We start from the raw sequence: 288,358 nt of genomic DNA on the forward strand, positions 1-288,358 counted from the left end.
TAGTAATGGCGGCGATCTGCGATTTTTAGCAGGACTGCGACATTGCGGCGGACAGATCGGACACTTTTGACACTTTTCTGGGACCAGTGACATTTATACAGCGATTAGTGCTATATAAATGCACTGATTACTGTATAAATGTCACTGGCAGGGAAGGGGGTTAACACCAGTGGTGACCAAAAGGGGTTAAATGTGTTCCCTGGGAGCTGCACCCGCACTGCAAGGGTCAATTGCTCCTTTAAATCTAGGGGGCATAGAAAATAAAATCTGCTTACCCCATCCTCTGTGCTGCTAAACTGGTCCTTGCAGTGCCTTCTTCCCTATGCTTCAGTGGTCTCTGAGAATGTTCTATGTCAGGGATATGCAATTAGCCGATCTCCAGCTGTTGGAAAACTACAAGTCCCATCATGCTTCTGCCTCTGAGTGTTATGCTTGTGGCTATCAGAGTCTTGCTATGCCTCATGGGATTTGTAGTTCTGCAACATCTGGAGGTCCGCTAATTGCATATCCCCGTTCTATGTGGACATCTTTACCCCGGATCCCTGCATACTTAGATGTGCCTGTTTTAATCATCAACCATGTGAGTTTCTAAATGTTGTACCTTCATTAAATGTAACTGTAGTGTTACACTTAGAGGCTCCTCTTCTCTTTTATACTCAATTGTGACATGACGCTACTCGTATATCAAGACATCACTTGTATAACAAGTCAAAATGTATTTAAAAATGTTGCTTGTCTTGCAAAATGCTCTCAAACCAAGGTTTTACTGTATACCTGTTTTGTTAGTGTGTTGTTTGTTTTCCTTGTTTTTATTATTCTCTCACAATGCTGCCTAAAATAAAGATTATTAAAAAAAAAAAAGATCGGCTTCTGTGCTTTGTGTGGTCAGTTTAGATCAGGAATCTGCAAACTTTTTGAGCAAAGGGTCAGTTTACTGTCCTTCAGGCTTTAGGGGGGCCAGACTGTGGCCAGAGGGAGCAGAAAATGCCTCACATCAGTGGATAAAAACAATGACCCATCATTGGTATCAGTTAAAGGAGTAATACCCCAAGGGCCGGATAAAGGCAAGTAATGGGTCACATCCAGCCCTCGGGCCACAGTTTGTAGACCCCAGGTTTAGAACAAGGAAGAATGGTGACTGGCAGGCTCGCTACCAGGTAGTAAGAAGTGCATGAAAATGATAAAGACAACCGGTATGATTTCTAAAGCACAGCTGTGAACACACACAAAGAAAAATAAGAATTTAGGGGGATCTGTTAAGCCCTTGTTCACATTGAATGCAGCTTTAAAATCGTGCGACTCCATCTGAAATCGCACAATTTTAAAGCCACGTGTCAGTGCGACTTCACGTGCGACATTGAAGACATCTGTGCTGCTTCATGTACGCAAGTCGCACCCGAAATCGCCAAAAGTAGTGCAGGAACTTCTATTCCATGTTGATGCACCACAAAGTCGTGCCGCATTGATTTAAACATGGCCATTGCCAATAATAGGGTGTGATTTGTCATGCGATTTCACCTGACAAGTTGCTCCAATGTCAACGGGGGGCTAATGGCCCGTACACACAATCCGAAAATTGGACAAAAAAAATACAGATTTTGACGCGATCGTACGATAATTGGCTCAATAGTACATAGCTTTCGAGAGCCGACCACGACAGTTCATCTGATATCATTAGATTGGACAAACACGAAAAAAAAAAAAAAAATCTCGTACGATAACAGATTTTCGTTTAATCGGTACAGTTGTCGTCCGAAAATACAACACATTACAACACTTGCAAAAATAAAGGTGATCACAATAAACGCGCCCTAGTGATTCCCACCGCTGCGCTAAGGACTGAATACGAACAAAGGTTCACAGCTGCTGTTTTAAATAGACTAAATGTGACAAAGTATATATAATGTATCCAAACAGTGATATTTAAATATCACTGTTTGGATACATTATATATACTCTGTCACATTACAACACTTCCAATTTTTTTGTTCTGTCGTATGAGAATTTTCACAACTTTAGTAAACTCTTAAGGTTCGTTATACAACTAGCGTGCAAAAAAATAAACGGTCGATCTGTCGTGTGTGGGCATATTTATAAAGCAGTGGTTGCCATTTTTCCCCAAATAATTTCTGCAATTCAAACCAAATTCAGATTGATGATTTACCTGCAGTGAATGTTTGTTGATTGTTCATTATTGGGGTTTACTGTAACCATGAAATGCCAAATCCTCTCATGTTCTGCCACCTGATTGTCCATTTTTGCAGAAATGAAGGTTAGTATATAGATGGCACATCAGTGCTATGATAAAGGGTCAGTAAAGTGTCAGTGATCCCCAGGCATGTCCCGGTACAGACAGAGGAGGATGTACATGTCCTGATCGCCATGCATCACCTTTCCCAGTGCCATGCTGTCATGTAGAGCAGGTGTGGTGTCACCCCTCCTCCCCTCCCCCTCCCCCTCCTTCCTCTGATGCTGTGGCGCAGGCTCTCTGCTCTCCCCCTCCAGTCTGCTGCCTGCTCTGCTCTCCTGTGCCTGCTCTGCTGTGCTGTGCCCTGCTGTGCCTGCTCTGGGGCTCTCTCCTAGGCAGCCAGTGACATCTCCATCCCCATCACCCAGCAAGGACCGAGCTGATCAGGATGAGGAACCCGGCGGGGACCTGCCTCTTCCTCCTGCCCTTGCTGCTGCCCATCGCCTGGACCCAGGGAGACGGCAAAGAGGTGGAGAACACCGGCAATTTCATGGAGGATGAGCAATGGCTGTCCTCCATCAACCAGTACAGCGGCAAGATCAAACACTGGAACCGATTCCGAGATGTAAGTGCTCATCGGGGGGAGGGGAGGGGGTCCCATACTGGAAAGGTGACATAGAGGTAATATGGGAGGGGGAGGTGCAATGTCCGGGACTGTCACATCGGCCCGTGTCAGGGACTATAGAGAGGGACAATGCCATGGAATGATGCTGATGATGTAGAGGTGACCAGGAACACAGGAGGATGTCTGATGATGGGAGATTGTGTGCTCATCATCCCATGGGGGATCTATACACAGTATATACTCTGTGTGATCATATACTGGTGTTGGCTCATAGAGATCACACGGTATAAGAAATACAGGCTACAATAAAGGATCTCACGGCTGAGATCTCTGGATGACAATACATGCAAGTAAATTGCATGCTGGACACTTTGTAACATAATAGAACACATTACAGATTTGTAAATGGTATATATATATATACGATCTATTGACAGGTTCTATTTGATAGGTTGTCTATCTCTCTCTCTCTTTCTCTCTCTCAGACGCATAGACAAGTTCTCTTTAGCAGATTCATGCATATGCATATGTATATATAAGATTTATTGGCAGGTTCTCTTTGATAGGTTGTCTATCTCTCTTTCTCTTGCTCCCTCCCCCCTCTCCCCCTCTCTCCCTTTTCTCTCTCCTCTCCCTCCCTCTCTCTCCCCATTTCTCTCTCTCCTCCCTCTGCCCTCTCTCTCCCTCCCCCTCTCCCTCTATCTCTCTCTCCTCCCTCTCCTCTCTCTCCCTCCCCCTCTCCATCTCTCTCTCTCTCCCCTCTGCTCTCTCTCCCTCCCCCTCTGCCCTCTCTCTCCCCCCTCTCTCTCCCCCTCCCCCTGTCCTCTCTCTCCCTACCCTCTTCCTCCCCCTCTACCTCTCTCTCCCTCCCCCTGTCCTCTCTCTCTCCCTCCCCCTCTCTCTCCCTCCCCCTCTCTCTCCCTCCCCCCTCTACCTCTCTCTCCCTCCCCCCTGTCCTCTCTCTCTCCCTCCCCCCTGTCCTCTCTCTCTCCCTCCCCCCTGTCCTCTCTCTCTCCCTCCCCCCTGTCCTCTCTCTCTCCCTCCCCCTGTCCTCTCTCTCTCCCTCCCCCTATATCTCCCTCCCCCTGTCCTCTCTCTCCCTCCCCCTGTCCTCTCTCTCCCTCCCCCATGTCCCCTCTCTCTCCCTCCCCCTGTCCTCTCTCTCCCTCCCCATGTCCTCTCTTTCTCCCTCCCCCTGTCCTCTCTCTCTCTCTCCCTCCCTCCCCCTGTCCTCTCTCTCCCTCTCCCTTGTCCTCTCTCTCCCTCTCCCTTGTCCTCTCTCTCCCTCCCCCATGTCCTCTCTCTCTCCCTCCCCCTGTCCTCTCTCTCTCCCTCACCCTGTCCCCTCTCTCTCTCTCTCTCTCTCCTGTAGTGATCAAATATTAATATTACAACACCTCCCCCTGTCCTCTCTCTCTCCCTCCCCCTGTCCTCTCTCTCTCTCCCTCCCCCTGTCCTCTCTCTCCCTCCCCCATGTCCCCTCTCTCTCCCTCCCCCTGTCCTCTCTCTCCCTCCCCCATGTCCTCTCTCTCCCCCTCCCCCTGTCCTCTCTCTCCCTCCCTCCCCCTGTCCTCTCTCTCTCTCCCTCCACCTGTCCTCTCTCTCTCTCCCTCCACCTGTCCTCTCTCTCTCTCCCTCCACCTGTCCTCTCTCCCTCCCCCTGTCCTCTCTCTCTCCCTCCCCCTCTCCCCCCTCTGCCCTTTCTCTCCCTCCCCTCTTTCTCTCCCCCCTTTGCCCTCTCTCTCCCCTCACTCGCTCTTTCTTTCCCTCTCCCCCTCTCTGGTCCCTCTCTCTCTATCTCTATCTTTCTATCTATCTAAGATGCATAGACAAGTTCTATTTAGCAGGTGCATCTTGCAATGCATTTAATTGTTTTCTTTGCTGAATTTTGTGTAATATATATATATATATCAGAATACATTGAATAGTTTTCTTTGGTTGGTTGGCATGTGTGTGTGTGTGTGTGTTTATATATACACTGTGTATATATATATATATATATATATATATATTATATATGCCTCAGAATTAATCGAATGGTTCTCTTTGTTAGGAGCTGGCATTTGTGTATCAATATGTTTATATGCAGTATATTAGAATGCATTGACAGGTTCTCTTAGGTAGGTGGTCATTTGTATGTACTGTAGCACAATCGAATGAGAGAAATCAGTTGCAGAAGCCGACTCACTGAGGGCTTAAAGGGTCAGTGCACCAAATTGATATTAAGGTTTTCTTTAGATGCTGGAAAGTAGAATCACCCGCTGTTTCTCCTTATATCTCCAGGACTTTTGATGCTGAGATCTCTATGACTGAGTTGGCATACCTGCTTTTAAGGATAGAACTCTTCTAGGGGGGAGGGGGTTTCTCGCCATTACATTTTTTCTTCTTCATATTTTAGAGGTTTCAGCAGAAAAAGTGGGACTTTACAAAGTCTCCAAGAGATGCAGGAGTTTCAGCTCAAACTAGTCCATCTTTAAGTATTGGATGAAATGACCCCCTTAAATATATAATGGATCTGAACACAAAAGTGGCAGAAACAGGAGATATGATTGATAAATGTGGTAAAGGAGCTGAACTATCACATCACGGTGTAGAAAAGACAAGCGCTGTATAATAGAAGCTTTTCATGTACTCTGCTCATAGCACTGATACTACTGATGGCAATGGATTTCAGCCTCAATCATAGACTGCTATCTGTTGTATGTATAGAAAAATCAGGAAGAATACCATGTTATAGAGCCTGATCCCAGCACATCCCCACTTCTCAGCAGCCAACATGGAGAAACAATACCCAGCATTATTGTTTATGCAATATACTGTGATTGCGTGTAAATACATGTGTATTGTTATGTTGTACATGCAGGTAAACATAGCCTGTGTTGTTAGATTTATATACCATTGTTTGCTTTGTGTACAGCTCACTGTTATTATTTATATTGTTTTATATTTGTATCAGAAATAGAAAAGTATGGTGCAGATCTTGCGAAAGACACAATTAGAATAGAAATGAATGTCTAGTATATGTACAGATAGAATGATGAGTTATATTATCCAGGGAACAATAAGTAAAGGAAGGAGAGAATGGGGACAATTAATGCAATACATGGTGGGGGCTCTGCAACCCTGCTGACTTAATTGGATGTCCAAGTCAGGAGCCAACTAGGCTGGCTAAGACGTCTCCTGTCAATCTGAGCCCATTGTGCTAATGGTGGTAGTTATTAGGACTGATATTAGTTTCTAATACACCCTGCTGCTAATTCATAAAACAAAATAAAAAATAGAGTTTTATGGCGAATGACACCTAAAATGGGTTAAAAAAAACTCTATGGCCCGGATTCACATACATCGGCGCATATTTATGCCGCCGTAGTGTATCTTCATATTTATGCCGACGCAGCGCAGAGAGCCAAGCACCGAATTCAGAAAGCACTTGCCACCAAATCTGCGCTGGGTTTCTTAGGCGTAAGTCGTCGTAAGTGGAAGTGGGCGTGAGTCATGCAAATGAGGCGTGACCCCATGCAAATGATGGGTCGAGCGCCATAAATATACGAACGAACGGCGCATACGCCGTCCCATAGACGCATCCAGTGCGCATGCTCAGAATCACGTCGGAACGACTCCCTAAGATACGACGGATCACTGCATACGACGTGAACATAACCTACGCCTAGTCATATTCACGTACAACGTAAAAGACAAAAGATATGACGGCTTGTGTTCCCTGGTCCATACCTTTGCATGGGTTGCGCCTCATATATGGGGAATAACTTTACGCCGGACGTACGACTTACGCAAACCGCGTATATTATGCGCCGGGCGCAAGTACGTTCGTGAATCGGCGTATCTCCCTCATTTGCATATGTGCATAGAAAATCAATGGGAGCAACAAATGCACCCAGCGTAAATATGCACCCATGATACGACGGCGTAGGCAAGTTACGTCGGTCGGATGAAGCCTATTTTCAGGCGTATCTAGTTTTGTGGGCACGGCGCACAGATACGACGGCGCATATTTGCACTTACGCGGCATATCTCGAGATACGTCGGCGCAAGTGCTTTGTGAATCCGGGCCTATGTGTGTATATAAATTGACAAAAATAAAAAAATGAATATGGTCTTGTCCACGCGGTACCCAGCGCTGTGATTCTGATTACACACCTAGATGGGGAAGTGCATAATGAAATGTCTAACACATTTGCAGTTCCAGTAGGCTGGGTAGCTGAGCTTTTCCAGAACACTGCTGACCTGCTTCTCCGTCGAGGGGTTAATGAGCAAAACCAACACTCCATTCAGTAAACATCAGCACTAATGAGAGAACAGGAAAAAGAAGCAGATTTGTTAGTAAAAGGACCTGAAGGAGGTCAAACAGCAGGTTGAACATGAAACAATTCCCCAGCATATGCCTCCTCCAACCTTCCCCCGAGTCAGCCTCAATTGTCTGTCCACCCCTCATGTCCTGTGGATGAGCCGCTGACGTGAACTTCTGTGCCCGAGCGGGTCTTCACCGGCAATTTTCTACACGAAGGGTGACAGATTTCAACCGAGAGGTGTGAACGTCTAGCTATCGGGTATCTTCGTGATCCTGCGCATAGATTTCTGCCTCTTTTTATTGACAGCCTTTCTGAATATAAAACGCTAGCAGCTATTCCCAGGAGACGTTTGATTTCAGTCTAAACAGCTGGCGCTGCATCATCACATATCATTATAATATTACATTGTTTCTCATCATTTTCACGCTGCATGCAAAGATAGACTAGAGAGCAAGATAGAGTGCAGAATCATTGAGGCCTGCAGCAATGCTCGTAGTAAAGCTGACTTCCAAAAAGTAAGCTGAAAAAAAAAATATATATATATACTGTGTATATTACTTGTACTGTATATATATATATATATATATATATATATATATATATATATATATATATATATATATATATATATATATATATATATATATATATATAAAATAATGTCTGCTGCATTAGCTGTTGGCTCCATCTGCTAGCCTGTAAATTAGCCCAGTAGATGAGCCGTATGTAGGAGTTTGGTAGATGAGATGGTGGGGGAGTAGCAGCGTCGGCAATTGATATCGCCACACATCAGCAGTACTGGGAGAGGCTCATTAGCTGGAAAACCTCTGCATATTGTATGAGGGTCTTAGGCTGTTTAAATAAGCCAATAAATTGGTCCTTCTGTTTCCTCTGCAATTCCAGGACTGCAGTACAGCTGATTCACCCCTCCCTACAGATATCTATATATGCTGCCCTGTATAATAAAGGAGATTGCCTTTTACCTACTTTACTGAGCTGTGCAATTAAGAGAGAGAGAGAGCTCAATAAATCCAAAGAAAGAGCATCTGCATGCTATACAGTTTTTGCACATGTCTTGATAACCGGGACCTGAGCACTGGGGGATCAGCTGTTTGGTTAGCCATGGTTTGCAAGTAATGGGCTGTATACTAGGACCTGTCATGGGCCTATTTACTATAATGGACTCAGGTGCTAGCGCCTAGGGCAGGAGCAATATGGAGTGGCACTAAATTACTACATTAATCACTTATTTTTTATTATTATCATATATGAACCTCGTCTGGGTGCCTTCAGGCAAATACAGCAGAAAAACTAATATGATGCAATCGCAATGCTCTTTGTAAATGAATGTAAATCTCCAACCAAAACAATTTTGTGGATTTGAATAGTGCAAGGAAACGTTAAAATCCATCAGTTTTTACTGTTCTCTTCTGATCCACTTGGGAGGTTTACCATAATTTCCTGCACTTCATCATCAAGACAGATGATGGGTAATCTCCAAAAGAGTAAAGTAATAATATTTCAAAGGGAAAAGTAGAAACGGGACCTTTCTACACCCCTTTCACACTGTGGCGCTTTTAGGTGTTTTAGCACAAAAAATAGCGCCTGTAAAGTACCTCTCAAGCTACTCCAGTGCGAAAGCCCGAGTGCTTTCACACTGGGGCGGTGCGCTTGTAGAACGGGAAAAAAAGACCTGCAAGCAGCATCTTTGGGGTGGTGCAGGAGCAGTATATACACCGCTCCCAAAACGCCCTGCCCAGTGAAATGAACGGGCAGCGCTGCCGAAGCACCTGCAAAGCGCTTCGTCAACGCCACAACACAGGCGCTATTAACCCTTTCTTCGGCCGCTAGTGGGGGTTAGAAAGCGCCACGCTAGCGGCCCAATTAACACTGCTATAACATCAGTAAAGCGCCACTAAAACTAGCGGCGCTTTACCACTAATGCCCGCACCGCCCCAGTGTGAAAGGAGTCTAAAGGTGCATATTAATTTGATTGAAAACAAATTAAAATGTATACATTTTATTTAATAGACATTGATTTTAAAAATTGTATAAAAAGCAACACTAATAAATTCATACGGTCAATGTTTTTTTTAACTCGACATGTTTCGACGTAATCATGGCTTCTTCAGGAGCTTTTGGAAGGCTTTATGTACAGTATCACTATAAATAAACAAAAAAGGATTTTAAGTAAACAAGAAATATATATATACATCAAAGGTTCATAATATACATAGAGACCATATATGGTCTAAACGTCTTTAATTTCCATATATTACATTACAGGCTACAATTGGGGTTAGAAGCTCATGTGTTTCTATGCAGAAGTGAGTCTGATTTGCACTCTCAAGCTTTAGTAAATAAACCACATTGTGTACTTAAAAGTGGGGTAGGTCATCTGACGAAAAGGGCTCTCACCCACAGGCAACCCAGCAAAGTATGAGTGTATCATAGAGAGGGTAAACCCCTAATTGAACCTGCAAAGGCATTACGTCAATTATACTTGGACACTAATAGTAATGTCCAATTAGACATACAAGTGTTTCCTGTCTGGTCCATTATACCTACCCTGTTCAAGCATATGGTCAAAGAGGAAGGGAGGTTCAACAAATAATCCTGTCACTAATGAGGAGAGGAATACTTCAACTGGTATGCGACTTGCTAGAAGACGCTGTTTTGTCTAGAGAAACATATAAAACAGCCATAAGAATCTATCTTAACATTCAATCATACTCAGTGCATAAAGACTAGTGTTCTATTAATCGTACCCCAGTATGGACAATCCCATCAATGCAAAACAAGGATTTCCTCTTTCCCCTATACACCAATACAAAACAGACCGGACAGGGTAAATCCAAACAGGCTGGTATTGCCTTACAGAGGAAATAGTCCCCAATAACCAAGGACACAATTACATTGTTGTCTGATAAGCTAGACAAATAGATTCAAGATAATATCTCACTAATAATAATAATAATAATAATAATCTTTTTGTAAGTAGCATAGGGAAAGACTTGAGCCCCTCCCCCACCGTCTGTGTCCCTGTTGGCTTTTTTTTTGCATTTCCTGTCAAGGTGACAACATTGTGACATGGAAGGCAGTGAGAGTAAATCTACCCAGCTTCCCGTTACTTTAAATAACATGAGGGCTCTTGGTTGTAGTTCCATATATAACACAACATAGACCTTATTCTGCTCATGGTGATCTGGTTTGAATTGCTATTATTATGACTCTGTAACTTGGATGGCACCAAAAGAGGCAGAGCCGATTGTATAACCTAAACGTTAGTTTTATTTGTGGATAGAGTAGGGAAGGGTTAGATCCCCTTTCACATTTTTATTGCTGATTGGGTCCCCGTTGGGAGACTTTTCCCTCTCAGTGTCTCATGGTAACTATTGTCATAGTAGCAGAAAGTGAGGCGAAATCCAGCATTTTAAAGTTGTCACCAGAAGAATAGTTGAGGGAAAATCTTTCAATGGAGATGCTTTTTAGGTGACAGTTGTCTAAGAGGAGAATTCTCCTCAATTTGTGTAGATTTCTTCTAATTTCCCATTGCATCTTTGGGGAAGGAAACAAAAGAAAAACTTTTCTTTAGTTCTTGGACAAAGTGGGAAGGGATTTGACCCTGTTGTGTTTTTATTGCTGTCTGTACCCCTGTTGTCTTATGGAGAGTGAAGGGAAATCTTTCCACTGGGACGCAGGTGTAAAAAATAGAAAATAAAAACAGACAGGGGTTATAACCCTTCCGTTACTCAAACCAAAAAAAAGTTTTGCCTTTAGTTTTATTTTCATGAAAATAATGAACTTCCAGGGTGGCCAATATCAACAGTTGCAAAGCATAAAGGCTGAATGAGCCCTCTCTATTGGCTAACCAAAAAAATCTTTTAGTTGAATACCGTAACAAAAATTATGAAAGTACATAGCATTTAAAATGTGAAAAGTACATAATAATACTTTTAGGTAAACAGTGCAATAATTACTCCAAAATATTCCCCATTTGAAAAACACTATACTTTCATTTTAATTTTCATTTGTGATAGCCATTTTCCGAAATGATGCTAATTCACAGAATATGTCACTAAGCAATACTTAAACAGAAAATGACACTGCAGCATCCAAGATGTTACAATGTTAGTTTATTATAAATTAAGCCCAACTGAAGCCTCATTTTTTTAGTTCTGCAGCTTTTGCTTTTCATCCCAGTGGTGGCAGCACAGCATGCTACAGCTGTGGACTGTTGCTCCAACATGGAGCCAAGTGATTTGGATCATCAGTGGTCCAACATGCCGCCCCCCCCCCCCCCCCCGCATAGTGCTTTAATCTACATGTTGAATAATTTTTATACCTTCTGTAGGCTCAAGCTAGAGCAGTGATCTCCAAACCCTTTACTTGCTTGTATCTGGCCCTTGGGGCCCTAATCCTCCCACTGACACCAATGGTGGAGCACTATTCCTTTCACTGACACCAACGGTGGGACTCTATTCCTTTCACTGACACCAATGGTGGGGCACTATTCCTTTCACTGACACCAACCTTGGGGCACTATTCCTCCCACTGACACCAGTGGTGGGGCACTATTCCTTTCACTGACACCAACATTGGGGCACTATTCCTTTTACTGACACCAACCTTGGGGCACTATTCCTCCCACTGACACCAATGGTGGGGCACTATTCCTTTCACTGACACCAACCTTAGGACACTATTCATTCCACTGACACCAATGGTGGGGCACTATTCCTTTGACTGATACCAACATTAAGGCTGTATTCTTCCCACTGACACCAATGACGGGGCACTATTCCTCCCACTGATACCAAGGATGGGGTACTATTCCTCCCAGTGATACCAGTGACGGGGTACTATTCCTTCCACTGATACCAATGATGGGGCATTATTCCTCCCACTGACACTAATAAAGGGGCACTATTCCTTCCACTGATACCAACGATGGGGAACTATGCCTCCCTCAATATTAAAAATAGGGCATTGTTAACTCCCACAGTGCACAGTCTAGCCCCTCTAAAGTCTGAAGGACAGTAAACTGGCCCTTCGGTTAGAAAGTTTGGGGACCCCTGGTATAGAGAGTAGCAGTAACCACAGTTGACACTGTTATGTGTTAGTGGAACTAGAGACTGTTTGGTAGAAGAATAGTGGACTTAATTTGGCAGTTTGATAGATTGTTTAAATGTTCAAATTCATTAGTTGTCATAACCTGAAAGCAATCAAAGACATGAAATGGTGATTCTGATTGACTGCATAGAGAAGGGATCCAAATTTCCCCTATAAAACATGTTGAAAATCCAATCATCCTCCTTTAAACTACTGTCGTTTGTGGGCATTACAATTTCAGTTCAGTGCCATCTTTCATTAAACTATCTTGACACTGTCAATTTATTGACCAGTTTTGATTTCACAATGGAACACATTTTGGTGGTCCATCAAACTGGTGGATGGAAGATTACTTAGTTCTTGCTTGCTAGTGGCTTTAGATTGACTGAAAATTGCCACGTGCATGATTCAGTGTGCCATGGCCCTTGATTCTAGGTTCACAACTATGCGTTTTTTCACTCAAATAAATGGGCTTCTGTGCCTGCGTTTCCATAAACAAAGGTGCATACACCTTTTCAAAAACGCGGCTGCAGGGAAATCGTTTGGTCTTTTTAGACCATATGACTTCCCTGCGTTTCCCGCACAAGCACTGCAATCTTACTTGTGTGGGGTCGTTTTCGCATAGCAGTGCATTTTCACTGTGGGTGCAGCGATACCTGCACCCGCAGCAACACGCAGAAGTGTGAACCTAGCCAAGGAGTAAGGTATGTACTGATTGTTTGCAATCAAAGCATTACTACATAGTAAATATTATAAAATTTAATATCCTCCCTTTATAATATTACTTATTGGTATGTATTCAGGGATCATCTATTTAAGCTATAATATCTATATTTCTACTTTCAGAAATACATTTAACTGATTCAGTTATTTAAATTTCTCATCCTTACAGATGGTAGTGATAGACCTAACTGAAGGCCATTTACTTCTCCCCAGTGCTGGTATTCAGCCCCCTAAGGACATGTCTGTGCATAATAAGGAATATCTGATATAGACGAGATTATTAGTGAAGTCACACTATAATGCCTGTTTGTGTTGCCTGGCTGAAAATTAGAATAAAGGAAATGATTTTACCACAAGTAAGGAGCATATTTTTATTCGATTTAACAAGTTTTATGTTCGGTCATGTGAGAGTTTCGGACCTCAATGCTGAACGGAACAGTCATTTTAGCAAAAAAAAACAATCTTAATGGCTTAGTGAATTGTGGCTCATAACACCAATTCAGTAAAGATGGCCAATTCCTTTTTTCTAGCAACCAATCAGAATCTTGTTCTGATCTAACATCAACAGAGTGAATTCTAAATGGTGTATATGAATTACAGCAATTCAAAGTTAGCACTCTTTCTTGAAAAAGGTGAAGTTTAGTCTACTACGTACATTCATTTTATTTCCCACTCTTATCAGCATGTGTGCACCAGGCTTCTAAGCCGGTGTTATTTTTGTTACTGCAATTTAGCAAGTTAGCCATGCGCCAGTAGCAGACTTATCCATGCTTAGTTGGATATAAATGCAAGACAGCACCATGGAATTGGAGTTCATGTGTCAGTCTCGGTCTTGACTCACATCATTCGGTTAAAATGCTTCTCATGTTTGATTGTTATTATGCCTAATTGTTAAGAATTCATTTAACTTTAAATTTTAAATTACATTTTACACCTTTATTGCATTCTGTGGAATTTGTTACACATAGAAATTACATTAATGTTATCCACTGTCTGCAGTTAAAGCATGGTAAGATGATAATTCAAGGGTATATACACCATTTGTTTCTACAGTATGTTATTTTAGTTACTTGTATGTATATGTTGTTTGTATTCTTGTTGCCCTGATGAATAAGGGGGGGGGGTCCCTTAGAACCCCTGAAGGGCATTGGCTTGCTTCTTTAGATGTACAATAAAGAAATAGTATTCAGACACTCTACCATTATGCTGCATACACATGATCGGACATATTCGATGTGAGCTTGTTGTCGGAAAATACGACTTTGTGTACGCTCCATCAGACATTTGCTGTCGGACATTCAGACAACAAATGTTTGAGAGCTGGTTCTCAAATTTTCTGACAACAAAAGTTCTTGTAGGAAAGTCCATCCGTGTGTACACAATTCAACGCACAAAAAATCCTACGCATGCTCAGAATCAATTCGACGCATGCTCAGAATCATTGAACTTAATTTTTCTTGACTCGTCGTAGTGTTGTATGTCACCGCGTTCTTAATGTTCGCAATTTCAGACAACATTTGTGTGACCGTGTGTATGCAAGACATGTTTGAGCGAACATCCGCAGGAAAAAAATCCACGGTTTTGATGTCGGAATGTCCAATCATGTGTACGTGGCATTAGTGTGGAGCATCTTTGGGTGACTGTTGTTTTCCAGTTTCAGTGGACTGGAAGTCAACTTTGACCTTTTGGTTCACAGTGCATGCTTGTTCATGGAACATGAGCTTGGTTTGGCGTATTATAAGAATAAAAAAAAAAAAAATGTACAGTTGTTTGATTATTTCCTAAAGCCTTACCAGCATGTTTCCAAAACTGATTTAATTGGTAATTTACTGTTATTAATAAGTTGTTTGAATTAAAAAAAAATATTCCTAAAATAAAGTATTAAAAAATGTTTGCGATTTCCATGGAACTTGATAGTTGTTTATGAATCTTGGCAGTTTTTCTGGGAAAAAAACTAATGCAAGTATTATTAGTATAAATATTGGGAAACTTGTGCGCTTAATATCTGTAACTGCTTTGATAGTTCTTCTGCCTTTTATTCTCTTGCACCAATCCTTGGCTCCGGGTTACAGTATTGTTTTTTGTCATATAACCCAAATCATCTGAATTTCTGTTGCATAGTGCAATTTTGTTAACATACTTTTGTTTAAAAACCTTCACAAACACTTCAACAGTATCCTGGTTAGTCAATAAAGTACAAAGAGAAATGCCTTTTGTGGTCAAGGGATTTTATATTTCTGTAACAGCTCATCTTTTTCTTGGTGTTCAGTAATGGGTTATGGATTTGCTAGGTGCCTGAGATCGGTGCCAGTTATACATTGATTGGGATTTGAAATTACATGCTACTCATCCTCAGGTGTGTATTCCTCTTGAGAAAAATAAACATCCTTTTACATAAATTGATGAAAATATTGTATTCATAATAGTAAAGTTACCTCTCCGAATCCACCTAAGCTACAAACCCTGCTTAGCCCTTTCTGGAACAACTACCATATTTGTCGGTGTATAAGGTGACCAGGTGTATAAGACTACCCCCTAATTTTACTTTTTTTTTTACGATTTTTTTGCCTGTACTCACCGTATAAGACGAAATATACACAGTAATGGCGCACGCTGCAGTTAGAAGATATAACACATGTCAAGTAAAAAGTCCTTTGAGCACCAGGCTCTGAAGTGAGATGACAGTCTGTAGGATCTAGGCAGCCTTGTGCAGGGAGCTGAAGCCAAAAAATCTCAAACATGTAACAGAAAGAAAACAACAGGCGCCACTTAGAAAAGACTGTAAACTTTTAATGTATAAACAGCATCAAGTTACTCACATAGAAGTTACTGTATTTAGGCATAAAGATGGGGTCCATAGAACAGTCAGTCTCTTGGCCGTATTGGTGAAGTCCACTTGTAGCAGCTGCTGTGTGTTGCAGAGATGAATGCAGGTGTTTGTTTTCCCAAACATGAAGTTTCCAGGTAAACTGTGCAGCAGCTAGATAGAGGGATGAAGTGAACACTGGGACACAACGGCGTGCAGAGAGGGGGGATGACGTCACAGGACCCAGAATGCAACGCATTTTAGTGCTAGCACTGTGAGTTCTGGGGGATCACAGCGCGCACCTTTCTCAAGCTCCTATGGACCCCATCTTTATGCCTAAATACAGTAACTTCTATGTGAGTAACTTGATGCTGTTTATACATTAAAAGTTTACAGTCTTTTCTAAGTGGCGCCTGTTGTTGTTTTCTTTCTGTCACCGTATAAGACGACCTCCCTTCTGAGGCTTCCGACGCTTCATATTTCTTTCTTCTGGAGCCATATTCTTCTTCATTCTTGCTGGAGCTGGAGCCATATTCTTCCTTCTTGCTGGAGATGGAGCCAATCACAGCGAGCAATGTATTCTATTAATGAATACAAAGCCTACTTGGATTGGCAGAGGCTGTAACATCATCAGCCAATGCCTCTCTGACTCTCAAAGCCAATTCAAGCAGGCAGAGGTTGTTACTCCAATCAGAGCAGGCTCTGTATTTATTTGAATACATTGCTCACTGGGATTGGCTAAGCGGTATATACTGTATGTAGCCAAAGCTACATACAGTATTACCACACATCCAGCAGGCATCCGAGCAGCTGACCCGGCGTATAAGACGACCCTTGCTTTTTGTGTAAGGCCGCGTACACACGATCGGTCAAAACCGATGAAAACAGACTGAAGGACCTTTTCATCGGTCCAAACCGATCGTGTGTGGGCCCCATCGGTCAGTTAACCTTCGGTCAAAAAATTTAGAACTTGCTTTAAAATTTAACCGATGGACTAATAACCGATAGGTCAAAACCGATGGTTAGTATGCAAAAGCATCCGTTAAAAATCCACGCATTCTCAGAATCAAGTCGACGCATGCTTGGAAGCATTGAACTTCGTTTTTTTCAGCACGTCGTTGTGTTTTACGTCACCGCGTTCTGACACGATCGTTTTTTTAACCAATGGTGTGTAGGCACATCAGACCATCAGTCAGCTTCATTGGTTTACCGATGACAACGGTCCTTCGGACCGTTGTCATCGGATGGACCAATCGTGTGTGCGCGGCCTTAAAGGTAGTCTTATACGCCAGCAAATACAGTATGCATTTTGTACACAAATACAACATTGGCTCTTCTTACCTAGGTAGATCTTGACCTGAGACCTTTTAACTAGAACTAGACAATCTGAAGCTTAAAGGAACACTAAAGGTTCGTTTTTTTATTAGATCAATTGATTGCTGTAAGCTAGAGCATTTAAATATCACTTACCTCGTTTTTCCTTTTGACCTCCAAAATACAGTAATCCAGGTTTGAAAATGCCATTTCCTGTCACTCCTCTTCTTGCTTTCCACCGGCATCTGAGCTGTTTTGCATGGTGGAAAGCAGAATGTGCTCACCCCCTCCCTATGACTACAGCCCTGCGTGAAGATGCTCTCTTATCCCTCACAGGCATGGAGGCTAAGCCTAATGGGAACTGTAGTTCCCATTAGGCCGTGATGTAGCAAGAATGAATGCGCACCGAAAACCAGGAAGTCAGTGAGAATAATGATTCAGGAGTGACGGAGGTGAATAAAACAGCTCGATTTCAACAGGTATGAAACTAGTTATAATGCAAAACAATACTTTTTACTTTATCAGCTACTGTCAGACTTTAACTTAAGAGGAAAATATTTTTGTCTTTACAACCCCTTTAATGAGTCGGTGTCCAGAAAAAATAATTTTGGACAAAATCAAATATCTGGATTAAAGGGTTGCTCATTCGAAAACAGATGTTTAAATTATTTCTAGATGTTTTGTAATTGCATCATTCATGGCAACTGGTGCTATAAATGTACCTTTTTTGGGAAAAAAGTCAAATCGATGGGTTTATTTCTGCTTTAAGGGGTCTTAATCTTTCTGTAGGATTTGTTGCTTTTTGAACACTAGGGTGAGTACATTAAAAGCGAGACACTAACATTGGCATTTGGAGGAGTGAATACCCTACAGAGCTCAACAGTAGAGTTGGGCTGGCATGGTTTTCTACTTCTATACACAATTGTCTTTCTATACAAGACAATTGCCAAGAGCCATGTATTTACCTTTGTTGCCTCGAAATATTGGACAACAATAGACTGCAAAACAAAGCTATATAAACATGAAATATCTTATTTTTAATACTAATATGGAAACATTTTAGTAGCTTTTTCAAATTGTGCAAATAATGTTTTTTTGCAGGGCTAGTAGGTCTTTATCTCTGCTACAGGCATGCTCCTTCAGTAGACTCCTTCCTTTCGTTTACAGGTAAAATGGTTGCAGTCAGTCTGGGACAGGATTAGTAGATGGAAAGTAGAGGCAGTTGTCTCAGCTGCAAATAAGAATAGATATTTGAACATTGCAGTAATGTTCCAATTGTAACTTTCAATCTGAAGCTATTAAACATTTTGAAGTTCTGCACTCTCAAGGTTTGCTTTTAAGCAATGATTTCCTGCTGTTCCCTTACACAGGCTCCCCCCACGTTCTTTCCATTGCAGGCACGGATAATTTGATCTGCACGGATGGTGATTCTGAGATCCTGACTTCAAATCATTTCTCTGTGCAAAATTGCAGGTGACACTCTTTTAAAGTTAACTGTCATTCAGGAAGTCCCAAATGCAGCCATCAAACATAATGCTTTCGGCCATCTATAAGGGTAGCCCTTGCTAAATTAAAACGGCTGCCTTTGTAATGTTATGATTCACAAATATTTTTCTTCTTGGCTGTGTGATGTGTAGTACTGGACTACCCTGGAAAAGAAAAATACTCATATTGCCAGTATAAACACCATTACTAGGTGTTTGCTGTCCTTTTTTTTTTTACCTACACTAGAAAAATAACCACTGAAATATAATTTCCTATAGATTACTGTATCATATTTGCCGGCGTATAAGACGATCCCCTAATTTTCCAGGAAAAATGTTGGTTTTGGGATATACTCGCCGTATAAGACTACCCCCTTCCTACTAGTCTTTCTGGAAGCTGAGGGGTAGCCAGAACCGCTGACCGAAACAGGCTTTTTTCAAATCTCACTGTGCCATTACATTACATTACATGCCTCACTGTGCCATTACATTACATGCCCCCACTGTGCCATCACTTGCCCCCACTGTGCCATCACTTGCCTCCACTGTGCCATCACTTGCCCCCACTGTGCCATCACTTGCCCCCACTGTGCCATCACTTTTCCCCGCTGTGCCAACACTCACGTTTTGTTGATTCTGACAAGCCGATGACAGTCTTCGTGCTGCGAGATTCCATGATTTAAAAGTCACGCCTTCTTTTCAGACTGTCCTGTGATAGGCAGAACACAAATTTTACCAGCAGCGCCTCTGTTCTGTGTTCCGCCTATCACGGACGTCCTCTCGTCCGAGGATGAGAAGGCATCTGTGATAGGAGGAACACAGAACAGAGTCGCTGCTGGGAAAATTTGTGTTCCGCCTATCACAGGACAGTCTGAGAAGAAGGAGCGGCTTTTAAATCATGGACGCTCGCAGCACGGAGACTGTCACCGGCGTATAAGACGACCCCCGACTTTGGATGCATTTTTTTGCATCCAAAAAGTCGTCTTCTACGCCGGAAAATACGGTAGTTTTGTTTTGATCCACTTTTTATCCAGTTTTTTGAGTGAAAAAGTCCTGCAAGTACAACTAAGGTCAAGGTACAGCAGACCTTGAATAAATGTATATTTTAAGCCCACCTAAATTGTCGCTATGCATACATGGTGTCCAATGAAGTGACAATGAATACCCCTCCTAGGGAAAGGAAGCCATGACTAATGGAAGCATGGATCAATAAGTGGACATTGACATAACACAGAAAGATTAAGAGGTTCCATCAGAATTGGATGTAATAATGTGGGGTGATGAGGTGTAGTTTGGACGCTACAAAAAGGTTATGATTAGGTATGGCCTACTAGCACTGATGGTATTGTCACGGCATCTTAGACTATGACAGGTTATTGTTTACATGTGCTTACAGTATAACTGTGACCAGCGCTGGTTATTTGTTATGTTCAGTCATTAATGTTTACAATGTTGACTTATGGTACGTAGTAGACTTGGGCTTATACACTCCCACAGGTACTCTCATGCATGCCACCTCTTCTGGTATCTGCTAAAATTATCAGATTGCCAGTCCATGCCTTGGTGCAGCCACTTTCAGGCCCATAACAATGGAGTTGTAGGCTGTACCGGTGTTAGGGAGTCTAAATATAATGAGCCTGTGCAATCTTAATATTCTTATGGCTCCCTGTGAACCAAAATAATGTGTATATGACATTCTCGTACGTTAAGACAACATCATGTGACTCCATATGATGGAAGTCATTCCAGGACCTGTACTTGTAAATACATATCCTGCAAACTGTCCCAGTTGTTATAAGTTTCTACAATTAAAACCCTAGTAAGACCTTTTCCCTGCAAATAGTATGCAGCAATTATACATTTTCCAGCTATACATCTAGGGTGCTATGAAGAGTTTTCATTCTGTCCCTTTTGAATTAGTTATGCAGCTGTTTATACAGTACATCTCCAGCGAGAGACCTATTCCATTTTATGTAACTATCTGCCAGCGCTTGAATTGCAAATGTCTAGATCCTGTCGTGCAGACATGCAAATAAGATTTCCTGCCATCTTCTCTCCATAAAAGTATTAGCAGAATATTACCATTTCCACTTTAAAATGAATTTACAGGAACTAATTGTGCCGTAATGAGTTTAAAAATCTTGAAACTGAATGCTTGAATAGATTACTTTCTCAGGAACTCCATGCCACATGCTGCTGTAGGTTGCAGATTAAAGCTCTATGGGAATTTCTTGTAAAATATTCAGTTCGCGAATTATATATGTGTCTTTGAATTACAAAGTTTTAAGATCTGCTAGGCAGTAAAACTTTCCCTATTAATTTATTTTTCGCACCTGTCATTTCTGCCTAAAAAAAAAAATATTATATATATATATATATATATATATATATATATATATATATATATATATATATATATATATATATATATATATATATATATATATATATATATATATATATATATATATATTAGTCTTTTTGCATTTTTTGGAATAAACATGTAACAGGATTGTTTGCATGTTTTTGAAAAATGCTTGGTTACAAATGTTGGTATGAATATAGACAATTATGGCTAAAACTCACATGACTGAAAATTCTTTATTCCATAAATGTTGTAAAAGGGAATATTCCATGATTTGTTAGATTGCATATAAAATAAATTTGCTTGATAAACTGTAAATAATGTTGTTGATGTGCGTAAATGTTCTATGCATGTTTAAAAAAATGTAAATGCAGTTTTCAAGGAAAATTGCATGTCAAAATAACAGGTAGATCCAGAGATGTAGGCAGTTAAAGTTATGAGCAAATCTTAACCATACCTTTTAAAATGAAGCTTACCCTGGCACTTTACCTCCTGAGCTTTTTACTGGATCTTTAATGTGATAGGTAGCTTTAAGGACCAGTAAGAAGACAAGGTAAGTGGTCTGCTTATGTTTGTTTTAATCAAATGCTCAATTTGTGTAAAGTCTGTCTAAAAGCCATTTTAGGTTTGCGCAATAGGGCATTAAAAAATAAATATTATATATATATATATATATATATATATATATATATATATATATATATATATATATATATTATTATTTTTTTCTTGTTGATTACACAACCAAAAATGTATCACTTGGATCAACCCTTGATGGACTTTCATTCAGAAGTGAACTTCACCATGACTAGGAGCTGTTTTTCTTTTTTATTTGGTGTTCTCATAAGTGACAATGATAGTTCTACTACGCTACTAAGCTAGTTTGGTCAGCTGTATGGCAGAATGCTGATATATGTGGATATGATAACCTACTAGGGAAAAGCTATTGTATTGCTATTGTATTGTATGCTATTTAGGCCCCCCTTTGCCCATGGTGTCAGAATAAGCCCCATTATAATGGTTTGCAATGGTATTTATTGTGATAGGCCAATTGAGGCCACATGATTGGAAATGTTCTTGAAGGTCAGTAGGTCAGTCAGGGATAAGTCAGTCAGGGTCAGATGACCTCATAGAACATTCCACAAGGTTCTTAGGGTCCTTAAGGAGCCTATCACATTTTTTTTGTTGCCAGTTACCAGAGAGCTTCACAGAGAGGAGCTCCACTCCCAAAGCTGTGAGCGTTGATCGGGAGTGAGACGGCTGCTGGTTTTCCAGCATACATGTCCGACAGCCGAACAGACAGACCAACATACACACGGAAAGAATGTCGGCCATTGTTTTTTGAACTGGCAAATGTCTCCCGACGTTCCACCAGTGTGTATGGGGCTTTAGTGTATTTTTCATTTAGGGAGCAGACTCACCCAGCTAATTGATGCAGCTGCTGATCGAGAAAATGTTTCCATCATGTCCCTTCAACAGAAGGTGATCGAATGGTTGAATTCTGTTGAGCCAGTCAAATTTCGATCATTGTATGGCCAGCTTAAGAGCTGCATCTGGTAACTGACAGCAAGTTATCTGCCAATACCTTACTTGCAGTTGATTGTCCCTCCAGCCTAAAGTGTCAGGTTTAGCTCTAGATTTTCAGATTGATCACTATTGGAAAGCTTAATTTCTCTTTAGCAGGTTTTAGATATAGGCCCTCTAGTCATGTTGCTGAGACATAAGGTGTATAACAGTTACAAATGATATACAATGTAATTGACAGATGATGTGCTGAATCATTTCTTTTTCTCTGCATTTTCCCTAGCAGATTTACAAAAGAAAATAAGATGATTTATCTTCTATCTAATTTGGCACAAAAGCTGCGAATGCAGCTAACAAGAAAGGATACTGTGCAGAAATAAAAATATTTCCTATGCAAAATTCACTTAATTAAAAACTGACAGCCTAGTTTGAAATGTTAAAGAATTGTACCTGTTTTATTAATGTTATATTTTTACTATCTCACAAAATTACCCTTTTGTCTTGAATTGAACAGTAGTATATGTGCTGCTATGTGAGGGTACCTGGGATATTTGGTGATGTCACTACTGTTCAGCTCACGGTTCTTTGACATGAGGAAGCAAAGCCCTGCCTCTACTGAGATGGCCACTTCTTGACAGAGAGACAGTACTGAACAAGGAAAGGTACAGTAAGTCAGCACAAGGGAAAGAATCAGCTTTAAAACGGAACTATACTGACCTTGGATCCAGCGATGCGACATCCCGGGTGTTCCCTGTAGCAAGCTGCTGACTGAGGGACATTTAAAAGAGGGAGAGGCTAGGAACAGCAAAGAGGGACCCGAGAAGGGGAGGATCAGGGCTGCTCTGTGCAAAACAAACTGCACAGAGGAGGTAAGAATACAGTAACATGTTTTCTATTTTTAAAGAAAAAAAAACAGCTTTTCCAATCACTTTAACCACCTCAATACCGGGCCTATACTGGCACTTCTCTCCTTCATGTAAAAATCATAATTTTTTTGCTAGAAAACTACTCAGAACCCCCAAAAATTATATATTTTTTTAGCAGACACCCTAGGGAATAAAGTGGCGGTTATTGCAACTTTTTATTTTGCAGGGTATTTGTGCAATTCTTCAAATGTCTTTTTCATACATAAAAAAAAAAAAAAACACAGTAAAGTTAACCCGATTTTTTTGTATAATGTTAAAGATGATGTTACGCTGAGTAAATAGATACCTAACTTGTCATGCTTGAAAATTGCGCACACTCGTGGAATGGCGCCAAACTTCGGTACTTAAAAATCTCCATATGCGACCCTTTAATTTTTTTTACAGGTTACCAGTTTAGAGTTTCAGAGGAGTTCTAGAATTGTTGCACATGCTCTAACGCACACGGCGATACCTCACATGTGTGGTTTGAACAGCGTTTACGTGTGTGTTCGCTTTTGTGGCTTTGTTTACTTCCAGGTACCCGGGCGTGACGTCACAACGTTGCGCCCGAGCCTCCGGTGGTCATAGAGATGACCGGTGACCATCTTGAAATCTCTATCGTCGTGCGCCAGCCAATTGGTTCTCCGGGCCCCGATGGCACGGGAGAGCCCGGAGAAGCACCGGATGGCGGCGGGAGGGGGGGACGTCTCCTCCCGCCACCTATAAGAATGATCAAGCAGTCGGACTGCTGCTATGATCATTTTATGGTGTGCAGAATCACTGGCTGAAAAAAGTATATCCGAATGATGCCTGTAGCTGCAGGCATTATTCAGATATCCCCACCTCAATACCAGGACGTCATATGACGGCGTGCGGTATTGAGGTGGTTAAGACCATGCTAGTTGTTCCTGTCCCCCCATTTTCTTCCCTTCAGCTGCAAAGGCAGCTGGACGAAGGTGTACATGTAGCACACCCAAAAAGGTTTGCATCATAGCATGGCAAAAATTATCCTCCCAGCACATTCCGTGGCAATACCACCGCCAAGCACAAAATATTGAAGTGAATGGAGCTGTGTTACCTAGCGCCTGGCTCACAGTTGATCTGCGGTATTGGCTTTCAAGCAGCCAGCTGGACTGTACAAACAATGTCATTCAGGAGACAGCAGTATCTCCTCCTGAGATGTCTGTCAGCCATGCCTGCACTGCTCTGTGAAAAGCTATCCACCATGGATCGTTCTTCACAGAGTGACACATTTGTGAATGAGTCCTAAATGAATAATAGTTACAGTATATATGATATAGGACATTACCAATATTTATCGCTGAGTATGCACATGTTTCATTTCCAATTTTTAATTAATAATTTTACAACTAGAGTGCAATGGTACATATAAAGTAGGGGATTACATCAATTAATGCATGGGACCCACAGGATGATCAAACTGTGCTTGATAGGCAAACAAATCATTACTTAAACATGTGAAAACATGCATCTTTTTTTTCCAGATTTTTCATGCTCTGTTTATTTAAAATTGTGGTTTTATGCTAGATTCACACTTCTGCAATACAATTTTCATCAGATTTTCAGTGCGATTATGTAGTGCTACTTGGATGCAACTTTAATAAGGTTCGTATATTCTATGGGGCCACAATCCCACTGGAATGGCATTAAAGTAGTAAAGGAACCATTTCCAAAATCACTCCATGCCGAGTTGCATTGATGTGAACGGCCACCATTGAAAACAATGTGATTTCCCTTGATGAGATCGCACTAGAGTGAAACAACCCTCTAGTTAAAACATTAAAATGCAAGTTCCTTTACAGCTAGATTTAAACATTTCACCAGAAAAAGCTGTCTTAAAATACATTCTGATGTAATCTCTTAGAAATCTTATAAATTAAATATGACTTGATTTGAGATCAAACCATATGGTGAAACTAAAGCCTCGTACACACGATCAGTCCATCCGATGAGAACGGTCTGAAGGACCGTTATCATCGGTTAACCGATGAAGCTGACTGATGGTCCGTCGCGCCTACACACCATCGGTTAAAAACCCGATCGTGTCAGAATGCGGTGACGTAAAACACAACGGCGTGCTGAAAAAAAACGAAGTTCAATGCTTCCAAGCATGCGTCGACTTGATTCTGAGCATGCGTGGATTTTTAACCGGTGGTTGTGCCTACTACTTTGACCTATCAGTTAGGAATCCATTGGTTTAATTTAAAGCAATGTAAGCTTTTTTTTAACCGATGGAATTGATCGGTTTTGACCGATGAAAATGGTCCATCAGACCGTTGTCCTCTGGTTAACCTATCGTGTGTACGAGGCCTTACAGGAATATGCTAAGTGGAAATATAAACAATAAGACCCCTTTCACACTGAGGAGTTTTTCAGACGGTACAGCGCTAAAAATAGCGCTGCTATACCACCTGAAAAACTCCTGCACTGCATACTAAATGTGAAAGCCGGAGGGCTTTCACACTGAGGCGATGCGTTGGCAGGAGAGAAAAAAATCTCCTGTCAGCAGCATCTTTGGTGCGGTGAGAGGAGCGGTATGTATACCGCTTCTTCACCGCTCCTTCCCATTTATTGCCATGCTATGATGCAAACCTTTATGACTTTACCCACCTGCCATGCCCAAGGCAGGTGCAATTTCTGGCGATTAGTCGGCCTGGCCCTGCTCAAGTGTCTAAAGTTATTTTTATGAATATTAGTTAGGGCAATATGGAATAAACCCTACATTGTTAAAACATTTTATTATTTTGTCCTTTTTTGCCAGATGAAATTTTCTGGAAATGTTGGACTTTTAATTTCTAGCTTGGTTAAGTGTTGGTGCAGTGTCTAAGTTTGTATTTTGAGCAGATTTAGGCTGCTTGATTACTTTTACTAGAGCAGTCACACAGAGGGGTTTTATTCCTGTTTATTTAGTCAACTTGCCAGTCGTGTCCTCTATTCCCTCTTCTTTCTTTGCCAGTCTCAGAAGACTAGGTTGGCAGGAAGGCTTGAAATCCCTCATAACAAGTGGGGATGGAGAGAAAGCATCTGGTGTATGTAAGTGCGTATTGTGTGATTTATGCAGAATAAAAATGAAGAAATTATTTAAAATGTTGAATAGTAGATGACTTCACAGGCCTTTGTCAGAATTAGGTTAGCATACCGCCAGGCCTCATTCATTTTATAGTCTGTGACAAATAGAGGATGGAGCATAAGCTGATGAAAATTTATGGCTGTGTTTTGCATAACAACATTCCCTGTCCATACTTATGTTTACAACAGTGTTACAGAATAAAATACCTTCCGTGCCTTGCGAGATTGGACCTTTCCTATTGGACAGCCAGTAGTAATAGTGCAGTAGCTTACCAAGTTGAAGAATGAGAATTAAATATTGCATTAGACCTTTATATAAAAAAAAAAATATATATATATATACAGTACAGACCAAAAGTTTGGACACACCTGCTCATCCAAAGAGTTTTCTTTATTTTTATGACTATGAAAATTGTAGATTCACACGGAAGGCATCAAAACTGTAAATTAACACATGTGGAATTATACATAACAAAAAAGTGTGAAACAACTGAAAATATATTTCATATTCTAGGTTCTTCAAAGTAGCCACCTTTTGCTTTGATTACTGCTTGGCACACTCTTGGCATTCTCTTGATGAGCTTCAAGAGGTAGTCACCTGGCGCAGCACCCCATCACTCTCCTTCTTGGTCAAATAGCCCTTACACAGCCTGGAGGTGTGTTTGGGGTCATTGTCCTGTTGAAAAATAAATGATGGTCCAACTAAACGCAAACCGGATGGAATAACATGCCGCTACAAGATGCTGTGGTAGCCATGCTGGTTCAGTATGCCTTCAATTTTGATTAAATCCCCAACAGTGTCACCATCAAAGCACCCCCACACCATCACACCTCCTCCTCCATGCTTCACGGTGGGAGCCAGGCATGTAGAGTCCATCCGTTCACCCTTTCTGCGTCGCACAAAGACACAGGGGTTGTAGACCCTTGTTACAAATATTGTATTCTAGCAGTATAATTTACAATGGTCACGTGAATTTTAAAATGTATTTCCCTACACACTTTACTAAATTCGACTCTTTTTTGAGGAACTGGATGTAACTTGGTCAGTGGGTGGACCTGACGTCCCTCTCCTGACATTCATTGCAAGAGAAAGGGAAAAAATCGAAGGCGTTGGGCAGAATTTTTTCAGCTGAATAGCAGCTGTAACCAACAGATGCAGACACTATCTGGATATTCTGACATCCACCGGGGTCGTCCCGACCGTCAAAATATGGTAGCCACTGTGGGATATTCATCTATCTGTGCTGTAAAGCATGAATGTAAGAATCTGTTTAACTTTTTTCATTCAGCCAGGAGGATGAGCAAAAAAAAAATCTGTATGTGATTGGCCAGCTTTTTTGTAATATATATAAAAAAACTAGCATTATGATTGTGTTGTAAGAGCCTATTCCTGCATACTGCATGCTGATGATTCGGTCTGGCACTTGGTGAATGCCAGAATTTTACAACAGTCTAGTTCCAGCAAAGAACTCAGTAATCTCTTCTTCCCTAAAGGGGCTTTATCACAGATCTCTGTCTGCAGTCTTGTGAAAGTTCAAAGTCAGGGAGGTACAAAAGAAAAAAAAGACAATCTCTTTCGCGGCTTGGGAAAAGGGCACTCAGTGGGACTATTAACTCCCATATATAGTTTTATTGGGCTAAAATTGGATAATATTTAGAGATAAAGGGCCAGATTCACAGAAGAAGTATGCCGGCGTATCTACTGATACACCGGCATACTTTCAAATGTGCTGCGTCGTATCTTTAGTTTTAATCCTTAAACCAAGATACGACGGCTTCTGGCTTCGATCCGACAGGCGTACTTCGGGTTGGTAGTTGCAATACTTCGGCGCCCGCTGAGTGGAGTTTGCGTCGTTTTCCGCGTCGGGTATGCTAATTAGCTTTTTCCGTCGATCCACAAAGGTACGCGCGGCCGTCGCATTCTCTTACGTCATCTAGTCGGCTTTTCCCGGCGTATAGTTAAAGCTGCTATTTCGTGGCATATATAGATAGACTTGCCATGTTAAAGTATGGCCGTCGTTCCCGCGTCGAATTTTGAATTTTTTTTTTTTTGCTTAAGTCGTCCGTGAATAGGAAAGGACGTAACTCACGTCAAAGTTCAAAAAATTACGTTGGTGCCATCATTTCGCGCAAAGCACGGCGGGAAATTTCGGAATGGAGCATGCGCATTTCAATCGGCGTGGGGACGCGCTTCATTTAAATGAATCACGCCCCCTACCCGCCCAATTTGAAATACGCGCCGAGAAATACACTACGCCACCGTAACTTACGGCCTGAAATATTCCTGGATTCGAAATTCCGCCAGGTAGATTTACGGCGGCGTAGTGTATCTCTGATACGCTGCGCCTGGGCAATTATCTGTGAATCTGGCCCAATGTTTTTTATCTCATCAAAACTAAAACATTCTCACTCCTGCCTGTAAAAAAATTATATTTGTGTGCATGTTGAAAGGTGACTTAGGAAGAAGAAATATTTTTGTAATACACAATAAATGTACAATTTTGTCTCATATATTGTGTTGAAAATATCTGGGAAAAAAATATATATGAACAATCCCAATAAATTCCTCACACATCAATGTAAATCAACAGAATCACTTTTAAAAATATCTGTAAATAATACACAAGATCATTGCTTCAACTTCAGGCAAGAGACAGTGCCAAGACAGAGAAGTACAATCTAATGCCTCGTACATACGATCAGTTTTCCAGACAAGAAAAGTGTGATGTGAGCTTTTTGGAATTCCGACCGTGTGTATGCTCCATCAAACTTTTTCTGTGAGAATTCCTGTCAAGAAAAGATTGAGAGCAGGATTTCAATTTTCGTGACAGGAAAAATTCCTATCGGGAATCGTGGTCGTCTGTATGCAATTACGACGCCAAAAAAAAAATGCATGCTCAGAATCAAGCAGAAGAGCCGAACTGCCTATTAAACTTCATTGATCTCAGCTCGTCATACGTGTTGTACGTCACCGGGTTCTTGACGTTTGGAATTTCAGCCAAGATTTGTGTGACCGTGTGTATACAAGACAATTTTGAGCCGTTTTCCTGCTGAAAGAAAAAAGGTTTTCCTGTCGGAAGACTGATCGTGTGTACAGGGCATGAGAAGTAAGAGGAAGTAGTAAGGAACTGATCTGTATAAGACAACATGTATACACATAGCCCAAAACTTGAAGACTACTGCACAGACACCAAATTTTACTTGTTTGCAACTTTAAAGCCTCGTACACAAGACCGGTTTTGGGAAAACTGCAAGGAGAGTTTTGGGCCGGGAATCCCGGCCGTGTGTATGCTCCTCGCAGTTTTTCCGATGGGACCAGCTCTCTTTATTCCCACCGGGGAAACCGTTGGATATTTGCCTGGCGGTTTTTGGCAGTTTTCCTATGGGAAAAACTGCGATGGAGCATACACACGGCCGGGATTCCCAACCAAAGCTCCATCGCAGTTTTACTGTCAGGAAAACTGGCTGTGTGTAGGGGGAAAGACTGCCCTAGCAGGTTCTCGGCTTTACACTCCGGATTTCTGATGGGAACTTTTCCCATCGAAAATCCCACATGGGGCATAAGAAGTGTATGCTGACCTGGGATGATGCTTGAACATGAATGGTGTTGGTCATCTCAGGGGAAAGGAAAGTGAAAGCATTGTCAGGAAGAATGCTATGATCAGTTATGCGCAGAAATAAATACCTGCAAGTGTTATTTTTACACCTAATAAAAAATGCTGCATGGTTCTAAAATTATTCAATATGTATCAATATAGGTGTGCAATATTGAAAAAAATAACCCGCGTTCAATATACATCAAGGAAAATGTGAATCATGAATCCATGCAATGAATACATTTTTCCAAACATTATTAAATGTGATAAATTAAATGAAAAGTGTCCGAATATCTGACAAGAATTAATTAGATGCACATTCAAAGATAGCTTAGAGTCCCAAAATCCAAGATGGAAAGATCTCTTTAAGTAATATGATGAATAGGTCCCTTCTTCCTAACAATTGTGCCAACCACCACCCGATTTGTGACAAGGTAACAAACTTACCAACTATCAATGGCCCCCTGATTAAAGAGTGGTCATAGATAGCATAGCATAGCCGGTACAATCAGGAATCAATGGTGTCTGTCCATCTATTCAATGAAACCATCAGCCGCAGCATTCCCCACACAATCTCCTCTGGTTATCAGCAGCATGAGTGTTTATGTACCTTTGTTTATAAAGATATTGCACTCACATTTTAAAAAAAAGTATTGAGCAGTACAAAATACCATAACCAATGAACAGCAGTAAATTCCGGGTCACTTCCGGTATGCAATGGTGTCAGCAGAATGCTCCGCCCCTACATGTTTCATCGTATAGAATGTCTTCCGAAGCATTTTGTGAGCATGATTTTAAATAAATTTAAGCACCATATGTTTTATAAATAAAGGTACCCAATGATAATTTACACTGTTACACTGCGCTTGTATGTCTGCTTTTCCCTGAGTTCATGCTGCTTATAACCAGAGGCGATTGGGGATTGCTGCGGCTGATGGTTCCATGGAACACATAGATGGACGTCATTGATGCCTGATTGTACCAGCTATGCTATGCTATCTATATCCACTCTTTAATTAGGACACCATTGATATTTGGTAAGCTTGTATTAGAGCTGCACGATTCTGGAAAAAATGAGAATCGCAATTCTTTTGCTTGGAATAAAGAGACTATTTAAAAGGTGAGCATTTTCATATTGCCATACTTTTACAGGAGAGACTCTGCTGATTCTTAAAAACAGACAGTAAATATTTCACATTTCAGTAGATTTAAAACATGCCAGTGCGACTCATGTACATGCTTGTGGGAGCAAGGAAGCGCTGTCCAGGACCTCTGTAGGAAGAAGAAGCGTGATACTGCCAGTTCACAGCATCACAATCACATTCTTTGCTGACATCATTTGCGTTCCACGCTGGCTCCGTTGCGGCCCACAGCTTCCCCTCTGCTCCGATACAGGCAACTTCGCCATTACACGCCACCATTGATCGCTGCACGCTTTTTACCTCCTCAAAATGTAAGCTGACAATTTGTTATTTTAACCCTATAAGAATCGTTCAAATCTGGGATCGTGGGGGGCAGAGAATTGCAATAACGATTCTCCGCAATTAAATGTGCAGCTCTATTTGTTATCCTGCCACAATCCGGCTGATGGTTGAACATAGCTGGCACAATTTTTTGGAAGAAGGGACATATTCATCTTAATACTTAAAGGGACCTTTCCATCTTGGATTTTGACACTCTAAGCTATCTTTGAATGTGCATCAAACGAATTCTTGTCAGATATTCAGACACTTTTTATTTGTTTTATCACATTTAACCGCTTCCATACCGGGCACTTACGCACCTTCCTGCCCAAGCCAATTTCCAGCTTTCAGCACTGTCGTATTTTGAATGACAATTGCGCGGTCGTGCTACACTGTACCCAAACAATTTTTTTATCATTTCGTTCCTACAAATAGAGCTTTCTTTTGGTGGTATTTGATCACCTCTGCGGTTTCTATTTTTTGCGCTATAAACAAATGAAGAGCGACAATTTAAAAAAAAAAATCGCGATCCCGCGCCGGGTCACGAGCGTCGCCGCACGCGCGCCCTAGATCGCCGGGAACGCAGGACGTCATATGACGTCCACCCGGATCGAGGAGGGGTTCCTGCCGCCGTCATTTCACAATGAGGCGGTAGGGAAGTGGTTAATGATAATGTTTTGATATATTTATTAATTTCTTGGATTAATGATTCACATTTTCATTGATAAATATTCAATTGGGTTATTTCAATATTGCACATCTTTATTGATATATATTGATTTAAGCGCAACACAGCATATTTTTATTAAAACATTTTTGTATTTTGGGCACATTTGCATTGTTTCCCGTTTGCATACAGTTATCTTTACACATGCATTAAACATGAAAATATTGAGCGTCTGCTCCTTTCTAAAAAGACACTTAGCCCAACCAGGTCTGTTTAAAGGCACTTCATGACCCACTGATAATCTGCTCTCCAGCATTTCTCCTGTTTCTTCCTACGTCACAGCCACAACTTGAATACCAGATGTTGGCTGCTGAAAGAGTAATATCCCTCTTTCCACATGTGAAATGGCATCATGGGGAGAGACTACCTTAAACCCAGTAGCATTTGGGTATTTTGTGCCAGCTGCCTCGGAGGAAGGAATGGTGGGGAAGCACTGGAGAAGCGAATATTAGTGGGTTTTGGGGTGGGTTTTACACATCACTGTCTCTAAACGGTAAAACAATGGTGGCATTTTAAGATAGTCCTCTCTTGTGCAGATTATTTGTCTTTAGTGTATAATTAGCAACAATGAGGATATAGTGAATGTGTCATATACCTAATGGAGGAAGCCATTTTTTGGAATTCAGTTACACAGTAAACCTTAAAGTGTGTGCATAGCCATAGCTTTTTTTAGTTTTAGATAATGTAGGAAAGGGTTAAAACCCCTGCCATACCTTACTTCCTGTCCCAGAAATGCAAAAAGCAAGGGGAAGTCCTCTCTTAAACAGCTGTGGTGACAGAAAGTCTAATCCTTTCATGCTCTATTAAAAACAAAACAAAAAGTCAATATGAAACTATGGTTGCCTTAGTCATCTGACATTCAATAGTAGGGCTATGGATGAAGGTGCTTTATTGAGTTGAGGTCTTAGGCCTCGTACACACGATAGGTTAACTAGAGGACAACGGTCTGATGGACCGTTTTCATCGGTCCAAACCGATCGTGTGTGGGCCCCATAGGTTATTTAACCATAGGTTAAAAAAAGCCAACTTGCTTTAAATTTAACCTATGGATTCCTAACCGATGGGAAAAAAACGATCGTTAGTAGGCACAACCATCGGTTAAAAATCCACGCATGCTCAGAATCAAGTTGACGCATGCTTGGTAGCATTGAACTTCGTTTTTTTCAGCACGTCGTTGTGTTTTACGTCACTGCGTTCTGACACGATCGTTTTTTTAACTGATGGTGTGTAGGCACGACAGACCATCAGTCAGCTTCTTAGAGCATATGCATTAGAGCAGTGGTCTCCATACCCTAAAGTGGCCCTTTGCTTCCCTTTATCCAGCCCTTGGGGCACTATTCCTTCCACTGACGCCAACAAGGAGACACCATTCCAGCTGACACCAACAGTGGGGAATCATTTCTCACACTGACACCAATGAGGCATTTTCCCTTCTATGGACCACAATGACAGGGCATTTTTTCTTCCACTGACACCAGAAAGGGAGCATATTTCCTGCCACTAATACCTATGATTGGGTACTACTGACTACAGGCAATATGTAATTTTTTTTCCTTTCCACTGGTTATTCCGGCCCCCATAAAGTCTAAAGGACAGTAAACGGGCCCTTTTGTTTAGAAAGTTTGAAGACCCCTGCTCTAGAACCAGGACACCTACTGACTATCTGCTCTGGGGTTCTTTTATAATCATATATACCAGTGGTTCTCAACCTTCTAGTGCCGTGACCCCTTGATAAAATTTCCCAAGTTGTGGGGACCCCTAACAGTAAAATTATTTTCATAGAGTGGGTTGAAAGCACCCAAGGCAAGACAAGTAATTTGCGCCCCTAACCTGTGGACATTTAGCGCTCCCTGATTGCCTTCCACTCGTACAATATTAAAACCCCTTATAGTACATTTTAGGATGTACCACTCTTTCTCTTTGCTCTCCTTTCTTTCCCTTTCATCTCTCTCAATCCTAATTCCTTGCTTTTTTCCCCATCCCTCCCTCTGACTGTCTTTCTTGCTCTCTCTTTTTTCCCTTTCTCTCCCCTATTCTTTGTTCCTCCCCTCTTATCTCCCTTCCTGGGAGATCAGTGCGGGCTTCAGCAACAGCCCAGGATTTGGTGACCCCTGGCAAATCATCATTTGACCCCCGAGGGGGTCCCGACCCCCAGGTTGAGAACCACTGATATATACAATAACTGTTGTTGAATACTGATATATTAGAAATGAAAGCGGACCTTGAAGTAAAAATCAAAGTCCATGTAATATATTAGAGTTCCTCTCCCCTGTTCTAAGGAGCAGCATGAATAAATAAAAACACTGTAGGTAGAAAAGATATTAAAATACTTCAGCCCTACTGCAGGGAGTGACATCTCCATTCTTCAGACGATATTCTGCAGAACACCAAGCACTTTAAATCTCGTCAGATGATACCCGACACAATGCAGGAACATCTTCTTGTGAGATTTTAGTAATTAACATTTACCTGGGTACTTGCTGGAAGGATAGTCATGTCACCTTCACTTGGCACAACTTATAGAAGCCAAGGTAAGTTAAATATATATTCCTTAATCTTTTGGTGATCTCTTTTATTCAAGCTACTATTTAGCATGGGATTTTTTTTACTGCAACGTCCACTTTGGTATGCATCTTAGAACGTACTTTGAGTTTTCTTAGGTTAAACTGTCCTCTGTATCGCTGACAGTTTTGCTTCTAAGCACCTTTGGGCTTCTGTTATGTGCTGGCATAAAAATTCTTTAAAATGTACATATTTATATTTCTATCTTGGCAGGAGCTGGGTTTTGTTTATGAAAACGTCCCCCCAAGGCAGCTGAATACAGATCATAATTTCTGATTGATGCATTCAATAGATGCACCTTGACAGCAACTGTTTACTTAACATTCCAGTTTCTCAAATCTTATTCTCTATGGAGTTGTTCATCCCCAGTCTTCAAGGAGAAGTGGCATGGTTTAGAGACCTCGCTATTGATTAATATAGGCAATGACGAGAAAGGAAAAAAAATCTTTAAAAAGATACAAACTGCTTTCTTTTAGGAAGTCAGTTATATTATACCAACTCTATTTCTGTAGTTGCTGCTGTATGCAGTTAGCTAATTAACCTTCCGATAGCAATGAAACCAATTGGGATTGGATGAAAATAATACTAAAGTTATGCACGATTGTACATAGATGTATACGTTGTGTTGAGATGTTCAGACAATACATGCAAACAAGATATAAGAATGGGTACAATGCAGTTGGCTTGGCAACTAAATAGTGTGTTAAGATCGACATACCCTTTTCCTAATGACATGGCATAAAATAATGGTTTTATGTATCAACAAATACTATCTCTTCCCATGTAGGATATTCTTGACTGTTTTGTGTCATGACTAAAGTTGTAATATGCCCACAATGTTTGGGTACACTTTATTTTAATACATTATTACCAATGCCAGCCTTGCCATTACGTACTGTAACCAAAGAGAGAGGGATTGTAGAAATCTACAAGGCAAAACATGTTAGGGGGGTTCTCCCATGGGCAGAAAAACAAGCTGAAGCCATTTTTTACTAATAGGGGCTCACTGTATGCCACCAGGCATCATTTTGTTGTAATTGTAGAAATAAAGCTTAGTTTTTAGTGGATGTAGAATTTAAGTGGATTAAAGTGGGGATTATTGTAAATGGGTGTGGAATCAAGCAACTGTGGGATTTAGGGGTAGATGGGAAAAGACTTATGTCTGTTTTCTGTTTAATACTTTGCAGCATGCAACATTGTGTGCTGTTTATACATTTTAAATTGTGATCGTTCAAAACACATTGGAGTGGTGGTGGGGTTTTAATATTTGGAATAGAATACAGCAATATAATGTATTATTATTTCATACTTAAATATAAAAGGACATGCGGGAGCCGCCGGTCACGGCACAGGCCCTTTAGAAATGGCACGATCGTGCCCTTTCATCAGTGCACACGCGCAGATGACGTTGGCGCAAGCGTATATGGTAAATATATCATAAATTGTGCAGGTTTAGGAGATATTTCCAGTACCAACAGGTAAGCCTTATTATAGGCTTACCTGTGGGTAAAAGTGGGGTAACTAGGTTTACAACCACTTTAACGACCTTGGAATAGTTGTCGGCAACTAAATTATGTGTTTCTCCATAGTATAACAAAACGTTTGTAGTCTTGCTTTTAGCCTTAGCCTTAGGCCCCATACACACCATAGAATCCATCCGCAGATAAATCCCAGCAAATGGGTTTCTGCGGATAGATCCTATGGTGTGTACACGCCAGCGGATCTGTTTCCGCGGATATATCTCCCCTGGGATGGATTTCCAGCAGATGGATATTTGCTGACATGCTCAACAAATCCATCTGCTGGAATCCATTCCAACGGATGGATCCGCTCGTCTGTACAGACTCACCGGATCCATCCGTCCAAAGGGATTCCCCGCACGCGTCGTAATGATTTGACGCATGCGTGGAATTCCTTATATGACAGCGTCGCGCCCGTCGCCGCGTCATAATAGCGGCGACGGCGCGACACGTCATCGCCAGAGGATTTCAGCGCGGATTTCAATGCGATGGTGTGTACACGCCATCGCATAGAAATCTTCTGAAATCCTCGAGAGGATTTATCCGCGGATACGGTCCGCTGGACCGTATCTGCGGATAAATCCTCTCGTGTGTATGGGGCCTAAGCCTTATTATAGGCTTACCTGTGGGTAAAAGTGGGGTAACTAGGTTTACAACCACTTTAACGACCTTGGAATAGTTGTCGGCAACTAAATTATGTGTTTCTCCATAGTATAACAAAACGTTTGTAGTCTTGCTTTTAGCCTTAAGCCTCGTACACACGGCCGAGGAACTCGACGTGCCAAACACATCGAGTTCCTCGGCCAGTTCAGCACTGAAGCCGCCGAGGAGCTCGGCGGGGAGAGAGCTCCCATAGAACAACGAGGAAATAGAGAACATGTTCTCTATTTCCTCGCCGAGCTCCTCGTCGGCTTCCTCGGCCGAAAGTGTACACACGACCAGTTTCCTCGGCAGAATTCAGCCAGAAACTCGGTCGGAAGCTGAATTCTGCCGAGGAAACTGGTCGTGTGTACGGGGCCTAAGCCTTAGCTGTCATGTAGAGCTTTTTATTGTACCATATAGTATTGAGTCACATCTCATGAAGTCTTCATAATACTTCCATCAGTTATGTCTGAAGGATGCATCTATAAGCAACTGTAGTGTTCACAGTAACAGAAAATAACATAAAAAATACTTTGTAAAAGTAATAGTTTAATGGAAATATCCTAGTAAAACAGCATTTACTGAAATGAAAACAGAATTTTATTTTACTATATGTGTGATTAAAAATTATTCAGCATTAATTCAGAACCAGTAATTGTTACATAAAAAGACTAAAACTATGAAATAATTGATATCTTTCTTTCTAATGGAACTCACGACAGATCTCAATCAGCAGAAGTGCAACCAATGTTTATAATTCTACTTCATTACCTTAATTTTGAAAATGTAATTCCTTTTAACTGTGCTCATTATTAACGGGACAGAATAAGAAGTCAAAAATTTAGTGGATGTTCGTTGGTTCCTTAGACCAGGTTATTATGTGCTGTTTAAGGAGAACTAGCTATGCCAATCTAGTTTTTAGGCAGTGTCAACTAAGAAAATTATGAGTTTAATTAATGAACAACAACTCAGAGTGAGAAGGCTGATCTTAGTTTTGGATGCGGCCCAAATTGCCATTTTTGGCTCGATTTACATCTATGCATGTTGCTTTTGAGCGTTTTTGTAACCGTGTTTTACTGTGAATTTGCAGCGATTTGCAATGTGTTTTTTTTTTTACATTCACTATATATAGCTGGTTGCTAAGGAGCGGGTCGGGAAGCCGGGAGCCGCATCCTTTACAACCGATGAGTCATCAGCTGTCAGCAGACTTCCCCGCTGACAGCTGAAGAAAAAAAAACGGTGTGGATCACAAGATCCCGCCCCCCACCCCCCGTGTGAATGGGAATCGGTTACATCTTACCCCTACCCATTCTCCAAAAAAAGCAGTGCAATGAAAAAAAGAAAAAACACAAGAGCCGGTTTTTGACAAGTCCTCCTCGAGCCTCCTCCCAGTGCTGTCTTCTCCCACCGCGGTCTCTCCCGGTGCTGTCTTCTCTCCGAGCCATCTTCTCCCGGAGCTGTCTTCTCCCACGCCGCTGTCGTCTTCCTCGCCGCCACTGCCTTCTTTCTCACTGCCAGTTACTTGATAAAAACAAAAAAGTCTGATCTTACCCTGAGGCTGTCTTCCTCTGTTGTGACGTCCCCCGCTGACATCTCTTATATAGCCATGGAGCGTGTCTATCAGATGACATCATCCGGAGAGCCCACTCCTTGTGATGTCACAAGGGGTGGGCTCTCCGGGTGATGTCATCAGATGGCCACGGCCCATGGCTATATAAGCTGTTTTGATTAATAGGTAGGGGTACGATGTACCCGATACCCATTTACATAGGGGGGCCAGATCTGGGGGTCCCCTCGTTAAATCTGTTGCAGATTCTGATAAGCCCCCGGCCCACAGACCCCAACAATCACTGGCCAAGGTTCTTGGGAAGAGGCCCTTGTCCCCATCAACATGGGGGCAAGATGCTCTGCGCCCCCACCCCTTGCTGTGGGCAAGCGGCCTGGTACGGTTCAGGAGCAGGGGCTGCTCTCCTGTCCCCTCCCTTTCATGACCTACTGGGCTTCAAGCTCGGATTAGGGTCTGGTATGAATTTTGGGGGGGGACCCGCTCCTTAGCAATCAGTTATATACAGTGAATGTAGAAAGAAAAACGCAAATTGCGGCAAAATCGTGGTTAAAATGCAGTACTTGCATTTTGGGTACGGGTCTATTGCCGTCTATTACATGCAAAACACTTTAGGGGAAAAAAGTCCCTGATCCAGAGGCACAAAAATGCATTAATGTAAACATATTCCAAAATTCCCTGCATTTCTGCAAAAAGCGTAAAAAAAGCATTAGTGTGAATGGAGCATTACGGCTAATCACTTCTAAAAGTTTTGAAGTTTTCCCTGTGGTTGTAAAGGCTAAAGGTTTTATTTTTTTAAAAGTTAATACATTCTCTGCATTAGGTAAAAATAAATGTTTATGTAAAGTTGCTGCTGAGCCCCCCTCCCCCCAAATACTTGGCTGAGTTTGTTCTCAAACCGCCACTGCTCTCCCTCTCCCACCTCACTGGGAAAAGTGTGAGCCATTGTCTCCTGCTGCTGTCAATCAGTGACGAGGGAGCAGGGGGTGGGGAAAAGACGCTGTGTGTGTCAATAGATGCACACATCCTGGCTCAGGAATCAGCCAACACATGTGACTCTATAGGAAGTGGCCTCCTATGGTGTTACACAGAGAAGAGTAGGAGCCCAAAGTGCTGGTGGGGGACCTCAGAAAAGAAGGATCTGGCAGCTCTGTGAAAAACTGCTGCACAGAGCAGGTAAGTATAACATGTTTTAAAAAATAATCTTTACAATCACTTTAGGGCTTGTAGTGGGCTAAAGCATTTAGACCTAGACTAGATCAAATTGTGGTCTCCCTCTCTGGGGTGCTGAAGAGCCTGAAATACTTTAAAACATTTCCAAACCCAAGAAAAAAATATGTTGCAGTTTACCAGTCTTTAGTTTTGATGGATGAATTTGTTTTATTTTTTTTCTGGCTTTTTCTCTTTATTTTCACCTGGTGTTCTATCCAGTAACACACTTCCTGTTCTAAGGTAAAGGTGCTCCCTCACTGTCCTGTATCTATGGAGGAGCAGCATTGTTTTCTTAGGACTACTAATGAGTTAATATTACAAACTCCTCTCATCATCTCCATAACATAGAGGAGAGGTGTTTTGTAATCTAAGAGAGCTGGGAACAATGCCATCTGACAAGAGTGTAATACAGGGTGTTAACAGCTCACTACATTTCAGAAAGGACCAATGGGTATTTTTTGCACTTACTGAACAGATATAACAAAGCTTTTTAATGTTTATTTAATAAATTAAAATGTAGTGAATTAAGCCCCGTACACACGATCAGAATTTCCGATGGTAAAAGTCTGATGGGCTTTTTCCATCAGAAATTTCGACCGTGTGTATGCCCCATCGAAAATTCCGATGAATTCCATTGGAGTTTAGATAGAGAACATGTTCTATTTTACTTCGATGGAATTCCGATGTAAGTTTGGCCAGGCAAAAGCCCGATCGTGTGTACGGGACATAAGAGAAGTTCATTGCTAGGCTTTACATGCACCTAAGAGCCCAAGCCTACTTCTTCTCTTGAAACCTTCTCCTCTAAAACTATAAAACTGCTGTCAAGTGTAGATATATGTTTCTTTTTACCAATGTATATTTTCTGTCTAGTAAACCATATATTTTTCTACTTAAAGTGGAGGTTCACCCGAAAATCAACTTTCTGTCACTAGATCCACTAAATTTTTTTTTTTTGTACTTATCGTTGTAGCCGTATTTCTTCTCCGGCTCCGAGCGGGGAATCCGTCGGGGAATAGGCGTTCCTAAATCAAGCGCAGTTGATTGACGGGCTTGATAAGCGCGTCACGCCATCCGGAAATAGCCGACGTGATTCTCCGCTGCTTACGGCGCAGGCGCCGTAAATTGCCGAGAGTCACGTTGGCTATTTCCGGAAGGTGTGACGCGCTATCCAAGCCCGTCAATCAACTGCGCTTTATTTAGGAACGCCTATACCCGGAAGGATACGCCGCTCCGTGCAGGAGAAGAAATACGGCTAAAATGATAAGTACAAAAAAAAGAAAAAATAATCCAGCATACTGCAGATGCAGTATGCTGGATCTAGTGACAGAAAGTTGATTTTTGGGTGAACCACCGCTTTAAGTGTGGGTTATTGTGCAGAAAGAGTTGATGACATCTCCATGGGAGTGCTGGACCATGTGTACTACCGGTAGACACTTGCTCCTCAGCTGTTTGCTTTCTGTGATATCTGTTAGGCCCCGTACACACGACCGGATCTGTCCACTGGGATTTATCCACGGATCAGTTCCAGCAGACAAATCCGGTCGTGTGTAGGCCCGAGCGGACATTTTCCAGCGGACATTTGTCCAGCCATTGGTTTTCCAGCGGATAAAAATTTCTTAGCATGCTAAGAAATCTATCCGCTGGAAACCTGTCCTTCGGACTTATCCGGTCGTCTGTACAGACTCACCGGATAAGTCCGTCCGATCCCCATCCCTTGCATGCGTCGAAATGATTTGACGCATGCGTGGAAGTATTTACCTTCCAGGGTCGCGCACGTCGCCGTGTCATCGTCGCGGCGACGGCGCGGCCACGTCACCGCGGATGTTTTCCGCGGGGATTTTGATCTGATGGTGTGTACAGCCATCAGATCAAAATCTGCCAGCGGACATATCCGATGGAAACGGTCCGGCGGATTGTTTTCATCGGATATCCGCTCGTCTGTACAGGGCCTTATTAATACGTGTTCCCGTGTTGTCTTAAGCCTCGTACACACGATCCAACTTTATGGCCATAGTTGTCTGACAGACGTGTTGTGTCGCATAATCCGACCATGTTTATGCTCCATCAGACATATATTGGCTGAATTAACGACAACACAAGTTGGCTGTTCATGCTCACCAACTGTTGGGCAATAAATCTGTTACGTCGGTTTATCCGATCGTGTGTACGCAAGTCCGTCCAACTGAAATCCAAAGTAAAAAACACGCATGCTCAGAACCAATGCTAAACATCAATAGACAACAATAGCAGAAGTTGCCCAAAGGGTGGCGGTAAAGAGCTGAAAAACCATGTGATTTGGTGAATGTTGGCTGAAAATGTTGTGCTGTGTGTATGCATACCAAGTTCACTGCCAACGCCCTTCGGACCAAAATCCACTGAAAAGTTGGTTGGAAGTCCGATTGTGTGTATGAGGCTTTACAGTACAATAGTAGTTTAGATTTGGGGTTTGGTAGTTTAATTAAGAAGTGATTTTGCTAAGTATTAAGGGCAGATCATATGTGTCTACTAATTTATATGTTCTAGTGAAACATATATTCAGCCCAATGTTGAAAGCAGTTTAATTTACACCCAAACTTATGAGTAATTTACGCTGACTGTGCACATTTTGCCAATCACATTGCAATTTTAGGTGCTAGAAAAGACATGCAAACAAACTATTTGATTGCACTATTTCAGCTTGGTAAGCATTTCCATTTCCAGCTCAGAAGGCACAAGTTTGTCTAGTTATCAGGCAGAAGATCCATTGTGGTGAACAAATTCCTTCTTCCAGTGCTTTCCACTTTATAAGGAAAGAGCTGTACACTCTTGGACTGTCTACACCATATGAGAGACAGAGATATTAATAGAAAAAAATAGCCTGCCAGCTTCTATTTCAGTTTATGAATTCCTGTCTGCACCTTATCCATAGGTACGTCTTTGCAATGTAATTGCTTATCTTGGACACATTTGTTGAGCCTTCTTGTCAGGCCGCTAGCCTGAATATATCAAGATTCCAAATGAGTACAACAGCGAGGTTTAGAAAGTGCACATAAAATACTATTTGAATCGCTTGAATGAACAGGGTTTGTGCTAGTTACTCTGCATTGCAAATAAGTCACTAAATGCCTGTTGGATGATGATATGATATTCAAAGCAAGTAGATTTTTTTGTTGTTGTTTCTTTTTTACCTTGTTTTACAGTTGTTTATTATGAGAAAAGGTTGCTATCTTCCAACTACAAAGCCTAAAGTAGCTTCTCCTCTGCTCATTCCTTTAGTTCTTTTTTGAATTCCAAGGACTATATATCCCATGGTAACATTGCTGCCTGCAAGCAGTGATTCCTGTGAGTCCACCTCCTGAAACTCCTCTTCTTACCACCTCTGTAGTTCAGTGCCTACCCATAGAGCATAGTGAATACGTCTCACAGAATTTAAAGTGGAGTTCATCCCAAAAGTGGAAGTTCCACTTTAAAGTGGAGTTCCACCCATAAATATAACATTACATCAGTAGTTTTAAAAAAATGTAATTAGTCCTTTACGAATTTTTTTTTTTTTTTTAGATGCCTTCAAAGTGTTGTTGCTAGGCAGAATAGTTAATCTTCCCACTTCCTGCACCTAGGTGCTTTATTCTTCCTAACCTACACCGCACAGACTCCTGGGAATGTAGTGGGTGTAACTTTCCAGGAGTCTGTGTACTCCCCAGTCTCAAAGAATCATGTGACTTGGACAGCACAGGTGCTGAAACCTGATCTGACACTGCTTGTGCAGCACTGAGCATGTGCGAGATCTGAAAGGCTGAAATCCAGGAAGTCATACAGTCTGGCTTCATGATGCCCACACTTAAGATGGCCCCAGTCAATTTCTATTTTATAAAGTTTCTAAATGCTGTAACAACCTAACAAAACAGACCTTAGTTTACAGACTAACTTTACTAGAATACATTAAGCTTGTGTATTACTGGGGTATTTATATTTAAAAAGTGAAATTGTGGCCGGAACTCCGCTTTAAGCACTCCGTACCCCATTTTTTTGGGGGGGCGGGTGGGCATATACCTAGTTTTAAACAGATACCTGCTCCCACTTCCGCTCGGACCGTCTAGACGGCATGAGAGGAAGTTCTCCTCTCCCCCTCCCTCCCTGCGAACTTCTGGGACACGTCACAGGTCCCAAAAGATTGCCTGGTCATTGAGGAGGCGCAGCACAGCTTGCGCCTGCGCATTGCGCACCAGGCTGTGAGGCTGCAAGCTGCCACAGCCAGGTGCCCACACTTGCCATGCCAGCACAAGGGAAAGAGAGGAGGGAGAGAGCTGAGGGTTCTGGCGGGTGCATCGCTGGACCGTGGGACATGTGAGTGTTGTTTATTACACGTCAGCAGCTATACCTTTTGTAGCTGCTGACTTTTAATAAAAACAAAAATGACTGGAACTCTGCTTTAAGGAAGCAAATGTGTGGGATTCTGCAAAAAGTACGTTTATAAACTTGAAGAGTGTTCAAATTAACCACTTGCTTACTGGGCACATATACCCCCCTCCTGCCCAGGCGAAATTTCAGCTTCCGGCACTGCGTCGCTTTAACTGACAATTGCGCGGTCGTGCGACGTGGCTCTCAAACAAAGTTGACGTCCTTTTTCCCCACACATAGAACTTTCTTTTGGTGGTATTTGATCACCTCTGCGGTTTTTATTTTGTGCACCTTAAACAAAAAAAGAGCGAAAATTTTGAAAAAAAATTCAATATTTTTTACTTGCTATAATAAATATCCCAATTTTTGAGAAAAAATAAATGTTTTTTTTCCTCAGTTTAGGCCGATACGTATTCTTCTACATATTTTTGGTAAAAAAAAACAAAATATATCGAAATAAGCGACTGGTTTGCGCAAAAGTTATAGCGCCTACAAAATAGGGGACAGAATTATTATTATTTTTATTTATTTTTTACTGTCGAACACTGCGGCACACATCGGCATCTCAGTGATGCGGCGGGTGCGCGCGCGCCCCCCAGTGGCTGGAGGGGATCCACATTGCGGCCATAGAAAGTCGTCAGGCCGGCAGCAAGTGGTTAATAAGAGTAGGTTGGAAATAATTAAAACACAATGTGGAAATAAATATATGTGTACTTTTAACAACACAGCTGAGTACTATAATAATTATATAATATATATATAATTCTATTTTACATACAATACTTCTTTTAATGTGCACTAGCAGTTATATTCAGACAACCCCTCATCCTAAAATGTAGACCCCCCCTCTCCTAATCCTAAAACTGTAACTAATTCAGTTGCTGAAAGCTTGTCCAGGAAAATGTAACTGTTCGTGCAAATAAAAAGAGGATTACAGTACTTTACTACAAAGGAATCCAGTAAATGTAATCCAATGTGCACTGACAAATAGAAGTAATAGCACAATAGAGAATGAAATTGAAGTTTATACCATCTGAAAGTAGAAGAAATTTGGTATTTTGATTAAACTAAACCAGAGAGAGGACAAGAGACCTCGGATTGTACTGTCTTTTTACAAGATATTTATGTTTATATATACAGATAGTCAGGAAGCATGGAAAGTGGGGGGTCTGGATCATTAAATCAGAAATAAAACCCAAAACCAAAAATATAATATGTTGCAGCTTACCAACCCTTGGATATGGTGGCTGCATTGTTTTTTCCCCCCTCTGTTTTTATCTGGCCAGTAACAAACCTCCTGTATTAGAATGCCTCTACTTTGGATGAAGGGGCACAGAAGGCACATCAGACAGCAGCATTGAGTACTTGCAGATTTAGATACCATAACAAAGTAAAGTCAAACTCCAGCTAATGCTTTATAAGCAATAACAGCGTTGCACCTTTTGAGATATAGGTTTCATATAAATAAAAGCTGATCATTGTAAGCACCCCTGTCAGTGGTAAATGGTTTGTTTCATCCTTCTAACTGCTACATCTGCAAGATGGTGTGTTATTTAGACAGACAAACAACAGACTTACTGGGCAGATTACTAGATAAAAAGTGAAAGAAATCCTAAAAAATAAAACAAATGCAGCCTATCACATCTGTATGATAAGCATAGGTGTGCGCAGCCTATTGCATTAGGGTGTGCACACTTAAGCTCAAACACACATGCATGTGTATGTGTCTACATATATATGACCCTGGCACATTGATCTCCCTGACGGCATAGTGAAAGAGAAGAGCATAAACACTTCTCTTATGGCAGAGACGGTAAGAGGGATATCTTCCCCATGTTCCTGCTGCTATACAGAGCGATAACACTAATGTGCATTGGGTTATTAGAGTGTGCCTGGGCACATCCGGCACACCCTGTGCGCACACCTATGATGATAAGTATGATAAGATAACATTTGCTTTTTAGTTTATTATTACTTTGAGGACATTCTGCCCACAATGTGAAAGAAGTGACTTTGTTTGGATATTCCCAGCTGAAAGGGTAGTTTTGGTTGTATTATTCAAAACACCAAAAATATCCTGCCCTCAAGGTGCAATTTAAAAGGACCAAAATTGTACAGCTGCTTGCACCAATTATACATATACCTATAAACAACATAGCATACCAATAACTAAAAAGTGTGGTGCTGTCTTGCACAAAAAAATGTGAATAAATAAATGGCAATCAAAATATATATAAAAAATATATAAATCGCGCTACCCCCTAACTAAATGGTAATCCTAGTAAAAAACGTGATACACCAAAATTAAAAATGACCAAAAAAAATCAAATAATAATGAATGTATCTGACTAGTGACATATAATGATGTGACTCCTAATATGTCCAATATAATAAATATAGGTTATAAAGTAACCATAAAAAGTTGTGAACTAAAATTCATGTGACAAACTAGAGTCCATAAATGTATTAAATAATTCATCAAAGTTGCTGAACACCAGTGCTCTGTGACGAAATCCAGAATCTAAGGATAAACGTGTCCAAAAAAATGATGATCCTCCACCAATCAATAAAATGGCTCCTTACCAGCTTACCAGGATCCCATATGACAGGGGATCATTAATGCCTGTAGTCAAGATGCTCGATTCAGCCACACAGCTCAGACAAATTCAGCCTTAACAGCTATGGATCTCATCCAATATTAGTTGTGGATCAACAGCATATATACCCGACATGCAAGTGGCTCCACATAGCGCATTAAACGTATAAAAAGTTTATTAAAAGAATAAGTGTTACACTTACAAAATTTGGCAGAAAAATAGGCCTTAAATCTTTTTACGCCGGCCGGTACACAAAATCCAGACACCCGTCCTCCTGGCGGATCGTTTGCTTCCATATTGAACACACTGTAACTTGGTTACAGGTGTTTATTTTTTGTACTATTTCCCTTCAATATTTTTAGCGCAGTTTTTCCAATTTTCCAATCAAAATATACAAAATTCATACATCCAAAATTGATAAATAATCTCAATAACTGGAAGTGCATATATACATGAGAAAACATATAAAAGTGACAAAGAAGGTGCTTCGCTCCACATAGAATGTGTTGCATACAATAGTCAAAAAGGAGTCTAGTGAGTGACCAGAGTTACAGTATTTCATACTTTTTATATGCGGCCTATTGGCACCTGGTCCTTAGCGCAGAGGAGCCACTTATTTGTGTGAGTTGCTGCCAAAACACCAGTGCCGAGAGGGCGCATGCTCCACACTCCTGACACGGTTACTGTTGCCTAACCGAAAGCTTTTCAGACCACGTGACTGCCATGACAGCCAATCACAGGGGTCACGTGATCTTAAGCCCCGACTCCCAGAATCATAAACCTCTTAGGCCTCGTACACACGATAGGTTAAACAGAAGACAATGGTCTGATGGACCGTTTTCATCGGTCAAAACCGATCGTGTGTGGGCCCCATAGGTTATTTAACCATCGGTTAAAAAAAAGCCAACTTGCTTTAAATTTAACCAATGGTTTCCTAACCGATAGGTCAAAACCGATCGTTAGTAGGCACAACCATCGGTTAAAAATCCACGCATGCTCAGAATCAAGTCGACGCATGCTTGGAAGCATTGAACTTCGTTTTTTTCAGCACGTCGTTGTGTTTCACGTCACCGCGTTCTGAAATGATCGGTTAATCGATGAGATGGACTGATCGTGTGTACGTGGCTTTAAAGCGGGAGTTCACCTGAAATTTTTTTTTTTACATTAGATTGATGCTCATTTTATCAAGGGGAATCGGGTATTTTTTTTTAAAATCGAAGCAGTACTTACCGTTTTAGAGAGCGATCTTCTCCGCCGCTTCCGGGTATGGTCTTCGGGACTGGGCGTTCCTATTTGATTGACAGGCTTCTGATAGGCTTCCGACGGTCGCATACATCGCGTCACGTCACGAGTAGCCGAAAGAAGCCGAACGTTGGTGCGGCTCTATACAGCGCCTGCGCACCGACGTTCGGCTACTTTCGTAAAATCGTGACGCGATGTATGCGACCGTCGGAAGCCTGTCATTCAAATAGGAACGCCCAGTCCCGCAGCCCATACCCGGAAGCGGCAGAGAAGATCGCTCTCTAAAACGGTAAGTACTACTTCGATTTTAAAAAAACTACCCGATTCCCCTTGACAAAATAAGCATCAATCTAATGTTAAAAATTAAGTTTTCGGGTGAACCTCCACTTTAAAAGGCCGGGAGGCCCTGACGCTAAGAGGTTAAAATTCCCTTCCTGCATTGCACTTGACATAGAATTATTATGTGTTGTTTTGAAGGTTTTTCCCCAGTCTTTTGAAAAGACATCTATAGCATGATCTTTTCCCTGTTGTTAAGGAAGGTGAGGAGGATCCCTAGCGGGAACACTAGGGGTGTATCGATGCGGGGTGCAAAGATCGTTTTGTTTAGATTCTGAAGCTAGTCGAATAGATCGAACTGATGTTTTTAACCTTCCCCCTCTCCCCACCCCTTTAATTTCTATAGCTGAAATTCAGGAAGGTTTAGACAGATTTTCTGTGCAATTTCCCTGCTGTTTATTTTTCCTTTTATCAGCAATTATGAGTCATTTTACATGGTGCTTTGCACAGTTTCCTTTTGTTTTTGTGCTTATTTTTAAATTCCGTAGGTTAGATTCTGGTCCATTTGAGTTTTACAGTAGCAGTTGCACTTTTTTTTTTAATGACTGTGTAAATGTAAAATGTGCCTGGGGGTATTTTTAGATTATATAAATGTCCTGTTATGAAGATGATTACATCAGATAAACTAATAACTGTTATACATTAGAGTTATTAAACCGATTGGATAGATTTTGTTCAGACAAAGACTTCACAATGCTCACCAGACTTTGAAAAAGATCTTTCTATAATCAATAGCATTCTTATCTACCTAGAAGAGCGTTCACAAACTACACATGCATGCGTAGCAGATAATGTAAAAGAATTTGAAATTCAGATGTGTATTTTGTAACTGAAATGTACAACTAAACTCCAGGCAATCAGTTAAAGTGGAGTTCCACAAAAAAAAAAAAAAAAAAAAATACACAAAAAACCTGTAAAAAAAATGAAAAAAAAAACCTGTACTTACCACAAATGGCAGTTGCTATGCGGAAGTTCCTAACCTGCCTCTTCCCATACCGTGGCAGGTCTTCTTCCTTCCTGCGTTGTCTTCTGGGGAATGGGGTGCGCTGCCTTCTGGGTACTGTGTGTAGCCCTGAAAGAAGCCGCCCATTCACAAAAGCACCGCGAGACTCACGCATGCGCAGTAGGAAACGGGCAGTGAAGCCGCAAGGCTCCACTGCCTGTTTCCCTCTGTAAGGATGGCGGCACCGGGAGCTGCCAGGATCGAGCGATCTGCCTTGGGGGGGCCGAGATTGCGGGCGCCTAGGACAGGTAAGTGTCCTTATTAAAAGTCAGTAGCTACAGTGTTTGTAGCTGCTGACTTTAAAAAAAAAAATTGCGGGTGGAACCCCGCTTTAAATACACAAATAAAATGCATTGATATGAGAGCTCTTTTACTTGCCAATACGTTTTGTGGTTTTGCCCATCCAGTCTTGAGATTTACACATTTTCCAGCACAGCCCTGTCCAGCGGGGGAAGAGCACTTTATCTTTCCTCTGCAGCAGTTTCACTTTCACTTACATGTCTCCTCCCCATCCCCATCAAGTGACTGGAGCATAGGAATAACTCTCTCTGCCGCTTTGCTCTCATCTTATCAGAATGATCTTTGTGTTGCTTCTCTCTCTCTCCCTTTGAGCTCTGCTGCAAAGTAAGTGCAAGAAGCTGATACCAAGATACTACATGAATTTGAAAAGTACATTTAAAGGTGTATTAATGGTTACAGAACTGCATGTTTCTGTTTTTATATCTGCTTTTAACCACTTAAGGTGCGGCCCATGTAGATATACGTCGGCAGAATGGCACGGACAGGCATAATCACGTACGTGACCCTTTAAAATGGTTGCCGTGTGGTTGCGAGCGCGGCGGCACGCTTGCGACCCTGCCGCCTTCCCCGTGAGTCGGACCGCAGGTCCCCCGGACTCAATCGCCACGGGGTTCCCCTTGATCATCTCACGGAGGTATAGAATGGGGAGATGCTTGTGTAAACAAGCATCTCCCCGCTCTGACTAGTGACAATGACACTGATCTCGGCTCTGTGTACTCAGTGTCATGTGACACAGAGCCCACCCCCCCTACAGTAAGAAACACTATGCAGGGAACACTTAACCCCTACAGCGCCACCTAGTGGTTAACCCCATTCACTGCCAGTGTCATTTTCACAGTAACCAGTGCATTTTTATAGCACCGATGACTGTGAAAATGACAATAGTCTCAAAAATGTGTCAAAAGTGTCCGATGTGTCCGCCATAATGTCACAGTCACGAAAAAAAATCACCGATTGCCACCATTACTAGTAAAACATTTTTTTTTATAAAAATGCCATAAAACCATCCCCTATTTTGTAGATGCTATAACTTTTGCACAAACAAATCAATAAACGCTTATTGCGTTTTTTTTTACCAAAAATATGTAGAAGAATACGTATCGGCCTAAACTGAGGGAAAAATAAAAATGTATATATTTTTTGGGGATATTTATTATTGCAAAAAGATATTTTAGATAAACAATCTGTCCATAATCATTCTAGATGGACAAGGGTTTGAGACAAAATGTCCTTTTTCTTCAGGGCACTGTGTTGTGTCTATGGGTAGACCTATTATCATTTATCAGACTTTATAGACAGTGCTCTTTGCCTTCCCTGCCATACATTTAGATCACAATACTGTGATGTTGGTTCTGTTACATTATTAATGATCTGTTTCAGTTTACAGAATTGCAACTCTGCTGTAAAACAATGTTGTGTTATCAGAATGTTAGGAATTCAGATAAAACACAAGGCCCTCTGATGGGCTTTGGTACACTTCAAATGGGTTTTGCATTACCATGCAAGTCTACGGGAATGCAAAACCCATCCGAAGCAGGTCAAAGGCATGTCAGGAAGAGGTGAAGTACAGGAAGTGAAAAAAAAACCCAACCCATAAATACTCACCTATATAACTGCAGCACCAGCTTTAAAGGAGAAGTACAGCCAAAGCTTGTTTGGCTGTACTTCTACTGTGGATCAGTAGTATAAAGCCCGCTGTCAGCTGATGTCACAGAGCGGGTCCAGGCTGGGGTACGATCATGATAATATGGTCAGGATACACCCACAACCCTGGACCAGCACCTGACCAGCTGCTCCTATCTATAGCCCAGTGCTACAGTGAACGTGGGGGGGAGGGCAGAGCAGACCGCGATGACTGTCAGTGTTCATAGAGTGCTCACGGAGCTCAAAGAACCAAACAATCAGTGGTGTGTTTGCTCAGACCTCAGTCTTAGAGCCGGCGGTGGGAAGATGCAACATTGGACCAGAACTGCATCCACCTAGGTAGGTATGATTCTTAAAAAATAAATACAAATCCTGTACTTCTCTTTAAAAGCCCAAAAACTGAGTTATGATGTGACTGCTGATTGCTCAGTTGTTGGGTCAGTCTGCTCTGAGCTCAGAGCAATGACTGTCAGTTACTACTGTCCTGTGCCCTTCTAACACTCTCTGGAATGCCGAGCTGGGAAGGGGGTGGGAGTGGCTGGCTCAGGTTTTCATTGGCACCCTGAGAAGCTGAGCCAGCTGCTGGTCAGGCATCTGGATTAATCTTGAATTATTGTTGGGATACATCCACAGACTGGAGTGGCTCTGTGACATCAGCTGACAGCAGACTTTAGCCCACTGTTGGCTTATTCTCGGTCACAGAAGTGCAAAACGTAGTGCACTGCTCTGTCCCACATGAGACGTATACCCAACATGATTTGGCCATAATTCTCTTTTAACTGCAGGTGTAATACACCTGTTATTAAATTCTGGATGACCTCAAGTGTCAGAAAAAAAAACCTTGACACAGGCCGTATATATGGTGAAACTGAAAATAAAAGGACTTTAATGAAATTAGAACAAAATTACCACAAATTTGGAATCTCTGTGACCACTGTAAAATACCTAAGGTGGTAATATAGATGAATTTTAGGCACCTGGTGCACATATCTCTACATCGTCTAGAGTCCCTGGGAACCTTGAACTGTGGGGCACTCTGTACTTTTACCTGCTGAAAAACTGGAACCTACTTCCACCTTCAGAGCTGCGTTGAGTGGTGTCACATGCACAATAAGGTTCTTGAGCAGGATCGTATTTTCATCACTGGGAGGTACACAGCTTTGGTTGCCCTAAGTAACACCCCTCTGCTAGGACCACCTCTTTTACATTTTATTGATTTTGTGGTCCTAACCTGATTTAGACTATTGTGATAATATTTAAAAAAATATTTTGTATGGAGGTGACTATTTCTACTAATGATGGGAAAAAAATACATAACCACAAATTATTCAGGGTAAAGCTGCCTGTATAATCGTGTGACTATTCTTCCTAATGCCTTGTACACACGATTGGAATTTCCGATGAAAAAAGTCATATGGAATTTCTTCATCAGATATTCCGACCGTGTGTGGGCCCATCGGACTTTTTTCCGTCTGAGTTTAGAAATAGAACATGTCCGATTGTCTGTGTGGAACTCCGATGGAGAAAAAAAACAAGCATGCTCAGAATCAAGTCGATGCCTCCTTGGAAGCATTGAACTTAATTTTTCTCGGCACGTCGTAGTGTTTTAAGTCACTGCGTTTTGGACGGTCGGAATTTGGTCTGACAGTGTGTATGCAAGACAGCTTTAACGGAATTCCGGCGGAAAATTCCATCGGATTTTATCGCATTGAAAATTCCAATCGTGTGTACAGGGCATAAGGCTTCATGTACACTGCTGCTGGTAAACGGACGTTTAGAAGCAGTTGGGAGTTTTTTTCAGCTTCCCCTGAACTCTCCTCTATGTTATCTTATCAGTACATGTACATGGGGTCATTTACAGTTGTTTCTAGGCAGTTGAGTTTAGAGGCATTTTTTGGAATGCAAAAAAAATGTGTTCAGAAGCTGAGTTTACAGGCATTTTAAGCGCCAAACGTGTCTAAACACCGTAACTTGTGTTTAGACGCATTTCATTTACAGGCTTTTTTCATTTTTGAATATTTGTATTTTTTTTTATTATTTTTTTTTTTAATGCTTCTAAACGCAAACACGGCAAAACACTGCTAAGTGCAGCAAAACAGACGTTTTAAACGTCTATCTGTGAAGTTAAATGGTTCAGGAGAGGTTGTAAAAACATCCCGTGTACATGAATCCCAATAGTAAATCCAGCCCTGCTCTAGAGTATTTTCAAACTTATTTTTGTGCCTGTAGCACTGCGGTGCTCTATCCCCCAGTGATTTATTAGTCTGTGAATAGTATATTCTCAAACAAATTGGAATCAGAAAAAAAGAATCAGCACACAAAACGGCTACTGTTAAAATTAGTGGTCTCGTTTTATATGCTACCATATTTCTTCTTTAGAGCAACATTAAGGTGATTCATTGGTGTTGGAAGATTTGTAATATTTTGTGATTCATTTTAAATGGTCTGCAATAAAGAGATGTTATCATGTATATATATATAAAAAAAAAAAAGCCTTTGAAATCCCATGGTTCTCATTTTATGATAATTCAGGAAACTGCAACAAGTGGGATTTGTATTGTGGACACCATTTATACTCAATAAAATATAGCCCTGCAGGCCAATTGCAGCATCATTTAGGTCCATATTATGCATTTCATGGCAGGATCCTGTTAGCATACTATTATAAAATGGATTGTGTGTACTTCCATTTAGAAATAAATTCAGGTCTGCTGTTCTATGCCTGACTATTCTGGAGCCATTTGCTCACTTGCGGATGACGATTTGTTAGCATTTGTTTTCTTCTGTAATAAATGGGCTTTTCAGCTTCAGTGAATCTTTGCACCGAGTCCTATGTGTCACAATTTCTGCCCTTGCACTCTACACACCTATAGGCAATGGTTTTTGTATCCGTTACACAACGATGTGCTTTAAGACATAGTAGCACACAAAGTACAACTATTTGTATCTTAAACAAAACCAATGCTAACCTATCTAATAATGTATCTAAGTTAAGCTCTCAGAAAAAAATCTTCTCCTCTGGCACCCTGCTTATGAAGCAGAGAACATGTGTTTTGAGAAGGAGATGAGAGGAGAAGTTTTTCCTCAGAGAACACCTGAGGTCTGAGTAGAAGGGGGAGGGGCTGCCTGTGATCTCCTGATACACCTGTGTGATTACAGAGCAGCTGAGTTTTAAAAGTGAAACCAAAGTTAAAAAGGCCGTATTATTACATGAAAATATTAATCGCTTTTTTTTTTAACTCAGTTTTTTTTACACACATTTTGGCACAATTCTTTAAATCTGTGTTTTGGGCCTTTTTAATTGCTAATTTTTGCATTATTTATGCGTATATACAAAAAAAAGTGTAGCTCTGGATAGTAAGTGAATAAGTGACATAAAAGAATGAAAATAATGAAATAATCAGTGCAATGTTTATAGATCATGCAACGTTCTTTGTAAAACATGCATGAACAGTTCAAAAACGTGAATATCCAATGAAATCAAACAACGTGGAAATAAAGGTGATGTCATTCAAATCCTGTGCAGCCCGCCACCTCAGGTAAAAATGAAGGCCCCTTTCAGACTGGGGCGGGAATCGGCCGCTAGAGGCGCATTGCTGGCGGTATTGCCGCGGTTTCCCATTGTTTTCAATGGGAAGGAGCGGTATACATGCAGCTCCTCTCACCTCTCCAAAGATGCCGCTGACAGGAGATTTGTTTCTCTCCCGCCAGCGCATCGCCTCAGTGTGAAAGTCCTAGGGCTTTCACATTGAGTAGGCAGTGAAGGAGTTTTTCAGGCGGTATAGCAGTGCTATTTTTAGCGCTGTACCGCCTGAAAAACTCCTCAGTGTGAAAGGGGTCGAAGGATTACCGAAAAGCCTGCGACCACCCTTGTTAGGGGAAGTCAAACAAGGCTTAGCAGAATAATGGTGTCCTCACTGAATCCTGGGATGCTCCTCAATCGGCTACAAGCGATGATGGGCTATAAGCGATGATTTGCACGATTGGAAAGGCAATCCATACACATCAATGTATATAACCTTCCATAGATGCGGAGGCAGGGACCCAGTGGGTGTAGAAGTTCCTCCATGTATTACATTTTTTTCCAAAAGACAAGACCAAGTCCTCATACAGATAAAAGCTCCTTGCAAGGTTTAAAAGCAGCTCTGGTGAAGTATCAAAAAACTTTCGTTATAATTATTTTTTTATAACCAAATATTTATGCGTACTTTGCAGGTTTTTTTTAACGCGCATCTGCTTGTGTTTTTTTTTTATTGTGCACTTTGGCAGTTTTTTAACCACTTGACAACTGGGCACTTAAACACCCTTAATAACCAGACCAATTTTCAGCTTTTGGTGCTCTCACATTTTGAATGACAATAACTCAGTCATACAACATTGTAACCAAATGAAATTTTTGTCCTTTTTTTCCCACAAATAGAGCTTTCTTTTGGTGGTATTTGATCACCTCTGCGGTTTTTATTTTTTTCGCTATTAATGAAAAAAGAACGAAAATTTTGTAAAAAAATGAATTTTTCTTCATTTCTATCATATCATTTTGTAAAAAAGTAATTTTTCCTTATACATTTGGCCTAAAATGCATACTGCTACATATTTTTGGTAAAAAAAAAAAAAAAATTTGGATATTATTTAGTCTGGGTGAAAGTTATAGGGTCTACAAGCTATGGTACCAATTTCTGAAAATTGAACAATTTGATCACACCTGAATTACTGACAGCTTCTCTCATTTCTTGAGACCCTAACAAGCCAATAAAGTACAAATACCCCCCAAATGACCCCTTTTTGGAAAGTAGACATTCCAAGGTAGTTAGTAAGAGTCATAGTTAGTTTTTTGAAGTTGTCATTTGTTCCCACAATTCTTTGCAAAATTAAGATTTTTTTTTTTTTTTTTTCATACCAATATTGTCATTATAACAGGTTATTTCTCTCACATGGCATGTATATTCCACAAATGACACCCCAAAATATATTCTGCTGCTCCTCCTGAGTATGGCGATACCACATGCGTGAGACTTTTACACAGCGTGGCCACATACAGAGGCCCAACACCGAAGTAGCAACTTCAAGCATTCTAGGAGCATAAATTACACATCTAATCTCTCAACCACCTATTACACTTTTGAAGGCCCTGGAGCACCAGGACAATGGAAACGCCCACAAAGTGACCCCATTTTGGAAAGCTAACACCCCAACGTATAATCTATGAGGCATAATGAGTCTTTTGAACAGTTCATTTTTTTCCAGATGTTCTTGGAAAATGTGGAAAAAAATAAAAAACGCATTTTTTTTACAGAAAGTTGTCCATTTATAGGATATTTCCAACACATAGCATGTACATAGAAAAAATTACACCCCAAAATATATTCTGCTGCTCCTCCTGAGTATGGCGATACCACATGTGTGAGACTTTTACACAGCGTGGCCACATACAGAGGCCCAACACCGAAGTAGCAACTTCAAGCATTCTAGGAGCATAAATTACACATCTAATCTCTCAACCACCTATTACACTTTTGAAGGCCCTGGAGCACCAGGACAATAGAAACGCCCACAAAGTGACCCCATTTTGGAAAGCTAACACCCCAACGTATAATCTATGAGGCATAATGAGTCTTTTGAACAGTTCATTTTTTTCCAGATGTTCTTGGAAAATGTGGAAAAAAATAAAAACGCATTTTTTTTTACAGAAAGTTGTCCATTTATAGGATATTTCCAACACATAGCATGTACATAGAAAAAATTACACCCCAAAATATATTCTGCTGCTCCTCCTGAGTATGGCGATACCACATGTGTGAGACTTTTACACAGCGTGGCCACATACAGAGGCCCAACACCGAAGTAGCAACTTCAAGCATTCTAGGAGCATAAATTACACATCTAATCTCTCAACCACCTATTACACTTTTGAAGGCCCTGGAGCACCAGGACAATGGAAACGCCCACAAAGTGACCCCATTTTGGAAAGCTAACACCCCAACGTATAATCTATGAGGCATAATGAGTCTTTTGAACAGTTCATTTTTTTCCAGATGTTCTTGGAAAATGTGGAAAAAAATAAAAACGCTTTTTTTTTTACAGAAAGTTGTCCATTTATAGGATATTTCCAACACATAGCATGTACATAGAAAAAATTACACCCCAAAATATATTCTGCTGCTCCTCCTGAGTATGGCGATACCACATGTGTGAGACTTTTACACAGCGTGGCCACATACAGAGGCCCAACACCGAAGTAGCAACTTCAAGCATTCTAGGAGCATAAATTACACATCTAATCTCTCAACCACCTATTACACTTTTGAAGGCCCTGGAGCACCAGGACAATAGAAACGCCCACAAAGTGACCCCATTTTGGAAAGCTAACACCCCAACGTATAATCTATGAGGCATAATGAGTCTTTTGAACAGTTCATTTTTTTCCAGATGTTCTTGGAAAATGTGGAAAAAAATAAAAACGCATTTTTTTTACAGAAAGTTGTCCATTTATAGGATATTTCCAACACATAGCATGTACATAGAAAAAATTACACCCCAAAATATATTCTGCTGCTCCTCCTGAGTATGGCGATACCACATGTGTGAGACTTTTACACAGCGTGGCCACATACAGAGGCCCAACATCCAAGAAGCACCATCAGGTGTTCTAGGGACATAAATTACACATCCAATTTCCTTACAATCTATCACATTTTTGAAGGGCCTTCATATTTCTAACACAGCATGTACATACCAAGAATTACACCCTAAAATACATTCTGCTGAGTAATGGGTAAAAAAAAAAGAAGATTACCTGTGGTTTTAGTAGTGCAATTGTCCACAGAAGGAGAGCCCCGATCCAGGCAGCAGGCAGGGACGTGGTCACTGGTCAGCGACAGTGAATGGAATTGTCCAGGCAGCAGGCAGGAATATTGTCCATAGTCAGTACAGTGCCAGCAGTGGCAAAATATTTGTCCTGGTAGGAACATGGTCCAAGTAGCGGGCCATGGGTAGGGGAATGGGGACAGGGGTAGAGGCTTCTCCCACCCAAATCTCTTTGAAGCCTCCGGGCAACCAGACCCTAATCCGGGAATGAGAAAACTAAAAAATTCGTTTTTTCATCCAGAAAAACAATTCTGGAGCCCCTCACATATGTGAGACCCCTGTGTTCCCACTAGTATAGCAGGGTAAAAGATCAATCCAAGGGGCAGGCAAAAAACGTGGTCAAACAGTCCAGGGTCAGTTCCAGAGCAGGCAGAGGTAGGTACAGTTTAGGGTTAGGCAAAAGAGTGGTCGTATAACAAGCCAGGGTCAGTTCCAGAGAAGGCAGAGGTATGTTTAGGGTTAGGCAAAAGAGTGGTCGTATAACAGGCCATGGTCGGTTCCGGAGAAGGCAGAAGTATGTTTAGGGTTAGGCAAAAGAGTGGTTGTATAACAGGCCATGGTCGGTTCCGGAGAAGGCAGAGGTATGAGTGCAGTGGCATAAGGGGTGTGGGGGGGGGGAAAGTACAGGAAATTAGAATTGCGTTTACCATACGTCCCTAATAATGAAGAAACGTATGGTAACGGCGGAAACATGTTCCAATACAGAGGCCTGGTTGGGAAGGACAATCGGGACAGTAATATGTGGTGTCTTTTCTAATTCCTCTTCTGGAGCACACCCGGCACCTCTTCTGATGTCTGTTGCCTGTTTCACGGGAGGGGGTTTGCTCAGGAAAGTGACGCTCGTGCAGTCTGCTCACAGAATCAGAGCGAATATTTTCCGGTGGGTTTTCAGGGTACAAAAGGGCGGTGATGACTTCTTCTTGATAGTCCAGATATGATACGGGGTTCTCGGATGATTTTTTGTAAATTACATAGGAATTGTAGAAGGCCAAACTAAAAAAATAAATGGACACTTTCTTGTACCAGTGGCGGGATTTTCTTGTGGGCAGGTAGGGTTCTAACATCTGGTCGTTGAAGTCCACTCCCCCCATGAACAAATTATAGTCATATATGCATTTTGGTTTTTGGATTGGGCCGGTTCTTTTGGGGACTTCCACGTGGGTGTCATTGTGGATTGATGAAAGCATGTGGACGTTCCGTTTGTCCCTCCACCTGACAGCCAATATCTCCTGGTTCCTCAATGCTGCAGACTCCCCTCGTCTGAGCTTTTGATCCACCAGTTTTTGCGGGAAGCCTTTCCTGTTGGGTCTTATTGTGCCACATGCTGGGGTATTCTGAAGGTAAAGACAGCGAAACAGGGGCAAGCTGGTGTAGAAATTATCCACATAAAGGTGGTATCCCTTTCCAAAGAGTGGATACATCAGATCCCAGACCACTTTTCCGCTGACTCCCATATACTCTGGACATTCAGGGGGATGCAGTTGGGAGTCCTTTCCTTCATACACCATGAACGAGTAGAGGTACCCTGTGGCTCTGTCGCAAAGCTTGTACATTTTGACCCCATATCGGGCCCTTTTGCTGGGGATGAACTGCTTGATGCCCAGCCTGCCTGAGAATTTGACAAGGGACTCGTCCACAGATATGTTCTGGTCAGGGGTATATAATTGGGGAAATTGTTGAGCGAAAAAATTTAGAAGTGGCCGAATTTTATATAGCTTGTCAAAAGCAGGGTCATTTCGGGGGGGGCACTGGGCGTTGTCGTTAAAGTGGAGGAACCGCATAATTATTAAATATCGGGATCTTGGCATAAGGGAGGAGAAGAGTGGCATGTGGTGAATGGGTTTGGTGGACCAGTAGGAGTACAATTGTTTTTTTTTTGAAAGTGCCATAGTAAAGGTTAGGCCTAAGAACATTTTAAATTCGTCCACGGTTAGTTCTCTCCACTCAAAGGGGCGGGCATATCTGGAACCAGGGTTACTTCTTACGTACTGTTGTGCGTAGAGATTGCACTGGGCCACAATGGAGGAAAGGAAATCTTCGGTGAAAACTAAATTAAAAAAATTTATCATAGAAAAGTTTTCTGTGTTCACCTGGACACCTGGCTGGGCAGTGAAGGGGGGGATATTTGCTGCTCCGGAATTGGGGGGAAGCCACAGGGGGTTTTGAAGGCCATAGGGAAGGCTGGCATGGCCCCTATCCCTTTGGGGCTGAGATGACACCCTACTGGTGGACGGCACAGCTCTTGAGGTGGACGGCACAGCTCTTGAGGTGGACGGCACAGCTCTTGAGGTGGACGGCACAGCTCTTGGGGTGGACGGCACATCGCTTGGGGTGGACGGCACATCGCTTGGGGTGGACGGCACAGCGCTTGGAGTGGACGGCACAGCGCTTGGGGTGGACGGCACATCGCTTGGGGTTGTAGGCACAGCGCTTGAGGTGGACGGCCCTGCGCGTCTGGGAGTAGGCCGCTTCTCCACGCCAGCACCCCTTTTTTTCCTGGGCACATGTTCTTCTTCAGACTCTGAATCGGACCCACTGTCTATAACGGGTTCATAGGCCGAATCAGAATCAGACAGAGACTCCTCGCTGCTCTCATCGCTCATGGCAAGTAGAAGATGTACGGCCTGCTCGCCGGTAAAGAATTTTTTTGCCATACTGGTGGCTGGTGAGGCTGTACTGCAGAGTACTGTGGTGGCACTGGTGGACACAGGTGGGCACAGGCGGCACTTATGTGCACTGTAGTGGCACGGGTGTGGCTCTGGTGGGCACAGGCGGCACTGGTGGGCACAGGCGGCACAGGTGGCTCTGGTGGGCACAGGTGGCTCTGGTGTGCACCGATTAGCAGCACTGGTGGACACAGGCAGCACTGGTGGGCACAGGCAGCACTGGTGGGCACAGGCGGCACTGGAGGGCACAGGCGGCACAGGCGGCACTGGTGGGCACAGGCGGCACTGGTGGGCGCAGACGGCACTGGTGGGCGCAGATGGCACTGGTGGGCGCAGACGGCACTGGTGGGCGCAGACGGCACTGGCGGGCGCAGGCGGCACTGGCGGGCGCAGGCGGCACTGGCGGGCACAGGCGTCACTGGTGGGCACAGGCGGCACTGGTACGGCACTGTTGTGGCAATATTATAGGACTCTGGTGACTGGTGCGGCTCTGGTGACACTGGTGCGGCTCTGGTGACACTGATGCGGCACAGATGTGGCACTGTTGGGCACAGATGTGGCACTGTTGGGCACAGATGGGCACAGATTGGGCACAGATGGGCACAGATTGGGCACTTTAGGCACAGATTGGGCAATTTAGGCACAGATTGGGCACTTTAGGGCACAGATTGGGCACTTTAGGGCACTTTAGGGCACAGATTGGGCACTGATGTGACACTATCGGCAATAGAACACTCACAGTTTATCTCCTCTTCTCTCCCGCTGATACTGTGTGAGGAGAGGAGAGGAGGTAAACTTTCCCTGACCTCCTGTGTTTACATTGTGATCGCGCCGTCATTGGACGGCGCGATCACAAGGTAAATGACCGTTGTTGCTGGTCATTTACCTAGATCTGTGTAGCGCCGGGTCTCATAGACCCGGCGCGCACAGAAATTTCTGTGTGCGCGCCCGAGGCGGCGCGCATTGCTGCTTCTGCGGGGCGCCGTTTCAGAACGGCGACCCCCAGTTAAGCATCCACCTTGCCGCCGTTTCCAGACGGCGGCTGGTGGCGAAGAGGTTAAACACACATTTTGGCCCTTTGTGGTGTGAAAGAGGGCGCTAGAGGGATGGTTACCTCACTGTTAAGGACTCCCTTGCTGGGAGGGACTTCACAGTGGGTGTGATACCTAACAATAAATTAAACACTCCAGTGACAAAAACCGTATCACAATACTGAATAAATTATCAATATAAAGACAGTATAGTAAATAATATGCCAAGTACTGTGAAAAATATATAAAAAAATATATATATAGATAAATAGTTCACGAAAGCCGTGAACGTGAATCAATGCTGTGAAAAAAGAGGTGATAAAGTCTCTATTTAGCACACTCAAAGTTGCAGTCCATAATATGTGGTCTTCCCAATAGATTAGTAATCATGCGATGAAAAGTGATAATGCAGCCATCACCATCACCAACCATTAACAATTAATGGCACCGAAAGCATATCATGCATTTTGCATGTGTTTTTAGATTGCACACCAAAACACGTAAAAAAATAACCAAAATGCACATAAAAATGTGCTAAAATGTGTTTTAAAAAACAAGCCAAAATGTTGAAAAAAGCAGAAAAAAATGCATCAAAAAGCATAACAAAGTGCACATCAGAAAAACAAATTGAATTTTTTTTGGGCATGGAGCATTGTGCATTTTTTCAATGCACATTTTGGCAAGTTGGTAGTGTATTTGTCAAATGACAAAATATGTGGCAAAATGCATATCTGCTAACTGCTTTTGGGGTGCCATTAAAGCGGAGCTCCACCCTAAAGTGGAACTCCCGCTGATCGGAACCCTCCCCCTCTCTGGTGTCACATTTGACACCTTTCAGGGGGGAGGGGGGTGCAGATACCTGTCTAATGACAGGTATTTGCACACAGTCTCGGGCAGACTGCGGGCATTACGTCACCTCCCGTTCCCCCCCCCCCCCGTTGTGTGCTGGGAACACTCGGCTCCCAGTACACAGCGGGAGCCGATCAGCAGGCGCAGCGCAACTCGCGCATGCGCCGTAGGGAACCAGGCAGTGAAGCCGGAGCGCTTCACTTCCTGGTTCCCTCACCGAGGATGGCGGGGAGAGCAGCAGAGTGACGAGCGATCTCTCGTCCTCTGCTGCGGACGGCGCTGGACTCCAGGACAGGTAAGTGTCCTAATATTAAAAGTCAGCAGCTGCAGTATTTGTAGTTGCTGGCTTTTAATATTTTTTTTTCAGCGGACATCCTCTTCAATGAATGGCACCCAAAAACGCATTGCGTATTCTGACAAAATTTTACAGCAATTTGGAATCGTGGCAAGAATTTCGCAATTGTGCATTGCTCAAATGTGAATGGGTCCTAAAAGAAAATACATTAAAACTATACTGTGTATGTGCGTATATATAAAACACACATAAACATATATAGTTATTATTTATATCAATCTTTAAGCTTGCTATTGCTGATATTATGAAGAAAGAAACCTTCTTCCTCGCATCACAGCAGCTTTTGCCCCATATTCTCTGAGCTGGAGAATCTGTGAGGAGATATTTTACAGAAGTGGCCAGTGAGACCTTCATAAACTGGTCATCTGCGTAAAAGTGAATGATAGAAGGGTGTGTCCTGTGAGGAGAAGTGAAAAACATTTGTTCTCCACTCCTCATCTCAGCTTCATAAACTGGTACACCTGAGAGATCAGCCATGATCATCAGGATCTCAGCTCTTGTCTGTTTAATAAACGTACACCTTAGCTCCTATGGACTAATCTACACTAAACTTCCCCATTTAGATAATTACTTATTTCGGTAGCACAACCATGGCCCACTCTGATTTTCACAGCCTCTCTGGCAGTGGCAGACATCCTCTTCAGGCTGTTTGTTGTGTAGGGGCAGTTATTTGCTTTGTTACAATGGAAGGCACCGTTTACCTTTTCATTCTTTAAAAAAAAAAAAAAAAACTTTTTAGTGAAGTGTCCCAAAATATAAGTATTTGCATAGACGCACTGTGGTGCGGTGACATGCAGTGTGCTGAAGTGCCCCACACCTGACGATGCACATTAGCAGTAAAGCGCCGCAAATTTTTGCCACGCTTTACTGCTGTAATAGCAGCTCTTTTCGGCCGCCTTTAACCCCCACTAGTGGCCAAATAAAGGGTTAAAAGCACCCGCAAAGCACCTCTGCCGAAGCGCTTTGCAGGCGCTTTGGCAGCGGTGCCCATTGATTCCAATGGCAGGGGCGGTGTATACACCACTCCTCCACTGCCCGAAAGATGCTGCTTGCAGGACTTTTTCCAATGCCCTGCAAGCGCACCGCCCCAGTGAGAAAGAACTTAGGCTCTCACACTGGGGCTGCAGGGGAGGTGTTTTTTTAGGCACTTTACAGGCGCTATTTTTAGCCCAAAAGCACCTGAAAAACGCCCCAGTGTGAAAGGGGTCTTACTGACAACCTGAAAAATTACAGAACTTCTATTAAAAACAAAGATATTTAAACAGTATAAACACAATATCGAAACGCTGACAATACCCACAACAAGTAATTTGCTTTACACACAAAAAAAGTAAACACAAAGTGGCAAATTATCAGCCTCCGATATTTACAGACAGTTGTAAAAAAATCACAGATATTTACAAACTGTCTGTAAATTTACTGAGTTTGGTGATTTTATTGATTGGTTGGCAGCCCTGACCACAACCCACCTCAATGCAGCGTTGTGATGTGAAACAGGCACATAGAAAACATTGTCTTTCTACAAGTCCTTGTGTTGAGCCTGCATTAATCTATGCAGAATAACTCAAAAGAAAAGACATAAGACCCCTTTCACACTGCCGGCGCCCACAGCTTTCTTTTAGAACCCATTCACATCTGAGCAATGCAGAGTTGCTGGCAGAATTGCACAATTCTTGCCACGATTCCAAATTGCTGTAAAATTCGATCAAAATACGCAATGCGCTTTTGGGTGCCATTCATTTTTAACCACTTAAGCCCCGGACCATTTTTCTGGTCAAAGACCAGACCACTTTTTGCGATTTGGCATTGCATCACTTTAACTGACAATTGCGCGGGCGTGCGACGTGGTTCTCAAACAAAAATTTACGTCCTCTTTTCCCCACAAATAGAGATTTATTTTGGTGGTATTTGATCACCTCTGTTCACCTCCTGCTGTTTTTATTTTTTGCGCTATAAACAAAAATAGAGTGACAATTTTTTTAAAAATTCTATATTTTTTTACTTTTTGCTATAATAAATATCCCCCAAAAAACATACATATAAAAAAAACATTATTTTTCCTCAGTTTAGGCCGATACGTATTCTTCTACATAATTTTGTAAAAAAAAAAAACGCAATGAGCGTTTATTGATCGGTTTGCGCAAAAGTTATAGCGTCTACAAAATAGGGGATAGTGTTATTGCATTTTTATTAATAATTATTTTTTTACTTGTAATGGCGGCGATCAGCGATTTTTATCGTGACCGTGGCATTATGGCGGATACATCAGACACTTTTTACACATTTTTGGGAACATTGTCATTTTTACAGCGATCAGTGCTTTAAAAATGCACTGATTACTGTGAAAATGACACTGGCAGTGAAGAGGTTAACCACTAGGTGGCGCTGAAGGGGTTAAGTGTGCCTAGGGATGTGTTCTAACTGTAGGAGGGATGGGCTGTGTGTGACACGACAGTGATCACAGCTTCTGATTACAGGAAGCTGTGTACACTGTCCTGTCACTAGGAAGACTGGGGAAATGCTTGTTTACATCAGAATTTCCCCTTTCTTCCTCACTGTGACACGATCGTATGCCTGCAGACATCGAGTCCGGTCTGAGTCCCGGAGCTTGCGGCAGGTGCGTCCACAATGCCTCTCCTTAAAGGGGACGTATTTATACGTCCTTGTGCCTGCCCGTGTCATTCTGCCGGTATATCTGCGTGCGGCGGTCGGCATGTGTTTAATGTCCCCCCTATTGCACTTAGCAGAAATGCTTTTTTGCCACACATTTTGTCATTTGACTAACGTGCCAAAATGCGCATTGAAAAAATGCACAATGCTCCATGCCCAAAAAATTGACAATTTGGCATTTTGGGCCTTTTTTGTGCGCATTTTGGTACAGCTTTTGATGCGCTTTCTGTTGCTTTTTTTCAACACACATTTTGGCTTAAATTGCATTTTAGTTCATTTTTAACATATATTTTGGCTTATTTTTTACCTGCGTATTTGTGTGCATTCCGGAAACATATGCATCATTAATGGCACCCCAAAAGTGGCTAGCAAATATGCCAAATTTTGCATAAAAAAGCAATTCAAAATGCACGTTAATCCATGCTAAAAGAAGCACCAAAATGTGCGTTACAAACCACACCAAAATGCGTGTTAAAATAACCTGTGCCAAAATATGCTCTAAATGGCCAAAACGACATGTTAAAAAATGGCAAAATGTGTGTAAATAATGCCAAAATTAGCAATAAAAAAGGACCAAAACACACATTTAAAGAAATGTGCCAAAATGTGTACAAAAAAAAACCGCCAGTGCTTATTATTTTTATGCAATCACACAGCCTTTTTAACTTTGGTTTCACATTTAAAACTCTGCTCTGTAGCCCAGGTTCACACTGGGTACGATTTGCTTTGATTTGAGATGCGATTTCACTTGTGAAATCGCATCTCAAATCGGCGACATTTGCCGGCAATGACACTGTCCTAATCGGTGCGACGCCGCATCTGCGGCGCTGCACCGATTTCAAAAAGTAGTTCCTGTACTACTTTTTGCGATTTAGGGCCCCGATTTACATAGACATCTGTGCAGAAACCTGCACAGATGTCTCTTAAATCGTGGCCGAAATCGGGACTGCCAGCGGGAGTGAAGCCGTGCGAGTTCAGCTGAACTCGCACGGCTTCACTCCCGCAGCCCAGTGTGAACCAGGGCGTAATCACACATTTATCTCACGAGATCACAAGCAGATTTCAGTTGAAAAACTTCTCCTCTCATCTCCTTCTACTTCATAAACAGGGTGCCAGAGAAGATTTTTCTCTAGGAACTGAAATTAGATAAATTATCAATATTTGATAAACGTACACCATAGGGGTTAATTTACTTAAACTGGAGAGTGCAAAATCTGGTGCAGCTGTGCATGGTAGCCAATTAGCTTGTTCAATTAGGCTTGGACAATAAAACCTGGAAGCTGATTGGTTTCTATGCACAGCTGCACCAGATTTTGTACTCTTTAGTACACCAAGCCCATAGTGTGACCGAGCCACACCTGTGCAGTGAGTCCTCACACACTTGTATAGGCCCGTATTCTGAGACTCTCAAGTTAGTTTAAATAGATTTGAGAGCTGCACAATACCTAAGAGCTTCAAGAGAACTGAGGGCTAGCATTTTTCCTGGAGGGCTCCTGGGTTTCCAGGGATATTGCTATGCTGTCAAAATAGAGGGGAAGTTGATGCTAGTGACATTGCGGCATATCCGTTTACTAGTACAATGCAGTAATCGTATGCTGAACTTACTACATAGCTTTGCACATACAGCATGAAAAAGTCCTGTTAAAATCATTTTGTGGCTGCTAATGGGCTACCAGTGTAGTATTACCCCTACCTTATGCCACTAACATTGCTTCATATCCTGGGCTTTGTGCAGCCTTAGGCCAGAGATGTACCTAGCTTGATGATATGCAAAGCATGTCTAGTAAACATTGCAGAACATTGAGTGTTTTGCAACTCAATAAAAAATGCATTCCATGAAGCACATAATGGCGGATTTAATAGCTGACTTGGCAAGTGTACAGTTATTGAAGAACTATAACTACTATTCTGTATAGTAGGTAACATCTGGGATAATAGTATTGCTTTGATGATCAGCTGATACCACTTAGCTCTCTGCAATTAGCCTGGCATAAAACCAAGGCCAACAGAGAATTTGAAAAGCGGAAATGATGTCACTGGCAGTAGACATGACAAAAGGCCATTTCTCTTCTAAAGAGAAAAGTAGATAAACTCCTCCTGTAACGTGGACCCAGACTTGCATTCAATTTTATTATGATTATTAATTAATGGGATTTATATAGTGCCAACAGCTTGCACAGCAGTTTAAAAAACAAAGGGAGGGCAGTACATGTACAATACAAGAGGGTTCATAGGGTCCTGCTTATGATAGAGAATCTAAACGGGAGGGTCAAGTGATACAAATGGTAATAACTAGTGCTGTCAGTTAAACGTGTTATTAACGGCGTTAACACAAACCCATTTTAACGCGCGATTAACGAGGTTCACCCTTTAAAACATTTTTTTTTGTCAGCACGTACCTCTTAACCCTTTCACGCCGACGGGACGCATATATGCGTCCTCGGCGTTCAGGGGTTATACCGGGATGATGCCTGCAGACGCAGGCATCATCCCGGTACCGTTGTTTAGAGCGGGCGATCGGCTATCCAAACATAACAACCGATGCGGCTAAAAGCCGCTTGGTTGTTATGCCGGAGGAGCGGGAGGGGACATCCCCCTCCTCCTGCCGCCTTTCGCCGCTCTGACCGGGCCTCCCGTCCCACCGGGAGACCCGATCCTCCATCCGCCGCGTTCTGTGTTCAGGCGGAGACTGACACTAAGCCGTAAACGGCTTTGATTCAGTCTCCGCATTGAAACCACGGAAGCGGCGTCATGACGTCACTTCCGGGTTTTTCGGCTGCCAATGGCGCCGGATTTAAAAAAGTACACAGTATTCAGAATCACCATTTTCGGAGGTCTTTTAGACCCCGATCCCTCCATAAAGAGTACCTGTCACCACCTATTGCTGTCACAAGGGATGTTTACATTCCTTGTGACAGCAATAAAAGTGATCAAAATGTAAAAAAATAAAAAAACACAATTTAATATTATAAAAAAAAAAAAAATGTTTTAAAGGGTGAACCTCCTTAATCGCGCGATTAATCGTGAGTTAACTATGACATTAATGCGATTAATCGCGATTAGAAATTTTAATCGCTTGACAGCACTAGTAATAACTGTTGGGGGTGAGCTGATTGAGAAAGTACTATTACAGTTTTATTAGGTAGAAGCGGAATAGGTCTCCCTGTAGAGATGTGTTTTCAGGGATTGCTTGACAAAGTAAGGCCCCTTTCACACTGACGTTTTTCAGGCGGTTTAGCTCTAAAAATAGCGCTGCTATACCGCCTGAAAAAATTGTGCCCTGTAATCTTCAGTGTGAAAGCCCGAAGGCTTTCACACTGAAGCGGTGCACTAGCAGGACCGCTCCAAAAGTCCTGCTAGCCGCATCTTTGGAGCGGGTCTTTACCGCTTTTTTCCCATTGAAATCAATGGGAAACCACGGTGATACTGCCGGCCATGCGTCTCTGCAGAGGCACATGGCCGGCAGTATTTACCCTTTTTTTAGGGGATAAAACCGCACTGCTAGCAGCCAAATATCGCGGAAAATGAGACGGTATAGCGGCACTAAAAATCGCGCCGCTATACCTCCACCGCACCTCCCGTGCCCAGTGTGAAAGAGGCCTAAGAGAAAACCAAACAGATTGGGGTAGAGAGTTCCAGAGGCATGAGGGAGGCACTGAAGGAGAGTATGGGAGGAGATGACAAGGACGCTAGAGAGTAGGACATCATGAGAGGAGCTAAGAGGACAGTTTGGGTGATATTTTGAAATTAGGTTGGCGATGTAGACTATTCTATGCCTACATTTGCTTTGTATTTTACCATTCAGGGCTTGAATTGTGACATGTAAGGTATTTTTTTTTTATCAGGTATGTTGCTAAAACCACAGTGCGCTGCGCTAATCACAGGCAGGGAGACATTTCCAGATTTCTGCAGCCGCGCATCGGGACAATGTCTCCCTGCCTGTGATTAGCGCAGCGCAGTGCCGACTTCCTGGCGGGCTCTGCACGTGGACTGTGCGTACACGCCGGAGCTCATCCCTATTCTTTAGTAATATACAGTATATGCTCTGCTAAGAACCAGTATTTAATGCTTACTGCACACCCTGCTTATTACCAGTGCAAGCTAGACATACTGCTTTTAGTTTCCCAGCAGACTGCATGAAATCTTTTGCATTCATACGGAATTACTATATCCAGGATTAAGGGAGATCAGATGAGTGGAGCTAAGTTTTAAATATGAATTGAATGGGGGATTGGCATTATTTCATTAAGTGAATGCACTTTTAGTAAGCTTTAGGTACTGGCAAAAAGTAGACAGCTGTTATTATTATGGATGTGTTTTCGTCCTGTTTTTCCTGGCAGAGTGCCATAGTATAATACACACTGTACATATAATGATAATGAACGGAAGGAGGCTTTCATACATGGGAATCATAGATGCGTTTTTGCGACAGAAGTCCCCAATCCTTTAAATAAATGTAACTTGTGTAACGCTTTAAAAAGCTGACAGTCTAACCTAAGCAGGTGGATGTGCCGACTCTGCTGTTATTTTAACCAGATTAATTGCTCTAGTAGTAGTAAGAGAACCCTCTAGGCTGCAGCTGGCATATTCTCTAAGGATGGTTATATCTATTATAATCAGGGTGACTGAATGCTTACTACTGGATACAAAGAAATGCTTTGAAAGCAATGCAAACACACAGCTGAAAATAAAATTTTACTGTTCCAGGAAGCTCTATTATACTTATTGCATTATATGTTGCTAATGCATGCCATTTGCAAGTATTGTATTTACATTACCCTAGGGTTTTATGAAGTGGACTCGATTTTCAAGTATGAGGGCTATGTAAGTTGCAAATGAAGGGGGGAAATCATAGATGTAGTTATACATGTAAAAGAGATCTGATTAAGGACATTTATTAAGTTATTAACCCTGTTTTTGGGTATAATTTATTAATTTATCTATGAATTTGTGTCCTTTTGTGTAGTCTGAGCCTCCTATTTAACCTCCAGATGGGGTCTTTTCTATTGGATACATTATATTTTGAAGTGTATATTGATTGTTAGACAGAGATCATGTGATCTAGGCTGCTTGCGCTGGGAGATTAGAAGAATCACTCATTTGTTCATGGACTTCTTGACTTAAATGAATAATATGGGGATGCCGTCATATACGATTCATTTATGGAAGATTAATAAATAGCTTGACTTTGGGTCCTTTTATTTGGGCCTGTGTATTGTTCTCAATAAAGGTTTCCTTCAAAGCGATATTAAAGGCATTTTTTTTTAAATATAGCAGACATGTTATAATGTAAAACACACACAGGAGGCCACAAACCTTGTGCATTAACAAATTGATTAAAAATACCAAGAAAAATGGATACTCACAAGAGGATAAAACCGATATGCATATATGTCACAAAAACTCCAGCAGAACACAATGTGCTTGTCAATGGACCACGCCCGATTGGATGGCTGACACGTTTTGGGGGACAGACCCCCCCCCCCCCGTTCCTCATAGCTTGTCTGTTTCCCCGAAACTCATCAGCAATCCAATCGGGCGTGGTCCATTGACGGGCACATCGCGTTCTGCTGAAGTTTTTGTGACATATATGTATATTGCATTTATCTGTATGTGAGTATCCATTTGTCTTGGTATTTTTAATCAATTTGTTAATGTTAATGCATAAGGTGTGTGTATGTGCCCTCCTGTGTGTCTTTTACAGTGTATTGAAGATTTTCCAGTCTGAGGAGGGCTGCACCCAATGAGACATTGCTTATTGAAGCACTGTGAAGGAAAAATAACCCTGGATTTAGCATTGGAGTGTTTTTGGAGAACAAACATGTTATACTTACCTGGTCTGTGCAGTAGTTTTGCACAGAGCAGCCCCAATCCTCCTCTTCTCTGGTCACCTGTCAGTGCTCCAGGCCCCTCCCCCCCTGTCGAGTGCCCCCAGAGCAAGCAGCTTGCAATGGGGGTACCCAAGCAGGCTTGCTCCCGATCTGTTGATTTGCATAGAATGCATGAAGGTAAAAAACCTTGAGCCTTTAGAACCACTTTAACCACTACCTGATGGCCGTACGACTTTATACGGCCGCGGGGTGGTTCTGAATCTCTAACAGGCCGTGTTTTTACGGCCTGCGCGCACATCCAGCGGCGCGGGCTCGCCGCATCGCTGAGATGCCGATGCGAGTGCCTGGCGGCCGTGATGTCCGCCAGGGACTGGGGAACGGCGGCTACAGGGACAAGACGTGGAGCTCTGTGTGTAAACACAGAGATCCATGTCCTGTCAGGGGAGAGAGGAGACCGATCTGTGTCCCTTGTACATAGGGACATAGATCGGTCACCCCCCCCCCTCCACCTACAGTTAGAACACAATTTAGGGTACACATTTAACCCCTTCCTCACCCCCTAGTGTTAACCCCTTCAAAGCCAGTCACATTTATACAGTAATTAGTGCATATTTATAGCACTGATCGCTGTATAAATGTGAATGGCGCCAAAAATGTGTCAAAAGTGTCCGCCATAATGTCGCAGTCACGAAATAAATGCTGATCGCCGCCATTAGTAGTAAAAAAAATAATAAAAAATAATAATAATTATGTCCCCTATTTTGTAAGCGCAATAACTTTTGCGCAAACCAGACGCTTCTTGCGATTTTTTTTTTTTTATCCCCAAAAATATGTAGAAGAATACGTATCGCCTAGACTGAGAAAAAAAATGTTTTTTTTTTAGAAAAATTTGGCTATTTATTATAGCAACAAGTAAAAAATATTTTTTTTCAAAATTGTCGCTCTATTTTTGTTTATAGCGCAAAAAATAAAAACCGCAGAGGCGATCAAATACCACCAAAAGAAAGCTCTATTTGTGGGGGAAAAAAGGACGTCAATTTTTTTTGGGAGCCACATCGCACGACCGCGTAATTGTCAGTTAAAGTGACGCAGTGCCACAAGCTGAAATTTCACCTGGTCAGGAAGGGGTATATGTGCCCAGTAAGGAAGTGGTTAAGATTATAAAATGATCCTATGCAAAGTATTTGTTATGCTCCCTGTATTTGGAATCATTGTTGTCTACCATCATCAAATTAATCATTTGTAAAAAGTATACCTCTGCATGATATCCAATTTAAAGAGGAAGTAAACTCTGTCCCCCCCCCCCTTTTTTTCCTTCCCTGCAAAGTAAAGGCATAATGTGCTAGTATGCATCGTCACCGCTGCAGGCCACATCAACCTTCGCCCCTCTTCCTTTCCAAGGCCGTGGACTCCAGCTTAGTGACTAGCCGGAGCCACGTGATGTCACTCCAACACATGTGCGCGGGAGCCGCTGGTCAAGGCACACGCTCCTGAAGAAATGGCATTGGGGGCGATTCCTTCACATCGTCGGTGCATTTTACAGTGAATATCTTTTAAACTGCGCACGCTTATGAGATATATTCAGCACCTATAGGTAAACCTTATTCTCGGCTTATGGTATACATCCTCTTTGACTAACTGGTTCCTCACCAGCTGCCACAGTTATACTGCAGCAGGATGGCTCCCCTGGGCGGGCCGTCGTAGCTGTACATTGGCCCGTTAAGACACTGTAGAAGGCGCGCGCACCCGTAGCGTGTCCCCGGAGCCGATTTGAGTACCTGACGGGCGCGATGACTGCCGGCCGGGCACCCGTGATTGCTCATATCAGAGCAAGAACCGGGATCTGTGTGTGTAAACTTGTTTGTTTTTTCTTATTCAGACTTCTGTATATGGGTACATTCTAAGGCTAAAACATTAACTTGCTCTCTCTGTGGTATGGCAGCTTCTCCCCCCGTCCCCCCAACCCCTGATGCTCAGCATGGTGACCAGAATAATATTAGAAAATCTGTGCTTTGTTTTCATAGCTCGGAAGATGTCTGTGCAAACAAAACTTCACTGTGTATTTGTACCAGACTCCAAAGGAGCCTTTATAGTTCTCATCTGGTCCTTTCCTCTCTTCTGCCGCATCTTTCATCGTCACTCTTCTTTTTCTTTGGTTCCATCTCTTTTATCTAGGCATTAAAATTATTACTTGCAGCATTTTTTTCTGTGCTTTGTGATGGCTCCTTTAGAAGAAAATTTATAAATTGTTCTAAAGGAAGCCTGAATTGGGCAGAGCTCAGAAATACGGTACTTCCATGCTCCAGGCATACTACATTTACTGGATGCTAATTTTAGCCTGTTTTTGTAATGGTCGGACAGACCATCATTAACTGCTTTAGAGTAGAGCCATTTTGCCAAAGGACACACTAGCCTAAAAACAGGCTGTAACAGTCACAAATACATTGTCAACTTTACAAGTTTTATATAGTCAAACTAAAATTTGTTGATTTGTTATTTATTCATGATTGCACATTCTATTAAAACAGTTACTATTATAATTGCAGTGTGACTGTATTTTAGACTGTCCTAATAATGTCTTTTAATATGTCTGGAGGTCTTTTTTAATTGTAAACAATACCATTTTTATTTTTTATAATCTCTTAATTATAAATGTGACAGGCATACCTTACACCAGCCATTCTCAAACAGGGTTCTGTGAAGCTCTACAGCTCCTTCAGAAGTTTCTAGGAGTTCCTTGAGTTGTGGCTGATCGCTTTCCCATCTGATAGCGTCTAGATAGTTCTGTGTCTAATGTTTGGCAGAGCTAGCTGCATGACGTCAATGATCTTCTTTATCTGTCAGTATGGGTGGCATTGTCACCACCACTGAAAAGTTGGCCTTACACTAGTGGAACCTCCAAACAAACGCTCATATGAACATTCACATAAAAATTCTGATCAGTACATTTGATGACTTAATGCAAGTCCTTCAAAGTTTAATTTGCTTTTAATTTTTTACCTTTGGATGAGTCGACTTTCCTGAACGAAAACCACATTTACTGTGGGAAAAATATTTCATCCTACGTCTTCAAGTTTTGTCATCGCAGCATTCAAAAGTAAATTAAGAGTTTTTCGCACAGGATTTCTGGCAGGGTCAGTAGATATTATTTTCACTTATTGAGCAGGTATAAACAAAAATGTATTGATATATTTAATTAACAAAAGGGAGAAAATAAAAGAAGGGTATAGTTAAGGTTTACGTGCACTTTTACTTAAAGCGGGGGTTCACCCGCACATAACACTTTTTCCCCTTAGATTCCTGCTCGTTTTGTCTAGGGGAATCGGCTAGTTGTTTTAAAATATGATCCGTACTTACCGTTTTCGAGATGCATCTTCTCCGTCGCTTCCGGGTATAAGCTGCGGGACTGGGCGTTCCTATTTTGATTGACAGTCTTCCGAGAGGCTTCCGACGGTCGCATCCATCGCGTCACGATTTTCCGAAAGAAGCCGAACGTCGGTGCGCAGGCGCAGTATAGAGCCGCACCGACGTTCGGCTTCTTTCGGCTACTAGTGACGCGATGGATGCGACCGTCGGAAGCCTCTCGGAAGACTGTCAATCAAGAAGAAACGCCCGCTCCCGAAGACCCATACCCGGAAGCGACAGAGAAGATGCATCTCGAAAACGGTAAGTACGGCTCATATTTTAAAACAACTAGCCGATTCCCCTAGACAAAACGAGCATCCATCTAAGGGGAAAAGATAAAAAAAAAACATCATTGGGTGAACTCCCGCTTTAAAGCAGAACTAAACCCTCCTATCCTTTACAGCCAAAGAAGCTGCCATCTTAGCCTCTGTTTGATCCATATTTGCCATGGTGCTGCACATGTGATCAGTTACTGTATGACAGCAGTCATTTGATTTCCTGAGAGTTTAGTTGAGGGCATAAGCAGCCATGACAGTCATCATTCACAGCTGGCCTTTAATGTTACCCGTTTTGGGAAACGGTTAAATTGATTTAGTTTTGAGTAAAGCAGAGTGAGGTCACCTACATGCCTGTTCTCTGGCAACAGAGACTGGATCACAAGACTGGCTAAACAAAGACACAAATAGATTTCTAGGTAAGACAGTTCATACAAATGTACTTCAGCTACAGCCACCCAATAAATACAAATGTCTCCTCCAGAAGCCCTAAAGCAAATACTGCACTCCCACTTTAATTGGGAGTAATGCTGCCATCACTACTCCTGCCAACCAGAGATTGAACCCAACAAGCCTGAGGCCCAGCAATTGTAGTGATTTGCCAGGGTCTCCAGACATGAAAAAGGATGAATCCCAGCTGTGCATATTCACTAGAACAGAATAATATGACTGCCAGTCACCTCATGGTCAGTGTGGGCACATCCTAAAAGCTGTGTCAATGAAGAATGTTGTAGGAAACCTAGAACTATGGCATCAGCAGTATAAAGCAATACATAATTTATTTTCCAAATACTCCTTTAGCTCTGTCTCTCTATTGCAGTTTTACTGAACACAATTATGGCCAGTTGTGCCACATTTTTTACTGCTCCCAACCCCCCCCCCCCCTTAAGCTGCAAAAGCAGATGGATAGGCCTGTATACATAACACAGCAAAATGTATCCCCCCATTGAGTTCAGCAGGCAGTATTGCCATAGAGTGGGGCCACGCCACAACTGCAATGCACGCAGTGGCAACGAGGTGGGCGGCATTTACAAGGTTAAAACAATCAGTATATTGTGAATTCTTACAAAATATTAGCCAAGAATTTGAAACAACAATGTCAGAAAGATTTCTTGTTGTTTTTCATTTTGACTCTAATTAGATTAAAGTGTTACTAAACCCACAACAGTAAAATCAGTCTGTATATGCAGTAAATCATGCTTGTTATACTGTGGAACCTCGGGAATGAATCCTCTGCATAATGCAAAAAGGCTGTTTGATCCTGTCTTCTCTGCTCCTCCCCTTTTTCCACAGTCGCCAAACCATCTCCTGATAAAACAGAGGCTAGGGAACTAGCTGCACATGCTCAGGTTGGTGTGCATTGCTAGAGAGTTTGTTTTTTCTTGGGAGAGTGCATGTGATCAACACAGGGCCAATCAGCACTGTCAAGACAGAGGGTTATGGGGTCCTGCAGCATCATAGGACAATCACAGGAGAATGAAAACTCCTACAAGCTTTAACCAGACACTGATAGAAGTCACAAGACTTGGCAGTTTATATTTACTAAAATAATTGCATTTCCATGTTCTGTGTACTGTGGGAGACCAGATATAGTGAATGCAGGGCCCTGGAGTAACACTTTAACTCTTAAGTTAACTCTTACTAACAGTTGTAAACAGTGACTGGGAGATGTCCGTGACAGTACAGTCATAGTACTGGGGGCACTAAGTGAGTGCACCCCCAGCAGAAAACAGTGGTACTGTACTGTGTACACGTACTGTACACATATACTGTATGTGCAACATGACATTAAGGCCCCCTGCCATGCTGTCACATATATGTGTATGCCCAGTGGCAACCATTTATATCAACATTTGTATGTATTATTAATTTTTTTTTTTGTATTTGAACTAAAAATTAACAAATAACTTTTGTTGTAGCTCTCTTTGCCAGAGGCAGGAATTTAGCTCTTGATATAGGACTTTTTTTGTAGCATTTGCAATAAATATGTCTTATTTTAAAACCCCAATAATCAGCATTAGATTGAAATCTCAGACAGTGACCACAAATTGTCTTCTCGTCTCAGTATGTCCTATATCGTCTTTTTGCAAGCATTGCAAGCAATTTACAAATGATGCAGAGCAGGCAATCTGCTGCATCAACAAATTTTAGGCTTTTGATTTATGGTTGTATATTGTTTCTAGTGTTTATTAATAGATCTAAACAGCTCAGGTGCTGCCAGCAGGCCACTTTTAACTGAGCAAGATGGATACCCCCCATATCCTTATATTCGTTCTAATTCCGCTCAAACTGCCAAGTGTCACATTCAAATATCACACCTTGCTTAACACTGTGGTGCGATGGATTATATTGCTATACTGCACTGTGAATACTATATCTTAATTAGAGGCCATTTTAAAGTGGAAAAAAAGTGTGGAACATGACCTGGTATTTGTCAGTTATTACATATGCCCAATAATGAAGACCGTACCCTGTAAAAAAAAATTTAAATGTTGCTGAAATGGACCAATTACATTTAGAGCATCACATTAGTACAGCCTCCTAAGGGGACTCTAAACTGATGCAAATACTTGTCTTAAAAGTATTTATTAGTCAAAACCATCATCTGACTTCCATTCCTCATGCTTCCTAGTTGCACCTATCCAGTGATGGCCATGCCCTGGTACTGAAATGTGGTTTCGGAGTTGAACAATGGATCAGAAGCTTCACAGGGCTGTATTATGTTTTTTGTGCCAGATCTCATTAAGGAAAAAACATCATACGATAAATACATAGGCTGCCACTGCTGACCTCAGGCAGGCAAGCAGTAAAAGAATTTTAACCACTTCAGGCCCGGGCCAATTCTGATGCCGCGTACACACGATCACTTTTTGGCATGAAAAAAAGGTTGTTTTAAAAAAATGTCTTTTAAAATGGTCGTGTGTGGGCTTCACATAATTTTTCAGGTGCTGAAACACAACAATTTTTTTTTCCGAACATGCTGCATTTTTTAACAATGTTTTAAACTGTCATTTTTCAGGTTGTAAAAAATGATCGTGTGGGTGCTAAAACGACTTTAAAAACCCGCGCATGCTCAGAAGCAAGTTATGAGATGGGAGCGCTCGTTCTGGTAAAACTACCGTTCATAATGGAGTAAGCACATTCATCACGCTGTAACAGACAGAAAAGCGCAAATAGTCTTTTACTAACCCAAAATCAGCTAAAGCAGCCCCAAGGGTGGCGTCATCTGCATGGAACTTCCCCTTTATAGTGCCGTCGTACGTGTTGTACGTCACTGCGCTTTTCTAGAGCATTTTTTTAAAACGATGGTGTGTGGGCAATGTTGTTTTAATGATGAAGTTGGAAAAACATAGTTTTTTTTCATGCCGAAAAATGATCGTGTGTACGCGGTATTACACTTAGTTTCTACATGTAAAAATCATAATTTTTTTGCTATTTTTTTTTTTCTAGAAAATTACATAGAACCCCCAAACACTATATATATTTTTTTAGCAGACACCCTAGAGAATACAATGGCAGTCATTTTAACTTTTTATCTTGCACGGTATTTGCGCAGCAATTTTTCAAACGCGTTTTTAAAAAAAAAACAGTTTCATGCTTTAAAAAAATCAAAGCAGTAAAGTTAGCCCAAGTTTTTTGCATAATGTGAAAGATGAAGTTACGCCAAACTTCGGTACCTAAAAATCCCCATAGGCAATGCTTTAATATTTTTTACTAGTCAAATGTTTTGAGTTACAGAGGAGGTCTAGGGCTAGAATTATTGCTCTCGCTCTAACGTTTGCGGCGATACCTCACATATGTGGTTTGAACACCATTTTCATATGTGGGCGGGTCATACATATGCATTCGCTTCTGCATGTGAGCACACAGGGACAGTGGCATGTGTATTATTGTTATTTTTTAAAATTTTGACACTTCTCACCACCTAGGCTGGGAAGGCTAAAAAAAAGATCACTGCTTCACAGCCGAAGCGGCGTCATTTTTTTGAATGCAGAGGCCGGGCGTGATGTCATAACATCGCGCCTGGCCTCAGATCATAGAGACTTTGGCCACTATCTGGTCCACTAGAAATCACTTATGTTCACCATCCAGGGCTGGCGGATCCTGTCACGACTCACCGATCACACAGGTGAGTCGGTAGAAGCACCGGAGAGCGGCTGGGTGGACGTCCACTTTCCCGTTCGTAGGAATGATCAAGTGGCGGAAAAGCCGCTATGATCGTTCCTATGGTGTAGGGAATCGCCGGCTGAAAATGCCAATAGCTGAATGATGCCTTTAGCTGCAGGCATCATTCAGATATAGCCCCACAAAGCCCAGGATGTCATATGATGTTCTCTGGGCGTCAAGTGGTTAAACAAGCTATCATTTATCTCTGTAGCTGCATGTACTGAAAAGTAATTGATTCTCAAAGAAACTCTGAAATCAGGTTTCAGTTGGTTTCTAATGGATAAGGATGCAGAACTTTTTTCATTTTTTTTGTAGACCTCAGAGTCGGTACGGGGGGGGGGGGGGTCGCGGAAGGGACGGATGCCCTGGGCGGTACAATTTATTGAGGGTGGGGGTGTGCAGTGAAGTGTCCTTCTAAAACGGCAGTCATTAAATGGCAGCCCGTGGTCCGTGCACAAGCACCAAGCGATGCTCTTGCCTGGACCGTCAGGCCGCCAGTGTAGTAGCAGTCACTGGCTTGCTGGGACTGCGGGTTTTCCAGCAACCAGTGACGTTGCGTGTGTGCGCCCCGCCCCCTGACTGCGGCTCTCTCAGTCTTCTGTCACAAGAGCTTTTTTCACACCCTACTTATAATGAACATATATTACCATTGATGCTCGACCATCTGTAGCTATTTCTTCCCTTTTTTATATGTTATTAGTACATACAGGGTCCTTGTGTAGAATGTATAAATATTATATATTGTCCCATCAATCTTGATAAGTCATTGCCTGATAAAAGAGCCTATTGCTTCAAAAAGGTTTCTTTTGTCACTAAAAGGTTTAACTTTGGCAATACGTTTGCTTTTTTACTCAAATATATTTTCAAAACCGCATTATTTTCCCTTTTGTGTGAATTTTTGAAAGCAATGAAGACACCATCTCTAATTGAATCATTATATTTTCAGCTTTTCCATTCAAGCTTATAATCTGGAATGCTGCCATGTGTTATTGCTTCCAATCTCCTCCAGTAAGATTTTTTCGTAAGATATGTTTCTGCAACACCTGTCACTACAGTACTGATCTCTCAGTAATTAGAATCATCAGCAGAACTACAGAGAGAAACTAGGATCTGGAGGTGTGAGCAGACTTGTTTTTCTCGACTACATCCGCTGCAGATTTGTAAAGGTGCATGTATTTGAGTTATATATTTTATTTGTAAAATATATTCAATTTATTATTTTCTTAGAAGCAAACGCATGATGTTTTATGTGGTACCTCTTTATTTGAAATCCCTGTACTGTAAATTACTGTGACTATGGACAATTTGACTTGGTATAAAATTATCAAAAAAATATAGTGTAGCCAAACAATTATCACAAACAGAATTTACATACAAGAATGTGCTTTGTCATCTTGGTAGCATTTGGAAATCCATATTTCATCTGACAATATTTGCAAATCACATTTTTCTTTTCAGAAGAACTTGTAATCTGAAAATGCCTCCATATGCTAGATGTTGGTCTCACCATTTTTCTGAGGGGAGTAGGAAATAAAAATAAGAAATAATTACTACTTTGCAAGAAGACACTAATCTATGGTTGTGTGTGGGTTGGGGGAAGAACCAGATTACTGGTAATTAAATTATTTACACAAAAGTTTATAAACATTAACTAATGTAGCTAAATGATTCAGTTTTCTGGATTCCGAATCAGATAGATAAATGTAAACTCTTACCTTTTTTAATTAAGTATATACATTCAGGTCCTTTTTGTTGATCTGTATTTTCTTCTAATGCTTTTGAGGCCTAGTGAAGAGGACAGAACAAACCAAACACACCCACTAACATGCAATAGCAAAAACCTTTTTCTTGTTACAATAGCAGCACAGCACTTCCTAAAGGAAGAAATGCATATTGTTCTTGCATTGGAGGGTTCAGTTTGTTACCTAGGACTTGCTTGTCCTCACTCAGTGCACAGAAATTAAAATAATCTGATATCATAATTTTTTTTTAGAAATTATTTGGTAAATATTTGAACACCCTGTCTTAAAATATTTTATTCATCATGTTAAAATAAAATATTCCAAACATTTTTTTTCTTTTTTACCAAAAATATGTAGAATACGTATCGGCCTAAACTGAGAGAAAAAAATATTTTTAAAAAAAATTGGGATATTTATTATAGCAAGAAGTAAATATTGTTTTTTTTTCAAAATTGTTGCTCTTTTTTTGTTTATAGCACAAAAAATAAGAACCACAGAGATGCTCAAATGTCACCAAAAGAAATCTCTATTTGTGGGGAAAAAAAGGACGTCAATTTTGTTTGGGAGCCACGTCGCACGACCGCGCAATTGTCAGTTAAAGCGACACAATGCCGAAAGCTGAAATTTTGCCTGGGCAGGAAGGGGGTATATGTGCCCAGAAAGCGCCCAGTAAGCAATAAGTGGTTAAAGGATGAGTTTACCTTTGCCATAAAACTGCTAATGCAGATAAGGGGTGTCTGTAGATAAAGCCCTTACTATACTGTAGGTGTAGGATATTTACGTACCTCATGAAGTTTGACCTGAAATCTCCAAGGACATTACTAAGCAGGGCCCAGCAATTACTCCCTCTCACCATCACAGGAGTGAGCTCTCAAACTCTGAGCTAAGAGCTACTGCATCAGGTGAAAGAAAGGGGATGTGAGGAGGTTTGAATCAGAGAATAAGCTCACTCGTATGATGGTGAAAGCAAACAGTAATAGCTAGGCCTCGCTTAGCAACGTCCTAGCAACATCCTTGAAGTTTTTAGATCAAGTTTCATGAAGTACTTAAATGGCCTACATCTATAGCTAGGGTATTAATCAATTTTGGTCAAAGGTTCATAGCTTGTTTTCATCTATAGATGTCCCTTAACTGCATAGGCATTTAAAAACAATTTGGGGGTAAACTGAACTATGCCTTTTAAGAAAACCAAAGCAAATTATATACTTAAAGCCATATAGTATACTTATTAAAACTAATCACATTATACAGTTTTTGCCTAACTATGGCAAGACAGCCAGCCACAAAAGGTAAACCCTTTTATCATGGTTGACACAATGATTGATGACTTCATTATGACCTAAGGCACAAAAAGGGTTTTTGCCCAGGTGTGCATAATAGAGTAATAGGCATTGAGACTTTGAGTATGACTACTATTCTTATTCTTTGTCCACATACACTTTTTTTTATTTGTTATACTTTTCAATATTTTTTAAAGGCCAGTTCAATCATCCTTTCTTCATTAAAAATAATTCACAGTGACCTGCATTACAGTATTTAGTGAAATTGCTCCAAGTCAAATTTGATTTTGACCAGGTCATAAAAGTACATATACTTTGTGAGGTACTTTTAAAAATAAAAAAAAATTGTTCCTCTTGCTCATGACTGGCTGATTACATGGTTTGGTTGAATTTATTGCAGTTTACTTTAGTAAATTAAGAACTGATGATGTTTTGCAATATTTAGAAAAAAATGTTGCCAAATATTCATGGCATGTAGTACTTGAATAACAGCTGATTTATTTATTATTATTTTTTTTATATAAATCCCTTTTTGGCTTTTAAATTCTGTATATTTCAGCTATATAACTAACATTTTCCCCAGACTCTTCAGTATGTGCAGATTCTCACAATTCTATACCTTCCCAAGATAATTTTACTGTATGTTCCCACTCATATTCATTGTTTAAATATTACCAAGGGTGTCACAGGGAATGGTGAACATAATAAAATTAGGGTTTACCAGTAATTCCCTTTTCAGATATCTACCCCCCCCCCCCCATCTTGCCTGAGCCTGATCTGATCCGATCCAGCGATGTGCACAAGAGTTGCTCCAGCCACTGTCAATCCAATCCAGTGACATGGGAGTGAGCAGCTGGGCTGATTCTCGCTGTCTGTGTCAGTAGACACAGCACAGAGCCCGCACAGATGCCCTCATGGAAAGCGGCTTTCCGTGGGGGCACCTGATAAAGAGGAGGAGCCTGGAGCGCCAGCGGGGCACCCCAGAAGAAGAGTATCGGGGCTGATCAGTGCAAAATGATTGCACAGAGCAGGTACCTTTTAGACCTAATAAATTGCAAATAAGTGTGTTCTAAAAAAAACGTAACATTGTTAGATTTACCCAAGCACAGCGGTGCTATTAAAGTGTTGTTATATTTTACTTAATTTGTGGAAGAGGGAATATGTGACTTGAGCGTATGTGTGTGCTAATGAACTCCTAAAGAATGGCATTTCTTTTACATTTAGGCGGTTGTTTATTGGTGGTTGCTGTGTTAACCATTTCCTTTTTTTATTGCCTTATGCCTGGTACACACTATACAGTGAAACCTCGGATTGCGAGTAACGCAGTTATCAAGCATATTGCAATACGAGCACTGTATTTTTTTAAATCTTAACTTGGTTTGCGAGTGTTGTCAGCCAAAACGAGCAGGATTCAAGCCAAAGCGGTGTGCGGCACGGGAGCCGAAAAGCGCCGTTCAGAGCAGTTTGGAAATGATCGGAAAGACTCAGAAATACGCCGTTCTTAAGCCTTTGCCGGGGTCAGCATAGCTGTCCTTGAGCCTTTTTGTGTGTTCCCAAGGCTCTACAGCGCTTCCCACCTCTGGCCGCATGCGGTATTGCATGCCATTGAAGTAAATGCAGAACAAATTCATTTCCTTTCGGAAATTCGGATTACGATCATTCTCCTGGAACGGATTATGCTCGTAATCCGAGGTTCCACTGTCGTCTTTTTTTTTTTTGTTCAACCCAGAAGGCTGAATGAAGAAAAACTGAGGAGCTTGGGAGGAGCTTACTGTACTAACTATCTGATGTAAAGTGGACAGCCCCCCCTGCTGTCACAGCTATTGGCTGCCAACGCGGTTCGATTGCTGGTTTTCCAGCATGCTTGTTCAACAGAACCTGGCCGTACACAGGCTGGTGTACACATGGGCTGAATGTTGAACGGTTTCTGTTGTACCTGCCGATATTCAGCCCATATGTATTAGGCTTTAGGTTGCTGGTGTTAGGTTAGGTTTTACATACATCAAGCTCTTAGATTTACAATATCAATACTAAAAAAGACAATTGTAATTGTATGTGTTCAAAATTGCCATTTAAATTGCTAAATAGAAGAACGTTTTACCTGCTATATTAATATATTATGTGCCAAGTAAAAGTAAATTTCACTTTGTTTACTTACAGCCAAAAGCAGTTCTTATTAGCTCAATATAATGTTACATGGCTCAAAAGTCTCCCTTTTTACCTGAGCAAGTGTCAGGGTGGTTTGCACTAACCTTCAAAGCGACTTGGTTTTAATGTGAAATCTCCATCCAGCCATCAAAAAAACATGAATCAAACATGATGAAATGCTCAGGATTCATTGATCTGAGGAGCACGATGAGTAATAAGGACGAATTCAGAACAAACACAGTAAACTTTGATTCTCTTGCTGACATTTCTATCTGGAGCTCTGCCCAAAATGAGACATCAAGGTCAGAAAAAAAAGGAAAACCCATTTAATTGCTTGATAGCACCAGGCAGTGTCACTGTAGAAGATTAGTTGTTCCCTCTTTCACTGCACTCCTGAGAGAGAATTTGGCTTTTCAGGTTTATAAAGGTGCATGATCTAAAAGATACCGTATATGATACCATACTGTACAAGAAATGTCTGCTGTAATTATTCCATGTATATTAAGGAGCATTTGAATGTACAATATATAAAGGCAGCAATGTATGGCCAAACAGAAGTGTAAATGTGCGGATATAGTAAATGTTCTGTGTCTTTGTGCCTACTAATTTGCATTCATGACTGATTTTGTTCTTTGAAATTGTGACACTGAGGCCCCATACACACCATAGAATCTATCCGCAGATAAATCCGTGCAAACGGGTTTCAGCGGATAGATTCTATGGTGTGTACACTCCGTGGGATATTTATCCGCAGATAAATCTCCCCTGGGATGGATTTCCAGCAGATGGATATTTGCTGACATGCTCAACAAATCCATCTGCTGGAATCCATTCCAACGGATGGATCCGCTCGTCTGTACAGACTTACCGGATCCATCCGTCTAAAGGGATTCCCCGCACGCGTCGTAATGACTTGACGCATGCGTGGAATTCCTTATATGACAGCGTCGCGCCCGTCGCCGCGTCATAATAGCGGCGACGGCGCGACACGTCATCGGCAGAGGATTTCAGCGCGGATTTCAATGCGATGGTGTGTACACGCCATCGCATAGAAATCCTCTGAAATCTTTGAGAGGATTTATCCGCGGATACGGTCCGCTGGACCGTATCTGCGGATAAATCCTCTCGTGTGTATGGGGCCTGAGGGTCATTGATTGAGTTTGTGTAAATCTGAGGAATTGAGGAAATGGAGAGTTTGGCTTTCATAAAAACACTATAAGATTATAGGCATGGAGGTGAAAGTACTAATTATTTTAGCTAAGCTAATTTTGCTTTTAGGTGGGGTTGGATTAATGGATGATAAGCACTGTCATTTGCCTGTCAATGTAATAAAAAAACTATTAATGCAAGGGGTGAAATATAATAAAAATGTCTCCGATCCCATGGTTACTTTTTGAAGGAAAAAACTCAACTGAGGGGATTATTAAATGGCCAATTTATTTTAAAGAAAAATGCATTCCCATCTTTTCCCAATCCAATGCTTTCCAATTCACTGGCCAGCTTAGCCAGTAAGACACTTGCAATGCATTAGTGCTTTAGAGCCTGGTTATTATCATTGGCTGAATAATCTCTGGGGGCAATATCAGTTTGCTGTTACAATGAGTTTAAAGTGAATAATTTTTTCCATGCCAGGCGCAAAATGTAATATTGTTGGTGCTTGCCGATTGGTTGTCAGGGTTTTTAGCACTGTCATATGGAAGTGGGGAAAGAGTTACATAGGACTAACTTTCCTTACTCCTGGCAGATGAATTGAGTTTTTAAGGCACATTTCACAACAAAGTTATACAAAAGGCTTATGAAATGTAGCTACATTAGCAAACAAACTGGATTGTTTATTGAAAGTAGTTTGAGGGAATTCAAAGAATGAACACCAGGATAAATAGCCCAATTATAGGGCAAAATGGAAATAAATACACATTTCTGAATGTTTAGAATCTGTCCACTTAAGACCCGGACCAAAATGCAGGTAAAAGACCAGGCCCCTTTTTGCGATTTGGCACTGCGTCGCTTTAACTGACAATTGCCCGGTCGTGCGACGTGGCTCCCAAACAAAATTGGCGTACTTTTTTCCCCACAAATAGAGCTTTCTTTTGGTGGTATTTGATCACCTCTGGGGTTTTTATTTTTTTCGCTAAAACAATGTGAAACCGCAGAGGCGCATTGCGGGCGGTATTAACCCTTTATCGGCTGCTAGCGGGGGTTAATACCGCACCGCTAGCGGCCGAAACCCGCTGCAAATGCGATGGTATAGTGCCACTATTTTCCCGCCCCAGTGTGAAAGGGGCCTTAATCTATTCCCTCTTGAGAATAGGCGATTAAGGGGGGATATGATCAACATGTACAAATACATAAGTGGTCTATATAGTGAACTTGGTTTTGAGTTATTCACTTTAAGGTCATCACAGAGGACAAGGGGGCACTCTTTATGTCTGGAGGAATAGTTGGAGCTGTGAAAATGTGGAATAGACTCCCTCCAGAGGTGGTTCTGGCAAGCTCAGTAGATTGCTTTTAAAAAAGGCATGGATTCTTTCCTAAATGTACAGAATAAAACTGGGTACTAACATTTATAGGTAAAGTTGATCCTGGCAAAATCCGATTGCCTCTATGGGGATCAGGAAGGAATTTTTACCCTATAAATAGTAAATTGGAGCATGCTTTGCTGTTTGTTTGTTTTTTGCCTTCCTTTGTATTAGCTGTGGGTGAAGGATTGTGTACAGCCATGGCCAAAAGTTTTGAGAATGACACACATACTAATTTTCACAAAGTCTGCTGCCTCAGTTTTTGGAAATTGCATATACTCCAGAATGTTATGAAGAGTGATCAGACGAATTGCAATTAATTGCAAAGTTCCTCTTTGCCATGAAAATGAACTTAATCCCATAAAAAAAATTTCCACTGCATTTGTGAAGAAGGCTTCAGGGTGCCCAAGAAAGTCCAGCAAGCGCCAGGACCGTCTCCTAAAGAGGATTCAGCTGCAGGATCGGAGTGCCACCAGTGCAGAGATTGCTCAGAAATGGCAGCAGGCAGGTGTGAGCGCATCTGCACGCACAGTGAGGCAAAGACTTTTGGAAGATGGCCTGGTGTCAAGAAGGGCAGCAAAGAAGCCACTTCTCTACAAAAAAAAACATCAGGGACAGATTGATCTTCTGCAGAAAATATGGTGAATGGACTGCTGAGGACTGGGGCAAAGTCATATTCTCTGATGAAGCCTCTTTCCGATTGTTTGGGGCATCAGGAAAAAGGCTTGTCCGGAGAAGAAAAGGTGAGCGCTACCATCAGTCCTGTGTCATGCCAACAGTAAAGCATCCTGAGACCATTCATGTGTGGGGTTGCTTCTCATCCAAGGGGGTGGGCTCACTCACAATTTTGCCCAAAAACACAACCCTCCAACAGCAACTTCTTCCAACAATCCAACAACAGTTTGGTGAAGAACAATGCATTTTCCAGCACGATGGAGCACCGTGCCATAAGGCAAAAGTGATAACTAAGTGGCTCGGGGACCAAAACTTTGACATTTAGGGTCCATGGCCTGGAAACTCCCCAGATCTTAATCCCATTGAGAACTTGTGGTCAATCCTCAAGAGGCGGGTGGACAAACAAAAACCCACTAATTCTGACAAACTCCAAGAAGTGATTATGAAAGAATGTGTTGCTATCAGTCAGGAATTGGCCCAGAAGTTGATTGAGAGCATGCCCAGTCGAATTGCAGAGGTCCTGAAAAAGAAGGGCCAACACTGCAAATACTGACTCTTTGCATAAATGTCATGTAATTGTCGATAAAAGCCTTTGAAATGTATGAAGTGCGTGTAATTATATTTCACTACATCACAGAAACAACTTAAAGATCTAAAAGCAGTTTAGCAGCAAACTTTCTTAAAACTAATTTTTGTGTCATTCTCAAAACTTTTGGCCACAACTGTATATGGGATTGTATTATTAGACTAGATGGACTAACCAACTATGCAACTATGTAATTTCCACGCAAAACAATGTACTTCTTTGACATTCAAAAATACTGACATAATCAGACCGCCAGGGAGGTTAACCTACTAGCATGTCTTTGGAGTGTGAAAGCAAACCGGAGTACCCGGAGGAAACCCACACAGGCACAGGGAACGTGCAAACTCCAGGCAGGTAGTGCTGTGGTTGGGATTTGAATCGGAAACGCTAGTGCTGTTGGGCAAGAGTGTCAAGCCACTGCACTGAATTTTAAAGTAATGATTTAAAAAATTGCACTAAGCAAATTATCTTGAAAGCCTTCTGCATTAACCCATAGCCGTTTTATTGGTTTATGTGCAGTAGTTCAACAAGCCATCATATGGTGGCCCCTTACTTGTCATACGTACAATAAACATACAAAATGAACAGTCATATTAACACTTTAGTCCCTCATCATCTACTCCTACTGAATACAACTAAGTGGGGATTACATAGAATCACATTTTAAATCGCAATTTGCCCATTTACATTTCCGCACTTGGGTACAGTCAGTATTTATCTGCTAAAAGCTGGTAAAACAAACAAATAATAAAGATTATATATGTAAGTAATTATGCAAAGTGCGCTTCACATTTCCTGATATTCTTTGCTTGTCAAGGGCTGTTGTGGATGACATTTTCTTTCTAGTCTCATAGCAGCTGAACTTAATGTAGATCCATCAATTAGCCATAATTATCTAATCAGAACTGCATGGAAACACAAAGGCTTGAAAATGAAAATATTAATTGGGGCACACAGCATTTCCTGCATATTATGTTTTTGCACGTACCTTCCTGGAGGGTCCTGTGAGAATAAATGTTGGAATTGTCTTCCTGAATTCCAGCTGAGCATGTTGGTAATTCCCTGCATCTACCATCATTAGCATAGTGGCATCTGACAGCATTCAGAGCTACAAGTTATACAAAAAGGCATCACAAGCGAAGATGTCTAAATAATTTGTTTTATACACGTTTTAATAAATGTTAAGAACACTGAAGCAATTGGCAAAACAAAACCAGGTTAAAGTGCACCTGTCTTTCATACTAATGTCAAGTTCAGCATCTTAGAAAATGCAGCCTAGCGGTTGACTAGGGGTCTGTGACGCATTTATATTTTATAAGCCAATATATGGATGATATCACTAGATATGTTTGACAGATGTCATTTTAAGGCTGCATTCCTGGCAGATATAACAAAATAATGCTCCTCTGTCTTCTTGAATATAGCATTAAATATATGTTCTTTAATGCATTAGGCACCTGAATTTGAGGTAGTAGCCTCATGCAGTCCCTGTACAAGAGCAAAGCTCAGACTGGGTGACAGAAAAGCATCTCAAACAGTTGTTCTGCAGATCAAAGAACATGCTGACTGAGGCTGGGTTCACACTTATGCGAATTGGATGCGGATCTATTCTCATCTAATTCGCATGACAGGAGAGTGTGACCGGCTCTTCAGTAGGGTCGGTTCACACATCTCCAGGGCAGCCGCGGAGCGCACAGCAAAAGTGTCCTGGGCTCCGTTTCAGGTCCGAATTCAGGCAACCGTGAATGGGGGCGCAGCAGACCCCCTGCTGGGAGCTTGAAGGAGAGAGCAGATTGACAGAGAGATATGCTCACCCGTCAGCTGCTGCTTTTTTCACTGTCCAGTCAGTGGGTAGAAAGGATACCTGTAAGTGCTCATGAACTTCAGCAGAGAAAAATCAGGTCTTCTGCCCTGTCAGACAGAATTGTTCTGCGTGGCAGAGCTGTGTATATTTAAGTACTAGTTGGAAAGAAATACAAATCCTTTGGCAAATGAAGCAGTTCCCTTATGCCCTGTACACACGATCGGTTCGTCTGATGAAAACGAACCGATGGATTTTTCATCAGATATCCGATGAAGCTGACTTTCATCAGTCTTGCTTACACACCATCGGTTAAAGATCCGATCGTGTCCAACGCGGTGACATAAAACACTACGACGTGCTGAGAAAAATGAAGTTCAATGCTTCCGAGCATGCGTCAACTTGATTCTGAGCATGCGTGGATTTTTGACCAATGGATTTCCCCACAGATGATCGTTTTTTTCTATTGGTTTTTTAACCATAAGAAAAATTTAAAAGAGGTTCTATTTTTTTTCACCGATGGGGGAAAAAAACTGATGGGGCCCACACACGATCGGTTCGTCTGATGAAAACGGTCCATCGGTCTGTTTTTATCAGACAAACCGATCATGTGTACAGGGCATTATATGTTTTTCATCTGTGTATTTAGCTGTTTTTCCTTTAAAATCAGCTTTAATCTCCCTAGAGCAAACATGCTACACAAAACAGGGTCAGCTGAAGGCAAGCCATAATTACATTTTGTTTTCTTTGTGAAATCTTTGGAACGATAATGTCTTGTGAAGGATGAAACAGTAGATAAATAGATGTGAAAGAAGGTGTCATTATGATTGGCTGAGAACAGAAATAATGTGAGGACTAATGTGGTAAATATGGGGAAGCAACAGGTTGTGTTTGGGCCCCAAAACTTCATGAAGGTATTCTTTTTGTTGCTTTTATTATAGAATTAAAGCAGAGTTGCAGGCATTTTATGTTTATTAAAAGTCAGCAGCTGCAAAAAGTGTAGCTGCTGACTTTTAATAAACAGACACTTACCTGTTCCATGGTCCAGTGATGCAGCCACCCGGAGCGTCACTCCTCTCTCCCCTCCTCTCTGGCACGCACTGCGCATGAGCGAGTCGCGCTGCGCCATCGGAGTGGACAGGCGATCTTCTGAGACCTGTTACATGTCCCAGGAGATCCCCTAGAGGGAGGGGCCATCTAGTTGGAGAGAAGGAGTCGCCTAGGTGGCCTGTAGGCAGAAGGAGGAAGTGGGACAGGAAGTCCCATTTCCCCTCCCCCCCAAAAAAATGACATGCCAAATGTGGCATGTAACAGAGCAAGGAGTGCTTAAAGCGGAAGTCCACTTTTGGGTGGAACTCCACTTTAATATGTGATGTTCAAAATATACTGACTGCTCTTAATTAAATTTAAAGGTGTTTAAGCTAGAGGCCCAATCCTTAAAAGAGAAGTACAGTCAAAGCTTGACTGTAGATCACAGGAGTGCAGTTCGTTCTGCCCTTCAGTGACCCGTTTTAAGCAGATGGCAGGCTGAAGCCCACTGTCAGCTGACATCACAGAGCTGGTCCAGGCTTGGGCAGGATCATGACAATGAAGTCGGGATCTGCCCATATGCCTGGACCATCACCCGGCCCAGCCTTCCAGCGAGCTGCTGAGAGCCTGTGTCGGCCACTCCTGCCCCCTCCACAGCCCAGTGCCCTGAGCTGTGAGAACGTTTGTTTGATCGTTCGATTCTCAGTGTTAGAGCCAGTGGGGCATCTACCCAAGTATGATTGTGAAAAATAAATTTGCATACTTCTTTTTTAAAGCTAAACTCCAGACATTTAAAACTCACCTTTTTAGGCCTCATGCACACTGGGCATAAAAAATGCTCCTTATGCATGCGTTAGACATTTTTTTTCTTTCAGCATGTCGAAGCAACTCTGTTAGCCTATGTCTTAATGCACATTTCAGTGTTTACAGGTTGCAAGTGTGTTTTTAAGAGGAGCTTTCTGGCAGAAAAAAACTTTTGATATATCTAATTGCAACATTTAGGCATGTCAAGCATTTTTAAGTAAGCATTTTTCCAGAGCTTTGGGAAAAAACGCTTTTTAACGCTAAACCACCTAAATGTGTGTACAATATACATTATAGGAAAAAAAAATTGTGCAGCTTTTTTGCCACAAGTTCTGGGATTTTTTTCTGATGCCTAGTGTGTATGAACCCTTAATCAGGTTGGGTATCGAAAAAAAATATTTAGAGCCTAACTTAATGGAGCAAACTGTTTTTTTATCTTAGAAAAATCATGCCCTAGTAGCCTTTTTTCACATTGAAAAAAACAAACAAAAGAAAGAACACATTTATTCAACCAAATAACAAGTTATATCGGTCTTGTAACACAACTAGGTTTATACATAATGTCCATATGAGACAATACAAGTTGTAAGTGGAAAATTGTTGTCTAAGTTAAATCAAGAGGAATAATGCCACCAAAAAGCAATGAAATAGAATCAACTACAGTGCAATATTGATGAGGATAATAAATCAAAATAAAATATGGGGAGGTCTTCAAGAGTTATAGTGTGAAAACTTTTTAAAGAACCCTCATAGAATGGAGGCAGCAATGCAAACCTCACCACCCAGTTGGGGAGTGCAGTGTGTTATTATCAGCCCCCAACACGTATCTTTAAACTTTTGGTATTTGGTGGGGCAGTCCCTGTGTTTTATAAATAAACTTCTTGAGCAGAAGTGTATTGTTAACCTCTTGCATCCACAACTCAAAGTGGGGGGTAGCTTGGATCTATGTGTGTTTTATCAGTTAACATGCTGTAAATAGTGTCTCAAGAAAACTGTAGTGAATCTGTCATCTTCAGAATCTGTAAAGAGACCCAACAGACATTGCTTGGAGTTTAGGGATATAGGAAAGCCCATTTTATCATGTAGAAATGTATTTATTTGCTTCCAATAACCTTAAATCATAGGGCAGTCCCTCAGAGCATGGTAAAAAGTACCAGGGTAGTGGACACAATAGGCTGTGATTGGGCCGCAAATTTTGACAGCCCAAGAAAGGTTAAGCAGGACCTATGCAATATATATATATAGCTGCACAAGTCTATCGGACAATGTAGGGGAGACCATTTTGCAAGAGTCCAATACCTTGTCCATGTTTAATCTCCCCATATCTGCCTCCAAGCGTGTTTTGGGCTGAAAAGCCAGGATAGCAGCAGATGGGGCTGGAATCATGAAATAATAATCAAAGTGCAGCGCTCATATATATATATTTACAAGATGTTATCAAAAACACATTGTGGTGAGTACTTAAATGACAACCATAAGATATTTGAACCAAATGGATAAGTTTTATAAAAAAAGTTATATAAATGATGTACATGAGTTTCAACCATAGGGCAATTGAACCAAATGGATAATTGTATCAAAAGGAGTTATGTTAAAAAATGTTCAACAATAAAAATATCTTAGTCCACCAATGTGCAAAAGGTCAAAAGTTTTAAAATGGAAAAGTAAAGATGAATGAACATTACTGTATTTCCCAAAGAACAGAAGACTTCGGAGGGAGTGAAAGCCAGATAAACTTGCAGAGAAAACCGCCACCAGCTGTATCAAGGGTTACTAGAGATAATGGACTTGAAGGGGTGTATACCACAGAATTCAGACAAGCTTATGGTGATGTGCAGTGCACCATTGGATCCAGGATACAGGTATTAACACGTCCAAATCATAATAACACCGGTACATCATGGATGGAGGATGGATGTTCCAATACAGTCAAATTGGATATGGGTGGAAGGACTCGATATTTCATGCATAGTTACCTTTTGTATTTATCGACAAACTTCGGGTCCACATCCTTTCTGTGACCTCACATCCAGTCTACCCTGGATTAGAATGTGGAGATTAATTGCATAGGGGTGTCACCATAAATTACCTCTACCTAGGGAATCTGTTCAAGGGTCGCAGTTTCCATGAGGAAGTAAGATCTACATGCATGTCATAGTTAACAATAACGAAAGAGCATAGTATTGGGCAACATAAACTCTTCCTGTCATGTATGAAAGGATTTATTATACCTCTCATCTACCATGTCGTGTAAGAATTACATACAGTACCACTAGATATCCATTGACTGAGTCCCCAGAAGCCTTTGCAAATGAAAAAAGAAGCTTAATCTGCAATACTCATTATCTTTTGGATGCTGTCTCAGCAGTAATTCTTTTTCCTGGCTAAATGTTCTCAGTCTTTCAGGTTGAATGACACCTCATTCAAGCTGTAAGACTGAGAACGTCCTGTAAATGCAGAGTGTCATAGGACTGCCCTAAGGGGGCATCCCCACAGTGCCCTGTCTTCGTGTTATAGCGTGAGCACAGCTAACAGCATCATTTAGAAATGCACACCGCTGGAGAAGATCCAAAGAGGACCTTGCATGTCAAGACATGTAAAAAGTAAATTACAAAGAACCAAACGCAAGATTCAACTGGTGTGGCCTCCTGGTGAATAGGAAAAGGGGGAGATAACACGGGTACATCATAGATGGAGGATAGATGTTCCAATACAGTCAAATTTGCATATGGGAGGAAGGACTCAATATTTCATGCGTGGTTACCTTTTGTATTAATCGCCAATCTTCAGGTCCACATTCTTTACTCTCTCCATGGGCTCGATTACATATCGGTCCCGCCAGCTGCGCTCCACCCGCAATTTTTCAAATGACTTTTTTAACCTCCCAGCCGCCCCTGTCTGTGAGCTCACATCCATCCCACCCTGGAATAGAATGTAGAGATTAATTGCATAGGAGTGTCGCCATAAATTACCTCTACCTAGGGAATCTGTTCAAGGGTTGCAGTTTTAAAATGTAAAAAAAAAAATAACAAAAAGAACAAAAGCAAGATTCAGCTGGCGTGGCCTTCCAGTGAAAATGATAGGAAAAGGGGGAGACAGTTTAAATTCCACTTTTCCTCATGGGACAGTGACAGGAATGGCAGATTCAAGTCTCCCCTGAGAGACGTCTCAGTGGAGGCTTCTAGACGGTCACATGGCTTGCCAGGGGTCAGGTGACCTCTGCTGGGTCAGGTGATTTTTCAAAAATTGTAAAGTACTAGAACCCCAAAGGGGGGCTATATAAAGGGGTTCCCTCGAAGCAGCAGGTTCAGTCGCCTCAGAAGACAGACCTGTGGTGCTCCCCTCCCTCCCACCCCTTTTATGTCATGGCTGGTTTTATGTGGTGGTGTCACCTTTGTCAAGTCCAGTTTGCTGTGGCTTGTAGTGTTATCCTATTTTAATAAAGGCAACATTTGTTCAGAGTGCGGCTGTCCAGAAATACACTTTCTTACCCTCTGTGGCAGTGGAAATTTCACAACTTCTTGAATCCATTGAAAAAGTACATAGAAATTCTAAAAAATAAGTAAAAATTAAAAACTTGTAATAGTAACCATAGTGAAATTTTAAGCTTTTGGTGAACAATAGGGATTACTTGGGTTCTGCTGTATATTTATCTTGCAAACTGTAACATAAACAGTCAATGTTCTTGAGCCTGTCATGCATCTTTTCTGTTACTCTTGCAGCTTCTTTCACTGGTCTTGCCTCGTCAGGTTTTATATATCTGTGAAGGACAGCTACATTAGCTTGTAATCCCAGACAAGCTTCTGACATTTACCATACCAACATGCTCATCCATTGTGGTTCAAGTGACATTTCTACTCGCTTGCTTTCATGCTATCCTCTTCCTCCTTTGTTAATTGGAAGCTAGATGGGGTAAAGCAGAGTGTGCAAGGGCTGACATAGACTTAAAAACCTATCCTCTGTAAACTGACCTGTCTCTAGGAATGAAATGCCACAGTTGTGCTTTTTATTAAGCAAGCCAGTTTGGAGTGCCAGTAAAATTGGACAAATTACTGTTGCTGTATGCTAAAAAAAACCACTATAAACTAAATCCTACATGTAAAACTGGGCAACATATTGTTTTTACATATTACTAAACTTAAAGACTAAACGTTCCAGGTTAAAATGGGAAGCTTAATGTCGTAATGTTAAAACATGAGTTACCAACAACCCAAAACAGTGACCGCACTTGTGGGAAGAATATTAATGTAAGCTGCTAGCATGCTATGAGATACTCTTCAAAGCAAATAAGCAATATATATAAACTCAGCGCTGCGCTATTCATACATCACAAGGTGAAAACAAAAAAAAAATGTCCAAATTATGAGAGTGTTGCCACATAAATTCACACTTCAGTGTGAACACCACTCCATGTGAACCGTCACTAGAAAAAAGAGGACTCAAATCTGCTTACCAGATAAATATGACTCTAAAAAAAAGAGTCTATAGCGCTTTAAGATTGTTGCAGATTCACACTCCTGGCCTCCAAGCATTTCCCACTGCAAAGATGGTCCTCCTTCAGAGTAGATATCAACACATGCCTTGCCTCCCAGTCAAGGATCCATGCATGCAGATCAGTACCATTAAAAAATCAAAAGCTCCACATAGTGTGAACATGAATTACCTTTCATTAAAATTGCACTTACAGATAAAACAATATGAACAGCGTGGTACGTAAATCCCTGTTCTCATGAAAACTCTGAACTTCCGGTTCACTTCTGGCAAAGCGTGATGATGTAACAGGATCTGCCATACATGTTTCGTCACAAATTACATCTTCTGGGGCATGGATCCTTGACTTGGGGCAAGACCTGTGTTGATATCCACTCTGAAGGAGATCCACCTTTGCAATAGGAGATGCAATCTTAAAGCACTATATGACTCTCTTTTATTTTGAGAGTCATATTTATCTAGTAAGCAGATTTCAGTCTTCTTTTTTATGGGAATGGTTCACATGGATTGGTGTTTGTCCTACATGACCCAGCCTTTCTTAACCTTTTTAATATAAATTAACCCTTTAAATTACTTTCTGGTCTTAAGGAACCCTTACTAATAACTACATTTATTTTCCTCTTATGATACATTAGTGGTCATTGGGAAGAATGCTAACTTACATTGGTGGCCATTTGGAACCCCCTTCCCCCTTACTAAAAAGATAATTGGGGTCAGTAATTAGAAGGAACTCTTAAATTCTAGGGTTGAAAAAAAATGTAACTAGTTCAGATAATTCTTTGTTTTCCGTTAACCTGTACAAAATTGACAGTCTATAGTTTAATTCCTGTTGTAGGCCAGTATGTGGTAAAGAGAGGTAACTACACTAGGTATTTCTGGACAGATCAGTATGTTCCTGAAAATATCTCTGCAATAATCCCAACTTTATCTCTCATCCTCGGTTCTAATATTCCCTAAAAATTAACATGCAAATTTTAAACTGTACCTAATAACTCTTTAAACTAGATTATATGTCCTATTAGGAGGTTGGTATAGTTTTCAAGCTAAAGGTTGTATCCACTTTTTTTTCTTGTATCTTATCGGGGGCCATAGCTTTGATATCTCTGTACTATTCCAGTGGATAATGATATCATCACAACAGACTACTCTGTTCACTTTATTTCCATGTGAAAGACAAACGCAGTGCCTAAATACACCCAATGCTACTCTGTTTTATATCTTATACAAACAGAGAATTTTCTTAGATTTTTTTCTAAGTAATCAATATAATTAGTTGGCTGCCTAAAACCATTGCTCTATGCAACACAAGCCACATCTTTGTCTGCATCAATCTGCTAATTTTCAATGTGAATAGACTATTGAAAAATGTAAACAAAAATTGAAAGCAATCATACTGTCAGAATAGTCCAATACTTATGATCGCTTTTATTTCTTGTTTAATTCCAAGAGAAGGGAACTAGAAGTGAAATCTGGCTATTGCAAGATTCAATCAGGATATAAAAAGAAACATTTAAATGAAAGAGTATGTAAACCTAACATTTCATATTCCCGAACCATGTACTGAAAATGATGTATGAAAAAGTATCCTGTGCTCTTTGTATTTTTTCCTTTTGTGTGAAGTCCCTGCCAGTCCCTCTGTTTTCCTATTAAAAACTGACCACACTAAGCAGGAAAACTCAAAGTGGTTCGTTCTCTAGCTACTCAACAAGCAATTAAGCTGCAAGCTTGAAAATTACTTGCTAAGCTATAGCTAGACTTGCCAGGCTTCACAAGTTTGTTGCACAATTGCAGCAAGTCTGCATTGCATGACTGGCATTAGTCATCCCACCACAGGAGTCACTGTGGCTGAATTTGTAAAAGTGTCAACTAGAACTTGTGCGTCAAGTTCTCTGCAAGTGTACAACTTTCCAGTGAAAATATGCAGCAAGTTAACAGACTAAAGCCTCATACACATGGTATGATTGTTGGAAGGGGATTGTCTGTTGACAGACCGTTGTCCTAAATTCTTACTGTTTTTAGTATGCTCCTTTTTGACAATTGTCCAATTTTAAGCCAACAAATGTTGGATAGCTGGCTAGTAAATTTTTGGCGGACTAAGGCTCCACATTTGATTTTCGTATGGTCCGTACACAAATTCGTCACGCAAAAGTCGAAAGTACAAACACGCTTGCTCAGAATCAATGCTCACCAAACACGAAATTAGAAGGGGCCCAAAGGGTGGCGCTCAAGAGCTGAAATTCCTTGTAGTATGTCACTACGTTTGTGTTTGTGACACGACAATTGTGTAACGTTGGTATGCAAGACAAGATCCTGGCACACGCCCCTTTTGACAAAAATCAGACGCTCGGTTGGCCAACAATCATACCGTGTGTACAAGACTTTACAATTCAACACTACTACAAATTTGTGGCAAGTTATCCTTGCTATCTGGGCATGCTGGGAACTCCGCCTTCTCTCCTCCAATGAGCAGACTTGTCCTGACATGCCCCCAAACGGCTATTCACTAGGAAGCTCGGTGTGCTGCGTTTCTCCTCCCTCAGCTCTTATGCAGCTGAGAACAGAGGGAATGTCATCACTTATTTAAAAAAAAAAGAGGGGAAAAAAGGTATTTATAATGTTTTTTTATATCTATACAAATATTATTTTGTCTTTGATTTTTATTTTAAATTGAATGGGTTGTTTTACAAGGTGAAGGTTTGCATATACTTTAGCTATTAGATCATTTCATGTATTGCCAGAATCAGGGCCTACAGCTATGAAATCCCCAAGTGCCATTTCGTTATAAAATCACATCATCTTTGAAGCTGTCCTGGCCAGTTTGTCTAAATGTATTCAGTCTTTGCCTTGTGACAGATATAGCAAAGTTCTTTACATCCTGCTTCAGCATATATATTTTATTTTATTTCATATTTGCAGATATCTCTTTTAGTCTAGCTATTTAAGAGGCAGTCAGCATAACCATAGTAATGGCTTTCCTATTCTCTCCAGTAAAGTGTGACAGTGCATCTCACAAAGGCCCTCCTTATAAAATGCCAGCGCCAGTCAAACCTGAAATTACATCAGCTCTGGGTATCCAGTGTGCTTCCAGCCCATGGTGCCCTGTGCAATATTAATTTGATGCACTATGTACCTTTATGATGCTAGGATTGTAATAGTCCCTGCAGCAGTTTAGATTTGTTTGTTATGTCATGCTCACCTAGGCATTCCAAATTAAATGTGCTAACTTGAGTGATATGGGCATGCTGAGGCACTCGTCGGCTAAGAAACCAATGAAGCTTACAGAGTTCTCTTGGGGTTTCTGAGGCCATTTCTGGCTATTATTTTTAGAATTTATTGTCATTTCAATCACTACACATACTTCATCATTTACCAGTGTTAACACATACTGTAAAGCTGTAAAAATATAATGTCTCTATTTTCTGTCTCTATTGCCCCACATGTGCCCAAAAATTTGGTTTTTGGAGTCCAAAAACTTGAATTGTATCTCTTGCTCTGGAGCCTCTGTTCTCTTTGAAACTCCTTGAGCTGATGCATCAATACGCAATGTTAAGTTTCTAAATTTTTTGTTTCTCATTGGAAATTTGAATGCATTTGGCGGTAGCAAGACATTACATAATATGATGCTCATATATCATTTCAACTGGGTAATCAATTCCTGTAGGGTTTACTGATCGTGGTTATTAGCTGTCAGATATATTTAAATATTTGTGTGTGTATATACATAGTTGTATATTAGGTGTCACTATACTGAAAATACTAACATCTGCCTGTAAAATTGTGCATCTTCTAATGCTATAAAGAATATAATTATGATAATGTGTTACAGAGAAATATAAATTAGAATTTTTTTAATAAAACACATTTTTCATCGGTAATGAGCAAAAAGATTTATTAAAAATGTATATATTTTTTTATACATCATAGAGGAACAGAGGAATATGTACAAACATAGCAAACTGTAAACTATTTTGTACTATTTTTGAACCAACCATTTTTACTGAATATTAGCCAGCGGGTGCTCACTTGCTCTGTGCTGAGCAAGTATGAAATGGTGGGCGTTCTATATAATGCTTTGAGACACAATGGGAAGCCAATGTTGGACTGCATTTTGGCTGCATTAGACACAAAGATAGGTGCAAATATCCATGTAGAGATTATGTGGTTTTATTCACCACTGTAAATAACTGGAGGATTTTGGTTGAATCCGCATAATTATTTCCACTTTAATTGAGCGCAGGAGACCTATTCACGTGATTTTTTTAATGTTTTTTCCATATCATCCTTATCTTGCTGTAATAAAGGTACAGGCATTTGACTTTTCATCACTAACCTCATGTTTTATTATGTATTTAAGTATCTCTCTGCTGTATATCTTCTGTATCTTCAATTAGGACACTGTGTGATTACCCTAGGAAAATTGGCCATATTGACTGGTAGAGCCAGTTGTCGATTTAATATAGGTGGAACTTAAGCCTGCGGGATTATAGTTTTGACATTTAACATCAAGCATCCTTAGTTCAATTTGTTTCAATCATTTTCAGAAAACCAATAGTAAGAATCAGTGAGGACCCTTTAAATATATTTAAATACAATTTGAAGAGATAGCATAATAATTGTAGTTTATAAGATAAAACATTGTACATTAGTACATGTAAACTAAGATAGAAGGGCCCATGATTGATATAATTCACTATTCGCAAAAAAGTAGAGAGAGAAAATAACCGCTCAGTAGTCTTCAAAGAACCTCCTCACTGGAAACAAACCATGGGAGCCGGCAATGCAATAGTGATGCAAAAATACGAAGTAAACTTGGACAGCCGCACTCCAAAAATGTTCTTTTAATTAAAATCGATCACAAAATAAACATGCCACAGCAAAAAAATTGGAACAAAAGCTAACGTTTCGCATTGTAGCTTCAAAAAAGTAGTGGGCAGGGGATGTGAAGTTACATCCAAGTAAAATACACAATGATCAATGCCTGTGATAACATCGTCTTTGCAGCCAGGCGTGATAAAGCAAAGGTGTTCCCACTATTTTAGCCTCATCTGAAGTTTGGTATTTAGATATATAGTTTATTAATACTCTCCTGTCTGCTGAATATGTGGCAAGGTTATGGCATAGCTCCAAACTGTCCCTGATTTTGAGGGACTGTCCCTCATTCAGAAGTCCCTCTGCCCCTCTTTCCTCATTTGTTTCTCGTTTTATCTATTATAATTCCTTTACAGTGCTAAACCTTTCATCCAATTTCTAAATTGGTGCATTTGTAAATTGCCTAAGCCAATATAAAAGAATAGTAGTGGTAAAATTCTCCTTTAAGGGGGCGTGGCAAGGTGTGTGTCCTATGCCTACATACTTTTGTTAATAGGTGTCCCTCATTCCAATCTCAAAGTTACAAGCAGTAAGTAAACTTTAAAGCAAACCCTTAGGCCTCGTACACACAACCGAGAAACTCGACAGGCGAAACACATCGTTTTGCTCGTCGAGTTCCTTGTGAAGCCGTCGAAACTCGACAAGCCAATTTTCTCCATTCCCGTCAAGGAAATAGAGAACATGCTTTTCTTTTTGGCTCGTCGAGTTTCTCGACAGTTTCCTCGACGAAAATGTACACACGACCGGTTTCCTCGGCAGAAACATATCTCCCAGCAAGTTTCTTGCTGTTTTTTGCCGAGAAACTCGGTCGTGTGTACGAGGCCCCACTGATCTCTGTAGTTGCATACACTTTGGAAAAAGACTGAAAGCTGTTTTTTTTTTTGTGTGTATTTATTGTCTTTAGTGGCATTATTAAAGTGGTATTAAACCCAAAATAAAACATTTATTATTTTCTAGCTTATCATTTCCTAGATGTAATGTCTACATTTATTTTAATTTTTAGGCTTTCTTTCTTCTATTTTCATCTGGTGATCTGGCCAGTAAAGTAAGCAAGGGTGCCAGTAAAGTAAGCAAGGGTGCTTACAATGGTCAACTTTTATTTATGTAAAACCTTTATTTCAAAAAGAAAAAAAGGTTTCTGTAACTGCTTATAAAGTATTAGCTGGAGTTTGGCCTGAATTTGTTAGTGTAATTAAATCTGCTAGTACATTTAACACCCCCCTTCCCCCAGACTGACAATGCTGCTGTCCACAGATGCCCCTGAGCTCACTCATCCAGAGAGGGGGCACTCTAATACAGAAGGTCTGGCCAGATCACCAGGTGGAAACAGAGGGGAAAAGCCTAAGAAAAGAAAACTGGTGCAGTCACCACATCTAAGGACTGGTAAGCTGCAATATATTACATTTTTGGTTTTAAAGAAAAGCTTCAAGTTTTTTTTTTTTTTTTTTTAAATAACAAACATGTCATACTTACCTCCTCTGTGCAAGGGTTTTTCACAGAGTGGCCCGATTCTCCTCTTCTGGGGTCCCTCGGCGGCTTTCCGGGCTCCTCTTCCTCTCAAGTCGTCTTCCTCAAGGCACTCATGCGGGCGCGCGCCCATGTCCTACTGCTACATCTATTGACAGACAGCAGGACTCTGCATCATTGGATTTGATTGACAGCAGCGTGAGCCAAAGGCTGCACTGCTATTAATCTATCCAATCAGGACCCAAGATAGCGGCTGGAGCTAAAAGGGGGGCTGCTGCATGACAGGAGCTTTTTTCACCTTAACGCATATGAAGCGCCTGGCTACTTTCATGGCAGGTGCTCTTGTAAAATTAGAAGGGGGTCAGAGAGTTAATTGTCTCTGACTAGGTTTATTTGGCTAAATTTAAGGCCTCTGTTCCAGCTCTGGCTGTACTGTGTGCCTATCCTCCTGTCTGGGGACTTCAGGTGCCCAAGGGCGGTAGGTGGCAGCAGTAGAATCAGGGTCGTGTGGATATTTTTCCCCAGCGGCCAATCAGGAGGGTTGATCGACTCGCTGTTCATGCTGGGCAGGGGTATTTAAGGGACAGACTTTCTTACAGCTCTCACCCGGTATCCTAGACGGTGGAAAGACAGAGGTAACGTGCCACCCAAATCAAACCAGCAGCTCCTTACGAGGTAGTGCTACACATAGAATACATTAAGGTGGAAAACATTGAGGATTAACAACCCCTTTAAAACATTTTGCTTATGTGAGCAACCTGAACTAGATGACAGTGGAATTAATGTTTATAGCCTGGTCACCTAGTCACTTTAAAATCAATATGTTGTCATACATGTATAAGCTAACAGCAAAAGGGCATAGAAGCCATCTATAGGTGTCTGTGCATACTGTATCTTGAAGAAGTTTCTTGAGCACCTCATGGGTCCTTTAACCTGGGCTGCTCTATAATGTAAACTTTGACTTCAGACTGTCACCTCCTTTCGAACCTTACTATTGGTCTCTTATTGACCAATAGTGAGATGTGGGTGGGTGTGAGCCTGAGCTTTAAAATTAACAGGTTTCCAAAATAGGTTCATGCCGTGAATAGATTGATTTTTTTTTTCTTTAAACTTGTTGAATACAAATATATTTAAAGTAGTCTTGATAAAAATGAGATTCATACAGGGTCTAGACATATGCCGACATTAACCTTTAAAGGAAAGTTACTGTGTTCAATTCTTTTATTTCATTGAGCTGAAAGTCAAGCAGTGCAGAAATGTTATTAAAGCCTTATCATTTCATTTAGTAGATGAAGCTGCAATTTTGGCTGCACATTTATGAAATCACCCAGACTGAGCGTAATTTCAATAGAATAAATTAGAAGTCACTCTCTGGCCTGTCTGTTGTCATGGGGATTCGAGTGGCTCATGGAATTTCTCTTCTCAATGCAGACTCTGCAATATTCTCTCATATCCTGTACTCCGCTGTGGGCCTTGAAGGCCTGGGGCACAGCCGGTGGCGTTTTCAGTCTGTGTGTCAGGGTGGGCATATGACTGTGGCACTCCTAATGTTAGCAGCTACTAAGTTTCTACATGCAGCATCTGTGTTCAGGTCTCTTGACAAACATAATTGATGGTCTAGCAGTTTTGTTGTCAGAGAGGTGCTACACATTATTTATGTAAAGATTTCATCTGGTGTATTTAGTATAACTCACTGAGAGGTTTATTAGTGATTGCAAGGTTTGGATATGATTGGGGAGCTACTAACAGGTCAAGTAAGATACTTGCATCACCTCCTTACAGTCTCTTTATACATACCTTACCAAGGTTTTTTAACAGATGATATGAACTAGGTTGCCATCACTGTTTGTATATGAATAATAACAATTCTCATGTTGTCAAAAGGTTCCTTTTTTTTTTTTATATAATTTTTATTGAACTCCAAAAAAGGGCGAAACCCAATCGTTGCAACAATAACATACAAATAATTGAGACTGCAATTGCATATCTCAGATCCTCATAAACTGGTATACATAGGGTAAAAACACAGTATACATAGGAAAATGTCATGAAAGAATTTGCAGTTGGCTTACTCATTAGTATCATCTAGCATAATAGTGACTAGAACGTGGTTACAAAGAAATAATAGGGTGGCTCAAACCTTATTTCCACTTTTCCTATATAGTGACATAGAAGAAGAGAAAGAAAAGGCTAGAGTAGTAAGGAGCAGAGTAGAGGGGGGAGGGGTGAGAAGGAGATGGGTAAGGGGGACGATGATGACTCGGGTCAGCAGAGATGGGTAGCTACCTAAATCTTTTGCGAGACCTATGTTCCAAAGAGGGCCCTTCTCTCGTCAGAGAGAGAGTAAACATGTTCATGAGACTCTAGGTCTTTGTGTATTTCTTATGTTTATGTTGTGCTGTGAGAATTAAGTCTTCCATCCTGTTTATATCCTTCACTTTCCGCAACCAACTCGCAGTGGTCGGTGCGCATTGTTGTTTCCAGTAAAGAGGGATGCAGGACTTTGTTTAACAAATGCCATACAATGGACTTTTTATAGGTTTTAGCAGGTATCAGGGATATTTGTAACAGGGGCACTATACTCAATAATAGATACAAGAGATAGAGAGTAAAAGATGATAAATAAAAATAAATATATATATCCTATCAAATTTAGATCACAAAAACAGTGTACATGCTGTGTTGCATTGACAAAGTGCTAAACCAAAAGTGCATCAGTACAATTCATTAACTTTAATCTTAAATAAAACGGAATTATACTATATACCTTCCCTATGCGTGTCAACACAGGGATCACGTGTCTTCCTCAGGGGGATTTCTATTGGACGGGAGACTCCAATATTTTATAAATGGAGTTTGGTGGTGGCCATTTTCTTGTGGATCGGGCCAGCGCCATTTTATTGTAGTATAAATCTACATCTCCTAAGGTGTACATTGCAACGAAGCAGTGTTAACACTATTGCATGATATATCTTACTATTTTGAATGCAGCTTATTAATACCGTTAAAGTTTGCATGCCTTAGATATGTGAACTCTTCTCAGATATAATAAACAAATTAAAGGTCGGTGTATGACATGACTGTGCGCCTCCATAGGTTTACAATTACTACATACAATTGAATGCATAATTCTATTACCAAATAATCTATACATATATTGTGCATAGGATAATGCACATATATTATGTGTACCTGTATATAATTTATAACATTACTTACTACTAAACAATTAATAAAAAATACACTACAAGTTAATATAGTGAATGTAATTACTTATTAAAAAACTAAAGGGCGACCCCCTAATTTATTCATTTATTTTGCATGTTTACTTTCACTTTATTTCTGTTTTTCACAATTATCATCTATTTAAAATAGTTTATTGAAAATATTGAGTTCAAACAGGCTCCAATAGCGATATGTATTGAACTTGACTTAAATAGTTTTTTAACTAATGAATAGATTATTCTGGCTTTATAGGGAGTCCCATGTGGTTTTATTTTATTTTATTATTACTATTATTTTAGTATGATTCATTTTAATTTTTTATTTAATTTTATACTTTTAATCTGGTTTTGTAAACCATTTGTGTAATTTAATGTAAGCTCCATTAATGTATTTTAATGTTTTATAGCTGGGCTATTAATTTGGTATGCCACCTGGTATAAGACATTATATAGATTGCATCAGAAATGCTATGGAGTGTTGTTTTGGCTTTTGGCACCAGGACAGAGGCTGACGTCAGTCTAATTCCCTCCCCTTAGCTGATTGATGGACACATTTAAGTCCGTCTTGAGCGTGACCAGGTACGCTTCTTGATGACGTGGTAACAAAACGTACGTCAAGGCGGCACCTGGTCACGCACAGTACGCAACTTCCGGTCCCGCTGGCTCACCATTCACAGAGGTGGAACGCACACCAGCCTCTACAGCGAAGGGACCATCTCTCCACTTAATTGCCATATAGCCTCAGTGCCGGGTCCAGGGCACCAACACAAGTAAGCAGCCATTTGGCGCCCTGTTTTTAACTTGAATCTTAAATAAAACGGAATTATACTATATACCTTCCCTATGCGTGTCAACACAGGGATCACGTGTCTTCCTCAGGGGGATTTCTATTGGACGGGAGACTCCAATATTTTATAAATGGAGTTTGGCGGTGGCCATTTTCTTGTGGATCGGGCCAGCGCCATTTTGTTGTAGTATAAATCTACATCTCCTAAGGTGTACATTGCAACGAAGCAGTGTTAACACTATTGCATGATATATCTTACTATTTTGAATGCAGCTTATTAATACCGTTAAAGTTTGCATGCCTTAGATATGTGAACTCTTCTCAGATATAATAAACAAATTAAAGGTCGGTGTATGACATGACTGTGCGCCTCCATAGGTTTACAATTACTACATACAATTGAATGCATAATTCTATTACCAAATAATCTATACATATATTGTGCATAGGATAATGCACATATATTATGTGTACCTGTATATAATTTATAACATTACTTACTACTAAACAATTAATAAAAAATACACTACAAGTTAATATAGTGAATGTAATTACTTATTAAAAAACTAAAGGGCGACCCCCTAATTTATTCATTTATTTTGCATGTTTACTTTCACTTTATTTCTGTTTTTCACAATTATCATCTATTTAAAATAGTTTATTGAAAATATTAAACAGGAGACACTTGGATGTAGGGACAGTGTAACACTTATTATGACTTGATGCAGGAAATTAAGAAACATATCTTTAATGGAAGACAAACACAAAAAAATTGCCAGGGCTTTTAAACATTCCATAAATTTCCGAAACAAATAACTAATAACAAAAAGAATGTTGGCTTTATTTATACATCAAGCATTTACAAGCAAGCAATATGACCGATTCTGCACTTCTTTCAATAATCGGTCCTTTGTGGTGGTGTTATAAAGAAAGGTATTCAGATGTTTTAAAAAATAGTTATTGTACAAAGACATTTTTCAACATGAAAATCTTTTTTTGTGACAGATAGCTGAGAGTGGAAAAAAAAGGCAGCTTTCATCCCATAAATGTCCTTCCTATCTTTCTCTTGGCCGGGAAGAAGATCCTGGACTGTGGCAGTGCACAAGCCGTTCTAGCTTTCTGTTGTTCTCAGTAAGACATTTGCTCATCTTTGGCCACCCAATTGTATCACAAAACGTGTTACCTTTAAGGAAGCACAGGTGATCCTCGCCTTATAATTGGATAATGCGGAGTAGCTGTTGTGGGCATCGAGTGATTTTCAGTTTTTTCCTGGGGCTCAGTTTCATACATGCATGGTTGCAATTATTTTTAGATCACATGAGTGACTTTGAATAAACAAGATCTTATACATTTTGTCAAAATCCTCATTAAAACAGGCTTTATATCAGGCAGTCTGTGACCTATTAAAAAAAAATCTGCTCTTTTTGTAGGTATGAGGCATCTTTACACATTAGCCTTTTGCTATGTATGACCACCTTTACCCGTATAATGATTCTAAGCGTTCTCTAGCTGTGATATTATTATTACTGTGGAGTCACCGGTGCAGTCTACCTCTAATTATTGATGCAAGAGAAGTGCTGAATTTGTGGCATCCAATTAACTTTGTTTACATCTACAGGAGACCTTGTTCTGTAGAGAAGTAAACCGGTGAGCTCTGAAAGTGTTCTTTATCTTAAAACAATAAGCATAGAGGTAGGAATGTTATACAAGCACTTTACATGCTGCATTGCTGAGGGCACAAGTATGTAGGTAATTCTGTATGAGGAAATATGCAGGTGACAATTGCCTGTATAACAGCCACACATTCAACATGCACACATTTCCACACTGTGATTCCATGTAAAGAGAGTTAACATTACAGAAGGTATGGTTGCTATGGCACTCATTGTTCTACAACGCCAGCTAAATCCAATAATCCCCCCCCCCCGCTCACTGTTTACTCAGGGGTCTAACCTTCTTTCACAAGTATGCTCTGCTTATATTATCGTATGCATATATTACAGGTTCAAGAATGTAGAAGTGTGGCCATTTGATACTTAAAACACAATAAAGTCCAACAATATATAGGAAAAAGGCAATGTTGATGTACAGTACTTTTTAAAATGGAAAAAAATCATATATATATATATATATATATATATATATATATATATATATATATATATATATATATATATATATATATATATATATATATATATATATATATATATATATATATAGAGAGAGAGATATTAATAAACCAGGGGACCATCACAAAAAAATGTCCATATCAATATTATCATCTCTAACACAATATGGTAATCTTGGGATTATATGCATGAAGGACTTCAGGGGTTTTGTACTAAAACATTATATTTTCCATATGAACAACACATTAGGATGACCTAGCAGCTGTCTCCCAGATTCTTTACCATTTAGGCAAAGGTATAGCGCAGTGCAATTCCTTCTCCCACTTCATCATGTATGAATGATATTTGGTCGCATGAGAAGCATTTTGAAGGAGCTTATATTGACAAAATCAAATTCAATTAAAAAGTCCTTTTAATACATAAATATTCAAATTGGGTGGGTTGATGAAATGTAAGAGAGGGGGGTAGTGTAGACATATAATGCTTACATTGTAAATAAGAATAAAACATACAAGTAGGTAGTTTTTTGTGTACCCTTAAAGAGGAAGTAAACCCTACTGGCTGTGTTTGACAGCAGCAAGAACTTTCGCTGCTGTATGAGCCAATGAGGAGGGAGAGAGTCGAAAGAGCCTCTGCTCTTGTGCACATTGCTGGATTGAGATCGGGCTCAGGTAAGGATGGGGGGGGGGGGGCTGTATGCAGAAGGTTTTTTTACCTTTTCTTGCAGAGAACGCATTAAGGTAAAATCCTTCTGCCTTTACAGCCACTTTACGCTGTAGAGAAGGTTTCAAAGTATACTTATTTGTCACTCAGCAGTTACTGACTGTGGAGCTCTAATCTATCTATAAGCCAATGCGAGAATCTTGAACAGGGAAGATTCCTTTGAGAAATGTAGACTTTAGTATTTTGCATCTAGAAGCACTGCAGTTCCAAGATCTCAGAGGTGTCTCATTGATTGAAAATGAAATAAAATCGTTCACCATAAAGCTTGCCGTTTCTTTATATTACAGGGTAATTTTTGACAAGTTCAAAGGATTAACAAGTTGATCGTGGAAGATGTTATTTCAGCCCGATTGTTAACCATCCTCGTGACTCATGAGGAAGACACAATTAGCGTAATGGTTTTAGAATGGCGACTACAAAGAGTCTTTGGAAAGCAGTATGAGAGAAAGGAGGAAAAAATGGCATAGAAGCTATTCCAATTTAATAAGAAATTCAAATACATTTTTATTAATAGAAAGACATAGAATTTGAAGATCAGTGGGTCTGAAAATGTGTTCGTTTATTTTTTGTTTTTTTCTTATGCTGCGATATTGCTTGAAGGAAAAAAAATCTTATTTCTAAGCTGTATAGACAAATGTACTTCTAAGTCAAAGTACATTTTCAAAAAGAATACTTTGAAAGTAATCACCAATGTTTAATATTATGTGTGTGATGCGGGCTGTGTTCTGTGGAATCAAGTCAGAAGTACCAAAATGTCACTAAATTTGTTTCCTCGCACTAACCTGAGCACATCGTCACCTTGGTTACATCAATTAGTTAGTGATGATCCTGAATTTTGCCTGTCACAAATAACTTATAATGTGCATCTCTGCTTTTTTTAAATCTGTTTATGCTGGCTTTATATTATAGAGACCAAAATGAAAGAAAACAAATGAAACAAAATTTATTTCCAGCTTGGACACTTAAATTGTGAATCTAAGGCTGTTACTTGGGCCATCCACTTCAGTAAAATAAGAATAAGAAAGCAGTGGAGCATCTTAACCAGGATGAGAATGAGACTGGGAAGTAGTCCTGGAGAAGAACGCACAATAGACCATATCTGTATATCTGACTACAGTTTAGTAGGCCAAATGAAGAAATAATGCTTGTGCCAAATACTGAGACTGGGGTACCTTCTATTACTTTATTAAAACAAAAGTAAAGCTGGCCATGCACTGTTCTTCTTTTATTTTGTTCAGTCAAACAAAGTGAATGGAGGAATCCCCTCTTGATTTTATTTAGATTTATTTTATTTGATATGGGATTTGTACTGAGCCGAATGCGCTCCCTTAGGAGCTTGTCTAGGCATGGAGAGACCCTATATTTGAACTTTAATTACCCATACAAAGGTAAAAGAGCCTAGGGCAGTGGTTCTCAACCTGGGGGTCGAATGAGGTTTAGCCAGGGGTCGCCGAAACCTGGTCTGTTCATGAAGCCTGCATCATTCTCCCAGCCTTTTTGCTATCCCTGGAGCCTGTGGCCACCCGGCTGGGCTGTTCCTGGAACCTGCAGCCACCCACTCAGCCTCTTCTTCAGTTCACGGCATGGCTGGGGGGCAAAGACTAGAGGTCAGCTGACTGGTGAGGAATGTGAAGTGAGAGGGGCTGAAGGAGACCCTATCTCCTGATTTCAGCATAGGTGTCACTGCTACGAGACACCACAAAGTCGAAAACACAGTGAAGCTGGAGGCACAGTGAGTGACACTACCTGTGATTATAGTTGCCATTAAAAGGACTCTAGGAGTACTAAATATCTGTGGTTTTGGGGCGCAAATTACTTATCTTGCCTTGGGTGCTGACAACCCACGCAATGAAAATAATTTTACTGTTAGGGGTCCCCACAACTTGGGAAATTTTATCAAGGGGTCACAGCACTAGTTGAGAACCACTGGCCTAGGGTGTAGAATTTGATGGAGGTAACATAAAACAGGGAAAAACTGGGCTGGGGGGGGGGGGGGGGGCTAACCATCCAGATGGAGGGAAAAGAGCATTCAAAGTCCATGGTTTTGCATGGTTCCTATTCTTTATCAGATTATCCATAGGCCTGAATAAAGAGGTGGGTTTTTAAACCCTTCCTGACACTCAGGAGGGAGGGTAAGGACCTTAGAGATGCTGGAAGGGAATTCCACAGCTCATTACCCTTTGTGACCAGGTGTCTGTTGCCAATGGATTGTAGTCTGCTAATTGTTGGTTCTGTGAGATGTAAGTTAGCTAAACAAAGTGATCTTGACGCCACATAGTAAGAGGCCCATTCAGAAAGATAAATTGGACCCAGTTTCCGGTGTGCCCTATACATATAGCACATTGCCTTGAATAATACTAGCTTGGCAATAGGAAGCCAGTGCAGTTTTTCCAGCACAGGAGTGATGTGGTCTGTTCTAGCGGAACCGGAATCCAGACACACAGCTTGATTCTGGGTGACTTTCAATTTTCTTTGCCACTTCAGTGGAAGTCCAAGAAAAAAGATGTTGGAGCAATCCAACCGGGAATGCATAAGGCCCTGTACAAGAATTAACCGGTGTTCGTTCGAAAACAAATCTTTAATTTTCCGAAGTCTTTGTATATAGAAGTTGGAGTTTTTGATACAGAGTTTTGCGTGAGGTATCAATAACAGGCAGGGATTAAAGATGATCTTCCTACCAGGACATTGAATTCTGGCAGAGGGACCCACCGCTGCCAGATTACATTCATCAGTGACTGTAGCCAGTGATCAGCAAAAGTTTTCCAACATGCCTCTTTGACAGAAGTTGATCAAATGATGAGCAGGGGTGGCTGCACACAGATCATAATTTGTCTGGTCCCTGCTGAACTGGCCAAATAGTGATATTTGGTAGATTGCCAAACCCTATTAGAAACCTCTCCTGATAGAACTGTGGTTCTGTCATTGTCGATCTTTTTAAAATAGAAATTACCTGACTGCCTCTGGCTCTCCTGCTCTAAATCAAACTACAGGCCCCTCAAAATCTTCATACATGTTTTTGGGTCTTTGCCATATTATTAAAGTCACTGGATCTGCATGACAACAATAAGACTGGCAAAATAGCATTTTCATCATTGTTTGCACACATAAAAATGCATTTCAATCTTTTATTTACTTTTAGTTTTTTTTTTTTTTGCATTTAACCAATTTAACTAAGTTCAAAGTCTGCTTTAATGTGACAGGCAAGAGCATTTATTGGGGAAAGGGTGTAATGCAGTTTTTTAAGCAGATCAGTTGAAACATACTGTCTGACAAGCATGCTTGTTTTAGATAGCAAAATAAAAAAAAAAGAATAATGCCACAAACACTTTTTGAATGATCAGTTACGTAACTTGAATTAGCGTGCCTAAAGATGAGTATATGTAGTGAATGCACTAAGTGCTACTGGCTTCAGGCTCAATATATGAAAGGCGCAAGAATATGAAAGAATATGAATGGTTATCAGGCTCCCTCTAGACTGATGACTCTGCTTTATTTAACCTCACACACTTTATACTTCATATGACAAGCCCGACGGACAAATCTTGTAAAATATTAAATTATATGTGAGCTAAAGGTAACATTTCCTTACAATTATATGAGGCATAAAATTTTGTCATTGCCTGATTGGATCTACAGAAGTATAATATGATATTCTGTTCTTTGTGAAAATTACATAAAACATGTAGCATGTAATGATTATAAAATAATGAGTCTATAGAGCAGAATGTGAATTGTGTTTAATTGAAAGTTTTAACACTGATAAGATTCAATGAAGTTAACAAATATATGAATGTGACATGTTGTAACTGCATATTTGATCATTTGATTCACATCGTTTCCTAGGTCTAAACACTTGTTCCAGCCATTAGAAAGAGGATCACACTGTCCCTGTAGTATTTTTAAATGTTATTATATATCACAGAAAATACAACTGAAGAAGCTAAACTGCCACAAAATGGATGGGAGCACCTAAATTGTTCAGGGTTGGTGGGAACAGAGCAGATTTTTCAACTAGAGTCTCAAGCAGAAATAAGAAACCAATCCACCCAATGCATATATTCTATTGTAGGATGGTATCGAACAGTTATGATACCTTTAACAATTTCTTATATCTTTAGTTTCCATGTCTGCCCAACTGCTCTACACATTAATAGGGGGTTCATACTGTCCTTGTTGGCCTTTTAAATGGTGTATATATTTTAGGGAATAGAACAGGAAAATCTGGAAGACCCTAAATTTGGATGTAAACCCCTAAAAATTCTAGTTTGGAATGAACACAGCCAGGAACTCTGAGAGGGAGATTTTGCAGCTGAAGTCCCTGGGAGAATTAGGAAGCCAATGGGTGACCAATCAGGAACCACCTGTAACTACAATATGATGTGCAGTTGAACTTTAAGCCCAGGTTCACACTGGGTACGATTTGCTTCGATTTGAGATGCGATTTCACATGTGAAATCGCATCTCAAATCGGTGGCAATTGTCGGCAATGACACTGTCCTAATCGGTGCGACGCCGCATCTGCGGCGCTGCACCGATTTCAAAAAGTAGTTCCTGTACTACTTTTTGCGATTTCGGGCCGTGATTTACATTGACATCTTTGCAGAAACCTGCACAGATGTCTCTTAAATCACGTCAGAAATCGTGACTGCCAGCGGGAGTGAAGCCATGCGAGTTCAGCTGAACTCGCACAGCTTCACTCTCGCAGCCCAGTGTGAACCAGGGCTTAAGGAGTACTGAAGTCACATTCATTACATTCTTGTAGCTACAGCTACTGTTTTTTTTTAAATAGTATTTATAATAATACCTAGTGTGATAATCAGCTTGTTGCTGATTGCAAAAGTGAAAGAACACATCTCCGGGCACCCTTTTGATGAGCATGTTCCAGGGAAGAAGCTGGTTTAACCTTTAGCTATGCAGTCTGGCCATCAGTTGATTGACTACATTCTTTCAGACCTGCCTCATGAACAGTAATCAGCACTGTGCAGCCAAAGTCTGCACCACACAGTAGAGCATGGGTCTTCAAACTATGGCCCTCCAGTTGTTCAGGAACTACAATTCCCATCATGCCTAGTCATGTCTGTGAATGTCAGAGTTTTAGAATGCCTCATGGGATGTGTAGTTCCGCAACAGCTGGAGTTTGTAAAGTAGTTTGAGGATCCCTGTGGGTAGAGAGCAGATTGGAAAATGTTTTCTCACTCAGGCTTATCACTCATCATTGGGTGGCTACAAAGGAGGTAGGGCGATTATTGAGAGAGAAGAATGGATTGCAGACACAAGCATAAAGGAAACAAATGCAGAGGGGGATCTCTGGAATGATTCTAAGATGTTTATGGGGACTAAATTTACACAGAACTTCGAAGAAACAGAATGATATAGTTGAGACTTGAAACTTGAAGCATATTTGTACCTTTTTGTTTTTTTACTTCTGTTACACTTTAATATTGACTGTTTGTTTATAGATTGTGTTGCTGAATTTATCTGTTAGAATGTGTGTACCTATTGGAACTTTCAGTTGGTGTCAGTTGACTTGATCTTAATGTAAGTTGTTGTTCAGCTATGGAACTGCATGTGTTACATGGCGCTTTGAGTTTGTCTATGTTTCTATGAACATGGCATTTAATCCATGATGATTAACTAAAAATCCGGGACTCCAACCAAAAGACAACATTTAAAAAAAATGCTCAATAATGATTTTGATGTTCAGTAGGCAACCGAACCCTAGACAACTTTTTCATCTGTTGGTTCTGGACAATATGGAAGCGATTTGCCACTTGGAAGTTGTATTATTCCCCCAGGGATTGCTATTTATAAGTAAAATGTAAAGGACTCCTTTGTCCATTCAGCAATGATGAGTAAGGAAATTCACTATGGAAGGAAACCCAGCATACTTTGAAGTCAACCGATAACAGGTAAATCCTTTTTTTTTTGTTAAGTAAGCAGATTGGCCAGATTTACTCTGAATAAAAGTTGAAGCAAACTGGTTCCCTGGCCACTAATTACAATAATTTTTTATTCAATCCCAAGTAAATCCAGGTATACACAACCAGAAGCTTTGTGGTGATTTTTACCCTTGCTGAAGTTCACATATAAAATAAAGACTGAAAGAATCGGCAAGCTCAAGTGTGTAGGTGAATACTTCTGCTTTTGGTTGTATAAAATTGAAAGTAGAACTGAAGGCAAGGCTTTTTTTCCATTTTGGGTACAGTAAGGGAGGGTTATAACCCCTGTTAGCTCTTTATTAGTCCCTTTAAGGAGATTTCCCATTACTTCAATTTCCATATTCAAAACAGGAAATAGGGGAGTCCCTGATTATCACCAGGACTAGTTTTCACATTGGAAGATTTCCACTCTATTACTATTTTGGGGACAACCTATAATTTGGGATTTTCTTTCACTTTCAGTGATGATGATAAACATAACTACAGTGGATGGCTCTCCCTAATGAGAGCACAGCCACCAATGAATACTTCCCCCCCCCCCCACAAAAAGAGCGTTCTTTTGGTGGTATTTTATCACCTCCTGCAGTTTTTATTTTTTGTGCCATAAACAAAAGAACAGAAACAATTTTGAAAAAAAACACCATCTTTTACTTTTTGTTATAATAAATATCCCAATTTAAAAAAAAAAAAATTATTTTTTTCCTCCAGTTTAGGCCGATATGTATGCTTCTACATAATTTTGGGAAAAAAATTGCAATAAGCTGGTTGATTTGCGCAAAAATTACAGCGTCTACAAAATAGGGGATAGAATTATGGCATTTTTTAATTTATTTTTGTACTTGTAATGTCGGTGATCTGTGATTTTTCTCGGGACTGCGCCATTATGGCGGACAGATCGGACACTTTGACAATTTTACAGCGATCAGTGCTATAAAAATGCACTCATTACGGTAAAAATGTCACTGGCAGTGAAGATGTTAACACTAGGGGCGATCAAGGGGTTAAATGTGTTCCCTAATTTGTGTTCTAACTAAAGGGGGATGGGACTTTGTAGGGGAAATGACAGATCGCTGTTCATACTTTGTATGAACATACAATCAGTCATTTCTCTCCTGAAAGAACCAGGAGCTGTGTATTTTATACACACAGCTCCCAGTTCTCGCTCTGTCGCGAGCGATCGCAGGTGCCCGGCGGTCTTCGCGCCCGCCGGGCACGCTCCGGGGGCAAGCAGCGGGCGTGCTTCCTTAGTGGCCACAGGGCGAAGTGACATTTCACCCAGTCAAACCATGTTGTCGAAGTAAAACTGCGGAGGCTGGTGGTTAAATTAAATGACACAAACAATGAAACTGAATAAAACCCAATTGATCTTGTGCATCTCGGCTTTTTATAAAGGACCTCTGACATAAGTAAAATGTTGTCTGGCATCTAATTTGTGTGTGTGTGTGTCAAAGGGCACCTGCTCTACTAAATTCTGCAATTGCAAGACCAACACTTTCATATTTGACTGCTAGTATTACTAATTAAGTCTTATTTAGAAAACTATACAAGGGAAGACCTTAGGACAACTCATAGCAATCACATTCAAACTTTCATCCTTAAAAGTCAGTTTTTTGTGGCTGCTTGCAACCTGATTGATTGCCGTTTAAATAACACTCTGTTCTAGGCGTTTTATTAACTAATAACAACGTACAAACTGTTTCCTTGTTTGGGATAAAGAGCACAACCTTATACTCATCAAAACTTTAGTTTTTATATGCTGATAATTTGTTTTAACTGAGTACGTGTGAATTTGACTTTTTACAAAAACGTATTTTTAAAGAAAAAAGTAATTGGAGAATTGGATTTAAAGCAGCATCATGTCTTTCTAAACTTGTTATCCTTTCATCATTTCACAACTCTGTCTATTGCATATTGGTTAATTGGACATATCTGCCAAGTGTTTACTCTGCATTTTTTTTTATTAATGTTTTTGTTTTATTACTGGCTCAGCCTAATTGTTTCTGTTTTACATTTAAATGTGAGTGGACAATGCACTTCATTGTCAGAAAACAGATATAAGGAAACTGGTAATGAGATCAAAGTCATTGACCTTCTGAAAATGCTGGTTTTCAATACCCTTAAAAGCATTGTCGTAGAGGCTATTTCCAAACACAGCCTGGGGGTCCTTGTATTACATTTTTTTTGGGCTTCTACTTTAGCCAAGTGAGCTAGCCATTAATGATCGGTCTGTAAATCTGTCAAACGACTTTATGGTTATCATGTTAAAGTGGGCCTAGATGCAAAATAATGTGTGACACACGGTCAGAATTTCCAACAACAAATGTTCGATGTAAGCTTGTTGTCGGAAAATCCGACCGTGTGTACGCTCCATCGGACATTTGCTGTCGGAATTTCTGACCACAAATGTTTGAGAGCTGCTTCTCAATTTTTCCGACAACAAAAGTTCTTGTCGGAAATTCCGATCATCTGTATGCAATTCCCATGCATAAAAATCCTACGCATGCTCGGAATCAATTCGACGCATGCTCAGAATCATTAAACTTAATTTTTCTCGGCTCGCCATTGTGTTGTACATTACCGCGTTCTTGACGTTCGTAATTTCAGACAACATTTGCGTGACCGTGTGTATGCAAGATAAGTTTGAGCGAACAATCCGTCAGAAAAAAATCCACGGTTTTATTGTTGGAATGATTGTTTACGCCGCATAAATGTAACACTTCCAGGTATTCATTACCTCTCATAGAGATCAAAGTACTTCCATCACAGAAATAAAAGTACTCCCAATGCCTGCATTTGCTTTTCTCTCCTGAAGGATGGAGCCATCTTTGTGCAAACATCATCCAGGGTCACAGTCTACATCCTAGACTGGGATACTGCCTCAGAGATTTTATAATTATGGCAATTCTGGTGTCTATGCAGTTCTTGTCTTAATGTCTGACACAGATAAGTCCCCTCCTTTAGAGCCTCTTACTTTGTGCCTTGCTAAAAAGTTAGTATGTTGATCACTGCAGGAAGGGAGACTGAGAAATTGCATCCTCTGGCCTGCAGCATCTGAAGTTTAAAGACCAGGACTTTATTCTTACAGACTTGTGAAGATACTGGAAGGTCCATATTTAAAAAGAGTTTTCTTCATGTAAATTAATATGCATATTAATATTAAAACATAAAAGCATTTGTTCAGCAAAATATTTTTTTCCCTTTTTTGGATAGTGGGGATGGATTAGAACCTCTAGTGAGACTTTGCTCCTAGTTGGAGCCCCCCTTAAACAAGTTTCATGAACGATTTATCATTAGGTTACCGTACTCTCTTTAGAGAGGAAGTGAGGGAATATATGCATTGACAGGGTTATTAGCTTTCCTTTACTATGCTAAATTTATTTTATTTCTGTCTTTGTTGTTGGATAGTTCTTCTCACTTTCTGTCCGATGAAACTATTGTCAAGGAGACAGTAAATGGAGCAATGGATAGCAGTAAAAACCTGACATAGGTTTAAAGCTAGCCATAAAAAAGAAAAACAAAAAAACAAATGGATTCTTCCTTCCACTCATTTGAGGTGGTTGAAGGAAACCTGCCCACTACACTATTGTATTCTGACAGCAGGACTGTCTGAATACACTGATCAGCGCTGCAGCTGATTGAATGAAATGTTTTGAACATTCCTGTTCAAAAGACGCTTGATCATTAGATCTTCCACTCTCTAGCAGGAAATGCCATAAATGGCTTGAAATTCAGCCGATCCCTGCTGCATTGGCTGAATTTCGAGTTTAAATCCTCCCCCACTCTACCCAAAACTAAAAAAAAGTTCTGACTGGATATATACATTTTAAACGTATGCATGATAGCAGCACACTGAGATGGCTAAACTGTGCAGAAATGTCAGCTTGAAGGTATATATATGTATATGTAAAATACGTTTTTTTTTTTTTTTTTGGCTGGCATTGACAAAAATATTTTGGGCCAGATTCACAGACGAAGTACGCCGGCGACGAAGTACGCCGCAGTACATTCAAATTTCCTGCGTTGTATCGTTGTTTTGAATCCTCAAAACAAGATACGACGGCTTCTGGGTTAGTTTCGACAGGTGTACGTCTTTGTACGCCTTCGGATCTAAGATGCAATACTTCAGCGTCCGCTGGGTGGCGTTTTCCGTGTCGGGTATGCAAATTAGCGATTTACGACGATCCACGAACGTACGCGCGGCCGTCGCATTTTCGAACGTCATCTGTAGTCGGCTTTTTCCGGCGTATAGTTAAAGCTGGTATTTTGCGGCGTATAGGTAGACTTGCCATGTTAAGTATGCCCGTCGTTCCCGCGTCGAATTTTTTTTTTTTTTGCGTAAGTCGTCCGTGAATAGGGATGGACGTAACTCACGTCTAAGTTAAAAAAAATGACGTCCTAGCGATGTCATTTAGCGCATTGCACGTCGGGAAATTTCAGGACAACGCATGCACAGTTCATTCGGCGCGGGGACGCGCTTCATTTAAATGAAACCCGCCCCCAATCCGCCCAATTTCAAATCCGCCGACAGAAATACACTACACGGCCGTAACTTATGGCGCAAACTCACTGAGGATTCGAAAATGCGCCAGGTAAGGTACGGCGGCGTAGTGTATCTCTGATACACTGCGCCGTTCTACATCTATGTGGATCTGGCCCATTGTTTTTGTTTTGGAAATACATTAATACTAGTGTATTTGTTATATGGCATATACATCACGCATTGTCTTGGGAGGCCAAGTAGTAGACCCATCATGTTTTTTTAGGAAAACATTTTTTGTCTTGTAAGAAAACAAAATTTTTCTTTAATACTTTAATCATGGTGAAAGAATCTTTTCCTTTGCCAGTGCTTCAAAAGAAATATTTTTTAAACTCCCTACAAGATTCAGAACGGCATCTTCTATCTATTATTCCATCAGGTCTCCTTCATCCAGCCATTTACGCTAAAGAATTCATGAGCGACTATGCATCAGTTTTTCACTAAGTGATAAGTGACCTTTCAAGTTGCAGCAAGATGTAAGAAAATATATTTACCTTTTTAACAAAATTGCTTTGACACCAGAAATTATAGCTATCTGTAGAGATGAAAAGGTAGATGTGCAGCAATTTTTCTGAAAGCATTATCAAAAGAGGCAAGTCACTAGGGAATTAAATGTATATGTGTGCTGATTTCTGTCATATTCCAAATGAGCTATTAACATGACATTGTTCTATGTTGGAAAAACATGTTAGGAAACGCATTAAAAATTGAATTGCTTTTGCATAAATCTCCAAAATGTTGTTGTTTATCTTTCTGTAAAGCCAGATTTGTAGATACAGTATAACAGTATAAACATTTATATAAAACTTCTTTTTTTTTTTTTTTATACAGTAGGGAATGTTTTTTTTTTTTTTTTTTTTGTTCTTTTACTTTTTTTTTGATGTCCCATTGGAAGATTTCCCCTCTCATCCTATTCCAATGACAGCTGTTCAAATTTAGATTTTCTATCACTTTCTAGTCTATTTATAAATGTTTCACACATGATTCACCCAACTTTCATACTTTTTTACAATTAGGTTAGACAATGGGTGAATGTTGAATGTTAGGTGAAAGATTTGGTAAGCTTGTGTAAAAACCTTTATAAACAGAATCCCTTATGTCCTGGTGACCGTAGTCTTCCAGACAGCTTAAGGGGTACATCTCTTCAATGAACTTTGGACAAAAATAAAACCTGACAGAGATTCTAACCCTTGCACATTATTTATTAAAGTGGTTTTGTCTCTTTAGATTAGACAGATTTGCCTGGGGCTCTTTAGGTTAGTCATATACTGCACCACAGTTTTGAAACGGTGCCAAAAATTCCCAGTCGGATTGAGATCCAAACTTTGACTGGACCACTGATGGTCATGCATGCTTTTGTTGTTTCTCCAGTCTAGCCAAGATTATTTTTGGGCTAAAAGAGTGCTTTTACCCAAGCTTCCTTTTTTTGTAGAGCAAAAGTTGTATATCCCTGCATTTTTTTTCATTTTCTGTTTCTTAAAATTGAATAAAACATGTCCCTGATGATGAAAAGTAACCACAGAGATTATCACTTCTGCCATCATGCTTTATAGTAGGTATTAGGGTTGTCCCGATATCGATACCAGTATCGGTATCGGGACCGATACTGAGCATTTTCGGGAGTACCTGTACTCCCGCAAATGCCCCCCATGCCAGATCCGATACTACCCCCCGCCGCCGCCGTCGCCGCAATGCTGCCGCATACCGCAACGCCCCCGCCGCCGATTTAATCAGCGTGCGGAGAACATTACAGCTTTCATTTGAATAGCTGTCTGTTCCCCGCCGCGCCGCGTATAGACACTCCCCCTTGCTTGGGATTGGACGGGTGATCTGTCTATCAAAGTGCAGATCACCTGTCCAATCCCGAGCAAGGGGGAGTGTCTATATGCGGCACGGCGGGGAACAGACAGCTATTCAAATGAAAGCTGTAATGTTCCCCGCACGCTGATTAACTAGGTGGCGGCATCTAGGTATGGGGAGACATGGCTGCATATGTGGGGGGACATGGCTGCATATGTGGGGGACATGGCTGCATATGTGGGGGACATGGCTGCATATGTGGGGGACATGGCTGCATATGTGGGGGACATGGCTGCATATGTGGGGGGCATGGCTGCATATGTGGGGGGCATGGCTGCATATGTGGGGGGCATGGCTGCATATGTGGGGGGCATGGCTGCATATGTGGGGGGCATGGCTGCATATGTGGGGGGCATGGCTGCATATGTGGGGGGCATGGCTGCATATGTGGGGGACATGGCTGCATATGTGGGGGACATGGCTGCATATGTGGGGGACATCGCTGCATTCGTGGGGGACATGGCTGCATTTGGGGACACATTTAAAAAAAAGTATCGGTATTCGGTATCGGCGAGTACTTGAAAAAAAGTATCGGTACTTGTACTCGGTCCTAAAAAAGTGGTATCGGGACAACCCTAGTAGGTATGGTGTGTTTTATTAAGAAAAAGATGAGAATGGTGCGCTTATTCAATAATGTGCCATAAAGTAGTATCCAAGCATTGACTGTTAAATTTATGAATTGTCCGCTCACCTCCAACAATGACCCAAGGGTCAAACAAGGCTCATCAGATAGTCAGATAAGGAATCCTGCTGATGGATCTATAAAGGCATCCAGGTTCCAGGCAAAGACAAAGAACTACGTCCAAAACTTGGCATCAAAACATCTTGGGTAATTCCACATATAGAGGAAACAGCTCGCTCCAAGGAATGGCACTTCTTGTATAAATGGCGCTCAAAAGAATCAAAGAACACCTATAGTGCAATATTGCCAAATTAAAATTTAATTTATTTTGTAAAAAAACTGCTTACATCAAGTAAGGATAAAAACCACAGTAAAAAGCAACGGGAGTAGTGACACACAGGCCTTCTCACCGTACTTCTGTTAAAACACCACCGGAACTGACGTCACAGTGCTCCACCCGACGCATTGCGTCACTGGTCGCGTGACTTCTCAGGGAGTGTGTTTTTAACTGTAGGCCCTTTGCCCAAAAAAATGTTGGTCTCGCCTGACCAAAAAACCTTTTGACTTGCCACAGCTGGATGAGGTATGTTTTTCAGAACCCCAGATGTGCTTTCATATGGTTCCTTTTCAGCAAAGTTTTTTATTTGTCCAGTCTCCAGTGCAGTGTTAGGCAAAGTTGTTGATGCTTTTATGTCTTCTCTGCAAAGTATTGTTGTTTTCATGATTTATTATTGTAAGGCAACTGTGCCCTTGTAAAGCTGGCCATATATGGATAGGATTTCAAAAGAAAAGTCATAGGAAAAATTGTACATAAATTCTCAGAACATTCTCATCACAAATTTTGACCAACCTAATTACCGATAACTGCAGGTGAAAGACATACTGTATATCATGTAAGATACTCAAACAATAACGTGTATTGCTTAGTTGTGTTGCTGTATTTATTTGTCCACTGCAAGACCTTGTTATTGTCTTTCATGAATACCTCCCACGTTCTCCACACTTAATGTATGTGATGAAACCTTTTCACAAATAAAAATGCAGCAGTATACAGTATAAATAAATACTATTCTAACATGGTTTTATTTTATAATAGCATGCTTACAAAGCAGTGAAATGTGATAAGAAATTAAGAAATTAAATAAGCAAGGCCATTTCCTAATCTGTGGCTGACCTTTTGAAATATGCAAAGAGAATTCTATGTAAGTCAAGCTATTTGAGGACAAAAAGTAGTTGGGGTAATGTGGCTCTTTGTAGAGAGAGTTTTTATATTTACCGCAAAAGGCAATTCTAGAAATTAATATGTATGTGAATGTTTAATTGGGTTAGAGACATTCAATACAGACATATAAATGATGTGTATTTTTTATATTCATTGTGGGATTCATTATATAAGTATACCTGATTCTAAAATGTTTCCATTTTGAGTAGAGTAGGTGATGATAACCCCATTTTATGCCATTTAGGGAGATATTCATTTATTTGTTGTCCTGTAGACACAACAAATGACAAGGACATTTTTCCAAAGTGGAGAAGATGCCTTCTTTTTGTCACCAGAGCAAGTTATCCCATTGGAATCCTGTTCTGTTGACAAACCAAAACTTGGAATTTCCCCCTCACTTTTAGTGACTGGTCACCAGGACAAATGGAGAGAATAATGCTGCGTACACACGGTTGGAATTTACGACAACAAATGTTCGATGTGAGCTTTTGGTCGGATATTCCGACCATGTGTAGGCTCCATCGGACATTTGCTGTCGGAATTTCCGACAACAAATGTTTGAGAGCTGGTTCTCAATTTTTCCAACAACAAAAGTTCTTGTCGGAAATTCCGATTGTCTGTATGCAATTCTGATGCACAAAAATCCTACGCATGCTCAGAATCAATTCGACGCATGCTCGTAATCATTTAACTTAATTTTTCTCAGCACGTCGTAGTGTTGTACGTGACCGCGTTCGGAATTTCCGACAACATTTGTGTGACTGTGTGTATGCAAGTTTGAGCGAACAATCCACGCTTATTGATAGACATCAATAAAAAGCTTTCTCTACGTTTATTTAAAAACGAAAAAAAACACTAAAAGCATTAAAAACACTTAAAGCATGCACGGTGTTGAAGTAGCTCTTCTTACTCTCCTAGCTGAGCATTAATTTGCGTTGACTACTAAGTAAAATTAGATTTACCTACTTTTCCCACTTACCAGCCCTCAAATTTACAAAAAAAGAAAGCCTAATGTCTCCTTAGCCTTTAAAATGAAAAACCAACCATTTTGTGAGAATGTACCGCATAACAGAAATACAGTAAACGATTATAGCTAATCAGACAGCAGACTTAACTGGAAGTGATGGCAGTTTATATCTAACAATGTACAGATGGTTTGGTAATATGTGCATGACGGATATTTTCTCAGTTATTAATGTAATGATTTCAGCATAACTCTGGCCGATGAATTTATTGCATGATTATTATATATATTATATGTGCTGTACAAATAAATAGCATCCCAGAATCCCTTGGGGAAGCGAGCCATTGTTCCTGGGCAACCACTTCTGCAGGGCTTCTGTAGGTCATTAATGTCTTTCCTCCTCTATCTCTTTCACCAGAAGGACAAGGCGGACATAATTCTGTCCTTTACTGTCAGAACATTCCTTGTGGCATTTTTCATTTTTTGTAGACAATTATTTTATGTGTATGTTTTTCCACTTCACCTCTGTAATAACCACTTGCATAATCTTTCGTCCTCTATAATATTTGCTTAGCTGTTCAAGCAAAGATTTAAATTGGTTTTATGAACTGCTGTCAGTGACACATAGATGTAAAATGTGAGGCAAATAAAAATAATTACTTAATTCTAATTTTATTGAGTGAAACTCCATTACTCTCAGTGTGCCCACCGGTGCATGCTGGGAGCCTGTTTGGACAGGCTGTCGCTGAGGAAGAATCATTACTCTTTGCTGCATGTTAGAAAGGTATAAATTAATTCCACCTTTCTTCTTCCAGCACTTCAAAACTCATGCATCATCTGTTAATTAATACTGTATCCTATTTACAGTGGACCGTTTTCAATTGCATCTAATTACCTGGTAATCCATTAAATAAATAAAGATACATAATATATTTATATTTGTGGGTTTATTAAAAAATATTCAAACCTGATTTAATTATTATATATATATATATATATATATATATATATATATATATATATATATATATATATATATATATATATATATATATATATATATATATATATATATATATATATATATATATATCCTAATTGTGACAATTAATTTGCTAAATGACTGTGTATACCAAAAAGACATTATTTATTTTATTCATAAAATATTTTTCTCACCTTTTTTTTAATCTTTCTTTTTATCTCATTGCTGCTGATGTCCTCTCTTGCGGTCTTCCTGTCTGCATGCACTCACTCCAGTGTCAGCTTCACATCTTTGTTGTGGATTGACCTACTAATGGTGACAATGCCCTTACAACGTGCATCAGCATGGCTGCTTGTAGTCTCCATCACAGGCACATGTGATAGGGTGACAATGCAGATATTATTTTATTAAAAGCTGCAGATATACTGTATAGTTACATAGTCGGGTTGGAAAAATACACAAGTCCTTCTAGTTCAACCAATAGAAAAAAAATAAAATAAACAGAATAAGTAAATCGCAAATCTCCATATACAGAACCCTCTACCCACAGATCCAGAGAAAGGCAAAAAAATATATAAAACGTGGTCCAATTTTGCTCCAGCAGGGGAAAAATAAATTCCTTTCCCGTCCCCTAGAAGGCAATCGGATATTACCTGGGTCAACCATCCCTGGTGTTATTACTTATAAATGTTAATAAACAGTTATATTTTGTCTTTTAAAACAATCTGCAGATCTGGCCAGAATTGTTCTTGAGGGAGCCTATTCTACATTTTTACAGCTACTGTGAAGGAGCCTTTGTATTTGTGGAGGTTAAATCTCTTCTCCTCCAGATGTAAAGAGTGCCTCCTTATCCTTTGTAGCGACTTAAATAAATCTGAAATTAATAATTGAATATTACTATTATTGAATTGGTGTGAATACATCTACACCAGGTCCACTATATTGGCAATTTATGTATTTATACATGGTGATTTATATCCCCTAAAAGTTCCTCTCCTCAAGAAAGAATAAATTCAGTTCGGCAAATATATCCTCATGGCTGAGCTCCTCCATGTCACTTATCAGTTTGGTTGCCCTTCTCTGCGCTTTCTCTAGTTTTCCGATATCCTTTTTGTGAACTGGTGCCAAAAATTGAACTGCATATTTCAGATGAGGTCTTACTAATGCTTTGTACAAGCAAATGATGTCTCAATCTCTGAAGTCTAAACCCTTAATACAAGAAAAAAATTATTTTTTGCTTTAGAAACCGCAGCTTGGATTTGCATGCTATTATTAGGTCTATGATCTACCAGAATACCAAGATCCTTCTTGACCAATGACTCCTCCAGTTGTTTTCCTCCTAGAATGTATGATACATGCATGTGTTTAGCTCCCAAGTACATAACTTTACATTTATCAACAATAAACACCTCTTGTAAGGATGTTATTTAACTACACAGCTTGGTGTCATCAAACATAACAATGGTACTTTTAATCTCAAACTTTATATCATTTATCAAAAGGTTAAAAAGTAAGGGTCCCAACACTGAACCTTGGGGTACGCCACCAATAACCTTAGACCATTCAGAGTATCAATCATTAATCGCTACTCTAAACTGGTGTTTTAGCCAGTTTTCTCTTAATTTATAAACTAAATTTTCTGAACACATTAGCTGTGTGAGGGCAATTGTGTCAAATGCATTTGCAAAGTTGAAGTATAGTATATCCACAGCCACTTCTTTGTCTAAGTTGTTGCTTACTTCCTCATATAAAAAGAAAGCAGTTTTGTTTGACAACTAAATTTTGTCTGACTGCTTAAAATTGTCTATTGCTTATAGTGGTTAAAAAAGCAAAAGTTAAAGGTAAAGTTAAGTTTAAAAAAACTTTTTTAAAAGCTGCTCCCCAGCCCCCCTAAACACTCACCTGAGCCCTATCTCAATTCAGCACTGTGTTCATCTGCAGTAGCTCTTTTCCCCTCTCTCGTCTCACAGGAGACTCAGCGGCAGTGGGAGGGAGCAGGGCCAAGCTGCGCTGTGTGTGTCTATAGATGCACACAGCATCATTTGCTTGTACAAAGCATTAGTAAGACCTCATCTGAAATATGCAGTTCAATTTTCGGCACCAGTTCACAAAAAGGATATCGGAAAACTAGAGAAATCGCAATCACTGATCCCTGCCATTGCTAGTAAAAAAAAATGGAAAAAAATAAAATCCCATAGTTTGTAGACGCTATAACGTTTGTGCAAACCAATCAATATACGCATATTGGGATTTTCGTTTTACCAAAAAATATGTAGCAGAATATATATTGGCCTAAATTGATGAATAAATTTCATTTCTTTCAGTTTTTTTATTGGATATGTTTTATTGCAGAAAATACAAAATATATTTTTTCCCCCCAAATTGTTGGTCATTTTTAGTGCTAAAAAATCCAGAGGTGATCAAATACCACCAAAAGAAAGCGCTATTTGTGGGGGAAAAAGGGACATAATTGTTATTTATTTTTTGGGGTACAGTGTTGCATACCCACACAATTGTCAGGTAAACAAATGCAGTGCTGTATCGCAAAAAATGTGCTGGTCACGAAGGGGGGTAAATCTTTCAGAGGTCAAGTAGTTTAACCACTTGGACCCCCGACCATTGTAAATTGGTGGTCACAAGGTGGCTCTACAATTCCGGGAGGACGTCTATTGATGTCCTCAGCTCCTCCGGCCACTGGGGGGCGTGCGAGCATGCCTGCCGCATCCCTGAGGTGCCGATGCGCGTGCCTGGTGGCTGCGATATCCGCCAGATACCCGCGATTGGCCGTTACACAGACAAGGACATGGATCTCTGTGTGTAAACACAGAGATCTACGTCCTGTCAGAGAGAGGAGACCGATGCTGTGCCCCTTGTACATAGGGACACAGATCAGACACCCCCCAGCCAGTCCCCTCCCCCTATAGTTAAAATCACTCTTAGGGAACACATTTAACCCCTTCCCTGCCTCCTAGTGGTTAACCCCTTCCCTGCCAGTCACATTTATACAGTAAGCAGTGCATATTTGAAGCACTCTTCGCTGTATAAATGTGCATGGTCTCAAAAATGTGTCAAAAGTGTCCGATGTGTCTGCCATAATGTCGCAGTCCCAATAAAAATCGCAGATCGCCGGCATTATTAGTCATAATTCTGTCCCTTCTTTTGTAGCCACTATAAATTTTGCGCAAACCAATCACTATACGCTTATTGTGATTTTTTTTTTAAAATTGGGATATTTATTATAGCAAAAAGTTTTTCTTCAAAATTGTCGCTCTATTTTTGTTTATGGCGCAAAAAGTTAAAACTGCAGAAATGATCTAATACCACCAAAAGAAAGCTCTATTTGTGAAGGAAAAAAACAACATCAATTTTGTTTGGGAGCCACGTCACACGACCGTGCAATTGTCAGTTAAAGCGACGCAGTGCCAAAAGCTGAAATTTCACTTGGGCAGGAAGGGGGTATATGTGCTCAGTAAGCAAGTGGTTAAAGCAGAAATCCAGCCAAAATAATAATAAAATATATTGTAAAATAAAATACCAAAACCAGCACCCCACAATACCCTTTTCTGCCATTGTAACAGTGAAAAGATAAGCAGCAGCTCATCTATTTGCCGCTATACTTTTTTTCCTGTCGGCATACTCCTTGACAGCACACAACTGATTGGCTGCTTGTATTGCTCTTGCTTCTCCTTCCTCAGTCCTGCTGTGCATAGACTGCAAAAGGCTGATACCAAGTGTAATTCAGGATTTACATTTCTTTTATCTTCAAGAATATATTTATTGACGGTTTAATATTTACAGAACTACAGTAATTTGTGTATTTTATATCTGGCTGGCGGTCAGCTTTAGGCCCCTTTCACACTTATACGACTTGTCCCACAATTTGGGACTGCAAAGTAGCATGACAAGTCCTTCCCCATGATTTCCAATGACAATCATTCATATTAGTATGACTTCAAAGTAGTTCCTGCACTACTTTGGTCCGATTTTGATGCCACTTACACAGGCATTCCTTGAAATCGCTGCCGCATTGCGCAACTTTGAAGTCGCACAAGTGTGAAAGGGGCCATACTTGTTTATTTAGCATACATACTTATTTACCAGATGTGCCTAACACAAAGGGTCTGCCCTAACTACTCCTGGTCCACCAGCTTTTTGGATTTGTTGTGAAGATGAATGCAGTTGTGGCAGCATCGATGCTGTATCCTGGCCTAGGCCAACAAGGCCCAGGCCTAGGGCAGCACTTTGCAGGGGGACAGCACAGAAAGAGTCCCCGCTGGCTTGCGCTACACTAGTGTAATGCCAGTCTTATGGGGCGGACTGGGCTGAGAGGCAAATTAGTCTAGTACCCCCATAAAGCGTCCGCACTGCTTCTAATTTTGACTGTTCTATCATCCTGGATAACAAACCTTCCTATATTTTCTGCTGCACCATTGGCATGGTTATATCTTAATATATATTTTTTTATCATTTTGAATAGAGTAAGGGAGGGTTATTGCCCCTGTCAGTTTGTTTTTTACCATCCTGCCCCATAGCCAATAGTGAGAGGAAATCTATGCAAATTAAGGGAATCCATCCCCCCCAGGCCCTCAGAACTAGTGTGCCCACTCGAAAATTTCAGGGCGGGTTTAAAACAGAAAGGGGTGTGGCCTTGACAGGAAGGGGTGTGTCATATTTAAATTAGGGGGTGCACGAGTTTAGTCAGGCCTAGGGCATCACAAAACCTAAATACACCACTGGGCAGCATGAACTATAGAAATGCTTTATGGTCATTTAAGAGCCATCTTTTTTTATTATCTTGGTTTGATGCACTTGTTTGTGAATTTATAGGCTTCGGCACGTCTGACAGAAGTTGTTTCTCTGAGCCGGTGTTTCTTAACGAGGGTTCCTCCTGAAATCGGTAGGAGGTCTCTGAGCAGTAAGCAATAGTGGGTTGATCTCACACCTACACAGATCCACAATTCAAGGTCACAATTTTAAGCTAATCAACAACTACACTGACCCCTTATCTTAAGCCTCGTACACACGGCCGAGGAACTCGACGTGCCAAACACATCGAGTTCCTCGGCCAGTTCAGCACTGAAGCCGCCGAGGACCTCGGCGGGACGAGAGCTCCCATAGAACAACGAGGAAATAGAGAACATGTTCTCTATTTCCTCGCCGAGCTCCTCGTCGGCTTCCTCGGCCGAAAGTGTACACACGACCAGTTTCCTCGGCAGAATTCAGCCAGAAACTCGGTCGGAAGCTGAATTCTGCCGAGGAAACTGGTCGTGTGTACGAGGCCTTAGAGAAAACCAACATTTTCACTGTCTGCCTCTTTTTTTCTGCAGTTGTTATTTATTTAAAGAATATTGCTGCAATTATTTTGTAAGGGCTGGCAACAAAATGACCTTCCCCACGTGCCACATACACTTGGTATGCCACATTGCTTATTCTTTTATTTAAAACTTTCTTCAATGTATTAATCCATGCTACTGTATTTTACCATGTGGTATAATTTTTTTCCCCTAAAGCTTGAAAATTATTTTAAGGGTCCCTTGAGGTATAATTGTCAAATAAGGCTGTTTTAAGCTGTTGCAGTTGCATTTTCACGTCTTTATTAATGATTTTTTTCCACCCTCATTCTATCCTCTTTCTTCTTCTTTACCTTTTGCCAGACTTCCCAGCATCAGACTATTTTGTTGTGAACTCATCCTCCACAGTTTGCGGACAAAATATCTGAGCCTAAAGCCTCGTACACATGACCGGTTTTCCCGGCAGGAAAACTGCCAGGAGAGCATTTGGCCGGGAATCCCGGCCCGGGTATATGCTCCCTAGCAGTTTTTCCGTCAGGAAAACAGCCGGGAATCCCGACGGGAAAATAGAGAACTTGGCTCTCTATTTTCTCGTCAGGATTTCCGGAAGAGTGTTTCCTGCCAAGAAAACCGGTCCTCTGTATGCTTACCTGTTCGCATGCACGGTAGCATACAAGACAACGCGGTGATGTCATCGACTACAACGAGCCCAACTATGTAGGGTGTAGCAAGATGGCGGCGACGGCATTGAATGTGACGAGCGCCGGCTCGTTGTAGTCGATGCCGTCACCGCGTTCTTGCCAATCAAAAGAATGGCGGTTCTTTTGAATGGCCATCTGTATGCACGGCTTGGCAAGTCAAGAATCCCGTCAGGAAAACCACCGTTTTTTTCCTGACGGGATTCCCGGCCGTGTGTACAGGGCTTGAATTTCAGTTATGAGAAAGGAGCAACACTCCTAAACCTTGTGGACAGCCTACCCAGAAGAGTTGAAGCTGTTATAGCTACAAAGGGTGGGCCAACTGAATATTAAGCATGTTGGCCATGCACTCCACAAAAAATTGCCCGAATGAACGTTCGGTCTTGGGCGCAAAACGATAGTTTCATCGTGGACATAAATAAAAAAAATTTGGTTTGTTTTTACATATACCTAGTGCAGAAAGTTTGTACGGGAAACACATTAACCTTCCAATTTATCGTTCGTTCGGCAGAAAATTTCCAAATGTGTCCTTTTTCGGCTCAAAAACGTCCCAACGATTATCGATTTTGTGCCCATTAACTGTTCAAAAAACAAAAGAACTGTTGGAACGACTGAATTTCGGCCGAATTTTCATATTGTGTATGGCCAGCATGACCCCTGACTCTCTGTCTGGACAGTGCTAATTGGCCCTGTGCTGATCACATGCACCCTCCCAAGAAAAAAACTCTCTAGCAATACACACCAGAGTGACTCCAAAGTCTTATCAGGAGATGGATTGGGGACTATAGAAGAAGGGGAGGAATAGAGAAGATAGGATCAAACAGGCATTTTACACAATGCACAGGATTAAACCCGTAGGTTCCACAGTGAGAATAACAAGCATGCTTTACTGCATATACAGACTGATTTTTACTGTCATGAGTTTAGTAACACGTTAACACTTTCTTCTACACCACAGTTCAATTGTCTTGGTTTTCAAATGTTCACTCTTTCTATTCTAATAGTGCTGAAATGTTATTACTGTAGCCCTGACTTTCCAAACCTTTGCGATAGCTCTGATCTTTACTGTCTTATTCATATTTATCAAGAAGCGAGCCCCTTTTCATTTCATGGTAGTAGTCACCATTAACAGAGTCAGAAGTCCCTGTCTTTGCCATCTATCTGCAAAGGGTTGATTGGACTTTTTGACATAAACTTTTTTTTTAAACTGCAAGCCAGGTGTTTTAAGTTCTTTTTTTGCTTTTAGCTAAAAGATCCCCAGATCTTCTTAATTTTCAGCCATCTGAAAGGCATCAAGAACCAGAGTTATTAGTGTTGTAATGTGGTTGTGAACTGTCCATTAGTGGGGAACTTTTTGTCCAATATGATGTGTTTGATACATTTAATTGTCAGTTTTACTTAGTCATACCAAGACTGACCAAAGCAGCTGACCACTCGAATAAAAAAGTTTGATGTAGTGGTGAAAGATAAAAAATACCCTTATTTAACTATGTCTGGTATTAATATAACACTTCTGTAAATGCATTTTCGGTAGCATCACAGTCTGCCTTTTATGAGTCTCTTGCAATTCCAACAGAGAAGTTTTCAGATTGGGGCAGGGAATGGCAGCACTAAGCCAGTCAGGCTGTATTACATTGCAAACGCGTGAGGTTGACTTTATTAGTATGTTGCTGTTCTTTCACTATCTAACACAGGCTGGGGTGGTCCTTGACCAAGGTGCATTGCTTTATCCTCGGTAGAGAAAAGTCAGATTGCAACTTGGCTGACAATGCTGTCTAGATAAAAAAAAAATGGCAGGTAGGACAGCTTGCACACAAAGGGGTTGATTTACTAAAGGCAAATGGACTGTTCACTTGGCAAGGGAACTTTCCTCAGAGCTTAGTGAATGAGATAAAGCTCTGCTGACTTCCATTTTCCAATCATGTGCAAGCAAATAATGCTTGTTTTTATTTTCCTTGCACGTGATTGGGTATTCTTTACAAAGTGAAATTTCTCCACATTCACAAAGCTTTCCCGTTTTACCACTTAAGGACCGCCGCACGACTATATACGTCGACAGAATGGCACGGCTGTGCACATGGACGTATATATACGTCCTCTTTAAGAGCCCAGCCGTGGGTCACGAGCGCACCATTGGCTGCGCGCTCGCGACCCGGTCTGAAGCTCTGTGAGCGCACCCACGGACCCGATCGCCACGGTGTTCCGCAATTGGGTCACAGGAGCTGAAGAACGGGGAGAGGTGAGTGTAAACAAACCTTCTCTGTGGCAGTGTCAGTGATCGTCTGTTCCCTGATATAGGGAACGACGATCAGTGAGGTCACACGTCCAGCCCCACCCCCCTACAGTAAGAAACACACATTAGGTCACACTTAACCCCTACAGCGCCCCCTAGTGGTTAACCCCTTCACTGCCATGGTCATTTTCACAGTAATCAGTGCATTTTTATAGCACTTTTCGCTGTGAAAATGACAATGGCCTCAAAAATTGGTCAAAAGTGTCCGATGTGTCCACCATAATGTCGCAAGTCACGGAAAAAAATCGATGATCGCTGCCATTAGCAGTAAAAAAACTATTATTAATAAAAATGCCATAAAACTATCCCCCATTTTGTAAACGCTATAAATTTTGTGCAAACCAATCGATAAACGCTTATTGCTTATTTTATTTTTTTACCAAAAATAGGTAGAAGAATACTTATCGGCCTAAACTGAGGAAAAAAAACGGTAAATTGTATACTTACCTTTCCGTAATTTTCCTTTCCTGACGCATCTTCATGGCAGCACACACTGGGTTGTGACTCCGCCCCCACAACCTGACAGGATTGGTTAGCTATAAATTTGAAGGGGAGACACCCGGCATTATTCTCCGTAAATATCATCATTGAACAGTAGGGTGGGCAGCTGTGTGCTGCCATGAAGATGCGTCAGGAAAGGAAAATTACGGAAAGGTAAGTATACAATTTTCCGTTTTCCTGACGCATTCATGGCAGCACACACTGGGAAATAACTCGCCAGTCGGGAGGGTTCAATGCAAAAGTATTTTATTCCCTATAGAGCAGAAGAATTGGCCCTGATGACAGATCTGCCAAATTCGGCCGTAGCCAAGTGAGCGGCGTCCACCCTGTAGTGGGCGATAAAGGTATGCCTGGAAGACCAGGTTGCTGCTCTGCATATAGTTTCCGCAGAAACACCACAATATGCTGCCCAAGAGGTTGCCACTGCCCTGGTTGAGTGTGCCCTGACGCCTTCCGGGATCTCCATCTGCTGAGTGGAATACGCTTTTCCAATAGCCCTGACCAGCCAAGAGGCGATGGTGCGGGAAGTGGCCGCCTGACCTCGCCTGGCCCCGTGAGGTATAATCAAGAGAGCGTCTGTTGATCTGAGATGAGTAGTAGCCGACAGATATTTGGAAAGTGTAGATTTAATGTCCAAGGCATGAGGTTCGCCATTCTCGTTAGAAAGGCATGGTAAGACGATGTCCTGGCTGTAATGGAAGGCCGAAGTAACTTTGGGCAGGAAACGGTCTGACGGTCTCAGAATCACTCTGTCGGGATGAAAAATCAGGTATGGTTCTTTAGACATGAGAGCTTGCAACTCCGACACTCTCCTCGCCGAGGCAATGGCAATGAGGAAGGATAACTTTAAGGTCAGATCCCATAGAGAAATCGAGTTGAGTGGGAAGAAGGGTGGATTGGAGAACGCCTCGAGGACCACCGAAAGATCCCAGGACGGGAAGGATGGTCTTCTGGGTGGTCTGATCTTTACGCATGCCTTCATGAACTGGATGATCAAAGGATGCAAGGCCCACCTGGTGCCAGTTTTGGCGGACAGAGCGGAGATCTGTACCTTTAGGGTGCCTGAATTTAGTCCCTTGTCAATTCCCGTTTGCAGGAACTCCAGGATCGGGTGAGACGGGGTTCCAACCTTTGAGTTGCGCCAGCTGGGCGAATTTTTCCCAAATCCTGGTATAAATGGAGTTCGTGGAGGATTTCCTGGCCTGCATTAAGGTTGTTATAACCGCTTGGGAACATCCTTGTTCCCTTAGTCTAGCCCTCTCAACCTCCAGGCTGTCAGGTGGAGCCTGTCTGGGGCTGGATGGGGAGACCGACCTTGGAGTAGGAGATCCGCCGTAACTGGAAGGTGGATTGGAGGTCGGGTATTGAGCTGTAGGAGCGTCGTAAACCACGGTCTCCTCGGCCAGAATGGTACCACTGTGATTACTGTGGCCGACGACCTTCGGAGTCGCGATAGAAACCTCGCTATTAGAGGAGTTGGGGAGAAGATGTACCCCAAATTGAAGTCCCATGGGTGAAGGAGGCAATCTGTCCCCTCCGCTGTTGGAAAGGGTACCCTGGAAAGGAATCTCGAACACTTGGCATTCGCTGGTGTTGCTGCCAGGTCTATCTCCGGAACCCCCCAGGTTTCCGTTAGAACGGCGAACACCCGGGGATTCAAGGACCACTCGTTGTTGGATAGAAGTTCTCTGCTCAGAAAGTCGGCTAGCGTATTCTGTGCTGCTGGGACATAGACTGCTCTCAGGTCCAGAAGATGTATCTGGGACCACTCCATTATGGGGCGAACTTCTTCCAGAAGAGTGAGGCTTCGGGTACCGCCTTGCCTCTGGATGTAGGCTACCGCCACCCTGTTGTCCAACCGAATTAGGACGCTCTTCCCCTGTAGAAGAGGCGCAAAGGCTAAGAGGGCCTGGAATGCCGCTCGGAGCTCCAGTATATTTGAAACTGTCCCCCGAGCAGGGAAGTGCCAGTGACCCTGGGCTGTCTGATCCAGATAGTGAGCCCCCCAACCTCTCTCGCTGGCATCGGATGTTACTATCTCCGGTTCCGGAGGAGCTATGGGCCTGAATCTTCTGAGGTTGGAAGGGCAAGTCCACCACAGAAGGGAGTGTCTTACATGACTGGGGATGCTGATGGGTTGGTGCATTGATGCTCCGTCCCAATGCCTGAGAAAGGTGTTCTGCAGGGTTCTCATGCTCCATTGGGACCATTGTACCATGGGTATGGTGGATGACATCGAGCCCAGCATACTGAGGCAGGTTCTGGAAGACGTGAGACTGGAGGACAATAGATTCCGCACTTTCTGGATTAAGGGGTTCACCTTCTCCAAGGGCAGTTGTACCCTGTTCTGCTTCGTGTCCAATTCTGCCCCCAGGTAAACCATGGACTGTGATGGTTGAAGGCTGCTCTTTCGCCAGTTGATTAACCAGCCAAACTTTTGGAGGGTCGAGATTAGGATCTCCCGCTGGAGGAGTAGAGTCTCCCGATTTGTAGCCAAGAGCAAGATATCGTCCAGGTAATGATGCACCCGCAGCCCCTTCTCTCTGAGGAATGCTATGAGGGGAAGCATAACCTTCGTGAACGTCCTGGGAGCCGAGGAGATCCCGAATGGTAGACATCGGAATTGGTAGTGATGTTGGCCGATGGAAAAGCGCAGGAACTTCTGGTATGCGGGATGTATTGGCACATGGAGGTAGGCGTCTGACAGGTCGATCGACAGCATCCAGTCCCCGAGATTTACTGCCAGGAGGATGGACTGGAGACTCTTCATCTTGAAGGCCTCTATTTGAATCCTTCTGTTGAGCCGCTTGAGGTCCAGCACGGGCCGAAGGTCCCCTGATTTCTTTCGAACCAGAAAGAGAGGGGAATAAAATCCCCTGCCTCTTTGGTGCGAAGGAACTTCCATGATAGCTCTTTTCTGCAATAGTTCTAAAATGTATTGCATGAGCAGTCTCCTTTTGTCTAGGGAAGACGGTATTTTGGTGGGCTGAAAGGTAGCGTGAGGCAATACCCCTATAAAGTTCCATCTGTGGCCATGCTTTATTGTAGAAAGGGTCCATGGGTCTTCTATGTGGTTCGACCATATTTGCGCAAAACTGCTGAGCCTGGCGCCCACCTGAGCTGGGTGGGCAGGCAAGACTTCAAAAAGACTTCTGCTGGTCCCCTGCAGTAGTGACCTTGGGCTTCTGCCCCCTCGTAAAGGGTGGGCGATTAGGTCTCCATTCTCTCCTGAACTCCTTACCGGGACGATAGGATCTGGCCTCCCTGTACCTCTCAGGCAGATTACGCCTGAAGGTAGGACCTTTCTGAGGCTTGGGTCTTCTGTCGGAGGGAATAAGCCCCGATTTTCCACCCGTGACCTTGGAGATTGCCGAATCCAATTTTGTGCCGAACAGGTTCGTGCCATCATATGGTATCCTGCACCAGTTTGCTTTTGAAGCCGCGTCAGCGACCCAAGGTTTTAACCATAAGGCTCTGAGGCTAACATGGACCTGGCCGAGGAACGAATGATATCCACCGAGGCCCCCGCCATAAAGTCACCGGCTAGCCTGATCTCCTGCAAGGAGGATATGACATCCCCTCGATCAGCACCTTCTAGGAGAACCTTCTCAGCATTGGCTGCCCATGCGGAAATGGCCTTGGCGACAGCTGCCGTAGCAATAGCTGGTCTACATGCGCCCCCCGAGGTGGAGTAAGCCTTCTTTAATTCTAGGTCGATCTTACGGTCGAGAACATCCCGGAATGATACAGCGTCCTCTATTGGCAGAGTGACATGCCTGGCGAGTCGCATAAGAGAAGCATCCACCACGGGAGCGTTAATGAGGGAAGCGACTTTAGAGTCTTTCAGAGGGTATAGTTTAGAGAGTTTGTTGGACAGACCGGGACGCTTGTCCGGTTTCTCCCACTCCTCCTTAATGAGGTCCTCCAGTTCTTCGATGAAGGGAAACAGTTCGGGGTCCCTCCTTAACTCGGGGAAATATTTCCCAACCTTGGGTGGTTCCGTCACGGGTTCTTCCCAGCCTATTGTCGCCTTGACTGAGCGGGCAAAAGGTTCGACTAGACAGAAGTCAAATCCAGACACAAGTTCTCGATCTTCATGATCAGAATGAGCCTCTATTAGTTGGGCATATGGGCCGGAGGCGGATGAAGTGCCTGGAGTGGGCTCATCACAGACCAAAGGAACTGAAGTCCACATTGATTCTTGCGCTGACTCCCCCACGAGCTGTTGGGAGGAGAAATCTGTAGTCATCCTGGCGCTCGTCTCCTTTTCTCTAGTTGCTTCATTAAAGCAAGTCTGACATGCTAGCTTTCCTGGCAAAGCAGTAGCACCGCACACCCAGCAAGCGTTAGCTGCAGGACGGGTATGATAATGCTCGCGGTGGGATGAGGGAGACCGTCTGCGGTGAGACCGGCTATGACGGGAACGGCTGCGGCGTGATCGGCTGTGCCTTGATCGATGGTAGCGGGAGGAGGATCTTGACCGACTTTTACGGGACCTCCTGCTTGATGCATGCCTGGACCTCTCCCTGCGCCGTGGGCTTGCGTCTCTTGGCCTGATGGGACTGCAACAGATAGGCAGTGTTTAGTGGCCGGCTCTCTTTTTTGTCTCTTCTCTACTTACCACGCAAGTGATGGTCTCCATACCTCGTTTGTTGGTAGTGGTCTGCGAGGGCAGTGGGCTCCATGAAAAACACAGGGAAGCAGCAGAAGGATATACTGGAAGAAAGCAACAGAGGTTACAAAATAAGCAAACAAAACACCTAACCAGGTATAGGCAAAGGGAAAGGGAAGCACCTGCATACCCTGGGAGAAATCCCTGTGGAATTCCAGCAAAGCAGCAGCCTCAGGGAAAAAAAATAATTTTTCAGGCTTTTTAAAATTGGCGCCGCCGTCGCGGCGCTGATGACGCGTACGCGCATGCGCAGTAGCGTCCCGCGCGTCCCAGCGCCATCTTGGATGAGGGCGAGGGAGGTGTCCGGCGTCATCATTGTGCTGCGCGCATGCGCAGTACGCCCGAGGAGCGCGGCGGTGCAAGGGACTACATGGCTCAGAGAGCCTGCCTGGAAAGAAAAAAAAAAGGTACAAGCGCACACAATGACACTGCTATGAGGGGAAGAGAAATGAATGGGAACCTCCAGGGGCACAATATGGAAAGCCTTTGTCATACAAACTCTCAGGGGCACAATAGGGAAAGCCTTGTAATACAAAGCACCAGGAGAGAAAAGGGAAAAATAGTTAGAGAGCCACACTGCCGGTCTAAGCTTATTTAAAGCTTGTATAGATGCCAGGAACTTGCCGGGATTAACCCCTGAGACCACCAGAGCGGGGCTCCCCCTATAAAAGCTCTATTAGAGACTGTACAAGGAAGACTTCCAAACAGGAGAGGCTGAACCTGCAGGGGCGATAGCGGTAGGAGACAAGCTGTACGTCCACGTCCTGTCAGGTGAGGATAAAAAAAGAGAATAATGCCGGGTGTCTCCCCTTCAAATTTATAGCTAACCAATCCTGTCAGGTTGTGGGGGCGGAGTCACAACCCAGTGTGTGCTGCCATGAATGCGTCAGGAAATGTTTTTTTTATATCTTTTTTGGGGATATTTATTATAGCAAAAAGTTAAAAATATTGCATTTGTTTCAAAATTGTCGCTCTATTTTTGTTTATAGCGCAAAAAAGAAAAACCGCAGAGGTGATCAAATACCACCAAAAGAAAGCTCTATTTGTGGGAAAAAAAGACGCCAATTTTGTTTGGGAGCCACGTCACACGACCGCGCAATTGTCAGTTAAAGTGACGCAGTGCTGAATCGCAAAAAGGGACAAGGTCCTTAACCTGCATAATGGTCCGGGACTTAACCGGTTAAAGTGAACAGCCTATTTGCCTTTAGTAAATAAACCTGAGTATAGTTTAACTATTAATTTTGCTTTTGGTCTATATGCCCACTTTTAGATGGGGAAGATTATTGTAACAAAGCATACAGATGAGATATCTAGGGACAAAACATTTCACAGTTATGCCAGTAACATGATTGCACTATAATATTCTATAGTCCCTTGGTTAGCCCTAACAAGTTTACTTGACATAATATGTTCTATTTGAAAGTGGAATTTTTATCAGAATGCCTGTTGTGGACTCTAGTTGTACATATCTGGCTCCTAAAAGCATTATGTTTCCTATAAACTCGATTATGGCTGTGATAACAGAAATGGAGCTTTAGATCCCTTGTGATCTCTGATAGTATAAAACAACTTAGAATGTTAATTTTTTCCCAAGACTACAAAGCTGTGTGCTTGTATGCATTTTAGATATGAAAAAACAATAGTAAAACAACTTAGAAAAATATTGGGCTTAAAGGATAAGTTCACGTTTAGGCTTCATGCACACTAGAGTTTTTTTTTTTTTTTGTTTGTTTAGGCAAAAAAAAAAGCTGCATAAAAAATGCTGGTAATAGTTTTTTGTAGTAGTGTTTTAGCAGCGTTTTAGTCATTTTTAGTAGTGTTTTTGCCATAAAGGGGAAAAAAAGCATGGTAGCGTCTAAGGCCCCGTACACACGACCGAGAAACTCGACGGGCAAAACACATCGTTTTGCTCGTCGAGTTCCTTGTTAGGCTGTCAGAAAACTCGTCGAGCCAAATGTTCCCATTGCCCAAAGAGGAAATAGAGAACATGCTCTCTTTTTGGCTCGACGAGTTTCCCGACGGGTTTCTCGGCGAAAAGTGTACACACGACCGGTTTTCTCGGCAGAATACGTCTCCCATGGAGTTTCTTGCTGAATTCTGCCGAGAAAACCGGTCGTGTGTACGGGGCCTAAGAGCATTTCTGCTGGGAAAACGCTCCAAGATACTCTACAAAAACCATTTGTTTTTCTGCTCCTAGATGCTGAAGCTCAAAAAACGCTAAAAGCGCGCATGGACACATAGGATAACACTATTTAGCTTCTAGGAGCAGAAAAATGCTAATAACAGCTTCTAGGAGCTTAAAAAAATATAAATGCACATTTTTTTGCAAGTAAAAGATATGCATTTACTATTTTTTTTTTAAGAGCCTGGAAAGCATTGCAGATCATGGGTGCCATGCAGGACTCCTATAGACTGTCAGGTACACGCTGACAGGAAGACTCAATGAACTACTCAACCACTCAGCAGCACCCTGGTAGTTCATTAAGAAATATAAGCCAACAGCCGCAAAGGCTTGTAGTTCATTGAGTAACAGGGATCTGTGAATCAATGATGTGGTTGTGTTAGCAGAGCCACGCTCTTTCTAAATAGTGACAGCAGATATGGGGAGAAGATCCCTGACCTGCTGTCACAGGGAGTGTGGCGATCGGGGAGCAGCTGTAGATTCGGAAACATGTTTCACCCTAAAAACGGGTGAAACATGTACAGTAACATGTTCCCGAAGGTGAGCTTATCCTTTAAAGCTAAGAGACCTATAGCAGCTAAGCAGATACGATCTTGCTCTTGAGGTGTAAAGTTCTACATACACGAGTTTGATTTAAAAACCAATAAGTAAATGATTTCCTAAAGCAGCCAATTATATCCTGGAGGACAGAGGTTGAAAAATACAAGCAGAAACCTACTAGGTTGCTATGGGCAACCTTTCAAGTATTCCATTAACCTCATTGCCAGTTAGAATGTGATTAGCTAATAAAGCAAACACATCTACTTTGTCATGTTATTATGTTTAAAATTGGTATGGATGTTTTTTTTTGCGGAGATTAAACAAATACTGATATTCCAAGATTTTAAAGCAACTTTTTTTTAGAAAAATATTCAACACAGAAACTAAAAACAGTTGCCCTGAGATACCTGTGTGTACCTGTTAGTGTCTTCTTAAGAATCCTGGGACCCCCTAATCCAGGGCAACCCAATAGATATGCAAATATTGATTTTGGGAAGTTAATAGCTGGCCAACCCTATCTAGTTTTCGGTGCCTGAGGCCGAACATGTCCGCTGAAACTGGTCCACGGACCAGTTTCCGCGGACATCTCTGAGCGTGTGTACGGCCTAGCGGACAGGTTTCCAGCGGACAAAAGTTTCTTAGCAAGCTAAGAAACTTGTCCGCTGGAAACATGTCTGTCGGACATGTCCGATGGTTAGTACACCTAATCGGACATGTCCGCTGGTTATGACGTGTAACCAGCGTCCCGAAATCCTGCGCATGAGTCGAATTGATTCAACGCATGTGTGGAAGCATTGCACTTCCGTGTTTGAGAACGTCGGTGTCTTCTACGTCACCGTGTTCTCTGTCCGCGGGGATTTTGGTCTGATGGTGTGTACACACATCAGACCAAAAGCTCCCAGGAGACATGTCCGATGAAAACGGTCCACGGACCGTTTTCATCGGACATGTCTCCTCGTGTGTACGGGGCCTAACTGTTGGTTACTGAGTCTACTCATAAATAAATAAAAATATCCCTTAGTTTGTAGACGCTATAACTTTTGCGCAGACCAATCAATATATGTTTATTGGGATTTTTGTTATCAAAAATATGTAGCAGGATACATACTGGCTTAAATTGATGAAGAAATTTAGATTTTTCATTTTTTTTTATTGGATGTGTTGTATAGCAGAAAGTAAAAAATATATACATTTTTTAAATTGTCAGTATTTTTTTGTTTATAGAGCAAAAAATAAAAACCACAGTGGTGATCAATACCACCAAAAGAAAGCTCTATTTGTGGGGAAAACATGACATAAATGTTATTTGGGCACAGCGTTGTATGATGTCAAATGCAAATGTCAGTTAAATTAACACAGTTCTGTATCACAAAAAGTGGTTAAACGGTAATTGTTTAGGGAAAATATATATTTAAGTGCATTTTAATGCACACAAACACACAATATATTACCTAATTTTTGGTAAAATATAAAAGATGATGCTGCATCGAGTAAATAGATACCAAACGTGTCAAGCTTCAAAATTTCATATGCCTGTGAAATGGTGACAATCTATTTTACCTAAATATCTCTAAAGGGTGATGCTTTAAAAGGCTTTACAGGTCACCATTTTAGAATCAAAGCATTTGTTACCCCAAAACTTCATATTCCTGATATGTGCCTGCTGTACCATGTACTTGTATGAGAAAGTATCCTGTTCTCTTTTGTATTGCTTCCTTTTTGTGAAATCCCTGGTGTTTCTGCCAGTGCCTCTGCTTTCCTATTAAAAACTGACCACACCGAGCAGAAGAGCACAACATGGTTAGCTCTAGCTATGCTGGGAACTCAGCCTGCTCTCCTTCAGTGATCAGACTTGTCCTGACATGCCCCCGCTGCACAGCCATTCACTGGGAAGTTCAGTGTGCTGCTGCTGCTGCTGCTGCTCCTCCTCCCCCAGCTCTTGTGCAGCTGAGAACATAGTGAATGTGATCACTTATAAAAAAAAGTGGAAAAAGGTATTTATAATGTTTTTGCCTTTTTAATTCTATTTTAAACTGAATGGGTTGAATTACAAGGTGATCTTTTACAATGACTTTAAACATGAGCTCTGGCACTAGAAATATTGCACTCACTTATTGGCGACAATCCCTCACATATGTGGTGCAGGACCTAGGTGCACAATGGCATTTGCACATGAGCACATAGGGACAGATGGCAGTTTATATATATATATTTTTTTTTTTTTTTTATTATTATTATTTAAGCTATTTAAATGTATTTTATATTCTACTTTTATTTTTATACCATGCATCTTTGTGATATATATATATTTTCAGCAATGCTAAGGAGTTTTCAAGCCATTTTATTTTTATGAATACTCCGTTCTCTATAGTGGATTACAGAAGTATTCTGGTGGATAAACGCCTTTCTGCCAGCTTTCCATAATCAGCAATGATTGATTCACTTGGTAATTGCCGTTTGTCACTGAATATTATTCTGCTGTCACTGTGATTATCTACTCACTTGTAGTAGGAATATGTAAAACCTGGATACAATTTAGACAACATTTGATTGCATTATTATGCTGATATTTCTGAAGGTCTACTTACCTGAGGTGGGAATTTGCAGTGATAATCTACACATCATTTGATTGCAGCACTAAAATACATTGGTGCCCTTTATCCATGGATGGTGAACATCCACAATATTGGATAATACTTAATTGGCTCGATTACCGGTATATCCTCTCTTTATTCGTAATTTTATCCACAAGTGATTTCAAGTATGGCATCATAAAGAAATACATATTTTTTCCCATGGACAATTGTGATAGCTTAAGCTTTCCTTGAATAAGAAGTCCTGTGTTAAAGTGTTAAAGTGGAGTTCCACCCTAAGTTATAACAGCTTCAACTACATTTATTTTCTCCATGAGCACATCCCTCACAGTTATCTCTTGTATCCATTGACCCTCCCTCTTAGATTCTAAGCTCCAATGAGCAGGACCCTCTGATTCCTACTGTATTAAAGTGTATTGTAGTTGTACTGTCTACCCTCAAGTTGTAAAGCACTTTGTAAACCGTCGGCGCTATATAAATCCTGTATATTAATAATAACGAACCTTGTGTTATTCTGTCTAAGAATTGTATAATAATCATTGTCCACGCCATGGGCTTTACACTATGAGGGCTTATAATGACCCCCTATAATGAATCCGTACCTTTTAGCATGTTAATGCATTTCTGGGTAAGGAGAGGAAAATTCAGGAAAAAGGGAACTATGGGCCAGATTCACAGCTGAGATACGACGGAGTATCTCAGATACTCCGTCGTATCTCTCAGAGTATCTATGCGACTGATTCATAGAATCAGTTACGCATAGATATCCCTAAGATCCGACAGGTTTAATTGTTTTACACTGTCGGATCTTAGGATGCAGTACCGCGGCCGCCGCTGGGGGGAGTTTGCGTCGTAAACCAGCGTCGGGTATGCAAATTAGGAGTTACGGCGATTCACGACGGATTTTCGCGTTCGCTACGTCGCCGCTAGTCTAGTTTCCATCGCAAAGTTAGTCGTTATTTGACCTGCCTTAACTTTACACAGCAATCGTATTGCTGTATAAAGTATGGCCGTCGTTCCCGCGTCGAAATTTAAAAATGAACGTTGTTTGCGTAAGCCGTCTGGGAATATGGAATTACGCTACGCGCGTCGCCGTTCGAAAAAATGACGTCACGGCGCGCAAAGCACGATGGGAATTGCGCAACTGAGCATGCGCAGTAGGTCCGGCGTGGGAGCGCGCCTAATTTAAATGGCACACGCCCATTTGAATTGGCCCGCCTTGCGCCGGAGGCCGCCGGCGTAGGTTTTCATTGCAAGTGCTCTGTGAATCAGGCACTTGCGATGAAAACTTGCGGCGGTGTAACGTATCTATGATATGTTACGCCGCCGCTCACCTACGTGAATCTGACCCATGGAACCTATTTCTAAACCTGGTGCAGTTTGCAATGACCTGGTCAGACTGTGGCACTGCTGTTCTCTCCATTGCTGGGCATCAAAACCAAAAGTGCATGTGGATTGATAAGGTGCCTCTAAATGTATTATTATATATTATACATGTCGTGGCGCGCGCGTCAGTTATTTGACTCAAATTCAGTGTTACTGATTATACTATAATAGCTTGTGTGCAATGTATTTCATAAATCGGGACAATTTTTGCGCATCACAAGTTTTTAATTACTTCTGCCTGTGGAGTGCAGACTCTTTAACTGAAGTGTTAAAGTTCCCCTTCATTTTCTTGCCAGCATCAAATTTGACGCAGAGCCATTGGTGTGATCCGTGCTTCTGCAGAGCATCTGGACACAATGTGGGAAATGTCGATAAGGGCTTAATGCATCGACTTGAATAACCACAGGCGTTTTGTATGCAGAGCAGCAGAATGTGAAGCTATGGTCACAATTTTCAGATTGCCAAAGTTAAGAAAAAAAAAAAGAAGTCAAAGCTGAATTCAATTAACAGATTCCCATTTTAGAAGGTGAAAAGTTACATGTGAAGCCAGGAATATTAACTTGCCTGAATGTTAATATTATTAAAGGTAGTATAGAATCCAGCTTTTGTCTTTTGGGGACCTTGTGTTTAACTACTGCTAAATCTTACTTGCTTAGCCCACTATTGTAGAAGTACAGTATGTGCCATTAAAATGTAGTTTCCAAAGTTTTGCAACTTTAAACTTTTGGAAAGTTGTATTGGCCAAATATACAGCATAGCACCAGCTGACAGCAGTGTTGCCAACCGTCTGTATTTTTACTGGCAGCCAGTAAATAATGGGCACTTTTCTCCTGTCAGTAAATGCCAGTAAGAGGAAAAAGTTGCCAGTAAAAAATATGGCTGTGACACTCAGCTCGGAAATTAGCATGAGCAGTTCAGGTCCTGAGGCTGCTGAGACCATTTGAGTGCCTGCTACAGTGTGTTTAGTCGGTGCCGGCAGGGGATGGGACTGGTGGAGGTGACCTATTAATGTGTCATGTAATGTCATGGTACAAGGGAGCCAAGTGGAGCAGTCCTGAGCCTCGGGAGGGATGGGAGCACGGCAAGCCAGAAGAAGGACTGTTAGTGCTGTTTGGAGTGGAGGGACCACCTGGTGTGGAGAGAGACTGTCACTCAGGAGGGTAATCTTTGCTGTTGCACACTGCTATCACTGTGAGAGTCAATTTCATGGGTGTGTGCCACCCATTCCGATTTCTTGCCCTCACGAGTCCTGTCCCTGAGCTACTTACTTACCATATCAAAAATAAAATCAGAATTATGTTCTTTGCCTTAAGATCTACCTTTCTAATTGCATATTGTACTTATTTGTAGCCTAAATACTGAAATTTGTACTTATAATGTACATTTTGTAACTTTTGGAAATGCCAGTAAAAACGTGGCTGTGCCAGTAAATTTCATGTGTTGCGTCAGTAAATTTCAATCTGGTAGGTTGGCAACACTGGCTGACAGGTGGTCACAGGGTTGGTGGCATTGTTCACCTAGCCACTAGACCAGGGATATGCAATTAGCGGACCTCCAGCTGTTGCAGAACTACAAGTCCCATGAGGCATAGCAAGACTCTGACAGCCACAAGCATGACACCCAGAGGCAGAGGCATGATGGGACATGTAGTTTTGCAACAGCTGGAGGTCTGCTAATTGCATATGCCTGCACTAGACCATGAGCAGAACATAACACCCAGCTCATTCTGAACAACAGCAGGGAATTGATGAAATTGGATTGTGCATGCTGCCCTGCACTGTTTATATTTTCTTAAATAATTTAGTGATTATCACATCTAGGAATACAATAATAAAGCACACTGACACATTCTTCACCCGTTTGACTTTCAGGGTTGAAATGTAATTTGTATATTTCATCAGATTTGTTGCATTATGCTCTAAGCCATTTATTAATTCTCATAATTTCTATTGACTAAAGATACAAGAAAAAAAATGCCCTTTTATGGAAAAACGCACTTTATTTGGTGAGGAGAAAACTCAGAAAAACCTAATGGATACTCTACCTTTGTTGCTAGTCATAGTACATTCTAAGTAATGCAAACTTCTTCTTTCTTTATTTGCCATTAATTGTATAGCCTAACAGACCTGTAGCATAGTGTAAGTGCATAACTTTTATATGATTAGACACTTGACCTTAAAGATTTACCCCCTTTCTGACCAGGCCATTTTCTTGCGATATTGCACTGCGTTAATTTAACTGACAATTGTGCAGTCGTGCGACACTCTACCCAAATAAAGTTGATGTCCTTTTTTTCCCCACAAATAGAGCTTTCTTTTGGTGGTATTCGATCACTGCTGTGTTTTTTATTTTTTGCCCTATAAACAAAAAATACCAACAATTGTGACTTTCCTTTTTTCCTTATTTACTTTCTGCTATAAAAAACTTCCAATAAAAAAATAAAAATAAATCTAATTTCTTCATCGATTTTCACCAATATGTATTCTGCAACATATTTTTGGTAAAAAAAAATAATCCCAATAAGCGTATATTGATTGGTTTATAGCAGGGACCAGGGACTTGTAGTGGGACTGCGATATTGCGGCAGACAAATCGGACACTAACTGACACTTTTCTAGGGACCAGTGACACTAATACAGTGATCAGTGCTAAAAATATGCACTGTCACTGTACTAATAACACTGGCTGGGAGTGGATTAACAGGGGTAATCAAGGGGTTAACTGTGTGCCTAGCCAGTGCTTTCTCACTGTGGGGGAGGTACTTTTACTATAGGAAGGTATTGATCCATGTTCCTGCTTTGCAGGAACACAGGATGAATATCTTCCCTACTGAGAGAATGGCAATCTGCCTTGTTTTCAAAGGCAGAGATCACCCCTTCTACCTGTGTACTGTACAAAAGGCAGGTGGCAGCAGACATTGAGTCCACAGTACCCGCCACTGAGCTCCCGATAGGTACGTGATCTGGCACAGAGCGGCCGCTCTGCCGCAGTATATCTGCAGTGGGTGGTTCAGGAAGTGGTTTCTATGAGGCTTAACTGCACGGCTTTGAAAGAATCTATTTAATAATATCTTTTAAATAATTTGTATAAAATGATTATATTACAATGCAGGCAACTCTGTCAGACTGATGGAAAAGCAGTTAGAATGCTGCAGTAGTAAGTCTTATCTAGAACTACATAATTTTCAGTAATTGTATTTCCTTTAAGGTTAAAGTGGAAACAAAACCTCCTCTCCTTTACAGTCAATAAGCTGCCATCTTAAGCCTTGTACACACTACTAGTTGGATTGAATGAAAAACAAAACAAAACCCTGCTGTGCCGTTGGCTGAGAACGGGTGCCTTTTCAGTTATGCCCCTTCCACAAAAACTGGCTGAATGTACGGACCGACTCCAGTACACACGGGTCGAATGTTGGCCGGTTTCTATTGAACCACCCGACATTTAATACTGGGCTTTAGACTCTGGTCCGCAGTTGCCATGTTGCTGCACATGTGATGTGATACACCAGTCTTTTGATGGCTTGACAGGTCAGTTGAGCGCATAAGCACACCAGACATGCCTTGAATGTAACTATTTTGGGAAACATTTTAAGTAATTCTAAACCCTTGATTTTTTTAAATAACAAACATGTTATACTTAGATTTTGCACAGAGCAGCCCCACTCCTCACCTGGGGTCCCCTGTTGGTGCGCCTTGCTGCTTGCTATGGGGGCACTCATGCAGGCTTTCTCTTGAGGCAGCTCTGTGTGTCTCCCGCTGCTGTGTCTAAGCTTCTGAGGATGGAGAGAGTGAAGAGTGCTACAGCTCTTGGGCACAGTGCAGGATTAAGATTGGGCTCAGGTAATAATGAGATGGTCTGGAGGAAAAAGTGCACTCAGAAGGTTGTTTACCTTTTTAAAAAATAAGTATTGGAATTTTTTTCCCCCATAATCATATTTTCCTAAGTGGATGCTGCATCTGTTCCCCGCTGCGACTGCACTGAGAACCGAGCGATCGAACACCGCTAACGGCTCAGTTCTCACAGATCCCAGAGCAGAGAGCTGCTGCCTGTCAGTAAGCAGCTCTCCAGCTTTGCTCCTCCACACTCACCAGAGCACTGAGTTGTGGGAGGGGCAGGGAGCGGCCATATCAGTCTCTCAGTGGCTCGCTGAGAAGCTGAGACGAGCATCAGTCCAGGCACCTGGCGGATCCAGACTTCATTGTTGGGATGATGCGTAGCCTGGACTGATTCCAGTGTCATCAGCACAGAATGGACTTCAGACTGCTCTCTGCTGAAAATGGGTCACGGGAGTGCAAAACGAATTGCACCCTTGTGACCCATAGGAGAAGCCCTGCCGAATGAGCTCAGGCTGGACTTCTCATTTAATGCAGAGAATGCATTAGAGGTACAAAGACTTTCAGCTTTTAGAACCACTTTAAATCAATGGATTTAGCTCTGCTTCAATAATAGAGAGAGATTTAGACATTAAATAATAATAATAATAATAATAATAATAAATGGGTTTGAACCTGAAATATGAAAGCAGAATCTGGCTGCCAGACATAAAGCAAACCTGTACTTTACCTATCCAGATGCTGCTGCTAGCAACTGAACAGAGCAGTGGGGAAGCAAAGAAAAGTAAAACTATCCTCTGGGCAGGTCTAAGTTAAATTGAACCTATTGTTTTTCTCTGCATGGGCAAAGTACATGTTTATTTTAAAGTAGCTCTTTTACAAACCTGAGCACATGTTAAAAAATGCATACACAGAACTGCGAACATGGAATGTCAAAACCATGAGAAGATGCAGAGACTGAGGCCCCATACACACCATAGAATCTATCCGCAGATAAATCCCATCAAATGGGTTTCTGCGGATAGATCCTATGGTGTGTACACGCCAACGGATATTTATCCGCAGAGAAATCTCCCCTGGGATGGATTTCCAGCAGATGGATATTTGCTGACATGCACAACAAATCCATCTGCTGGAATCCATTCCAACGGATGGATCCGCTCGTCTGTACAGACTTACCGGATCCATCTGTCTAAAGGGATTCCCCGCACGCGTCGTAATGATTTGACGCATGCGTGGAATTCCTTATATGACAGCGTCGCGCCCGTCGCTATTACATCGTTTTGCTTGTCGAGTTCCTTGTGAAGCCGCCGAGTATCTCAGCGAGCCAAGTTTCCTCATTGACTAACGAGGAAATAGAGAACATGTTCTCTATTTGGCCAGACGAGATCCTCGTCGGTTTCCTCGGCCAAAAAAGTGTACACACGACCAGGTTTCTCGGCAGAATACGGCTCTGATCGAGTTTCTGGCTGAATTCTGCCGAGAAACTCGGTCGTGTGTACGGGGCCTCACACGTGTACATTGTGTTGCAGAAAAATTGCATACAAAATATCTGTGTTATCATAGTCAATAGCTCTGTTGAGACTCTGTTAGTGTATGGGCTACAATTACATACAATGGTAAAAATGTCACAGTATTTTAGTTGATAAGATTTACATCAATTTACTAAATCATATGCCCATAGTAAACTTCAGATTGGATTATAATGGAACACATTTATGAACCGAACCTTTGTACCTACTACTGGTATAAGTGCCAGTTTCTGCACTTGCATATTCTGATGCTGTCAAAGGGTTAGGCCCCATACACACCATAGAATCTATCCGCAGATAAATCCCATCAAATGGGTTTCAGCGGATAGATCCTATGGTGTGTACACGCCAACGGATATTTATCCGCAGAGAAATCTCCCCTGGGATGGATTTACAGCAGATGGATATTTGCTGACATGCACAACAAATCCATCTGCTGGAATCCATTCCAACGGATGGATCCGCTCGTCTGTACAGACTTACCGGATCCATCCGCCTAAAGGGATTCCCCGCACGCGTCGTAATGATTTGACGCATGCGTGGAATTCCTTATATGACAGCGTCGCGCCCGTCGCCGCGTCATAATAGCGGCGACGGCGCGACACGTCATCGGCAGAGGATTTCAGCGCGGATTTCAATGCGATGGTGTGTACACGCCATCGCATAGAAATCCTCTGAAATCCTCGAGAGGATTTATCCGCGGATACGGTCCGCTGGACCGTATCTGCGGATAAATCCTCTCGTGTGTATGGGGCCTTACTGTAGGCTGCTGAAATTATATGCAAACCTGATGTTTCCTGTAGAAGTCAACTTGATTCCACCCCCTTCTAATGCCTCATACACACGGCCGGACTTTCCGAGAAAAAAAGTCTGACTGGTTTTTTTTCTCGTAAGGGCCGGCCGTGTGTAGCCTCCATCGGACTTTCGGAAGTCCGACGAACCTTAGAGAACCTGTTCTCTATCTTTCCGTTGGACTTCTGACAGACTCACGGCGGACTTTTGCATGGTCAAAAGTCCAACGCTGTGTACAAGGCATTAGACATACTATTGTTTGTTGAGGCTGTCCATCACTGGATCAATAGAGAACTGGGTGTGGGCAGGGTTAAAATAAATTTTTATTGGAAAGTTTATAAATTTACATATAATTTAAGGTGTGTTTATCTAATGATAGTATTGAACTTTTGCTTTTCTATATACTTTAAATTCTTTCCATCAGCGCAGTTACTTCAACACTGATCTTTTTTACAAAAACTATAGTAGTCAAGCTTTACTTCTGTAGGATAACTGAAAACATATCCTAGCACATTTTATGACAGAGGCAGTAACATTCACAGACTATTTTTATTCCAAATGCATGCACTAAACTACAAAACATTATGAGAGAAAAATGTTTATATCCGTATAATTATTAAATTCACCCATGGAAATGTGATGCATGCATAATAAATTTCATGTTTACACTTGGCGGATGCTTGTCTCTTTCCTTAGTAACGGCAATCCTGTTTGTACATGCCTCTGCCAAACTTTGTATAGAAAGCTTTCTAGGCAAGTATTTTAACTGTGTGTTATACACTGTTAAAAAGGTTTAACCCATCTGTTAAAAAAATAAATAAAATAAAAGGTTGAAGGTACCTGAGACAGGCCAAATTAACAGCAGCCTTGTGTCAGCATGCCTTGGAAAACTTGCCAATTTTTGTTATACCTTTTACATTTTTAAGGATGTGTAAAGATTTTATTTGTAACAATAATTTAATGAAATACCCATCTGTCTTTTTTTTTATATATATTCTTATAATTGGCTGACAAATGCACAAGAATGTAGAAAGACATGCTTACATTTTGTATTTTTTTTACTTTTTAATACATTTTTAAATACTGTAATTGTTTTTGACAGTTACAAGTATTAGGTTGTACATCAGATGCCACTGCAAACTTAACATAACGGTTATCTGCAGGGGGTTTTATTTTTCCAATGAAGCCTCCGGTCTTCATGTCATGCTCGACACATAAATGGAAACCCCTGTGGTTGGTTCCCAATCATCAGTACAGACCTCAGCCTCAAAATTGTTGGCTGGTGGCTTTTAAAGGGGAGAGAATTATAAATGTATCCCTAGCACAGGGCATCATGATGGTCAATGTTACTATAAATATTTTGGAAGGAATAAAAAAAAAAACAATAACGTATTTGGGACAGCTTTACTTTAAGGATATTTTTTAAGTTTATACATTCATTAATTGTTTTATATATATATTTTTTTTACTGTATGTGTACAAATTTTGTTATGAAAATGTGCGTTTAATCTATGACAAAGAATTCCCAGAGCACTATGGGTTTTGTATAGACGCCGCACTGCAATAATTGTGTCATCTTAGGCAGGTGGTCTCTTACTGTTACTTGATGGTAGTTTTGGTTATTCCTTTCCATATTTGCATGTTCTAGCATTTATCGTTGCATTCTCACAATATTACTTTAGATCCCTGTCTGTGCACTGCAGCACAGGTGCCAGGTAGAAAATTGGATGAAAAAAATGCAGGGAAAAAAAGCTGGGCAATGTAAGTGGGCCGCCGTTCGCATCTAAGCTCTATTTATGGGTATAATGGATAGGAAGGGGTGGGAGAACTCATACACTTAGTACATACATGTACTTTTAAAAATATATTTGCTAAAGAAGTAGAGGATATCCTTTGTCGTTCATTACCAAAAAACGGTTAGGAACTGCTTGTACTGTACAGTCTACAGTTTATTTATGGTATACAACGTTTTTCTCAACTTAAACAGATCTTAAGAGATATTTACCATGATAGTTTAATATAAAAGAGTCGATTTCTCTTGTGCTTACAATATGAGTTCAGTTATTATAAAGATGAATACCCTGTGGCAGTTTAACAGAAAAAAGTTGGTTTATCTTGTACAATAGGAGTTCAATTTAAAGCGGAGGTTCACCCTCAAAATGAACTTTCCAGCATCCTTAAAGCAAAGTAAACCCATCAATTTACAGTTTGAAAAAGCAGTTACATTCCTGGCATGCCGGGAATGCTAACTGTCACATTGGTTGTGCTCTCAACTAAACTGTCAAACCATCCAATGGCTGGTGTCATAACTGATCACATGTGCAGCATCATGGCAGTTGAAGATTAAACAGAGGCCAAGACGCACCTTAGCAGCCGTCAATCAACTCCTCTTCGCTTAGAAACGCCCATTCCCCGCAGGATTCCCCGCTCGGGGCCGGAAAACAAGGGCTCATATAACGATAAGTACAAGTAAAAAAAAAAAAAAAACAGCATACTGCAGATGTTAGCAGTATGCTACAGCTAATGTCAAAAAGTGGATTTTTGGGTGAACCTCCGCTTTAACTAGCACTTGAAGGAAGCCCTTACTTAGCATAACACAAATTGTCCACAGAGCTAAGGTATAAGATATGGAGTGGACATCAGTATTAGCTGGGATCCAGCACATTTATTATTTATATAATTTACTATTATATATAGATATATGATTATTTTTCCTCTTGTTTAAATTTCTTTATATGGTCATATTTGATGTTTTTTTATGTTTTGTCATGGTCAATTTTCTGTTGGTATTTATTTACATATGGGCGTTTTCAGATTGGTAGCAAATGATCAGTTTTTACTGATGTGCATTTGACATTTAAAGTTGAATCTTTTTCTTTTGCCGATTTTTAAACAAAATGAGATAATGTGTGTCATTTCCCTTCCACCCCTAATCTGGTTTTGAACGTACAGCTCTATATGTAATGGGACAGGGGGTGTGTTTACTGATACCCACCCACACCTGACCTGATGGGTGTTACTTCCTCTCTATTTCCCTGTAAAGGTAAAGCATAATGGGCTACTATGCATCACATAGTAGCCCATTATGTGACACTTACCTGAAACCAAAGCCTGCGATGTCCCCGTCTTCCTCGCTAGTAGAAAGTGGACATTCTTCACCCCTCTTCCTTCCAAGGGCCGCGAACGCATGACCCGAGATAGAAATTGGCACACTGTGCCTTTTCTAACTCCGACGCATGCGCACGAGAAATCGCTGTACGCCGATTTGCAAATATCTCCTAGACCATGCAGGTCTGAGAGATATTTCACGCATCAACAGGTAAGCCTTAATCTAGGCTTACCTGTAGGCTAAAGTGGTTTTAAAGGGTTTACAACCACTTTAAGAAATGTCAGTTGCACACCTCAAGGTGATGAGTAAGCACAGTGTAGCTGTGTGAAACTATTCCACCTCTGGCTACTGCAAACGTGGTGTCATTGTTTGTATTGCACATTCAATAAATGGACTTCAAGAATGTCGCTGTGCAGCCAATTTCTTTTCTTGTTCAGACGAGCTGGGGCTTGCACCCATGTGATTAGTTGTAACATGACAAAATGTAGACATTTTCAAGGGTTATGAATACTTTTTCGAGGCACTGTATGTACATGTAGATTAATGTGCCAACCAGCTGAGATGTATACATACATGTATTATAATGTGTATATTTGTTATAATGCATAATAAGACTATAACAAAGCATTAAAACTAACCATGATTTTTCTTTGTTTTTTTCTTCTTTCCATATCTTTTCAATCCTGTCTTCTCAAAGGAGGTGGAGGTTAGTACCCATTTTCCCTACATTTCTTGTGTTTTATTTATCCTATAATTTAAAGGCATAGCTTTTTACACTTTCTACATTATACTAGAAGAATAGTGGAATGAATAGTTTGGGCGACACCACAGGAAAATCTGCAGGGTACTTTTCTAAGCAGGGCTGGGTTTTCCATGTAGAAAATGCACCTGTATTCCCGTAGTCTAGGACAATTGTTAAAGTCTAGGACAATTGCGGGTGGAACATGTTGCATGTCTCACCCGCATTTAGGGTGGAACATGTAACATGTTTCATTATCTGTAGCCTCTCCCGCCCCCTTACCTGTGACAGCGATCGGGAAACTTCTTCCAGCACCCACTGTCACTATATGAAAATAAGGTTGCTGGTTCATGGCTCCGCCCATACAGCCGCATCATTTATTCACTCCTGTGAATGAATTGAACTACTTTGTGGCTGATGACTTCTAGTTCTGAATGGACTGCGAGGTCGCTGGCAGCTTTGTTAGTTACCTCACAAGCACTGCAGATTGTAAACAGCCAGCCCGTATGCAGGTAGGGGCTGAAAGCTTCAGGGCTTGTTTGCAGGAGTCTGGCATTGTACCTCTGATATTTTTTTTCCTGCAAAATTATATTTATTATTTTTAATTAATTAATTTTTTTTCCCCAAAAGGTAATCTTTAAATCCTCAAAGTTTTTCTCATGAATGCTTGTCTTGTAAATTTAAAGTGTGTACTTTGTTTTTGATGTGACTATATTGCTACCAAAGCTAAAAGTCACAGTGCAGATACTGGGAACCAAACATTTCCACTCCAAGATGTCACATGACTCAGCAGTGTTGCAAATTGACTAATGCCCCGTACACATGACCAGTTTTCCCGTCGGGAAATCTCTCATGGCAGTTTTCCTGCCAGGAAAACCGGCTGTGTGTAGGGGGGAAAAAGCTGCCGAGCCGGTTCTCGGCTTTCCCGGTGGTAAAAAGTCCGCCGGGAAACCCGTACATGTGTACAGGGCATTAGATTAATGTTCTTCCCTCAATTACATTCAAGTCCCAGAGGTATATGCTTTATTACACTCTCTCTGAGCACTTTTTACCTATTCATATAAGGGAAATGTAAGAAAGGTAATAATCGCTCTAGTCGTGAAGGCACAAAATACCCAATCCATTATCGAAGAAAGATTTTCTGCTAATTCACTTTAACTTGGGTGATAAATATTTAAATGCAGATGCAATAAGGCAATAGGTCTGCTTTACTTTACCTAGCAAGCCTTGCATTTTTAGTTTACAGAAAGTGTAATGGGATCAACTTCAGCAAAAGTATTGATCTTCAAACACTGTTCCTGTGTCTAATATCCAGACAGATTAAGGGTTATGGGCAGATGCATCCGAATGACTGACACATTGATTAATCTATCTGTGTTTTAATTAAATGTGGGCTGTCTTTGTAAAAAGCAGAAAAAGATGGAAAACCACATTCCATTTGTAGGATAGTCATGTTTATAAAATTATTATAAAATTAAGTTTGACATTTGTGACCATGCATGGGAAATATTGCATTGATCAATATATACAGACCTGAATTTTCTTGTCTTCTGTAATAAAAGATTATACTGACAGGTCATCATTCATGATAATTCATGCTTTCATTCATATTTTATAGTTCGAGCCCCTGGAAAGCACTGTTGGAATACTAAATGTAAAAGCATGTGTGGAGCTGTCCATTCAGCACCATATGTAGTGTTGTGTATTGAAATATTCTGAATGAATTTACCAGGAAATCTATTCAACAATGGTGGTTCCCAAGCAATGGCTTCACTAACATGTGGACCTTGGATAACATTAGAGAAAAGCCACAAAAAACATTTTGTTGCAACTGAGAATCTTAGATAACATAAGCTGCACTGACTGGAATAATACGCTCTTGTCTGATACTATTTCAGGCATGCAATCATAGACAGGAAAACATCTTCTGTGACGCTAAATGTTGTTTGTTATTGAATGGTGCTTATTTCCACTTCTCAGAAGGTACTCTGTATAAAAGTATTACATAGGGTTTTTTTGTTTTACAAATAAATATTAAATGCAGGTTTCAGTTGTAAGTGTCAATTTTTAGCTTTAGCTATTGCACTCATTGAACAATAGGCTTTTCTTAGCAAGACAGCTAAGGTCAGCCTGGTAAATATGTAATGAAGTCTAGAGCTTCATATGCAGGCTAAAAATTGAAACACGAAATATTGTCTGTTAAAAATAACATAAAATACTAATTTAGAATATTTAAAACGTATGTATCAGTTCTGTATTTAAAAAGAAAGATATACAATAACGTTTGGTATTCTCTTTAAACTATAGCATTATTTAGTGGGAATAAAATTACCGTTAGTTCTCTAATTACAATTTAATTTATGTGTAGCGTGTGCTTCCCTTACTTTTTTATGGCTTCAGCTACCTTTTTAAAACAAAGCTTTAGGACTGCTTGTATGAGTATGGGTCTATAATTCATATAAACTACTTGAAATACTTTATTATAGCTATATATGTACTATTCTCAGCCCAGATCCTGAGTATTTCGCATAGAAAGGAGATAACAATCTGCTCTAAATTCCAGTGCAGCTGGAAAAGCATGCTGCACAGATTACATTTTATGTTAATTCTCTGTGCTATTTAAAAGCCAGCCTACATCTATAGAAAATAATGTTTTTATCACATGCAGATTACCATATACCCCTGCTGTCTGTGTGAGAATTTCTTTTTATAAAGTAAAAGCAATTTTGCTGGATCTTTATCATTATTATGTACGAACAAACCTATCTCTCAGTGTTTCATAAAGTAACATGGGTTTTTAAAGAGTTAATTGTTATATGAAATCCTAATTCATCTATTCATAAATGTGTGCATAATCCTTTTTTGTTCACCCGGTGCTTTTAAGTAATCACTTTGGATTATTGTCTTGATATATAAGAATAGTCTACTATATATTCAGTTCTATCTGGGTACCAGATCACTGTTGTTCCCAATAAATACTGATTTTTGATTTTCAAAATCCTTTTGTGAAATGAGTGGACTGTAAATAAATAAATAATCTGGTGGAGGGAATCAGGGTGTCATATTGGTGTGTGAAAGTGTCTGATATTTAGACTGCATTCACACCTGAGCATTTTAAAGTTGTGTGTTTTTACCGCGATTTTGCCACGATTTTTACATCGCTTTTGCCACGTATTTGTACAGGTCACCAATGTAAAAAGCTGAAAAACGCCAGTAATCTGCCCAAAGAGGCTCATGTTCTTTTTTGAGCTTGTTGGGCGTTTTTCAGGATTTTTTTCGGGCGTTTTTCAGGCGTTTTATGTTCAGATGTGAATGCAGCCTTAAACTCCAGAACTCCAGTCATTACACCCCCCCATCTATTTACTAGGTTACCTCAATACCAGACACTTTCACCCTCTTCCTGCCCAGGCCAGATTTCAGTGCTGTTACACTGTCAGGTATTCATTCATGCAAAACTGTATCCAAATACATTTTTTATATTTTTTTTATATTTTTGAGGCAGATAGAGCTTTCTTTAGGTGGTAGTCAATCACCACTATTTCCTGGTAAACGAAAAAAGACTTTTAGCTAGATTCAGAGAGACTTAGGCTGGCGTATCAGTAGATACGCCAGCCTAAGTCAGAATTTGCGTCGGCGCTAATTTAAGCATATTCTGGTAACCAGATACGCTTAAATTAGGCTCAGGTACGAGCGGCGTAAGTGTCTTACACCCTCATATCCTAAAGTGTAATTTTTAGGCTGACCGCTAGGTGGCGCTTCCATTGCGGTCGGCGTAGAATATGTAAATCAGTAGATACGCCTATTCACGAACGTACGCCCGGCCAACGCAGTACAGATACGCCGTTTACGTAACGCATTAGCAGGACTAAAGTTATTCCATCAAATAGATGGAATAGTAATGTTAAGTATGGCCGCCGTTCTCGCGTTGAAATCGAAAAATTTACGTCGTTTGCGTAAGTCGTCCGTGAATAGGGATTTACGTTGTTTCGAAATCAATAGGCCCGTGCGGCGGACTTATCCGCAATGCACACTGGGAAAAAAACGTCAATCACGTCGGGTCAAGCCTAATTATCATAAAACACGCCCCCTCAGCCTAATTTGAATTAGGCGCCCTTACGCCCGCCGGCTTTAGGCTACGCCGCCGTAACTTAGCAGGCAAGTACATTATGAATCATGTACTTGCCTAGCTAACTTACGGCGGCGTAGCCTAAATGCCATAAGCTACGCCGCCGCAAGTATGCGCTCGCCATCCTGAATCTAGCTATTTACATTTTGGAAAAAAAAAATACAGGTTTTTTTGTTTCTGTTATAAAATCTTGCAAATAATCTTTCTTCACAAATTTAGGCCAAATGTAATTTGATACATTTCTTTGGTAAAAATAATCAAATTCCGTGTATATTTTTTAGTCTGTAGGAAAGTTATAGGCCCAGATTCTCAAAGGAGATACGACAGCGTATCTCCAGATACGACGGCGTATCTCCAGATACGCCGTTGTATCTCTGAGTCTGAGCCATCGTATTTATGCGCCTGATTCTTAGAATCAGTTACACATAGATTTGTATTAGATACGACCGGCGTAAGTCTCTTACGCTGTCGGATCTTAACTGCATATTTACGCTGGCCGCTAGGGGCGTGTACCCTGATTTACGCCTAGAAATATGTAAATCAGCTAGATACGCAAATTCACGAACGTACACACGGCCGATGCAGTACAGATACACCGTTTAAGTTAGGCTTTTCCTGGCGTAAAGTTACACCTGCTATATGGAGGCGTACATGCGGCGTACCAATGTTAAGTATGGACGTCGTTCCCGCGTCTAATTTTGAAAATGTTACGCCATTTGCGTAAGTCGTTCGCGAATAGGGCTGGGCGTCATTTACATTCACGTCAAAAGCATTGGCTTCTTGTGGGTTAATTTGGAGCATGCGCACTGGGATACTTTCACGGACGGCGCATGCGCCTTTCGTAAAAAGCGTCATTTACTCGGGGTCACATAAAATTAACATAACACACGCCCACATCTACCACATTTGAATTAGGCAGGCTTACGCTGGCCTATTTACGATACGCCGCAGCAACTTTCATTTGAGAATACGGCACTTGCCTGTAAAAGTTGCGGAGGCGTAACGTAAATAGGATACGTTACGCCCGCACAAAGATATGCCATTCTACGTGAATCCGGGCCATGGAGTCCAGAAAATATGGAATATATATTGTAAAATTGATCAATCCTAATTTACTGATGGCCCCTCTCATTTCTGGAGGCCCTAAAATGCCAGAACAGTACAAATACCCCCCAAATTACCCTTTTTTGGAAAGTAGACAGTCCAAGGTATTTAGTAAGAGGCAGTTTTTTTTAAGTTGTAATTCTTTGTCATATTGTTTGTCATCATATTTTTTTCTTTTTTATTACAATTTCTTTTTCACATACTTTGACCAGAACAGTACCGTGTTACCATAGTTATACTGTACTACTCTTGGGAGGGGATACGTTTTTTTTTACACACTCTGATTACTTAGAACAGTGGTAATGAACTGTTATAAACAATTCTTTTTTATGAATGGCATCCATTCATCCAGTGTGTACTATTGTAAAGCTGTGATTGGCCATCACATGGTATAGATGCACTGGGATTGGCCCTGTCTGTACCATGTGATCACTGTGACCAATCACAGCCATTCTTTGTGTACCACTGTCATGTGATCTGCTGTAAATTAATCAGTCACAGCGATCACATGGTACTGGCAAGGGCCCGGTACAATGATGTGTCATCCGCTGGTCCGGTGGACACAGCAGGTGACAGATTGCACCGATGTGCAGCCCGTGGGGGGCATGAGAGGCTGTAACAATCCTGCTATATTTTAATTTGATTGAATTGGATCTCAGGTGCGGAGGTTTCTCAGATATAACCACTACTTCACTCTTTTATATGGTCAAAGAGTTTAGGGTTGTATTCATCACAACCTCTATACGAGAAGCAAAATAATCAAGGAAGCTTATTGTTTCATAAGCTTTGCATATGCACGTGAAAAGAGTAGAAAGAATCTTCTTAGATTGTGTTTATATGCATACTTAGGTTAAGGTTTAAATAAATGCATGAGTATTATATCAGTCCATGAAATGCAAGAGTAAGAAAAGCAGCAGCAATATCTATGGGCACTCTGTTGTCAGGTTAACTGAGTCACAACCATGCAGCTTAAGGGTTAATAAGCAAAAGTCCTATAGATGAGTGCTATAGACAATTCACATTAGTATTGTTATGCTCATGTAATGAATACTTGCGGTTCTGTAGCAATCTTCAGGTAGTTACAGCATGGAAAGTATCCTGTAGTAAGCCTGTGGTTGAAGATAGTGGTGAATCTGGCTGCTGGGGATGTCCTGGAGAGTACAGCAATTCCTGGAGCGCAATAAGAGGATCCTAGGTGGGAGACCTATCCGACTGAAGCTGGTAGCGATCCGGGTTGAGCAGGTCCAGGGGTGAAGTCAGTACGTCCAGGGGTGAGAGCAGCAGGTCCCAGGTGACGGCAGGGGTCCAACAAAATAGCGGAACACCCTGCCGTCATTGCTGGCGATTTAAATAGGCGATGGGGCGCGGGAAAGCACAGAGCATGCTGGGGCGCGCTTCCGCGTTCCAGCGTGGAACGCAAACACTGGCGCGGCGGAAGTGACGCGGCCAGTACAGAGAGAGGAGTGCAGCCGTGGGAATGGGGTAAGGCTGCGCTCGATTTGTACAGAATAACGCCAGTGGCGTTACATACTCCCCCCCTCAAGGGGGCTCCACCAGTGCCATTATTAGGAGATGGACGAGTGGGATACCTACGATGAAATTGCCTGATCAGACGGGGAGCATGTAGGTGAGAAGAATTTTCCCAAGAATCTTCAAGTTGAGTGTAGATTTTCCATCGTATTAAATATTGAATTACAGAACCTCTTTTTCTAGAATCCAGAATCTTTTCAATTTCATATTCAGTTTCGCCCATAACTTCAACTGGAGGAGGGGGACGTGAGATTCTGTTAGAGAATGGGTTAGGTACGAATGGCTTAATAAGGGAGACATGGAATGAGGGATGTATTTTCCAATCAGGAGGTAGCTGTAATTTTACTGCATTGGAATTAATCACTTGAGAAATGGAATAAGGTCCGGTGAATTGACGTCCAAGTTTTTTCGAGGGTAGGTTTAGGCGTAAATTTCTGGTGGAGAGCCAGACTAAATCACCCACTTTATAGACAGGAGGTACTGATCTGTGAAGATCATAGTTACGTTTTTGGCGTAACTGGGCAGCTTCTAAATTTGAACGTAAGATAGGGAGTGTCTTCTTTAGATTAGTGAGGTAATGCTCCACTGCAGGTACGTTGTTTGAGAGAAAGGAGGATGGTAAACTATTTGGGTGAAAACCATAGTTGGCATAGAATGGTGAAAATTGGGATGAAGAGCTGGTAGAATTATTGTACGCGAATTCAGCATGGGGAAGTAATTGATACCAGTCATCCTGAAGATGGGTGCAATAGCAACGTAAATATTGTTCCAAGATTTGATTGATGCGCTCTGTCTGTCCATTTGTCTGGGGATGGTAAGCAGTGGACATGCGATGATCAATCTTTAATGCATTACATAGATCTTTCCAGAACTTGGAAATGAACTGAGATCCACGGTCTGAGATAATCTGAGTGGGTAGACCATGCAGTTTGAGGACGTTATTAATGAAAGCTGTTGCTGTCTCAAGAGAGGTTGGTAGGTTTTTTAAAGGAATGAAGTGTGCCATTTTTGTTAGTAGGTCTACAGTGACCATGATGGTGTTTGCACCATTTGATCTAGGAAGATCGACTATAAAATCCATTGACACAACCTCCCATGGTCTATTTGGTATTGGGATGGATGCTAGAAGACCAAATGGAGGTTTTCTTGAGAGTTTGTTACTGGCACAAGTCTCGCAGGAATTGAAATAATCATGGACCATTTTAGCTAAATGGGGCCACCAGTAATGTCTTTTTACAAGATGAATCGTTTTAGTGATTCCAGGGTGGCCAGCTAGTGGGGAATCATGTAGTTGTTTGAGTAGTGACAATTGTAATTTTGGAGGAACGTACAATTTATCTTTGTAGGTGTATAATCCATCTGATCGCTTTAGGATTCCTTTAGGTAGGTTAGATGCATCTTTGGATATAGACTGAGAGAGTAATTGTTTGAAGGAAGTGGTTAATCCAATGAAGCGGTTTGAGGGTATGATGGAGTGTGGTGGAATTTCCGTAGTGTGATCTTCATACATGCGAGATAGGGAATCCGCCTTTAAGTTTTGTGTACCTGGCCTATAAGAAATATAGAAATCAAATCTGTCAAAAAATAAACTCCACCTCACCTGACGGGCGGACAAAGTTTTGCAGGCCTTTAAATGTTGCAGATTACGATGATCTGTCAGTATGGTGATTGGGTATGTAGATCCCTCTAGAAGATGTCTCCAATTGGCTAAGGCATCTTTAATTGCGAGGAGTTCCTTTTCTCCAATTGGGTAGTTCTTTTCTGCAGACGTTAGAGTTCTAGAATAGAAAGCCACTGGGTGTAGGGGTTCAGACAAACTTGGTTGTTGGGAAAGTACAGCACCCAAGGCGAAGTGAGATGCATCCACTTCTAAAGTAAAATGAAATAAGGGGTTAGGTAGTTGGAGGATAGGAGCAGTAGTATAAGATAGCTTGAGTGAATCAAAAGACTCTTGTGCTTCATTTGTCCATTTGAAAAGTGTCTTTTTGCTTGTTAAAGTATTTAAAGGTTTGACAATCTCTGAGAAGTTTTTGATAAACTTGCGGTAGTAATTTGAGAATCCAAGGAAGCGCTGCAAGGCCTTCCTTGAATGGGGAATTGGCCAAGAGAGAATACAATCAACTTTGGAGCGATCCATCTCGATTCCATCAGGAGTAATTTGATACCCGAGAAAAGAAATACTAGACTGACTAAAAACACATTTCTCAAGCTTGACGTATAGGCAATGTGTTCTGAGTCTGCCCAAGACCCATCTTACATGTTTAGTGTGTTCTTCAAGAGTATCCGAATAAATCAAAATGTCATCCAAGTAAATTACAACGCAAATGTCTAGTAAATCACGGAAAATGTCATTAATAAAACGTTGGAAAGTTGCAGGTACATTACATAAGCCAAAAGGCATTACCAAGTACTCAAATAAACCATAACGAGTTTTGAATGCAGTTTTCCACTCATCCCCTGGACGAATCCTAATTAAATTGTAAGCACCCCTGAGATCTAGTTTTGTAAAGATCTTGGAAGTCTGTAGCCGTTCTATGAGTTCTGGAATAAGTGGCAAGGGGTAGCGATTTTTTATCGTGATGTTGTTCAATGATCGATAATCGATAATAGGTCTGAGTGAGCCGTCTTTGTTCTTTACAAAAAACATGGCTGCACTAGCGGGAGAAGTAGAAGGTCTTATGAAACCCTTTCTAAGGTTATCATCAAGATATTCCTTGAGATGAACCAGTTCAGGCTGAGATAATGGATAAATTCGTGCGGTGGGGATTGGAGCCTCTGGGATAAGATCAATAGGACAATCATATATTCTAAGAGGTGGGAGTATCTCTGCATTGGTTTTGCTAAAGACATCAGAGAAGTCAAGTAAATAAGTTGGAAGACCGTCGCAGTTCACACTAGTGATGTATGTTATAAATAGGATAGCAAGTTTCTTTACAGTAAGTATAGTCTAGACTGAGTGAGGTATTGGACCATTGGAAAGTTGGTTGATGAAGGTGAAGCCAGGGTAAACCTAAGACTATTGGGAATAAAGGTGAAGGGATGATGTCAAATACAAGGGTCTCGGTATGGGCGTTACCACAAGTAACCAACAGTGGTGCAGTTTGAGATTGGACTGGACCGAAAGAGGAATTGGACCCATCAATGAAGGTGACAGACAAAAGGAGTTTGCTTTAACACAAAAGGGATTTTATTTGAGTTAACAAAACCTAAATCAATAAAGTTGCCACAAGCACCAGTGTCGACCATCGCGTCAATGGTTGTCCTATCTTGGTCCCACTGTAAAGTAAGGGTGAGAAAGATATAGTGATTAGTGGTAGACCCAGTTGTGGTACTTGCTATATTGAATCTACTAATGTTAAAGTTGTTACCTTCAGACAAGAAGACACCATGTGGTCAGGAGCGGAACAGTAGAGGCAGAGATTCTGGGCTCTTTTCGTCTTTGTTTCTCAGCTGGGGATAATGGACCTTTGATTGTGCTGACTTCCATAGGTACCTCCTTTGGGGGGGACCTGGACCTCCTAAAAGGTGTTGGTTAATATGAGTTGGTACGTTCAGCCTTTCTTTCTCTGAGACGGCGATCAATAGAGAGGTAAAGATGCATGAGATCCTCTAAAGATGGAGGAATCTCAACGTGGGCGAGCTCATCTTTCATAGATTTAGACAGCCCAAGACGAAATTGATTTCTAAGGGCAATATCAGTCCATAAAGTTTCTCTGCACCAGCACTTAAATTCTGAGATGTAATCTTCTACAGGTCTCTTTCCTTGTTTAAGGTTCCTGATGGTATTTTCCGCTGTAAGTTGTTTGTTAGGGTCCTCGTAGAGGAGAGACATCTCATCTATGAAAGTGTTAAAGGCACCCAAAAGATCACCATGTTCCTCTACATAGGCATCAGCCCAAACTCTTGGTTCTCCTTTAAGGTATGATATCAAGGTCAGAATTCTGACTCTGTCAGAATAGTAAGTCCGGGGGCGTAATTCAAACATAAGACGACAGGAACTAATAAATTGACGGAAATTTTTTCTGTCACCTGAAAAATTTTCCGGGGGGCAAAGCTTGGGTTCAGGTCGCTCCCTAGGTTGAGGAATATTTTGATTACGCAGGACCTCATTTTCTAAGCGGAGGTCATTCAAATTAGTGGTGAGAGTGTCCACTCTCTGTGATAGTCCCACTAAGTGGTTTGCAAGCTCCGCTGGATCCATTTTAATTTTTAAGGTTCCGCTATTATGTAACAATCCTGCTATATTTTAATTTGATTGAATTGGATCTCAGCTGCGGAGGTTTCTCAGATATAACCACTACTTCACTCTTTTATATGGTCAAAGAGTTTAGGGTTGTATTCATCACAACCTCTATACGAGAAGCAAAATAATCAAGGAAGCTTATTGTTTCATAAGCTTTGCATATGCACGTGAAAAGAGTAGAAAGAATCTTCTTAGATTGTGTTTATATGCATACTTAGGTTAAGGTTTAAATAAATGCATGAGTATTATATCAGTCCATGAAATGCAATAGTAAGAAAAGCAGCAGCAATATCTATGGGCACTCTGTTGTCAGGTTAACTGAGTCACAACCATGCAGCTTAAGGGTTAATTAACACAAGTCCTATAGATGAGTGCTATAGACAATTCACATTAGTATTGTTATGCTCATGTAATGAATACTTGCGGTTCTGTAGCAATCTGCAGGTAGTTACAGCATGGAAAGTATCCTGTAGTAAGCCTGTGGTTGAAGATAGTGGTGAATCTGGCTGCTGGGGATGTCCTGGAGAGTACAGCAATTCCTGGAGCGCAATAAGAGGATCCTAGGTGGGAGACCTATCCGACTGAAGCTGGTAGCGATCCGGGTTGAGCAGGTCCAGGGGTGAAGTCAGTACGTCCAGGGGTGAAAGCAGCAGGTCCCAGGTGACGGCAGGGGTCCAACAAAATAGCGGAACACCCTGCCGTCATTGCTGGCGATTTAAATAGGCGATGGGGCGCGGGAAAGCACAGAGCACGCTGGGGCACGCTTCCGCATTCCAGCGTGGAACGCAAACACTGTCGCGGCGGAAGTGACGCGGCCAGTACAGAGAGAGGAGTGCAGCCGTGGGAATGGGGTAAGGCTGCGCTCGATTTGTACAGAATAACGCCAGTGGCGTTACAGAGGCGCGATCCTTGGAGAAAATTATGATATATGCCCAGAAAGGCAGTGCTCCCACTCGGCCACCATTGTACTGTAGGCTGAGTGGGAAGCGGTTAGAAAAAAAATATTTTACTAACCAAACCTGGCCACGTGACTCACTGGGGCCCTAATCTTCACTGCAAAGGAGGATCCCTCTTCAGGTGTTAGCGTCGCTGCCTAGGTGATGTAAACATTTTCTATTGGCTGTACAGGGTGAGGTGTCCCAAAAGGTTGCACAGTATAAAGACATCCCAAAGACGCCATGCCTAAAGCAGCAACAACAAGGGATGTGGATGGTGGCCTTGCGTGGGAAAAGAACTGCTGAAGAATGTTTGGATTCTATAGCATAGATACATTGGTCCAGCCTGGACTAATGGTAAGTATGCATATGCCATACCTGTGGGACCACTGTAGAGGCAGAGATTCACTGTAGTAGTCACCGCTACTACAGTGATCATTTCTATCTTCTGAGTACTGGGGTCACTTGCTCCTCAGGGTGCCATTCAGAGAATGCCTTAACATTTTTCAGAGAATGTAGAGCTAATCAGGCAAGGGAGAGATTGTGGCATCACTGCCCTGCCTCTCCACCCCATCCAATCAAAGATCACCTTGCTAAACAGTGAGTGATAAACATGTGCATATCAAATATTAGGACTCTTAGTTTTCATGCCCTTGTTCTGGGCCAGTGACTCAATAACTACTGAAGCAGGGATAAGGATGGAGTTGAACCTACAAAATGATTTCCTCAGAATATATCTACAGGTCTTTTTTTTCCATAATTTGTATATTTATGAGTATTGTTCATATACAGTACTGTATAGGTGAATAAGATCAGGTAACTGTTAGTGACCCTATTGCAGTGTTTTAAAGTGGTATTAAACCCCAAACCAGAAATTTTATTTATTGCGGCTTACAAATCATTTGATTTGGTGGCTGCATTTGTTTTATTTTTCAGGATTTTTCCCTCTGTTTTCACCTGGTGATCCGGCCAGTAAAACACCCCCTGTAGTAACGTGCCCCTTACTCTGGATGAAGGACCACAGGAGAACATTTGAACAGCAGCATTGTCAGTTTTACAACAGGGGTCTTCAAACTTTCTAAACAAAGGGCCAGTTTACTGTCCTTTAGACTTAAGGTGGGCCAAACTGTGGCCTGTGGGAGTAAACAATGCCCCATTCTTGGCATCAGTGGGTGGAATGGTGCCTCATTGATGGTGTCAGTGGGAAGGAATGGTGCCCAAAGGGCTGGATAAAGGCAAACAAAGGGCCACATCTGACCCTTGGACCACAGTGTCAGTTTGTATTGCTCTCTGTGGACTGGTTGGGGAGATTTGTGATTAGTTCTTGTCATGATGACAGCGTTTCACCAGTAAAGGAAGGGAGGGGAAATCACATGAAGAACACAGACAGCAATAAAAATGTTATGGCATATGCCATTGAATATTTTTGCTCAGTTCCTGTCCAGGAGACAACTGTGTCACTGGAACAGAAAGGGAGGCCTCCAGTAGTAGAAAATAAAAATCAGGCAGGGGCTTTTATCCTTCCTTACTCTATTCATAAATAAGGGAAAGTTTTTTTTATATATATTTTTTTAGATAAACAGTACAACATTTATATGTGTGTGTGTGTGTGTGTGTGTATGTATGTATATGTGTGTGTGTATATATATATATATATATATATATATATATATATATATATATATATATATATATATATATATATATATAATACATGTGTTATGTTGTGAGTCTTGTGGTGTATTTATGTGGTTCCATGTCTGTCTCGGTTGGAGGGATCCAACTATATATATATATATATATATATATATATATATATATATATATATATATATATACAGTACAGACCAAAAGCTTGGACACACCTTCTCATTCAAAGAGTTTTCTTTATTTTCATGACTATGAAAATTGTAGATTCACACTGAAGGCATCAAAACTATGAATTAACACATGTGGAATTATACATAACAAAAAAGTGTGAAACAACTGAAAATATATTTCATATTCTAGGTTCTTCCACCTTTTGCAGCAGACACATCTCTAGAACTGTTAAGAGGAGACTGTGTGAATCAGGCCTTCATGGTAGAATATCGGCTAGGAAACCACTGATAAAGAAAGGCAACAAGCAGAAGAGACTTGTTTGGGCTAAAGAACACAAGGAATGGACATTAGACCAGTGGAAATCTGTGCTTTGGTCTGATGAGTCCAAACTTGAGATCTTTGGTTCCAACCCATGTGTCTTTGTGCGACGCAGAAAAGGTGAACGGATGGACTCTACATGCCTGGTTCCCACCGTGAAGCATGGAGGAGGAGGTGTGATGGTGCTTTGCTGGTGACACTGTTGGGGATTTAATCAAAATTGAAGGCATACTGAACCAGCATGGCTACCACAGTATCTTGCAGCGGCATGCTATTCCATCCGGTTTGCGTTTAGTTGGACCATAATTTATTTTTCAACAGGACAATGACCCCAAACACACCTCCAGGCTGTGTAAGGGCTATTTGACCAAGAATGAGAGTGATGGGGTGCTGCGCCAGGTGAGGTGACTACCTCTTAAAGCTCATCAAGAGGATGCCAAGAGTTTGCCAAGCAGTAATCAAAGCAAAAGGTGGCTACTTTGAAGAACCTAGAATATGAAATATTTTTTCAGTTGTTTCAGACTTTTTTTTTTATGTATAATTCCACATGTGTTAATTCATAGTTTTGATGCCTTCAGTGTGAATCTACAATTTTCATAGTCATGAAAATATAGATAACTCTTTGAATGAGAAGGTGTGTCCAAACTTTTGGTCTGTACTGTATATATATATAATCCTTGTTGCCTGACAAAAATGCTGCAGCGTTCACCTGCGACAGGGTCCATAGGACCCTGAGGCCTAAGCCGCCGGCTGATAAACCGCCGAGAGATATCGTCTTATGCATGAAGGATTTTCTGACTAAGGAAGAAATCCTTAGGGCCGCACGGAATACCCCTCGAATCACTCTGGATGACTTCACAGTTCAGATATATCCTGATATATTCCCCGCCACACTCGACAGGCGCAGAGGCATGAAAGAAGTCACCACTGCCTTGCAAGCTGCCCGCATACGCTATAAATGGGGATTCCCCTTCAAGCTAGTTATACCTCACATTGGTTCCAATTACTCAGCCACCACTGTTTTGGAGGGTCAAGAAATTTTAGTGAAATTGGGCCTGTTGGACGCTGAAGCCATACGTCGTCCCCCTCTGACACCCAGGCCTTCACAGATCTGGCACACTCCCCCCTACCAGATGTGAAAGACGAAGAATTTGTTATGACGATGTCTCCCCTCGGATTTGAGCTTTACACCTTGGACATCCTGGTCTTCTATTTTGTTTAATTTTCTAGATGGACATGCACCCCACATTTCTCCAGCCTCGTTTGCCTTAGGTCTGTCTCTAGGTGCTAGCGTATGTTTCTCCCCCCCAACACTCTTATTCCCTGAAGTTTCGCAGCGACTCTCTTTTTTTTTCTTCTTTTTTTGACTTTCTCTTTATTTTTTAATTTTGTGCCTTTCCTAATTAATACTAGTCTTCTCTAGTCCCTCGGGCTAGAATGATGCTGCTGGTCTCGTTTCGGTTCCTCATTGTTCTTATCAGGATCCAAGCTGTTCCTGATCCGTTTATTTTTCATGTTTTGTTTATTATTTTTCTTTATTTTTTTGCAGTTTTTTGCAGTTACTTTAAACTGGGCTGTTTCAGGTTATTGTATTTTTTTATGTACAGTACGTGGTCACTTCTTGTTTTAGAATGTATTACTTTTGTATCTCACTGATTAGCTTATGACTTAAACTCGGATCTATGTGTTTGTTTTTTGCACAATATGGCAGTGCCTAATGTAGTTAGACTGCCTTTGGAGCTGATCCCCTTTTCGTGGTCTAGCTCTCTGAGGTATGTCTGCTATTTGTTAGTTTGCCTTTTTGCTACTTAATTATAATGGCTATTAAATGTATATCTCATAATGTTAAAGGATTTAATTCCCCTGCAAAAAGGAAGAAGGCCTTTGGGCATTATAAGCAACTTGGGGCTAAAATATTATTGATCCAAGAAACCCATTTTTCTCAAGCCTCCCACCCTAAGTTTTTCCATAGGAATTTTCCGCAGGCCTTTTATACTTTGCACTCCTCCAAAAGTAGAGGCGCCACCATATTCTTGCACTCTTCCCTCCCTATGGAGATTCAACATATCTATAGGGATAAGGACAGCCGCTTTGTTATTATCAAGGGTTTGCTTCATAACAGAGAATACACTATTGCAAGTGTTTATGCTCCGAATGATGCTACGGTTTCTTTTTTAATGTCTTTTCTATCCATACTTGATAAATTTTCGGTCCCCTCACATGATAGTGGGAGACGACTTCAACTTCGTCGCTAATCCCACTCTTGACAGGCAGTGGCGTCTCCAGCTTTCATATTTAGGGGGGGCACATGGGGGGACAGGGACAAAAGTAGGGGGGCCAACTATAAAATGCAATTATATATATATCCTGGGGCCCTTTACTACGATCCCACTATGGGCCCTTTCACATGTTCTGCAGTGAGCTCCCTTCCTACTATACTGGGGCCCCCCAGGGTGGCAGAAAACAAGAGATATGTCACCAGCACACCAAGAAAATATAAAGGTCCAAAGCAGTGGGAGAACTATCAGGGTTGCAAAGGTTGTCTTGCCACCCTGCTATTTACAGCGCTGGTCTGGCGTCTGTCTCCTTGGCAGCGGCGGCAGTCTATTAGGACTTAGTGCTGGTGACATTATGGGCGCATGCAGGGGAAGGCTGGCACTATTGGTTATAGAGAGCCGAGCCCCCAGCTGGTCACCTAGCAGCAGTAATGCTGTATAACCTTCTCTGTTGACATGCTGATCGGCATGTGATCCAGGTGATGCTCCCAATCAGATCTAATAAACACAGTATTTATTAGCATCAAGAGTAGAACCACATAAATATAATCAACCGTATGATCAGCAGCCATGTGGGCTCTATGCCTGTAAAGTGTGGGCTTTGATCAATAAAATCACTGATATTTATGACTAGGATTTGACTAAGAGCATCACCTGGATTGCATCCCGATCAGCTTGTCAGAGAAGGGTCCACTGCTGCTAAGCAACCTGCAGGGAGCTCAACTGTCTACAACCAATAGAGATGGGCTCGGATGTGTTTGAAATCCCACATGCCCGATCACGCCAGGAAGCCGACACTCCACAGTGCTAATCAATGTATGGGCTGCCTAAGAGCTAAGACCAGCCATAGACAGTTTAAATCTCAGCTGGTTCAGCAGAAACTGGCTGAGATTTGAACCATTAATGAGCAGATTCTCTTATAATTATCACTAGTGGTTGCTGTATAGCCACTGGTGATAATCACTGTTTGTCGGGAGAATATAATTGCTGGGCAGGAGGGATATTCCCCTGTCACCACTGTCTGTTGATTGGGGAATCATGCAAGTTTCTTTCCTGCAATCTGTGGATGCAGGAAAGAAAATTGCACCGTATATTATCTGCCTAACTGAAAGTGAAAGTAAATTGTGAATGTTTTGAAAGAACACAGGAGAGGGGGAGGGAGACAGATCGGGGGGACAGAAGGGATGGAGATAATGTAGTTCAGTGATTACAGTATACTGCAGTCTGCAGTGCACACACTTAAACACGGCCCAGGCTAGAATATTTGGTTGTGTGAGCGCTCGCATTATGCAGTGTCGGCGAGCATTGGGAGCAAAATACAAAAATTGCAAAAAAAAAAAAATTTTTTTTTTTTGGGGGGGGCACATGGTGGGGCACAGCATGATGTTGGGGGGGTCAGGGCCCCCTCTGGCCCCCCCCTAGGGACGCCTCTGTTGACAGGAGCAGTGCCTCCTCTATTTCTGGTGCCTTCTCTAAGTCTTTGTCCCGAAAGCTAGTGGACTTCAAATTGATAGATACTTGGCGGGCCTTTAACATAGGAGCTAGAGAATTTACTTTTTATTCGCACCCTCACGATAGTTATGCCAGATTGGATAATATCCTTTCTACCCCGGTTATTTTGGCTAACTCCAGTTCAGCTTATATCCATCATTGTGTTTGGTCAGATCATCACATCACAGCCTTCACCACAGAGTTTATCAGGTTGGCCCCCACGTCATACACTTGGAGACTAAATGAGGCTCTTCTTTCTGACCCCGCTGTTGAGTCTGAGGTGGCCCATTCCATAGATACTTATTTTGCCTCCAATGATATACCTGAGACTCCGTATTCCTCGGTGTGGATGGCCCATAATGCTGTTTTGAGGGGAGAGCTGATTAGCCTGGCCTCTGCCCATAACAAATCCAATAAACTGAAAATTGTGCAACTTTCTGCTGAATTGGACAGCCTATACAAAAACCCTATTTCCCTGCAGTTGGAATCCACTAGGAGGTCCATTGACCAAAAACGGTTGAAATTAGATTCCCTACTCTTGGCTAACACTAAAAAGGCCCTGCGTTGGTCGAAAGCCAAATTTCTTCTTCATAGTAACACAGCTTTCACCATGTTTGCCAGGAAGCTTAACCAGTCTGTTCGACCCCCCCCCCCCACATACATAAATTGGCCTCCCCTTCTGGCAGTCTAGTCTCTCACCCTCAGGAAGTCTTTGGGATTTTTAAGGACTATTACTCCTTGCTATTGGGACCTCAGCACACTGTCCCCTTACGGGAGGCAGAATTGTGGTTTGAGAGCCTTCCTTTGCCTACCCTTACCACCCCTCAGCTGGATGCTCTTAATCAACCTATTTCTGCTGCAGACAGTGCAGAGGTCTTGAATGTTATTAAATCCCTAAAGAATGGCTCCTCCCCAGGTCCTGATGGCTTTTCAGCCATCTATTATAAAAAATTCTACTAAATTGTCCCCTAGACTGGTTCGACTTTTCAATTTGGTTTTGCAGGGTGGGGTCTTTCCTGATGAAATGCTCCTGGCAAACATGTCTCTAATCCCCAAGTCCAATAAGGACCACACTTTACCTAAAAATTTTAGGCCTATTTCGGTCATAAACAATGATTTAAAAATCTTTAGCAGAATTTTAGCAGACAGACTCGGTAGTGTCATTTCCTCCCTGATATCCCCTTTCCAGTCAGGTTTCATCCCCCACCGCCTCATTACCGATAATATCCACCTAGGTTCTAACATCATTCAGGACGCCACTCTTTTTTCTAAAAAATTATTTATGTTGAGCCTAGACATTCATAAGGCTTAGCGTGTCCTGGAATTACGTGTCGCTTCTTTTGCAACGTTTTGGCTTTTGAAGGAGAATTCCTTAAAGCTTTCCATGCCCTCTATCGAAACCCTAGTACTCGCATTAAGATCCCAGGATGTAATTCTGACTTCTTCCAGCTCGGCAGGGGCACTAGACAGGGGTGTCCTCTGTCCCCCTTAATTTTTGCCCTGGCTATAGAACCCCTTGCCATAGCGATTCTACAACACCCTGATATAACTGGTTACTTTAAATCTGAGTCTGAATACAAATTTTGCGTGTACCCAGATGATGTCCTGCTTTTTTTGACCAATCCTATTGTCACTCTACCGAATCTTCTTCAGACCCTTTCCATCTTTGCGGACATCTCGGGCCTGTCGATTAACCTATCCAAGTCCCTGGCCCTACCTGTCGGGTTTCCCCCTGCTGAGCTGGAGGCTTTAAAACAATCTTCTCCTTTTCTTGGGCCCGTTCCTCTCTCCCCTATCTTGGGGTTAAGCTCCCTGGGAAACTTAATGATTTCTTCCATTTAAATTTTCCCCCTTTGATAGCCAGAACCTGGTCCTCTTATAAGATCTCCTTTCTAGGTAAGATTACCGCAGTGAAGATGTCTATCCTCCCAAAACTGCTCTACTTATTTCGTGCCCTACCCCTACTGATCCCCAAAGCCTATCTCCTGAAGTTTCAATCCTACATAAACAGATTAAGTTGGCACGATAGACCTTCCAGGTGTTCTAAAGAGGTGTTATATATGCCCTACAGGTTGGGTGGCTTGGGAGTTCCCCAAATTTGGCTATACTATGTGGCGAGTAGACTTTCTTAACAGGCTCAATGGAACATTAAGAACCCTAAGGTGCCTTGGGTACGTTTTGAGCGTGATTCCATTGCCCCTTACACTGTTATACAAGATGTACACTCACTACTTTACATTGTAGAAAGGTGTAATTTCTTCAGTGTTGTCACATGAAAAGATATAATAAAATATTACACACACACAGCGGATAAATAAGTATTGAACATGTCACCATTTTTCTAGGTAAATATATTTCTAAAGATGCTATTGACATGACATATTCACCACATGTTGGTAACAACTCATGCAGTCACTAACACACTAATTGAAAATTATTTAATACTTCAGACAAAATTATTTGCTGGTAATTGCAGCTTTAAGACGCTTCCCGTATAGAGTTGCAATGCTCATGTGTGATTTTGGCCGATTCTGCGACACAGTCTTCAAATCTTGAAGGTTCCGTGGGCCTAGATGATCCTGATGTTTAATTATTTTCATAGATTTTCTATTGGATTGAAGTCAGGTGATTGGCTTAGCCATTCTAGCAGCTTTATTTTCGTTCTTTGAAACCAATTGAGAGTTTCCTTGGCTTTGTGTTTGGGGTCATTGTCTTGCTGAAATGTTCACCCTCGTTTCATCTTTGTCATCCTGGTGGATGGCAGCAGATTTTCATCAAGAATGTAAATTTTTACATTAATCCTTCCCTCGATGATATGAAGTTTGCCAGTACCGTATGCTAAAAAACAGCCCCACGCCATGATGTTCCCACCTCCAAACTTCACTGTTGATATGGTGTTTTGGGGGTGATGTGCAGTGCCGTTTGACCTCCAAACATGGGGTTTATTATGGCATCCAAAGTGTTCAATTTTGGTCTCATCTGACCAGACTATATTTTCCCAGTATTTCACAGGCTTGTCTAGATGTTGTGCAGCAAACTTTAAATGAGTTTATTTTTTATTTATTTTGTATTTCTTTTTCGAATCTTTGCTTTATTTTAAGAATGTTTTCACATACAGTACAAAATGCATAGAAAAAAAAGAAAATTCTAACAAAACAACCTATTCCCCCCCCCCCCCTTTAAGATCTGGTATTTTCGACATTAACACTTATTTCGGTCACTTCCGTTGCTATCATGGCTACTGCGTAGTTCTCTGTTTGCTTAAACTTATGCCATTTCTTCCAAATTAATCAATGTCTTTCCTCCGTTCCCTGCTCTCTGCTACAGAGGTACTCCATCTCAGATATATAATCTACCCTCTGCATCCATTCTTTTATAGATGGCTTCCCCACTTGGAGCCATTTTTTTTTGGGATCAGGGCCTTTGCCGCATTGAGCAGGGGAGGGACCCAAGTTTCTTGATATTGTTTCTTAGTTTTATTGTTTCCATGAAATAACACATTCCAGGCATTTTGCGGGATCTTTTCCCGGTTATAACCTCAATGTACTCTAATATACTAAACCAGTACTCTTTTATTTTTGGGCACTCCCACCAGATATGTATTGTTGTTCCCGTTTGTTTACATTCCCTCCAACACTGGGGAGATCTACTTGGCTGAATTTTATTGATTCTTTCCGGGGCCAGGTGCCATCTTACCAAACACTTATAGTTAGCTTCAATAGTAGCAATATCTGTTGCATAGTTATAAACTGCTTCTATCATTTGCTTTTCTTCTAATTTTGTTGTTAAGTCTTGTTCCCATTTTCTTATGTAAGGTAAATCCCCACTTCCTTCTAGCTCTGTTAGTATATCATACATTTGAGAGATTCCATGTTTCATAGGCATTTTAAGATTGCATATTTTTTCAATTGGATTTAGGGTTTTCTCCTCTCTAATTGGTTGAGAGATTGTGCTCACTAAGGACCAGATTCACAGATGAAATACGCCGGCGTATCTACTGATACGCCGGCGTATTTTCAAATTTCCCACGTCGTATCTTTAGCTTGAATCCTCAAACCAAGATACGACGGCATTTGGGTAAGATCCGACAGGATCTTAGGATGTAATACTTCGGCGCCCGCTGGGTGGAGTTTGCGTCGTTTTCCGCGTCGGGTATGCTAATTAGCTGTTTACGGCGATCCACGAAGCTACGTGCGCTCGTCGCATTCTCTTACGCCGGCTTTTCCCGTCGTAAAGTTACAGATGCTATTTCAATGGCTTATATTTAGACTAGCCATGTTAAAGTATGGCCGTCGTTCCCGCGTCAAATTTTTTTTTTTGGCGTAAGTCGTCCGGGAATAGGAAAGGACGTAACGCACGTCGCCGTTTGAAAAATTACGTTGGTGCGACGTCATTTCGCGCAAAGCACGGCGGGAAATTACAAAATGGAGCATGCGCAGTACGTTCGGCATGGGAATGCGCCTAATTTAAATGATACACGCCCCATTTGAATTAGGCGGGCTTGCGCCGGACGGATTTACGCTACGCCGCCGGAAGCACTTGCGCTTGCACTTGCGCTGAAAACTTGCGGCGGTGTAACGTAAATGGGATACGTTACGCCGCCGGAATTGTACATGAATCTGGCCCTAAGTGCTTAAGTTGTAAGTACTCCCACTCGCTTACCTGCTGCCACCCGTGCATTGTTATTAAATCTAGTCTGGTCCTAATTTGCCCTTGTGCCATTATATATTTATACCTTTCTCATATATCTTCCCATCCGTGTCCCATTACCTGGGGTGAAAAAGCTTGTTCCCGACAATGGAATTAGTGGGGATTTATACTCCCACTTTTCCCGTCTATATAATCTACCCCATACTTTTAAAACAGTTTTAGTTAACTTGTGTGTGTCAGAATAAAGTGTTCTATTTTTAGGTGGTATCCAAATATTTTTCCCTAACTGTGTCTTGTGCAACATGTTTTCCATTTTTACCCATCTCTTATTTGTATTTGTGTTTGCCCATTCCACCAATCTTGCAACTATTACTGCCGTGTAGTATCTTTTAATATCAGGCACCGCCAAGCCTCCTTTCTTTTTTTTCCTAGATAGGAGCCCACTGCTTACTCTAGGTTTTTTGTTCTGCCAGATATATTTCAGAATGATTGTTTTCATGGTTTTAAAAAAACATTGAGGTATTTCTATCGGGAGCATTTGGAATTTGTATAGAAGTTTTGGTAGGATCACCATTTTAAGTAAATGTATTCTTCCCATCCACAAGATAGGTGTCCTCGATAGTTAGTTTTTTTATATCTTCTTTTACTTTATTCAATAATGGAATATAATTGGCATGGTATATTTTATCTATAGTAGGAGTTAATTTGATTCCTAGCTATGTTAGTGCTTCTGACTCCCAGGAAAACGGGAATTCCTGTTGTAGAGCTGTTTCCTCTTTCCTTTCTATTCCTATATTTAATATTGTTGTTTTTGTGGGGTTTATCTTAAAGTTTGTGAGCTCACCATAGTCCTTCAATTTAGAGGAAAGAGAAACCGCTCAGATGAACCAAAGAGCCTTCTCACTGGATCCAAACCATGGGTGCCGGCAATGCAATGGTGATGCAAAATATAGAGGAAAACTTGGACAGCCGTACTCCAAAAAACGTTCCTTTTAATAAAACTCATAGCTATGATTAAGCACTGGGTAACGGTGTGAAACGCGTCAGCTTCTGTTCTAATTTTTGCTGTGGCATGTATTTTTTGTGACCAGTTTTAATAAAAGGAAAGTTTTTTGGAGTGCGGCTGTCCAAGTTTTCCTCTATATTTTGCATAGTCCTTCAATTCTTTTATTACATTTGGTAGAGATATCCTTGGCTTAGTTATGTATAGAAGTATGTTGTCCGCAAAAGCGGCGACCTTATGTTCTTCTCCAATTCTAACTCCTCCTATATCTATTTTCCTAATTTTTTCCAACATATAGGAGTGGTAAAAGCGGACAGCCTTGTCTTGTTCCATTGAACATCTCAAAGGCTGACGACATACTTCCATTCACTTTAACCCTTGCCATGGGATGTTTATATAGATTGTCAATCATCTCATGAATCTTGGGCCCAACCCTATACTTCGTAACGTATCCATCATAAACCCCCAGTCTACTCTGTCAAATGCTTTCTCAGCATCAATTGACATGAGCAAGGTTGTTTTTTTTTTCTTTTGATCCCTACGCATGAGTAGCATTGTTCTTATACTATATAATTTATGTCCCTACCCTCCCGGCCTGGAACAAAACCTACTTGGTCTACATTAATTATATCAGGCATCAGTTTTTTTAGTCTTGCCGCCAGTATTTTTGCATACAGTTTTACATCAGCGTTTAATAACGCAATAGGGCGATAACTGGAACAGATGGATTTATCTTTCCCTACTTTTGGTATGATTGTAATATCTGCTAAGAGTGATTATTTTCTAATTTCCTTTTTTTCTCCTATTTTATTGAAATAGGTGCATAGTGCTGGTACTAATTGGTCCTGAAATCTTTATAATATTTTATCGTATAGCCATCTGGGCCTGGACTTTTCTCCCCCGGTATATTTTTTAGGGCATTGTTTATTTCTTCTTGTGTTATTGAACTCTATATTATCAAATGTTATCTTTGGTAGGTTTACTTCTAGACAGTATTGTTGTATTTTAAGTTTCCTATTCTTCTCCTCCTGCCTTGTTTCTTTATTTCTGATTGAATATAATTCACTATAGTATTCTTTAAAAATCTTTGCAATTTCAGTTGTCTTATATTTCATTTCACCTTTTCCATTTTTTATCTTTTCTATATAATTTAAGGTTTTTTTCCCCTTGCGATTTTTGCTAGATACATTCCGGGCTTATTTCCCTACCTATATCTTTCTTTAGCCACATTTTTTAAAACTTGTCTAGTTTCTGCCTCCATTAGTTCCCCTAGTTGATTTCTCTGTATCATCAACCTCTGGTATATTCCCCTAAGGCCCCGTACACACGACCGGATCTATCCGCTGATATTTGTCCGACGGACAATTGTCTGGCGTGTCGGACAGTTTCCAGCGGATCAAAATTTCTTAGCATGCTAAGAAATCTACCCGCTGGAAACCTGTCCGTCGGACGTGTTCGGTCATCTGTACAGACTCACCGGACACGTCCGACCGACCGCCATCCCTCGCATGCGTCGTACTGATTCGACGCATGCGTGGAAGCTTTGAACTTCAAGGCCGCCCACGTCACCGCGTCATAGTCGCGGCGACGGTGCGGCCACGCCCTGCTTATTGTTTACGCGCGGATTTCTGTCTGATGGTGTGTACAACCATTAGACAGAAATCTCCGGGCGGACCGTTTTCAGCGGATTGTCCGTCCGTGTGTACGGGGCCTAAGTGTATTTTGTGTAACTGTTCCAGGTCATGTAGTTCCCTTATTAACCGTTTCCCTTTGTTTTTTTTCCCCTGCTCCTATTGATATTAATTTTCCTCTAATATACACCTTGTGGGCTTCCCAGATCGTAGCCCTTGTAACATCTGAAGTATCATTGATATTAAAAAAAAATTCTATTTCAACTGCTAGTTTCTTGCCCACTTCTTCATCCTCTAGAAGTTCTTCATTTAACTTCCATGTCCCTTTCCTTTTTCCCTTATCTGGAAATCACATTTTTAGTGTTACAGGGGCATGGTCCAAGATTGTTGTTGTTTCTATAACCGTTTCTCCTACATACTCCAAAATTGCATGATCAACCAAAATATAGTCTAGTCTTGTATACGTGTCGTGCACAGACGAATGGAATGTATAGTCCCTTTTACTAGGGTGGGCTATTCGCCATATGTCTACGAGCTGGTGCATGTACATTTTTTTTTTAATCAATCTTAATTGTTTACCTCCTCTCGTCGGTGCACCAGACGTACTGTCAAGACCACAATCCATTGAAAAATTAAAGTCTCCTGCCACAATCAAGTATCCTTGTTTGAAGTCCACTAAGGCTTCTAAGATCCCTTTTAGGTATTTCTGGGGATTTTTATTAGGGCAGTATATATTAACTATCGTATACCTAATTCCCTGTAGGGTCCCTTTTTAGGAACAAGAAACGGCCTTCTGGGTCCACTTTTCTGTCTTCTAATTCGAAACTAAGATTTTTCCCTATACCGATAGCAACTCCTTTTGCCCTTTGCCCTTTTATTTGGGGAATCCCCATAATACCAGACTGGGATGGCTCGTGAATACAATCTGATATTCAAATCAAGGGAAAGATGTGTTTCCTGTAAAAAAATGTATCTCAGCACTATACCTTTCCAACTCCCTCAGTACCATATGTATTTTTTGGGGGGCATTTAACCACTTGCTTACTGGGCACATATACCCCCCTCCTGCCCAGGTGAAATTTCAGCTTTCGGCACTGCGTCGCTTTAACTAACAATTGAGCAGTCGTGCGACGTGGCTCCCAAACAAAATTGACGTCCTTTTTTCCCCACAAGTAGAGCTTTCTTTTGGTGGTATTTGATCGCCTGTGCGGTTTTTATTTTTTGCGCTATAAACAAAAAAGTGTGACAATTTGGAAAAAAATACAATATTTTTTACTTCTTGCTATAATAAATATCCCAATTAAAAAAAAAAAAAATGTTCTCAGTTTAGGCCGATACGTATTCTTCTACATATTTTTGGTAAAAAAAAACGCAATAAGCGACTGGTTTGCGCAAAAGTTATAGCGCTTACAAAATAGGGGACAGAATTATTAATTTTTTATTTATTTTTTACTAGAAATGTCCAAGGGACACGGCCAACACAGATTTTCCCCGCTGTGCGCTCTGGAGCGCGCGCGGGGACCGCCCAAAGGGGCGGACGCCAATTGACGTCCTATTGGCTTTTGGGATCCGCACTGTAGCCGTCAATTGACGGCAGGCGGATCCCAAGTGGTTAATCCTCTTACGTTGTATGTCATAAACTTAACCTCTAAATTTTTTTTTTTTCTAGCTTACCTAAATCAACTAACAAATTCCTGTTATGCATTATAAAGATCTCCTCATTTCTTAAACCAACAGCTATATGTGTAACCCGAAATTTGCAAATATGCAAAATTATACCGGTCTTACCTACCCCCCTACCCCTCTTCCACCTCCCCCCGACCTCTTGGTCTTGAGAAGCAGTCGTCCTCTCCTTGGGGACACTCTTGCCCCCCTTTAAATGAGTTTCAACATGTTTTTTCTTCAGCAATGGAGGCTTGCGTGGTGAGCATTCATAAATGCCATGGTGGTTGAGTACATTACTTTTTGTTTTCTTTGAAACAATTGTACCTGCTAATGTCAGGTCTTTCTGAAGCTCTCCCCAAGTGGTCCTTGGCTCTTGTGCAACTATTCTGATAATTCCTTCTGTGAGAGATCTTGTGAGGAACACCTGGTCATGGCCGGTTTATGGTGAAATTTTGTTCTTTCCACTTCCAGATTATGGCCTCAACAGTGCTCACTGGCACATTCAGACGTCTAGAAATCTTTCTGTAACCAATGCCATCAGTATGTTTTGCAACAATAAGGTTGCAATGGTCTTTAGAGAGCTCTTTAATTTTACCCATCACAAGATGTTTTTTGTGTGACACCTTGGTATGAGACACTCTTTTATAGGCCATCAGTTGAGACTGAACAAGTTGATATTAATTTGCACTGACAAGGGGCAGGATTACTTTCTAATTACTAATAGATTTCAGCTGGTGTCTTGGCTGTCCATGCCTTTTTGCACCTCTCTTTTTTCATGTGTTCAATACTTTTTCCCTTTGTCATTGCATTTTATTACACATAACTTAATTTCTGAACTTATTTGTTTTGGCTTCTTTATGCATCGGTTGTTAACGGCGTGGTCAGTGAAAATGTTTATGTCAACAGCACCTTTAGAAATATATTTACCTAGAAAAATGGTGTCATGTTCAATACTTATTTTACCCACTAACTATTAATATGTTGTCATTGCAGGAATATTTTTTGCTTCCTGCTATGTAGTACACATCTACTTTGCTGGTCCTCTTAGCCTATAGCTTATAGGTACGCTAGTTAATACTTCAAGAGTCTCTTGAGTCTGCCAAAAAGATTGCATCACTTATATTTGACTGTCAGAACTACAGCCCAGCCAACAATACTAAATCACATGCAAATAGCTTCCAGTATTAAAGGGGTTCCTAGATATGTCACATAACAACTGCAAGCATGATCGTCCAAAATGTCCTATGAGAGGGCAGGATACAAAAAATAGACTTGTGAAGATGGTATGTTTAACCGCTGCAAGTATTCATAATAATATAATGTACAACCCAATGCAGATGTAGACGAAGAACAAGTGAGTACATGATGGAGAGCTTAGATAAATGTGAATCTTTTTTTTTTCTTTTTTTTAAATACAACTGCACGTGGACAGATTAAATGCTGATTTTTCCAGCCACTGCGTGGCTATAAAAACAATTTTTTTTTGTTTTGTTTTTTATTATCCAACAGTCTAAGCCTATAAAAGAGCAGATAGAACAAGCTTTTTAAACACAAAACACATATAAGAACACTGGGAACCAATCAAAATACACAGTGTAGTTATAACCCGACTAGAAGGTATAAAAGCAAAAAAACATGCACTATAGTTTGTTTTAATTTGCTAAATAAAATTCAGTGTGTACTTATAGATCCCTAGAGAGTAAGCAATATTTTATGGATGAATGGGCTGACATTGTAACAGCTGTTCTGTGGCCAATCAATAGTCTATCTTGCTAGAAAGCTATGACCCTACTGGTGTTTAACTATGTAGCTAGTGCAGTAACAAGATTGGGCACGTGCTAAAATGCTACATGGACTGTTATTAAAAGAACAGCATTATGGAGAGTGACAAACAGACGTAGGCCTCATGCACACTGGATGATTTGCCATCTCTCCTAGACTTCTTTGCTCCTGGCAGTAGCGTTTTGGCAGAAAAAATGCTTGACACTTGTAAACACATGTAAAGAATTTAGGCACATCAAATGCTTGGAAATTAATTTATTTCAATGGCCAAAAAAATAATTTATTCAGACCATCAAAATTAATTAACATTGGAGCACTTAATGTGCCTAGCATTTCTGTGTGTTTAGACATGTTTACACACGTTAAGCATTTTTTCTGCCAAATCGCTCCTGGACACCCTGGCAGTGTTTTTTTCCTGACTCTAAACTCCTTCAAATGCCTATGTGTGCATGGATAAATAGGCTAATGCCTCGTACACACGGCCAGACTTTCCGAGGGAAAAAAAGCCAGTTGTGGAAAGCCCGGCCGTGTGTAGCCTCCATCGGACTTTTTTCTCGGAAGTCTGACGGACCTTAGATAGAGCACCTTTTCTCTATCTTTCTGTTGTACATTTCCGACAGACTCAAGCCGGACTTTTGCATGGTCAAAAGTCCGACCGTGGGTACAAGGCATTACATGCAGTGTAGTTTTCTCCCTCTAAACGCCACACCAGAACGCAGTACGGAAAGGTATGTTCTGTGCACGTTTCCTGCACCACTTGGGATCGCACTGCATTTGCTAATGTATTAACAGTACCCCAAATAGTAGATCGCAAACACAGTGCATTTACGATCACCAGATTGCAAGGTACTGCAGTACCATGCAGTTTGGTGGGGCACGTTTTTAAAATTAGTCCATGCAATACTTTTCCCAAATTTTTTTGCAATTTGCAGTCCATTCAAATGAATGGGCTGCAAAATTGCACTGCACAAGAATCACACGAGAATACTGCATGTGCACTGTACGGTTCTGGTGTGAACAGTCCCTAATAAACAAAATGGGAACATCTACATACATTTCTTAGGGCCCTTTTCACCATTTATGTTGGGCTTGCCCAGTGCAGTGCCAACACAAAGACAAGGCAACATACCTTGTTTGCTATGAAGTCAGTTTGTTGCAGTGGTATGTACTGAGAACAGTAAAGCAAGCAGTACTTTTATTTTAACACAGCATGTTGCAATGCACACTACTGCATTGCAATGCAGCTGCAGTGAATATAACAGAATGAAAAGTCACTTGTGAAATTTCAACAAAGAAAAAAATTGGCGCAGCAGCACTGTTCCTCCCATCACACACCCGCTGCTATGTGTTCAGTGTGATTGCTGAAGGAGCCCTTGTATTTATAAGTGTTACACAGTTTTATGATTCTTATGTTCTGTGAGCTCCATAAATGCTACAAACCCTATGTACTATCCCTGAATTTGGAATCTAGTTTTCCCAGAACAAGGCAGAAAGAAAATATATGAACAGGCCTATTCCATAACATACATGTAAAGATGCTTACTCTTATAATAATAGTAAACCATGTTGTAATAACTCCTACTGTTTTAGAGGTCGAGTATTTTTTGGCCCCTATATTCAATTTTTTAATAGAAGAGTTTTATTAGTATTGATATAGACATATGAATGTTATCATATTGGTAAAGACAAAGGAAATGAGAAACCTAATTACAGACTGTTTGCAGGAATAAGTGCAAAATAATTAGCAACGCCCATATAATTAGAATATAATTGTTTGAGAATCTATGGAAAAAAAAAACTAAACCAGAAGTGTTACTTGCCCTCTCAAATATAGATATTTGGATCTTAATAGTACCCTAAGGCCTCGTACACACGATAGGTTAACCAGAGGACAATGGTCTGAAGGACCGTTGTCCTAGGTTAACCTATGAAGCTGACTGATGGTCCGTCATGCCTACACACCATCAGTTAAAAAAACGATCGTGTCAGAACGCGGTGACGTAAAACACAACGACGTGCTGAAAAAACGAAGTTCAATGCTTCCAAGCATGCGTCGACTTGATTCTGAGCATGCATGGATTTTTAACCGATGGACGTGCCTACTAACGAACGTTTTTTTCCCATCGGTTAGGAATCCATAGGTTCATTTTAAAGCAAGTTGGCTTTTTTTTAACCTAAGGTTAAATAACCTATGGGGCCTACACACGATCGGTTTGGACCGATGAAAACGGTCCATCAGACCGTTGTCCTCTGGTTAACCTATCGTGTGTACGAGGTCTTAGACATAATAGATCACAATGAGTATATGACCCTGTAGTTTGAGTACACCTGACTTGAACACATAGGGGCAGATCCACATACAATTAGATGGGCGCAGCATATGTGAGATACGCTACGCCGCTGTAACTTACTTTTGGCAGCTTTGAATCCACAAAGCATTTGCGCCGTAGGCGTAGTGTATCTCTCGCGGCGTAACGGCGCCTAATTCAAATCGGCGAGTAGGGGGGCGCGTTTCATTTAAATGAAGCACGTCCCCGCGCCGAACGAACTGCGCATGCGCCATCCCTAAATTTCCCGCCGTGCATTGCGCTAAATGATGTCGCAAGGACGTCATTGTTTTGACTTGGACGTAAATTACGTCCATCCCGCGATTCACGGACGACTTACGCAAACGAAAAAAAAATTCTGATTAAACGTGGGAACGACGGCCATACTTAACATAGCAGGTCTAACTATACGCCACGAAACAGCAGCTTTAACTATACCCCGGAAAAAGCCGACTAGAGACGACGTAAAAGAATGCGACGGCCACTCGTACGTTTGTGGATCGTCGGAAATAGCTAATTTGCATACTGGATGCGGAAAACGACAGGAACGCCACCCAGCGGACGCCGAAGAATTGCATCTTAGATCGGAAGGCGTACGCCTGTCGGATCTAACCCAGATGCCGTCGTATCTTGTTTTGAGGATTCAAAACAACGATACGACGTGGGAAATTTGAAAGTACGCCGGCGTATCAGTAGATACGCCGGCGTACTCTCTCTGTGGATCTGCCCCATAAGAGCCACTGTTTGAAATCAAGTCAGAGTTGTGTCTAATGGACAGTAAGTAGAAGATTCTGCCATCCAAATAGCCCACATTTTCTGAATTTCTTTCAGGTTACCTCTGTGCTCATGCTAATGTGCAAAAAGGTTATTATTAGCTTCCAGTAAGCCTGTGGGGTTGATTTAATAAAGGCAAATATACTGTGCACTGCAAGTGCACTTGCTCCAGAGCTTAGTAAATGAGGTAAAGCTTGAAGTGAAGTAGCACAGAATACTCAATCACATGCAAGGAAAATAAAACAAAAAAAACAGCATTTTTGCTTGACCATGATTGGATGATAGAAATCAGCAAAGCTTCCCTTCAGATCCAAGTGCACTTGCAGTGCACACTATATTTGCCTTTAGTAAATCAACCTCACTGTGTCAGATATTGTCTTCACTTAGTATACATTTTAAGATATTATGTGCAGGAATCGTAACAGATTCACTTTAACCTGCAGCATATCCTGAAGTAGCTGAGGTTTCCCCTCAATCTGGGCAGCAAATGCATCGGTAGGGGTGGTGGGAAGGCTGGCATTTACAGGTAGGGGTCAGGCATTATAGGAAGCCTGTTGCTTTGTTCTTTATCAGGCAAAGCATATATTGAATTTAAAGTAACTTTCATTATAGCTTTTAGACTTTTAGTTGCTTCATATTTTTAGATATTGTCTAAAAAATACAGATTTGTAAATCCTTCATTTGGTGGTCATCTTAACATCGGGGGATGTAAATAGCATTCCTGTTTAGTGAATGTTTTGGATGAGTTTGGTTAGCCTTACAAAGTATGTTGTTTGCCTGTTTAGAAAAAAGGATGTTGTAGTGATTCAGGCGACTGCTATTGACTTGCATAGATACAGGAGATGAGCCTTAATATGTAATAGGCAAATATGGCTTGAAAATATATTTACATATTATACACAAAAACAGTAAAAACCCATTCACATCTTCAAAGTGATGTAACGGTAGCATGCAAACCACAGTGCATTGATAGCAAAGAAAAATCCCAAATTATGAGTTATCATCAGAACAGGAATAGAGGAAAAACCCTGAATAATCCTAATTTCAAAGGATCTTGGCAAACAGTAGGGGATTTTTGCTTCTGAGATTTCAATGGGATGCTTGTGTGCTTTTTCATTATCTTTTTAAATCTTTACTCTGTAAAAATTTTTGGGAATCTCTGCATCTAGCTTGTTGAAATCTACTTGATAAGGACTTTGTGCACCTCAATCTTTAGTCTTGCAGTTGTCCACCTGTGACCTTGGAGATGTCTGTCTCTAGTTTCTTCCCAAAGAAAGGTTTTTTTTTTAGCCACTGTACCATTTTGGTAGTGATTGAGTAGTGCATTGGCGTGGTGTCAATTGCCACCACTCCAATGACGCCTGTTGTAATTTTAAATTCACTGAGAGATTGAATGATGTCTTCTTTGGGTATGTCTTGATTAAGTGCATTTTCAATATTTTGGGTCCAGACACAGATAGTGTTGGCTTCTGAGGTAAGGGCGATGGCTGGCCTGCATGCTTTACCCGCTGTCTGGAAAGATTTCTTTAGGTCAAGGTCAACTCTTCTATTTAGTGCATCCTTAAAACAGGCTGAATCTTCCATGGAAGTGTGACATTTTTGCCAGGCACACTACTGCAATATAGAGAGGCAACATCAGCTTCCAAAAGAGTACTGCACTTAAATGGAAAATGTTCTGTTTTTATTTTACGGCTCTGTAGTCATTGCTGTAAAACTGATCCTTGCACATTGTTCCAACAATGCACCTGTGTTCAGATCACTAAAAAACTTTATTTTTTTGCTGCTGTGTTCGAGAGGCCTGAGAACTGGGCTGCACCTGGGAGGGGCTAAACCCAGGCAGACGCTGCACTGAGGAAGAGGTAGGAATGTACTTTAATTTAGTGGCAGCAAGCGGTATTAGGAAAAAAAATGAGCATATCATAGCTCCTTGTTCTTTTATTCTATACTGGTTCTGAGGGTGGGATTAGAGATGGAGCTCTATCACTGATATACTGCCATGTAGACACCAGTAAAACTGTTTGGGATTTATAAATACAACACAAATGCTAATTACTTTAATATAATTTTGCTCTTATAAATATGTAGAAAAACTGTAAAAAGACAAGAGTTTCCCTTTATGCCTTAATATTTTAAACAGCTATGAGGTCCTGGGACTGACTTGTAAAAAGCAGATGAAATAGAGCCGAGCTGTTGGTTATCACAGCCTATTCAGTATGTTAGTGCCACTGTGTGGATTACTCATCAAATATTCCATTTTATCACAGACATTTTCTACCTGTTCTCTTAGAAATACATATGAAATAAAGTTCAAGTGCATACAGAATAACCAATCAAAATGAGACTTGGAATATATAGAAGCAGATGTAAAGTCGCCAGTGATCTGCTGCATAAATGTAATGAGCAGTGTACTGTTATTTAGGAACAATTACAATGTCAGTTCCATCTGCTGCATCTCGGTGTGATAGTGCTATTACATTTCTTTTGTATTTATAAGTAGACATTTTGTCACCTCTAGCTTCTATCACAGATCCTATTTTCTCATGTTCTAGCCTTTCATCATAATTCCTAACAGAGTTGAACAATTTTTTATTGAGCATCTGACATTTATTAAAAGTCACTTCTTACTGAGGACACAAATGAGCACAGGTCTGAATAGACGCTCAATCAAAAAAGTGAAATACCAGGATAAAGGCAAACATTTCATACCAAGTTGATGTTGTTTTTCTTCCTGTTTGGGTACTGTCCTCTGCATAACATTTGTAAAGAACCAGACATTCCTTCCCTGGGGAGTTTACTTTGCAATATATGGTGGATAAGACGGATGCAGTTAGGTCACCAGGAAGAAGGGTATGAGGACACGAGAGGTCTCTAGACTTAAATATTAGAATAAGGGCTCAATAAATGAACAGTACAAGTGGACACAGGCAAAATACTTTTAAATCCTAAACATACATTTGATAAAACAAGACATAAATTTAGGCTGCATTGAGGATTACACTAAATTGATGATGGAGTTATAAACCATGGAAAATTGTTGGCAAGATGGTATGCAACGCCATAGGCTCCATCCAGAAATATAACCTTTGTGTTGGAGGGGATTTAATTCTCAGGGAACATTTGCACATACTGTATATGGTATAACTGACCAAGAATACAGAAATTAAAAATATTTAGAAAATAACAGGAATGAGAAGGCCCATGGAACCATGGACTTCCCTTTTACATAACAAATATTTTGGTGGCATGGTTTGGGAGACTATCAATCCCTAATTTTCTTAAGGCAGTGAAAGGGCGTTCACAGGATATTCCTACTATAAAAGAATGGATCACAAAAGTAGACTATTCATGTTTAATGGAATAATTATTACATTTGCACAAAGATTCTGCTGATGTATTTATGTATTTTTTGGAACATAGAGAACATTGGTGGAATTTTAATAGGTCTGATGTTAGATGTAGATTTGATAAGCAAACATGTAGGCTATTATTAGGAATGTGGAGAGGGGGTCCTTTTGGGGAGGGGGTTGTGTTGTTATGGAGGGTGGCCTGTGATGTTATAAGATATCTGTGTATAATATATTGTGGATAATGATAAAGAAAGAATAAGTACAAAATAAACCATGGAACGTTGGTTGGGGACAGGTTGGCCCTTTTCAAGATACAACTCTTGTAGAAGCATGCAAGATCTGCAGAAAATATTTAATTTGTCCATTGTTGAGGCACATATGCCAGATTGCTATGCAGTTACTTTTTCACTGTGCTTGTTATTGTTTTATCCTGAACATCCAATCTGTGCATGGAGATCAATAATATAAATTATTGAGGCAACAAACATTTATATAGAGCAGCACTGCACGCAGGAATCGGCATAAAAAAACATACAACTGTGGTTTGGTGCAGCCAACTGCTCTGGGACATATTTAAATATGTGTAGATAGAGTGTAAGATCACCTTTTTCAAAACAATTATCTAACGGCTCTCTAAAATTTACAACCACACCCCCCTCTCAAGTCACTGCTGCACTTACAGTATCTCAGTGGGTGATGATACAGTTTCATCATCTACACAGCCCGATGTACCTGTTTTGGGGTTTGAAACTGTGCTGTTCTTCCGTTTCTTTCGTTGGACTGCCAAAACAGAGAAGAATAGTTTTGACTGGTCATCACCGTTATGACTGGGCTGATCAATCAGAACTGCAAAACAGAAGTAGGAGAGCCAGGTACCTTTTTAGTTTTTTTTCAGTTTTCACTATTTCTGGGTTTATATTTAAGTTTAATGCTTGACTTCATGCTTAAAATGGACCAGATATCAATAGGGGATTACCTTTAGAATATAGCTTGGAGGGACAAAAATATAACTCACCAAAACAAAATATCTTCTATCTGTAAATCAAATTACAAGTAACTATAATTTTATTACCACTGACTTCAATCCACTATTTTTTTTTGTTTTGTTAGGATGACTACATCAAGAGTTGGGAGGACAACCAAGCAGGAGATGAAGGTAATATAAATGCCACAAAACATCACACATCTTTTCCTTCCTAAAAACAGGTATATGGAAATCTTTGTGATATCATGGTGACACTGTAAAGCAGCCAGATCACTGTTTGTTCACCCCATTTTCTTGAACTTTGAAATTGAACTCCTAGTAAGCAGCCTAAATACACAGTTGTAATTTACAGTCCTGCTCAAAAGTGTGCATACCCTGGCAGAAATTGTGACATTTTGGCATTAATATTGAAAATATGACTGATCATGCTAAATAAATATATTTTATTTAAGGAAGCCATTTAGTATCACATAGTTGTTTGGATCCTTTTAAAATCATAATAACAGAAATCACCCAAATTGCCCATTCCATACCCTGGAATGTTTGGCCTTGGTACAGACACAAAATGTGGTGCACACATAGGTTAAAATGTCAATTTAAGTTTAATTTCCCAATATTGTGGCTTTTTAATCCCAATTGGTGTCTGTGTATAAATAGTCAATGAGTTTGTTAGCTCTCACATGGATGCACTAAGCAGGCTAGACACTGAGCCATGAGAAGGTAGAAAAGAACAGTAAAAAGACCAGGATACAAAGAAAACCCCACAGGTAACCGCACGAGAAATACAGGCTGCTCCCCCAAAAAATGGTGTGGTTGTTTTTAAGGTGCACAATTCAACAATACTTGAACAAAAAAGAGCTTTATGGTTGAGGTGCCAGAAGAAAGCCTTTACTGCGCCAAAGCCACAAAAAAAGTCAATGAGGCATGTCAGGGTGTTGTTGGGCATATTGTAACCAGGCTTTTTTGTGGAACTTGTACAGTAAAGGCGTCTTTCTGGCAACTTAACCATACAGCTCTTTTTTGTTCAAGTATCATCATATTGCGCTCCTTAACCACTTAAGGACCGCCTCCTGCATATATACGTCAGCAGAATGGCACGGCTGGGCACATGTACATACAGGTACGTCCTGTACATGTACCCGGTCGCGGGCGTGCTCCTGCGACCCGGTCCGAAGCTCCGGGCCCACCGGACCCCGCGGACCCGATCGCCGCTGGGGTCCCACGATCGGTCCCCGGAGGTAAAGAACGGAGAGAGCCGCGTGTAAACACGGCTTCCCCGTTCTTCACTGTGGCGGCTGCATCGATCGTGTCATTCCTTTTATAGGGGGACACAATCGATGACGTCACTCCTACAGCCACACCCCCTACAGTTGTAAACACACATTAGGTGAAACATAACTCCTTCAGCGCCCCCTGTGGTTAACTCCCAAACTGCAACTGTCATTTCCACAGTAAGAAGAATACGTATCGGCCTAAACTAAGGAAAAAATTTTTTTTTTATATATTTTTGGGGGATATTTATTATAGCAAAAAGTAAAAAATATTTTTTTTTAAATTGTCGCTCTATTTTTGTTTATAGCGAAAAAAAATAAAAACCGCAGAGGTGATCAAATACCACCAAAAGAAAGCTCTATTTGTGGGAAAAAAAGGACGCCAATTTTGTTTGGGAGCCACGTCGCAGGACCGCGCAATTGTCAGTTAAGGCGACGCAGTACCGAATCGCAAAAAGGGGCAAGGTCCTTTAGCTGCACTTTGGTCCGGGTCTTAAGTGGTTAAAAACAACCACACCATCTTTTTCCAGAGTAGCCTGTATTTCTCCTGAGGTTACCTGTGGGTTTTTCTTTGTATCCCGAACAGTTCCTGTGGCAGTTGTGGCTGAAATCTTTCTTGATCTACCTGACCATGGCTTGGTATCAAGAAATCCCCAAATGTTCCACTTCTTATTAAGTGATTGAACAGTACTGACTGGCATATTCATATCCTTTTCCATCTTTGTAAAGTTTCATTACCTTGTTACGCAGGTCTTTTGACTGTTCTTTTCTATCTCCTCATGCCTGTGTTTTAGCTCTCACATGGATGCACTAAGCAGGCTAACAAACTCATTGACTATTTATACATAGACACTAATTGTGATTTAAAAAGCCACAAATGTGGGAAATGAACCTTTAATTGCCATTTTAACCTGTGTGTGCCACCTTCTGTGTCTGTACCAAGGCCAAACATTCCAGGGTATGTAAACTTTTTTATTATGGCCATTTGGGTGATTTCTGTTATCATTATTATTTAAACAGGATCATTGCTTCATGTGCTATCCTTAAATAAAATACAGTTTGTTGGCATGATCAGTCATATTTTTAATGATAATGCAAAAATTTCACAATATCTGACAGGGTATGCAAACCTTTGAGCACAACTGTATATATTATATATAAATGGATATTGCACCACTTCTTCAAACTCAACCTATTCAAAACCGAGCTCATGATATTTCCTCCCCCACGTGCCACTTCCCCTGATTCTTCTGTCAAAATCAACGGCTCAACTATCAACCCGTCCCCCCATGCCAAAGTTCTAGGTGTAATCCTGGACTCTTTTTGGCCCCACATCCAATCGCTGTCCAAAGCTTGCCGCTTTAACCTCCGCAACATCTCCAAGATACGCCCCTTCCTAACCAATGTCACCACAAAGCTTCTAACCCACTCCCTGGTCATCTCTCATCTTGATTACTGCAACTCCTTCCTCATGGGCTTACCTTTAAAATAGTCTATCCCCCCCTTCAGTCCATCATGAATGCTGCTACCAGGCTTATCCACCTTACAAACCGCTCTGCATCTGCTACCCCTCTCTGCCAATCCCTCCATTGGCTGCCACTCAACCAGCAAATTAAATTCAAGATACTAACAGTAACTTACAAAGCCATACACAACCTGGCCCCAGCTACATCTCTAACTTGGTGTCTAAATACCAACCACATCGTCCTCTGCTCTCTAGCTCCCTTGTCACCTCATCCCATTCTTGCCTCCAGGTCTTCTAAACCTCTCCTATTCTCTGGAATGCTCTACCCCAATCTGTCCAACTATGTCCCACTTTGTCTACTTTCAGACAATCCCTGAAAACATATCTCTTCAGAGAAGTCTATCCTACCCACACCTAACAACTGTACATTTATTTTATCCAACAGTACATACCCCACAGTTATTACCTCTTGTATCTCTTGACCCTCCCTCTTAGATTGTAAGCTCTAATGATCAGGACCCTCTGATTCCTACTGTATTAAAGTGTATTGTATTTGTACTGTCTATCCTCAAGTTGTCGAACGCTGCGTAAACTTCAGGACTATATAAATCCTGTATAATAATAAAATACAGTATCTGTGTATTGTTGCACTAGGCTTCGTCATTTTATTCAGCCATTCCTTTGGTCCTGGGCCACTGCTGTCTGCACTGCAGTTAAATGCAAGTTCACCTTTAGCAAATTTTTACAAAAAGCTCCCTATGCTACTCCAAGTCCCCTGAATATTAAATACCAGCACGCCTGCTTTCTATTAATTATGTAAGTGTTGGGGAACATGGCCTCTGCAAAAAAAATGCTGGCCCCTTGACCCCCCCCCCTCCATCGTGCCATTTGCAAGACAGGATGAACACTACAAGTGTTCACCACCTTGTGTCGGCTCTGACCCATTCAATCTCAGCCACTAGAGAAGGAGAGCTCACTTGTGTGTGTGCAGTTTGAACATGTCAATTGTTCTTAACCTCTTGACCACTGGGCACTTAAACCCCCTTCCTAACCAGACCAATTTTCAGCTTTCGGTGCTCTCACAATTTGAATGACAATTACTCAGTCATACAACATTGTGCCCATCTGAAATTTTTGTCCTTTTTTCCCCACAAATAGAGCTTTCTTTTGGTGGTATTTGATCGCCTCTGGGTTTTTTATTTTTTGCGCTAAAAAAGAAAAAACACTGACAATTCTGTAAAAAAAAAAAAAAAAACTTGTTTCTGTCATATTAGCGGGTATTGCGGAGTATTGGGGGTATTGCGGAGTATTGGCAGTATTGCAGAGTATGGGGGGGTTATTGCAGAGTATGGGGGGTTATTACAGAGTATGGGGGGTTATTGCAGAGTATGGGGGGGGGGTTATTGCAGAGTATGGGGGGGTTATTGCAGCGTATGGGGGGGTTATTGCAGCGTATGGGGGGGGTTATTGCAGCGTATGGGGGGGGGCTATTGCAGCGTATGGGGGGGGCTATTGCAGCGTATGGGGGGGCTATTGCAGCGTATGGGGGGGCTATTGCAGCGTATGGGGGGGTTATTGCAGGGTATGGGGGGGTTATTGCAGAGTATGGGGGGGCTATTGCAGCGTATGGGGGGGCTATTGCAGCGTATGGGTGGGCTATTGCAGCGTATGGGGGGGTTATTGCAGTGTATGGGGGGTTATTGCAGGGTATGGGGGTATTGCAGAGTATGGATTTTATTGCAGAGAATTGCGCAGGGAAGGATGGCTGGATCTGTGACTGCATTTGTCACAGATCCAGCCACAGCAGCTGCTGCTGCTTCCGCTCTCCCCCCTCTCCTCTCACACTGTACCGATCGGTACAGAGAGAAGAGGGAGGAACCGGCGTCATGACATGACGCCGGTTTGTTTACAAGTGACGGAGCGATCACGTGGTAAACCGCCGCTATCAGCGGCGATTTACTGTGATGCGCCGGGTCTTCTAGACCCGGCGCTCACAGATGATTCCGAGGGCGCGCCAGTGAAGGATTCTGGGAGGACGTCCCAGGGACGTCCTCCCAGAATAACTCCACCGCGCTGTAGACGTCTTTTGTCTATGGCGCGGTGGGGAAGAGGTTAAAAGGAATGTGGAAACTGCCTTGATAACTCATTCTGCTAAAACTCATGGCCTGGTTGTCATGCTGACCCTTTTATTTAAATACTTTGAGATAATAACCCAGAATATTTCATTGTATTTTTTATTCATAACCGGATTCATTTGTATTTTATACCTGCCTGGACTTCAATTTTTATTTCTTATTTTTTTTCTTTCTATCATGCTTCAAGCAGTGGTCAGTTTGGCTGTGAGTGAATGCCTAAATACGTTTTTAGCAAAGCTAAAAAAAATTACAAATATAGTGCTTGTTCCTGGGGGCATTCTGGGAGCAAGTTCCAGTCCAAAGCTGAATGAGGCAGTAATGACTGTAGAGGATGGCTTTGGAAATTCAGGTGACAGATCTTATTAAGTAATGAGCTTAATTTTGCACACACTAATGGGCTGCAATCTGTCCAGTAGCTTGTGTGTGACTGTTGTATGCAGATGGGACCGTAGCTAAACTTGCAAGTTGTGTTTGCATACCTCCAAACATAAGAACTTGAGAAAGAGGGACACCCCGGAGGGCATAAATGTGGGACATGTATAATGTGCCATGGCAAAAATTGGAAATGGCTACATCATGCAGAATTTTGGTCATTGGTTTAAAGAGGAAGTAAACCCTGATGGGTTTTACTTCCTCTTTCTTCCCCTGCAAGGTACAAGCATAATGGGCTAGTATAAACTGAAAAAGCAATCCTTTAAGAGGCATGATTAATTAAAATATGAGTTTACTTATAGTATACAGTACACACATGTCCCACAGTCCTTGTATCCTGAAAATATAATTACTGTGCTATGAGTGAGAGCATCAGTAATGTACATAAACCTAAAAATATTATAGATAGAGCGCTAACACTTTATGTATTTCTTAAAGAATGACTTCAATAAAACAAATGAAAATTAATAACCAGCAATTACTGAGATAATAAACACATTGGTCAGAGATATGTAATGTATAACACAGAATTCATGGAGGAAGCACTATGTAATATACAATATCATGCATAGAGTACAGCAGTCAGGACAATGTAACATAAAACATATGTATCGGCAGAAATCAGGAGTATGTGTCATAGTGACCCTTAAATTGCTGGTCAGCAGGAAAAAAAAAGCCCTGGGGTCAGCAAGATGAACAAAATGTCATAACCTGGTGTTTAGTGGTCAGTAGGAGGAAAAAGTGCCCCAGTTCCAGAGGTTGAGGGCAAAAAAGTATTGGTGTTGGAGGTGGAGATGTCAGGTAAGGAGTGCATAATTTTCATATGTCATCTTACTAGATATTAATGAATGCAGTAAAATCTGCGGTGTTCCAGAATTACAGTGCTAGGCTAGTCAAACACAAGACATAATAGATGCATACACTGCTAATATATTTTGTGATGACATTTTACACTGACACCACTTCCCATGCATCTATTACAAACAAGTGCTTGGCCTGCTAATGCTTCCAGTTGAGGCCCATTGGTAATAAGCCAGATCTATTGTCATTCCCTTGCTTTATATGTAAGAAGATAAATATAGGGAATGGATTATATTATAAGAATACGATAATTACTGTATTTATCGGCGTATAACACGCACCCCAATTTAAGAGGAAAATTTCATGAAAAATATTTTTTTTCCAAATAAACCACTTTGAAGCAAAATAATGGTCAGTGCCAATCAATGCAGCCTGATTAGTGTCCATCTGCAGCCTCAATGCAGCCTGATGCACATCTGCAGCCTCTGTGCCCATCTGCAGCCTGATCATCGCCCATCCAATGCAGCCTTATGCCTATCTGCAGTTTCTGTGCCCATCTGCAGCCTGATCTGCGCCCATCCAATGCAGCCTGATGCCCATCTGCAGCCTCAATGCAGCCTCTGTGCCCATCTGCAGCCTGATCTGCGCCCATCCAATGCAGCCTGATGCCCATCTGCAGCTTCAATGCAACCTCTGTGACCATTTGCAGCCTGATGCCTATCTGCAGCCTTACCATCTCTCACGCAGTGCAGGAAATCAGGAGAGGGACGAGCGCCGCCAAAATCACCGAGCTGTTACAGTACTCGGCTCTCAGTCGGCAGTCACATGCACAGTCCCGCCTCCACCATCGCCATTGGACCGGCTATTGTGATTGACAAAACACTGGTCCAATGTCAGTGGCGGAGGCGAGACGTGTGTGTGATGTCAGAGCCGAGAAAACAGGACATGCCGGCTCGGTGATTCCGGGAGCGCTCGTCCCCCTCCTTCTCCTCCGAGGTACGCTATCAGTGTATAACACTCACCCGTGATTTTCCCCCCTATTTTCAGGGAGAAAAAGTGCATGTTATACGCCGATAAATACGGTATATAATATATATTATTATAAAAATATTATATTATTCTACTTTAGGAAATAGATGCAGAAAAAATAAACCCCTATAAAATTTAAAATGCAATACAGAAATAAAAGATAAAAAATTAAATTTTTCATCAAAACTAAAGATTAATGACCTGTACAGATCCCATCATTAGCACCCTTCCTTACACCCTGTACAACCCTTTCAGACCTCAGAACAGCTTGGGCGCTGAGGGAGACTATTTCCAGTGGTCGCTTGTGCCTCTGTGTTGTTTGAGACTTTGTTACATTACCAGAAAAACTAAGTGGAGATAGATTTTCCCCACTCTCCTGTGCACGGGTCACTCTGGTCTGATACCGGCTGGGTTTGTAGGACCCTGGGGTTTAGTTTAGGTCCTGCAGAAATTGGGATGGTTGGGAGGTATGGTCTATGTGATAAAGCCCTTGTATTAATAGTATTAAAATATGATTTGGATAAAGAATTGGGCTTAACTAGTTGCATTCAGTTGTAGATTTTTGTTGATTTCAGCTAATTTGCTTGTGGAAAGATTAACATGACCTCCTATATTTCATTTGTTCCTATGTGCTCCCAACCATAGAGTCTTATGATTGTTTGTCTTAGCTGCCTGACCACACAGAGAAAGAAAGAAGTACTCTTAATATTTGCTCCATGGAAATGGCTCCCAACTTACATTTGTTCCAAAGTCGACTTAAATGGGAAAAAAAGAAATCAGATCAGTAAGGAAATATTTTAACCTTAACCTCTCCCTGGTGATACAAGAACTATGAAGTTTTACTGGCAGGCTTCCTAACAGTGTAACAGCTTGCTCAATGTAGATTGCTTTGTGGTTGACAGCATCAGGTATCTGTCAAGTAAATATAAGATCTTTTATGCTTCCCTAATTAATGTTGATTATGTCTGCCCGGCATCGTTTTTATTAGCACACTGTAAATAGCATCCTCATAAATGTAATCTCTAAATAGCAGAAGAGGACAGAGAAGGGACAGTGTTGCAGGTCTAGCCGTTTGGGTATGAACACAAAAGCCCGGCATTATCTAAAGGACTAATTAGTAATTCACAGCAGGAGGATGTGGGCTTTGTGAAGAACTGCTAACATAGAAAGACAGCTCTGCTTTGTATAAATTGTGTTCAATTGCCCAGTCTTTGCTAAACAAACACAGCTCTGGGAGGCCTCTCCAAACTCACATTATTTTGGAATGAGCCGTTTCAAAAGATGATTATAGACAGCACGATATAGTAAACCCTGACTAAGTATTATGCTCCTTTGACTATAGAGCTCATCCACTGATATAAGGTCCTGAAACATTATAAGCTATACTCATAGCAGCCCATATGGGGTCTTTGTACCACAAGCACCTATCTAGTCCAGATGCCCATCCTTCCTACTCCAACTACTATTATTCATATATACCGTAACAATATTTGTCAGATTACTCTAAAGTCAATACAGTTCAGAGTGTCATTTTGTTATGGAAGTCATTGATTCTGTCCATGGACACAACACATCTCCCCATTTTATGGAGAAAAGTAGAAGCAAAGCTGTAGTCTTAACACGCTCCCAATCCTAGGGTGACAACACTCCATAAATAATGTAGAGTAAGTGAGCTTTGTCACACTAAGTCAGGAAGTGTGTTACTGGTAGGAATACCAGGCAAATATTCAGGGAAAACAGATAAATACTGCAGCCAAAAAATCTATAAACTGGCAAGCTGCATCTAAAAAAAAAAAAGATAATTTAATTTCAGTAATTCAAATCAAAAAGTGAAACTCATATATATAATATAGATTCCTTACACACAGAGTAATATATTTCAAGCATTTCTTTCTTTTAATTCTGAGGATTATGGCTTACAGTTAGTGAAAACCCAAAATTCTGTATCTTAGACAAGTAGAATATTGTGAAAAAGTTCAATATTGTAGACCCATGGTGTCACACTCTAATCAGCTAATTAACCCAAAACAACTGTAAAGGTTTCCTAAACCTTTAAATGGTCTCTGTCTGGTTCAGTAGGTTACACAATCATCAAGACTGCTGACTTGACATTTGTCCAGAAGACTTTGACACCATCCACAAGGAGAGTATGTCGCAAAAGGTCATTGCTAAAAAAACTGGCTGTTCAGAGTGCTGTATCCAAGCATATTAATGAAAAGTTGAGTGGAAGGAAAGAGTGTGGTAGAAAAAGGTGCACAAGCAACATGGATAATCACACAACCTTAAAAGGATTGTGAAACAAAGGCCATTTAAGTATTTGAGGGAGATTCACAAGAAGTGGACTACGGATGGTGTTAGTGCTTTAAGAGCCACCACACACAGATGTATCCAGGAGAAGGGCTACAACTAACGCATTCCCTGTGTCAAGCCACTCCTGAACCAGAGACAAAATCAGAAGTGTCTTACCTGGGCTAAAGAAAATAAGGACTGGACTGTTGCTTAGTGGTCCAAAGTCCTCTTTTCTGATGAAAGTAAATTTAGCATTTCATTTGGAAATCAAGGTTCCAGAGTCTGGAGGAAGAGTGGAGAGGCACAGAATCCAAGTTGCATGAGGTCCAGTGTGAAGTTTCCACAGTCAGTGATGATTTGGGGAGCCATGTTATCTGCTGGTGTTGGTCCACTGTGTTTTATCAAGTCCAAAGTCAGCTCTGCCCTCTCGCAGGAAAATCTAGAGCACTTAATGCTTCCCTCTGCTGACCAGCTTTATGGAGATGCTGATTTAATTTTCCAGCAGAACGTGGCACCTGCCCACACTGCCAAAAGCCTGGTTAAATGAGCATGGTATAACTGTGCTTGATTGGCCAGCAACCTCACCTGACCTAAACCCCATAGAGAATCTGTAGGGTATTGTCAAGAGGAAGATGAGACACCAGACCCAGCAATGCAGACGAGCTGAAAGCTGATAACAAAGCAACCTGGGCTTCCATAACACCTCAGCAGTGCCTCAATGCCACATGCATTGATGCAGTAATTCATGCAAAAAGGTGCCCTTACCAAGTATTTGAGTTCATACTATACTGTACATGGACATACTTTTCAGTAAGCCAACATGTCTGTAATAAAAATCTTTTTTTTATTGGTCTTATGTAATATTAAAATTTTCAGAGATACTGAATTTTGGGTTTTCACTAGCTGTAATCCTCGAAATTAAAAGAAAGAAAGGCTTGAATTATATCATTCTGTGTGTAATGAATCTATATTATACAGTAGTAACTTGGATTATGAGCATAATCCGTTCCAGAAAAATGCTTGCAATCCAAAGCACTTGTATATCAAAGCAATTTTCCTCATAGGAATGAATGGAAACTCAGATAATTCATTCCGCAGCCACTGCTTGTCTATGCAGTACCGCATGTAGCCAGAGGTGGGGGATGCCAGAGACACTCGGAAACACTTGGAGAAGCTCGGAGACCACTTGGAGACGCTCGGGAATGGGGTGTTTCCGAGTGTCTCCGAGCATCACCGGCACCCCGCACCTCTGGCAAAATGTTGTACTGCACACCCCAGAGGCTTGAATCCTGCTTGTCTTGTGAGACAATGCTTGCAAACCGAGTCAGGATTTGAAAAAAAAAACAGCTCGTATTGCAAAACGTTTGTACAACACATTACTAGCAAAAATTTACTTTTGATGATAATACAATTTTTTGAGTTGCACTTTAATTTGTTCTTGGCTTTGTTCATCACTAAAAGTCATATTTGGTGGTTAAAAAGATAGAATAAATGGCTTCCTGTGTAGGTATGAGGTGAACACCTCCCCCGTTCGGTTCGCACCAGAACCTTTGAACGGACCGACCGCTCGCGCAAACATTTAGAAGCCCATTGACGTCTATGGGACTCGAAAGTTCGAATTCAAAAGTTCTAATTTTAAAGCCTAATATGCAAGTTATTGTTGTAAAACATCTTTGAGAACCCGGGTCTTGCCCCAGGGAACATGTATCAATGGAAAAAAGTTTTAAAAACGGTCGTTTTTTCTGGAGCAGTGATTTTAATGATGCTTAAAAAATAAAAAATAAATAAAAAAATTCCTTTAACCAGTTCCCGACCCCCGCATGTACATATACGTCCACAATATGGCACGTACAGGCACATGGGCGTACACGTACGTCCTCGCCTATTAGCGGGTGGGGGGGTCCGATCGGGACCCCCCCCGCTACATGCGGAGGTCGGGTCCGCTCGGGGAGCGATCCGGGACCACGGCGCGGCTATTTGTTTATAGCCGCTCCGTCGCGATCGCTCCCCGGAGCTGAAGAACGGGGAGAGCCGTGTGTAAACACGGCTTCCCCGTCCTTCACTATGGCGGCGCATCGATCGCGTCATTCCCTTTATAGGGAAGACACGATCAATGACGTCATTCCTACAGCCACACCCCCAAACAGTTGTAAACACATACTAGGTGCACCCTAACTCCTACAGCGCCACCTGTGGTTAACTCCCAAACTGCAACTGTCATTTTCACAATAAAGAATGCAATTTAAATGCATTTTTTGCTGTGAAAATGACAATGGTCCCAAAAATGTGTCAAAATTGTCCGAAGTGTCCGCCATAATGTCGCAGTCACGAAAAAAATTGCTGATCGCCGCCATTAGTAGTAAAAAAAAAAAAATTAATAAAAATGCAATAAAACTATCCCCTATTTTGTAAACACTATAAATTTTGCGCAAACCAATCGATAAACGCTTATTGCGATTTTTTTTACTAAAAATAGGTAGAAGAATACGTATCGGCCTAAACTGAGGAAAAAAAATGTTTTTATATATGTTTTTGGGGGATATTTATTACAGCAAAAAGTAAAAAATATTGCATTTTTTTCAAAATTGTCGCTCTATTTTTGTTTATAGCGCAAAAACTAAAAACCGCAGATGTGATCAAATACCACCAAAAGAAAGCTCTATTTGTGGGGAAAAAAGGACGCCAATTTTGTTTGGGAGCCACGTCGCACGACCGCGCAATTGTCTGTTAAAGCGACGCAGTCCCGAACTGTAAAAACACCTTGGGTCTTTAGGCTGCATATTGGTCCGGGGCTTAAGTGGTTAAATATCGTACCTGCTGGGTGTCTATAGTATGCCTGTGAAAACATCTTTGAGAACCCAGGTCTTGCCCCAGGGAACATGTATCAATGGAAAAAAGTTTTAAAAACTGTCTTTTTTTCTGGAGCAGTGATTTTAATGATGCTTAAATAAAAAAAAAATATGAAAAATTCCTTTAAATATCGTACCTGCTGGGTGTCTATAGTATGCATGTGAAGTGGCACGTGTTTAGAACTGTCCCTGCACAAAATTAGATTACTATAAGAAAAGAGAAATTTAAAACTGCTTGCGGCTTTAATGTAATGTCTGGTCCCTGCAATATGGATGAAAATCATTGAGAAAAATAGCACAGACACAGACAGTACACACAGCACGTAGCTTTAGGTGCAATCTGCAGAGGACACGGGCAGTACACACCAAGTAGCTTTAGGTACAAACTACAGAGGACAAAGGCAGTACACACACCACGTAGCTTTATGGTGCACACTGCAGAGGACACAGGCAATACACCACGTGAGAATACTGCAGCTAGCACAATCACCTGCCTGCCAGTAAATTAGGAAGAGCTGATCTAGAATACAGTGTATAAATATATATACACAACACCGGGGATACATATATATCCTCTACACACTGTAACTTTAACTGACTAGCCTGCCTGCTCTATCTACCTACTAAAAATGACACACACACACTCTCTCTCTCTCTCTGTCTTCTCTCTTTTAACCACCGAAACACACTACACAAGGCCGACCTGCAGGCGGCCTTTTATAGTGTGGGGCATGTGCTAAACTCCCTGAGCCATAGATGGCCAAAGCCACCCTGGCTTTGGCCAATTATGGCTCTCCATTTTTTACAAGCTGTGATTGGCCAAGCAGTGATTTATTGGCCGTGAAACGCCACTCGAATTTGGCGCGAACGGCCCAAAACTTTCATAATTCGACGAACGATCGAACATACGATGTTCGAGTCGAATACGAAGCTCATCCCTATTCCTGTGATGTAACCAACACAAGTGTAACATAGTAGATGTAGATCTTGCGCATGATCACATAATGTTTGAGTTATGTCTGATCACTGCAACATTCTACCAAATGTTGTTTATGAAGCTTACACCATAGGAAGACATTTGTTTCATATTTTTAGCGATAAGTAACTTCTCTAAATGTTTACTCACTAGTGATTCTTGTTGTTTGATGTAATTTTTAGCCCTTTGTTGTCATGTTAGATTTTGTTTCTTAACTTCAGATATTTAACAGTTGGATTATTTATAAGAGTAAGTGGCTCCTTTTTGCATTTTTCTAAATGTAAAATAAATTAGGCAAAGTCTTAATAATGGCCAAAGTAGGTAGTAGGACTTTGAAATCTCAATTGTGGAATTTCAGATCAATTTAGGGTAGTAAATATTATTCTAAACTATTTAGGCATAATGCTGTAGATCAACCAACCATTTCATGACAAACTGGAATTTAAACAGCTTCAAAATAGCCACAGTGCATTCCTGGTAAGAGTAAGGTCTCGGATATAATCTTGTACTTTTTTGTTGGGTTTAAAAAATTAGCACGGTAACAGGCATTTATAGCAGCCATTCAGCAGGCCTCAAGTGTTGTCATGTGAAGGCAGGAGTCAGTCATAGTCCTCTAAAAGTTTTAAAGGGGAGTTCCAGCCATTTGTATGTTTATTAAAAGTCAGCAGCAACAAAAAGTGTAGCTGCTGGCTTTTAATAAACAGGCACTTACCTGCTCCAGCGCTCCAGCGACGCGCCGGCCGGGGCTCCGCTCCTCTCCCCCCCTCCCCGGCCGGCGTCTTCATTTTCAGTGTGGGCACCCGGCCGTGACAGCTTTCGGCTTCACGGCCGGGCACCCACTGCGCATGCGTGAGCGGCGTGTAATTGGCCAGGAGATCGCCTAGGACCTGTGACGTGTCCTAGGCGATCGCCTACAGCAGCCACTTCCTGAAGGCGATTAAGCTTAGTCGCCTACAGGAAGGAGGAAGTGGGACAGGAAGTCCCACTCGTGCTGAAGCCCCCACTCCCCCCCCCCAAAAAAAATACATGCCAAATGTGGCATGTAAGGGGGAGAGGAGTGGGTTAAGAGGAAGTTCCAAATTTGGGTGGAACTCCTCTTTAACTTCTTTGAAAGTGTCTGGGGACTTTCACAGTAGACTGGGGTGGAAGGGAAGTGTGGGTAGGATGAGAATGTTATGCCTATAAATTTAGAAGTCTCATTACATTTATCTGTTTCCAACAAAAAAAAAAAGGCAATGGTTTGATGATCCTGTAGCTGAGCTTCTAAATTGACTAGCTAATAGCCAAAATAGTCATCTCACCATTGTGAATACATTTAAATGAGCCAGTGTTGGTTTTGTATTCTGGTATGACACCTGAATTGGGTAAAAGTTACATTATTGTCCCCCTGCAAAAGAAACGTGTGCGTTGCTCTAGAATCACTAGAATTTTTTTTATCTTATTATTATAATTTGTATGGATACCATTTGCCATTTTCATAACTGTTTTACGCCTTCACAGGTTGTCATTTTGCTGGTTGTATAGCTTTATAGATAAAAAAAACTTCAAATAATACATTTTGTACATAATAAAATATAACGGATACAGAAAATGTAACATGCATAATTAAAAATAAATGTGTACTACAATGGATTTATGGTCCACAGAAGTTGCATGCCTGTTATGGTCTAAAGCTCAATGAACTCAAGGGAATTAACAAATCTACATATATATTGTATTTTGTAGCAGTCTATAGGTTTCTGCCAATACCATCATGGGGAAACAAAATCAGGTAGCCTGTTCTGAAATCCAATAAATGAGCATATTCATTAATAAATCCTGTGAAATCTGTATTATTTAAGTGGGATTTATATTCATAATATATTACAGATAATATAAGATGTCAACTCACATTTTAGAGCAGACTATTGGATTTCCTTTTAGAATTACCCACTGTTCCATATTAATATTCATAAAGCCCTAGTAATATACATCATTATTGCTTTTATAATATTATACTAGTATTTTCCTTATCCTAGCCCTGGATACCACAAAGGACCCTTGCCAGAAAGTGAAATGCAGTCGACATAAGGTTTGCATAGCCCATGGCTACCAGAAAGCTATGTGTATAAGCCGCAAGAAGTTGGAACACAGGTGATTAATATATTTTAACTATATAATGTTAATAAATCTTACCAAACATTCATCTGCTTTTGTCACTTTATTAACTTTAAGTTTGGGCCTTGCAAATTTCCAACAGTCAAACCAACACTGCCCATTCAAGGAGCAAATGTTTTTAGGAACACACTGTATAATAAACTGATGTAAAAAGCCTCACCCCACCTGCCCATTTTGTTATTTGCAACCTGGTATTGAGACAGTGGCAAAGTGGTATGATGGTCCAGATGATGTGGCCTTTATTTCACTTGAGGTCAGTGATCTCCATCTCTTAACCCTTTGATGTCAGAGCCATTTTTTGCAAACAAGTAATCATTATGGGGCAGATCCTCAAAGATCTGCACCCGCGCAGCGTATCTGAGATACGCTACGCCGCCGTAACTTACCTGGCTTTGGTTTGAATCCTGAAAGAATTTGCGCCGTAAATTATGGCGGCGTAGTGTATCTCTCGCGGCGTAAGGGCGCGGAATTCAAATGCGGCGAGTAGGAGACGTGTTTTATTTAAATGAAGCGCGTCCCCGCGCCGAACAAACTGCGCATGCCCCGTCCGTCAAAACTCCCTGGGTGCATTGCTCCAAATGACGTCGCAAGGACATCATTGGTTTTGACGTGAACGTAAATGGCGTCCAGCTCCATTCACGGATGACTTACGCAAACTAAATAAAAATGTTAAAATTCGATGCGGGAACAACGGCCATACTTAACATTGCGTACGCCACCAGATGGCAGCTTTAACTATACGCCGAAAAAAGCCGAACGGAAACGACGTAAAAGAATGCGACGGCCGCTCGTACGTTCGTGGATCGTCGGAAATAGCTAATTTGCATACTCAACGCGGATTACGACGGGAACGCCACCTAGCAGACGCCAAAGAATTGCATCTAAGATCCGAAGGCGTACGAAGACGTACGCCTGTCGGATCTAACCCAGATGCCGTCGTATCTTGTTTTGAGGATTCAAAACAAAGATACGACGCAGGAATTTTGAAAGTACGCCGGCGTATCAATAGATACGCCGGCGTACTTTCTTTGTGGATCTGCCCCTATGTGTCCAGAAGATTACTTAAATCCCCAAACAGTATACTGTATTTTCTTGTAGCAGAGACCCTGAAGAATAAAATGATGAAAGGTCCAATTTTTTATGTCACATGGTATTAGCTCACTCGTTTATTAGCAGCAAATGAAAAAAAAATGCACTAAGCCTAATTTTATTGCAGTATATTATCCATATTTTGGTTAAATATAAAAGATGTGGGCATGACGAGTAAAAACATACTCTACCTGTCAAGTCCTAAAATTGCCTGTGGGGTGACAAACTTTGGTACCCAACATTTTCTCTAGGTGATGATTAAAAACCACATACAGGCCTCGAGTTTAGTGTTAACAGTGAATAATGGCCTTGAAATTATTGCTCAGACTCTGGTCTGCATGTTTTTTACATCCTGGCTGCAAGAATGGGGGGAAAAACTGCACTTAGCCCAAATGTGAGACTAATAATCAAGCAGCTAACACTCAAACAAACTAAGTCTAATGGGAATGGTGGAAAAAAATGTGTAGCACTAATGGTGTGAGTAAAGGATTACTGCTAGGTAATAAGAGAACTCAAAATACACAATACAAAAACCTTAGTGGTTAAAAATGAAAGGTAAATAGTAAAAAAACATATGTGCAAAACAGACTGTAAATAATATATAATAACGTCCCAAATGTGGATGTAAACTTCCAATAATGTGATATGAAGTGTAAAGCAAATTCCACAAAAAACGGGAGAAAGCTAATTAAACTTCTTCCTATCGAAGTGACACCAAATAGTAGAGATGATGGAAAGCGTTGCCTATAGTCACTCTTATGACTCTTCTGAGGAAAATGAATGAGGTACTCTTACCGGCTGTGGTGGACACACATGTTTTCCGACAGTGGGTCATATGAGCTTTAAGATTCTGGATGGTCTGGATCCACTATTTAGGCAGAAAAGACGGTCCGGATGGGTCAAGGTGAAGGGTCCCCAGATCTCAGCTGCTGGGTCTGGCAAGTACAGCAAACGTCGGATCAAACCGAGTACACACCGGGGTATTTTCTCATGGGCTCCAATAGAAAGATATCGAAAAAGAGGCTCCAAATGGTGCAGGTCAACCAAAAAAAATTGTTTAATTAAGGCAAGTCATACATCAAATGACAAGTGGTCACAGGTCATAAAAAAAAAGAGTATAAAAAGCAATGTGGGGTTTAGTAAATTGGCGAGCATTTACTGCAGCTGAGATCTGGGGATCCTTCACCTTGTGTCCACTACAGCCGGTAAGAGTACCTCATTAATTTTTCTCAGAAGAGTCATAGGAGAGACTAAAGGCAACTCTTTCCGTCAGCTCTACTATTTAGTGTGACTTCAATAGGAAGAAGTTTCATTTGCTTTCTACCGTTTTTGTGGACTTTGCTTGAGGCCCCGTACACACGTCCAAGTAACTCGACGGGCAAAACACTTCGTTTTGCTCGTCGAGTTCATTGTGAAGCCGTCGAGGATCTCGGCGAGCCAAGTTTCCTCATTGACTAACGAGGAAATAGAGAACATGTTCTCTATTTGGCCCGAGTCCTCGTCGGCTTCCTCGGCCAAAAGTGTACACACCACCGGGTTTCTCGGCAGAATACGGCTCCGATCGAGTTTCTGGCTGAATTCTGCCGAGAAACTCGGTTGTGTGTACGGGGCCTCACACTTTATATCACATTATTGGAAGTTCACATCCACATTTGGTACTTTATTATATATTATTTACGGTCTGTTTTGCACATATGCTTTTTTACTATTTACCTTTGATGTTTATCCACTAAAATATTTGTATTGTGTATTTTGACTACATCCTGGCTGCACCTGCACATTACAGCCCCCCCAGACTAACATGGGTCCCTCTCTATTTATTTGCGGTTTCAGGAGTCAGCCCTATAGAAATCTTTAGGGCTATAATGCTTGGCCAGCACCGAGAGATTTGCAGTGCTGGATATAAACAAATACCGGAGGCCACGGCCTTTGGTAAACATTTACCTGTGGGGGGTGGGTTAGTTAAGTCAGTGTAAATGGAAAAAAGGGATAAGTGCTCAATCTTTATAAATAAAACACACCATTCTAAGTGAGCTGTTCAAGGAAAAGGGCACACTTGGCTAGTAAATAGTTAAACTAATGAGTATAGTCATCTGAAACTGTTCTAGGTTATTCATTTTTTTTATATTTGTTTGTATTTTTCTTTGCAGAATTAAGCAACCCAGCTTGAAACTCCATGGGAGCAAAGACAATCTCTGTAAACCCTGTCACGTGACTGAGCTTGCATCAGTGTGTGGATCTGATGGCCACACATACACCTCTGTGGTAAGAAGTAGTTGTTGTTGTTGTTATAATGGCTAATACAGAGTCAGTAAAATACTAAAAATAGGTGGGACTTGTGCTGAGTGACCACATAAAGTGTCAGCTTAACAGATCACAGTTATATGAGTTGTATTACTATTGTTGGAGTGCAAAACTGCCTCAAGAAACATGTCTGGGGAATTGCTATTGCTGATTTGTTTTTAAAGGTGATTGGCCTGGGGCTGCCATGCTTATCTTTATTTCTTTGCTTGGTGTGCTACTGACCTGAAGCAAGCATGTACATATCAGGTGCTAAGACTATTCACGGTCAGTAAATCACTAAGGAGTGTGTTTATATAAAGTTTGCAGAGCTATTTTGTACATTTTGTGCAAATGGGGGCAAAAGCAGATGTTATCAGGCTGTTTTCTCTCCAGGTTGAATGTTTTTCATTCATGCATTAACCCTTTTGCTGTCAGGACCCGACATCAGAGGGTTTTACACACATTCCCTGACTCCTGCATTCTGTCACCTGATTGGCTCCCCCACTTCTCTGCAAACATGCAAGGTGATTGTACAGTAACAGAATGTCCACTGATGTGTATATAACAGAACATCCACTGATGTCAGATTCACTTCCAGAGAAGCCCTGGAGCATGCAGATTTAAAAGAAGTCAGTAGTGGCAGCTTATATACTGTAACACTATACTTACTGCAAATGTTGCCTTTTAAGGAAACCTTTCATGAAAGGCTGCCATTGGTGAACTCATAAAATACTGGTTGTAGTTTGATGCAGCAACCTAGGATTCAGTACAGTGGCCTGTTTCAGACTGGCTTTAGCTTGTATAACTGCAGTGTGAACAGTAAGCTTTGATAAAGCAGTTGCAGAGCTTTCACTAAGATTTATTGAAGTACCCTTCAGCCCAAGTTACTAAATGTTGAAATCCTAGTGGGAATGCTGATTGCCACTTTAAGCAAGCCGCTAGCAGGCTTCAGCAGTCTTTCAACAAGCTTCAAGTAGCGCTGAAGCTTGCTAGCGACTTGTTTTAAGTGGCAATCAGCACTCTCATTAGGATCTGTGTTCCACATTTACAAACTGGAGCTGAATGGTACTTTAAAAACTTCAAAAAAGGTTGCTGACAGCTCTGCAAATGCTTTATCAGAGCTTTCTATTCACACTGCATTTATATGAACTGAAGACTGTGCGAAACAGGCCTTTCTGAGATACTGACAAGGAAAAGATAAGACGCAAGTATAGTCCGAATTTTCAGATCCATAGTCACTTTAGAGTAATCGTGGCAGCCAAACAGCCAGTAGTTTCCTTTAATGGTTTTATACATCTTGTAAAGAATTTATATTTCAAATATCACACAAGTCACATTAGGTCAGAAACACTGAGATCAGAACAGACTGCGGTCTTTGGAGACAACTGCATTTGATAAATTCATTAGAAATACTTTGTACACCTGCGCACATAGTTCCCCACCTGTCCCTAATTTCTGGAACTGTCCCTGATTTGGAACAAAGTCAATCTGTCCCTCTTTCCTCCTCATTTGTGCCTAATTATGGTCTGATCTATATAGTTGTATATAAAAGGCATTACTTACCTTTTACAAAGATTTTTCCAGTGGTAAACCTTTCAGCCAATTTCTACATTGATGCATTTATAAATTTCAGAAGTCAGTAGAAAAAAATTAATAGTGGGGAAAAAAAACACTTGTGGGTTTAACTAATTATTGTTTTTGTATAATTCTCCTTTAAGGGGGCGTGGCAAGGGGTGTGTCCTATGCTGTCATACTTTTTGCTAATAGGTTTCTCTCGTTCCCATCTCAAAAAGTTTGGTGGTATGCCTGCGCTGCAAATACCTGCTATTTGAAGTATCAGTAATTGCTAAATGGACACAGGTTGGCATTATTTAGGTTTGTAGCTGAATGTGTAGAGGAAGAGTCCTAAACATGTAGTCCAAAGTGCAGCTCACTACACTAACTTCTATGCAGTAAGATGTGTCTGCGCTTGATCTGCAAGAGAGGGCTGCTATGGTTCAGAATAATGGAAGGGAGTGATGTCTGCCTTCCTGCGAAGTTCAAGCAAAGGTTTTCCTGGGAAACAATTTATATGTTGCCATATTACCACACTCCTTCCTACTTTCCTAAATGTGTATTTGATTATTGCAGTCATTTATACTAAAAGAGAAAGTTTTCATCCCCAGTGTTTCACAGAACACAAGAACACATCACATCTGTCAACCCAACTGCTAAATACCATCTTACAATGGGTTTACTGCCAAAGTCATGCTGGCATTTCTACAATCCTCCCTCTACGTCTACTCTTAGCAGTGTGTTAGATAACATCTGCGATAGAAAGTGCTATTATTCTGTAGGTCTAAGCAGCTTGGGAACAGCAAAGGGTGTTTTCAATTGCAGGTTCTGAAACAACAGAGGGTGTCGCACATTAGCTTGCGTGAGAGTTACTGCCATCACGTACACGTAACTGTGTGCCAGGAATTGGCAAAGCAATGCTCAGATCTTCCTTCTCTCATTTATTAGTGTAAACTGGAGCAGCAGGCTTGCCTGAGCAGCAAACAGTTGACTGTGAAGTGCCAAGGTTCTTGTCCATGTCCAACAGAGAACTCTCCTACCACGACCCCCACCACCACCACTACAGATGCCAACAAACAGGGTAAGCTTTCAAACTGTTTAATTAATTTAAAGTCCAACTCTAAGAATTACAAAAACAAACCTTGCAGTGGGACTCCTGCACACTGCATGGGTTAAATGCTCTAGGGCAGGGGTCTCCAAACTTTAGCCTTTACCTGGCCCTTGGGGCACTGTTCCTGCCAATGATATAAGGGAAATATTCCTCCCTCTGACATCAACAATGGGGGACTATTTATTCTACTGATACAGATGATAACGTACCATTACTCCTCCTAATACCAATGATGGGGCACTACTCTTCCTCCTATGGACCTCAAACCCCAAGACCATGTTGATTCTCATAGATACTGGGCCCGGTACATTTTCTACACTGACTGGCCACAATCCAGCCCCCGTGAAGTCTTAAGGATGGTAAACTGGCACTTTGTTTGAAAAGTTTGGAGACCCCTGCTCTAGGGGATGAGTAAGTGGAAGCAGAGCTTTCCCAAGCTCTGCTACCTGGCCGGCCTTGGGACAAACATCTATACACAGATGATACATTTTATGAAAATTCTACCATAACTTTTCTATGTTTCATTTTTTATATTTATAAATTGATGTATTTTTATTGATATAAAATCTTTGTTTTACAAATAAATATTTAATCCTGGCAGCACCAATGACACAAGATTCAGAGCACACTGGGTTTTCTAAAGAGAAAGTACAGCGGGAGCTGTTTTGTATTTAGACTCCCCCTGTCTGACTGGAATTTCAGGAGGAGCACCCTGTAAACACCTGGGAGAGGGATTGAGGGGGATAGCTTCTCATTTAGCTGTGTATGTAAGTTTCAGCATGACCCATTGATTAATCTCTGTAAAAAGGCTTTTTTGGAAAAAAGAAGTAGGGATACCACAAAATATGGAAAAGCTTCAGCTGCTGGCAGAAAATAAAACTACAAGCTATTCATATGCAATAGTTCATAGTTCTATAAAATAATATCAGAAAAAGTCCAAAAGGACAGCTCTGATCCAAGCGCCCAATGGTGTAATAAATTAAAGCAGTAGCAGCTATTATATATTGACAGGACAAATACTATGAAAAAGGATATGTTTCATTAAAACAATAAAAATTAATCATTAACAGCCCTTGAGAGAAAAAATGATTCTAAATCTCATGAACTTATTAGCTCATAGTTGCTTGTACCGACTGCTGATGAAAATTCATGTGTAAAGCAGCCAAAATCAAACCGCATGAAGTCTTATTTAGGTTTGTAGCTGAATGTGTAGAGGAAGAGTCCTAAACATGTAGTCCAAAGTGCAGCTCACTACACTAACTTCTATGCAGTAAGATGTGTCTGCGCTTGATCTGCAAGAGAGGGCTGCTATGGTTCAGAATAATGGAAGGGAGTGATGTCTGCCTTCCTGCGAAGTTCAAGCAAAGGTTTTCCTGGGAAACAATTTATATGTTGCCATATTACCACACTCCTTCCTACTTTCCTAAATGTGTATTTGATTATTGCAGTCATTTATACTAAAAGAGAAAGTTTTCATCCCCAGTGTTTCACAGAACACAAGAAGAAAATAAAACTACAAGCTATTCATATGCAATCGTTCATAGTTCATAGTTCTATAAAATAATATCAGAAAAAGTCCAAAAGGACAGCTCTGATCCAAGCGCCCAATGGTGTAATAAATTAAAGCAGTAGCAGCTATTATATATTGACAGGACAAATACTATGAAAAAGGATATGTTTCATTAAAACAATAAAAATTAATCATTAACAGCCCTTGAGAGAAAAAATGATTCTAAATCTCATGAACTTATTAGCTCATAGTTGCTTGTACCGACTGCTGATGAAAATTCATGTGTAAAGCAGCCAAAATCAAACCGCATGAAGTCTGTAAACACCTTGCTGGGTGACCACACTAAAATAGCACTAGTCCCAAAGCTAAACTTCAGAAAAGTCCAAGGAATACAGCCAATCATGTGACTTGAATAAAAACTCAGACGGTGCACATTGATAGTAAAACAGCTGATGAATTTCTTATCTCGCTAGAGTATGAGTGTTTCCAACGCTTGCAATTCCCTTATGGTAATGTACTTACCAGACTGTGGTTATTCACAGCTTAACATCAGTCATAACAGGAAAATCATTTGCAAACGATCTCACTCAGATGTATGGTGATTTCAGTCAATGGATGTATGCGTGCAGCAAAGCGGACATACAAGTAAGCAGAGGAAACTGCATAGTGTAAAACCCTTTATTTAAGCAAATAATACCCCCGCAATCCACATTTGCTTACAAGAAAAAAAATGATAAAAGTGTGTCACTACAAGGTCTGCATCGCTCACTCAGGTAGGGGTTCCAAGAGACCGGTCTATCTGCTCCGTGAGGCCTGGGAGATGCTGCCTTCAGTACAGATGATGTGTCGCGTAGCCACGCCCTAACGCGTTTCGTGATTGGCTCACGTCTTCAGAGGGCGACAATGAATGGTTTCAATGAACGTCCCTCAAATCAACCCCAGGCAAAGGAAGCCGTTAATTTAAGTTTACAGGTTTTCTGAATGTTTTCTGTAATATGTATAAAACCCCCTGGGTTGCTGCATAAAGTAAGAACATTATAGAGGAGGAAGTCAAATACCTATACAAGGGTCTACAAACAATCATAAACAAGTACAATTTTAACTAAATATGAACGGTAGTGAAATACATATTAACAGTATGTTGTTTTTAAAAAGTAATGCGGTGCACTACTAGCTTCTCTAATAAGTAATTATTTTAGCTTAATAGCAGAGTTCAGTGAGCAAAGGTGTGCAGAAAACAATAGCAGCCAACAGGAATCGACAAAGAATGACTGCACTAAATTGCAGCTCTATGTATTGATTGCTATGGGTGACTAAACAGTTTGCTTTTCACCTCTTTAACTAGGACCTTTGTGGATTAATTTTTAAAGGGAGCCATTGATTCATTTTTAAAGGGAGCACATTACTGTTTTTTTTTGTTTTGTTCAATGAAAATATTGTGTATATAAATGTCTTAAGTAGAGTAAAGGTGCCATCTTGAATAGCAACAACAAAAAAGTTCTAAAGTGTACAAAAAAGTTCCAGCAAAATAGAATGTTCCAAAGCTTTTCCACCACCACCAAGGGAATAGAAATTATCTGTGTAATGACTCTGTGGGTGGGAACTCTTACCAGAAGATGTGGATGTCCTGTAATAGCGAGGTCGTAAACGCTTGCAGATATAGCCCTCTGCAGGGTCAGATGATTAGCCTCGTCTCCGGAGCTCACTGACGGTCATGGACAGGCATCAACGATATCCAGCTAGTACCCATTTCATCCGGAAATCACGATGGCTCAGATGTCTTGGAGCGTATGAAAAATAGGAGGCTCCAATAGTGTATTATCGTTTAAAAGGTTTCTTTATTGTTAAAAACAAAATTCGATACTCTCACAGCATAAAAATTTGTGTAGATAAAAGAACATTTGCCGGCAAAACAAAATACAAATCGCCCGCACTTCAGTGCAGAGCTGACTTCATCAGGACAGAGCTCCGCGCTGACGTCATCACATCCCTTGGTGGCGGTGGAAAAGCTTTTGAACATTCTTTTGCTGGAACTTTTTACTACACTTTAGAACTTTTTTTGTGAATTCAAGATTGCACCTTTACTCTACTAGAGACATTTATATACTCAATATTTTCATTATTATCATTTTTTCAATTATTATTATTAATTTTTCATATTTTTAATTTATTAATATAAATTTTTCAATATTCACCTATTATCATTGAATTATCACTTAGACACATTTTTTGTGGTTCATTTTGAATAAGCGTGGCCTTTTGAATTCTTATTTTCTGTTTACTATGATGATATCTCATAGTTTTGTCACTGCAGTTCTCATAGTTTGATGATTTAGCAATATACACCTTTTTATAGATTATAGAAAGCCAAAATCTTATATGGATTATTCGTTTTTTGACAAACAATATTCAGAGGCAGGCAAGTGGCTGCTTTTATTTATTACTCAGTTCTGAGGTGTCCTTTTAATTCTCCATTAAGTAAAACTTAGACCCTCTTAATAAACCTAATACATTTTTAGTTTCTGAATTTTTGTGGGAGTTAGTATTACACTGTACAAGAGGGATTAAAATGGATTTACAGGCTGAAGTTTTTTTTTACCTTAATGCATTTTCTGCATTAAGGTCCAATCTCAATCCAGTGATGGGCATGAGAGCAGCAGCTCTCTCACTCCTCAATGGTTCAGAGACAGCAGCAGGAGTCATTGGCTCCCACTGCTGTCAATCACAGCCTGTGAGGAGGGGGCTGAGCCATGCTCTGTGTCAATGGACAGTTAGCCAGCATGAATGCCTCCATAGCAAGAGGTTTGCTATGGTGAGCACTCGGTGGGGGTGGAGGAGCCAGGCGTGCCTGCAGGGGACCCCAAAAGAGGAGGATCAGAGCTGCTCTGTGCAAAACCATTGCACAGAGAAGGTACGTATAACATGTTTTGTTATAAAAAATGCTTGGACCCTAGATTTTCGGAGAAACAATGCAGAAACTAGGCTGAAAGCCTAATTGGTGCAAAGTATATTAGAAAGTAAGTATTGTAAATAGATGCATTGTCATAGTAGAATAATGGCTGTAATTGACCACTTGGTTCCCTTTTAAATATTGATATTGTTCTTTTTATAGGAGAGACATGTACTGGTCAGGACCTGGCAGACCTTGGAGACCGTTTACGGGATTGGTTTCAGCTACTTCATGAGAACTCCAAGCAGAACAGTACAGCAGCTGCAGGAGTGAAACAAGTGAATGGTAATTACTCGCCCTGAAAATCTTGTTTTATTTAATTCATATTTACTATAGAGATCATTTGAAATTAGTCTATTTCATAATGGTCTACGAGCACACACACACTTGCATATGTGTGTGTGTGTGTGTGTGTGTGTATATGTGTATATATATATATATATATATATATATATATATATATATATATATATATATATATATATATAGTGGGGCAAAAAAGTATTTAGTCAGCCACCAATTGTGCAAGTTCTCCCACTTAAAAAGATGAGAGGCCTGTAATTGTCATCATAGGTGTACCTCAACAATGAGAGACAAAATGTGGAAACAAATCCAGACAGATAATCACATTGTCTGATTTGGGAAAGAATTTATTTGCAAATTATGGTGGAAAATAAGTATTTGGTCAATATCAAAAGTTCATCTCAATACTTTGTTATATATCCTTTGTTGGCAATGACAGAGGTCAAACATTTTCTGTAAGTCTTCACAAGGTTGTCACACACTGTTGCTGGTATGTTGGCCCAGTCCCGCAGAACACATACCCGGAAGCGGCGGTGAAAATACGGGTGCCTACCTACAGGCTGGCAGGAGTACTGGAAAAGAGGAGATTTTTGTTTGGGGAGAATTTTGGTTTGCAAAGGGAATTAGTGGTCAAATTTTTTTGGAGGGGATCTTTTCTGACAAATATACATTTTGTGGAGAGGAGGGGGTGCCGTTTGGCATCTTTGCCCTGAGCTCTGGATGACCTTGTCTTGGCACTGCTCAGCGTTGTCTGTGAAGATTATCAAAACAAGTGGTGAGGAAATGTATTGGCAATTTACAGATTGCAGATTGAGTAACATGACTCTTTTTGACTGCAAACTGTATAAGATGAAATACTATGATTCTGGCATACCGATCGGGAAGATCCCAAGAATTGTTTGATGTTATATGGATGGTGTATATATGCAAATGCCATGGCATATAGATATACAAATAATATTACAGTGCCAACGCTGATACCAATGAATGCTTTGTACTTGAGGCGATTTAGTTTGCATTTGTAGCGCTATACAAGTTACTCACTCACTCATTCCCATCATAGAACAGCAAAGTTATTTTAACTGGGTGGCATAAAGTTCTATTAGAGTCAAGCAGTGCATGGCAATTACACTCACAAATACATTCTATGTAATGTCAGCCAAGTGATTATACCAGTTTCTTGGATGATATGATATATAGCATTTATGTCTTCATAGAGACAACGATACAGTGTTCCAGTCTCTATTAATGAACACGGAGCAGGCACATGTATTAGCAATCCAAACATTCAGATGAAGCATCTGGTCATGAATCTAGGAGCAGTTTAAAAGAAACTTGGGCCAATAATTTATTGGAGCACTTCATATTCCAAAAGAGCTTGATCGGTACTTTGGAGAAATGATTCATTGCTTAATTAGCATCTCGTTAGTAAAGCAAAACATTTTAGAAGTTAATTATCAGAATCTTTTGGCATGACATAGGGACAATAGTACCACCGAGTGATGTTGATAAACAGTTTGACATGGGGCTGACCAGAAATTAAGCACACGTCTGCTCCATCAAAATGTGGCATTCCACAGATGTTGTGAGAATCGGGAAGTGTCGGCAAAACTGCTAAGCCCTGGAAATATGATAATCTTTTGAAGATTGGGGCCGTTCAGTAAACAGGACAATGAGTACTCAGTCATTTCATTTTATGTAATACGTATACTCATTTGACCCCTATTACCTTAAGCACAAGGTAATGTACTCTGCTGGAAATAAAATAGCCCTCTTTTGAATCAGATCTTAGTATAAGTGGATTTAGCCTGAAGTGATTAATCAGAATGAATGCTCATTAGGCACAAGTAGCTAAACCTAGAATACATTTTGATTCCCTGTAAGTGTATTGGATTGTACACAGTACATGTTGAACAGTTTTTTGTTTTATTCATAATCAACCAGTTAAATACCTTCTCAGGCTGTTTTTAGTCTGATCCTTGTTTGTCTAACCTTTTACAATGCCACGGTCTTGTTTCCAAACCATTTTTCAGATAAATATAAATTATATAATGGATTGAAAAAAATGTTTGGTTTAAAGAGAACCTGTAAAAAAAACAGCTGCATGACTGTAAGGCTGTTACTAGAGTTTCTGATCTTGAACAAGTGTAGAAATAAGAAGTTTAAATTTTGCTTGTGTAGCGCTACCCCCTCAGGAGCCGCTGATTGATTTGGGATTGGCGTATTAAGTTACCTCTGTGTGATGTCTAGGGGTGAAGGTAGTGAGTAGAGCATTAATTGAATGTCCAGTCAGTAGATAAGGTTTTCTGGATGCTTTATTTCTTGGCCCAACACGACCAACATCAACTTGAGGAAGACAGAAAGGTTGATGAAGTAAAGGAACTTTGCAGTATCAGGCCCTGGATAGTAGGAAAGCAATCCTGCTTTCTGTAGTAGTACAGTTCATCACCACTCCAGCCAGAGTGGGTGAAGTGCCCCCGGACAGACCTCTGCCACAGGCCTGGCAGCCGGAGCGTCACTTTAAGGTTGCTGGGAGGAACAGGCCTCTGCCACAGGCCTGGCTCTAGTGAGACCTCTGCCACAGTCCTAGTACTTGGATGAGCTAAATGGTTTAGCAAATCCTCCCAGTAATTAGCATTAGGGTCACCGGTTGACAGTAGAAGTGTACCTGTCAATGTCCCGGTCACCAGATCCCCGATGGTTTGTTCAAGCCCTTTTGGATAACCTGCCTCCGGGTTCTCCTCAAGCCGATCCCCCACTGAACGGCATGCAGCCTGGGATCTCCTCAGTAGAAGGGGGACCCAGTAAGTCACTGGGGCCCCTTGGTAGCATCAGTTGCTCCAGACCAGGAGGGCCCAGAGTCTGGAACTCCGCGTAGCGCGCAACCCCAGGCCAGGTAGGCCATAGTGGTGGGGCCCGCGATGTGCGCACACCCTAAAGGTGGGTGCCGCACCTGGAACCAGGAACCCGCGAAGAACCAAGAACAACGGCCTCCGCCACAGAAATAATGCTCCTCAGCATGCCCCGCGAGGGAAACTCCTCTAATTGGCTGCTGAGAAGAAGCAGCTCTGCCTGGACCTCTCTGGCGCCACCTGCCGTCCAGGGATGGTACCGCATCCCTAGAACGCAGTCTGACCCACAGAACAATCCAGATTTGGTGACAGCCAAATTTAACATAATCAAGAATGAGAGCAACTTACCTCTCTCATTCTCCCACTAACTTTAGCGTAGTGCCCTTACAGAAAGTAAAGGGGCGCTACACTTTATTCTGATTTTCTGCATGACTTAGGCTGCCTCTGGCTTCCACGCTTCTAACATTTTCAGAAGGAAGTCAGGAAAGGTAAAGACGCAGCCTAGCATTTTTTAGAAGGAAGTCAGGAAAGGTATGCCCATATTTCTTTAATTGAAAGGAATATATTATAAAGATGACACCTGTAAAAGTAGTGTACACCTAAAAAAACATAACTGATAATATCTTTACTTTTAAACATATTCCACCACAACTCCAGCTAGCTCAATTAATAAATAAACAGAAAAAAAAACATATAAATGCACTTGTCACCAAAATAATGGTCCACCCAAAAGGTTTTAGGCTCTGACTTTTTTACTTCCCTATAGTGAAGATAGTGCAGTGCAGCTGGTGGAAAATGAATAGCCAAGAATCACTTCCAAGTTGTTAGCAAAGGAGATTACATCAGAGCAGAAGCAAATAAGAGCTGCAATCTTTACCAAAGCTTAGAATGACTTAAAAAAAAAGTAGACAAAAGTATGCACATAAAAATAAATTATGTACAAAACCAATTTTTGAAAGACCTACAATTTACTTTATAATTTAAAGAGTTGATAGGTCCACATGTTGTTTAGAAAATGCTAGTAATTACGGATGTTATTTATACAGTGTTAGACAAGACCTTGGTGGCCAGCTGCAAAGACTCAATAGGATGGATGTTCTCCAAGTTGGACTCCAACAATGACCTCTTTTTGGACCAAACTGAGCTGGCAGCCATCAACCTTGACAAGTATGAGATCTGCATCCGGCCCTTCTTCAACTCCTGTGACACTTACAAAGATGGGCGGGTGTCCACTGCTGAGTGGTGCTTCTGTTTCTGGAGAGAAAGTAAGTAGTTGGATTATTATCAATGGAATTCTTAAAGTAATATTTAAGAGGAGTGTTCATTTCCATAATTCATTCACATAAATCCATATACAGTATATATATTTACAAAGTTATCTTGAACACCCGAAACCTACAAATGGGCACATGTAAAAACAAGCAATAGATCATATAAAACTGTGGTAAGATTACAGATGACCAATGGGGATGTCTACATCATAGGAATAGAATAACAACCAAGCAATATCAGAAAACACTGCTCCCCCATCTATTAAACGCTGCTAAGAGCTTAATAACCAGTCATTGGCAAGATAGGGAAAGCCCCTCTATTAGAGAATGGTGTAATAAAATAAATGCTATCCAAAACCTAGAATATTTAAGGTTCAGTGAAACAGACGGGCTAGAAGATTACAAAGGGATCTGGACACAGTGGACAGAATTCAATCAGACAATGACATTCACAGAAATAATGGGAGCTTAAGAATATACAGAATATGAGAAAATAAGATAATAAGGAAAAAAACAAAAAAACACAAAAAAAAAACAAGATAGATTTGAAATTAGATAGAAAGGTACCTGGCAGTTCTGGGTGGGGGTGGGGGAGGGAGATGGTTGGATCTGAGGTTTCCTATATATAAAAGTTATAAAATAAAGTAATAAGTGTAAAAGACAAAATGTTTGTTAAGCAAACCAAATAAGGGAAAATTTATATCAAATACTTACCGTAATTTTCCTTTCCTGATGGACTCCATGGCAGCCTACGTGTGGGTTAATCCCGCCTCTCATACCTCATAGGACCCTACTCCCATAAATCTTTGCTTCTAGCCAGAGACCGTGTTCCGTAATATAGCCTACTCCAGCAAGGGAGGGAACTCCTGCTGCCATGGAGTCCATCAGGAAAGGAAAATTACGGTAAGTATTTGATATAAATTTTCCCTTTTCCTGACAGACTCCATGGCAGCCTACGTGTGGGAAATGACTAGCCATACACACCCGGGTGGGCAAATGCTGGTTAACGAAAAAAAGATTTATTTGACATTGTCCATAGATAAAACATGCAAACCAAAATTAACCGACGACAAGGAGGCCGGTTCTACGCAATAATGCGTCATAAATGTATTCAAAGACGACCATGCGGCTGCTTTACAAATTACTTCCGGGGAGACGTGACGGGCAGCCGCCCACGATGTGGAGATGCTCCGAGTGGAGTGTGCAGTCACCACGTCTGGAGGAGCCAACCCTTTTGCTCTGTAGGCCACTTGGATGGCTTGGACGATCCACCTAGCAATAGTCCTGGAGGAAGCACGCATTCCTTTATTTTTACCTTGAAAGGTGACAAGTAGATGATCTGATTGTCGGAACGAAGTAGTAGCTTCAAGGTATTGTTTCAGAACTTCTCCAACATCCAAAGGATGTACACTAGAATCTTCAGATGAACGAAAGGTTGGAAGGACAATCTCCTGATTCTCGTGAAAGACAGATGTTACTTTTGGGTTAGAACCCAACATAGGAATTAACACGACCCGATCCGGGAAGAAGGTGAGAAATGGTTCTTTGGAACCTAGAGAACCAATTTCAGATACTCTCTTGGCTGACGTAATGGCAACAAGGAAGGCAACTTTGAGAGAGAGATCCTTGATGGACAAATGATTCTCCTAATGATCTTCTGAGAAATAATCCAGAACCGTAGGAAGATCCCACTTGGAAAACCTTGGTTTCCTCTGAGGTCTAAGTCTCACCGCACCTTTAAAGAATTGCCTGACAAGTGCGTGCCTGGCCCAGGATATGCCTGTGAAGGCGGAGATGGCTGAAATCTGGACTCTCAAGGAGCTGACAGACAGGGGTAGGTCAAGACCTGTCTGGAGGAACCCCAGTACATCCTGAATTTGGGGATCACTAAGAGAACTATTCACAGAGGTAATAAAGTCTGAGAATTTAGACCATATCTTCTGATACACCTTGTTGGTACTTGGCCTTCTGGCATTTAACAGGGTTGGAACGGCTTTACTTGGGCATCCTAATGCTTCCAACCTTGCCCTCTCAAAAACCAAGCCATTAGATGTAGATGTGTTGGACAAGGGTGAGGAGTTATTCCTTGTAGTAGAAGATCTGGTCTGGATGGAAGGTGAATTGGATCCCGGAAACTGAGTTGTGCCAGTAATGGAAACCATGGCCTGTTGGGCCAGTATGGGATTATTGCTATTATTTCGACCTTCTCCCATCTGAGTCTCGACAGGAAACGGAGAATGACAGGTGTCGGGGGAAAGGCGTATGCTTTCTGGAACCTCCACTGGTCTGTCAGGGCATCCACTCCGAAGGCTTGGGGACAACGACTTCTCGTGTAGTACTTCCCTAGTTTGAAGTTGCACGGGGATGCGAATAGATCTACTTCTGGGGCAATCCCCAGAGATAGAATCCAGTTGAAGACTTCGTTGTGGAGAGACCATTCGCTGTTGTCGAGCGACTTCCTTGAAAGAAAATCCGCCTGAGAGTTTTGAACTCCGGGAAGATATACTGCTGTCAAGTTCATTAGATGTGTTTGAGCCCATGACATGATCGGGTCTACTTCTTTCAGTAGAGAAAGACTGCGGGTGCCCCCCTGTCTTTTGATATAAGACACTGCTGTCGTGTTGTCCAGTCTCAGGAGGACTGAGGATCCCTTGATCAAGTGAGAGAAGGCTTGTAGAGCATGGAAGGCTGCTCGAAGTTCCAGTACATTGGAAACTACCTTTTGAGACGGAAAGACCCACTTCCCTTGTGCCACCTCCTTCAGGCAGAGTGCTCCCCAGCCTCTGTTGCTGGCATCCGTTGTAATTGTGATCCATGAAACGGGGGCTATCGAATGACAGTTGAGAAGATTTTTCCGTAAGAGCCACCAAGGGAGACTTTCCCGCATGCATGGAGTTATTCGAATGAGATGATCTCGGGCCTTCGGGTCCCATTGTTGGAGAAAACCCTTTTGAAAGGGACGCATCTTCCACTGTGCCCATTTCATCATGGGGGTTGTAGATACCATGGTGCCTATTATTTTTAGGCACTGTGATGCTCTGAGGAGAGGAGAAGACAGTGCAAGGTGAATCCTGTCTCGGATAATAGGAATTTTCTCCGGTGGTAAGGAGATTGTGCTCTCTATCGTATTGAATTGAGCTCCGAGAAAGGTCAGGGTTTGTGTAGGTTCTAGATGACTCTTTTCCAAGTTTAGAAGCCAACCGAACTCCGTCAGGGTAGAAATGACTTGAGCCCGGTGTAGCAATATCTGTCTCTTGGATTGGGAGAGTAATAGCAGATCGTCCAGATAATGGTGTAGACGGATTCCCTTGGTTCTGATCAAAGCGACCACAGCCAGTAAGACCTTTGAAAATACTCGAGGCGATGTTGTAAGCCCGAACGGGAGACATGTAAACTGGAGATGAATATTGTTTACCGCAAACCGGAGATACTTCTGGAACTCTGCTGCAATTGGAACATGAAAGTATGCATCTTTTAGGTCTATAGAGACTAGCCAATCGTCTGGTTGAATCGTCTGACGTATTGTGAGCAATGACTCCATCTTGAACCTTTCCTTTTTTATGAAGGTATTTAGGTACGTGAGATCTATTACTGGTCTCCAAGAGCCGGACTTCTTTTGGACCATGAACAGGGGTGAATACATCCCATGGAACCTTTCGGACGCTGGAACTTGTATGGCGGCACCTTGAGTTATCAGGGAATTTGTGTATGAAAGAAGAATTTGTTTCTTTTCCTCCAAGGAGGGCAGAACTGTGGGTACAAACTGAAGCCTGGGTGGTTCTATGAATATCCATGAATGACCTGAAGAAATTGTTTTGACCGTCCAGTAATCCTTTATCGAGGCTGCCCAGACATGTCGGAACTGGAATAATCTGGCTCCGACTTGAACTGTCTGAGCCGATCCTGTATCAAAAGGATTTAGGGGCTTCACGACCCCCGGAAGGAGCTACTTTAGAGGGCTTCTGCCCCGACGGTTGGTTTCTTCTCCAATTCCGCCTGAAATCGCGGCCGGGTCTGTAGCTACGAGCCTCTCTTGCACGATCCTGATTACGTCTAGGTTGAAATCTTCTCTGACCCAGAAGGCGACGATCTTGGGGAAGGAACCCCGACTTACCACCCGTGGCCCGGGAAATGGCACTATCCAGCTTATTCCCAAACAGGGAAGAACCCTGAAAGGGAATACGGCACCAAGCCTGCTTAGAGGCAGGATCAGCTAGCCAAGGACGGAGCCACAAGGCCCGTTTGGCTGTCACAGAGGATAGCATGACACGAGCCACCAGGCGTATAATATCAAGGGAGGCCTCCCCCAAAAAAAACCGATGCCATTTTCAGTTCATGAAGTGGCATGCTTCCTGCTAAATCTTCAGAGATGTTTGACAGGGAGGAATCAATCTCATCTGACCAAGTTTCCATAGCTTTAGACAATGCTGCGAGAGCCAGAGCTGGTTTGCAAGTCATACCTGCCGTGATATATATCCGTTTAAGGTCAGTATCTATCTTTCTTTCTAACCCGTCTTTGAACGAGACGGAATCTTCCAAAGGGAGTGTGACGTGTTTCACTAGCCTCATTAGAGCTGCGTCAACCAGAGGGGCAGATTCTAGATGTTTCACATCCTCACTTCTGAAAGGATACATCTTTGACACCTTGGAGAGTAAAGAATTTTTCCTTTCCACCCCAGTCCATTCTTCAGAAAAGATTCCACCAAGTTCTTCCAAAAAAGGAAAATTTGGGCGGTCCTTCTTGAGTTGTTTGAAGTATTTTCTCTGTTTAGAAGGAGCCTCAACAGGCTCATCCCACTTTAGGGCGTCTTTTACCGCTTTAACTAGATTTGGAACTAAAGAAAAATCAAATCCAGAAGTATTGTTAGAATCTTCAACCTCGCACAAGGAGGACTCACTTGCGGAGCGACAGAGTGTAGAGGGCCCCGGGACTTCAGTATCCATTTGTATGTGAATTGGTGCGGGGTCAGTTGGAGGGACAACTGTAATTATGGGGTCAGATTTGTTTAGGGACTCCTGGACCACCCTTCTGACTATAGCCTCCACTTGAAGACCTTCCTCACCCTTCTCCCTCATGGCCCGGGCATAACATGGTTCACAGAGAGATCTCCCTTCCGGAACCTGAGACTTGCACCCCCAGCAGACTCTGCTTTTAGAGTGGCTGGAACGGCCACGGGAGTGGTGTGCAGATCTGGGCTCTCTACTATGATGTCGAGAAGACGATCTCGGACGTCTAGAGCTTGAAGAGGAATGATGTTTAGATTTAGCATTATCATTTTCTTCACGTGCTGAATGCCTAGTTTCAGACCTAGAAGGGCTAAAAAAGACAAGATACACAAGGACATAACATCAATGAATGAAGAAAAAGACAGAAGGGCAACCAATACAAGCAGTAGGAAAAAAAATTCCTACCTGCAGAGCAAGGGTTGGCCACCGGGGGGCGGTGAAACGTCCATTATACAGATATGGTAGCTGAAAAAAAATCAAGCCATAATTACCCAAGGAAGAACAATCAGGCAGACCAGAGCAGAGGGAGGAGAGAACCGTTTCCTACCTTGCCAGACACAGCTACATACACCGGGAGGCTGCTCACGATCCCGCAGGGCATCCCAGGCAATAGCTGAATCTGACAGCTATTTAAACCTGGCGCCGCCGATGACGTCACCGCGCCCCCCCGGCGTACGTACGGCGGAGCCGGCGTACGTACGGCGGAGCCGACGTCGCCTAACGGAGTCCGCGCGCATGCGCGAAAGGCCGTCCAATCCGGAACTGAGCAAGTGTGAAACCAAGCCTCGATTCCAGGCTAGGTTCACAACAGTGCAGGCAGCCCGGAAGACGCGGCCAAGTGGAACGCAGATGCGTCCCAGCCGCCATGGAGGAGATACACCGCGCGGACAGGTACAGACAGACAAACAAAAACTGCTGCCAAGCAAAAATAAGTATATATATAATAAATTTCATACGATACCATCCTGATCCTGATTCAGCCTGGGACATGGGAATATACAATCACTGCACGATCTGGGCGTATGTAAATCAGGGGAGGCCTCCTGCTAATAGCTAGGACGTTTGGCCCAAGTTGCCGCTTGCCTGCCAATGGCCAGGGTAATAAGCTCTTCATGGCATCATAATAATTGCCCGAATCCACCCTGCTAGTAGCTGGGACTGCTGGATTTCCATAAGATTGAACCACCAATCCGTGCACCAGACTGAATATCCATAGAATCTTCATAAGGTACAAAAATACATCTTGGTCCTAGGAGGAGGACAAAAAAAGGAACACGGTCTCTGGCTAGAAGCAAAGATTTATGGGAGTAGGGTCCTATGAGGTATGAGAGGCGGGATTAACCCACACGTAGGCTGCCATGGAGTCTGTCAGGAAATATATTTTTACCAAGGAAAAAAAAAAGGGGGGGGACCACAAATTATGAGAAACCTTAACAGAGACGTTATAAGCAATTTTAATGTGAGCGGGTCTCATGTTGGCTGGTGGAGTCTGAAGTGGTTTAAAAAAAAAAACATGGCAAGTTCATACACATCAAGTGGTAGGCTATTGGCAGCAGCTGTTCTCAGAGATAAGCAAGCCCTGTGGGGTAGGGAGAAGCATGGATGTGGCAAAGGACCTGGCAGCAAACATGGCAGCCATGTCTGCTTGTAGGTGGACTATTAGGGGCACTAAAAATGTGTACTAACTGCCTGTTCTTACTAACCCTCTCTCTCCAGCTGCTTATGTAAACTTAGTCTTAATCATAACTTTAGGTGATGAGGAAATTCATTCATAATTCAGGCAAATTAGTAACTTGCACACACAGTTATTCTTTTTCCTCAGTTGTTCTCAATTAATAGAAATAATGTGATTTATGATGTTAAGTCTTGTTGGATTCATGCCTGACAATGTCTCTCTTTTTAGAGCCTCCATGTCTTGCGGAACTTGAGAAAGTGCAGATCCAAGAGGCTGCTAAGAAAAAACCTGGTGAGTTTACAAAGATCCTATACAGGCTTGCCATTTAGCTTTACTATTCTGTAGTACTTTTGAGACCAATCAAAGGACAAGGTCCTCTGGCACCCAAGGCAAAGATGCCAAAGTCCATCTTACTGAGCTGAACATGGAGATCATTGGTCCATGAAAAACAGAATGGGAAAGGGATGAAGTTAAGTCAGTATGATTTCGTAATTATGAGCATGTTAAAATTCTCATAACCTAAAGTTGGTCTTCTATCTAAGATCTAGGGGGGCTTATAACTTTTGGGGGTGCAAAATCTTTTTTTCAAATTGTCCTTTTTGTAAAGGTACTACATTTATTTTTTATTTTTTATTTTTCATAAGAGCACAATTAGAGAGTTTACATATGATTGCTAAAAAAAAACACAAAGCAGCAAATGACTGAGGTAAGAAAAAGTCAAAGCTCAGCTTTGCAAATTACATTGGAAAATTTGCTTCCTCAGTGTAATCAGTGGATCTTTGCTGTCACTTTGACTTCCATGTATTGCTCTCTGTGGATTCAGAATGCATTGTCAGCGCTAATACAGGGTTGGTTCATCTGTGACACTGACAGACCCTGCTGACTTTCTGGTATTAGCCACTCTCACAATGTAAACGTCAGGACAGGGCTGTGAACAGGCTTGTCAGCTTTGACAACCTGGTCCTGCACAGTGCAAGAGACAACTGGCATAATGTAAGATCAAGAAAGGATCCCACCGAAGCTGTGCCCCAGGTGGCAACCTTCCTTGTCTGTAGCGGCCTGGTCCTGCCTTTTAGTCCTTTCAGAGCAAGTATTTTGTTGAGTTAGCACAATTGGTAAATAAAATATATTATATTAAATCATATTTAAAACAATAATTGTTTAAATATGAAAGACCAAAAACATTTTATTCCACAGATGTGCTAATTTGCTATTGCAAACAAATCCCTATTCTACTAAACATATTTAACTGCTTGTGGGCAGTACCTTCATTTGCAGCACATTAAATCAGTGTCAAATAGATAACGGGCAACAAGTGGTTAAATATCTCAGTAGCAGAGAGAATAATTGCTCATGTAACCCTAGGTGTAGGCAAAACAAATGCAATTAGTTATGTCAGCATGCACCACAATTTGAAGGCCAAAACACACACAATGCAATTCTTTGCAGTAATACGTGGTACTGCAGTGCTTGGTAATCCATGTTGCATGCATTAGGGAATTCCATTGCCATTCATTTAGATTTAGAATGACATCCCAACACACTAAGGTAACACAGCTCACATAGATGTGTTGCAGCACACCTCAATGCAAAAAAATGCACTACCCCTGCATCAGAAAAAATACTGCATGTCTGTTCTTGTACACAGTTAGGCCATTCAAAATGAAGTAACACAATGTGCGTTAACACAGTGCGCAAAAACATAAAACTGTGAATGGACTGAGCTTATAGTGAAAATTTTGGCAAAGCCCACCCCCTCATATTGCACTGCTCAGTAGTGTCAGGCAGTTTAGAACAAACTTTGTCTTGTTGCCTCTGCTCATTTTTGCATACCCAGGTTATAGAAAACAATCAAAGAACAGTTTTCTGGTAGTGTCTAATCTGTGCAGCAACAGTGTTTTTTTTCCCCAAGATCAAATTGAGTGCCTCTGTACTGAGCATGTGTGGAGATCAAAAAATAAATAATGGGAAGACTATATGCGCCATGTGCACCATAACAGAGATCCCAGCATGATTTATAATCATTGAACAAGATGGGTAGTAGTGACTGCGATGCAGAGTGCTTGGGGAGGCGGTGTTGAACCTTTGCCTAATATATATATATATATATATATATATATAGATATATATATACAGTGGATATAAAAAGTCTACACACCCAAGTTAAAATGTCAGGTTTCTGTGATGTAAAAAAAAATGAGACAAGCATTAATAATTTCAGAACTTTTTATACCTTAATGTGCCCTATAAACTGTACTACTCAATTGAAAAATAAACTAAAATCTTTTAGGGTTGGAGAGAAACTCATGTTAAATAGTAGTCAGTACACACCTGCCATCATTTAAAGTGCATCTGATTAACCCCAAATAAAGTTCAGCTGTTCTAGTAGGTCTTTCCTACATTTTTTTAGTCTCATCCTACAGCAAAAGCCATGGTCCGCAGAGAGCTTCCAAAGCATCAGAGGGAACTCATTTTTAAAAGGTATCAGTCAGGTGAAGGGTACAAAGGAATTTCAAAGGCATTAGATATAACATGTAACACAGTGAAGACAGTCATCATCAAGTGGAGAAAATCTGGCACAACAGTGACATTGCCAATAATTGGACATCCCTCCAAAATTGATGAAAAGACAAGAAGAAAACTGGTCAGGGAGGCTGCCAAGAGGCCTACAGCAAAATTAAAGAAGCTGCAGGAATATCTGACAAGTACTAGCTGTGTGGTACATGTGACCACAATCTCCTGTATTATTCATATGTCTGGGCTATGGGATACAGTGGCAAGACGAAAGCATTTTCTTACGAAGAAAAACATCCAAGCCCAGCTAAATTTTGCAAAAACACATATGAAGTCTCCCAAAAATCATGTGGGACAATGTCTTATGGTCTGATGAAACCAAGGTTGTACTTTTTGGCCATAGTTCCAAAAGATATGTTTGGTGCAAAAACAACATTGCACATCACCAGAAGAACACCATACCCACTGTGAAGCATGGTGGTGACAGCATCGTGCTTTGGGGCTGTTTTTCTTCAGCTAGAACAGGGGCCTTAGTCAAGGTGGGGGGGGGGGATTATGAACAGTTCCAAATACCAGTCAATATTGGCACAAAACCTTCAGGCTTCTGCTAGAAAGCTGAACATGAAGAGGAACTTCATCTTTCAGCATGACAACGACCCAAAGCATACATCCAAATCAACAAAGGAATGGCTTCACCAGAAGATTACAATTTTGGAATGGCACAGCCAGAGCCCAGACCTGAATCCGATTGAAAATCTGTGGGGTGATCTAAAGAGGGCTGTGTACAGGAGATGTCCTCGCAATCTGATAGATTTAGAGTGCTTTTGCAAAAAAGAGTGGGCAAATATTGCCAAGTCAAGATGTGCCATGCTGATAGACTCATACCCAAAAAGACTGAGTGCTGTAAAAAAAATCAAAATATGCTTCAACAAAGTATTAGTTTAAGGGTGTGCACACTTATTAAACCATATTATTTAATTTTTTTTATCTTTACTTGTCTTAACCTAAAAGATTTCCGTTTGTTGTTCAACTGAGTTGTACAGTTTATAGGTCACAGTAAAGGTGGAACAAGTTCTGAAATTACTTCTTTGTCTCATTTTTTACATCACAGAAACTAGACATTTAACAGGGGTGTGTAAACTTTTTTTTCCAATGTGTGTGTATATATATATATATATATATATATATATATATATATATATATAGTTCTGAATCTAGTCAGGATATAAGCACCATGCAAGGGTAGAAACATAAGATTTGTGTCTCTGGCCCTGTCATTCAAATTGTGGCTTCCCTACCAAGTGACCTGTACGTTGATCTGAAACAAATAGGCATTTATGTTTACCTTTGGCATTCCTCTACAAATTATAATTACACAATCACATGTCTTGTAGGGGTTTTTATTCCCAGCTGTGATGAAGATGGCTACTACAGGAAGATGCAGTGTGATCAGTCCAGTGGGGAGTGCTGGTGTGTAGATCAGCATGGATCTGAGCTAACTAGCACAAGGATACATGGAAATCCAGACTGTGGTAAGATTTGTGAATAATAATACTTAGACATATAGTTGAATGCAGAATATTTTTTTTAAAAACTTCAGGTTAAAATAAGTTTAAATGTACAGTAAATGCAACTTATGGGTATTGCACATTGCAATTAATCCCCCCAACCCATCAGACTGGATGGACAACTGAAGCAGAGCAGTCACTTTTGCCCTCAGTGTAAGTGTTAAGTAGGTTAAATGGCTCACTGATCTTCATATGTAAGCCACAAGCAATAAGACTGTATTGCAGAATTATATGGTTGGCCTTTATATCTTTAAAATTAGTGCGTTTTATTAGACAAAGTGGACAGATTCAAGTACATTACAATATAAATATAAATAGCTCTCCAGTATGGGGTTCATCCTTTGTTTCCTTGCATGTATTATATGCTCTGTTACAGTTATTTAAATGTGGAAGTATCAGCATGTTTCTATTGTTCTGTATACCAGGTTTAGGAAAAATATATAGACTGCCTCTTGTTATGAAAATGCTAGTTGTCTACTTATCATGCTGATGCTTTGACGTAAAGCCAAAAACAACAATGTAATGAACTGCAGCTTACAGTCCTTAGATTTTTTTGCCCTTATCAAATAGATATTACATAATAATAATATTATTATTGTTGTTATTTAGGGTTTATATAGCGCCAACATAAGAAAAGTACATTCTTAGGCCTAGATTCACGTACGGCGGATCTACGTTGCTCGGGCGTACCGTATTTACGATACGCCGCCGCAACTTAGAGAGGCAAGTGCTGTATTCACAGAGCACTTGCCTCCTAAGTTACGGTGGCGTATCGTAAATGGGCCGACGTAAGCGCGCGTAATTCAAAGTAGGCTGTAGGGGGCGTGTTGTATTTAAATGAGGCTTGACCCCATGTAGATGCATGGCCGAACGAACGGCGCATGCGCAGTATCACGTCGTATTTACGCCCAAAGATACGTTGGCTCAATGCCTGTGACGTGAACGTAATTTACGCACAGCCCTATTCGCGTACGACTTACGCAAACGACGTAAAAAGATACGCTTGTTCCGACGTCCATACTTTGCATGGGATGCGCCACCTAGAGACCAGCTTTATCTTTACGCCGGCGTATCTCTAACGTAAACGGCATAACTAATTGCGACGGGCGCACGTACGTTAGTGAATCTGCGTATCTAGTCATTTGCATATTCTACGTCGAACTCAACGGAAGCGCCACCTAGCGGCCAGCGTAAATATGCACCCTAAGACGGCGTAGGAGACTTACGCCGCTCGTATCTTAGCCTAATTTAAGCGTATCTGGTTTCCAGAATACACTTAAATTAACGACGGCGTAGATTTAGAGTTACAACGGTGTATCTACTGATACGCCGGCGTAACTGTACCTGAATCCACCTATTAGAGTTTACATACACTTTAAACACTTTCTAAATCATTGACCAACAACTTATTGTGACATACCTCCCAACTTTAGAACACCCTGGGGGGGGGGGGGGGGGGAGGATAACATGGTTACATTTACAGTGTTTGCCAATTCCCTTTAGCGTTCTCTAGAACATTGTCTGTTGTTACAAAGACATGTTTTCTAATCTCCTCTGTTCCATTTAGTGGCCATAATGCAGTACAGGCAGTCCTTGGGTTACAAACAAGATTTGTTCTTAAGTTGAATTTGAATGTAAGTTGAAACAGGTAATTTTTTTTAAGAGTGTAACTCCAGCCCAATAAAATATTACGTTTCTTGGATAGCATAGGGAAGGGTTTTCACTCTTGTAAAGTTTTGTTTAGCTGTCTGTGCCCCTGTTCAGAAGATTTTACCTCACTTTCTGTTTCAATGACAATTGGATTTTGAAAATGTTTGAAAACAATAATTGGTGATAAAGCTTCAGTGGAGACACCTTTGTCCACTGATAATTCTTAAAGGAGCGAATTTCCCTTCCTAGGGGTAGATTTCCTCTCACTTCCTGTTGTCTCCCTCCGTTTGTAAGTTAGATGTTTGTAGCTCGGGGACTGCTTGTATTTTATTACTACCCATAAAAAAAGAACATTCCCAATAGAAAAAAAAACTAAAAAATATTTGTTTTTGCCAAGTTTGCATTGAAAGAAATGTACATGCAATTTGCTGGACAAATAGCTTTGCAGATTTTTATAATGAAATCCCTAAGTGAACAGTTTTTATTCCTTTACAAAATCTACCTCATTGCCTGTGTGTATGATGACATTATTGGTAGCATTATTATCACTGTTTACTGCACCTTCTGGATAATGGAGATTGTGGGAAATAAATCCCACACCACCCAAGCAGTACTTAGACTTTATCTGCCCAGCAAATTGGACGGTAACAATGTCTGTTCACTATAACTGACTGCTGCTATGTACCTAAATGCAGCATTAGAAGATAACCTTCACATGTAACAAAGAAAATCTGTGAGCACATCACGTCCTGTTTTGGAACACCAATATATGTATCGCTCTTGGACATTTCATTGTTATATTCATTCTTATAGCACGCTAGATATAACACTTTGAGCAAGGTCTGCTGCACTTTGCAAAGAGAGATGCATTAATAATGGCATACTTGCTGAAAGGAGGAAGAGAAAAGGTTGACTCAGGTCTTTCGCTACATATAAATGGTTTGTAATATTGATTCTCATAAAAATGACCATCAGTTGACTTAGTTTAAAGAAGTATCACCAGCAGACAAAAAAAAAAACATTTTAAAATCCCCAAGGGACGCTGTGCAGCATTGGTCACCATTCAAATTAATTATTTGGATTTTAAATGATTATTTTATTTCTGCTGGTGTTGGATTTAGTTCCATGTCACTGAAGGCAAAAATATGGTTGTTCCTGAAGTGGTTGTACACCCTGTACAACCACTTTTACTTACAGGTAAGCCTAGATGAAGGCTTTCATGTAGGTGCTGGAAATATCTCCTAAACCGTCCACGGTTTAGGAGATATTTACAATAGAGACGAGCGCCAGTGTCTACAGCGCTTGCACCCTTTAGAAACGATGATCATGCCATTTCAAAAGGAAGGTCATGATGTGACTGGCGGCTCCCGTGGCTTCCTCTTTAAGGTACAGCCAGCACTGAGTGCCACTCCTCTCTGAATGCTTCTTTTTTTTATTGAAGTATTGCAAACAAGACATACAAACATTGACAAAAGAGAGTGCCGTGGCAAAACACCAGGCCCCTCCACGACCAACATGTCCAACAACATAGGAAATCTACCTAACATAGGTATCTGACTGCTCTCTCTGAATGCTTTTTAGTGTAGACTTAGTCCCAACCCAGCAGCTATACAGGGCAGAGAGATTAGAAACTGTCAGCTTGTTTTGTTGTGAATGATTGCAGCAATAGAAGAGTGCCTTCATACACAAAAACACAAGCTGACAACAGCACAAGCCAGGTACTACACTTGTTCAAGAGCATGTAGTGCCGTAGCTCGTGTGTGCTGTTTTCAGCTTGTGTTTTTCTGAATAAAAGTTTTCTTCTCCAGCCACAATCGCTCACAGGCTGACATATCAACACTCTCCATGTTCTGATAAGCTGCCGGAAGGTCTGAGTTGAGTCTGCATTAAGAGACTGAGAGGGCTTCACAGAAGAGCTGTATGTTCTATCTGCCATCTTAGGAGAAAGGAAGGGGAGTGGGAGTTATGCAGGCTCTGTGTGCACTGCCTGTCAAGCCCCCTTTCCTTCTGCACTGTCAGTCAGAATTCATTCTCCGTTGTTTAGTGCTGTGAAATAGCAGTGTTGGGAGGCAGGGTCAGTCATTGGACAATGCTGCTTAGCAACCCCCTGTACAAACTTAAACCGAGGCAAGTACTGAATGCACAGGTCTGTGAAAATAGAAAAAGAGGGCACACTGGCCTAGTGCAATATCCAACAGATTTATTAAAAGATACATGAATAGAATCATAAAGATATTGACTCACAAATATAAGGTAAAACTATGCTCATCAGGCCACGTGAGTGGCAATCTCTCATCAGTTGCTCGAATCACTGAACCTGGGGATTCCTTGATAAGGCAGGCCTGTTTCGAAGGACTGACCTTTTTCTTCATAGCCTTGAATGCACAGGGTCTCCTGGGATATTTAACATGCTTTTTTGTCTTCTGGAGAGACTTTTTCTATAAAAAGATTTAGCTCCACATTTATATGGTGTAGCTACAGTGGGTATAAAAAAGAATCACCCCCTTTAAAATACCGTATTTATCGGCGTATAACACGCATCCTAACTTTAAGAGGGAAGTTTCAGGAAAAAAACTGTCCACGGCCCCCTGCGTATAACACGCAGGTACAGTTTACCCTCTATTTTCAGAGTAAAAAAGTGAGTGTTATACGCCAATAAATACAGTATTCACATTTTGTTGCTTTGCAACCTGAAATGAAGATAGATACATTTTTTGTTTTACCCAGCTGTATTTACTCTACTTATAACATCCAAGTGAAAGATAACACAGACAGAAAAAATAAATAAAAAATAATCACTAACTTGGAAAAAGGATCACTCCCTTGAGTCAGTATTTTGTTGACCCGCATTTTACTTTAATTACAGCCTTTAGTCTGTTGGCATATGTCTTTACTAACTTTGCAATATTTGTCCACTGTTCTTTACAAAACTGTTCAAGTTAAAATTAATAGTAACTGTTTGTTGACTTCAGTCTTCAAGTCATTTGACTAGGCAATGCAAGAACATTTTTCTCCTTCAACCACTGTGTGGTAATTTTTGCTGTGTGCTTTGGGTCATTGTCATGTTGGAAGGTAAACCTTCTTCCTATTGACAACTTTCTGACAGAGGGCAGCAGATTTTCCTCAAGAATTTGACAGTATTGTGCCCCACCCATTTTACCTTCTATCCTGACAAGTGCTTCAGTCCCTGCTGCAGAGAAACAGCTACATAACAGGATATCACACCTCCATGCTTTACTGTAGGAATGGTGTCATTTGGATGGTGAGCTGCACTAGATTTTCGCCAGACATGTCGTTTGGTGTTGAGGCCAAATAATTAAATTTTAGTCTCATCTAACACCTTTTTCCATGTGGCATCAGAATCTTCAAGGTGTATTCTGGCAAAGCTCAGTTGTGACTGCATGTGGCCTTTCTTGAGGAATGGATTTTCTTTTAACCCTCCCCCATACAAGCCACATTTGTGGAGAATTTTTGATTTTGTTGTCGCATGCACACAATGACTACTCTTTTTGTCCTAAATTCCTGCAACTGCTTTAGAGTTCCTGTAGGCCTCTTGGTAGCCTCTCTGACCAGTTTCCCTAATGGTCTTTCATCCAGTTTGGAGCAATGTCCTGATCCAGGGAGGGTCTGTGTTGTACTAAATACCTTCCACTTCCTAAAAATAAACCTCACTGTGCTTTTAGGCATTGATAAGGCCTTTGGAAAAAAAATTGTATCCATCTCCTGACTTGTGCCTGTCCACAACTTTATTCTGAAGATATTTTTGACAGTGCCTTGCCACCCATAGTTGATTGTTTGCTTCAGTTACACTACCAGGGACTGAAATGCTCCAGAAAAACTATTTTCATGCTGAGCTAACCAAAATTACCACAGCTGATGACAGTTAAAAGTCAAATGGCTTTGTGAGCCACTGAAAAGGTGATTAGCTACACCTGAATGAGTTTACAAGTCAGTTTGTAAGGGGGTGATCCTTTTTCCAACTCAGTGATTCTGTTTTTAATTATTTATGTTTTCTGACAAGTTGGTGTTATATCATTCACTTAGATGTTATAAGTTAAACTGATTAAATGCAGCTGGATAAAACAAAGCAAGGCTTCAAAGCAACAACATTTTATTATTTTAAAGGGATGGTTCTTTTCTATACCCACTGTATATATTGTATTGTGTTTTTGTCCAAAAAGGACATTCTAGTTTTCCCTTTACAAGCGCCAAAAAAATTAAAAGATTTACACTTCTTGTGTCTACGGATGTTGTGTAGAGAAAATAGAGGATTTAGTGAAAGCAACAAGATTTCTGAAATCCTATGCCTACAGATGCTCATAAGTTGAGGAAAGTGGAAAAAATAGCTGTCATGGACATGCAATAATGTCTGGTAGCTTACCTTCTCCTCATGTGTCCATTAGAGGCCTGACCCTCTTCTGGCTGCCTTTTTATCATCTTTCCTTCCTGTATGGCCCCATCCCAGGAAGTCTAAATTAACTGTTGCACTGCAGATCTGCTTTGCTCTTCAACCTTGATGTTAGTATAAGTTCCTGTCTGCAGTGTGCTACGTTTACCTTCCTGTGTACCATTTTTGGCTTGTCCCTGACTTCTCCTGTTTGCCTGTGACCCTGACCTTTTGCCTGTCCCTCGGTTACCCTTGTCTGCCTGTTGCCCTGACCTCGGGTTACCCATCACTATCGCTTGTCCTGGTTGCTGCTTCCCCTCTCTCCCTGCGGAGCTTGACCTAGGGGATCCCATGGGTCGCAACCTGGATACAGCTGCAGTGAAGGCCATCCTTACCACTAGAGGCTCTGGTAAACACAACCATGGTCTTAGACTCCACGCCCTGGGGAATCTTGGGCTCACGCTTCCTCTCTGATTGCAGCAGTCAGCTATAGGGTTCACTACCCTGTGGTGCATCCCTGACCCCAACCGGGGGACCCTGACCTTTTGCCTGTCCCTTGGTTACCCTTGTCTGCCTGTTGCCCTGACCTTGGCTTACCCATCACTATCACTTGTCCTGGTTGCTGCTTCCCCTCTCTCCCTGCGGAGCGTGACCTAGGGGATCCCAGGGGTCGTGACCTGGATCCAGCTGCAGCGAAGGCCATCCTCACCACTAGAGGCTCTGGTGAACACAAAACTGGGTCTTAGACTCCGCGCCCTGGGGAATCTTGGGCTCACGCTTCCTCCCTGATTGCAGCAGTCGGCTATAGGGTTCACTACCCTGTGGTGCATCCCTGACCCCAACGGGGTGCACTTGTCACCTGGCCACAGGTGACCTCACAATAGCATTGGACTTGTAGGGTTAACTCCCTGGTTCTGCTATCTTAAAGTATCAATGTTGATGCAAATGATCTGGTTCTGAGGCAGGCAGCTTCTACACCCCAGAGCCTCACCTTGGCTTGTAGTGTATTGTAACAATATTGAAATCAAAGCACCACACCTCTGCTAAAATGTCCAGATACAACTTTATTCCAATAACAGTCAAGGGGACAATCCAAAAAGTGGGCAGTAAGTTTTGGCGTCCAAGAAAATCCCCTTTATCAGGGCTTGATTGACAGCGTGAACAAACCTTGAAATGTATTGGTTACTATTTGTATTTTCCGCTAGACTTTTATCAGAATAAAATTGTATTTCTTAGCAGTGGTGTGGCACTTGGAATTCACTTTTTTGTTACATTACAGAAACTCATAAAACCAAACACTAACATTTATTGGCTGCTACACAAAGCCATCTTTTCTGTTGAGAGGATTTAACTCTTTATATATGGCATTTGACCTGAATTCTCACAAGAGGTTTTCACAATCTTGATACCCTCTGGATCACGTAATAACTGTAAGGCAGTGATGTTGACTGTTACATTGATAAATAGATCAGTCAGTGAGAATGATGGATGGTAAGCGTCTGTGCATCTTCACTTGAGTTGTATGCTGTCAGGACTTGCTACCATCACTCCTCTGATTCAGCCAATGATTGAATGCAGAATGTATGCAGTGAAAATGTTATTCCTTTTTCTTCACCAAAGGTTCTTTCAACTGGCTACAACATATCAAGTGATAACAAATGCTCTAAGGCATTTTTTGTAGTCTGTTTCCCCACACCACTGTGGTGCACTGAGTTGCATCATTTGCCAATATTAAGCCATTTATGATTATTCTCAGTAAACACAGTTGTCTTCCACAAAAATGGACCATTAGTCTAGGGCAGGGGTCTCCAAACTATGGCCCTCCAGTTGTTCAGGAACTACAATTCCCATCATGCCTAGTCATGTCTGTGAATGTCAGAGTTTTGCAATGCCTCGTGGGATGTGTAGTTCCGCAACAGCTGGAGGGCCGTAGTTTGAAGATCCCTGGTCTAGGGCATCTTTAACTACATCCCTAGGTGTTGGCTTTCCTGTTCTGACTGGGCGTCATGTGATGTCCAGAACATGCCGCTAGTACGTGCCTCCAGTAAGACACCACATTTCCAATCACGGTAAAGAGCCTATGACATAGGCTCTTTACCATGTGATCAGCTGTGTCCAATCACAACTAATCAGAGTGTAACTAAGAAGAGCCAGTTATCGGCATTCCTCTACTTAGACTGACAGCACGTGAGGAAAACAGATAACCGGCTTTCCTGACAGGGGGGAACTGCACTGATAACAGATAATAGTACAGCCCCATCAGTGGTACCCACCACTGCCCATCAATGATGCCTGTCAGTGCTTCCTCATCAGTGATGCCTATCAGTCCCCATCAGTAGTGTCCATCAGTGCCACCTATCTATGCCCATCATTGCCACCCATCAGTGCCCATAAAGGCTGCATATCAGTGCTTATGAGTACCCATCAGTAATGCATAACAAGGCCCATCAGTGCTGCATATTAGTGCCACCTCATCAGTACCCATCAGTGCAGCCTCATCAGCGCTTATCAATGAAGGAGATAGATTACTTACAAACTTTTATAACAGAAACAAAGAAAAAAAATAAATCGTTTTGGTCTTTTTTCATTTGTTTAGCAAAAAAATAAATAAAATCAGTGATGATTACCACTAAACAAAAGCTCTATCTGTCTCGAAAAATTGATGTCAGTCGAAGTGTGCCAGTGCTGAAACTTGGCCTGGGCAGGAAGGGGGTGCCCTGTATTGAAGTGGTTAACTCTTTCAACACTTCCTTGTGAGGTAAAAGGTTACTACTATAAGTTGCTTGCAGAATCTGTAGCCTACACATCTAATATTTTTTTTTAAATGGATATATAATCTTGTTGACTTTGTCTAACAGATGATGTAGTTGGATTCTCGGGGGATTTTGGCAGTGGTGTCGGTTGGGAAGATGAAGAAGAGAAAGAAACTGAAGATGCTGGGGAAGAGGCTGAAGAAGAAGAGGGTGAAACGGGAGAGGCAGATGACGGAGGATACATATGGTAGAAACTCAGCAGCACAGTCCTGTCTGGGCCTTGCAGCCAAGTTTGGAAGACTGCAGTAAATAGTAAAGAGATGCCACAGTGATCAGGAAACACAGATGAATGTACATTATAATTCAACAGAAATTGTGTGTGTGCGCATGCAAGTGTGCCTGTCGACTGACTGCTTTGAGATTGCAGCTCATTTCCTCCCCATACTATAGAGGAGCTTTTCTACTGCAGACAAAAGAAACCCATTTCCTAATTTTCTTTAAAGTCATGAGGATGTTTGCATATACTCTAGCACTGGACCATTCCATTCTTTATTCGTGAATCAAGCACACATGTCTGGGACACACTTTATCTCTCCTGGTGATGAGCTACTTCTAGCCACAAAATAAAACACCATATATACACAATAATACTAAAACACGCTGAGTACATGTTAACAGTGTTTATATTACAATCCAGAATGGGTGGAGTTATGTAGATGATTAATGGTTCTTTTTGGCTGTAAAAACACATATCAAACATATATATGTTGTCATTAACATATCGGGCTGGCTTAGAGTACATGCCTTCTTGTATAATAATTAGGGAGATCAAACATATTAAGCCCCATACACACCATCTGACTTTTTGACAACAAACTTCAAAATAAGCAGGTTTTCAAAAAAATCCGACCTTTGTGTATGCTCCATCGGACAAACTTTTTCGGTTTTCATCGGACAAAAGTTCGCTCTGCAAACGGACAAACTTTTCGTCAACAAAATTCCTACGGTGCAAAGTCCTATTGTGTGTACAGAAATCTATCGGACTTTAGTCCAAAGTACAAACACGCATGCCCAGAACCAATGTTAAAATCAACCAACAATAGCAGAAGTTGACCAAAGGGTGGCGGTAAAGAGCAGAAAAATCACGTGATTTTGGGAAAGTTTGCAGAAAAAGTCCTGCAGTGTGTATGCTATGGGTGTTCCCGGCCAACACCCTTCAAACAAAAATCCACGGAAAAGTTTGTTTGAAGTCCTATCGTGTGTATGGGGCTTTAGTCTTTGTGTGACAACTGCATGATTAGTGTGCCAGCTGAAATGTACTTTTGTGTAACTATTTATTTTTATTTTGTCACATCATCTGGCCATTATATCATGTCTGAATACTGCTGCAGTGAAGACATCTTTCACAAATGGCGAGGTGTGCATTACCCCAATGCAAATGGGCCAACTTAATCTGAATTTGGTAAATAAACTGTAACTGGATTTCCACCTCCCTGAGTATTGCTGAGTGACTGCAACCTTCCCTCACTGTATGGCTGATGCTCTGCTGTTAGCTGGTGTAGCGTTAGATAAGATGACATTCTGCTCCCACACAACACTTTACACCTCCATGTGCAGCATGTGCTCAGCGTTATGGAGTTCTTCATGTAGATATATTGTAAGAGTCTGACATTGTCTAGTTTAAGTCGAAATGGCAAATAATTAATATATGTTTTTTTTCCCCCAATTACATCCTTTAAAGTATATAAACTGGGAAGTATTGTGTTATTTGTTTTTGAGAACAAAAGACATTTGAAACTTGTATCTTCTTAACTGAAATTTAAAAAAAAAATAAGAAACCGCTTAAACAAGAGATGTGCGTTATAAGACTTTATGCAGAATATGGACAGGTCAGTTATGCTTACATGTTGCAAGCCACAGGTGTGTGTACTATAATTTACTTGTATGTGTTTGGGATAATACATATTAATAAATTATATCAAAAATTGACATCTAATGCATTTTAATAAAACCCTCCCTCCTTTGTGAAGGTATTACATAAGCTACTAGTTCTTGTGGAAATAGTTTTTTACATTCATGCCATTATGGTCTACCATTTGAGGTTGTAAAGAAGAACAAGTGCATTTCTTCTACACACTGGAAACACGCGTGTTTGCCCTGCCTGTAATAGGTTTTCTCTAATAGACCTATCTGTAAGATATTCCCCAGATACAATATTGAGAACAGTATATCCATTGCTGGAGGTCTACCTGTAAAGGACTTTTTAAAATGGCAACCCCTATACTATACATTGCAAAGACCACTTGACATACTTCAGCATTCAATTGTCATTGGCCATTAATGATTTGTATATCAAATGTACAAATAGCCTGGAAAAAAAGCTTGTCTTTCTCAAGACGCATCACATCATTGGTTTCGGAAGCATGGCAAATAAAAGCATTAAATGGATCAATGTTCCCTTCTATACCCGTGCTATTATGCTAATACGGAGTGTTGCTTCTACTGTATGATCTTTGTTTTATAGGATGCAGTTACATGGTGTTTTACACTAAATATATATTCCTACAGTGAAAAGACAGCCAGCGTATGAAGATTTTCATCAAAATAGAGCGTTATTTATCATAGTCTTTGAACTAGAGCAAACCCTGGGGATCTGTTAACCTGTATATAAATTAATTGATTTCTTTGGGACTTCTTTTCTATAATTATCATTCAGGCATATTAACAAAAGGATCTGTTTAGACTTGTGACTTCATACTGTGTCATTTAATTGATGTTAGCGCCTAGCAGGAAGTCTCCAAAAATATTTCCGTAAGTAAGAATTTTGGAAAGATATGGGATTGATGTTTTCCATATTCTTTGTGGACAAAATGACTTTGCCCCAAACAGACTCGCACTGTTGCACAGTTGTTCATTAAATCAGCCACTGAAGGATTCCCAATAACCAGAGCATATAGCTTTGTATATACACTACAAACATACATCTACGCAAATGATCACAGTGGCTTGGGACAAGCTTCTCAAAAGTGTTATGGTTTGTTCAGAGCAAGTGCATTGAGCTGCACAAATCAAAGCAGAATCAGCACAAGGACACTGACAAAACAAATCTTCTCTATGCTCCCATTTCACACCATAGAGATGCGTTGGTTTGTGGTGCAAAAAAAATGAATATCTGTGTTTTTAAACAATTCAACAAAGAAAAACCTGTTACAGCATATATGCATAGAATGAAATGAAGCGTCGTTTTACTTTTTTATTTAAACACTGTGTGTACGCTCCATCGGACAAACTTTTTTGTTTTTCATCGGACAAAAGTTCGCTCTGCAAACGGAAAAACTGTTCGGCAACAAAAGTCCTGCCGTGTGTATTTATGTCAATTTTAAATATGGGGGCAGCTTTTACAATGGTCTACAATATACATGTATTTATAAACTCTTAAAGGTTTGATCAGCAAAAATATAACATTTCTTTTCTACACCAAACTTAGGATGCTGCAGGTAGCTATCACAGAAAGCTCTAATGTTCTAGGAACTAACTAAAAAATAAATTGATGCTTATTTAATAGGACATAATACATGTTATATAAAGCAAGAACCAGCCAACTGAACATTGGCATAGATATCCCTAAGTATTAATATTTGTCATTAGTGGCTCTAACTTAAACATCTGGTTCATTCTGATCACACAAGACAGCTTGTAGAGAGGGTGGAGGTGCAGGATATAGGTTCATAAAGTGTATGTCCAGCCAACATGGATTTCTAGTTCACGGTATAGTGAGCAAGGATTATAAATTGTATGGGTTTTTACTGCCTGGGTTCCCCTCTCTTCCTGTCTTGCTGACAATGGTTTCACCAGAGGGAACATCTTCAACAGGGACACAGACAGAAATGTAACAGTGGTTCCAGCCTTCCCCATCTCTACTAAAGAAAATCATTTTTATTTCTGTCTGTGTTACTACTGGAGAGTTCCCCACGCTTCCGGTCTGGTAGGACATTGTCAGCAGGACACAAAGTAAGGGAAAGTCTTTATAACAGGGGCCTAGATGGCCTTAAAAACTGAAGTAGGTTCTATTGCTTCCCCACTCCATCCAAAAACTAGGAAAAAAGTTTTGGCTGAACCTATACTTTAACTTCTAATCAATTGTATTGTACTTAAAGTGGTTGTGAACCAACTCGTATACCCAGTGAAGTGACTGGCTGTAGATTATACACAGAGATGCAACAAATCCTCCTAGGTAGGTTTATCTGCAGTCTTCTCTTCCCTATACCCCTTCAAAAGGGCAAAATAATGTTAAAATCCTCCTCCATCTGTTATCACAAAGGATGGGGCGGAGAGCTGCAATTAGTGTCTGTGTGTGTGTGTCTGTGTGTGTGTGTGTGTGTGTGTGTAACAGAGGAACAAAGCCCCAGAGAGCAACAACACTTAAAGCTTTGGAGAGAGATAAGTAAACACTATAGATATATGTGATTTGTTCAGATTTCGTGATTATGGTTTACAACTACTTTAAAGTGGAATTTAACCCACAACAGCTTAATAAAAAATAATGCTCTTTAGCAAGAAACCTGCATTCCACATTAAGCTGCCAAAATTAGTGCGTGCTGTAAAGTGCATGCAGCATGGCTCCTTTTTCTTCTTGCTGGAGGCTGCCATTTTGCCGAAGCCCAGTACCCCTGAGCATCAGAAAATCTTTCGGTTGTCAGCAGATTGGCCTCTAGATTTTCAGAAAAGTGCTGAAAAATAGAGAGCAATTGAGTATGTCAAAGGAGGATGTGGCAGTGTATTACTGGATTGTAAACAGTATAGGCACTTTTTTTTAATCTTTTACATTGCAATATCTGCAAAAGTGGCCAGCCTTTTGTGATCTAGTAGGACTCCATTTTCTGACTAAAGTTCCACTTTAATGACAATGAGTAACAAAAGTTACAGTAAATCATGCCAGGCTAATATAAAAAATTTGATTTGCCCTCAAACATGTTTAACTACCAACCTGATTGGTTATCGTGCCTACCTACGTTCCCTTTTTGTTTAAAGTTTCGAAGTTCCAAGAATGCAGTTAAATTGCATTGAATATGATGCATCATATTTCTCCTAGTTAAATTATATGGATCTGTCAGTGGCATGCAAAGAGCAGGGATGTGCAGTTATCAGTTATCACACTATTGGAAGTACTGCTCTGGCATAGTAACATTACATAAATCCCTATTCTATTAAGCAAGCATCAATGATTTGATTTACAAAAACAAATGTGTGATATGGTTGTCATGTGTGCTTGATCCTCCATATTTCAATGTACTGACCTGTTGGCATAGAAGGTATGTCTATAAAGGTTGCAGAACAATCACATGCATGTATCCATATAAGCCTTTAATATACATGTGTATCTTGAAGGTGTTCATTTTTTTTCTTAATGTCTGTGCTTTTAAATCAAGTCTTGAAAGGTAATAAAAACACAAACTGCTAACTGCTAGTCTAAAAAACATAATGTCTTCTCATGTGCAATACCTTTTGAAATTAGATGACAAACCACGTGCAAGTGCTAGAACTTCAGTTTGTATATTTATTACGTGCTGACATTGTATCTCTCGGTAACTTTAGATGTAAAAAAAAAAAAAAAAAAAAACAGTGTTAGAATGTAAATGTACTAATAGGGCGCCAAGTTCAAATGTTTAATGATTCGTGCTCGCCAATATATTTCATCTCAGTCTGGGTGACCCTCACAGTGTCTATAACTGCCTATTACTTATGATTAAGTGAAACAATATACACGCAAAAGGTTGAAACATATTTTTAAAAAATAATTAAAAAATAATTTTAAAAAGGCTTAGTGTGTTTTGGTTATTTGTTTAAATTTTTTTTTACTTGATTAAAAAATGAATGAGCATTAAAAGTCCATTCACACTTGTGCGGCTGAAAAATTGTGATATTTCCATTGCAACTTTACTTAACTTGATTCGACTTTGGATGTGTACGACTTTGTATCGATTTTGGCTTTGACCAATGTGATCATTTTGTTTGTGTTCCACAAAGTCGCTAGACATGTGTAGAACAGAAAAATGTGTTTACTTTTGTTTGGCTTCTATTTTCTAACAAATTTCAAAGTTTCAGAACGATTCAAATTCGAACCGTACAAAAATTGATCGACCGATTCAAATTCTGTGCTGGATGTTAAGGAGTGGGCCAGGAAGCTGGCCGCCGCGTCCTTAACAACCGATGACTCATCAGCGGTCAGCAGGTTTCCCCATGATGTCTAAATGTAAAAAAAAGAATGCAATGAAAAATAAATTAGAAAATGGCATAGGGTCCCCCTCCAATGCATAACAGGTCCTTCGGGTCTGATACAGATTTTAAGGGGAATCCCACTCCAAAATAAAATACCCCCCCCCCAAAATCCATACCAGACCATTATCCGAGCATGTAGCCTCCTTGTGTGACATCACCGACCCAGCATGCTCTGTTGGTGACAGTGCTGCCTGAGGGCCCTTAGATTTTAAGAGCTGTTATTTTTTCTTCTGGGCAGCGTGATTGATGATGGATCTACACCGGGGGGACATTTTTTGTATTTTTTAATAAAGGACCTGTCAAAAACTTGTGTCTTTACTCACTTTTTAAACTTTTTTGGTGAATAGGTAGGCTTACTATGTACCCCATACTCATTCACATGGGGGGCGGATCTGGGGGCCCTCTTATTAAAGGGGACTTTCAGATTCCGATAAGCCCCCTGCCCACAGGCACTCACAACCACTGGCCAGGGTTGTGGGGAAGAGGTGCTTGTCACCATCAACATGGGACAAGGTGCTTAAGGGAGGGGCAGGGCCCCCCTGCCCCAGAGCACCCCCATTTTGAGGTCATGTGGCCTGATATGGGTCAGAAGGGCACTCACTTGCCCCCCCTTTCCTGGCTGCATGCTTGGAAAAGGGTTTGGTATGGATTTTGGGGGGCGATTCCATGCCATTTTTTACCGTGGGATTCCCCTTAAATCCATATTGGGGGGACCCCACGCTGTTTTTTTTCATCGCGGACATTCGAGTCGCACTCAAGTCTCTACAAAATCGCATAGGTATCCTGCAAGTGTGACTTTTGCAGATTTACATTGAGGCCTATGAACCTCAAGTCACATGAAAGTCGGACCAAAGTAGTGCACTTGATGTTGCACAGATATAAATGGTTCTTATTGGGAAACATGGGGTGTGACCTGTCATGTGACTTTGGGGTCCAAAGTTGCATGACACGTTGAACAAGTGTGAATGGGACCTAAAAGTATAACTACAGTATATTAAAAAAAGGATGCAGACAGTCACCAGCCATAAGACAGCAGTGTTTAGTTGGCCATACACACAGATTTTTTTTTGTTTACCCTACAGGCCTGAGTCCTCCATCCACAGTAAAAGGATGAATTGCCCCCTGCGACTATTGTATTCCCGAACAGTGGCTGCATCAGGTGCTGTTTGCAAGACAATTTTCCACCAAGCTCCTTTGACTTTTCAATGCAAGTATAGTTGGGAAGGTGCTAACAGGGCCACATACATGGTGAATTTCACCATGAACTGGCCAAAATTTGCTCTGTGTAAGACCAGCTTTTGTTTTTCTGAATTCCCCCGGCAACATACTTTTATTAGCCATTGATCCTTCCAGTAGTTCAGATTTGTTCCACTAACTGTAACAGGCTGAGCTGTCCATCAAAAAGAACAGTTACATTTGTTTTAGCTGCTAAATCATCTGAGCAGCTGTCAGTCAACCAGAAGGGGGTTTGGATGAAAGCACAGGGAGACCACCGTCCTGTAGATTTGGGAGCTGGTGGTTGTCCTATTAAAAAAGCCTCAAGCCATGTACACACTACCGGGAATCCCGGCAGGAAAACCGAGAACCTGCTTAGTAAGTTTCCCTGTGTACACACGAGAGGTTTTCCTGTCTAGAAAACTGCGGGGAGAGCTTTGGCCGGGAATCCCAGCCGTGTGTATGCTCCCTCGCAGTGTTTCCCCATAGAAAAACTGCCGGGTTCTCTATTTTCCCGCCGGGATTCCCCCGAGGAAACATACATACACGGAAACATACACGCGGCTGGTTTTCCCAGGCAAAAGCTCTCTTGGCAGTTTTTCTGGCAGGAAAACCGGTCGTGTGTACGAGGCTTCAGAGGGAGAACAAAAACTGTCAGGATCAACACATATTTATGAAATATTTGCTCACACCATAAAAAACTTTGCAAAACAACATTTACAAAACAAAAAGAATACAACTTGTTTTTAAATACAATAGTTCTGTCTTCTGCTGAAATAGAAAAACCATACATTTTTTTTGGAGCCCATACCCATGATGGCCAGCTACAATTTGTGGATGAAGCACTGCTCAGCAATACATTTTAGGATATTTACATGATGTTTAATGAACGTAATCCTGCATTATATACTGATGAAACAGGTGATTCATTAAATAATTGAGGAGAATTTTATTTTAGGTAACAAAGACAATACTTGAATGCACAGTCGAGCCATGCCTAAATCCCTCAGGGATTGTACACTGCTGTGTAACTTTCCCCTACAATACACTGAGCTGGTATAAGCTGACAGATATAACACTGTGTCCTGTTTGAAAACATGCTGAAAATAAAACTTAGTCTATTTGTCCATACCACCCATGTTTTATCTCCAAGTGCAGAAGGAATGGGAATATCTGGTTGGTTAAGAATAGCAATCAAATACATAATATGTGTGTGTACATATACAGTGCCTTGAAAAAGTATTCATCCCCCTTGAAATTTTCCAAATTTTGTCATGTTACAACCAACAACGTAAAACTGAAAATTAACAGAAGACAAAGAGGCTGGCTCTGTGCAGTAGTGCGCCATAAACTTATTATTTGAAGACCACGAGGCCTCTTTGCAAATCACTTCTGGAGCCATGTGACATGAAGCTGCCCAATGGGACAGCACAAAGGACTTAATTACTAAATAAATAATACAAACAACACACCATAATTTATTTTGGCTAATAATGGCCACAACGTTTATTAAGGTGTTACCCAAAGATAAACAATAAATCCATACCGGAAAATCTTTAAACTAAAATTCCATAACTATAACTTATTTATTTATATTAACACTAACAAACGTCACTCATGACAAGAGATAACGTTTTATTTCAAAGGGAGGGAAGGAGGGTAGGAACAGCACAGGCTCTTTACTCTGTGGGGTCCCCTCAGGCTCTGAATGGAGCGGGAAAGACCGCTGGCTTTATAAACTCTGCCTGGCTCCATCCCGCCTGATCCAGCCAATCGGGACCTGTTGCCATGCTGGCCCATATCTTCCATCACCTGGGGCAACTTAAAGAGAATACAGAGGAGGGGGGGGACAGTAAAAAAGACAGCCCTTTGGACTAACGCATAAACGCTAGGGGCTTATTCATGGGACAGCACAAAGGACTTCATTACTAAATAATACAAACAACACACCATCATTTATTTTGGCTAATAATGGCCACAACGTTTATTAAGGGGTTACCCAAAGATAAACAATAAATCCATACCGGAAAATCTTTAAACTTAAAATTCCATAACCATAACTTATTACTATATTAAATATTATCACGTAGTCCATCCAGAACGGAACTGGGTGACAAACCCCACCAGCTGAAAGCCGCTCAGGAACTGAGCGGCTGAAGCCCCCCAAACGCCGTGACCTGCTCAATCATGTTTTGTAATCCTACGACAAAATAATCTATACCATCTGTCACGGTCTGGAGTCAGGCTCAGAGGCCAGTAGCTATAGCAGCAGAACAGGTCACCCTGGCTGATGACACGGGGTCACCTGAGGTGCGGAATCTAAGCGCTAACCGGTATTCACCAGAGCTTCTGAAGGTGAAGATGGATTTTGCTGCGTGTTAGCGCCAGGTCGCGGTCCTCTGGATTGCCCCACCAGGAGGTGAGAAAGCCGGGGTACAATATCAGATAAGCAGGTAAGGATCAAACAGAAGCGTAGTCGATAACAAGCCAAGGGGTCGGTAATGAGTATTTGTAGGTTGGGATCAGGCAGAAGCGTATATGGACGGCAGCAGGGAAGCCAAGGGTCGATAACGAGCAGTAGCAAATATGGACGGCAGCAGGGAAGACAGGAGCAAGATATAGGCTGGAGATAGCACAATATTCTGGCAAGGAGGAAGTGCAGAGACATGGCTTATATCAGGAAGTTCGTGGGAGGAGCAAGGGGTTCAAGGTTCAAGACAATCAAGACACAAGGCAGGAATGTTCAATGGATCAGATGGGTTTGTCCAGCAGATCAGACAGGGAGCTGTCCAGCATCCCAGATAGCTCAGTGAGAAGGTTCACTGCCAGACACAGCTGAGGTCCCAGGTTCAAATCCAGGTCCTGACAGTACTCCCCTCCTCCCAGGACGTCCACTGGACGTCTTAGGGCCTGGTTTGTGAGGGAACCTCTGGTGGAATTCTCTTGTTAATCTAGGTGCATGAACGTTCTGCTCAGGCTCCCAAGAATTTTCTTCTGTCCCGTATCCTTCCCATTGAACCAGATATTGCAATTTGTTCCTATAGATCCTGGAATCAAGAATTTTCTCCACCACGTATTCTTCTTCACCCTGTACCTCAACAGGTGGAGGGGGTGGAAGTGTTCTTCCAGAAAAAGTATTTTCGTGAAAAGGTTTAAGTAGCGAAATGTGAAACACAGGGTGAATCTTCATACTTGCTGGAAGTTTTAGGCGAAAGGCAACTGGGTTGATCTGGGCCAAGATCTGGAAAGGTCCCACAAACTTTTGTCCCAACTTTGCAGATGGAACATGAACCTTCAGATTTTTAGTAGATAACCAAACTTGATCACCCACATGAAAGGTAGGAAGTGCTCTGCGATGTCTATCTGCAGCCTTCTTGTAACTTTCCTGAGCTTCCCTCAAAGTCTCGATCAATTTTCCCTGGGTCTCCTGTAAAGCAGTTAATCTGTTGGTAACAGCAGGAATTGGAGTTGAGATAGGGAGATCAGGGATAAAAGCTGGATGAAGCCCGGTATTTAGGAAAAAAGGGGTCTGAGAGGTGGAGCTATGTTTAGAATTGTTATAAGCAAACTCCGCTGTAGGAAGATAGTCCACCCAGTCATCCTGAAGATAACTAACAAAACATCGGAGGTACTGCTCTAACGTTTGATTGGTCCTCTCGGTCTGACCATTAGACTGAGGATGAAAAGCAGAAGATAGATTAATTGTTACTCCTAAAGCTGAGCAAAAGCTTTTCCAAAATTTTGAAGTGAACTGTACTCCTCGGTCAGAAACTACATCTTCTGGAATTCCATGTAGTCTAAAGACTTCTCGAACCATCAACTCTGCAGTTTGTTCTGCAGAGGGTACCCCCTTCACTGGTATGAAGTGAGCCATCTTAGTGAAGCGGTCAATAACAACCAAGATAGTGGTCATTTCTTTAGAGGGGGGTAAATCAACCACAAAGTCCATAGAAATTGATCCCCATGGTCTTGATGGGACAGGGAGTGGCTCGAGCAACCCCAAAGGAGAAGCTCGGGGTGTCTTATTGCGAGCACAGACCAGGCACGAGGCTACATAACTTTTGACATCTCTTTTGTACCCAGGCCACCAAAAGGAACGGGATAAAAGTTCCTCCGTCTTAGAAACTCCAAAATGTCCAGCAAGTTTGGAGTCATGAACCAACTTGAGGACTTCAACCCGAGCAACTTCAGGTACATAGAGGCGATGTGCTTGAGTCCAGAAGCCATTCTTGTAATCAAGGATGATGTTCATAGGAGGATCTTTGAGGAGTGGGTCATTCTCATACCCTTCCTTGAGAAGACTCAAGAATGCTTTAGAACTTGTGACACCTAGAAAGTTCTTTTGAGGCAGGACTGTGTATTCAGAGTTGTCTTCCTGGAGAGGCCCAGACAACATTCGTGATAAGGCATCAGCCTTACCATTCCTTGACCCAGGTCGATATGAGATAATAAAATTGAACCTGGAAAAGAACAATGACCAACGTGCTTGTCTAGAAGACAATCTCTTGGCAGAACGAATGAATTCCAGATTCTTATGATCAGTGAGAACGGTTACAGGATGCTTAGCGCCTTCCAGCAAATGCCTCCATTCAGAAAATGCTTCTTTAATTGCTAGCAACTCCTTATTCCCAATGTCATAATTTCTTTCGGCTGAAGACATTACACGAGAAAAGTAAGCACAAGGATGTAGCTGCATCTTTTCACCATGTCGTTGGGAGAGGATAGCTCCCACGGCAGAGTTTGAAGCATCCACTTCCACTATAAAAGGTAATTCAGGATTGGGATGTACCAATACTGGTGCAGAAGTAAAAAGAGTTTTTAACTTTCCAAAAGCAGCCTGTGCCTCAGACGACCACACAAAGGGCACCCCTTTCTTTGTTAGCTGGGTAATTGGAGCTATCACCTTAGAGAAGTTCCTTATACATTTTCTGTAAAAGTTGGCAAACCCGACAAATCGTTGGATTTCCTTAATGTTTCCGGGGGCAGGCCAATCTACCACTGCTTTAATCTTCTCAGGATCCATGCCCACACCATCTGGAGAAATAATATACCCTAAGAACTGGATCTGGGTTTGTTCAAACTCACATTTCTCCAATTTGATGTAAAGTCGATTCTGCCTTAATCTTTCAAAGACAATGCAAACATGCTTGCGGTGCTCTTCCAGGTTATCAGAAAAGATAAGGATGTCATCCAGATAAGCAATGACAAATTGGTCCAACAGATCTCGAAAAACATCATTTATGAAGTGCTGAAAGGTCGCAGGGGCATTGCAGAGACCAAAAGGCATGACCAAGGACTCAAAATGCCCATATCTGGTTCTAAAGGCGGTTTTCCATTCATCTCCTGAACGAATACGGACCAGGTTATATGCCCCCCGTAGGTCAAGTTTTGTAAACACTTTGGCAGAACGAAGTCTTTCCAACATTTCCGAGATCAAGGGGAGTGGATAACGGTTTTTAATTGTGACCTTATTCATGTGCCTGTAATCAATGCATGGACGCAAGGTGGAGTCTTTCTTTTCAACAAAGAATAGAGCTGCTCCTGCAGGAGATGTTGAGTGTCTAATAAAACCCTTTTCTAAATTTTCATCAAGCCACTCCCTGAGCACTTTTAATTCAGGTTCTGAGAGATTAAAAAGGCGGCCAAAAGGTATTTCGGCCCCTGGAAGCAGCTCAATGGGGCAATCGTATGGGCGATGAGGAGGTAATTGATCTGCATTTTTCTTATCACAGACATCCCGGAATGCATGGTATTGTGGAGGCAAGTCGTCATATGACTGGGTAGTTACCACACCAACTTGCAATTCCTTGACCAGCGGAGAACTTGTTTGATAAGATTCCCTACAGTGTTCCTTGCAGTGGGAGGATGTGAAATCTATGGTCCGTGCTCCCCAGTTGATAGAGGGATTGTGAGTGGAGAACCAAGGAATGCCCAGAATGATGGGAAATTTGGGTGATGTGATCAACTGAAAGCTGATGGTCTCACGATGATCCACCTCAAACTGGATTACCAAAGGAACGGTCTTATGGGTAACAGGTCCTGAGGATAAGGGTGAACCATCAACTGTCTCCATCTCAATAGGAGAAGATGTATTTATGGCTTGAATGTTATTTTGGTGGGCAAACTCTATATCCATAAAGTTTCCTCCAGCCCCAGAGTCCAGCATAGCAGAGCAGGGGATTTCACAGCCCTCAGAAATTAGCTTAATGGGGATGACAAAATGAGTTGATAAGGAATTAACCTTATTTGCTTCCTGAATCAAAGGAGAGACGGACTGAGAAATTGAGTTTATTTGTTCAGATACTGTAATATCTGTTGCTGCAATTGTTCTTTTAAATTTATTGGGACAATTAACTGCGTAATGTCCGAAATCTCCACAATAAAGACATAAGTTCTCTGAACGTCGTCTTTCTTTCTCCTGAGTAGTGATAGATCTTTTAAGAGCATCCACCTGCATAGGTTCAGGAGTGTCAGGATCAGGAGTAAATCTTGAAACCTTAGGAGGATACTGAGTAGTAGAAAAACGCATGCCACCATTACTGCCTAAGATTCCCAGTCTCTCCTTTCTCCTTTCAGTAAGTCTTTGATCAATTCGAATACACAATTTAATAAAAGCCTCAAGGCCGTCAGGACTTTCTACTCTGGCAAGCTCATCTTTTACTTGTTCCGAGAGTCCTTGACGGAACTGACTCTTTTGTGCTGCTGGATTCCAATTGGTATCCGAGATCCAGCGTCGAAATTCAGTTGTGTACTCTGCAACAGAGCGTCTACCCTGCCGTAAATTGTGCAATTTTGCCTCAGCAGTAGCGCAGCGGTTAGGATCATCGAAAACTTGGTTCATCGCAGTCACAAAAGAATCTAAATTATCCAGGACGACATCATCTTTCTCCACATAAGGGGAGGCCCAGGCTAAAGCTTCCTCAGTCAGGAGGTTGATAATAAACAGCACCTTTTTCCTGTCCGAAGTAAATGCAGCAGGTTGCATCTGAAAGTATATGCGACATTGATTAAGGAACCCTCTATAATGGCGGCGGTCTCCGTTAAACTTAAGTGGTAGGGGCATTCGTGTATTAGTATCTACGGCAGCAGTGTCTCGAGCACGAAAGTCACGCAATTGTTTATTCATATCAAGGATTTCCTCTTGTAGTGCTTTCACTTCAATTTGTAACTCAGAACATTTTTCCTGGTAGTTAACAGCAAACGTCTGCAACTCAGCGATTTGCACCCTGAGAGGAGCTACAGCAGCTGCTACAACGGCCTCCATGTTTTGGGCCAGAATATTCTGTCACGGTCTGGAGTCAGGCTCAGAGGCCAGTAGCTATAGCAGCAGAACAGGTCACCCTGGCTGATGACACGGGGTCACCTGAGGTGCGGAATCTAAGCGCTAACCGGTATTCACCAGAGCTTCTGAAGGTGAAGATGGATTTTGCTGCGTGTTAGCGCCAGGTCGCGGTCCTCTGGATTGCCCCACCAGGAGGTGAGAAAGCCGGGGTACAATATCAGATAAGCAGGTAAGGATCAAACAGAAGCGTAGTCGATAACAAGCCAAGGGGTCGGTAATGAGTATTTGTAGGTTGGGATCAGGCAGAAGCGTAGTCGATAACAAGCCAAGGGTCGATAACGAGCAGTAGCAAATATGGACGGCAGCAGGGAAGACAGGAGCAAGATATAGGCTGGAGATAGCACAATATTCTGGCAAGGAGGAAGTGCAGAGACATGGCTTATATCAGGAAGTTCGTGGGAGGAGCAAGGGGTTCAAGGTTCAAGACAATCAAGACACAAGGCAGGAATGTTCAATGGATCAGATGGGTTTGTCCAGCAGATCAGACAGGGAGCTGTCCAGCATCCCAGATAGCTCAGTGAGAAGGTTCACTGCCAGACACAGCTGAGGTCCCAGGTTCAAATCCAGGTCCTGACACCAACATCTGACAGATGTACAAAGTCAGGTCTGTACAGACCAGGAAGGAAACACTCCAAATCTGTATGGCGGTAGGAAAAACCACCTTGCAACAGTACTAAATTGCGTATAGTTCTATTAATATGTTTCCTAATCCTATCTAAATAATGCAGATTACTTCCAGTTGCCCAAAAGAGGCTAGTATCATTTCTGAAAATACCATAACTGTGAAAGGAAATAATAACTTGAAAGAAGATAAATCCCTTTTCATATCGCAAATCAAATGCCAAGTCTTAACTCTGCCCAGGTCATTACCCCCGGCATGAATGATCAGTACATCAGGCGAAGGCCACTGCCCTAGCAAGAAGATTAGGTGATCCTTTAAATTTCTCCATCTCAAGCCCCTTACCCCCAACCATAAAACCTGAAAACGTCCTTCATACAAACCAAGATTGGCTTTGAAATTCTTGATGGAAATTCTCCTTTTGGCCCAAAAAATAAAGGAATGTCCAATTATCCAAATGACACTCTTGGAAACACTTAAGAAAAATCAAACAATGACAAGGTCAGGACAAACATACAATTAAAATCTATCACTATCCCAACGCCCCAATTTTTTAAGCTCATCATTAGAAAAAACAAGAAGGCTGGCCTCAGTGGCTGCACCTATTCTGAAAGAATGTGAAGAGAAGTGAAAGCCAGAGAGGTTAAGCTTTTTCAGGCAAGAAGAAAGGACAGATGAAAACTGAGATCTTGTTAAAGGAGACAAGTTATCGTCAATGAAAAAAGAACCTGAAAAAGATGGTCTAATAGAGAGATACTGAGTGACTCTAAATACTGGACAAATGTGCAAAACGGGAGCCCTATAAAGAGTGATCCAGCGACCCTTTCCCACTTGGTCCGTTTTTGAACTCCAAAGAAAAATTCTAATTGAATCTTCCTTAATAGAGATATCCGAGAACATTAAAAAGGATGCGGAAGATTTATTTGGAGCTGTAAGTTCCCCTATTCTAAAAGCCCTGAAGAAAGCGATAACAAAAAACGCTCTGAACAGATACGTTTTAAATGAAGAAAAACAAACTGATTCCAACACATCCAAAAGTTTAGACAACAAGTCAGAGGAAATCGTCCGTCTATTATCAACCGCCGGGACAGATCTTCTGAAACCTTTCATCACTTGTCTAACCGTGAAGAAAGAAGGAAGACCATGTATTTTAAGAAAGAATGAAACCCCAGCTAAAACTTTGGTCACTGATGCTGGACTCAAATTATCCTGGATTAAGGAGGACAGAAAAGCAAAGCTGAGAAAGCGGTCACGGAATGAAAAGCAAACTTAGACTCTATGCAAAAATTACACCACTTAAACCAGGCTTGAGAATATTCCTCCCAAGTCTTAGGAGCGATGGAATTCCTCAGGTTTGCTTCAATTAGTCCCAGATCAGACCCCAGAGAAAATCTGGGCATGAGAATCCCTCTTGATCCGCCTCCAGAATGAGTTCCCAAAAACTTCTGAAACTGCGAACGAGATAATGAATCAGCAATCTCATTAGTAAAACCAGGGACATGTTTCGCTTTTAACCAAATGTTAAAATTCATACATTGCAATACCAAAAAAGAGCATTTTTTTTACTAACTCAGATTTTGATGATAAACCATTTATGGTGAAAAACACCCCTTTGTCATCCGTGTGGAGAAGAACACGCTTATTCTCGAACTTATTATGCCAAATGGTAATCGCGACCACCACCAGGAATAATTCTATTAGGACAAGGTTACGGATAATATCTGGTGACCTCCAAGACTCAGGCCAACTCTCTGCACACCAATGGCCATCCAGGAAAGCACCAAAACCAACCGAACCTGATGCATCTGTAAATAGCCTGATCTCCCAATCATTGACAAAATCATCTTGCCATACTGCACTGCCGTTAAAAGCCAAGGGTCGATAACGAGCAGTAGCAAATATGGACGGCAGCAGGGAAGACAGGAGCAAGATATAGGCTGGAGATAGCACAATATTCTGGCAAGGAGGAAGTGCAGAGACATGGCTTATATCAGGAAGTTCGTGGGAGGAGCAAGGGGTTCAAGGTTCAAGACAATCAAGACACAAGGCAGGAATGTTCAATGGATCAGATGGGTTTGTCCAGCAGATCAGACAGGGAGCTGTCCAGCATCCCAGATAGCTCAGTGAGAAGGTTCACTGCCAGACACAGCTGAGGTCCCAGGTTCAAATCCAGGTCCTGACACCAACATCTGACAGATGTACAAAGTCAGGTCTGTACAGACCAGGAAGGAAACACTCCAAATCTGTATGGCGGTAGGAAAAACCACCTTGCAACAGTACTAAATTGCGTATAGTTCTATTAATATGTTTCCTAATCCTATCTAAATAATGCAGATTACTTCCAGTTGCCCAAAAGAGGCTAGTATCATTTCTGAAAATACCATAACTGTGAAAGGAAATAATAACTTGAAAGAAGATAAATCCCTTTTCATATCGCAAATCAAATGCCAAGTCTTAACTCTGCCCAGGTCATTACCCCCGGCATGAATGATCAGTACATCAGGCGAAGGCCACTGCCCTAGCAAGAAGATTAGGTGATCCTTTAAATTTCTCCATCTCAAGCCCCTTACCCCCAACCATAAAACCTGAAAACGTCCTTCATACAAACCAAGATTGGCTTTGAAATTCTTGATGGAAATTCTCCTTTTGGCCCAAAAAATAAAGGAATGTCCAATTATCCAAATGACACTCTTGGAAACACTTAAGAAAAATCAAACAATGACAAGGTCAGGACAAACATACAATTAAAATCTATCACTATCCCAACGCCCCAATTTTTTAAGCTCATCATTAGAAAAAACAAGAAGGCTGGCCTCAGTGGCTGCACCTATTCTGAAAGAATGTGAAGAGAAGTGAAAGCCAGAGAGGTTAAGCTTTTTCAGGCAAGAAGAAAGGACAGATGAAAACTGAGATCTTGTTAAAGGAGACAAGTTATCGTCAATGAAAAAAGAACCTGAAAAAGATGGTCTAATAGAGAGATACTGAGTGACTCTAAATACTGGACAAATGTGCAAAACGGGAGCCCTATAAAGAGTGATCCAGCGACCCTTTCCCACTTGGTCCGTTTTTGAACTCCAAAGAAAAATTCTAATTGAATCTTCCTTAATAGAGATATCCGAGAACATTAAAAAGGATGCGGAAGATTTATTTGGAGCTGTAAGTTCCCCTATTCTAAAAGCCCTGAAGAAAGCGATAACAAAAAACGCTCTGAACAGATACGTTTTAAATGAAGAAAAACAAACTGATTCCAACACATCCAAAAGTTTAGACAACAAGTCAGAGGAAATCGTCCGTCTATTATCAACCGCCGGGACAGATCTTCTGAAACCTTTCATCACTTGTCTAACCGTGAAGAAAGAAGGAAGACCATGTATTTTAAGAAAGAATGAAACCCCAGCTAAAACTTTGGTCACTGATGCTGGACTCAAATTATCCTGGATTAAGGAGGACAGAAAAGCAAAGCTGAGAAAGCGGTCACGGAATGAAAAGCAAACTTAGACTCTATGCAAAAATTACACCACTTAAACCAGGCTTGAGAATATTCCTCCCAAGTCTTAGGAGCGATGGAATTCCTCAGGTTTGCTTCAATTAGTCCCAGATCAGACCCCAGAGAAAATCTGGGCATGAGAATCCCTCTTGATCCGCCTCCAGAATGAGTTCCCAAAAACTTCTGAAACTGCGAACGAGATAATGAATCAGCAATCTCATTAGTAAAACCAGGGACATGTTTCGCTTTTAACCAAATGTTAAAATTCATACATTGCAATACCAAAAAAGAGCATTTTTTTTACTAACTCAGATTTTGATGATAAACCATTTATGGTGAAAAACACCCCTTTGTCATCCGTGTGGAGAAGAACACGCTTATTCTCGAACTTATTATGCCAAATGGTAATCGCGACCACCACCAGGAATAATTCTATTAGGACAAGGTTACGGATAATATCTGGTGACCTCCAAGACTCAGGCCAACTCTCTGCACACCAATGGCCATCCAGGAAAGCACCAAAACCAACCGAACCTGATGCATCTGTAAATAGCCTGATCTCCCAATCATTGACAAAATCATCTTGCCATACTGCACTGCCGTTAAAATGTATCAAGAATTGGTCCGAAACCCTTAAATCCTCTTTAATGGGACACGTGATGGACATGTGAATAAGACCCTAGCCACTGGGATAACTCTAGATGCAAATGCAAATAGACCTAGTAAGGACTGAACATCAAGCAACATAACCCTTCTTCAGGACAAGAAAGTTACAAATGAGTAACCTCAACAGAATCTATTGTAATGCCCAGGAATTCGATCACTGTAACTGGGCCCATTGTGATGTACAGATGTTGAAAAAACAATCTAGCATTTCTGAACAAACTTGAACTTGAACTTCTGAGCCAATAAATAAACAATCATCTAAATAATGTATTGTGCCACCTTTAGGGGACTTCTGTAATAAAGCCCACTGTAAAAAGGTTGAAAAGGCTTCAAAATAACAACAAGACATTGAAAAACCCATGGGTAGGCACTTATCAAAGTAAAATTGCTCATCAAAGGAAAAACCAAGTGAATTGAAACCTATTGGGTTGACAGGTAAAAGGCGAAATGCGGATTTAATTTCAGCCTTAGCCATGAATGCTGCTTTGCCAAAACAGTTTAACAAACACAAAGCTTCCTCAAAGGAAGAATATGACACAGATGACTCAAAATCCTGATATTTCATCATACAACGAATTCCCATGAGGGAAGGATAAATTATGAATCAAACGAAAAGAGCCTTGTTCTTTTTTAGGGACCAGGCCTAATGAGAATAAACGGAAATTCAAAAAGGGAGCACAGAAAAAGGGCCAGCTATCCTACCCTCTTGTATTTCCTTTAAAATCTTTTCCCTAACAATATCAGGATGTGCCAGAACTAAACTTAATTTTTTTTACAGGCAAACAACCTTGACCCTCAAAAGAAGGCACCAAAAAAACAAACTTAAAGCCTTCATACAGCAGGACCGCTGTCCTGCGGTCTGGATATTGATCTAGCCAGAACTGCATTTCTGACAGTTTCACTGGTGTTCATGCTCTTTGCATTAGTGTCCCTTGATTGGGCTGGTGTAGCTGATTTCTTGAAACAGCGGGAAGCAAGGTGTGTACCTGCGCAGAATGAGAATTCATGCTTATACCTGCAATTAGGTAAGAATCTACATTGGGAATCATTTAATGTGAAGCTTACTCCCTTACGAAAAGTAGGCTGTTTGAGGTCTCTGAATATATTGCTGCCTCTGTGGCAGCATCAGGTTCAACCATAATCCCACATCCTTCACCCCCCAGCGGAGGGAAGAATGCACTAAAAGTTTTTGTCTAAAGCTCTCATCATAACTGAACCAAGAAACGCTACCAAAATGGCGATATGCTTCAGCCACTATACCTAGATGTTGAAACAATTCTGAACATTTTTCAGGAAAACGTTCGCCCATTACCGATAAAAATATACAAAAGGCCTAAAGCCAGTTCGTGGAATTGCCCTCCTCTTATCTTCTTCCGACCTATCATCCAATCTTTTGTCAGATTTCAACAAAAATTCTTTGGATGATGGAAGCAAGGATAATATATCTATAAATTCCCCTCACCATATTTTTTCTTTAACAGTACTGGATAGATGGAATCCCAGAGGGGAAAGCTCACAGGGGAGCGCCTCTTTAAGACAAGACTCAGAAACAAAAGGTTTTAATGGTATTGAAGCATTAGCTATAACAGGAGGAATAATAGTATTCACAGTATTATCTGTAAAGGGAAACCCAGCATTCAAAGGGTTAATACTTAGTGGAATGGTGGGGTTACCCTGTGAAAAAAACACATTATTTGGCATACTTGCTCCACTTAAGCCACCGCCATTCCAAACATTACCAATATTATTATCATTACTCAACTTAGCAAGTACATTGGCTAAAGGACCAACTACTTTACCCAAATCCATTAAATTAAAATCATGTTTCTCACCATCACTGCGGTCCATGCTAGCAGGTTGCCCAGATACTGACACCTAATTTGAAAAGCCCACGGCTGCAGCTAGCTGAGGTGAATCACTTCTGGCTCTGCTTGAAGAAGAGCATGACCTTGTCTGTTTGACATTAATTCTCTCAGGAGAAGAGGGAGAAACGTATTTTCTCAACCTCTTTCCCCTGTTACCTCTGCGCGGTCCGCTTTGAACAGCAGGGGGAGCAGCTTCAGAAGGTACAGACTGAGAACGCTCTAAGTCAGCATTTGCTGACAACATCCTCCTCCAAACACCTCCTCAGCCAATCAGCTCCACCCTGGCTCTCGGCTTTGGAAATGAGGCAGCGAAGCAGTTCGTCCATCTTCTGCGGTAAAGCCTGGAGCAGCACAGGCTCTTTGCTCTGCGGGGTCTCCTCAGGCTGTGAACAGAGCGGGAAAGACCGCTGGCTTTATAAACTCTGCTCGGCTCCATCCCGCCCGATCCAGCCAATCGGGACCTGTTGCCATGCTGGCCCATATCTTCCATCACCTGGGGCAACCTAAAGAGAATACAGAGGAGGGGGGAAACAGTAAAAAAGGCAGCCATTTGGACTGTCTCATGAAGCCCTGCATAAACGCTTGGGGCTTATTCATTATGTAGACACGCTTCTGGTTAAGTGATCGGTCACCGCTTCTTGAGGCGCCAAGTCCTTAGCTTTGTAAGCCCACTGAATGGCCTGAATAATCCATGCTGCAATAGATCTGAAAGAGGCACACAATCCCTTATTCTTTCCATGAAAAAGAACGAACAGGTGATCGGACTGACGGAACGGAGCTGTAGTTTCTAGATACTGTTTCAGATCTTTCCTGACATCTAGGGCATTAAAACTGGAAACTCCGGTTGATCTAAACGTTGGAAGAGCAAGCTCCTGATTATCGTGAAAAACAGATGATACTTTGGGGTTTGAACCCAACATAGGAATCAAAACTACCCGATCAGGAAATAAGGTTAGAAATGTCTCCTTGCATCCCAGAGGGCTGATTTCGAAGACCCTCTTGGCCGATGTGGAAGGCAACTTTTCTGTGTGTTCCATATTTCTTCCTGAGAAGAAATCCAGGACAAGGGGAAGCTCCCATTTAGAAAATCTTGGCTTTTTCTAAGCTCTGAGCCTTATTGCTTCTCTGAAGAACTGCCACGTAAGAGGATGTCTAGCCCTGGAAACACCAGTGAAGGCAGAAATTGCAGAGACTTGAACTCGCAACGAGCTGACTGACAAGGAGAGATCCAAGCTTGATTGTAGGAAGCCCAGGATATCATGTATTTTTGGATTATTGCAAGACCCTGCAGTGGAGGAGGTGTAGTATGCAATTTCTTCACAAATTTTCTGGTGGAACCTGTTGGTGACTGCTCTTCTGGCATTCAATAACTTGGAGATGGCCCTGCTTAGACAGCCAAGGTCTCGGAGACTTCCCCTTTAAAAAATCAAACCATCAAGTGCAGATGGGCCGAGCATGGATGTAGAGTTTCCCCTTGCAATAGGAGATCTGGCCTGGAGGGCAGAGGAACTGAGTCCCAGGGCAGGCGCAATATCAAAAAGACTTCCCATCCATCCTCATTGAGAACTTCTAAACGCTGTTTTTTTTTTTACAGGTCTTCCTGAACTCAAGTCTAGGTCTATAGCGGCGATTGTCCCTCACCCGATCTGATCCTTGCCTGGGCTGTGTTCTCTTCTGGTTTAGCAGGCAAAAATCCTGGGGAAGGAATCCTGACTTGTCCCCTGTGGCATGGGCGATGGCACTGTACAATTTGTTCCCAAAGAGTGAGTGAGAAACTTATATAGCGCAACACATGCGAACTGAATCGCCTCTGGGCGCTTGGTATCTATTCCCTGGGCCCTCAGAAGAGATGGGTCTTGATCTTTCTCCTGAAGGCCAGGTGGTTTACCTCCAATCAGATGGTGATTGGTAGAGCGTTCCATAGTCTGGGTCCTTGGACCGCAAATCTTCGTTCTCCTTTGAACTTGTATCTGGCTTTGGGTATCTGGAGTAGATTTTGGTTGGTGGATTGCAGAATGCGATTGGTGTTATGAGCTTTTAGTTTCTCGCATAGATATTGGGGGGCATTTCCCAGAATACACTTATGCGTTAGACAGAGTGCTTTGAAAGTGATTCTGTCTTTTACGGGCAACCAATGAAGGGATCTCAATGAAGGTGAGATTGATTCCCATGGTTTTTTCCCAGTCACAAGTCGAGCGGCCGTATTTTGAACGACTTGTAGATGAGTGATTTGGTATTTTGGGAGTCCAAGATAGAGGGCATTTGCATAGTCAAGTCTGGAGTTGATAAGTGTCCCCACCACGACTGCTATGTCTTTTTTTGGGATAAAGGGAGTGAGTCTGCGTAGAAGGAGCAAGCAGATGGTGTGATCTGCTGACTACTGACCCTATTTGTGCAGCCATTGTCATGTAGGTGTCGAAGATGACTCTGAGACTTTTGACTTTGGTGCTGGGGGTGATGGATTGACCTGAAACAGGAGAAGTTCTGTTTTTGAGCCATTGAGTTTAAGGTAACTCTTTGTCATCCACTTTTCTATCAAAGAAAGGCATTTCTCTAGTCCGAGATAATGATCCTTTTTGTTGCAGATGCGATAATATAGTTGTGTCATCTGCATAAGAGTGGTAGAGTAACTTCTGGTTGCTGATGACTTCAAAAAGAGGGCGGAGATAGATATTGAAAAGAACAGGCGACAGAGGGGATCTCTGGGGGACTCGGCATGACACTGTGCGTTTTTCAGAAGTGAAAGGGCCCAATTTCACTATTTGTGATCGGTTTTCCAAGAAGGAGGAGAACCACGATAAATCACATTCCGCAACTCCGGCAACTTCAACTAGCCGAGTCAGTAATAATTTGTGGTCTACCGTATCAAAAGCTGCGCTCCGGTCCAGCAGTACTCGAAGACAAGATTCTCCTTCGTAGCTGTTGTACAACTTCTTTCTCCATTACCTTGGAGAAGACTTTCAGGCCTGTTATGGGGTGGCGGTGGTTAGGGTCTTTGGGGTCGAGGGTGTTTTTTTTTTAGAATTGGTTTGATTATACCTTGTTTCAGCAAGGGTGGCACCACGCCCTCCTTGAATGACTGGTTTATGAGCTGCATGATAGCTGGAGCCAAAATATCGGCACATTCTTTCAGCAGTTTGGTGGGGATGATATAATTGGGCGATGTGCTATTTCGCAGAGTCCTGATGATATTTTTAGTGGCGTCACGGGGGCGCTTTAGGGCAATGATGATAATATTGGAAAAATTCTTTTTTTTGGCAATAAAGATTTCTTTATGGTATTTTTTGGTTATTCTCTTATAAATGGTGTGGTTTTCCTCTGAAGAGCTTCTTTTCCAGGCTGCTTCTGCTCTTCTGCGCTCTTGCTTTAGCAACGACAGCTGGTCGTTAAACCAGCTGGAGTTGTTTTTCCGGATGCACGTTGTGCGTTTTGGCGCTACTAAGTCGGCTGACTGTAGCAGAGCCTTGTTTATAGCATCAAGAGTTTCTGTGACTGTTTGATGTAGTTGGATTATTTTTATTTTGTTCCCTAATGTAGTTTTGAAGAGTTCCGAATGGAGCTTCTTCTGAGATCTAGTCCAGTGTGTTGTCACCGGTTTTACCGTTTTTTTTAGGGGGCGTTTATGTTGATTGTGAATTTAATGGCATGGTGATCAGTCCATGGTTGCGGCTCATTTTCCAGAATATTGATTTCCAGATCTTGTCTGAAAATGAGATCGAGTGTGTGACCTGAAGCATGTGTGGGCCCACATACTAGTTGCTGCAGACCTAATCCTTCCAAGTGGTCAATGCAGGCGTCGGCGACGGGGTCCTGTGAGGAGTTGTCCCAGAGGTTAAAATCCCAGAGCAGCAGGAGATGTTTGGTGTTTAGGGTATAGGTGGAGATTAACTCTGTCAATGACATGAGCAGGTGCGTTTTTGGACCCGGTGGTCTATAGCACAGGAGTATGTGAACAGTGTCCTGGGGATTTGTTTGCAGTTGCAGCGTGAGGGTTTCCATAAATGGAAGTGAGTACTGAAGGTCTGGTTTAGTGATCGATAGGTGAGTCTTGTGGATCACCGCCAGGCCTCCTCCTCTTTGCCCCACTCTGTTTTCTGTTAGAATGCGATAATTCTCTGGCACCAATTCTCCTAGAATGGTGTTAGTCAGCTGTGAGCCAGCTTTCTGTGATAAAAAGGCAGTCTAAATCGTTTTGTAGAATGAAATCATGGATTTCTTGTCGGTGTTTTACTGCCGACCTTGTATTGACCAAAGCGCATGATATGTGCTTAGGTTGGGTTAAATGCATGTAATTTTTCGCTGTCGATCGTCGATTGATTCTTAACAGTTGCTTATTCCTTAGAGCTTTTTTGGTGACGGCTGGTAATATTGAGGCGAATGGCTTTAGACCCCAAATGATTTCTGCAGAGTATCTCAGATTAGACATAATCGCAGAAAAACGCTGGGGAAAGTGATAATTGATCGGGGAGGTATTCAATGATGATGGGAAGGGTGACTTCCAAATCGCAAATCACTTGGCAAATCTTCCTCCCCGTTTGATCCAGAGGAAGGCAAAAAAACCCTGGCCGTGCTATGCCAATCTGCTGTGACCGGGGAAAAAAATTCCTTCCTGATCCCACAAGGGTGATCGGGGGAGCCCTGGATCAAACACTGAATGGTGGCGGACCCTGGAATTGGAGCTGTTGGACCTGAGGATGTGGGGGTGGGAGACGGCTGGGGAAGGGGAGTGCCAGCAATATCACAGTTGCTGGGGTGTAGCAAGATGGCTGCCGATCAGGACTAGGCCCGAGCCGGGGGCTGTGCAGCTGGGTGAGGCCCGGTTGTAGGGAGGAGGGGGCTTTGGGGCGATGGTAGAGATCCCACAGGGGCAGGGGTGGTTTAGTGAAGTTTAAGGGGGTTTATGAGGAGCAAGCGTGGTCGCCGCGAGTTTGCCGCGGAATTGTTCAGGCCGAGGTGGGGTTGAGGAATGGAGGCAGCGGGAATGCCCCGATCGTGGCTGGGAGTGTGGGGGATGGAAGATCTATCCGTTATCCCCTTTGTTGGGCCGCAGCCGCGACTTATCCTGAAAAGGACGGTCACGAATTAGCCCAAGGGGAGGTGGATAGGCCTGAATGAAAAAAGGCCTTACCTTGATGATGTTGGGGAGGAAAGAGGGAGGCCAAAGGTGGAGGAAGAGTAGCTGTCCTGGATCCTGGCTAAGGAGACCCCTGCCTGTCTGGCCCTAGGAGTGAGAGTTAGGAGTCGGCGCTGGGGGTGCAGAGTCCTGCTGGATGTCCGGCTGGATGTAGGAGGCTGGAATATCGCTGGCTGGACTACCTAACCTTCCTCTGGCAGCAGGTGCTTCAAACCTCACTGCAAGCAGAACAGAGGGCAAATAACAATTGATTCCTCCTGGTGATCCTGAAAGGGAATCCTGCACCATGCCTGCTAGGAGGCAGGGTTGGCTACCCACGGGTGCAGCCACAAGGCATGCTTAGCCGTGACAGACAGCATGATCTGAGCCACCAGGCGAATTATGTCCAGGCAAACCTCCCCCAGAAAAGTCGCCACCAACCTTAGTTCATGTTTAGATGAACTCCTGGCCATTTCTTCCGAGATGCTTCTCAGGGATGCATCTATGTCATCCGTCCAAGTCTCCATCACTTTGGATAGGGCTGCAAGAGCCAGAGCTAGTTTGCAGGTCATACCTGCTGTAATGTAGATCTGCTTGATGTCGGTATCAATTTTCCTTTCCAGGCCATCCCTAATGTATACAGTATCCGTCAGTGGAAGTTTGACATGCCTCCCCAATCTCATTAGGGCTGCCTCAACGAGAGGATGTTTCACATCCTCACTTTTAAACTGATACATCTTTGATACCTTTGTTAGCAGGGAATTCTTCCTTTTGACACCACCCCGTTCATCGGTAATTATTTTGCAGAGTTCACCCAAGAAGGGGAAATTAGGGCGTTCTTTTTTGAGATGTTTAAAATATTTCCTCTGGCGGGTGCATCCACTGGCTCTTCCCATCTCAAAGCTTCTTTGACTGCTTTAACTAGCTGTGGTACTAAGGAAAGTTAAAAACCTGTGTCGGGGGCCTTCTACCTCCGCCTCACCGTCTAAGGCTTCAATTAAGGAATGGCTCGGCTATGAAGGGCCTGGAGCCTCAAGATCATCCCCAGTAGGGACTGAAACTGTGTTGCCAGCAGGGTTGTGGGTATGGTCGGAATCCACTTTACTCAAGGATTCACAGACAACCTTTCTGACCAGTGCTTCCACTTTTTGGTCTCCATCCTCTCTTTCTCTTGCGGCTCTAGAAAAGCATTGCTTGCAGAGCGACTTGCCTTCTGGGGCTTGGGCCCCACATCCCCAGTAGGCTTTCCTCTCAGAGCGACTGGAGTGGCGGACTGGAGGGTTTTAGGTTCCGCTCTGTGGTACATAGATATGGAGGACAATCTATGACTTCTGGAGCTTGAAGAGGAGTGATGATGTTGAGACCAAAACGGTCTTTATCTTCGCGTGCTGCATTTTGAAGTTCAGACCTAAAAGGGCTGAATGAAAAATAGAGAGTTATGAGCTCCTAAATGAGTGAACTCAAACATCACAGGAAGAAGAGAACTTAATCCTACCTGCAGCATAAGGGTCAACCACAGGGGGCGATGACATGTCCATAGCAGAGCAAGACAGAAACAAAGCAACTGCAAAGACACCATCAGAATGAGTGAGCCTACTGAAAAAGCAATCGGCCACAAATTAACAGCATATTAAGATGCCTATCAAAAATAGCCGCCGCTGATGATGTCATTGCTCCGTGCAGCACACCTGCGCTGCCATCTTGATTGAACCGCGAATGCGTGAACCAAGCCTCCGTTTTACTTGCGGCTTGCAGATGTCCCAGCAACTTCCTGAAGTGGCGAGCTGGAGCGCAGATGCGTTCCAGTCCCCGTGGCCACAGTCACTGGAGCCTGAGAGCAACGAGGAGACACACAAACACAGAGATACAGCTGCCAATAATAATGAATATTTTTGTACATTACCACCACGGCACGATCCTGACCAGACCTGGGAGTGGGAGGTGCTGCTCGACCCACCGCACAACCAGGGTGTTTACAAGGCCTCTCGCTAATAGCTGGGACGTATATTGCAATATTGCCGCTTGCCTGCCAATGGCCAGATTAGTAAGCTCTTCATGGCATGGCATATTATCGCCCATGTCCATCTGCTAATAGCTAGGATTGCTGGACTTCAGAGAGGATGACCGGTAGCAACCACAGTATCGTCGTGCACACCGCCAGGCCTGGATTATGGAGAACTTCATAAAAAAGGTAAGACTTCATCTTGGTCAAAGGAACACAGCCTCTGTCCTCGAGCAAAGATTTGTGGGAGAGGGGTTCTATGAGATATGAGAGGGCAGGATTAACCCACACATAGGCTGCCCAGGAGTCTGTCAGAAAATGTATTTTATTGTGATTTTATATGATAGACCAACACAAAGTGGCACATAATGTTGAAGTGGAAGGAAAAGGATAAATGGTTTTCAAATTATTTTACAAATAAATAAATAAAATTTTGGTTTGCATTTGTATTCAGCCCCCCTGAGTCAATAATTTGTCTTTTTGGGGATGTCTCTATATATACCAGCATTGCACATCTAGAGATTGAGATTTTTGCCCATTCTTCTTTGCAAAATAGCTCAAGCTCTGTCAGATTGGATGGAGCGCGTCTGTGAACAGCAATTTTCAAGTTTTGCCACAGATTTTCAATTGGATTTAGGTCTGGACTTTGACTGGGCCATTCTAACATGAATACGCTCTGATTTAAACAATTCCATTGTAGGTCTGTATGTTTAGGGTTGTTGTACTGCTGGAAAGTGAACCTCAGCCCCAGTCTTGAGTTTTTTGCAAACAGTTTTTCGTCTAGGATTACCCTGTATTTGGCTCCATTCATCTTCCCGGTGACTCTGACTAGCTTCCCTGTCCCTGCTGAAGAAACTCATTCCCCCGACATAATGCTGCAACCACCATGTTTCACAGTGGGGATGATGTGTTCAGGGTCATTTGCATTTAGGCCAGAAAGTACAATTTTGGTCTCATCTGTTCAGAGCACCTTCTTCCACGCGTTTGCTGTGTCTCCCGCATGACTTTAAAAACTGACGGCTTTCTTTCAACAATGTCTTTCTTCTTGCCACTGTTTCATAAGAAACACATTTGTGGAGTGCACAAAGAATAGTTGTCCTGTGGACAGATTCTCCCACCTGAGCTGTGGATTTCTGTTACCATGGGCCTCTTGGCTGCTTCTTTGATTAATTCTCTCCTTGTCCAGCCTATCAGTTTAGGCTGACAGCCATGTCTTGGTAAGTTAGCAGTTGTGCCATACTCCTTCCATTTTACGGATGATGGATTGAACAGTGCTCCGTGAGTTGTTCAAAGCTTGTGATATTTTTTTATACCCTAACTATGCTTTAAACTTCTCCACAATTTTATCCCTGTTTGGTGTGTTCCTAGGCCTTCATGATGCTGTTTGTTCACTAAGGTTCTCTAACAAACCTCTAAGGGCTTCACAGAACATTTGTACTTATACTGAGATTAAAAACTCACAGGTCGACTCTATTTACTAAATTAGGTGACTTCTGAAGGCTCCACTGGATTTTAGTTAGGGATATTAGAGTAAAAGGGGCTGAATACAAAAGCACACCACACTTCAGATATTTGTAAAGAAAATTGAAAACAATTTATAAGTTTCCTTCCACTTCACAATTATGTACTACTTTGTGTTGGTCTATCACATTGACAAAATGTGGAAAATTTCAAGGGGTATGAGAATTTTTCAAGGCACTGTATCTTACTGACTTTCAAATGCCATTGTAACGGGGTAATCAGTGTTATTCACTTAAAGTGGTATGAAAGGTTCAGCTTTAAAAAAATCAAAACAAACATGTTATACTTACCTGCTCTGTGCAGTGGTTTTGCACACAGCAGCCCATATCCTTCTCTTCTTGGGTCCCCTGTCTGGTTACAATAATGTTGGTGGAATATTTTTAGGCAGCAAGTTGATGTGTTGAAAGCAGAAAAATGGGCAAGCGCAAGGATTTAAGCGACTTTGACAAGGGTCAAATTGTAACGGCTAGTCAACTGGGTCACAACATCTCCAAAACCTCAACCCTTGTGGGATGCACCGGGTCTGCAGTGGTCAGGACCTACCCAAAGTGGTCCAAGGAAGGAAAAACAGGGTGAACAGGGTTTAGGCAGCAAAGGCTCATTGATGGACATGGGGAGTAAAGGCTGACCTGTATAGTCTGATCCAATAGAACAGCTATTGTAGTTCAAATTGCTCAAAAGGTTCATGCTTGTTCCAATAGAAATCAGATATCAGAACACACAGTGCATCACGGTTTGATATGATGTGTGGTCATAATGTTGTAGCTGATCATGTATTTACAGTGCATCCAGAAAGGTATTCACAGTGTTTCACTTTTTCCACATTTTGTTATGTTACAGCTTTATTCCAAAATGGTTTAAATTCATTATTTTCCTCAAAAACTCTACAAACAATACCCCATAATGACAACATGAAAGAAATTTGAAATCTTTGCAAATTTATTTAAAAAGTTTAAATAAAATAAAAACACATGTACATAAGTATTCACAGCCTTTGCTCAATACTTTGTTAAAGCCCTTTTGGCACTAATTACAGCCTCAAATCTTTTTGAGTATGATGCTACAAACCTGTCAAACCTATTTTTGGGCATTTGGGCATGGTTTCTCCCATTCTTCTTTTGCAGGACCTCTCAAGCTCCATCATGTTGGATGGGGAGTGTTGGTGCACAACCATTTTCAGACCTCTCCAGAGATGTTCAATCGGTTTCATTGTCCTGCTGGAAGGTGAACCTTCACCCCAGTCTGAGGTCCAGAGCAGGTTTTTATTTAAGGACGTCTCTGTACATTGCTGCATTCATCTTTTCCTTGATCCTGACTAGTCTCCCAGTTCCTGCCACCAGTTCCACCACAGCAGGATGCTGCTACCACCATGCTTTACTGTAGGGATAATATTGGCCAGGTGATGAGCGGTGTCTGGTTTCCTCCAGATATGACGCTTACCATTCAGGCCAGAGTTCAATCTTTGTTTCGTCAGACCAGAGAATTTAGTTTCTCATGGTCTGAGGGTCCTTCAGGTACCTTTTGGCAAACTCCAGGCGGGCTGTCATCTGCCTTTTACTAAGGAGTGACTTCTGTCTTGCAACTCTACCATACAAGCCTGATTGGTGGAGTGCTGCAGAGATGGTTGTTCTTCTGGAAGGTTCTCCTCTCTCTACAGAGAAATGTGGAGCTCTGTCAGAGTGACCATCGGTTTCTTGGTCACCACCCTGACTAAGGCCCTTCTCCCCTGATTGCTCAGTTTGGCTGGGCAGCCCACTCTAGGAAGAGTCCTGGTGGTTCCAAACTTCTTCCATTTACGGATAATGGAAGCCACTGTGCTCATTGGGACCTTCAATGATGAAGAAGTTTTTCTGTACCCTTCCCTAGATCTGTGCCTCGATACAATCTACAAAGGTCTACAGACAATTTCTTGGACTTCGTGGCTGTGTTTGTGCTCTGTCATTCCCTGTTAACTGTGGGACCTTATATAGACAGATAGGTGCCTTTCCAAATCATGTCCAATCAACTGAACTTACCACAGGGGGACTCCAATCAATTTGTAGAAACATCTCAAGGATGATCAGTGGAAACAGGATGCACCTGAACTAAATTTTGAGTGTTATGACAAAGTCTGTGAATACTTATGTACATGTGATTTTAATTTGTTTTATTTTTAATACGCTTACAAAGATTTCAAACAAACTTCTTTTACATCGTCAATATGGGGCATTGTTTGTAGAATTTTGAGGAAAATTATGAATTTTATCCATTTTGAAATAAGTCTGTAACATAACAAAATGTGGAAAAGGTGAAGCGCCCTGAATACTTTCCAAATGGGCTGGCCCCTGGGAGGTGTTATGTAAATATCAAAATGGGTGGATGTCAGTCTGTGATGCTGAACCTCTGTGATTGAAAGAACTAAAATTCAATAATTGAAAGGGGTAGACCAGGAACAGTTAGCCTGGGAAGTCAGAAGGTAGATGACGCTGGACCTCCTCCAGTCAGCAAATGAGTCAATCTCTATCTAACCTGCTTTACTTTCTAATAGACACTGTGTAAAGCTCACAGTGTGCAATAAAATCAGAGAAAGCAATTTCAGTACAGTAGTGGAGCCTGTGAAATTTTGCAACACAGAAGGTAAGGCTGGAGTCCAGCCTTAAGTTGCAACGCATACACTGCAGCAAAATAAAGACCCCTGCTATCAAAAGTCATGTTTCAGTTACAACCACATTCTACTTTAGCTATGGTTTTATTACATGCATTAATTTGGCTTTTCCTTGCACCAGAAAATGTTAAGCATTTGGGCAATAAAAGAAGACAAATATACCTAATAACGATAAACACAATATTAATAATTCAACACATATTGTACATTTCAGTCCAGCAATTCATTAACACAGTATGCTGTATTCTAGATTGTATTATATGTATTCAACTTCAGGAACAAAAAATATTAATAAGATTTGTACATATGACAATACTTAAGACAAATTGTCTAATGCCCCGTACACACGATCGGTTTTCCCATCTGAAAAAGACAGATGAGAGCTTTTGGTCGGGAATCCCGACCGTGTGTATGCTCCATCGGACTTTTTCCAAAGGTAAAACTACTGGAAAAGGATAGAGAGCATGTTTTCTATTTTCCAGACGGAGAAAATCCCTAGCGGAAAAAACGTTCGTCTGTATGGAATTCCGATACGCAAAAAAACACGCATTCTCAGAATCAAGCAGAAGAGCCGAACTGCCTATTGAACTTCATATGTCACAACGTTCTTGACAATCGGAATTTGGTGTGACCATGTGTATGCAAGTGGAATACCCTCGAAAAAATCATCAGATTTTTTTCCAACGGAAAATCCGCTTGTGTGTATGCGCCATTAGGGTACTCTTTGCCAGTTGGAGGTAGAAGAACTATTCTATGCATCACCTCCCTTCTTCCCTTATGTTTGTGTGGTTTTGTCCTACGTTGGTTTTTGTTTGTTTTATGTTGTTTATGTTTATGGTTTTGTCTTATGTTGGGATGGTTTTGCAGCTTCTGGAGGGATACCATCTTTTCGCTGTGGGTGCCTTGTAAAGAGCCGTTGTAGTTACAGCATGGTTATAAGCCAATTTAACTATATCTTTTATGTTAAATAAAAACTCCTAATATGGTATAGCAGGCCAGAAACATACCATGACCCCAGCAGGAATGAGTAATATTGAACATTAAAAGCAAACACATTAAACCATAAATAATACAATATGACACAAATTATGTTAATTGGAGTAATATGGCCACAGCTTTTATTAAACAACAAGATAATAATAATAACATGATTTAGACACCAGTTTTTTCAAAAACATACAAGAATTATGATACAATCTTTAAAGCCAGGTCCTTAACAGTGCCACCCAATACCCGTACCGGCCACCAGCCATCTACAATTATCTTGGTGGGTACACATCCATACTTTTTTACACCATAATTCATTTGGAATATCCCGTTCCATTGTAAATCTGTACCAGTCAGTATTTGAAAAATATTTGAGGTACACAAACCATAGGATGGACTATGGGTGTCCTAAGGTACCAGTCAGTGGCGGTCTGCCCAAAGGGGGAGCAGGAGCGCTGCCCCCCCAAAGCTTCTCATCATTAAAAAAAAATTATAATAATAATGGCCCTTTAAGTGTGTTTGGGATGCCAGACACACATATGTATGGAAAGCATGACATGCTGCAATCACTGAAAAAATAAAAACATAAAAATAATGGCCCTTTAAGTGTGTGCAGGGTGCCGGACACACAGCTGCTAATGGAGGCATTACGTGATAGAAAACAAGAAGCTCAAAAAAAAAATAGCTCCTGCTCCTGGTCCAGCACCATAGCGCTAGGGGAATGGGACTGGAACAGGCTGGAATTGAGAAAGGGGTTAACATTGCCATGTCCACCAATGCAAGGGGGGGTGGGGGGGTTCAGTGATAGTGAAAGTTAACCCTCCCACATGCATTGGTCTTAATGGCAGTGAAAGTTAGCCCCCTTACCCCCTTCTGCATTTGTGGTAATGTCAGTGAAAGTTAACACCCTCCTCCCACATTGGGGTTCATGAGGGGTTACATTTCAATGCCACTGACCAGCAATGTAAGTGAGGGGGTAAATAATACTGACACCTGTGCTAGCAGTTATTAATACGTCCACTGACATTAATGCTGGGGATTATTAATGCGTCCACTGACTTAATCACTGGGAGTTACTAATGTGTCCTCTGATACAAGTTTTGGGGGTTTTTATGGCGTCTGCCACCAATGCTGGGGATTATCAATGCTGGGGGTTATTAACACATCCTCTAATATCTGTGTTGGAGGTTATTATGGCATCCACTGGCACCAATGCTGGGAGTTATAAATACGGTCGCTGACATCTATGCTGGAGGGTAATTCCAATTAGTATTTATTGACAGAATTAGGGTGGGGTGGGGCAGAGGTTAGGTGTGGCAGCTTGTATTACAGTGTAAATTTGCTGTTCCCTCAAAATAACTCAACACAGCCATCATGGTCTAATTCACTGGCAATAAAAGTGAGTAAACCCCTAAGTGAAAATGTCCAAATTGGGCCCAAAGTGTCAATATTTTGTGTGGCCACCATTATTATCCAGCACTGCCTTAACCCTCTTGGGCATGGAGTTCACCAGAGCTTCACAAGTTGCCACTGGAGTCCTCTTCCACTCCTCCATGACGACAACGCGGAGCTGGTGGATGTTAGAGACCTTGCGCTCCTCCACCTTCCATTTGAGGATGCCCCACAGATGCTCAATAGGGTTTAGGTCTGGAGACATGCTTGGCCAGTCCATCAACTTTACCCTCAGCATCTTTAGCAAGGCAGTGGTCGTTTTAGAGGTGTGTTTGGGGTTGTTATCATGTTGGAATGCTGCCCTGCGTCCCAGTCTCCGAAAAGAGGGGATCATGCTCTGCTTCAGTATGTTACAGTACATGTTGACATGGTTCCCTCAATGACCTGTAGCTTCCCAGTGCCGGCAGCACTCATGCAGCCCCAGACCATGACACTCCCATCACCATGCTTGACTGTAGGCAAGACACACTTGTCTTTGTACTTCTCACCTGGTTTGCCGCCACACATGCTTGACACCATCTGAACCAAATAAGTTTATCTTGGTCTCATCACACCACAGAACATGGTTCCAGTAATCCAGGTCCTTAGTCTGTTTGTCTTCAGCAAACTGTTTGCAGGCTTTCTTGTGCATCATCTTTAGAAGAGGCCTCCTTCTAGGATGACAGCCATGCAGACCAATTTCATGCAGTGTGCGGCGTATGGTCTGAGCACTGACAGGCTGACCCCCCACCCCCTGCAGCAATGCTGGCAGCACTCTATTTTCCAACAAAAACCTCTGGATATACCCGCCTCCTCTCCAATGCTATAGGACCCCATACCCATAAGTTTGAGCTCACCACTAGGGACCGTGTTCCATAACTACCTGACTCATTGGACCCATGAGTGGGAACTCCGTCTGCCATGGAGTCCATCAGGAAAGGAAAATTATGGTAAGTATTTGATAATAAATTTTCAATTTTCCTGATGGACTCCATGGCAGACTATGTGTGGGAAATAACTAGCCAGGCCACACCGGACAGGATTATTATGCCAAAGTTTACAGAGGAAAGCGAAGCCGGTTCTATGCAAAAATGTGACATAAAAGGTATTAATTGAGGCCCACGAGGCCGCCTTGCAAATGACATCAGGAGCCACGTGTCGGGCTGCTGCCCATAAAGGCTGCCATACCCCTGGTGGAATGTGCTGTCACCACCTCTGGAGGAGCCAAGCTCTTCGCCCTGTAGGCCTGTTGGATGAATTGGACAATCCAGGCTGCAATTGTTCTGGATGAAGCTTGTTTCCCTCTGTTAATGCCGGAGTACAGAATGAACAAGTGATGTACTTCTGTGGACTCTGTGGATATAAACGTGGGTAAGACAATTTCCTGGTTTTTAGTGAAATACCGAGGTGACTTTCGGATTTAAGCCAAGCATAGGAATGAGGACCACCCGGTCTGGGAAGAACCTCAGAAAAGGCTCTTGACAGCCCAGAGAACTAATCTCAGAAACTCTTTTGGCCGACGTGATGGCGACTAGGAAAGCCAGCTTTGCAGACAAATTTTTGATAGAGAGTGAAGTCAATCCCATGTAACTGAGAGCCGTTAGCAAGTCAAGAACAAGAGGAAGATCCCATTTGGGGAACCTTGATTTTCTTTGGGACCTGAGTCTCATTGCCCCATGAAAAAACTGCCGGGTTAGCGGTTGAACTGCCCATGACATTCTGGAGAATGCGATGGAGCCGATACTTGAACCCTAAGGGCTGATAAAGATAGATCTAGGCTGGACTGAAGGAAGCTGAGTATATCCTGGATTCCATGGTCTTTACATGACCTGCCAGCAGTTGAAGAGAATTCAACGAATTTAGTCCATATTCTCCCATAGACCTTATTTGTGCCTAGTTTTCTTGAATTTATAAGGGTGGAGATTACACCTGAGGCGTACACAAGAGATTTTAACATCTCCCTCTCAAGAACCAGACCATCAGTCTCAGTACTGTAGGAAAAGGGTGCAGAACTGCCCCTTGAGAAAGAAGGTCTGGCCTGAGAGGAAGAGGCTCCGGATTCCGGAAGCTCAGCTGGGTCCGGAGGGGAAACCATGGCCTGTTCGGCCAGTAAGGTGCTATCATTACCATCTCGACCGCTTCCGCCTGGAGTCTCTGCAAGAATTTGAGGATGATCGGAAGTGGAGAAAAGGCATATGCCCTGTTGAAATTCCATTGATCTGTTAAGGCATCCACTCCGACAGCTTGGCTGCAGCGGCCCAGAGTGTAATACTTCCTGATTTTGAAGTTGCAGGGGGATGCAAATAGATCTACTTCGGGATCGACTCCCAGAGAATAGGATCCACTCGAACGTCTGCGCACAAAGGGACCACTCATTGTCCAACTGCTTGCAGGACAGGAAGTCTGCTTGGACGATCTGAGTCCCTGGATAAAGACTGCCAAAATATTGATCAGATTCTTCTGGGCCCAAAACATGATGGGCTTGACTTCTTGTAGCAGGGTGGGGCTCCGGGTGCCCCCTTGCCTTTTCACATAAGAGACCGCTGTGGTGTTGTCCATTTTCACTAATGCAGATTTCCCTCTCAGGAGGTCAGAGAAGGACCGAAGGGCACACCATGCTGCCCAAAGTTCCAGGACATTAGAGCCCGGGTTACAGAGACGGGCAACCCATTTGCCTTGTGCAAGTTATGACCCGCAGTGGGCACCCCAACCAGTAATGCTGGCATCAGACGGGACGGTCATCCAATCAATAGGGGCAAGGGAATGGCATGTGAGCAAATTTGTGCGCTTAAGCCACCAGAAGTGGCTGTTCCTCATTAATGGAGTTACATAAACGATTTGATTGATGTCTCCTGCTCTCCATTGCTGAAGAAGCCCTGTTTGAAAGGGACATAACCTCCACATCGCCCACTTGACCATGAGGGTCGTGGCAATCCACATGCTGACATTTTTTAGGCCTTTATTGAAAAAAAGGATTAAGGCAAAAACTTTTTTTGGAGTGCGGCTGTCCAGAATTTCTTCCCATTTGCATTGTTACATGCATTGCCAGCACCTGGGGCTTCTAATCTGGAGGAGAGGCTTTTACCTTCATTTGACCTGCCTGGAGCAGTGATATCCCTTTCTCAATTTTTAGGCACTGCGAGGCCCTTGGGCGTGAGGAGCCTATAGCCCAGGAGATTCTCTCTCGAATGACCTTAATTTTCTCCTCTGGAAGGGAGATGGTATTCTCCACAGTATTGAAATGGGCCCCTAGATAAACCAGGCACTGCACTGGCTCTAAATGACTCCTGGTTTAGGAGCCCCCCAAATTTGGTCAGAGTAAAGGTAGCGTGTTCCCTGTGAGCTAACAGCTGCTGTCTGTCCTGGGATAGTAACAGGAGATCGTCGAGATAATGGTACAGCCGTACTCCTTGAGTTCTGATAAGGGCCACTACGTCCAGAAGGGTCTTCGAGAAGACTCTGGGTGATGTCAACCCGAACGGGAGGCAGGTGAATTGTAGGTGTTCTTGCCCAACCTAGAATCGGAGGTATTTTCGGAAAACCCTCTGGCCTCTGCCACTGGTATATGGAAGTAAGCAGCTTCTGGAGGGAATCCTGCACCATGCCTGCTAGGAGGCAGGGTTGGCTACCCACGGGTGCAGCCACAAGGCATGCTTAGCCGTGACAGACAGCATGATCTGAGCCACCAGGCGAATTATGTCCAGGCAAACCTCCCCCAGAAAAGTCGCCACCAACCTTAGTTCATGTTTAGATGAACTCCTGGCCATTTCTTCCGAGATGCTTCTCAGGGATGCATCTATGTCATCCGTCCAAGTCTCCATCACTTTGGATAGGGCTGCAAGAGCCAGAGCTAGTTTGCAGGTCATACCTGCTGTAATGTAGATCTGCTTGATGTCGGTATCAATTTTCCTTTCCAGGCCATCCCTAATGTATACAGTATCCGTCAGTGGAAGTTTGACAGTGCCACCCAATACCCGTACCGGCCACCAGCCATCTACAATTATCTTGGTGGGTACACATCCATACTTTTTTACACCATAATTCATTTGGAATATCCCGTTCCATTGTAAATCTGTACCAGTCAGTATTTGAAAAATATTTGAGGTACACAAACCATAGGATGGACTATGGGTGTCCTAAGGTACCAGTCAGTGGCGGTCTGCCCAAAGGGGGAGCAGGGGCGCTGCCCCCCCAAAGCTTCTCATCATTAAAAAAAAATTATAATAATAATGGCCCTTTAAGTGTGTTTGGGATGCCAGACACACATATGTATGGAAAGCATGACATGCTGCAATCACTGAAAAAATAAAAACATAAAAATAATGGCCCTTTAAGTGTGTGCAGGGTGCCGGACACACAGCTACTAATGGAGGCATTACGTGATAGAAAACAAGAAGCTCAAAAAAAAAAATAGCTCCTGCTCCTGGTCCAGCACCATAGCGCTAGGGGAATGGGACTGGAACAGGCTGGAATTGAGAAAGGGGTTAACATTGCCATGTCCACCAATGCAAGGGGGGGTGGGGGGGTTCAGTGATAGTGAAAGTTAACCCTCCCACATGCATTGGTCTTAATGGCAGTGAAAGTTAGCCCCCTTACCACCTTCTGCATTTGTGGTAATGTCAGTGAAAGTTAACACCCTCCTCCCACATTGGGGTTCATGAGGGGTTACATTTCAATGCCACTGACCAGCAATGTAAGTGAGGGGGTAAATAATACTGACACCTGTGCTAGCAGTTATTAATACGTCCACTGACATTAATGCTGGGGATTATTAATGCGTCCACTGACTTAATCACTGGGAGTTACTAATGTGTCCTCTGATACAAGTTTTGGGGGTTTTTATGGCGTCTGCCACCAATGCTGGGGATTATCAATGCTGGGGGTTATTAACACATCCTCTAATATCTGTGTTGGAGGTTATTATGGCATCCACTGGCACCAATGCTGGGAGTTATAAATACGGTCGCTGACATCTATGCTGGAGGGTAATTCCAATTAGTATTTATTGACAGAATTAGGGTGGGGTGGGGCAGAGGTTAGGTGTGGCAGCTTGTATTACAGTGTAAATTTGCTGTTCCCTCAAAATAACTCAACACAGCCATCATGGTCTAATTCACTGGCAATAAAAGTGAGTAAACCCCTAAGTGAAAATGTCCAAATTGGGCCCAAAGTGTCAATATTTTGTGTGGCCACCATTATTATCCAGCACTGCCTTAACCCTCTTGGGCATGGAGTTCACCAGAGCTTCACAAGTTGCCACTGGAGTCCTCTTCCACTCCTCCATGACGACAACGCGGAGCTGGTGGATGTTAGAGACCTTGCGCTCCTCCACCTTCCATTTGAGGATGCCCCACAGATGCTCAATAGGGTTTAGGTCTGGAGACATGCTTGGCCAGTCCATCAACTTTACCCTCAGCATCTTTAGCAAGGCAGTGGTCGTTTTAGAGGTGTGTTTGGGGTTGTTATCATGTTGGAATGCTGCCCTGCGTCCCAGTCTCCGAAAAGAGGGGATCATGCTCTGCTTCAGTATGTTACAGTACATGTTGACATGGTTCCCTCAATGACCTGTAGCTTCCCAGTGCCGGCAGCACTCATGCAGCCCCAGACCATGACACTCCCATCACCATGCTTGACTGTAGGCAAGACACACTTGTCTTTGTACTTCTCACCTGGTTTGCCGCCACACATGCTTGACACCATCTGAACCAAATAAGTTTATCTTGGTCTCATCACACCACAGAACATGGTTCCAGTAATCCAGGTCCTTAGTCTGTTTGTCTTCAGCAAACTGTTTGCAGGCTTTCTTGTGCATCATCTTTAGAAGAGGCCTCCTTCTAGGATGACAGCCATGCAGACCAATTTCATGCAGTGTGCGGCGTATGGTCTGAGCACTGACAGGCTGACCCCCCACCCCCTGCAGCAATGCTGGCAGCACTCTATTTTCCAACAAAAACCTCTGGATATACCCGCCTCCTCTCCAATGCTATAGGACCCCATACCCATAAGTTTGAGCTCACCACTAGGGACCGTGTTCCATAACTACCTGACTCATTGGACCCATGAGTGGGAACTCCGTCTGCCATGGAGTCCATCAGGAAAGGAAAATTATGGTAAGTATTTGATAATAAATTTTCAATTTTCCTGATGGACTCCATGGCAGACTATGTGTGGGAAATAACTAGCCAGGCCACACCGGACAGGATTATTATGCCAAAGTTTACAGAGGAAAGCGAAGCCGGTTCTATGCAAAAATGTGACATAAAAGGTATTAATTGAGGCCCACGAGGCCGCCTTGCAAATGACATCAGGAGCCACGTGTCGGGCTGCTGCCCATAAAGGCTGCCATACCCCTGGTGGAATGTGCTGTCACCACCTCTGGAGGAGCCAAGCTCTTCGCCCTGTAGGCCTGTTGGATGAATTGGACAATCCAGGCTGCAATTGTTCTGGATGAAGCTTGTTTCCCTCTGTTAATGCCGGAGTACAGAATGAACAAGTGATGTACTTCTGTGGACTCTGTGGATATAAACGTGGGTAAGACAATTTCCTGGTTTTTAGTGAAATACCGAGGTGACTTTCGGATTTAAGCCAAGCATAGGAATGAGGACCACCCGGTCTGGGAAGAACCTCAGAAAAGGCTCTTGACAGCCCAGAGAACTAATCTCAGAAACTCTTTTGGCCGACGTGATGGCGACTAGGAAAGCCAGCTTTGCAGACAAATTTTTGATAGAGAGTGAAGTCAATCCCATGTAACTGAGAGCCGTTAGCAAGTCAAGAACAAGAGGAAGATCCCATTTGGGGAACCTTGATTTTCTTTGGGACCTGAGTCTCATTGCCCCATGAAAAAACTGCCGGGTTAGCGGTTGAACTGCCCATGACATTCTGGAGAATGCGATGGAGCCGATACTTGAACCCTAAGGGCTGATAAAGATAGATCTAGGCTGGACTGAAGGAAGCTGAGTATATCCTGGATTCCATGGTCTTTACATGACCTGCCAGCAGTTGAAGAGAATTCAACGAATTTAGTCCATATTCTCCCATAGACCTTATTTGTGCCTAGTTTTCTTGAATTTATAAGGGTGGAGATTACACCTGAGGCGTACACAAGAGATTTTAACATCTCCCTCTCAAGAACCAGACCATCAGTCTCAGTACTGTAGGAAAAGGGTGCAGAACTGCCCCTTGAGAAAGAAGGTCTGGCCTGAGAGGAAGAGGCTCCGGATTCCGGAAGCTCAGCTGGGTCCGGAGGGGAAACCATGGCCTGTTCGGCCAGTAAGGTGCTATCATTACCATCTCGACCGCTTCCGCCTGGAGTCTCTGCAAGAATTTGAGGATGATCGGAAGTGGAGAAAAGGCATATGCCCTGTTGAAATTCCATTGATCTGTTAAGGCATCCACTCCGACAGCTTGGCTGCAGCGGCCCAGAGTGTAATACTTCCTGATTTTGAAGTTGCAGGGGGATGCAAATAGATCTACTTCGGGATCGACTCCCAGAGAATAGGATCCACTCGAACGTCTGCGCACAAAGGGACCACTCATTGTCCAACTGCTTGCAGGACAGGAAGTCTGCTTGGACGATCTGAGTCCCTGGATAAAGACTGCCAAAATATTGATCAGATTCTTCTGGGCCCAAAACATGATGGGCTTGACTTCTTGTAGCAGGGTGGGGCTCCGGGTGCCCCCTTGCCTTTTCACATAAGAGACCGCTGTGGTGTTGTCCATTTTCACTAATGCAGATTTCCCTCTCAGGAGGTCAGAGAAGGACCGAAGGGCACACCATGCTGCCCAAAGTTCCAGGACATTAGAGCCCGGGTTACAGAGACGGGCAACCCATTTGCCTTGTGCAAGTTATGACCCGCAGTGGGCACCCCAACCAGTAATGCTGGCATCAGACGGGACGGTCATCCAATCAATAGGGGCAAGGGAATGGCATGTGAGCAAATTTGTGCGCTTAAGCCACCAGAAGTGGCTGTTCCTCATTAATGGAGTTACATAAACGATTTGATTGATGTCTCCTGCTCTCCATTGCTGAAGAAGCCCTGTTTGAAAGGGACATAACCTCCACATCGCCCACTTGACCATGGGGGTCGTGGCAATCCACATGCTGACATTTTTTAGGCCTTTATTGAAAAAAAGGATTAAGGCAAAAACTTTTTTTGGAGTGCGGCTGTCCAGAATTTCTTCCCATTTGCATTGTTACATGCATTGCCAGCACCTGGGGCTTCTAATCTGGAGGAGAGGCTTTTACCTTCATTTGACCTGCCTGGAGCAGTGATATCCCTTTCTCAATTTTTAGGCACTGCGAGGCCCTTGGGCGTGAGGAGCCTATAGCCCAGGAGATTCTCTCTCGAATGACCTTAATTTTCTCCTCTGGAAGGGAGATGGTATTCTCCACAGTATTGAAATGGGCCCCTAGATAAACCAGGCACTGCACTGGCTCTAAATGACTCCTGGTTTAGGAGCCCCCCAAATTTGGTCAGAGTAAAGGTAGCGTGTTCCCTGTGAGCTAACAGCTGCTGTCTGTCCTGGGATAGTAACAGGAGATCGTCGAGATAATGGTACAGCCGTACTCCTTGAGTTCTGATAAGGGCCACTACGTCCAGAAGGGTCTTCGAGAAGACTCTGGGTGATGTCAACCCGAACGGGAGGCAGGTGAATTGTAGGTGTTCTTGCCCAACCTAGAATCGGAGGTATTTTCGGAAAACCCTCTGGCCTCTGCCACTGGTATATGGAAGTAAGCATTTTTTTAATCGAAGGAGATTAACCAAATCGTTTGGTTGTATGATTCTCTGAATACTACAAAGGGTCTCAATTTTGAATTTTTCGTATTTTATGAATTTGTTTAGGAAGGTTAGATCTATCACCGGGTGCCAAGAGCTGTTTTTCTTCTGGACTATAGGAAGAGAGGTGAGTACACACCCTGGAATTCTTCGTTCTTTGGGGCAGGCACCACCGCTCCTTGTGCTTTTAGCGAATCTACATAGGCTAGCAGCACTTGTTTCTGTACTACTGACCTTGGCAAAAATGGTGGGGATTGATATGCAGGGAGAAATACTGGTGAAGAGCCAAGAGTGGCCAATGGAGACCGTCTTGATGGTCCAGTAGTCTGAGATCGAGACCGCCCAGACGTGCCAGAAGAGAAACAGACGACCCGACCCGCCTGGGCAGGCCCAATCTCAAAATTACTTTGCTTGCTCGCGACCACTGGGTGCTTGTCTCTTGGCGGACTTCTGGAAGGGTGCCTGTCCTCTTCTCCAATTCTTCCTGAAATCCCATCCGAGCCTATAGGCGCGCACTTCTCTTATATGCTCCATACAGCGTCTTCGCTGGGGCTTCTGCTGACCGAACAAATGCAGATCTTGGGAAAGGAACCCCCGACTTTCCACCTGTGGCACCGGAAATAACACAGTCTAACCTGTTGCCGAATAATGAGGGTCCCTCAAAGTGAATTTTACACCTGGTTTGCTTGGATGCTGTGTCGGCAAATCAAGGGCGCAACTATAAGGCCCATTTAGCCATGACCGGGCCAGCAGGCGGATCAGGTCAATAGAGGCCTCCCCCAGAAAGGCGACTGCCAGTTTCAGTTCTTGGACTGCCGAGCCCTGTGCCAACTCCACTGAAACTCCTCTTAATACGGATTGCACGTTTTCCGTCCAGGCCTTTATAGCCTTGGACATGACCGCAAGGGCTAAGGCCGGTTTTCAAGCCATCACAGCTAGTCCATAGATCCTCTTGAGGTCTTGGTCTATCCTTCTCTCAAGGCCATCTTTAAAGGATACTGTATCTATTAGAGGAAGAGTAACATGTTTAGCTAGTTGCATCAGAGCTGCATCGACAAGGGGAACATTCTCCAGATGTTTTACTTCCTCAGCCTTGAAGGGGTATAATCTGGTGGTTTTATTTGACATAGTAACTTTCTTATCACCTTTGCTCCATTCCTCATCAAAAATGTTCTTCAAGTCAGGAAGGAGTGGAAAATTGGAACACTCTTTCTCCAATTGCTCAAATAACTTTCTTTGCTTTTCTTGGAGAGCAGAAGTATTCTTAAATTTCAGTGTCTCCTTGACTGCTTTAATTAATGGGGAAACTAAGAAATAGTCAAAGCCCCCCAGTGAACTCATCTCCCTCCATCTCACTGTGCGAAGAATCAGAGAAGGCATGGGTCATGGGTTGCACCACACAGCTGGCACCAGGAGCAGGAATCGTCCTCACTGGACATTGTACATGCACAATGAAATGAAGGGTCCATGGAGGAGGACAAAAAAACACAGGGCCAGATCCTCAAAAGAGATACTCCGACTTAAGTGCTGTTCAGTCTGTGTGTAACTTTGGAAACGATCCTCAAAAGGCTTTTTCCAAAGTTAGACAGAAGATCCGGCATGTGTAATTGAATTACACTGCCGAATCTTAGGATGCAGTACCGCATCCGCCGCTGGGGGCATTTCGAGTCGAAATGCCATTGCTAGTATGCAAATTAGCACTTAAGGCGATCCACAAAGCTTTCTAGCTTCCTTTTTGCGCCGTAAGTGTTATTTTGCAAGTGTAAAATTAGGGCTCGTTTTACAAAGTGTAAAGTTAGTAACACCTTGTAAAGGCCCATTCCAGCGACGGCATTTGGTATGCTTTCCCGAGGGAGAACTCCACGGCAATTTGTAAAAAACAAAACCGGCATGGGTTCCCCCCAGGAGCATACCAGGCCCTTAGGTCTGGTATGGGTTGTAAGGGGACCCCCCTACGCCGAAAAATCGACGTAGGGGGTCCCCTACAATCCATACCAGACCCGTATCCAAAGCACGCTACCCGGCCAGCCAGGAAGGGAGTGGGGACGAGCGAGCGCCCCCCCCCCTCCTGAGCCGTGCCAGGCCGCATGCCCTCAACATGGGGGGGTTGGGTGCTCTGGGGCAGGGGGGCGCACTGCGGGCCCCCCCACCCCAGAGCACCCTGTCCCCATGTTGATGAGGACAGGACCTCTTCCCGACAACCCTTGCCATTGGTTGTCGGGGTCTGCGGGCGGAGGCTTATCGGAATCTGGGAGTCCCCTTTAATAAGGGGGCCCCCAGATACCGGCCCCCCACCCTAAGTGAATGGATATGGGGTACATCGTACCCCTATCCATTCACCTGGAGGCAAAAAGTAAAATGTAGTAAACACACAACACAAGGCTTTTTAAAATATTTTATTATTCTGCTCCGGACGCCCCCCCTGTCTTCGTTATTAGCTCTTTTACCAGGGGGGGCTTCTTCTTCCACTCTCCGGGGGTCTTCTCCGCTCTCCGGGGGTCTTCTCCGCTCTCCGGGGGGGCTTCTCCGGACTCCGGGGGGCTTCTTCCATCTTCTCCCCTCTTCCGCTCTTGACTCGGCGAACCCCGGTTCTTCTGCAGCTCTCCGGTGCC

General features: G+C 41.7%; 2 protein-coding genes across 2 annotated transcripts; one reads left to right on the forward strand and one right to left on the reverse strand.

The window, feature by feature from the left end:
* The first annotated feature begins 2,504 nt into the window (after positions 1-2,504).
* SPOCK2 (SPARC (osteonectin), cwcv and kazal like domains proteoglycan 2) lies at positions 2,505-242,626 on the forward strand. Its single transcript, XM_040362317.1, has 11 exons — positions 2,505-2,813; positions 155,868-155,876; positions 192,043-192,088; positions 207,183-207,297; positions 210,561-210,675; positions 213,196-213,328; positions 217,981-218,103; positions 222,020-222,238; positions 229,155-229,217; positions 232,835-232,972; positions 241,904-242,626. The coding sequence occupies exons 1-11, from the start codon at positions 2,637-2,639 to the stop codon at positions 242,047-242,049; spliced, it is 1,284 nt and encodes a 427-aa protein (XP_040218251.1). The 5' UTR covers positions 2,505-2,636; the 3' UTR covers positions 242,050-242,626.
* Positions 242,627-252,332: 9,706 nt separating this feature from the next.
* On the reverse strand, positions 252,333-253,519 carry LOC120910426 (the record flags this gene model as incomplete). The annotated part of the gene is made up of 2 exons (XM_040322186.1): positions 253,372-253,519; positions 252,333-252,811 (listed from the first exon to the last, which is right to left on the reverse strand). Coding segments are annotated over exons 1-2 (627 nt in total), but the record flags the coding sequence as incomplete, so codon positions are not given.
* Between the last annotated feature and the right edge of the window lie 34,839 nt (positions 253,520-288,358).

Source organism: Rana temporaria, chromosome 8 (genome assembly GCF_905171775.1).
Source record: "Rana temporaria chromosome 8, aRanTem1.1, whole genome shotgun sequence".
Lineage (NCBI taxonomy): Eukaryota > Metazoa > Chordata > Amphibia > Anura > Ranidae > Rana > Rana temporaria.

What these genes read in the sequence shown, in the direction of transcription:
- SPOCK2 (XM_040362317.1), top strand. Translation starts at nt 2,637, where the DNA reads ATGAGGAACCCGGCGGGGACCTGCCTCTTCCTCCTGCCCTTGCTGCTG. An exon ending in GCCACACATACACCTCTGTG is followed by an intron (nt 210,676 to 213,195) that starts GTAAGAAGTAGT and finishes CTCATTTATTAG; the next exon opens with TGTAAACTGGAGCAGCAGGC. An exon ending in GGCTGCTAAGAAAAAACCTG is followed by an intron (nt 229,218 to 232,834) that starts GTGAGTTTACAA and finishes CATGTCTTGTAG; the next exon opens with GGGTTTTTATTCCCAGCTGT.